General features: G+C 39.7%; 3 protein-coding genes across 16 annotated transcripts; 2 read left to right on the top strand and 1 right to left on the bottom strand.

Annotated features, from left to right (window-relative positions):
• Nucleotides 1–780: 780 nt before the first annotated feature.
• gucy2g (guanylate cyclase 2g) lies at nucleotides 781–13,575 on the bottom strand. The gene is made up of 22 exons (XM_028568534.1): nucleotides 13,222–13,575; nucleotides 11,347–11,695; nucleotides 11,118–11,227; nucleotides 10,781–10,963; nucleotides 10,520–10,664; nucleotides 10,027–10,162; nucleotides 9,823–9,926; nucleotides 9,460–9,626; nucleotides 9,192–9,329; nucleotides 8,976–9,059; nucleotides 8,161–8,265; nucleotides 7,882–7,953; nucleotides 6,716–6,878; nucleotides 6,458–6,613; nucleotides 5,913–6,090; nucleotides 4,204–4,344; nucleotides 3,777–3,969; nucleotides 2,476–2,650; nucleotides 2,002–2,100; nucleotides 1,180–1,271; nucleotides 982–1,089; nucleotides 781–861 (listed from the first exon to the last, which is right to left on the bottom strand). The coding sequence occupies exons 1-22, from the start codon at nucleotides 13,573–13,575 to the stop codon at nucleotides 781–783; spliced, it is 3,333 nt and encodes a 1,110-aa protein (XP_028424335.1).
• A 651-nt stretch (nucleotides 13,576–14,226) lies between these two features.
• Nucleotides 14,227–26,137, top strand: acsl5 (acyl-CoA synthetase long chain family member 5). 4 transcript variants are annotated; one of them, XM_028567957.1, is made up of 22 exons: nucleotides 14,227–14,393; nucleotides 17,100–17,185; nucleotides 17,996–18,161; nucleotides 18,242–18,353; nucleotides 19,086–19,150; nucleotides 19,264–19,365; nucleotides 19,457–19,556; nucleotides 19,892–20,070; nucleotides 20,191–20,223; nucleotides 20,318–20,369; nucleotides 21,674–21,747; nucleotides 21,843–21,920; nucleotides 22,022–22,156; nucleotides 22,476–22,610; nucleotides 22,707–22,802; nucleotides 23,380–23,452; nucleotides 24,123–24,211; nucleotides 24,618–24,734; nucleotides 24,949–25,092; nucleotides 25,182–25,283; nucleotides 25,395–25,466; nucleotides 25,983–26,137. In XM_028567957.1, exons 3-22 carry the CDS (start codon nucleotides 18,006–18,008, stop codon nucleotides 26,118–26,120), a joined length of 2,052 nt encoding a protein of 683 aa, XP_028423758.1. In that variant the 5' UTR covers nucleotides 14,227–14,393; nucleotides 17,100–17,185; nucleotides 17,996–18,005; the 3' UTR covers nucleotides 26,121–26,137. The 4 variants fall into 4 exon arrangements, with proteins under 4 accessions (XP_028423758.1, XP_028423759.1, XP_028423760.1 ...); XM_028567958.1 differs by having other exon boundaries at nucleotides 17,993–18,161; XM_028567959.1 differs by having other exon boundaries at nucleotides 17,097–17,185.
• A 53,599-nt stretch (nucleotides 26,138–79,736) lies between these two features.
• LOC114548170 (ankyrin-3) lies at nucleotides 79,737–199,882 on the top strand. Of its 11 annotated transcripts, none has more exons than XM_028567938.1 (50): nucleotides 79,744–80,052; nucleotides 109,710–109,811; nucleotides 111,589–111,687; nucleotides 113,791–113,889; nucleotides 117,602–117,700; nucleotides 120,904–121,089; nucleotides 122,455–122,478; nucleotides 125,254–125,352; nucleotides 126,500–126,598; nucleotides 127,869–127,967; nucleotides 129,476–129,673; nucleotides 132,684–132,782; nucleotides 133,460–133,558; nucleotides 134,524–134,622; nucleotides 135,444–135,641; nucleotides 138,378–138,476; nucleotides 138,716–138,814; nucleotides 139,601–139,798; nucleotides 140,651–140,749; nucleotides 140,974–141,072; nucleotides 141,315–141,413; nucleotides 141,686–141,781; nucleotides 142,733–142,805; nucleotides 143,280–143,339; nucleotides 145,204–145,239; nucleotides 147,840–147,963; nucleotides 150,466–150,477; nucleotides 152,888–152,990; nucleotides 155,224–155,330; nucleotides 156,835–156,867; nucleotides 159,022–159,246; nucleotides 165,888–166,042; nucleotides 166,323–166,534; nucleotides 166,683–166,890; nucleotides 168,422–168,518; nucleotides 168,621–168,849; nucleotides 169,518–169,643; nucleotides 171,360–171,482; nucleotides 171,993–172,019; nucleotides 172,635–172,680; nucleotides 183,781–183,855; nucleotides 185,508–185,639; nucleotides 185,871–186,014; nucleotides 191,225–191,927; nucleotides 192,020–192,209; nucleotides 192,933–193,016; nucleotides 194,858–194,941; nucleotides 195,283–195,507; nucleotides 197,063–197,134; nucleotides 198,388–199,882. In XM_028567938.1, exons 1-49 carry the CDS (start codon nucleotides 79,936–79,938, stop codon nucleotides 197,108–197,110), a joined length of 6,186 nt encoding a protein of 2,061 aa, XP_028423739.1. In that variant the 5' UTR covers nucleotides 79,744–79,935; the 3' UTR covers nucleotides 197,111–197,134; nucleotides 198,388–199,882. The 11 variants fall into 11 exon arrangements, with proteins under 11 accessions (XP_028423748.1, XP_028423747.1, XP_028423745.1 ...); XM_028567940.1 differs by having other exon boundaries at nucleotides 172,635–172,716; nucleotides 185,871–185,951; XM_028567936.1 differs by having other exon boundaries at nucleotides 172,635–172,716.
• The last annotated feature ends 4,115 nt before the right edge of the window (nucleotides 199,883–203,997 follow it).

Here is a 203,997-nt window from a genome sequence, read left to right as displayed (position 1 = left end):
ACAACTCCTCCTAAAACTTCCTGTCTAAATCTTTCTTTTTCTTCTTTGCTTCATCCCTGCAAATCAGCCACCGACAACATGGAGCACTGTATGGTATTACGTCATGTCCCTTGTCACTTCTCACGTGTGTTTTCGTGACAAAACGTAGTGTAGAGACTAGACTCGAGGATTCCTCCATGCATTGATGCCAACTTGGCGACCCTCTTAGCGACTTAATTTCCAAAAAGCGACTTTGGACCATCATGACAAAAGGGAGATATATTATACTGTAATAGATTTCCATGCATGCTGCTCGGAGTACGGCTCTTCTGCCAACAATACAGTGTCTCTCTCTCCCTCTCCTCTCAGCATGCCGACACAACCGTTAAGCTTTATGCAAATGATACGTGATGACATCACCAATATACAAATGACAGTATGCCGTAATCTAGCGACTTTTGGAGCTAGTGCTAGCTACTTTTAATTGGAAAAGAGTTGGCAACACTGCCTCTTGGTGAAAGATCTTGTATTGTTTGAGTCCCTGTTGCCGGTCAGTGTGAAAACAAGACTACAAGAGAGCAAGTTGAGTGGTGTGAAAAGTACAGAAAACTGGCGAAGTCTGAAAACACAAGTGCTGTAATCCAGGTTCTCAGCTGTACAGTGTTTTATATATTATCACTCCAGTCTCTGTCCACATTTTGTCTCCTCTTTACAAGTCGTTATGCGTTCTGTGAGACCTACCGAATTATTCTTTTCAGATATTCCTTTGTCCAAAATCTGGTCAGAATGTCCCATTGTTCTTTAAATGTGCACTGTAGTCATCATAGTTTTGGCCATGGTTTTCTGCGTCCTTTTCTCAGCAGCTCTGACCATTCCCAGTTTCTTGAGCAGAAATATCACAAATACAGGTGAAAATACACCAACATTAAATACTACATACTAACTGTGCTTGAAAATAGAATTGTCTCTGATGGCTCTCTTTAAAGAAAAAGTTAACTGTACCTCTGTTTGTAGTTTGAGACTGTCAGCTGGTGGAGGGCTGTGAGCAATAAGAGGAGGATTAAATCCCTGCTTGCTCAGCAGCCAGTAGGTCTTATGAGATCCTTTACCCTGTCATTGACACAAGCACACTGGTCAAAAACATAGTTTGTATATCTTAATGGTGAAAAAAAAACTAAAACATGCAGATTCTTAAGTCACCTTCATTTCGACTTCCCCTCTTTCCTCCACCTCAAACGATCCAGCCTGGACCAAAATGTCCGCAGTGCATTGAGATATATGAATCCTCAGGGCTGTAAATATACAGAAGAGTGTCAAACATTAAAAATAAATACATAAATAAATAAAGTTAAAATAAATCAACTAATAAATGCATATATTAATAATACATGCAAAAATAATCACAAATAAATATATGACAGGAATAATTAAATAGAAAAATAAATAATTAGTAGGATTAATACAAGGTTAAATAAATAAAGAAGCAAATTAAAACAGAAATATCAATTTGTCATTATCAATATGTTTTCAATTATGAATGGCTACATTTTTTTATATTATTCTTCGAACATTTAATGGCATATTCATATATTTATAGAGTCAATTATTTATTTTTGATTTTGGCAGCTCCATAGATCTCAGACACGGCGATACTTTGAGCTAAATGCTAAAATCTGTATGCTCACATAGATGATACTAACATGCTCATGTTTAGCAGGTCAAATTTACCAGTTCACCATCTTAGTTTAACATGTTAGCATGCTAACAGTTGCTGATTTGCATTAAAAGTACAGCTGTAGTTAAGGAGAATGTAAGTAGTTTTGCAGATATTTGGTCATAATGATGATGCTCGAGGAAAAGTCACAGGATTCATCCTCTTTGGACCATGAATGACAGTACATCATTTTAAAGGCTACCCATCAAATTGTTGTCAAGATATATTAATCAAACCTATACTGGGGTTCCCTACAACAATCCCTTTTGTGAATAGCCTCTGCAACGGCGTGAATTCACTTCACTTACGTAAGCTGTTACTTTCCATGCGAGAGGCCATGTTCACCGTGTCACCAAAGAGACAGTAGCGAGGCATAGTGGTGCCTACCACTCCAGCAACCACTGGACCTACAAAACCCACAACAAACTGTTTCTGTATGTGCATTGAAACTTCTCAAATGTCAAGTATTTCATGTACAAACTTCAGCAAAGTTCTTAATGAAAAGTTTGTAGGACCAGAAACTCTGCGAACTTAGATGGAATCAGTTATCCTGTACAATCGGTCACTTTTACTCACTTTTTATTTAATTACAACATTCCTTGAAAAAATGAAATGTACAAGAATATGAATAAATAACAAATAGTACATGGAAACTATACAAAGAATGTCCTTTTGTTAGCCAACTTTAATTAATCCAAGTACCTTTTAAAGGAAAAAAGGCAGCAACAAAACCAAATACTTTGCACTTAATAAAAAGTAAAATAAAAATAAAAATGTCCTACCAGAATGTATCCCAATGCGGATTGCAAGACTATGAGTTGGCATGTGGTGGATTCTGAAGACCTTGATGGCACTCAGGAAATGCAAAGCCATTGTAGATATCTCCAAAGCGTGCTGATAGCCGTTGCTGATGGGTAGACCACTTGCTACCATGTATGCATCACCGATTGTTTCCACCTTGCAACAATGACAGTTTTAGTTTTACTGACAATTTCTTTGGGATTTAAAGTAAGTAGTTTTTTTTCTGCCAAAAGAGCAATGTGCAATTAAATTAAAAATCTTGATATTTTTAATTTAGCTTGTTGGCTTTTTTGCAGAGTTAGATGAAAACATCAATACTATTCTCATGTCTATGCAGTAAAAATGAAGCTAAAGCCAGTTAGCTTAGCTTAGCATAAAGACTGGAAACAGCTAGCCTGGTTCTGTCCAAAGGAAACACAATTTATCTAAAGCTCACTAATTAACATGTTAAATGTCATTTATTTCATCTGTACACAAAAAAAGCTTTAGTTGTCTTTCTTTATGATTGTGTTACATTTGGACGGAGCCAGCCAGACTAGCTGTTTTCTAGTCTTAATGCTAAGCTAAGCTAACCAGCTGCTGGCTATACCTTCATATCTAATGCACACACATGAGAGTGATATGTGTGTATTTCCCAAAATTACAGATAGTCTTTTAAAAAAACAACGTACAGGCCGCCCGAGTAGCTCAGTTGGTAGAGCGCGTGGCCATATACTAACCCTTGTGTTGATATCGCTTTATCTGACATTTTGTCTTTTTTTTTCAACGTTTTGTCACTTTTTCAATGTTTTGGGTGTTTTTTTAAATGTTTTTGACATTTTCTTATGGTGTTTTTGACAGGGTTTTTTTCATTGTTTTTGTTGCTTTTCCCAACGTTTTGTCATTTATTTTTATTTTTTTAACATTTTTTACATCCCATGTTTTCGAATATAAAAAACTTTGAAAACGTGTCAAATTTAAGCCAAGTACAACAGCTAAAGAGGTTTATTCCTCGACGCAGAGGTCCTGCGGCAGGTTTCCTGCATGTCTTCCCCCGTTCTCTCCCTTTTCATGCTGTCCTGGTGATTAAAGGTAGAAATGCCCCAAAAAATTATCTTTAAAAAAGAATTATGATCGTCACTGATTATGTGCAATAAAATTCCCACACAGGCAGTTTTACTGAAGCATATAACACATAGAAACAGTACACAAACTCATCTAGACTACATATTTTGAAAATATACACTCCCTTCAATGCATTTAAGTTGAATGAGAGACTTAAATCGTTGGGTGTGTGACTTACTTTATAGACATCGTACATCTTGATGATGTCGTCAAAGAGGCTGTAGAGGTCGTTGAGGAACGTCACCACCTCCATCGCAGAGCTGACGGAGCACATGGACGTGAAGCCCACTATGTCGGAGAAGAAGATGGTCACCATGTTGTAGCTCTGAGGCTCCACTGACTTCCCCGCCATCAGCTGATCAGCGATGTACCTATGGCCAATGAAGCACCAGCACTGACGAGGTGAGGGATGTAGTCATGGACGCCTGTTCAGTCGGTGCCTCCGGCCATATGCTCATATGATTTGAATGGGTTGATCTTTTTATTTTTTTTATTTTATTTGCACACATATAAGATAATCATAAAATCAAGATAATGACAAAAATAAGACATTTTTCAGGAGAGCTCAACAAGCCACAGGCTTTTGATGCATATAGATCTGTTACCTTGGTAACATGCTGGACAGAAGCTTGTCCGCACGGGTCTTCTCTGCTGTGAGCTGATTGGTCCTCTCCTCCACCACCTCCTCCAAGTGATTTGCATATTTCTCCAACTTTTCCACCATATTATCTAAGATATTTGCATGACTACAGTACAGAAAATCATGATCACCTCCTTTAAGGAGTGTTCGGGTTGAGTTTGTTTGTTTGTTAGTCAACAGAATGTCTCAAATTATCATTTTAATTTTGATAATGCTTAACATTAACACATGGGCATTTATGAACATTTTTGCTTTTGTCTACTTAAAGGCTAATTCCGGTATTTTTCAACCTGGACCCTATTTTCTATCCATTGTTGTCTAAGTGAGTGAGTGAACAAAAATCTTTGAAAATGGTCCAGTATTGGGCGAGAACGCTGTAACCGGCTCCCATGTAATCCTAAAGGGCAAATGTTCACCATCAGTTTCTGTCCATTGACAGGCTCAGATTTCATGTAAATAAACAATACTTTTAGTGTATAGAGCTAGCATATTTTCACATGTAAATTGATCAATTAAGGGTTTATTTCAGCCAAACCAGAGTGGTGATTGTTAGAACAGTGGAAAGACAAACCAAGACTGCTTTTGATAGTTTTGTTCTGTTTCTGACTTTACGATGATAAAAAATTATGGATTTAAATGAAGTCTGGTGGGTTTGGCAATAGCGATTTTGGGGCTGTTTCATGTTAAACAACAAGGTCTCTTTAACAAAAAGATTGACATCTGTAAGGATCCTTTAGAAATTAGAACAATAATCTCAGCATGTCAGCGGCAAAACAAGCACTTTTAGTGGACATAAATTGCCGGTGCGCAGTGGCCCATTAAAGCTACATTGCAGCTTGTTTCCCTGCGTCGACTGCAGTGGTCTTCCATAATAGTGGACCAATTTCATCAAAATTGTTGTTCCCATCAGTCACTTAGACACAAACAAATGGGAAAATAGAGTTTAAAAATACCGAAGTTACCCTTTAACTACTGCACTAACTTAAAGGACCAGTGTATAGGATTTAGTTGCGTCTAGTGGTTAGGTTGCATGTTGCAACCAACTAAATAACCTTCCCCTCACCCCTCCCTTTTCAAGATTATAGTAGAACCTACGGTGGCCTACAGGTAATAGAAAAACATGTAAAAAGGCCATATGAAGAGCCAGTGTTTGTTTTCTGTACCTAAAAGCAGTGCAGAGATGGTTAGGGTCAGGATAGCGCATTGGTCAGGGAAGAGGACCTGAACAAATTAGGTTTCCAGACGGATCAGGTAATGACAGGGCCCACTCCCTATTTAGATATGAGTGGTTCATTCTAAGCGAAAACACAATCCCTAGTTTCAGGTGATTATACACTAATGAAAACATACTTATAGTATATTCCATTTCTGCCAATAGATCCCGTTAAATCCTACATACTGGTCCCTAAGTGAAAATGTAGCCCATGTATCTAGTCACTACATTTATTTTAAAGCAGAAAACAGATAAAATTGTACAGCCCTGGCGAAGGTATGCGCTCTCTGAATGCTTTCTAATTCATGACAACAAGCAATTAAATAAGTCAAATTAAGGAGCATAAACATATTACATACTGCACCTGCAGACCCAAAGTAGAGACATGGAGAACAATTTATTTTGTCACAGCATTTCGGAGTATATTATGGACAAGGAATATAAAATGTCAGAGGCCTGACCTATGTGGGCTGTTGTCCCTCAGCTGTTTTCGTATCGCCGCAAACGGCGGTCTGTGGTCTGGGTTTTCATTCCAGCAGGCCTTCAGCAGTAAATTAATGTTCTCATCACACAGCTCCTCAGACAGCGCTGGTCGGAGGTATTGACCTTGGAAAGGCTTCTGCAACTGCATGATAATCTCTGTAGAAAACATGCAGCAAGAAGCAAGAATCAGTGTTGGGATTTTGCTTTGAGGTCCTTTAAGCCATGCTAGCAGTGTGGCATTGTTGGCCCTTCCGCCACTTTTGTCCAAACTAAAATGCCAACAACTAGTTGATGGATTGCCAAGAAATTTGGTACAAACATCCATGTCCTTCTTAGGATTAATCCCAAGAACGTTCACTCATTATGAGCATGTTAACATGTTGATGTTAGCATTTAGCTCTAAGCGCCGCTGTGCCTAACGACAGCCTCACAGAGCTGTTAGCATGGCTGTACATCATTTACCACTATGTTAATGAATAAGTGGCTAAAGAAAATGAATGAATAGGCTTTGTATCATGCTGACCTTTGGGCTCCAGGTTGACTTCATGATACGGGCCAGACTTAGCATTGTACATGAGTTCCCACATGATGATGGCAAAGCTGAAGATGTCAGCTTTGGGCGTCCCATTGACTTGGAGACCGACTTGTCTCAGAAGCTCGGGGGCTGTCCAGTACAGCACTACAACAAATCAAATCACCTCACACACGTTATGGTACATTTCTCCTTCAAATTCAATTCAAACATAAATGCAAATATATTTAAGATGACAGTTTTACTAACCTTCTGGGTTTTCCAGTGGGATGATATTGTTTTTTCTCCCATATTTAAACTCCCACAGGCCGAAGCCAGAGAGTTTTATCTGGAGCCGACTGTCCACCAGACATGTGCTGGGCTTCAGGTTCCCGTGAAATCTCAGGTTACTTTTGTGAATGAACTCCATTCCCTAAAACATAAATAAACAGGTTCAAAACATGGATTGGCCTGTTAATTGCAATGTAAAAATAAACACAGCACTGCACTATAACTGCAGTTTGTGTTTGTTTAAAAAAAAATCAAAAAGTCAAAAATCTTTTTTTTTCAAGTTTTATTTTGTGCAAAGAGTTGTCTAAGTTAATGCTCTCTGTATTTATTCTGGAATTATTTTTAAGCAACCTGGGAGGAATTTATATTCTAAAAAAAAAAAAAACATTGGGAATTTCATCGGCTGATTCCAACAATTTTAAGATATTAAAATATTAAGGCTGCACAATAAATCTTTTTTTATCGTCATCGCAATATCAACTGGCCCAATATACATATTGCGAAAGGCTGCAACATATCACGATAGACTCTCAGATATTTTTTGTAGGAGTTGAAAGAAAATATCAGTAGAAAACTGATATTCTTTTTTTAGTGGTGCCTTTTATGTTTAATTCAATGTTCAATTTGTTCAATAAAAGAATTTTAGAAATGATTTCCTTCTATTTGTTTCAAATTCAACAATTTGTTGTATTTCAGAAGAATACTGAACGTAGCAGAAATGCAGAACTAAGTACATTTAAATTTTATCACAAGTAATATCGTTATCATGATATTCAACAACGTTATTGCATATTGCGTAGTTTCCTCATATCGAAGAGCCCTATAAAATATGACGACATTTAGACCGATCAAAAATTAACCAGAATTTTATCACTTCAACTGTCCCAGAAGGGCAGTTGGGTTTCTCTGGCAGTGTGAAGAAAGCTTTGCCACACCATTTAGACCTTAATGTTGAGAAATAAACATACATAGAAATAAACATACATTGACTCCAGCCTGACTATTTATTTATTACTATTTCTATATGCCCTTATTATTTATAAAATACCATTATGAAACGTTGTAGGCTATATCAATGATATATCAAGTGTCTCTCCCTCCATTAAATCATGGCAATGACATGCTACTTAAATGAATTGACTCACATTGACAATGTCATAAGCAAACGAAAGCTTAAACATCCCCTCCAGCTCAACATCTGTAGACCTCAGAACATCCTGCAGAAAAAAATAGCAGCGTTTATTGAGTAATCAAGCGTTTATTGTTAATTGTACAAAACATTGTGTATATAAAATTAAAAATGGCAAAGGATACACATAACACAATGCATGTGAGTTTAGCTGGAGTAAATTATAACAGTTTAAAACCATGATATGAAATGAAGTAGAAGAGTGTGTGCATGCAGTACAGGCTGAGACGCTGACCTTTAGACTGCCTTTCCTGCAGTACTGGGTGACCAAACAGACATTTGGTGGCTCGATGCAAACACCAAAGAACTGAACCAAGTTCTCATGTTTCATCTCTTTTATCTGTCTTAAAGAGTTCAAAATGGTGAGGCGCACAATATGTAAATTCATAAGTAAGGAAAAAACTACTTCAATTATTCACTAATATGTCTTAAAGAATAACATCTTCAGCATTTGAATGGTTATTTCTGCAGCGTTATTTTAAAAGTCCCATATTTTGCTCATTTTCAGGTTCATACTACATGTTTGCATGCTTTATTGTTAAAAAAATATATATATTTTTTTCTCATACTGTCTGTCTAATTATACTGTACCTGTTTTCACCCTCTGTCTGAAATGCTCTGTTTTAGCGCCTGTTTGGTCAGCGTTTCCGTGACTTTCTCATCTACGCTCTTGGTGTCTCAGCATCAGTGCAGCCGGGGAATGACTGTAACTGCACTATAGCAGCACTTACCTATATTTAGTATAGTTGTGACATCACAGCTGTACAGAATCCTGACGGCTCGTTTAAAGGTACAGTTTCTGAATACGGACTGTGTGCATTTCTCTGTAGATTGATCGTTTTTAATACTTTCACAGTATTTATATAGCACCTGGACATGGAAATCTCACTTTTTACAATATGGGACCTTTAAACTAATGATGTTTTTTCTTCATGTGAACACTGTGACTCTTTTTAGTTACTGGATTTTACATTTATCAGAATGAAAACAAAGAAAAGACAGCAGATAAACCAAAAAAAAGGTTGATGTAGAACAATAGAGGGACTTTACCGAATTGAACTCTGCGATAATGGAAGGTTTCTGGAAGTTACAGTGAACATGGTTCTTGATGTACTTGATGGCCACTTGATTTCCCTATATTGAAACACATTACATCCAATAAGGGAAAACACTGACCATACCTTGGCATATGAAAACATACTGTAACTCTCAATATTAATCTGTAATTGCCACTTATGGCCACTGTGACACTTTAAACTCTGGTACCTGGTAGAGACCTATGGTGGTGTAGACATGTTCTCTCCCTGTCTTGTCCCTGAGGCCATAGCTGTTGTTGGAGAAATTAGACTGAGAGCCGGTGCTCCCACTGTGTCTGGTTGTGCTCAGAGATAAACCCTGGGATCCCTGGAGGAGGCAAAAACACACCGAACAAGCCTGTGAGAACAAAGCCAGGCACGCAAACACACTCATATTGTACATATACATGTGCATGCTCATGCACTTTTTAATCTTGATCTGTTTTAGTGAGTTTTACTGATTTATCCCTGATGACGGTGATGTTGCTGTAGTCGATCAGCCACCAACAGGAGTCACCAAGCTTTAGCTTGAGACGTAACTTCTGCAGAGTGAGGACTCCGATGCACAAAACTGCCAGCAGACCGATGATGGGGAAGGTCACGAGCAGAGTCAGCAGGGTGATGTCTGCGTCTCATCAAGACAGTAAGTTATGACGGTGGTTAGCTTGGCCTGAGTGTTTGGTTTATATTTGCCAGAATTAAGTGCAACAACATAATTCATGTTATGAGTGGTCTAAAAGTAAAAAAAAATAAAATAAAAACTGAGATAATTGGTGTGTTACTGGTTTGCATAAGGGCTATTTTGCGAGTGTAACTTTTACCATTAATGAGCCATTCACAGAGTTCATTGTTGAAACCACATTCTGGTTTGTCAGAAGGAGGTCTTCCTCTCGGCCAGACCACAGAAGCAAACATAGATGTTGGCCTGAAAGGACATTTTTTTTATGTGATTTCCCCAAAATGTTTTTATTAAAAAAAAACTGCTAGATTGTTTGATGGTATATTTATTTATATGCATTGTTTACCGAACAGCTTTGGTGTGACTTTCAAAATGGAGGATGGGTACAAACTTAGTGATGTTGCCCACGTACTGCAGGTCATAAATGGAATAGTCCAAATTTCTCTCTCCCTCGTTGTCAAAGTGGACTAGTCCAGAGGCACCTGCAATGATAACCAGTGGTTTAAAGTAACTAAGTACATTTACTAAAGTACTGTACTTAAGTACAATTCTTACTACTTTATTATTACCATTGTCTGCTACTTAATACTCCACTACATTTATTTGATAGCCTTAGTTACTTTACAGATTAGTTTATTAATACAAAATATAAATATAAACTTATAAATTATATTATATGGATATATTCTTGACACACTTTGGGCCCCTTAGTACCAATTAAGCATCGTTAACGTCACAGTCTACCTATAGTAAAAAATTATAATTATTATATTAATTATTTCTGAGCAGATATTCTGTAATTTCCCTGTTAAAAGCTTTATGAACACACAGCTACCAACCATTAAATCGAATTTTGTTTTTATTTTTTAATCTCTGCAGCAGCTGCCGTCCATCACGAGGGTCTTTGCCATCTTTGAGAACTTCCTTCAGTCCCATCGCATAAAGAAGCACTGCATCATGCAGGAAGGTAGAGTACGGGCTAACCTGAAATAACAATAACATAAATAACATGTAAATAAAATGATTGTATCTGTGATTTTACTTTTTAGCTGAATAAATGGGAAAGTGTTCCAACAGTTAATTAATACATGGATGCTTACCTCTTTTTCAGATGTCAGGTTGCTCTGAAACGGGTGTCTTTTTAGTCTTTCAAAAACTTGCTCATAGAAGTCATAATACTCATAGCCATCGTAGGATTTCTGGCCAATGATGAAGGTCATGTCAAAAGCACTTACGGCACCTTGGTTAAATCTGCTGTTCAGGGCATATTTCCACAAGTTATCCTGCTCAGGAAAGATGGAAGTTAATACATTTTATAATTTGTTTAGTCCTCATACAGAGTTTGGATTATTCCTAATGGTGCAGCAACGACTTACCTTAACTGAATATGTGTGTAACCGCTGTATGGAAAGTTTTACTCACCACACTGCCACTGACCTCAAAATGCTGCACCAGGAAGAACATGTAGTCACCATTCATCAGACCCTGACGATCCGCCTCCAGCAACAGAGCCATGGAGTCCTTGCTGTTTGTTAGAATCACAATCACTGGAGTACAGAGGGTCACAGGACAACAGGACACATTTATAGTAGCCAAATCACTGGTAAAAAAAAAAATGGTTATATGTGGTCTTCAAAAGCCAAAAGCCAACTACTTTCCTTCTTACCTCTGGCAACTGTTGAGATGAACTTAACATGTTGATGAACCAGCTGAGGATTGCTGGTATCAAACTTGACCGCAGCAGCCAGCGTGAATTTGGCTCTCAGCAGATTCTCAAAGGTTTTCCACAAAGCGTCAACTTTGTCCCAAGTGTTTGATTCCAATCCCCCTCCTATCATCGCTACGTGATTCCATCCGAAGAACTCCAGGGTCTTCACCAGGACCTCCGAGCTTCTTTTAAGAGGTGGCACAACTTTGATGTAGGAATCGTAGATGTCACTGTTGTCCATTTTGGAGGATTGTCCCACAAAGCCGAACATGGGGATGTTCCATGTGGATGCGATGAGACCTGTGACCTGGAAAGCATGTGAAATAATGTTTGAAGATGATCCTGTAAACCATGATGATATGCTAATTTTGGGAATGTAGTTTGTGGTGCTGTTTAAATTCTCTCTCTCTCTCTCTCTCTCTTTACTGCAATTATGTTTTATGGTAAAGCAGCTTTACTGTAAATGTGCTTTACAGTAAAACTGTACTGCTACTGTAGTTGTGGTTTACAGTATGATACTGTAATTGTAACTAACTCTAAATGGGTTTTATAGTAGGTTTGCTGGGCATTTTGTGGTATTTTATTGTAAAAATTACAGTAAGGGCTAACTGTGTATTTCTGTTATTTAGCCTGCACTGATTTATATAAATAGGGTGGACAAAATAACAGCACCACAACTTCAGCAGTAGACTAATACCACCACAATGCAGGAAATCCTTTCTTCCTGTATCAGTCAAACTCTACAACTCATCCACCTCATGTCGAGAGATGGACAGCAGAGACGTGAGGTGTTGAGTGGCTCCAGCCTCCATTTCTGCTGCTTTGTTTAATCTCTCTCTTTATCTCCGGATAACTGTCTATCCGTGGATCAATCAATCATTACAACTTTCCTATTTATGGGACATTATGTGCAATATCACGGACATAATCATGAACATTTAGAATTAACCATATATGCTTATTGGTTCTTCCGATCCGATATTGTACATAAATCACTATATTATACTTCTCATACTATTTTGGATTTGCAGCTGTTTGATATTGGATATTTGATATTTGCACAGAACAAAAGTAGAAAGTAAGTTAAAAGTGCAAATTGCACTTTTAACTTACTTTCTACTGAAAACTGCTGCACAACAATTTCCCTCAGGATAAATAAAGTTATATATATGTTAAAGTTGAGTCATGTCTCTAAAACTGTTTTAACCAAAACTTAACATTGTAACCATGAAAGGAGGATTTATTGCAGGATTGTTGCATTAGACTGCATAAGATTTAGCTCAGTGCAACTACAGTATTTCTTCAGTTTTCTTCCAGGTTTTGCGTCATTAATTTGCATAGATTATTTTACATATACCGTTCAACGTGCATTAGTTTTAGCTTGGTGTACTTAATAAACTGGCCAGTGCATGTACAGTATATCAGTGTCACCTGCATTGTTGGCATATTCTGCTCAGTCATTTCAATTTTCAGTGGACCACAGTCCTGTTTTACTCAGTATTTAGATATTTTACGTAAGTAAAAGTAATATTACTACCGTGTAGAAATACTTTTTTACAAGTAAAAGTCCTGCATTCAAAACTTAACATAAGTAAAAGTATAAAAGTATTGGCAACAAAAATTACTTAAAGTAACAATATAGCGTGTTTTACTTTATTTTTAATATATATTATATAATATAATATATATGTATATTTGTAGGACTACTTATGTACAGTATGTGAGTGAATGGTCTTAGTTACTTTTTACCACTGCTTTTAAGCTCTAAAAAAGTAACCCAAAAAAACAAATCTAATGCATGAATTATCAATTTCCCCATCACATAAATCATACCTCGGCTTCTTCAGGACATGCTGGACCAAATAGCGCAGACACGTTTTCTGTCCACACCTGGTGAATGAATCCTCCCAGGGAAACTTTGGGATTACAGTCTGTATCCATGTACACAAAATCCAGACTGTAGTTCCCCAGGAAGGAGGGATTGGTATTCACCTTCTCCACAGCCATCTGTATGGCCGAGCCCAGCCGCAGAGCGCTGAAGGGGAAGGACATATTCCAGGGGGCCTGGAAGCCGATGATCAGCTTCTGAGACCCATTGGTGTCATTACTGATGACAGCGGCAGCAGTTAGTGTGAAGTAAAGCACCAATATGTGCCTCACGCCAGGGGAATACACCGCCCTCGACATCGCTCTCAACCTATAAGTTGCTTCATGTTACCGGGTTTAAATACCCAACTTTCCCGGTGATGCTGGACAAGTATGGTTTGGGAGGAGAAAATGTAAATATGTGTTGGAGAGTGGGAGGTACAAAGAGGGCATTAAGTTAATCATTTTCTATAATTTTCTATTCATTAGAGTGTACTGCATCATGACGGTGATGCAGGCCCCAAGCTTGGATTCATTGGACGTCTTTAAAGCAATAAAGGAGGTTCAAGAAGATGATAATTAGATTAGTCTCATTAAGTGCTTATTATAAAAACGTATGATGACTGTTTCTGTATTGTTTCATGGCTCACATTTATTATTGTTAAATCAAAAATAGCATGTAACTCTCATCTGACAGCATTAAGACTTGTCTGGGTGAGATGTCAAGTGTCAAGTGTCATCCAGTGTCAAAGTTCATCATAATGTCTCTCTATCTCTAACCGGGACACTCTTCCACTGCATGCAAACCCGTACACAAACACACACACACACACGAGGGGAGTGGAAAATAGTTGTATTTCAAGAATGGGCTAATTTAATTAAGACAAATAAAAATACACCAAACAAAAACACCCAAGTGCAAACTGTGTGGCACACCTCCTGGGAGTGTTATATAGATAAGCAGGTTGAGCCTTGCTTGGTGGCAGAGGAGTTCACACACCAGCTGTGTGCACTTTAAGGTGCTAATGATCACAGCTGGGCAGATTGGGCATCAGTGGTGTTGCTGGCTTCAGCTCCTTTTATTCCCCAGGAGATCCCTTCTCAGCCAGGCTCCAAGCATCCTCATCTAATCCCACCAGGTAACCTCTCAAAGCTTCTCCTAATTAGGGGCCAATGGACCCTATTGTTTTTGCCAATATTATTATTATTATTATTATGCCAGTCCTACGCCAAACTCAATCAGTGCGATTTGTGAGCTAATTGTCCTGATGATGTGGCTACAACAGCCATCTAAAATTCTAAACCTTTAAAATTCATAACAAATCAGACATACCTAAGCCAACTTAAGCCAAACTGTAGCCCCAATAGAGCAAAAACTACGCTCTGCTGTTACCTGGTAGCAATTTTGAAGTCCATCACTCTACTTTTTGAGAAAACTGCTAAACTTCTTAAACGTATCAACTCCCACACTTTTGTTTCAATTGACACCAAATTTGGGGAACTTTCATCTCCAGACTGTCCTCCACAAATTTACCATTCAAACTGTTTATCAAAAAGTTTACCCACAGAGCATTAAAAATGTTTTACTGCATACAGTAGTATAAACAAATCCTGCAATTTCTTCCAAACAAAATCTTTGTTCATGGAAAAAATTCACAACATTCGAAGATCACTGTAGATTTGGTGTGCAGAAGTTCAGAATTTTATCTCAATATGTGAATTTCAAAAAGTTTGAATTGTGTCCTCCTCCACACATTGCAGTCAATGCAAAGCAGTGCATCTTTAAACATCAGCTTTTACTTTATGAAAATAAATTACAGGCATCTCTACGTTGTCACAAATTCTCAGAATTTTCTAATGAGAAGTTTTTACTGCAGCGTAAAATTCTGCATTTTCATGCAAGCCTGCTCCTTGTCTACTAGGTGTCGTTAATCGCTCCCTGAGATCAGAAACCGCCTACGGCAGAACAAAGGTTCTGAGTTTGAGCACCTGGTGTTGCAACAGGATCATACATCTATCTAATCAGGCGTTGTGCTGTGGACAACGGCCCTGCATATTTTAAATGTGTGTCTGCATTAACACACCTGATTCTGATTAACAATCTGTCAAGTTCCAGTTTAGGAAAGTCCTGTCATTGAGTCAACCCAGGCTGACTCAATAAAATATAGCCCCAATAGCTAGAGGAGTCACCTAAATAGCTCACTGAGATCAGCGTTTCTCTTCAGACCAGACGATTGTGAGTTCAAAGCTCAACGGTCATAAGGTCACATCTCACACATAATCAGCCGTTGTTCTTTGGACACCTTTCAATGCGTGTTTTAAAATGCTCGGCCCAGGCCATCTTGAACCCTTTACCTTCAGCTTACTGTCCAGCAAAAGTCCAATGACTGGCACAAGATGACGTGTTAGAAGTTCAGCATGGTTTGTTCAGTGAATACACAAAGCTTTAAGTGGAGAAATGTAATGTATAAGTCATTCAGTTTGTTTACTTGATGAGCAGGAAGATTCACCATTAATCAAGGTAGTCAACTGAGTGGTTTGTTTGGTCTGTTCTGACCAGTTTCTGCGGTGGCAAACTTTAGCTAGAGGCGGTTTGTTGTCTTCATGTCTCCTCTCTTAATTATTCACCTTATTTTGTAACGTCTCCATGATGGTTGCTGTCCAGAAAATGTTGCATGCATTGACTCACTTTAATCGGTGTGATCCAAAAAATCTGCTGCACCTGCTGATAAGGTTTCTGACCTGAAAAAAGGTAAATGTATATATTTATAAATATATTAAGATTTGTCTTTGTGGGGAAAAAAAAGGCATGCCTAGCTTCCTATTGAAGTATATTGTCATCTTATTGTATCTGCATATTCTATATGATTTCTATTTAAGCTTTGGGTAACAAAGAAACCAAGATGAACTTTACTTTCAGAAGACACCTCTCTTGAAAACATCTGTGGTGCATTATCAACGGACTCTTAGACAGAGCCAGTTGGCATGAAGCCATTGGTCAGTTATCGATCCCACCCCAATATATGGAATATAGATATGCGGTTCACACACAAAGAACTTTAGAGTGACTTTTGAGAATCTGGGTAGCTGTCGCTCTCCGAGCTCTGCAGGGCTTGTCAATTGATGCTGATTTCTTCGATGTAAATAAACCTTTATAATCAAGAGACAGTGTCGGCGGATTCCTTTCCACACCGCAACGCACCATCGATACTAATTAAACAACACTATCCAAAATGTTAGGCTAATTGCCTGATTACAGCACCCCCTTTTAAGAGGCTTCGTTATAGTGGAAGCTGCTTGTTTTAAATAAAGTTGAGCAGTAAATGAGACAAAACTATTTGCAGCATAAAAGGGGAAACGTGTTTCCCAATTTCTTTGATTCCAATACGAGAAGACAAATCTTACTTCTGAAACCCGTTTTTAAGAGGCCAGTCCTAATTCTGCTCTTAGATTTCTGAATGGGTTTTGTTGCACACGATAACCAGGAGATAAGTGTTGACCTGTATCAGCTGCAGCATCTTGGCCTTTCTCTGACATTGTGTCAGATTAAAATGATCTATCTTTGCCTCAGTGTATCTATATGGACTGAACATTAAAGTCATGTATTGGTTGATAGAGGCAATAAATGGAGAAAATATTTTTTTTAAAATAACTAACCAGCGTGATAAATTGCAAAACTCACACTTTGATATCATGACGTACAACTTGGAACAGTTTAAATAGCTGAGATTGGGTTCCTTTTATCAGTGGAAGTGAGGTTCAAAGGTCCCTTTTTGACTCTGTCCGACTGTTTTTTTTTTTTTTATGAGTTGTCATTCTCTGTATCTTCCCTCACAACTGAGGAGGAGGAGGATCTGCTGTGCACACACTCCACCACACGCCTGCCAGCCACCTGGGAGCAGAGTGGGACACCTGAGAGGACCAACAGCAGGTAGGAGAGCTAAGGCATTGGGCATTTAAATCACTAATAATGGATTTGTCAAATGAGTGTACGGTGATACATTTTAGCAGGTCCATATTCTTTTAATTTAGTTTGTTTCCACAGTGTTGGTAGTCTTCCTGGGGTCTGCACAAACGAAACAAGCCAAATGCAAGGATCAGAAAATAAGTCAAATGGCTCTACTATGGAAACCTTGATGTTTCAGACTGGAATTAAGTGACCACGTTCACTTTTCTTTCTTATTGCGTTGACTTTAAATGCTCTTCCACAAATGCCATAAAATGTGCTTGTTCCCAATCAGACTCTGGGTATGTTCTCATAAAATATGTTCTCATAAAGTAATTAGCCTTCACCTTTTTAGTGTAGTTCACAAAGACACTACCCAATTTGTCTCAAAGGTCAAGTAAACTGAATTGTATGCTTAAGATTTATAAAAGCTGCATTTGTAAAACCTTCACATGTTTTTAATCTCATGCAGCGTCCTGTTTTAACTGTGTCTAACTACTCAAACGTTGTGCTCCTATGACTGGAAGTATAGACTGAAATGTGTTCATGGCTTGGACTCTATCTTGGAGTCATTATCAATAACTGTTGCACAATTCATGTTGACTTTGACCTCAAGTTATGGGGACAGTATTGAGAGCAGTGTCAAGGAGCTCAGAATTGCATAATAGGACTGTACATCTTAAATATTGCCAAGTTCTAGACTGAACTTGGTTATGTCAAAGTGCTAAGTGACTTATTTGTATGTGACGAATAATAAAGTTTCTCTTCATACAGCGTTTTTCTGTGTCCCAGCAGACCTTGCACCATGGAATTCCTTTTCCAGGTTCTGTTCTCCCCCCTCCCGACCCCAGCCATCATCTCCCTGTTCGCCCTAGCAGCTGCCACCTTGTTTTATCTCAACTCAAGGCCCAGTCCCCTCCGCAGCCCCATTGACCTCAAAAGGCAAACTTTGGGCATCAAGGTAAAGAGTGCCAAGTTTTATTAGTACAGCGTACAGTATTGAACAATAGTACTCGTATTGATTCTGCTCGACTTCCTCAGGATGGGGCAAGAAAAACTGCGTTGCTTGAGGATAACAACAACCTGATGTCGTATTGCTATGATGACGCCAAGACCATTTATGAGGTCTTTCAGAGGGGTCTGAAAGTTTCAGGTGACGAAAACATCCTAAACTCTCTCATTGATGGCTCTCACAGGACGGGTCTTCATGCCACCAGCATTTTGGTGTTGCCAGTGTCATTTCAAAAAGGAGAGACTTCATGGCAGATATGCAAAGATGTATTGTACATGTGCATAATAAGAATCTTTGGGGATTAGACTCTATAGTTAAAAATATTTTAAAGGGGTAGAGAAGCCAGGCCTATTCTCTTCCCCCAGCAGGAAGTCATGCTGTGATTGGATCATGAATTTCGTGGCTAATTCGGTTGGTTACTGAAAAGTTAACTCCTTAACAGCTGAATAGTTTTAGGGAGAGAGAGTGGTGATTGAAGTTATTTAGAAGTCTTCCTGAAAGAATTTGCGCTGAGCTTCATTAGGATGCTGATAGCCAACGTGTAGAAAATTATAAAAAAAATTTTTTAAATGGATGGTAAGAGACCAGTGTTTAACTAGTCTAAACTCAAAATGGTTGTTTCCTTTTCATATACAGTACAAACATGCACAGACAAAGTGCAAAGACAAACCGTTGGCAAGAAAAGGCGCATTTTAGATTTTATTTTTTTTTAATAAGAGCATTGGGCAGCTGTTTTTATTTTGTTCAACCAATTTATATCCATGAAGGGGGCTATATATATTCCTGTTAAACATTTAAATGTATTGCTGTGGAGCTTTACTATCAATTAAAAGAAACCAATTCACTACATGTAGTTTTAAATGTCTTTTACAGGTAACGGACCATGCTTGGGTTACAGAAAATCAGGAAGGCCTTACCAGTGGCTGAAGTACAAACAGGTAAAACAACATGCAACATTGGAGAGGGAAAGAGAGGGAGAGAGGGGAAAAAAAAAATGGTAGAGAAACTGCTGTGCTCCAGCTGACCTTTCCTCCACTTCCAATGTATGAAGGTGTTTGATAAAGCGGAGCACCTGGGATCGGGTCTTCTTCATAAGGGTTTGAAGCCAAACACTGACACTTTCATTGGCATCTTTTCGCAGAATAGACCTGAGGTGAGTGTGGGCATTGCTATGGGTGTATTTTTAATTTTAATTTTTTTTTTTTTTTTTTTGAGTAACGTAAATGCTGTCTCTCTGTTTTAAGTGGATTATTGGTGAACTGGCCTGTTACACCTACTCTATGGTAGCGGTCCCCCTGTACGACACCCTGGGTCCTGAAGCTCTTGTGTTCATTATCGACCGAGGTAATTGGAGCTTTTCTTGCACCCTTAATGCTGCTAATTAGAGTCCAGTAACTCATTGGTTACCACAGGGACCTGTGTCCTCTAATCTCTTAGTTATTTACCACACCTGCTTCATTTTTGATTTATACGATCACTTCTCAACAAGACAAAGAGCATGATTATTACAGTAGGTCTGCTTATAGATCTTTTTTTACTGTGAATCTTTTTAAAACTCCAACATCAGTATTGACAAATTCTACATAAAATAACCCTAATGCCTCATAATGGCACTTACTTGGCTATTATATCATACTGTCAATTTACCCGGTGATGCAGCTTAAATTTCCTTCTTTCAGCGGACATCTCCACAGTGCTTTGTGACAATCAAAGAAAAGCAGAAACACTGCTGCAGATGCAGGAGAAAGGCCAGACTCCAGTTCTCAAAACCATCGTCATCATGGACCCTTTCAACTCCGAGTTGGCCGAGCGAGGAACCAAGTGCGGGGTGGACATTTTGTCGTTGCAGGATGTGGAGGTAATGCACAATTTACAAAACATAAGTGGTTACTGGTGAGTCATTGCTTAGCTTTAGCTCTGCACAAGTAATACTGTAAGAAGCACAATCATTGTTGAAAATATGTTTTCTGTTCTCTAGGCTATGGGGAAAAGCAATCTTCAAAAGCCTGTTGTAAGTTTAATTCTATTACATTAATGTAATCCATTTTAGGAGATTTAACAAGCTGCATGCTGTTCTGATGTGCTGATTTTTATGTTCCCAACAGCCACCAAAGCCAGAGGACCTCGGGATTGTTTGCTTCACCAGTGGCACTACAGGTGATGATTTTTGTATTTCATTTGCAGGCTTTTATTTTTATCAATCATAAAGCAAAGGAGGCTGTTAGATCACTTGGAACAATCCTGTACCTCCGTGATGTTTTGAATCTTACACCTGACAGCACAGACTGAGCAAGAGCAGCCATGATTGAGTGGAATTTTTAGCCATGCTAAAACTCGGGATGGCATTGTCGGTTGGTAGGTCAACCACACATTCATGTGTCCTGCAGGATGAAACCCCAAAAAACTTTGATGCCCTGACTTGCTTCAGCACCACCATGAAATTTACATCTGACATTTTGAGGGAAATGTCTCAAACTATTATGGATCACATGAAATTTGTACTCCTCCTTGTATCCTGCAGGATGAATCCTAAAAACATGGATGATCCTGAGTTTTCCTACTCCAGCCATCTTATAGTCAATGTATCCAATGCTTTGTGTTTAGTGCTAACGAAGATTTCCCCCTGCTCTTGAGCAGGTTAGCATGCTGATGTTAGCATGTAGCTCAAAACAAGTACAGCCTCACAGAGCTGCCAGCATTGCTGTAGCAGTGACACAACTCGTCTAGTGTAGATTAAAGCTTTAGTGCGTAACTTTTTGATATGAATGAACGTCCGTTACGTTCAAGCCATGGCCAAATGAGTTGCTACAAAGCTAATTAAGAGTATCGGTTCCACACAACTCTCTCTGGATTTCTCAGTATGGCTGTGTTCAGGAGATTGTGTTGTCCTGTGATTTTTCCCTTGCAGAAACTCAAGTGAAGATAATTGCCTCTTCTGAAGAGTCCATGTTTTTTTTTTTTTTTTTTTTTTTTTTTTATGTGTTCCTTGGCTACTAGCAACTGTGTGGAGGAGGGGTGGGGGCACGTGCGCTATCACGGAAGACTTGCATCATGTGGATGTGCTGAGGACAGTGTTGTCATTACATAGAATTCCTCATGGGGGCGACAAACTATGCACTATAGCTTCAATCGTTTAATGTCAACTAAATTATTATTAATAATAATAACTACTTGTCTGTATGGACGGATTATGAGATAATAGGCCCCCTTGGCACAGACCTGCAGAAGGCTCCCACCATCTTTCCTACATGGAAGCAACACAGGCTTATGCATCTTTTTGTGTCTTTGTGGTCATGTTGTCTCTTTTTGTGGTCGATATGCGTCTTGTGACATTTTGGAAGTGAAGGCCAGGGGGCCCCCTGACACTTGTCGCCCCTGCGCCTGTGTCCGGTAGGCCCATGCAGTGATCCATCCATGCTGATATAGTATTAAAAGTAAAATGTGTCACTTCTCTTTTTCAGGAAACCCCAAGGGAGCGATGTTGACCCATGAGAACATGGTCTCTGACGCGGCAGGCGTCATCAAAACCTTTGACGTAGGATTATAACCATTTAGATGTCATTTAAAATGAAATGTTTTGGCGCATGTTTTGTGAGCGTATTGCTAACGGAGCCTCTGTGTCTCTCACAGGCAGCAATTGTTCCATCTCCTCAGGATACCAGCATTTCATTCCTGCCTTTAGCACACATGTTTGAGAGAGTCGTACAGGTGAAGCTCCATTTTTTTTATTTCTTTTAAGAACATAAGGCTTGTATTTAAAAATGAGACTTCAGAGGATGACTTGATGACTTTTTGTCTGTTTCTTGTAGATTGTGATCTATGGTGCTGGAGGTAAAGTGGGGTTCTTCCAGGGAGACATCAGACTGCTGCCAGATGACATGAAAGCCCTGCAGCCCACCGTTTTTCCAGTCGTGCCTCGACTTCTCAACCGCGTCTATGACAAAGTCAGTGATTTGCACCATTGGTTGGACAAAACAAACATTGTGAAGTCTCACTTTCAGAACTTGAGATGATCAGCAGATTAATCAATGATGAAAATCAATATTTCATAATGAGCTCCAGCTCAATTTACCAATAGTGCAGGGGACATTTTGCTATTTAGTTTAACTTTTACTTTTTACACTGGTTTTAGTACTTTGACTGAAGTAAATGATCTGAACACAGCTGGTGATTTGCGTCACACAACGGCCCCCTCTTTCCTTTCATTCTGCTCTAAACATCACTTCAATGTTTCTTATTTCAAATCAAACATCCCGTCCCCAGGTTCAGAGTGGAGCCAAATCGCCTTTCAAGAAATGGCTGCTGAACTTTGCCGTGGAGAGGAAGTTTGCTGAAGTAAGGAAGGGCATCATCAGGAACAACAGTGTGTGGGACAAGCTCATCTTCCACAAAGTTCAGGTACGGTACTGCTTCTAGTGGAACAAACGGCAGATTATGTTAATACAATAAAAATGAAAGTCCCCGAATGTAAAACGTGTTCAATCTTAACTGTAGGAGTCTCTGGGGGGACGAGTGCGCGTCATGGTGACGGGAGCAGCACCCATATCTCCCTCTGTGCTCAACTTCCTCAGGGCTTCTCTGGGCTGCCAGGTACTAAACATTTATCCAGCTAATCCTTTGCAAAATGTGAAATTCAGTTCTCTAAATCAGATCTACAACGGGATCTGGGGTAGAAATCCATAGATCCAGTTCATCCTAAGGATTCACTGTGCCACATGTATTTTTAACATACAGTAATTGATAAAAACATGCCAACAAATATTAATAGCTTAGTATTCTATGCACTAAAAAGGTATGTGTAAAGGCTTCAGGCCACCCACACGTTATTGTAGGCCCGGTTTAATATGCAACTTAATTTTATACAATATTAGTAATATGGCGTCCCTGCTCTCTCACTCTGTTAAGGGGTCCTAGGCTCATGCTATTGAAGAACCCTGCTCTAAATGCAATATTTTCTGAAATCTAATTTGGCTTTTTTAAATATAAATGATAAAGATGTTGACCCAGTTCCTTAAAGCAGTAATGTACTTGAGGATGTTTCAAACCTCTGTAAACTCTGAGGTGTTAATATGCAGTAACTGTTGTTTGAGGGAGTAGAGATTGCTCAACAGCATCCAGCTGGTATTGATAGCTTCATGTTCTTACTCTGTGTGACTGGTACTCTCAGATCTTTGAGGCGTACGGTCAGACTGAGTGCACAGCCGGCTGCACCTTCACCATGCCAGGAGACTCCACCTCAGGTATGCAATTCAACCTTGCATGTCCCACATTTATGTACTTTGTGCTACTTTATACTTCAACTCCACTACATTTCGGAGGGAAATATTGTACGTTTTTAACTCCACTAAATGTATCTAACTAGTAACTTTACAAATTAAGATTTGACAGACCTAACGGGATATAAATTGAGCGTACACCATTAGTAGACATTTGATTCGTTTTTTTTTTTTTAATGACTGATTTATCTCTTAAATTTTCATGTTAAATGTCATGGTTTCAGCTTAATCATGACTTGCTGCTTTCCCCTCGTCTTTAAAACACAGTAAACTGAATAATCTTAAATGAATGTATTGATCAAGAAAATAACCATAAGATTAATTCCTAATCCTTAGTTGCAGCACTCTGTAGATTTGTTTTTAAAATGAGCTCCACCTTAACCAACAGGGTGAAATGCTGCTTTTAATGCATGAGTAATCCAAAGGAGGTACTACTATTATAATAGGTTTGTACGTCTTCTTGAATTACTTGAGCAACATTTTAAATGCAGGACTTTTACTTGGGTATTTTTTACAGAGTGGTGCTTAAGTAGAAGGGTCTGAACAAAAGTTTAAACATACTAAGCATATGATTAATTGGATTTGGTATTTAAATAGGCAAGAAATCATCTAATATGTGATCTTTTACCAACAGGTCATGTTGGGGTGCCGCTGCCTTGTAATGTTGTGAAGTTGGTGGATGTTGAAGACATGAACTACTTCGCTTCAAACGGCGAAGGGGAGGTAAGGCGATGGAAACTGAACAGGTGAGGTGCAGGAATACCTGGCTTCAATTAAAGTGTGCTGTATAAACTATTGGCAGTTTGTTTGCAGTGTTGCCATTAATGTACAGACAACTATCTCTGAATTACTTTTAATACTGAATAAGCTAAAAGGAGCATCTTTCTCCTATTTTAAATTTAGTTTGTATTGCTGCATTTTGTGAAAAGCAAATCCTTTTTTTTTTTTTTTTTTTTTTTTTTTAAACCTAAACAAATTTGACAAGATTTCGGTTTCCTAGTATTAAGTGTCAAGAGAAGTCTAGATTATCCTTCCTAAGGAATATGCAATGTTGAAAATTAAAAGTAAAATGTATGTAAAGGTCTACTCGTCACACTTTTGTATCGTTTTTCTCTGTGGTCTTTCCCAGGTCTGTATCAAGGGTAGAAATGTGTTCAAGGGGTACCTGAAAGACCCGGAGAAGACTGCAGAGGCCTTAGATGAAGACGGTTGGCTTCACACTGGAGACATCGGGAAATGGCTTCCAGTAAGAATCAAAACCCAGATAACAGGCCAATTTTTGTCGCCTCATATGTGAATGAGGCGACTGCATAAGTACAGCTACAAGCTTTTCTGCACCAGATGCCTAGTCTTTGAATCCGCCTTTTAATCCCTTTCGTCAAACACTGAACTTATAATATACTAGCGTTCCGTTACTGGAAAAGGTTTTGAGACATGAATGTGCCATGTTTTGTGAATAGAGTGGAGTTCTGAAGATTATTGACCGGAAGAAGAATATCTTTAAGCTGGCTCAGGGGGAGTACATCGCACCAGAGAAGATTGAGAATGTGTATACTCGCAGTGAACCTGTGGCCCAAATATTTGTGCATGGAGACAGTCTACAGGTAAAACGGCATCTTTGCAGTCTGTGTATACAGTCGGTGCACTCTCACTCCCTCTGATAATCCAACGTTTTTATCCTGTGTGTCTGTAGTCCTGCCTGATTGCCATCGTTGTCCCAGACCACGACGTCCTGCCGGGTTTTGCGAAGAATCTAGGGTGCCAAGGCTCCTTTGAAGAACTCTGCAAAAACACAGTAATGCTTCCGTCTGTCAACTCACCTGTGTGCAGGAGTGCTTTTCTTCTCTCCTGTTGTAGAAAACAAACTATTGGAATGCTTCTAACAGCCATGACTTTTTGTTTACAGGAAATCAAGAGAGCCATCCTTTCAGACCTGATAAAACTGGGCAAAGAAGCAGGACTCAAGTCCTTCGAGCAGGTAACGGCTCCTCATGAATTCCTTAAAACTGTGTATGAAAGTTATTTCATAATTTAAAGAGATTAATCAAATCAGGCGTATGTATAGTTGGCAAACATTCTCCCCTAGACATGATTCTTACAATAATAGTCAGAATTTGACAAATGTAGTGTAACTCAACACTTAAATTTGCAAACTGAAACGTTGGGAGGTCAACGTCATGAACTCTGGTGCTTCACATTTCACTAAACCTGGCTCAGTTCACCCTCTAGTGGTTACAATTAGCATTTTTTGTTCAAAGAAATGTCCTGAAGTAATATTTATACCATGCAGATGTCAGACACTTGACTCACTGACCAGAAATCCCCCGAATCTGTCTTCTTTACACCCACTGTCTTAGAGAGATGTTTGAACTGTGTGCAACAACTTTTGAACAAACGGCCTTTTTATTCAGTTTGCATCTTGAACCAAATCTTGTATCCAAATACTTTAACCATCTGCACCCCCTCCTCCTCCTCCTCTTCCTACCTGATGCAGGTGAAAGACGTGTACCTCCACCCAGAGCAGTTCACTATTGAGAACGGTCTGTTAACTCCAACTCTCAAGGCCAAGAGGAACGAGCTCAAATCTCTCTTCAAGCCACAGATCGACAAACTGTACGCTAACTTGCAATAAATGTATACACCACTATCTATTTTGGTTGAACCTCTTTGTCTTTTGATTTAAAATGGTTTGCCTCTTGTGCCGCAGCACAAACATCCACAACAAGACACTGACATTTTGGCTTTAGGACCTGAGACAAGGGGATTCTCTTAACTCTGAACAAAACAAATGTTGTGGGGTAGCCTGGGAGTTAGCTGGACAGACTTGTTGGCTACAAATTGAGTGAATTATCCTTTCCTAATCCCGTTTTTTTTTTTTTTTTTTTTTTTTGTTTTTTTTTTTGCTCTCTAACCTCAGTTGGAAGTGTGATGCATCAGTTCTTCTTCACAAAAGCTTGATTAAAGGTGGATAAGATTTATCACACATTTAACACCTAATGATGGTATAAAAACACCCAGAATGTTATAGGCATCATAAAAGTAGACTTTATTGCAGGGCAGTTGTACTAGATTACATTAGATTTTACAGGTGTAGGCAAAATTTAAGACCATTCCCAGACAGAATGTAATGCAAATTAATAGTGTGCGCTACAATGACCCTTTAATTTTTATATACAAGTGCATACAGTGTCACTGCTCCTGTCAAAACTTCCAAATGGTCAGAATACTTTTTTCAGGGTAACTTCAACTCCGTTTGCATCTGCTTTTTCTTTTGTTTGTCCACACTGCCCTCATGTGTTTCGTCACATACATTGCAACACATACTGTAAATGGTGTAAATTAAAACGTTTTAGAAAAATAATATTGCACAGACTATTTAGCTTAAGTAAGATATATATTTTTTTTTTCGCAGCAGAGAGGAACACTTTATCCTTCAGTTTATCACAAACCTTCAAAGTCAACACATTTGGAGATGCATGGTTTTCACTGGACAGGAAGGGGTCATCTGAAAAGTAACAAGCTGTCAAATGCAGTGGAGTTAAAAAGCACAATACCTCTGAGATGTAGTGGAGTAGAAGTATAAAGTCACATAAAATGGAAACTCAAGTAATATAAAAGTACCTTGAGTCTGTACTTTAGAGTCAGTGGTGGAAGACAATCAAATTAACTTAAGTAAAACTAGCAATACCATTGTGTGCAAATACTCTATTACAAAAGTTATGCATTCAAGTTTCTACTTAGCCTAAGTAAAGATACTTAAAGTATTAAAAGCAAAAGTACTTATAATGCAGTGGCTACTGTCAGTGTTATACTTTTGTATGATGGGATTATTATTTTGGATGTATTAATGTAAGCGGTGTTGGTCAAGGTGGAGCTCATTTTAACTACTTCACTTCGACTTTGGTTGTTTACTTCAGTGGTTCTCAAACTTTTTCACGTGAAGGACCCCTAAACTAACACAAATTAGACCAGACCAGAAAGCGTATGAAACCCACGACCAAAATAGTCCTACATTGTGTCACTGTGTTAATTTTGGTTGGAATTCGACTGAAAATAAATGATTCCTCTTTTTGCTGGAGACCCCATGGAACCCACTCAAGGACCCCTGGATCACTTTGGGAACCACTGATTTAATCTATAACAATCATATTTTGTAAGTTGGTTTGAAAAGTAACTATAGTTCTTAAATAGATGTGGTGGAGTAAACGTATAAAGTACCATCAGAATCCGAAAGAGATCTATTGCCAGGTTAGTAGCACTAACTAGGTATTTGTCTTGGTTGAAGGTGCATACATAGAAACAATAATATAAACAATAAATACAGAAACAAATAACACATACATACATACATACAACTACTTAGCATTAGTTGGGTTAGTGAAATTGAAATATCAGTACAACTAGACTACCTCAAAATTGTAGAGCAGTACCGCACTTGAGTAAATCTCCTTATAATACAGGCATTGTGCAACATTACCTGACACAAATTGCAACATAAACCCTTTCAACTGATCTAGTCTCAATAAAGTCTCCTATATATAAATAGTCCAAGTGGTGGAAAGTATTACTGTAATCGGTGATGCCACAATTTCCCATCGCTGCCCATGTTGGTGGAGACACTACAGGTGAATAGGGGAAATGTTTTAACTAACCGATATCCCTATGACCTATTTCCCTATTCACCTGCAGTATCTCTCTTTAACATGGGCTGCAATGGGGAATTGTGGCATCACCGATTTCAGTATTTTTCAATACTTTCCACCACTTTGATCTCTTAGGACTTTTTATATGTTATAGATGACACTTTTAATGAGTAATAAACATTTGTCATATTATCTGTTGCAATTTGTGGGAGATTCACCCCTTTTTTTCTCACAATATGCTACTACTAGTTACTTTCCACCACTGGGTATATGCTAGTCATGCTTTAATAATAATAATACATTTACTTTATAGCGCTTTTCAAAGACTCAAAGTCGCTTTGTAAAATACAGTAATGAAGAACCGGGTAATGCTGCCACCTTGTGTCCGGTTTCCTCGCTGGTTTCTCAAGGAGTCTCTCCGGGCTGCAGCTGGATTCTGATCCGCTCCACCTGGAGTTTCCACCGGGACGAACCGACGCTCTCACCGCTCTCTCCCGGTTCTGTTTCGGGACCGTGAAAGGCTCGAGCTAGCCAGAGAGTGAAGCTGCACTCAAATGCCACTTTTTCTTAAGCGTTTATATTATTTTACAGTCGGTGCGAGGATTTGGCTGGTTCCTCCTCAACTGCTGGGATCTTAACGTTACCTGTGAACCGGAGCAGCTTCTTCAACATGGCTTCTTCCGCCACAGGTGACCGCGAGGAGCAGGTAAGCGGACTTTTTTGTTTTTGTTGAGATTGTTGAAATACAAGCGCGTTATAGCCTACCTCCAAGTTCTTGACTTAAACTTTTATTTTCCTATACAGGGACCTAATAAAAGGTCTCCCATCTAAAAAATCTAGAAAAGTATATTATTACAACTAAATCTACATTGGCCATTTACTTTGGCATGTAAATAGCGATCCTCTATCTGTAACGAGAGGCTGGCTGTGTTTTGAGTACCGTTTTACTCGGTTATAACGTTAGTTTGTGATTTATTCAAGTCAACGGGAGTTTTTTTTACTTTCACTTGCTGAAATTACTGCGTGAAATGACTCTGGGCATGTCTGTCGTACTACCATGGTAATACTACCCTTTACCCAGAGAAACTTGGTTTACTCTTAAAAAGTAAACCAAGCTATACAAAGACTCAGTATAGCAATTAGCTATACTGGAGTAATGACTTGAAGGACCATATCAGTGTGTTTCATAAAACCTATAGTGGCTATCACGTGTACAGATCATTTTCACTCACCATTTTTGAATGAATGTTGCAAAGCATTCCATTTTTATTGATTATATTAGGGCTGCACAATTAATCGCAATTTTATCGAAATCGCAATATGGAGTAGTGAATTATCCAAATTGGAGCGGGGGGGTGCACAGTATTGGTTAAAGGCAAAATATGTATCAGACCATTCTAAATTAAGCATTGTGGTGCTGCAGAGATGTCCTGGTCTACAAATCCTATCCCATAGACTAAAGACAAAAATCTTTGCTTGGTACGGATGACAGTAATCATTTTAATTGTTTTATTTTAATATATTTCAATGAAAATGTGAGAATAATGATACAAAAATTATCCTCCTCTCCAATATCGTGAATCATATCACAATCGCGATATCAGTCAAAATAATCGCAATGAGATGTTTTCCTCATATCCTGCAGCCCTAGATTATATCCCCACTGGTTCCAAGCAGCCATTGATTTCCAGTCATTTCTATATGTACAGTATGTTGAAACATGAGTTGAATTATCCATGAAGTCTGCATTCATTCCCATCAATATTGCTGTCTGGCATTCAGACCTTAGTTAAGATAAGTCGTTTTTTAATAAATTTTAATTTAATAAATTTTATCTGCAACAATTAGGCCAATTTAATTTTTTAACAGAAAATTACAAACATTGATTTCCATTCATTGCTGTATGGTATTAAAATCAAATAGTAGACTGTTTGAAGTTGCACCAGTGTGATCTGTGTGATCCTCAGGCTAGAGCTGGGAAATTGTGATTGGCATGTTTCTTCGGGTGCACTGTACTATCAGTACGGCATTTCAGGTGACCAATGTCACTGTCTGCAATAGCGCTGGCCAATATGGGCAAAATCTTCTATCCCGATATCATTTCATATCTGGATAATTATATATATCATGATATAGCATGTTTTCTGGTAATTCAATAGCCTGTATGAAATAACCACATGGTAAAGCCTATCCTTGTATACTGTTGTGTGAATTAAATACTGAGTATTTTCTCATTTATAATAATGTGCAAGCATCAGAACGTAAACCATCGTCCAAATGCTGTGAATATTGCCGTAATGAAGGTTCGCCGCTGTTTTTTTCAACATCGCGATAGAAATGGTATAGAAAAAATATATATACGATAGACAATTTTATATATCGTTTTAATAATATATATTAGGGGTGGGGGAAAAAAAAGTAAAAAATCGTATGTATTGTGATTTTTTTGTGACGATTTTAGAATAGATTATTTTCCCTAGAATTGTGATTTTTTTTTCTTCTTCTTTTTAAACCAATGATTGACCTAAATATTTTGTGTTTATACGTTACCGCCGTCGGCGACTACATCATATCCGTTTCCAGCTAAACAGAGCGCAATGCAGAAAATCCATGTTGTTCTTCTTTACAGATGAAATAAATGTCAGACTGACAATGTGATGTGCATTCTTCTTAGAAAACAATTAGTTTTAGAAATGCTCATATGATATATTGTCTCTAGAAGTGTATTATTCAACTTTTGTTTTTGTTTAAGAAGGACAAGAAAATCACAATACTCAATACTATCGAATCACAATACCTATGTAAAATGAAAATCGCAGTACAAATCGAATCAGCACCAATATATCGTGAAAGAATCGAATCGCGACAAAAGCATATCGTCCCTGCCCTAATATATATCGTCATATCGCCTAGCCTAGCTACGGAAGAGGGTCTGGCGAGTCCACACAGCATTCCAGGATGGGAGAAAAACGTGCTCTGGTTTATTGGCATTTCTTTAAACCAATCGCGTTGGCCGGCAGTAAGCGCCGGACGGAGCAAAGGTGCCTCTGCAAAATAGCCTCGGGAAGGAACTTGTTTTGGTGAAACAGCACGTTCAAAAGTTGTTTTAGTCGTGCAACAGAAAACTCAGATTGTACATATAGTTTAGCTACCTGTCTGGATTTACCTTACAAAGATCTGAGGAGCAGTTAACCATAATCCTCATAAATCAACCAGAGTTTAAAATGCCAACACAAAGAAAACGGAAGGTGACGGACATCCGGCCGAAATGAGGGACATCTGGTGGAATTTCCGGAGGGACCTGAACAATCCCAAAATGAAACGTCGATATAGACTACCCAGCCCTAGTCTGCAACTATTCATCATAATTTGTCTACCACGCCAGACCGTATAAAGAAGCCCAAGACCATCCATCCTTGACCCAGTGGAAAACTGAGTTTTACAGCAGGAAGAATAAATGAGCAGGCCTGTTATCAGTATAATAAATGACAGGTCACAACCAGTCTGCAAATATCAGAGTGTCTGTCTGTTTGCTCAGGTGTCCTTCCTTCAGTTGTGCTACTTTTTATCTCTTCTTTTCTTGGCTTACCTTTACCCCAAACTTGAATCATTACCAACAACATTTGTTTACTTGCAGTTTTTGCACAAAAAAATGTCAGATGTTCTACATTAATTGACCAGATCAGCAGAACCACTTGTAGTTTAGGCTAATCATCACTCTCAAAACATACCATAGGCTAGTTAAAGTCATAGATCCGTTGGCTACATCTTCCCAAGTATTTTGTATCTTGTGTTTTGTAATTGGCGTGGGTTATGAGGTACGGAGAGCTGTGATCTCCATGATTTTATAGATGAATAACTTGAACATATATATATATATATATATACACAATGTATATACAATGTAGCTCAACAAACGATATTCTAGAGAAGAAAACTTGCATCCTGATTTTGCTCATACAAGCCAGTCGCACACTATACTAATCCCATAATGCATAAACAATATAGTGATGTTTATGTACGACTTTGGTAGTTATATAATACCTTTATGAACTGTGTTGTTTTGTTATACAAGGAAAAAACATGTGCACTGGCAGACATAAATCAAGTAGCAACCTCAGAAGATTGTTGCCAATTTTAAAAATTGTAATATCTCATGAATAGTTTTTTTCAATTCTCCAGTGTCAGTGAAGTAAATTCTCGAAACACAGAGTTGATTTGTTAATATAATGTGGTGGGTGATGAATCCATGAGGGGAATCATCTTGGAGTTCAGTGGAAATGGTGAAATCAAACTGGGAAATGCATGGCGAGGTTCAAACAATGACCTCTTGCCAGCATTTACGGGTTGTCAACAAGTACAAAATTGCAGTTGTAGACCTAGGGCCCTATCTTGCACCCGGAGCAAGTGTCTTTGCTATTTTTAGACTGTCCAGTGCCCACGCCGTTTAAATAGCAAATGCACCTGCGCCCATCTTTGCGCCCATGGGCATGCTGGTATTACAGGGAGGTGTGTTCAGGTGAACTATTGACGCAGTGTTTCCTCTATGTTGATTTGATTGACCGTGGCGACCCCCCACGGCAACATTCTGCCCCCCACGGTATCAGAAATAGGGCTGCATTGTTAGAGTGCATGTCGGAGAATAGCGCAGTCACTCGGCAGAAAAAAGGGAGGGTGTTCGGACCTGCCCCCACTGCTAAAATAAATCCTAAAGGAAACACTGTGATGTATTGCTATCTTGAGGCAGCGTGAAGTGATCGCGCCATTGACCAACAAAAACCTGGTCTCAAGTCAATAGCGCAGCATTTCATTGTTATTTTAAAAGTGCATTAGTAAAATGCAACTAGGCTTATGCACAGCACACGCACACTATGCTTGTTACACACACACACACAGGGAAGTGCAGCAGCACACAGACACGCAAAAGATTTCAAATAAAAATATTACGGTGCAAAATCCGCCATCATAATAGCAATACGACAAGGTACAAACGCGCCTGGCTTTTAAAGGGAATGGGAGATGACACTCTGATTGGTTTATTGCACTGACACTTTTTTTTTCCGCCGTCAAACTAGCAAAAGTCAATTCGTACACGCCCTAAACGCACCTGCGCCAGGCGCATCACGCCGTACGCTTAAATCATTAAAATAGGGCCCTTGGAGTTGTTTCCATTCCATCTTTCTGAGCCTTTTGTTTGTATACTTGAGGTGGCACTTTTTCAGTGAACATTTTATTAATTTTACATTCATAAAGTGTATTTTAAAATACTTACTACGCTGAGGAATGTTTTTGTAACGCTGAAATAGGTGGATCATTTACTGTTCCCTTAACTTGTACATTCTTTTAGATAAAAATAGATGTGTGTATGGTGATTTCTTTTAGCCATACAGTCTGTTGATCTGTGTGTATCTGTGCGCTGTCTGTGGTTCCTCCCATCTGTCCATTAATGTTTGACCACAGATTGGGATCGGGAAATGGAAGGAAGGTTTCAAGGTGGTGGTAGTAATAACTGCCTGTTGCTGTTGTCAGGACGCTGTGTAGAAGATTTATTGTGGCAGAGCAAACACAGCGAGACTCCACCTACTTCCTGGTCAAATGCAAGTGGACACCACAAAAATTACACTCCACCTGGAGCCTGCAGAGCTGTGTGTGCATGTACAAAAAGGCACAGGGCTTCCAAAGAGTTTGGAATAAGTTATAAAGTCAAATTTTCTTTCTATCAATACAGTGCAAATTCTAATAACTATAAATAGTGTGTGTGTCCCTTTAGGGCTGCATCTGATCAGAAGTGGTCCTCACCGTAAAAACACATATGCAGTGTCTTGTTTGTTGGTGTCATGTTAATGTTCATGGTTTGGCTCGTTGTTGTTGTGTAGCCAGTAGCCACCAGCCTACGACGACAGTACAGAAGACACATAGTGTTAGCATCTCATCTCACAATCAACATTTGGTTTCTGCAGGTTGTTTTCTTGATTAATCATTTAATTGTTTTGTCCATAAAAAAAAAAAAAGAGTCCAAAGGGAAGTTTTTAAATGTCTTGTTTTGTCCAACCAACAGTCCAAAACCCAAAAATATTTGGCTTACTATCATGTTTCAAGACAAAGATCAGATCATCACATTTGAGAAGATGGAACCAGCCAGTGTTTGGACTTTTTGCTAAAAAAGATGTTGATTATAAAATAGTTGCTGGATAATTTTCTGACGGCCGACTCAGCAGCTCTAATTGGCAGATTTTATTTACATAGACTTACATCTACATGTATTTAACATACTTTTTTAGTAAGTTTAGAAAGGAAACTTTTTTTTTTTAAGAATTAAGACCAAGAAATGTACCAGGTATAAACGGCTACACGAAAGAGAAATGTTTTTTATTGATGACAAGCTGAATTTTAATTATAACACTGAACGTTTGTTCTGCCTCCGGAAGTTATCTATTTGTTCAACAGACAAGTGGGGCGGACGGCTGAAGCTATCCTGTCTGACAGTGCCCACCCACCCACTATACTCTGTATTTCAGATTTTGCCTTCTGGCTCTAGGTTAAGATAACAGGTACAAGCACTACTTCATCCCCACAGCCATTTCACTTGTGAACACAGGCTATGGGAGGAGGGAGTGAGTCCTAACTCACTTGGTAAAGTGTGTACTTTAGTAAATTATATGATGTGGTTCATGTTGATGATGATGTCTATGCCGCTGATGTGGACAGTTGTGTTATGATGGCGGTGATAATGATCATGTATTCAACACACTGCACTTTATTGGGGGTATTTGTATTTAGTCATTCTGCTGAGTTTTTTTTAAATATAATATTGATCCTGCACTTCTTCAATGGAAAATGTGAAAATCCGTCACTAGTGACTATTGTTGGTCTTCTAGCCCACTGGTATTCAGGTCGTTCTCCCCCCATCTCCTTCTGTGTTGTATGTCTATGTTGTTTTCATGTAGTGTATGCCTTGCTGTAAAGCCAATTGCCCTCCGGGGACTATAATAAAGTTAAAAGTTGATGGGACAAACTTTTCAGTAAACAGTTTAAACTTATTTTCCCATTAACAACCGAGCTAAGCTAATGAGCTTGCTAGCTTGCTGACCATTACAAGGCTTGTTAGCTTGCAGAACTTTATTTAACCTTTTCAGTAAATTTTCATTGAACAAAATGCCAAACGCCAAAAATGAAAATACAAGATGCCAAACATTTGCTGGTTCAAGCTTCTCACGTGTATTTCTGTTGTAAATGTAATATCTTCGGCTTTTGGATTATTAGTCAGATAAAAATTGTGGCGACTATTTTTCATTATTTTCTGTCATTTTAATCGTTAATGTACTGTATATCAGGGCATCTCTACAGCTAAGCTTGTCAAAACACCCATGTGTGCACACAGTGAGTTTTGTAAATCAATGATTAATAACAACTACAAAAAGGTCACGAGAAAACAAAAGGTTAGCCTAGTCGGCGTAATCATTCCAGTTTTTGTATTAATTTATACTACATGAGCCTTTCCATAGTCCTTCTCATTGTAATGGGAAGGGTCTAGTTCAGCTGACTCAGCTCTGCATGGAGGGGGCGAGCTTACTGATTCAGCCACACTGGCTCTTTGGCTCAGTGCAGGGGATTGTAATGGAATGAGTAAACATGACCTCAGTTGTGGTGAGGTAATGTCAAGTCACTGCGTTTAGCGTTTGTTTGCGGAGAGGAAGATGCTGTTATTTGGTAGACACAGAGCAGACCGCAGTAATAACTGTATCTCATACTGAGGTGTGTCAAGTCAGGCAGAGAAGCTGTTTCTCAAAGGATAGTAGCATTAGCTGTCTGTTAGCGTGTGTGTGCGCATGTGCACTACTGTGTGTGTGTGCGTGTACGTGTGCTGGTCTGTGACTAGCTGAGCCAGATACACAGAAGGCCGTGGCGAGACAGACCAGAGCCTGTGATGACTGAATGGTAGCTATTGAAAAGGACACACAGATACAAGTAAAGAAGTCTATTTACTCAAGATTTGCTGCCCTTTTTTTTTTTAGGCACTTAACGTTTAAACAAATTGCCTTTTATCTTTATTTGCTAAAGGATCGAACCAAGAAAAGCCGTAAAGCTGAAAATAACCAAAAATGGATTCAATGATCCACGATCAAATATCGGTGCAAAGTGAAAATATCAATACATATCATCTTTAAGATGCCCGTTTATTTTAGATTCACACTTTATAGTTATTCTTTTTTATAAAAAATTACTAGTTAGTTTTTTTTGCTTTTTTTTTAGTTGATATAAATGTGACCATGTTAAATAGGCATATGATATTGTCTCATGTTGATCACAGGCACCCTAATTGAATCAAATTGAGACGTGACAGACTAAGATATTAGCAAATATTGCATCGTTGTCCAAAAAATCTATACAAACCAAATGATGACACTTGTGATTTACACCCCTAGTTTGCACTCATGCAATCTGTGCATTTTAAAGCACTCCTGTCTCCTAGAAATGACTTTTTTTATATTACTGAATTGGTTTCTCAATAGCATTGGGATTAAAAATGTAATCACTGCCTGAATTATGTTCAGAGACAATGTTTTTCTATAGTAAATTAAGCCATACATTCATAGAAAGCGCCGGACTTTGACACCAGAGGCCGAGGTTTGCATCCTGAGTCTTGTCTGTGGTTCGGCCTAGGCAGCAAAAGAACGTTTGTTAATGTTAGGGAAAGATCCTGGTTTTGGTTAAACGTCAATACACACGTTGTACTTCAAGTCACTGCAGACTTTTTTCTGTATTAAGCCAAAACCATCTTTACCTAACTGTAACTAAAGTGCTTTTGTTGCCTTAACATAAGTTTATTAATGCTGCAGTCACTGCGATCAGTTGTTATATTATGAACACATTTGTTTTGTCCATCCACCTAATGGGGGAAATCGACATTTCTACAAATACTCTCAGCATCTGATCTATGAACCACTGTGGCAGAGGAAACTTTGCCTGAGAACCAAGCGAAGCTGCGAGCTCATGTTTTATTTGCTCTGGCAGATGTGTCTGCTCCCCCTCTGCTTTGGACAGATTTCCAGCAACATTGACTTTTTACAGGATGTTGGACTGTTGACTGCAGCATTTTGAAAAGCCTACATGGGCTGGCATATTCAAACCAAGAGGCTTTAACAAATACTTGCCTTACCCATATTTGATTTACGATTATTAGTGACGACTAGACACTTTATGAATCATTTTTATATAAATAGCAAACTTCAGAACTTCGTCTGTAACAGTCACCATTACGATACATTTTTTTTATATTCTACAGGCATCAATGAAAATATGGATATGTTATAAAAGTGACGGTAAAAATCTAATGATTAACCTGTTTTTATTCCATTCGTTGGCTGCACAAAAGCCCAACTTTAGCTGTTAAGCAAACATTTTAATATACTATTTTACAAAATAGGTAAGGTTTTCATTCCGAACAAATGTTTTAATACATTAACAAAACAGTTCTGTTAATTTAAAAAGGTACATAACTGCATTCTGCTTAAACTTGTAATTTTACTCCCTCGTAAATAAATAATACTATATATATATATATATATATATATATATATATATATGCACTCACCTAAAGGATTATTAGTAACACCATACTCATACTGTGTTTGACTCCCTTTCACCTTCAGAACTGCTTTAATTCTTTGTGGCATTGATTCAACAAGGTGCTGGAAGCATTCTTTAGAAATGTTGGCCCATATTGATAGGATAGCATCCCCCACACTATTACACCACCCCCACCTCCAGCCTGCCCAGTGGTAACAAGGCATGACGGATCCATGTTGTCATTCTGTTTACGCCAAATTCTGACTCTACCATCTGAATGTGTCAACAGAAATCAAGACTCCTCAGTCTTCAACTGTCCAATTTTGGTGAGCTTGTGCAAACTGTAGCCTCATTTTCCTATTTTTAGTGGAGATGAGTGGTACCCGGTGGGGTCTTCTGCTGGTGTAGTCCATCCGGCTGTTCGTTTTGTGGCTTCACAAATGCCTTGATGCATACCTTGGTTGTAACGAGTGGTTATTTGAGTCAAAGTTGATCTTCTATCAGCTTGACTAAGTTGGCCCATTCTCCTCTGACCTCTAGCATCAACAAGGCATTTTCGCCCCCCAGGACTGCAGCATCCTGGATGTTTTTCCTTTTTCAGACCATTCTTTGTAAACCCTAGAAATGGTTGTGCGTGAAAATCCCAGTAACTGAGCAGATTGTGAAATACTCAAACCAGCCCGTCTGGCACCAACAACCATGCCACGCTCAAAGTTGCTTAGATCACCTGTTTTTCCCATTCTCACATTCAGTTTGGAGTTCAGGAGATTGTGTAGACCTGGACCACACCCCTAAATGCATTGAAACAGCTGCCATGTGATTGGTTGATTAGATAATTGCATTAACAAGACATTTAACAGGTGTTCCTAATAATCCTTTAGGTGAGTGTATATGCACACATTACAGCATAACATATGCTGTAATGTGTGCATAAAACAGATATGCCTTACCCTAAGGTGTGTATTATATCTAAACATGAACTGTATTTTGAATTTATGATACCAAAGGTCAGAAAGACAATAAGATATAGAAACAATAATCATGTTAGTACAGGCAAAGGGTCAGGCAGATATGGTTTGGATATGATGGTGCAATTTAGATGCCTAAAAAGTGACACAGTGCTTCAATTGTGAAACGTTTAAAGGAAATGTTTCTCTCAAGAGTATCAAATGATGTTGCGGCAACAATTCAGTAATGAAACTTTGTATTTTGGATACTTCTGAAAGAGCAGGCTCTGCTTTCAAAAGGAGGCTTCCTAGTCTAGAATACTTTTTTATTTTTATATTAGGTGGAGATGGCACGGTGGGTTAGCAGCACCATGAATGACAAAAGAACATCTGCACATTGAAAGAATGGACGGATCAATGAATGAATGAATGAATGAGTACCAGTGTGTAAGCAGTAATGACTGAGAATCATGGGGTCACAGCACCGACTGACACAGGGTGTTATTCAGTGTAGGAGTGAATGCTGTATGCTTCTGTTATATCTTTATGAATGGGTCAACGTGAATGCTGAACGTAGGTCAGCATGAATGGCTTGGTTAATGCGGGTTACCGCCCAGGAACTCGTCTGCAGTGATGGAAGAAGTACTCTGAGCTTTTACTTGAGGAACAGTATAGCTTCATGGATACTCTACTTTAAATGAAAGTCCTGAAGTATTATCAGCAAATTACTAGTACCTAAAGTCTCAAAAGTAAAAGTACTCATTATTCAGAATGGCTCCTTTCTAAGTGTTATAGAATGATATTATTCTGTTTTATGTAAGAGGATTTTAATGTTGTAGCTCTTCAATGTGGAGACAATTTTAGATACTTTGTATACTACTGATTAGGTTAGTATAGAACTGCATGATATCATCAAAAGGGTAATAAATGTAGTGGAGTAAAAGAAAAATATATATATTTTCCTCTGTTTTGATGTCAGTTTATTGCCGTTTTTCTACCTTTACTGTTTATTTTTTCTTATTATATTAGGATGCAAAGAGATGCAGGTCATGTTTGTACTTGTTGCATTAGCAGGGCGATATTAGCTCATATATCGTGCAAAATTAAAAAAAATTTAAAAGTTTTTTGTGGTTAAATAATAATAATTTAAATGTCAATGATTTTAAACTTAAAACATTTAAATTTAAAATTAAACTTATTCCAGGCCCCAGTGGCTCCCAAAGCTGTTGAATAAACTGAGCCTCACTAGGCCTCAAAAACAGTCTAAGCATCATTCATTTCTGTAGTAGTTGCAGAAGAGGCTGCAAAACACTCCAGATGTTGCAGCTGTCAGAGTGTCAGGGGCAGGGAAAGCAGCACGGTGGTAGAAAGTGAGTCAGGTTCCAACTTTCCAGCTCTGCTCCTGTCACCGTGTGGCTCACTGCGGTTGGCGATGAGACCATTTTAGGCGTGGAACCGTGTCCTTTTTACTGCCATTAGCATTGTGCGAGTGCGCCGGTCCAGAGAGACAAAGACGGATTGTAAATCAAGCGAGGTTGGAAAGTCCATCTCTTTGTGACTGGTGTTTGTGTGTCTGCTCTTTCTCAATTGTGTGTGTGTGTGTGTGTGTGTGTGGGATTCCTTCTCTTCTGTGTAAATTAGCCTCTTTGACTTTACAAGGACTAGTTAACCTTTTCATCTGACACTTAACTTGTAAATCTGCGGCGTTGCAGAAAACCAACCGTCTGATTGGTCAGTTAAAACTGATAAAACACCACTCATGTTTTTTTCCTAGGTTGAAGCCGTTGAAACCTTTGAAAAGGGATGAAGATGTTTCTTCTCTAACTTTTCTTTTTGCTGATTTCTGTCCCAGTTTTCTCCCGAATTTGAATGCTCAATATATGCATTGCAGAGATTAATGCCATCCCGTTCATGTAGTTAGTGATGTTACTGTACACTTAGCTACGTAAGGCGTCTGTTTTGTACTTTTGGTCGTATTTGTTAAAGCTCCATTTCAAAACCTGTATCCTTTTCAACAGGCCTCTCTTTCTGTACAATCACAAGATTGTTTAGTTTTGGGTTATAGATAAGCATAAATAGGTTTATTATTAAACCATTTTTCTAGTTTTTTTTTAGTTCATATATATCACTTTATATGCTGATGGGTAGCTTGTGAATCCCCCTCTGGGGACTAGTAACATCTTATTGATATGATAATATCATCATTTATTTGTTGATTGTATTTTGAATTATTAATCTGAATCTGCAAAGTAAGTAAATTTATCAAAGAAATGTAATCTATTGGAGTAAAACCACCAAACAATATGTAGTGAAGTAAAAGTAAAGTACACTTAAGTACAAGCACCTCAACATTGTACAGTACTTGAGTCAATGTTCTGAGTTACTTTCCACCTCTGATTGATTGGGATATTCTTTATTTCCGAAGCTCTGATTGGTTCACCCAACACAATTCTCGCAGCTTTATGTGGTTGCCATGGCGAAATCATGCCACATTTTGGTTGTTTCCATGGGGATTCATCGGTTGCCATCATGGCATTTCAGACTCATTTCCTCCTGTCTGGTCATTATCAATAATCTATCCAGAGATATCATTAATATGCAGAGAGTATCACTGATAGTTTGCACGGGATACAGTTGAATACAGGCACATATTTTGACATTGAAGTCTAAACTGTGAAGCTGCAATTCTCTTTGAGAGAAGAAGAGGAGAAGGAGGGAGGAGGAGAGGTGAAGTGGCAAAGTGGCAGGAAGAAAAGAGACGGGTGAGAGAAGAGGAAAAGAAAGGAAAAGAAAAACAGGAAAGACGGATACTTGATGCGAGTAGATTTTTTCCCTGGTATCGTTTTACATTAAACACTGATCCTATCAGGTTGTGTTTTTAGCTGAATTCCTAGATGTCAGGAAACCAGAGTAAACAGTTCTCTTTTTTAAATTTTGCTTTCATTTGTGTCTTTTATAAACTGTTAGAAACCTGCAAATCTAACCATGCCATAGAACTGCCATAGTATTTGTATTTTTAAGTGTGATGAGCAGCTCTTTCTATGTTAAAAAACTGTTCTTATTGTGCTATTAACTACTTCTTTCTTTTTTGGTATTGATGAGGATTTCACAATCTACGTGCACCAACAACAAGTTCACACCTGTGCTGTGGGGTTCACCAGAAGGCAACGGGATGTACGGGATGATCAAATAGACATGTGGCACGAATAGAGTGCGCATACATTTGATCCCAGTTTCAAAATACAGACTGGAATGCATAGAACATCACAGAATGGTGATTTACAGTACAACAAGAGTTCAAGTCTGGTCTTCCCGCAGCAGCTCATTAGCTGCCATCAGCATCTTTGTCACTGCAAACCCACGGCTAGTTTCCGAAAAAACACTCACGCACAGATCACAGGCCTCAGTGCAGAACCTCACACACACACACACACAACCCTCCTCTATTCACACAAACACTGAGTAAATGTCTTCAGATCAGCGGCATGTCAAAATACAGAAACAAATGATCCATCAAAGCTAGCTTGAGAAACCCGGCTAGTGCCTCTGCCTTTGTCCTTTATCAGAGTTTGTCTTTTACTAGCTGTGATAAGGGAGTGTTTGGTGTTGATAACACCCTCTAAGACAAGCAGACACAAGCCCACTGGATGCACGTACTGTAGAGTGTATTTGGTCCCGTAAAACATTTTGGATTCAACTCGAAACCTCCCCTGGCAAATGAGATGACTGATTTTATTATAATGCAAGAGGGCTATAAACATGATGAACTTGTGGATTTGGCACACATCATGCATTCAAGTAAAAGTGTGACTGTACGTTTATCAGTTCCAGTTAAGCACATTTTAAAGTCCCGCTCAATGCAATAAAAATGTTGCTTCACTTGAGTGTGTGAGCTTCACTGTGCAGTTTAACACTAGAAGGCTGTTTTATTATTATTCTGCTTAAGTGGGAGAGTGTCTCTCTGCTCAACTTGAATCAGAATTTAAGATGTGGTCATACAAGCAGGGTTTTCGCAACTGGTTTAGAAACCAATTGTGGTCCAGTATGCAGCTATGATGTGGAAAGTCTTTCCGTGAAGTAGGAGACAAAGTGTGGCTAGTTACTTATTATAGCTGACAAAAAATGCCGTTGAAGACTTAAAAAAATGCCATTGAAGACTTTCAAAAAGCTTGACTTTAAAATTTTTTTCTAAACTGCTGTTTATGAAGTGAACGTTCCCCCCCTCGAATTTCAGATCTTACCGGTCAGTTTTTATTATGAATTTTTTAATGAAATGATATTGGAATAATCTTTGATTTTCTGATTATTTTCAGGATAAATCTCCAGTCACTCATGAACGAACCTTGTTTCTGCTCGCCATACGAGTTATAGCCACTTACTGTGACACACACGCACGCACAAGCAGTCATCTATGAAATGCTTCTGTGGTCAAAGTTCACACCCTCTATGACAAAAACCAGCCAAGCATATGAACATTACTGTTTTGTCTGCTGCAAACTTGCACGTGATGGCCGCCGCCGCGATGAGGAATGTAACATGCACATCTCACCGTATAAACATGTCGCTAAATATAGACCTTTTTCTTTACTGTCTCTCTCTCGTCTCTGATCCTTCCCATCTGTCTCCTCTCTCACTCTGTAAAGTTACATGAACCATAACTGAAAGACAACGGTGATCTCTTTCTTTCCCATATCTAAAAATTTCCATGATGATTTAAATACTTGTACTGTATAGCCTATCTCACTGCTGAGCTGATTGTTTTGATCCCATTAGCAACCCACGGGTGCTTACCAAACCCCTATCTCCTGTAACCACTGGTTCACTTTGCTCTATTATAATTTACGGTTATGCAGTTAAAAAGCCTCTCCCTTTTCCAGTAGGCCTTTTAGTGGCTGACTGAAAGAGAATATTAGCTATAAAAGTATTGTGTTACCTCTGGGAACATGGATGTAACCGTTTTGGAGCCACATTAGTGTGTGTGTGTGTGTGTGTGTGTGTGTGTGTGTGTGTGTGTGTGTGTGTGTGTGTGTGTGTGTGTGTGTGTGTGTGTGTGTGTGTGTGTGTGTGTGTGTGTGTGTGTGTGTGTGTGTGTGTGTGTGGGTGTGTGTGTGTGTGTGAGGCTGTCTTATTGAATTGAGGCTGAGCGATGAGGAGACACATCAGAGAGACAGGCCTAGAAAGAGAGAAAGGGGAGAGAGGTGGATGTGAGGACAGAACTGCTTCTATTGAAATTGAACACATTGATATCCTTTTTTTATGATATACTGTTATTTTTTCTCTTTTATGTTGTGTGCATAATGAATGTAGCCTATAAAAACTACTACATTATGCACCTTTAAAGGCACCATAAAATACTTCTTTGATATGTTTTAATTCCCGTTAAAGCAGCATCTCACATAAACCAATGGAACATTAAAGTGATGGTTCGGAGTAATTTCACCCTAGGGTCCTTTGCACCATGACCTTGAGCCAAACACCCCCCCAGAAGCTTTTTTTCACCTGGGTCAAACATTGGGAGAGTTAGCGTAGAGTAGCGTTATCAGCTGAATAGCTTATTAGCGCAGGGGCTAATGGACCCATGTTTGTATCTAGTAAATGACCCCACTAATAATGCCCAAAATGATACCAAACTTCTACACTAGTACATATAGGTTATGTACTCATAAAACGATGGATTGGAAAGTTTGTAACCTGTTCATAAACTTCCTGTATACCAGAAGTTTATGAACACTTGCCTGCTCTCTTCTGCTCTCTGTTGCTGCTGCTGCTGCTACCTGCAGTTAGACGAGTGCTTAGGGACGTCTACAAATTACTACACCGAAGGTGGAGGTACAACAAAAATATTTATTAATTTAATGATTAAATAAGGTAATGTCTCCAAACTTATCTCAGTTATTACTTGTCTCCTGCTAGTTATACTACAGCACTTACTAAAAATATTTTTGTTGCATCTCTTTTCGGTGTTGTAATTTGCCCTAAGCACTCGTCTTACTGCCGGCAGCAGCAACAACAGCAAAGAGCAGAAGCCAGCAGGCAAGTGTTCATAAACTTCTGGTGTACCTACAAACTTTCCAATCCATCGTTTTATGAGTACATAACCTATATGTACTAGTGTAGAAGTTTGGTATCATTTCGGGCATTATTAGTGGGGTCATTTACGAGATACAAACGTGGGTCTATTAGCCCCTGCGCTAATAAGCTATTCAGCTGATAACGCTACTCTACGCTAACTCTCCCAATGTTTGACCCAGGTGAAAAAAGCTTCTGGGGGGGTGTTTGGCTCGAGGTCATGGTGCAAAGGACCCTAGGGTGAAATTACTCCGAACCATCACTTTAAGTGGAGAATAAATAGGAGGGGCAGAAGAGCAGGATTACTAAAAGAATCTGCGATGGCTTTATTGGTTTTGATTTTAGGCTCACACCTACCAGTACCCGTGCAGGATGAGGTCATTGTTAAAGATTTATTTCCAGAAAGTGACAAATTTCCAGAAAATGAAAGTGCCCAGCTGTGCCACGACTCAATAGGCTACAAGATTATTCGAAAGAAACAAGATTAAAGGGGAAATGTGCCCATTTTACACATCAAAGTCTGTTTAAAATTCTTAGGGAGAATGTGAGCTGTGTGAAATTGCCTCAAGTGATGTCACTTGACAGCCTCCACGGGAATGTCCAACCAAACTGTCTGAGTTACATTGTGGGTAATGTAGGCCCCAGGTTTTGACAGGAAGAAGAATGCCTTGACTACAAGATCATACGTCTGCATTGATTTTAATATATATATATATATATATATATTACTAATAAGTGCATTGCTAAATTGGTAGAATACTTTTAAGTATACTCGAAAAAGTCAGTCTGTAGACTGGAAAACACAATCAAATACACAAAGCAAATGAAGGAGATGCTCATAGCTGTAAAACAATAAATAAAGCCAATTGTGGATTTGTGCTGAGACAGCCCCAGTTAGATCTTTAAGTATTGCATCTTTTGGAAAAACACTCTTTTCACAGTTTTTCAAGATGTTAAAGTACATTCATTTGCTATGACATTTTGGATATAATACTGTACATACTGTGTACAATTAATGTCTAGTATGTAATTTGGAACATCAATTTCATTGTGCCTTTTATACACTCACCTAAAGGATTATTATGAACACCTGTTAAATTTCTCGTTAATGCAATTATCTAATCAACCAATCACATGGTAGCTGCTTAAATCCATTTAGGGGTGTGGTCCAGGTCTAGCCAATCTCCTGAACTCCAAACTGAATGTCAGAATGGGAAAGAAAGGTGATCTAAGCAACTTTGAGCATGGCATGGTTGGTGGTGCCAGACGGGCTGGACTGAGTATTTCACAATCTGCTCAGTTACTGGGATTTTCACACACAACCATTTCTAGGGTTTCCAAAAAGTGGTCTGAAAAAGGAAAAACATCCAGTATGCTGCAGTCATGGAAATGCCTTGTTGATGCTAGAGGTCAGAGGAGAATGGGTCGACTGATTCAAGCTGATAGAAGATCAACTTTGACTCAAATAACCAGCGTTACAACCGAGGTATGCAGCAAAGCATTTGTGAAGCCACAAGATGCACAACCTTGAGGTGGATGGACTACACCAGCAGAAGACCCCACCGGGTACCACTCATCTCCACTAAAAATAAGAAAATGAGGCTACAATTTCACGAGCGTATCAACATTGGATAGTTGAAGACTGGAAAAATGTTGCCTGGTCTAATGAGTCTCAATTTCTGTTGAGACATTCAGATGGTAGAGTCAGAATTTGGCGTAAACAGAATGAGAACATGGATCTGTCATGCCTTGTTACCACTGGGCAGGCTGGAGGTGGTGGGGGTGTAATGGTGTGGGGGATCCCTTTCGCCTTCAGAATTGCCTTAATTCTTTGTGTCATTGATTCAACAAGGTGCTGGAAGCATTCTTTAGAAATGTTGGCCCATTTTAATAGAATAGGGTCAAACACGGTATTAGTGTGGTGTTCCTAATAATCTTTTAGGTGAGTGTAGGTTTTAATGTTACAGATGGTTGTTGTTGTCGTTGCGAGCCTTGGCCACCAGATGTCATATCAGACTGGATTCTTTAGTCCAAACACAATGAAACTTTAAGAGTGTGTGTGTGTGTGTGTGTGTGTGTGTGTGTGTGTGTGTGTGTGTGTGTGTGTGTGTGTGTGTGTGTGTGTGTGTGTGTGTGTGTGTGTGTGTGTGTGTGTGTGTGTGTGTGTGTGTGTGTGTGTGTGTGTGTGTGTGTGTGTGTGTGTGTGTGTGTGTGTGTGTGTGTGTTTCCCCATAGAGAGTAACAATAATGAATAGCCCTGAATACAAGCCTTGAATCCCTCCCTATGCTTCCTAATGGATGATACAGTTATAATTGTACTTCGGGAACTGGCTCACACTGGCATAATCCACACACACACACACACACACACACACACACACACACACACACACACACAGAGCAATAATCCACAATGATCTGCCACCAGGGGTTTAATCCTCTCTTAGTTCATTATTGATAAGGAAGAGGCAGAGGGAGGTGTGATTGGGGGGCTGTTGAGGCATTTTTATCCTGCTTGGCCAACAGGAATCCATCACTCCTCTATTTTTCACCTTTCCTTCTTATGTTAGTCTTATTAATAATCATTGTATGTTTTATCAGGAACATTTAAGTCAACTCATCCCCCTTTAATGCCTAAATGTCTCTCTGTGATTGAATTAGAGGACCAATAAAAAAGGAATGGCTGGACGTTTTAAATAATATATTTGATTGGGATTTATATTGCGATTACCTCAACCTAAACTTCATCGCTAACTAAATGCCTAACCCTAACTCTGACCCTGACCTAAACCCATTTGAGTCAAGGACCGTAAAAGTGGCCTCACCTTTACCTGCTAAATGTCATCCTTACACATGAATGCGTCAGTAATCATGATTAAGTGATATAGTATATTCTGAATATTATTCTGAAATGAGAAATTCTGCATAAGATGTACTTTTACTTTTGGCATTTTAAGTATTTTGATAATACTTATGTAGTTTTACTTAAGTACAAAATAGCTCTTTGAAGAGAGACCTCTGTCTGTCTTCACAAACTCAAATTGGTCCTCACAAAAATGGATGTACGAGCACTTTATCTGTCTGTCTGAACTTGTTGAAGAAAAACACTCCCCTCTTCTCTCTCTTGCGGTACACACACACACACACACACACACACACACACACACACACACACACTGCCAATATTGATTGCTAATAATACTCGTGCCCCCGTAGCTTGTTGCTGCTCTGCTCTCACTTGTGGAGTCTGTGGGAGGAAACCAGAGCCTCGGACAGGTAGAAGTGTGCGAGTTAGATCAGATAAAGATAAAGAGAGAGCGAGAGCATGTGCGTCTCTCCATCGCTTCTGCCGGCCAGCCTTGTTGGCTTCCTCTCCTCGCAGACAAAATGTGTGTGTGTGTATGAAAGTGGGTGTGAGCAGCTGAGCGAGTTGGTCGCTGTGCGCGTTGAGAGTGGCCGCCACTCCACTCTCCTCTGCTCATCCATGCTGGATTAAAAGGAAAAAAAAATAGCTTTTTTTTGGACACACACACAGCTGTTAGGGACACACAGCTGCTGAAATGAGCGAGGAGGTTAAAGAGAAGGCTACGGGGAAGTCAGCTCATCGCAAGAAGAAAGGAAAGAAGGTAAAATAATGACTTGTAAACAACATGGTGTGGCTGCTGTGAAAGAAAAACAAAATTCATTCTCAGTCATTCAGACCGGAAATAAGAGCTGTGGTTTATTTTGTGCACAAAAGTTATAGAATATTCTTTCAAAAACATGTCTGATTTAACATTGGAGGATGATTTTTCATATTTATCGCCTTTGTAAGTTGTATATTTGTGGATTTTGTTGATTGAGAGCAGCTTATTTGTTGTTTGCTGTCAGCCTTTGTTTAACAGGCTATTTGATAACGGAGCACTAACATGGTGTATCAGATTTCATTCTTCAGTGATTCAATAATAAAGGGCAGTTTTTTCTTTCTGAATATAGCAGTTCTTGTTAAGGTTTATTGTGTACAGGTTACCTTTTGAAATAACTCATTCAGAGGTTTGTGATGCGGTGATGTTGCTGGGTTACTTCCATGTATTTGGATTTTTTTGAGCTATGTTTTTATATTCAGCAATTCGATGTATCAATCCTGAATCTTATTTCTAAATATTTCCTTTTAAGTTGAATATGAATCCTTTTTGTTGCAACTCAAAGTGTGGCTGTGGGCATTAGGCACCTGTTAAACTGTTTATATGCTCAGTGAGAGCAGAGAATAGGAAATCAAAAGAGAGTTCAGGTGCAAAGGGAAAATAAAAGGATGGTAAAGGGAGGGAAGACTATGTAAACAGATGAGAAAGAGGTGAGGTGAAAGGTAAAAGATGATGGTAAGAAAAGGCTAAGAGGGAGAATAGGAGGAGAAAAACGAGTATGACAAGAGATGAAAGTGAAAATAGAAGGAAAGGGGAAGTCACAATGAGCATGAAAAAGACACTTGAAACATTTGTGATGAATCCACAGCAACATCGTGCGCGGCAATTAAATAAAAGTTGATGGTGCAACACAGCTAACATGCTACGCTAGCTTCTTTCTCTCTCTGGACGGCTTGCTATTGACCTTTTTCACAGCAGACATTTTTGACATGTCATAGTAGGAAAAGCACAGCTGAAATTGATAACCTTAACGATGGCTCCATTCCATCAAGTGTCCCAGTAAGCTATTTCAGTGAGTCAGCATGCACCATACCAGGGTCTCTCCTAAGTGGAATGCAGCCATCATTAATGGGTTTGAATACACCTGTGCTTTTCCTACTATGACATGTCAACATGTCTGCCGTGAAAAAGGTCTATTGGTCAAGGGTGCAATGCTTGATAAAGAAATATGAGCGCAGACTGTATTTCTATGCATTGATGTATGTGTATACAGTATGCGTGTGTGGTTTTTTGCAGAGCTTACAGTATACTGCTGCTCAAATGGCTGCTGGCTCAGCACCTTTTATTCTCTAAGATTCAGCCTTATGTTTAGTCAGCTGTTCTAAATTGCCTCCCTGCACACACACACACACACACACACACACACACACACACACACACACACACACACACACCCCACTGTCTTCTCTATTTATTTAGTGTAACAGGTGCTTTTGGCTCTCCATGCGGACAAAGAAGGCACCATGTACAGTCTATGTAATTTAATACATCTTGTAATATTGATACTATGTCCTTTGGAAAAGACGGGGCTCTCAGTCGTATCTGTAATTGGTTTGTTTTTAAAGAATGCAAATGGGTGCTACAGAGAGGATAAGACGGGAAGGTGCTGGAGCTGGAGAGAAAGGACCAGAAAAGTAGAGGAGGAGTCTAAAAAGGGTGGGGAGGAAGAGATGGAGAAAATGTCAAAGTGGAGAGAGTCAGGATGAAGGGAAGAAGGGAGGTGATCAGGGAAGAAAGAGAGTGAATGTGATGATTAAGAGCAGAGAAAGGGAACGATAACCCCACGATTGTGTGGTGAGACGGCGTCTCGACTGATGAGACATGACTGTCGTGTTGCTGTGGTCCTGCAGAGAAGAGACAGTCTGGGAGGAAAGGAAGAAAAGAGGAGAGAAGACAGCATGAGCAGATGAAAAAGAGAGTGAAGTAAAGTAGATAAAAAGGGAAGAAGCAAGGAGGCAGATGAAGAGAAAGGTAGGCAGAGAGTAAAGAGGACGGAAATGGAGGAATAAAAAAAGAAGGAAGGCTATTAAAGGAATGAGATAAGTGTTGCCTCCCATCTCCACCTTTTGCTAGGGACACAGTATCTGTGGTGATAAAACCACAATAGAAACAGTAGCACTGATGTGGATGACAACATGCAGTATGTGCACGAGTAACGGGAAAGAACCATCACATCCGGCAAAATGGAACAATTGAGTGCTTGGATGTGGGTGTGTTTAAGGGTGTGGACATATTTAGTGAGAGAAATGCTGTAATACTTCAGTTGGATGAAGCATCACATGTCAATAAACATACCGTTGTCTCAGCTGATTGGTTATTAAGCAAGCTACCATTTTTAATGCTGCTTTGTTGTTGCAACTTAGGCTATATTATCAAACCTTTGCGTTCCTAGAAGTTCTTGTTTGTCAACGTATTTTTTTCTTAAACCAAAGAAACTATCTGTTAAAATTGGGATGATAATAAAAGGAAATATTACCAGTGCTATAAACAATATAAAATATCAATCTGTCTTTTATTAACTGTAGAATGGCATTATGCTTTTGGCCCCTTTCCAAAAAATAAATAAAGTGGTATTCCAGCAATTTAATATTTAGTGCATTTCTGGTAAAGTTGGGAGAGTTGCGACAGAAGATGGTCAAAATCAAAGAATCAGAGGCCGATATATCCAGACTTTTACTCCCTGATATGGGTCATGTAAAAAAGTACTGCCAAATCTTACACTTCCCATCATGCACCTCAAGAATATATAATCCTCCTTGTCTGCATACACAGTCTTTCTCGACAGCTTTAATTTGTAATACAGCATATTTTATGAGCTAATTTCTATCAAAAAGTTTTGTTGTGTTTTGACTGGCTGTGTAGTCCTCCACATGAGTGAACTAATCTGAATGTATAAAGTCGGCAGAACATGTGTATATATATATATATATATATATATATATTTTTTTTTTTTTTAAGGATTTCTTAATATTGCAAGTCATGTTTTAACATTTTCTGTATTTATTTTTTCACGAAATTCACACTAAATGAGTGAGAGAAATATGGACAACAATCTGTCAATATGTATACTTTGATGCTGAACTGGATCTAGGTTTTGAAGCTTCTATTATTAAAATGATTGTATTAAAATATAGTGCGGTCATCTTTTTCATTCTTTGAATCCAATAATTAGAATTACTGCTAATAGCCTTAGCGGGGGTTGGGGGGGAGGGGGGGAAATCGATCCGAAATGTGACATGCCCTCCATATTTACCATCATATTTTTGTCCTTATCTGTCCACCCTAGGTGCCAGTGGTCTTGTTTTTTTTGAGAGAGAGAGAGAGAGAGAGAGAGAGAGAGAGAGAGAGAGAGAGAGAGAGACGGGGGACCTAAGAGCTTAGCAGGTGTGTTAATGGATGTAGCTATGACTACCAAAGACCCGCTGGGAGAGGGAGGAAGTGAGAGAACCAGTTTGGAGCTGTGGAAGTTAGTCATCAGGTAGAGAAATGGCATGCAGCTCAACTTCAAACATTCCGTTGTTTTACTGGAAATCTAATTGTGTTAACTGGAGTACTTCAGCATGTAGACACTGAGGGATTGGACTGGATGAAATCTAGCAGGATGAAAACAGATTGAAATGGGCTGTCACAACCTGCTTTTCATCTGTCCGTGTGTTATTACTATGTAACTCAAATCCCTCGCCTGGTTGAGTTGCTGAGGAGGGAAGTGTTGGGGACCAAGAGTCTGGTTAAACCTGATTTTAACCAAAAGGCCTCAGATTAAACTGACCTCTGGATACAGGACACACATGTGCTCAGAGACAAAGGAATCTTGGCCTGTATGTAAACCCCAAAGCTGGGGTAATTCACACCTCTATGCGAAATTGCCAGCCAGAAGGGAAACGCCTCACAACTGGCAGGAAGTCAAAGAACTACAAGATTGTAGTCTTCACCCTTTAAAGAGTTTTGAGTCTTCCAATTGGTTCAGCGCGACCATAAAGACAGCAGGGGGTCTTAACCTATAAAAAGCCTGATCCTAGGAAAATCCTTGTCTTCCATTGCAACTCCGTTGCTGAGGGGAGCGCACAAGCGCTTGTGCTGAACTTCAATTTTCTGGAGAAAGTGGATTTTATTTCGGTGGATCCTTGAAAACGCACCAGTGTTTTCATATCTGCAGGAGAAGGACAAACAACGTTTTCTTCTCAAAGTCGACTAAACTTTCCCCTTGCTGCCTTTTTGGAGGAAGTTTCTCCGTGGCTGCTGACGAGCGCCAGGGGATTTGTCTGTTTCATTTCTGTGTAAATCTATGGACAGAAACAAACGGACTGAACACACCGTAAGGAGGCTTACGTCTGGGCAGAGATAAGTAGTGTGTTTATTAATGGGCAAAGGGTTCGCTACCACTTGTTGCCATTAAGGTGATCTGATTTAATCATGTACTGGTCCATATGTGATTATTAATCTGTTCTGTGAATGTATCAATAGATCATGGTACTGTTGATGTTGTGTTAAGTAGCTGGTTAAAACCATAAGCGCTACCTGCTTAATCACTCCTTTCATGGAGTTTTAATTACTGTCTGCGATAGAATCGCGAAATCAGCTGTTAGCCACTGGAGTGGTTATAATGACCAAAGTTTCCCTCAGTAAGTCAAAAGTCTCAGTCTGTCCTAACTACACGTGTGGTCCAGACCTGAGTAGCTGAGGGGGGCGGGTCATTATCGATAACTAAGATCAGAGTGCCTCTTTTCTTTACTCTTCTTCTCTTTCTTCTTTTACTAAACACACACACGACACAGGCTAGCCGCGTAGCTCCCGAGCTAACGCTGTGGTTTAGCCACGTGGAATCGGCTTACGTTCGTACAGAGCTAACACAGGAACTAGCTACCATACCGGCTAAGCGTGCGCGTTGCCTAGCAACCCCCCGGCTTCTTCGGCCCCTCTCCGTGCACCCAGCACCACTACCGCCCTCTTGAGGCTAAATAGTTTTGTGCAGCTCACAGGAGTAGCCATTTTTGGAGTTGTTTTTGTGTTAGAACTACATTTCGACACCGCCCCTCCTTTTTCACTCACTCTCTCTCACACACACACTCACACACACACAGACACAGACTTGTCCATGCTGTTTTGTTTTTGCTTTATTTTGGTTGTAATATTGTAAAAGATATATAAGTTTATTATTGAAGGATTATTGATTAGCTACTGATAATTGTGACGTTAATAAATCTTATTATACTTAATTAGCAGTTGCTTGTGATTATTTGTGTACTTGTTGTAATAATTGCTGGTCGATCAGGTCCGTGCTTGGATTCAACCCTTCCTTTATTTCCTTTTTAAAGGATTACCACAGAAATGAGACTGTTCCACAGTTTGATTATTGGTCCCTGACTTGCAGGGTGGTGCCCCGTTTTGATTGTTTGCCGATTTGATAAAGTTATTAATAACCATATTCATAACTTTATTAATATTGATAAAACATCTTTGATAATTTGCCAATGATCAAATCTGTACCCTACGAGAATCCAACAGAAGACTGAGGACGCAACTTGTACCGACAAATACCTCGAAGTGTGGCGGTGTAGATAGCAACCAAATGCCAAATAATATGTTCAATCAGTTCAAAATTATTGCTTATTTGTCTAAAAATGTATTCAATTAACTTTTATTTATAGTATCAAATCATAACAAGAGTTATCTCAAGACACGTTACAGATAGAGTAGGTCTAGACCACACTCTATAATTTACAAAGACACAACAATTCCAGTAATGGCAATTATATTCACAATAAAGATAATGGAACTATGACTAAAAATAGTATTTGTAGTAGTTCATGGCGTAGCAGGGCACTGCAGGGCGTTACAGGGTATAGCAGGTCGAACAGTAATGCAAATGCAGACTTTATTCAAACAGTTGCAGAGTACCAATTTCTGCTAATAACTAAACTCGAAACCTGGATGGAATATAAAAATGTTATATTAATATAATTGATTATTTCTGAAGTACATTTTGTATTAACTGTTTTTTCTACGGGAACCAGCCAATGGAAGCAGCTCTTTAGCTTCTAATAATGACAGCTCTACTTCAATAAAACATCCCATCTGTTAGAGGGAGGTGAGCAGCACATGTATGCATGGCGTGTCAGTGTTTTTATGCTGTTTTAGTAAGCGAAGTGGACTATTGCTTATGTAACATGACTGCCCACGTTCAGTCATTTTCAACCCACACCCTCTCCAATGTCAATACTGTCAATGCTTTCAATAGGCATGAAGTGGTAGCTCCTTGCAATCAGATTTATCCAAAGAGTAAGAAAATAGACAGAGCTGTTAGCTGAAATTATACCTTGTCATTTCATATCAATAATGGTGTCTTACTTGTTTGAAAAGTATTTATTGATTTATTCATACTGTAGGTGACCAATTCTTGGTGACAGTTTTAAAGGGATACTACAACACAAAATGTATCTTCCAATTGTGTAACCCTGACCCTCTGTGTGGCTGTAAAGAGTTTGTAGTAAATTAGTCCTTCTAAATGAGCTTGTGCTTCGATTCATGCTAATTACGATGGCTCCCAATGATGACAACTTCTACAACTTCTCAAATCCCTCCTGCAGCATATTCTGACAATATCTTATTGTCTATTTTTAGACAATAATCTGTAAAACAATACTCCCTGGTTTACAAACTCACCTCCTTTGATGGTCTGAATTAGGGATAGACCGATTATCGGCCCTGGCCGATAATCGTGACGTTTTTGGCAGTTTGCAAATTATCTGTATCGGCGTTTTATTTGCCTAATAACTGATAAAGTTAATTCATTAAGAAGTGGTCTACTTTGGCTCGGCTACAGCTCTGTGTCTGTCCCTCTGCTTCGGTTTCACTCACCACTGAGTCTGACTCAATGTCCCGCCCACAACACTATCGGACTATCTTTTACTGGGTATTATGTTAAAAGTTTCAAATGTATTAAATAATTGCTTAAAGCATTTAAACACATTTTTTGTGTTGGAGTTTGTAACATTCAAAAATCTTAATTTTGACTTAAAGATTTTAATTTTCACTGTAAATGCATATCGGTTCTAAATATAGATTATCGGTTTAATTAACTACGAATAATCGGTATCAGCCTTGGCCTTCAAAAATCATTATTGGTGAATCCCTAGTCTGAATACAGACTGATTACATTAAAATACAGCCTCCCATGCATGTTGCTTAGTTAAACCAGTCAGTCAACTTCTGTTATCTTCATGATGGCAACATGAGAGTATTTCCACTTTGGACTGAGTTTCCTCTCCTTCCTGTGAGTGGTGCTGGGTGGAGTCAGACAGGTTACTCTATACCAGGGTGTAATCCCAGCTGGAATGCCTGGTGCACAGCATTTCGTGAGCATGGAGCTGGCTGCACTCCTGCACGGTTCATCATTCCTTTTGAGACAGATATTGCCAGGGAAACCCGATAACTCCTCAAGCACTATTAGGAGCCATTGATAGTTGGCCAGTTGTACTATGGGTGCCATATTGCCGGCCCTTCTCTGAATGCAGGAAGTGTTGGCTGCAAAGTATGAAATTAACTGATGAGACGGTCCATTCTAAAACTGCTGGCTTTCTCAGAAACTCAGCAATCTTATACTGGAGTAACACCCCAAGCCGTGATGTACCGCTGCAGTGAAAAAAGGGGAGCCATTTAGCAGCACCAGGGGGCACTGCAGCCACCTGGGAAGTTTTTGTGTTAATTTAATGATCATTAATACTGGTGTATTTCACATTTAAACAGAGTTCAGTTTTTGACTTTTGAGTTTCCTCCAGGAAACTTGTCTTGCGTGATTAGTTTAGGGCAGAGATCTTCAACAGGGGGTCTGGGACCCTTAGGGGTTAAAAGTTTTTTCAAAAACTAAAATGTCTTAACATAAATCCAACAAATATAAATTAGGCTATTTGTGAAAAAGAATTATGATAGGATTACTGGCCCTAAGATAACGTAGTCACTAAGGTAGCCATTCATAGATACAGTTAATCCTAAAGATTCACTGTACCACATGTATGTTAAACATAGTTAAAACATGATTTATAAAATCATGCCAACAATTATTATTTTAATAGCTTAGTATTCTATTCACTAAAAAATTATGTATAAAGGCTTTAGACTGCCCTATACGTTATTGTAGCCCCAGTTTAATATGCAACTTAATTTTATACAATATACTGTATGTATGGTCCCTGATGCGTCCCTCTCAGTTAAGAGGTCCTTGACTTAAAAAACGTTGAAGACCCCTGGTTGTGGGTACAACAATAGTCACACTCATTGAATTTATGGCATTTGCTTTGTTATTTTTTTCTTTTTTTATCACGTTAGTGGAGGTTGTCTTTATTTCAGGCAAGGTGGTCCACCTCTGCAAAAACAAAACAATTGGGAAACAGACCGTTTACCTTCACCACAAACATGTCATAACAAAGAACTTGACTTTATTCATGGGAATGTGTACTTCCTGTATGTCAAGGCCACTTTTTTCCCCCCATTAGTTTTTGCTTTATGTGCTAGTGAGAGAAGAAGTAGAAACACATTTGGAAGATTATACACACTGTTTCTCAGATGCTTTAGTGTTATGATTATCTGATCTGATTTGTTAACTTAGTTTACTAATATTTCATTAGGGTCAAGAGGATGAATTTTGAGAGCACCATCTGCTGGACCACAACTACTTCAATCGGTTTGTTGCACTTATGCACATGTAAATTTGAAATAGAAAGTGATAGTCCCAGCTCTAGACCTGTGAATTGTTGCCAACATCTGAAATTTTGCCGGCCAATAATCACAATGTTTGTTAATATTAACCTCCAGATGGAAAATCCCTTCATACCGTAGAGGCGAGAAACAACTGGATATACTCTTTGCTTTGATGCTTTTGTATGTCAACACTTTCATTGTATGCCCTGACACACCAATGCGACCGTCGGTCCAAGGTGGGTCGACGGAGAGTGACCGTAAACCTAGTTTTTGCGGTGTGTTGCCACGCGCTGGCCTTCGTCGGTGTGTTTTTGGCCGAAGATCGCCGCTTGATGGTGTTTTAAGCGCCCAACGTTGACTTCAAGGCACCGCTGCGACCATCAACTTCAAGGCACTTAACCCTAACCATTGCATAATCCTAGTGCCTTCCAGGCAACGCTACCTGGAAGACGATGTTGGGGGTTTAAAACACCAAACACCAAGATCGACATACCTACACATTACAAAATAAACTAACGTGAAAAATCTAATATTCTATACTGTGAAATTTAATTTAAAGACCGTAATAGACCTCTCTCTGCATCGTCTGCACCGCTAAACAATTAGCCTCCTAGCAATAGCAAGCAAGCTAGCATACTAGTCAGCCGGCCAGCCTCTAATTTAGTGAAATGTAACAATTTAATGTTTCATTCACACACTCTTGTCACACCCTTGGAAAGCACAATGCTATTGCCAGATTTTGTTTGGCTAATTTTCTGTAACCAACAGACTAGTTGGAGACCTAATTTACCTGTTGGGCCACAGACTAAAGAAAATGACAAAAACTACTGAGCCAATCGGAGCCTTTGTGGATCGGACTAATGTCGTTACCGTGGTGTGTCAGATGAGTGAGAAGATCGGGACCAGAGACTCTTGAGGGACTGACTGACCGAGGTAGCTGAGTTAGCACTAGTGCTTATAAGCTAGTGTTAGCTTTTATAGACCACGACAAGCTTTGCGAGCTACACTGTTATCATACAGATCACCACAAGCTATGGGTTTGACTCAATGTTAGTTTGTCAAAGTGGCTAAAATGGTTTCACATCAGTAGAAAAGAATTATTAAAATGTTTGTTGTATTTTTACTTCAATATGATTGTTTTTGGGCCACCACACATTAATGAATAAGAGAGAAAATTATTGGATATAAGGAGTGTAATAGGATATATTTGTGTATTAAAGGTATCCTTACATGTTGCTTTCAAACTCTGAGAAGACAGCAGGGGCTTTTAGTAATATCGGCGTGGCAACAAAGTGGCCACTCAGTCTAAATATCAGGTACCTTTTCAAAAGATGATTTTAATAGTGGAGGACTTTTCTGTGTGGAAAAGGTTACGGTAGCTGGAATAATACACATCAAAAGGTCAAGAGATTAATTCAAGAAGCACTACACCACGCTGTGAGAGTACAGTTTGTAGTTTAGCCTTCTGAGTCAACCGAGTGTCCTTGAATCCCAGAAGAAAAGCCCACATAAAAAATGTAATGCAACCAGTTGATTTAGATGAAGGGATGATAGGAAATGTACACACATTAAAGCAGGTGTAAGATGTAGGAGCAGACTCAGCGTTAATACACACAGCGCTGCAATTTCTTCCAATTCATCATGCAGTGATTTTCACCCCACTCCTCTTTTTTATTGTCCTGGTAGATACTTTAGCTAAAAAGCATACAGTATAATGTAGATGATGATATTATTCCAGGGTGAGAGTTGCTGCCAGCTTTGTCCTTTAGAGTCAACATATTGTGTTTTTGCTGAGGCAGCCATGGAGCAGAGTGCTGCGCTTGGCTCTCGTTCTCACAGTTCACAGGAACAGGATGAAGCTCTGTTAGCATGGTTTGCTCAGTGTACAGGTCGCTCTCTTTTTACCCCCCATCTCCCGCTCTCACACACACATGTATGGCCAAAGAGGAGTTCATTTGAGATGATAAGGTGAAAGGGTTTAGGGAGAGAGAGAGAGAGAGAGACACACAAAGTGAGATGGTACCACTTATTGGCCTCAACTCAATGATTCAGTTCCAAATGTACGTTGCTGGGTTTGCCTTGCTCAGCAGTTGACTGAGATGCAAGACTGCATATCGTTTCTCTCTTAAGATCTGCTTTAATCAACTCCTAATCCTCAGCAGGAAAGGATATCTGTGCAACATCGATTTGTAATTACGTAGATCTTATAATCCTTCTGGGGCCCTTTATTATTCTTGTTCATCTGCAGATGAATGCAGGGTCAATTAACTGTCTGTCATATATTGGTCCACATGTTAAACTGGGCTGGAATTATTACAGCAACACTAGCTAAAATGAGAATGTAATTATATTGACCAGGGTCAATATTTAAATTTAAATATTAACAAATATTAACAAATAATCTTAACAAAATACTATATAGTATTTTGTTAAGATTATTTGTTAATATTTGTTAATATTTTATTATTATTATTTATATTATTTATTCATAATTTTTGTAGAAGTTATCAAAAAGTTGCTCATTTACACATCCAGCAGTTACGAAGCAACATTAACATTCATTTAGAATCGTGTTTGTGTCCACCTGATGAATTTAAGTCCACTATTCACTCTCTTTTAGCTCTGTTTTTGATCTCCATCAACTCCTGAGGAAAACATCTGTCTCTTCAGCTGCTAAATGCTCCACTATGTTCACCAGTTAGTCTCTAACTGTGTACGTTTGCTGTTCAGCGCTGAGCAGGTAGTGTACAGTTGGTTTTATCAGAGCTTTTCCTTTAAAAACCGCTTCCTACTGCGATCAAATACGAAGCTATGAGAGTGCTGAAAGTGAACCAAAACAGTAGAAGTTGTTGGTCGGACAATTAAACAATGACTTGAAACTTGCTATGTAGCTCTGAAAAAGGAGGGTAACTGCATATTAAGATGATAATTCTCTGTAGGTTCATCACTATGACTGACCTCTTTCACATTGACAAATTGTTTTCACATTTCATACATTATCATAAAATTGATTGTAGCCGCTTTAACATAACATTTTGTTAGCTCTTAGCCAACATATATGCCGATACCAATATATCTATTATAAGCTAAAAAATCGCCATGCCAGTATATCTGTAGAGCTCTATTATCCAAACCACAAAATGCATCAATTGCATTGCCCTCCAGAACGACACATATATGACCATAACAAATCACTGTCTCAAATATAAAACCCTTTTTCTAAAACCGCTATGGTTAAGATTTGTTTAGGTCGAGGCACAGAAATGACTTGGTTAGGGAAAGATCACAGTTTGGGCTAAAATTATTACTTTGTTAAGGTTAAAGGACTTTGTCAGCATGGTTACATTAATAACCACTTGGTTAAAGTTTGGGAACGACTGCAGTTATGTTTTAAGTTTTGCAGTTAGATTTTTACCCTTTCCAGCCAAAATATTAAATTTCTTACCACATATTTTCTATATTTTCTCTCTCTCTCTGTCTGCCTCCTTTCTTTGTTGGTGATGGACTTTCCTGTTTCCGTCTTCCTTGTTGTGGCCACAATTACTGCTGACATAAGCATGATGTTTAATAGCAGGATTTTCCATTTTATTACAATCACTTTGTCTTTTGGTGCAAAGGACAGTGATGTAATGTTAATCAATAGTGCGGAGGGGAAATGTTTATATATTGATTGTTACAGATGCAACTGATACAACCTCTATATACACTTGGAGGGGATATGTGTAGGCTACAGTATTTGTGCAAGATTGTGTATCAGAGTTCACTATCAATGCTGAGAATTGCCTGAATATGATTTAGTGTTTGGGACTCAAAGGGTTGTAGTTGTATCTGCTTAATATGGAAAGGTGAGGCGAGTATGTTTCTGCACAGTGGTGAACATATTGAGCTAGTAGTCATTTTTATACTGTATTCCCAGGGCTCATTTCAGTATATTAAAAACAAACATACAGCTTAAATTTTGATCTTTATTTGACACGAGGAGCCACTGTAGCAGTTATAAAGGTAATAAATCCCATCGCTGTGTAAGGTTATTGCTGAGTGCAAGCTTCCTCTAGTATTACTTTGTGTCACAGACTGTAGTGAAATGTGCACAAACTCCATATAACTGGTGAATTAGCTTAATGCTAGAGCGACTGACTAAGCAGCTGCAGTTTCAGAACGAGCCATGGTTTGCAAGAAAGCTGGCAGAATGTCAGCTATAGATCACTGTTCAGTACCTGCACCAGCAATACAGCACTGTAGCTCTACTCACATTAATTTATTATCAGCTATACTTTACAGCTTTGCAGCTGGGGGGTTCACAGGGTGCGCTCTACGGGGCAGCTAGGGGGAGCTGCCTTTAATAAGACATGGGCTCCCCTGAAAACGTGATTTGTGAAATTTTGGGGGTCTCTAAAAATATTGACAATGTGTCACTTTGACATGCAATTTCAGTTTTGTGTAACGTGATCATCGTGGATTATTATGTGTAAAACTGCAAAAATATCATTCATGCATGACGCGATTTGAACCTAATTCACTTCAATAAAGATAACTATACTGCGCTGCGGTGCAAATTCAACTCATGTTTAGTAAATGTTCACTCAAAGATTCGTAGAAAAAAATATAAACGTTGGAGGCCATTAATCGGCGCGCAAAGTCCTTGAAATTAGGGGTGGGCGATACTGGGAATTTTGGTATTGATCTGATACCAAGTAAATACAGGGCTAGTATCGCCAATACCGACTTTTTACTTGTAACGTCACGATCATTGAATAATTTTTTTATTTTGCCTTTAGTTAGTTGATTATGATTATGATAAAACACACGACAAAGATTTTGACACAATTGAAACAATGTAACAGTATAAAAATAATAAATTAATATAACAAAATATAAATATAACAATGTAATGCAAATGGGTGGCAAATTACTTTTTTTGCACACATCACATGTGGCAGTGTCCGTATCAGCTGGAGTGAATAAACTCCACAGAGCGCTTATCTTTCTTTCCGCCATCATCACGGGCTTCTCTCACTCTTCTGACTCTCCGCTCGGAGACGAGGGACTGCAATTTGATATTACTTTTTTTTTTTACAAGCCAAAAAAGTTGAGAAACTGGTCTAAGGGAAGGCTCACACTTCTGCCCAAGTTGAAAGCACTGGTTAGGGGCCAAACAGGGCCATTTCTCCCACTAATTCAAAACTCCCCGCTGTCATGCTCAACTTGTGTATTTTTAGTTGAATTATATGATTTTGGACAGCTCAATAACTTCAATTTAGTGTGTTGTGCTGCCATTTTTCTGGACCTCTTTGTGTCTGGATGTATTTAGTACCCCTTGTCTATTAAATTTAACAGGGTATAAAAATAATTTTGTATGTAATTGATGAACGATAATGACAAGATTTTAAATTTTTAATTACTTTGGGGATTTGTGCAGGCACAGTCCCTGTTGATTTTATGGAAACCGAAAGGAGATCTGTGGAGTCTGGAGTCTGTGCATTAAGACATTGGCCTCTTACCAAACTGTAATGAAGCTTGCCCAGCAGAAGTTATTGGCAACCGACTAAATTCCCAAAGTGCATTCAAATTATATCTTTGAACTACACTACTGACCTTATGGCAAAAATATAAGGTGGAAAAATAGTCAGAAAATAGAACTTCTATTCAAATAAAATGACAGGAAGAGGCTGACACACTGTACACATCCTGGAGTTCATGGACGGAGCTTGGATAAAGGCTAAGTGAAGGTGCCAGACGGTAGTATGATTACGCTAATGTGACTCTGTAGCCATGGCAACAGGAGCGTGCAGAAGGTGATGTAATCGTTTCAGGGGAAAGATCCATCTCTTTTCCTTCACATTTGTCACTGAACATCATTCTCATTCTCAGTCTTTCCCTCGATCTCTGTTTCTCTCCCGTGCATGACTCTTCTTTCTCCACCTATATTTCATCTCTTTCATTTTTAATCTCATTTATGTGTGTTATTATCTCTTTTCTTTCTCATCCTTTGTCCTACTCCCTTCTTCCACATCCACCATTACTCCTCCACTTTTCTCTGCCTTTTTTCTTGTCTCTTCTGCCTTGCTTTCTCTAGATTTTCAAGTTGCAGAGAAGCTGATTGCTGCTTGTTTTTACTTCCATCACAGACAGAAATATACCAGGGAGAAAGATGAGCAGTTAGTTAGGGCAGTCATATAGGTTGGATGTTTGACAACCAGACGCGGTACCATTTCTATTACTTTTAGCTAACTATTTCAATGTTCATCCAAATATTTTTAGCTATTGGTTATCCAGACATTGAGCTAGACTTAGCTAATTGGCTGGTGGCTGTAGTTTCATATTTATCATACAGATACGAGTGATATCAATCTTCTCATCTACTTTTCCAAGAAGGCGAATAAGCGTATTTCCCAAATGTCAAACTATTCCTTTAACAATAGTTTAAAAGTGTGGACATTCTGAGACTCAGTATTGTCACAAAATGTGTAGAATATGTTAAACAAAAATTGATTGATTTCCTAGAGTAGAAATGTTCTAGCGCTGTGGTTCCGATCATTCTTTGGGTGATATAAACTAATAGTGTCTTTTTGCCATGGAGTTACTAAATGAATCGGTGTGCATCAGTAAGATATTTTGGTCTATGGCAGAGATGCTCAAGTCTCTGAGCTAGAGTCCAAGTCAAGTCCTAAGTCTCTGCGCTAGAGTCCAAGTCAAGTCTCTCAAGTCTCTGAGCTTGTCTACATATATTGCATACAGCACTTCTTTAGTTTGGGCCATGTTGAGCTATCATTTTCTTGGTTGCATTTGAGCCGGCTAGCCAGATTTTCCTCTGTCTCCCAATCAGGTGTAATTTGGTCGTCATTAAGTAACAAAACAATTGGGTCAGTAGTAATTCAACATCCTATCACATCAGATATTATTAATGTTGTTTTATTCCATAACTCATGCACCTGTACACACTCCTATACCATATGCAGGAAAGTTCCAGTTTGTTCATGTTGACAGAATGTGCAATAGGGAGTACGAATGCCTTTGGAGACGTATCTCTTCTGGGGAGTCCAATATGTCCTATGACATAATGTTGGGTGATATACTGGTGATTTGGGTTCTTGGAACAGTGGAAAATGTTGTCCCAAACTGTCTCCCAATTAATTGCGTTCCCCTCAGGGCTCAGCTCTTACTCCCATTTCTTTACTATTGGGAGTTCTATGGATACTTGCATCAGTTTAGCATAAAACTCGGTCACTAATCCTCTCATAGGAAAATCAACAAACCATTTAATGATTGGGTTTGAGACTGTTTCCCCATGGCACTCCGTAACATTTTAGGGCTGATCTTAAGCGAAGCTAAAAGAAGAAGGATGTCCTGGGGACCTCAAAACTAGCTCTCAGGTCTTCAAAACTCTGTGATACATTTTAAAGTTGGGGAGGGCCAGGCCTCCCGTGTATTTTAGCCTAGGTTGTTTATTATTCCAAATATACTGCCGAATTAAGGTATCAAGTTTATTCCAGAAATGTATTGGTGGGGGTAAGGGGATCATTGTACTTAAGAAATTCACACAAGGAACTATGTTCATTTTAACAACAGCAATCCTGGACCGTAGCAATGCGTTGGTATTGTAACACTAATGGCTGATGGCACATGCCTATTCCAGTTAATTTTATAGCCAGAAACTGAGCCAAATTCATTGAAGATCTTAAGAATTTTTGGAATAGAGTCCTCTCAAGTCCCCATCTCTGGTCTATGATCAGATGTAACTGTACTGTAAGGGTTAACTGACTCCTGCATTGAAGGCAGCTAAAAGAGTACAAATGATGAATGATGAAGTAAGAAAAGAAGAGGAACAAGTGCTGTAATAATGTGAGAAAAGGCAGAAGGCAAAGGGGTTTCTGGACTAGAACATTGAGAGTACTGGCAGGTCGCCTGCTGGAAATACCCAGACTGTTCCTCACACACACTGAGATGCACGTCATCATTGTCTGTGTGTGTCTGTGTATGTGTGTGTGCTACTTGTGAAGGCTGTGTATGCTTACAGTTAACAGTGCCATCATTAATCATGTCATGTTACACCACTGCAGCTAAGGGTGCAGGTAGCAACAACACACACACACACACACACACACACACACACACACACACACACACACACACACACACACACAAAATCTGCTTGTTTATAGGGCCATATGAATAGTCTCCTCGTAACAAACATCCTCAAAGAAGCAAGCAAGCCCTCTCTCTTTCTTTTACTGTTTTAGTCTATTTGTCTCTGTCACACACACACACACACACACACACACACACACACACACACACACACACACACACACACACACACACACACACACACACACACACACACACACACCAATATCCACCATGTAAAATCAGCACAAAAAAACAGCACAGATGTACAATAAAAGTATTGGTTTCATTACACAGTTCAAGCACAAATAGGTGCATACACAACTTTTCTGAGCTGACTATGTACTCAGAAAACTCACAATATTAATACGACCACTAATAATATTGATGTCAGTGCGGCACTTACGCCAAAATTCGTCATTCATCCCTTCAGATGAGGCATGTTAGACTTTAAGATTAAGATTTTTACATTTCTGGGGCACCTGGGTAGCTCACCCCCATGTACAGAGGTTCAGTCCTTGCCTCAGCAGCCGCGGGTTCAATTCCAAACTGCGGCCCTTTGCTGCATGTCATTCCCCCTCTCTCTCCCCTTACATGTCTAAGCTGTCCTGTCAATTAAGGCCTAAAATGCCAAAAAAACGTTTTTTACATTTCTTCTTACGCATTATTTAAAAAGAAAGAAAAACATGTTGACAGATGTCGATTTTCAAGTTTTTCCCAGATCAATGTACTCGATTCCAGGACAAGTATATTACATTAAATAGAAAAATACATTTCACTGGCACAAATATTAGACAACATAGATCATGAAATACTTCAATCAAAACTTAATCTAAATTGTGTAGCTTATTTATCAAACACATACACTTTCTCTGACAGTGAGCATTTTCCAGACTTCCATCTGCAATTCTCAGCTGCTTAACAGATGATTCAGACCTTGGTGTGTTTTTTTTCCCTCTGTGGCAGTAACACATGTTAAACTAACCATCACAAAACTCCTGGAGCTTGAACTGGGCTTCCTAAATCCTCTCATGGCTGACTAACTCTAAAAGAGACACTATAAATCAACTTGAAGACACTCGCTAGCCAAGCAACAGTAAAGCTACAAACAGTCCAATATCTGATGTGATGCAAATTTTTAGTCTTTGTATATAATACAACCAACGTCATTTCCAGAGAAGAAAATGGTCTTATCAGGCTAATATGGTATTTTAGTGTGTTTTGCATATACCTGTGTATGCTCACAATCCATAGATATAGGACAATAGATTTTTTTTTAAATTCTCATTTAACCTACTACTACTCCTCTTCCCTCCATCCTTTCACTCCTCTCCCTCCTCCTCCTCCTCCTCCTCCTCCTCCTCCTCCATTTGTCCCCTGCCAGTGGCCACATGCCTGCTGCTTGGATGTGTTGCCATGACAGCCGACCAAGGTGTCATCGCCAGGGTCATTTGCATATGCCCACCAGAGTTAGGTCAAGATACCCATCCTGAAGTGGCTGCATCCTGTTGAGTTTGTGTTGGAAAATACTAGGGGTGTGCAAAAAATCGATTCACATTCGTATCGCGATTCAAGCTCTACCTATTCAAAATCGATTGATAGAATTCCAAAAATCGATTAATATATATATATATATATATATATATATATACAGTATGTCTACTGCAATCACATGGGGAAACTAAATACATTTACATACTGTGAAATGTTTTTTTTTAATTGAGAATCGTTTTTGCATCGAAAATCGATTTTGAATCGAATCTTGAGCCTAAAAATCAAAAACGAATATCTGAATATCTGAATCCTGCACCCCCCTATGTGTGTGAATACATGGATTAGGATGAGGCGATGAGCTATCAGTATCTATAATGGAGAGTTCATGTCTGATTAACCTTTAATAATGTCAGGGAGGGTTATCATTCCACATGGATTATAGTACAGCTTCAAACACACACAGACAAGAAGAGTGTGATGGATATTTGTTCTCCAAAGACGACCAGATGAAAGTGTATAGTACTAATCAAATCCAGTGTAATTTCACATGATCCTTGAGGAGGTTTTTCTGAGGTTTACTCATTACGCTGAGTGATCACTGGGGCTTCTACAGTGTTGTTGAGCCTAAAATATTTATTGAATGTAATGTCGTCTTGTTACGAAGCTAAACAATAAAAATACAGAACTTGTACTTTTGTTATGAGGAGACAGAGTAGACCTAGAAGTCACAAAACTTGGATTTGTTTTTTATTAGGTTGTAAACATAACAGTTTTTGCTTCCATGAGTATTTCATACATAGATCTAAGGCTGTACCTTACCCGAAAAATGGCTCCAGATAAGTTTATTTACACTGTACATTTATAATGATAAGTTTTCACATGTTAAAACATTTGACATGAGGTTTTTTGATATTTTACATTGGCAAATATTAGTGTGGGATTTCACATATGATGAGTTCTGATATAGGACATATTTGAAAAAATGTGAAAATGTTAATTTCAAAACCATTAAAAGAAGAAGAAAAAAATCCCCACCTGTTGGGTATGTTTGCTTAATAAATCACTTAAACCATTAATCAGTTATCAAAATTGGAGCTCCAAACATTATATTTAAGGCTCTATTTAGGCTTTATATAATTATTTTACATAGGCTGTCTTTCACTTCCTTTGATCTAAAAGGACCATGTTGTAATAAATATACATAAACAATAAACAAATACTCTGAGCTATAGCAAAGATAACTTCTCCCATTCCTGAATGAGATCCATCTGTTGCTGTGGAAGGATGTGAAATGTGAAGGGGCGTGATGTGGTTTGATATGACCCCTGCACGGTGAGGGATACTCGGCTCGGAGTTGCTATTTGTAGCTCGTGTATCCGGTTGCCTTGGAGACAGCTGGCAGAGCGCCAGCAGGAGAGCGAAGTTGACCTCAGACTTTTCAGATTACTCTAAGTTTAAGCACAACACTGGTCGTGGGTACTGTACAGTATAAAACCGCTTCCCTTGTAATTTTGAGTTTAATGACTCTTGTATGGTTTCTATTTTATTTGTATTCTCATTATTTTAATTATTTGTTTTTCTACTCCTCACAAAATACCCTGTCGGTATTTGATGCATGAGTAGTTCCTCCTTGATTGATCCTGATGAGACTTGTGTCCAATCAGAAAAAATTAGGAGGATCTGGTTGTGAGAGGGAGTTTGCCAATGATGACAGTTTTTTTTTTGCAGTCAGACCAGAAGAAAGGGCTGTTTATAATTGTTTAATGCAACAGTACTTTTTCATACCGTAATACAACATGTTTTATACAGAAAAGAGGAAGCCAACGTTCTCAAAGAATAAATGGTGTCTAAGTACAAGAAGAAATGATTAGTCAATCAGTTGGTGAGTTATTTGACAGGAAATGTATTTCAATTATGCAAATATTTTGAACAAAATTGATGAATGATTAAAGTCATTTTCAAGCAAAAATGTTCTCTGGTTTCTTTTGATTGCAAACTGAATTTCTTTTGTTTTTATATTTTACTGTTAGTTGGACAAAACAAACGATTTAAAGATGTAATCTTTGGCCATTTTTTAAAAATTATTTTCTAATGAAATGACACAATTCATTAATTGTTACTTGCAAGCCTAACTTGGCAGCGTAGATGGTGATTTACAAATTGGAGCATCGGCAACCTTTAGGTATTCACATTTTTATAATGGTGCTGAATAATCACTAACAAAGTAGCATATCTTCTGTATAGGACAGTGCGCAGTAGACTACAGAAAGAGAAAACATAATATCACATCACATCACACTGTATCTGTTGCATCTGCATCTTCCATTATGCCTCGTATTTAACAAGCAGGAGTTTTGGATGATTGTTCTGCTTTGGCATTTGAGAATGAATCTGCTGCCGTACCACTGGAGGACAGAGGGAGGGTCCATTGAAAATTCCCACCATTACAGCAGTCTGCCCTCATGAACTCAGCCGTGTTGTTAATGGTCATTTATCTTTTTTTATGGATTGTCTGGGCCGGCCACACCCAAACTGCCTTTTGGCCTAACATGAGCTAATCCTGCGGGCCAGCAGACTGCAAGCATCACCCAGCAGCCACTTGAATATTATATGATATAAGAGTATTATACACTTACATGTTTCCTTATCTAGTTTTTAAGTCCATTTACAGCGTGTCAGATATCTGGATTCTTCTCCGTCAGTGTTGATGGAGTGAGAGAGGAAGAATCGAAAGTGTGTGAGAGCGCCAGAGACCGCCAGAGAGAGAGTTACAAAGACGATATCAGACAGAACAGAGAGCGAGGCCATGTTACGTCTGAACAATAAGAGCACTTCTTAGACGTGACAGATGAGTCTCCTCGAGGGCTGCACTCCAATACTGGAGTTATGAGGCCAATACCCATATTGATAATAATGATGAAAAATACATTGTCTGATACAGAAACACTCAACATTAAAACATCTCTCTTTTCTGAAAGAAATGGTGGCTCTAGTTTAGTAGGTGTGTATATGCATGTGCTTAAGATTCATGTGTTGTTAAAGCAGCATTCACTATTGTTTTGGCCACTTGGGGGCAGCTGAGCAAGCTGTCAACTCAAATGTGATACAGTAATATCTCCTCACAAAGTTTATATGGCAAACTTGTTAGTAAAGCAATGTTGGCATTGATTTAGAGTCGTGTTTGTGTCCACCTGATTATTGTTAGTCCAATAGTCACTCTCCTTTAAGCTCTGTTATGGTCTCCACCGTCTCCTAAGAAGAGTTTCTGGTTCTTTAGCTGCTAAATGCTCCACTATGTTTATTAGCTAGTCGCCAACTGTTCTTGCATGCCATTTGCTGGTGAGCAGGTACAGCTATCAGTTGTGGGCTACAAAAAAACACAACAATGACCTAAAAGAAGCTAAAATAACTTTACCTTGCAACGTACCACAAACACGGGAGGCCTAGCCCTACCCAATCTTGAAGTGTACCATAGAGCCTTTCAGCTACGGGCCCTCAGAGTGTGGATAGACCCCTCATCTACAGTCCCATGGAGAGAAATAGAGCAAAACCTCACTGAAAGTCTAAGACTGCAAGACCTCGCCTTTGCAGGTGTGTGTCCAAAAGATTTATGCTAGACTATGGCCCTATTCCCACCAACACATTGACCAACTTTAAACAGGTAGAGGAGCAACTATGATACACCAATAAGTGGCATTTGAGCACCCCAATGTTTGATAACAAACCTTTGTTTGTAACCAGTGGAGTGACCGAGGTATTTATTCTCTAGACCAGTTATTCAATGAGGAAGGTATGTTGAGTTTTGAGCACCTGAGAGCTAGCTTTGAGATCCCCAGGACATCCTTCTTCTTTTATCATTGCTTAAGGTCAGCCCTAAATTGTTATGGAGTACCACGGGTAAACAGTCTCGAGACCCACCCTATCATTACATGGCTTGTTGATTTTCCTGTGAGAGGATTAGTGTCCAGGATTTATGCTAAACTGATGCAAGTATCTGCAGGAGAACTTCCAATAGTAAAGAAATGGGAGCGAGAGCTGAGCCCTGAGGGGAACGCAATTAATTGGGAGACAGTTTGGGACATTTCCCACTGTTCCAAGAACCCAAATCACCAGCAGATCCACTTCAACATAATGTCATAGGACATATTGGACTCCTCAGAAGAGATACGTCTCCAAAGGCATTCCTACTCCATATTGCATGTTCTGTTAACCTCTTTTACATTACACATAGTCATCTGACCCAATGTTACTGTATAAACTGATTGATCAATGCAGCTTCAAAGCCCACCTGGTTCACTTGTTATTTTCATCAGGCTTGACCTTAAACACACATTTACACACGGAAGCTGTGATTCGGGTGTAATTTGAGACATTGCCCTCAATGTAGTCTGTTTTTCTCCCATTTGTTCTCCTACAGATTTGATCTGAGAGACAAAGGGCCTGTTTTCAATAATGAAATGTTATACAATATTGCAGTAATTTAGGGTTTGAAGACTGAAGGGCAGACACATCTTGCAGACTTATAGTGCCCTAAGATTGGCCTAAAATATGCTGGTCTCTGTTTGTGTTCATTAGTGCAGGCCTATCAGTTGCAAGGCTGTCTGTGCCCTCACACACTGATATACAAATAGAGAGGGAATAAGTGAAGGAGCACAGCTGTTTGACAATAGGACTTCCGTGTGTCCTTTTCTTAGTGATAAGGCTCAACAATCAGCAGGATCACTGGTGTTTTGACAAGATAAGGAACAAATGGAGCTTTGTATTGGTCGCTAAAGAAAACTCGGAAGAGACTCTTAAAGATAAATCACACCAATACAGGGAACCACCACATTATTGTATCCTACATTTCATCCTTAAAACTAGTGAAGAAAAGCTGCTTGTGTGGTGAGATGGTTTTATTTGCTTCAGCTCAGCTTTTGAGTTTTCTCTTAAGAGGATTGCATTATCTGGCACCAACAAAGTCTTTGTTCTTAACTTATCGGGTTGTGTGCCTCTCTGGCAGTGCACTAAGTTTTGTATACTCTGTTATGTACTGTATGTATACCTGCTGCAACAGAGAAGCGTGTCCCATATTTGTGTTCAGACTTCACTTGGGACTGAGTTGTTATATAGTTAGGGTGAAGAAGTACACTAATTACTGACACCAAGCTATATGATTTCTAAGATTCTACGTGGAGCTTGGAGTCACAATGAAGCCACATGTTGAGAGGATCTTAATAGCATCTGTACTTTCCTGTTGAACCAGGATGTTGTGGTTTGACATAATGCAGGGAAAATGAGTGGGACATCATAAGATTTGACCAACAAGATGGAAATGTTGTTTTCAATTTCAGTGAGCTCCAAACGGATTAAGGGAACCACGTAGGACTGTACAAGTGAGTCATAGAAAATCACATTAAAGCAATTCCATGAGGTATACTTTAATGGAACTTCATGTTACACAATGTTAATGTCCTGATGCTGTAATCATTATCCACCTGGTGCTCTGTGTAGGCTGAAACTAATTTAGAAAAATAACTTTGATCCAGGTTCAGTGCTTGAACGCTTGCACTTCTCCTTGTTCAGAGGAACGTGTCCATGTTTGTGTGTTTACAACGAATGTGGGGTTTAATTAGACCGGAGAATACAGAGGTGCAGTGGAACTGAATGCTAACATGATTAGCAACAATAAATCGCATGGAAACAGGCAGTAGGTTACAACTGTATGTGTGCATGCATTAGTAGTGTTAATATAGTAGTGCTTTTTGTAAGGTAAAACTTACTCAAAGACATGAACATATAGTTAAAGAATGATACTGATATGACACTGCATTCAAAAAAAAAAGCATTTGCCATGTGACTATTTGAACTCTGTCAAAACCCTAATACATCACATTCTCAATATGTCCCAGTGATGCTTCCATGATGCGTCATTTGCAACAGTAAATTATTAGATAGGATAGCTGAAGACAGGAAAGGGGGGAGAGAGAGAGGGGGGGGATGACATGCAGCAAATGCGGTAAGGACTGAGACTCATCAGTATATGAGGCGCACACTCATCTATAAGCTACCAGGGCTCCTTCTGTTTAATCGTTGTGTTCACTCACTCTATATAAACATACCTAACGCGCATTGACAAAGTGTTTGCGTGATTACTTCCAAACTGAAATCAATTTCAAAGCAGGATGAATCACCATGAAGTCAATTTACAGCTAAAGCGATCAGGCTAATGCATGCCTGCTTTCAAACAGCCAAGAAAACTGCATGTTTGTGGATTTAAACTCCAAAATGTCAAGAGCAGATCACATCAATTTATTATGAAGAAAACCCGAGATGTAAAGAGCAACCACTACGATGCTGCCGGGCAGGAAACGTTAGACACGTAATATGACGAAGAGTCAAATGTTGTGAAAAAGAACCATTTCCATGATAAAGGCAAAAGATCACGCACACTCTGGAGATGAAGAGATGGCTGCTGCTGTTTGTGTTCCTGTCAGCTGGAAGATGCTAACTGGAGTGCTGTGCAGAGACTTTACTGATACAGGTCTGGGCTCTATATTCTAAGTAAGCACTAACGGCAACTCATGCCAAATTAAATTTGACATCCACTGCAATTTAAATCTATTTACAGCACAACAGTAACGAGGGACTGCTGGGTCTGGTGCATGAAAATCACAGTCATTTTTTAGTCTTGATTGGTGCAGTCAAACCTGAGGTAAATATAGGATTAAAACTAGCCTGACTGGCCTTGGCGGATACATACATAAATAAGCCTCATTTACTGAAGGAAGTGAGATGAAGCAACATCCCACTTTATGAAGCGAGTGTTAAACAACAATCCACTTGCTTCCAAACTGTGATTCTCTTTTCTCTCGGCATGATGCTGCCTCTAAGTGGTGAGAAAAATAACTGCATCTAGTACACATTGTACTGTATCAAATACTGTACACTCAGCTGCCAGTTTATTAGGTACACCTGGCTAAAACTAATGCAGTCAAATACATAAATCCTACCTTCATTAAGGCTGTATTTTATGTGTCTTTTTTTTGTTGAAACTGTTGTAAAGATGTGTTGATTTATGGTCATTTTGAAGGTTGGAGTTTGTGCTGCTGTTGAACTGTATTGCAGAGGTGTTTCTATTATTTTGTTCACCCCATTTATAGTCAGTCAGCATAGGCTAAATCAGTGGTTCCCAATTTAGATGTCGGGCCCCTTTTAAATACCCCTCACAAGTTAAATTTGAGGGATCGTGAGATGATTAATGGGACCATTAAAGAAATGCACGCTGACACATACTTGTGTTGCACTGACTCCAGCTCAGAGGCAGGAAACTCACATTTACTGTGGATTATCTCTATATTAGCTTCCAGTATTTATTAAGGCTGTAACTTGAGGGGCTAAAATTGCTCTCCACCCTCCATCATGTATGCATAAATAATTCATATGGCTTTTGAACACCTGAAAGATTGAATATGTACTGTGTGAAGCTGTGAGAGGAATAGATTGCCACTAGAGGGAGCCACAGGAACAATAACTGTAAGGATCAGTATTTGTGCATGTACATTTCTTTGTTTTTGAACGTTATTATAGCCAATATTACTTCATTTTTCTGTTCTGGCTTTATTGTTTATTACTCTTTCACTATTTCCTGGGAAGGAAGGTAAACATCACCCAGGTTATTGGCTTGGAAACAATAATGTATAATCTATAATAATAAACACACTCTCACTCTTTGTTTGTTTGCTTCCTTCCGTTTGTTGGGCTTTAACTGCCCATGTGTTAAGTGTGTGTGTGTGTGTGTGTGTGTGTGTGTGTGTGTGTGTGTGTGTGTGTGTGTGTGTGTGTGTGTGTGTGTGTGTGTGTGTGTGTGTGTGTGTGTGTGTGTGTGTGTGTGTGTGGTTATGAGTGATTGTATGCTCACTTTTGTATTTACAGCCTCCATCTGTGAAAAGTGGGTTCTGTGTTCAAGTTTTGACAGGATCATGTTTTTTTGTGTGCAAGTGTAGAGCCACGACAAGTAGTTGATTAATTGATTGGTTTAGGGACAGGCAATTAATTGCCAACTATTTTATAATTGATAAATCGTTTAATATTCTTGTTTGTGACTATCTTGTGTGCAGACTAGTGGAACAAGTAGTTGTTAAATCGATTCATTTTTTGAGTAATTTTAGCAAAAATGGTGTTTAAGCTTCTTGATAAAGCGGTTTACTGTTTTTTTCTGTTTTGTATTGTTGTAAATTTAATATATTTAGGTTTTGGACTTTTGGTCAGACAAAGCAAGCAAATCAAAAAAGTTGCCTTGGGCTTATTTTGTAACGATTGATGGCAAAAATCTCCAACAGATGAATTGATAATTAGAATAGCTCTAATTCAAAAAATATTCCAAATGACTGGTTGCAGGTCAACAGTTCACCTTGGAAAATTCCATGATGTTGTTGTATATTCAACCGTTGGAGAAACCTGTTATGTTGGCTTTTTTGTCATTTTCTTTTGTGCATAAAGCGGTGAAAGACGTTGTCAAACGATGATGATTAAATCTTTGTTTAAATCATATTTTTTTAGCAAAAATTATAAATGGTGTTTGCTGTTTCTAGCTTCTTGAATGTGAAGGTTGGAAGGTTTCTCTGTTTGGTATGGTTGTAAATTGAATATCTTTGGGTTTTTGGTCAGACAAAAGAAGCCAATCAAAGCTGTCGCCTTGGGCATTTTTCACAATTTATTGACATTTAATACCAATACCAAAGCAAGCGCAAAAATAGATTAATCTATAACTTAAATTAGCTCTAATTTGGACAAATTCCAAAGGACTTTGGTTTTGATTATGGTTGCAGGTCATCGGTTCACCTTGGAAAATGAAATTATGTTATTTATGTTCATGTTTCCATACATGAAATGAGCCTGAGTTCTCTGATTACCCCCCCGAGCCCACACTGTGTTCATCCTTGCAATAGTCCAATATTGTTTCTACCCTGTGGAGGCCAGCACTAAACCACGACTTGATTAACTGCAGTTTCACGGTTGTATACACTGAGCTGTTTGCTGCAGGCGGTGGTTAGCATTAGCAGCATAGGGACAGAAAGATTGATGGGGAAAAAAATAAAAATAACATAACAGAGATGGAAAAAGGAACCGGAAAGGATATTGGAGCAGGTGATGAACGAGTAAACAAAAGAAATACTGCAACTGACTGGCATCTTTGCTGCTGACCCACATCTGAAGCCTGACATTATTCCTGAGTTTGCGGTTTCCACTCCGAGCAGATCTACTGGCGAGGGAGGGGGAGACAGTAAAGTAGTCGACACCACCAGAGACAGCAAGCCAAACTCTTAAACCTTTAGACACCATCATCTTTTGTTCGCCTCGTTTTACATTTCTGATCCATGTACCGAGAAATGACCTGCTGTTAATCCCAGTTTCAGGACAGACAGAGAGTCTTTAAGGGCTAGTACATCCAAATCATAAGCTCCTCTTACAGATGGAGATAATGAAGGATTAGTCCAAAAAAATCCTATGACTGATGGCTTATCATGGTGCAGTAACTGGAGTTTGGCCTCTGATTAGCTTCCGATGTACAGTAGGGCTGGAACATGTTTTTAAGGATGTTTGAACGTGTGTAACAATAAACTGTGCACACCTAAAGATTGGGAATTACAGTTGGTAGGAAACCTTTTCTGTAGATGAAATAATGTGCACTTCACTGTAGGAACCCAGTTACACCTTACTACACATTTTATTTTGCCAAATCCTTGCAAGTTTGAACAGATTAATAGCATTTAAAAACTTCAGCCTTTAGTGTTAGTTTAACCTTTGAGCAGCTGAAATCTGGGGCAATCCCATCTTCTCGTTTCTCAGTTTGTACATCCTTGAATCCTTTCCTTGCCTCCTCTCCTCACGTCTTAATCCCTCCCACCTGAGACACAAGCGGAGGAGGAGAGGAAGAGACATGAGGAGAGAGTTGAGGCAACAGGCTTTTAACAAAAAGAGATATCCGTGCCTCATAGCCGTCGTTTAAAAGCGACGTTAATTATATATGGCATGCCGCACGGCTGCCGTGGTTTGTTATACGTTTATACGTCACCGGTGCCGAAAAGACATCCTCAGTGTGCCATGGACGGCTGTCCAAAATATCATGTCAATCCATCCAAGAGTTGTTGTGATATTTCCATCCGGACCAAAGTGGTGGGCTGACAGACCTTAGACATCTGAAGGAGTATAACATCTTAATAAATCTATCGTCTTTGGGAAATTAGCGTGACTCACGTTTTATTGACAGGATTTAAATACACAGTCATCAGTAGTACAATTACGCGTAGAGCGTTGTTAGATTCTGCAGTTAACGCCATTCGAGTCAGGTCCAACTGTTCATTCAGTCTTTGGCTCACACCCAGAGGGAAATATCTGGAGCACAAGCTGTAGAGCAGATTGGCTGTTACGTGTAAAGGTTAATATGACATACAAAACAACCATTACCACGTCTCCTGTACTATAAATCATCCTCAGGCATACAGTAAATAAAATATGTTAGGTTTTGTCATTTTAAGGCCAAACTGTAGTTTAATTAACATAATATTAGAGTTAAGAACTCTAAAATGCTGGTTATTTGTTTTGAGACATCCTCTCCTCTTTGTTATTGTCATCTTGTGGGTAGGACCTCCCTTTGCCAAGTACCCAATTACAGCTCGCTCACATCCCAGACAGCCAATAGGAAGGCTGCACTGCTGCCACATGAGCCTGTCACTGGCTACAATCTCATCCCCTACCATGTTGTTAATATTCAAAGGCTGCAGTCTACTGGCATGAGCTCACTCATCTCACTCACACACACACACATACACACACACACACACACACACACACACCCTGGAAACACACAATGAGACATTAAAACATGCAGAGATGCATCTATAATCATCCTGAACACACTGACTCAAACTTTAAATTCCATCGAGGAAACCATTTCAGATCTTCTAAGAACATCTGGATATTTTAAATAATTTGCTGGTATTAGTTCTTGAGGCTTTGTTATATTCAAGTGTAGAGAAAACTCCTTTACCTTAGGCAGCTCTAGAGTTTTTTCCCTTCTCATTAATTTAAAGCTTTCTTGAAAGTAGCTACTTGCACAGAAATCATAATGGCATCCCCTTAAGGTATGATTCTCCCACATCTGAATATATCAATTTATTATGAATAATGCATTAGGATCTTAATAATTGATCAATAAGTGCACAGCAGCCTGCGTGTTCCTTTCTCTTTTAGTTCTAAAACTCAAGTGGAACATGTTTGTGGTTTTATTAAAACGTTTCCTGCCTTTGATATCCCAATGACTTACTGTGGTTGTTTTCAGCTATGAGGTCTTGCACGCTGTAGCCATTAATGGTACGGCACAATTTTATTTTTATTTTTCTGGATTATATTTGAAAGGCCTCCATAAAAGTAACAATAAAGAAATGTACACATTTTAACCTGATGAGGTGTAGTAGAGCATATACGCAGGTATACGGGGTATACCCACCTCTTTGTGGTTTACAGTATACCCACATATCAGACAAAAAAACAGTTGGAATGTATATACTGTAAGCGAGTTTACCCACTTCCTCTTCTGCAACACATTTACCTAGTACGGTAGTACACCCACCTCATCAACTCTCACTACACCATTGTCAAAGTATATTGAAAATGTCGTCAGAGGATTGCCAAAGCATACATCCTCTGGGAAACATTTAATTGGCAATCCAGCCAATATTTATTGAGATAATTCGGTTGAAACCAAAGTGGTAAACTGACCAACCAACAAGTCTAAAGTATATTAAAAACCATCTTAGCATAGCTAAAAAATTCTAATTGCTGTAAAATCAAGCCTGTGTTACATTTAAGATTTGACTTCTGATCTAAAATCTGTTACAATGAATAATCACATTTATATCAATATGGGTTTATTCCAGTATGACCGGTTAAAGATTCTGGACTTTTGAACTGGACTTTATGCTGATTGGTTGCCACTCATTGCTGTGTCAGGTCTCAGTTCTACAATATGGGACTCAGGCAGTTTAAAAAAAAAAAAGAAATATAGAAATCAGTGATGAAAATAAATTTAGCTCGGTGAGAGAGGAATTTATCGTCAGCTCTTGTTTTGTGAAGAACCATTGGGATCAGGACAGTGAAGAGGCTGAGTGAAGGAAGTTTCATAACAGGAGCATCATGGCTGCACACTCTGTGTGTGTGTGTGTGTGTGTGTGTGTGTGTGTGTGTGTGTGTGTGTGTGTGTGTGTGTGTGTGTGTGTGTGTGTGTGTGTGTGTGTGTGTGTGTGTGTGTGTGTGCTGTAAGTACCCTGTGTGAAGTATCATCATCCTCCCTTTCTCTCTCTCTTTATCTCTCAGCCAGCTGGTACTAAGCAGAGGTATTCATCCATGCCTACTCCCTCCTTTTTTTCTTCTGTCCCAGCTGCTCACTCTACCTCTCTCTGCCTCCTCCTTTCTCACCCCTCCTCCTCCCCCCCCCCCTCCTCCTTCTTCTCCTATCTCAACCTCCTTTCCACCGTCATTTCCCTCCTGTTCATATGTCCCGGCGAGACGCTGCAGACTAAGCGTGTGTGTGTACATAGAGGATGGCTCAGTGCTCAGGTGCAGACAGCAGGCTCTGGGAACCAGTCAATCAGGCAGCAGGACCAGTTCATTTACCCAGACGACAGAGCACTCTTCTGGGTTAGGGGCTGGAGCTTGAGCCCCTGCTTGGACCTCAAACCCTGGAGCTCTAGAGATATACCTGTAACTGTTTTTATACATTATTCCTAATCAGGAGGACAATTTCACCTGACAGTGGATAATATAAAGACATTTGTTTTTGTAGTTGCTATAATTGGCACTTGTTTTGCACTTTGAACACTGAGAAGTGGAAGCAGCTGCCTTCACAGCGGTGGAGCTGGAGGAGTATGTCCTGTCGCTGCCCTGCCCCAAACTGGACCTTTGCATCTGCACAGTGTGGATAGCTGCCGAGGGAGATAAAGAACAAAAGAAAGAAGGAAATCTCGAAAACAAGGAGAGGAAAATCCTTCCTCTCACACACCTGTGAGGGCTCCTTCTCCGACAAAAGCACAGCCGAGGATATTGGAGGAACAAAAAGACAATTAGGAGCTAAGAAGAAAAGGCTAAAGAGGAGACTTTGGGTCCACGTTCCATCCCTCCATTCATCCCTCCTTTAACCGTTTCCCACCTGTGAGGATTAATTGGACTGGAGCAGCATGGCGCATGCCGCCTCACAGCTGAAGAAAAGGGCGGATGAGAACCTCACCGCGTTGGAGGACGAGAAGGAGAAGAAGAAGGCACTAAGGAAGCGTTCTCGCGAATTGAAGAAAAAGGTAGAGAAAGAGGAGGGAAGGAGAAAGGGAAAGTAATGGAGGAATGAGAGCTGACAGGGGAGAGAGAAAGACGTGTCGGTCTAGTGGAGTCTCTTTTGTCATGATGCAGCCTCCACACACACACACACACACACACACACACACACACATTCGTGCACATACTCACCAAGTGTAAAAGAGGGGTGGACCCATTGGGAATACTGGGGGGGTGGGTGTTAAAAAGACAGAGAAAGATGGATGGCAAGAGCGCATAGACAGGGAAGAAAAGAAAAGATAACAGGATTAAGCTATAGAGGGCAAATTGGTATTTCAGGCAGTGGCCCTGCTATTAAAATGTGAAAGAGACAGTTCACTTGACTGCTAAATTATGAAACATTTCCACTGTTGTCTTTAGTTCTTCAAAACAAAATCTTAAAATATTAAAACCTTCGTCATACCAAAAACTCTCTCTCACACACACACACTTTCAGTTTGTTTTGTTATAAAACCTTATTATATGTCCAGCTTTACCCCTCTTTGATAGGATGCTTCTTTATGTGTGTGGGTGTGTGTGACTTGTCCTCAATCACCCCCGCTCTCTTTCCATGTTAACTTTCTTGTATGAAAAATGTTTTTCTTTATGTCATCACACTTTAAACACCCCACCTCTCCCGCTGTGTCTCCATCAGCTGATGTATAGGAATTTTGGTTTTCTGAAAATTTTCATGTGAAATGTGAAAAGGAGCCAGAACGCGTCAGCAGTCACACCCTGCGGTTAGGTGTGGGTGGGTGGTTTTTGTGTGTGTGTATGTGTGTGTGTTTTTGCACATGCGTCATTGTGCAAGGACAAAGTTAAGACACACACAAACATGCATGTAAGATAATCAATAGGTCTCACTTGAAATCAATTATCATTATCGGTGCAGAGACAGCTTCCGTTCACAAAACATTTTAGCTGAAGTCGACATTTGTTTGTGTGTGTGTGTGTGTGTGTGTGTGTGTGTGTGTGTGTGTGTGTGTGTGTGTGCGTGTGTGTGTGTGTGTTTATTTGACTAACTGTGATTGGGGTACGGTTAAAAATAATTTGCCTGAGTGTGTACAAACTGACATTTGGCTTGTGTGCATGGTGTGTGTGCATGGTTTGTGTGTGTGTGTGTTGACTAGCCTGAGGACATCATTAGTCCGGGGTTAGCCACCTGTCACAAAGAGTCAATACCAGTGACCTCATTTGCATCAAGGTCAACATGGATAGAGAGGTGACTTCCTGTGGTCACAGGAAGTCTGTGGTGTTGTGAGGTAGAACTTAAGTTCTTTTCTGTGTGCTGATCTGACGGCCACATTCTGCTTTATGATGTATCATGCATAAGTTGAAGGAGCTGATTGATTACAATTCACTGGAAATGCACATTGTTGGATTTCATGTGATAAATAAAATTTGATTTAATGATTGAAGTACTAGACAAGCACCAAGAAAGTGCTTCTTCTTTCATGCTGAGCTGAATGCACTCAGCAAATGCCAGAAAACAACATATGTCTACGTTTAAGTCACAAATTCTGGACTCTTGTCCGTCAGGAGTAAACACGGAAGTTGGGTAATGTTGTTATGTTCTATCCACCTGTTTCTTATGCACATTTTGGATTTGCACATATAGAAAGCTGAGTGGACATGCCTGAAATTTTAAACAAAATATTGCAAAAAAAGTTTTTATGCTTGGCTGAGGTGGAATAGTTGGTGTATCATTACAAGCAACAAATGCAGTGGAGCGTACAAGCAACCACTGTATGTAACTTCCACTGAATAGACAAAATCATCAGAGCTGTGTGAAGCGAAGAAGAGACAAATTAGTACATGAAACAAACATGAATGCCATATTTCCGTCAAGTTTTCCACATCATTTTCATTCATTTGAGGTTTGACAGGCACTCTTATTTCATCTCGTTGTGCTCCCTTCCAATGCACTGTTTTAAGGTTATTAGGTTATTGCTAGAATGGATGGTCCGGAGGGACGGCAACGGCATGCCCCGCCTCTGTTTGGTTGATCGGTTGGTGAGGTTTGCATGAGGAGTGAGATTAGTTAAGGTTAGGGTAAGAATATTACAGTAAACCAATGACACCATTTTATGGAAAATTTAAACCAACGACAATCAATTCTGGAATCTCTCCGTTGAGGACAGTTTTTCCCTTCAGTGTTTTTAACTGGTTTTGAAATATGGCGGTGACTAGAGAATATTTGTATTTCAGTGTGTATTGTCTCAGAAAACGATAATGGATTTGTAATTAATCCCATTCGTGGATCTGCCATGGTTTCCACCAGTATGTTAAATTATATTACACTCAAATTTTGACACCAGTATTGATTTTGAAGACATCGTGATGGATCAATCCTCTTCAGCATGCTGGATGTATAATAGATCTACTGCACGGTGACGTGCTTTCAGCAAACACTGAGAGGAATTTCAAGGCAGAACTCTTTTTGAGTTTTGACGTTAAGGAATCAGAATAGCATGAATGCGACTGGGAACGGAAGAGGGAGGTTTGACCTTGAAGCTGAATGTTGAGCCTGTGTGATCACAGATTTATGGTTTCCCTATTAAGGCAACAGGTGAGGGAAATGTGTTGCTGTATTTTGTGTGTGTGTGTATAGGGTGACATCAGCAATTTCTCTGTTTGTAGCGTAATGTTGTCATGACGGTATCGGCTATCCTGGGATCACTCATGGTAAATCCATAATGCTGTCTGCCCAGGGACAATTCTTGGCATCACTGTGCAAAAAATATCCTCTCCCTCCTCGGATCATGTAACCTCAATTACCTTTCTTTTCCTCGCTTTAGCTCACCTCACGTCTCTGTCTCTCTTACACTATCTCTTTTTGTCTCTCTCTCAGACAATGTAGATTTAACAGATACAACGCTATACACTCGATGTCAGAACCTCTGACTATCTTTGATGCACTCTCCTTCTCTTACTCACTCTCTTCGTATCTTGAAGGAATATCTCAACCATTTGGGAAATATGTTTGCTTTCTTTCTGAGAGTTACTTGAGAAGATCAGTGTTCAAGTTTGTGTCTGTGTTATGTAAAGATTCAGAGTCAGGATGTGTTAGCAAAGCCTAGCTTAAAGACCGAAGGCAGGTGAAGACAACTTCCCCGGCTCGCTCTAAAGTAAAAAAAAATCTTATTAACGTACTTATTAGTTTCACCTACACATGAACAACAACAGAAATGTGTCAGATGGGAGACTGTAAGGTGAGCGATCGGTTAGCCTATCTAGCACTAGCCTACTACTAGCGAGCTAATCTACTAGCATGTACTTCTGGCAGTTTGAGCTGTTATTACAATTACAGACAAAACTGGCTGTTATAGTTTATTACTAAATATTTAATCTGAATTAACAATTTAAAAAGATGTTCATTTATATATTTTGTATCTCTCATAATCAACGGTGAGATTGTTTTAACAGTTGAACATGTTGGTGAGCACAGGTCTGGCAACCAGTTTTGCCAACTCTTTTCCAATGAAAGTAGCTAGCACTAGCTCCAAAAGTCGCTAAAAGTAGCTTGAGGACGTCGTAGTTCATTTACATATTGGTGACGTCATTACGCAATAATTTGCATAAAGCTTAATGGTTGTATCAGGTTCAGCAAGGCAGATAGAAAGAAATAGAAATCTTTAGCCAAATAATCACAAACTCACTACAGGAATTTATATAAAATTATAATTATTACTTAGGTATATTTGAAGTAAAAAAAAATAAATTCTACAAAGGGAGGGCGAAAATTGATAAAAATTCTCAAAGAAGACTGGCTTGGTTCCAGGGCCAAGCCAGCTCAGCAGCGTCTTTCTCCTGTCCCGTCCCTCTGTCTCTCGTCTCCGCCGCCGCCTGGCCCCCCGGACCCCTCCCCTTCTTACTGCCTGCGCAGTGCTGCTACACATGAGGAGAGAGCAGAGAGGGGGTAAGCCAGCCTGCTCCTCAGTCACAGAACAGCAGAGAGAGGTGGTGAGACTGTTTTAGCGGCCACAAGAGAGAAAGACCTTGCACGCTCGCCAGACATTCATGTTTTTACGCATTAAACAAACAAGATAAGGGTCAAGTCCGCTTTTTTTACTTTAGCTAGGCTAGATATTTCTCTGCTACCTTCAGAATTTATGCTAAACTAGGCCATGTCATGCCATGCCATGTCCTAGCTCGATTTTATTTAAAGAATAGTTTAAAATTTTACCAAGTATTCACTTTTTTAGCTTTTTCTAACTTTTGTCTCACTATGCCTCCAGAGTCGATACTCGCTCTGCAGGTAACCACTGTCACTCTCTTACTCGCTCTACCACACACTCCCCACGCACACACCGGCCCTGCCATTCTCAAAGAGATTGACGCACACACCAATGCACAAGTATAAACTTCAGCCCACTTACGTAGGCTACGGCGAAAGCTCTACATGGAGCCTCCTCAGAACCATAAATCACTTAGCTTAGCATAAAGATTGGAAGCAGGAGGAAACAGCTAGCTTGAGCCTCTCTCTAAAGATAAAAACAGAACAAAAAGCTTTTTAATTAACAAGTTGTATTTATTTTGGTTTGATTAGCACACAAAGAGAAATGTAAGAATGACAATCTGTGGTTTTAGAGTAGGTTACATTTTTAAGCTAATTCTTCATACCTTTACTTGGTCTGAGGTTATTTTTCCTAATTTAGGCCTCACTGCCTCTCACTGCCAAATTGTTTCAAAGGATACACAGCACTCCATGAAATAGCATTATTTTTCATTTGTACCTTTTATTTTAAATTGATTTAGTAATACAATCCAGGCCTATATTTGCACCCACTGGCCAATGCTGTGTGCAGTACGATGTGTTTATGGGTTCTTACTGGAAGCTGAAAACAAACGCCATGTATTACTGAGACCAGTGCACCATGCAACAGCTGCCATTAAAGCTATTAGCTGCATGCTTTAAATCCCTACTATTGAACTAAAAGACATGCTGTGTTTTTAAGGTGTGTTAAGTTGTATCTCTTGTAGTGCAGTCAGTCATGCTCTTCAACTTGGTTGTCTGTCTGGATGCGTGGGTGACTGGCTGGTTGGCGGATTTACTGCTCCGCAGTCCGGCTGCCTGGCTGATAAAACTGTATATCACAGGCTTTAATATGCAATGCATTTCGGGGCATTATCTTTATCTTCTGTCTGAAGCATCATTTGATTAGAAAACTGTAACACCAATATGATATTTAGGAAAAAGAGCTATCGTGCCGACCTTCCAAGGCAGTATAAAGAAGGTGATATTTCTATCAGCAGGGACTGAAAATTGGCAACAGGACCAAGTTGGTGTGTGTAACCAAATGGGCTTCAAGGCAGAGAAGTGTAATGAAAACACTCAGTCAGAATTGTTGGCATTGTTTCCCCTCCTCCAGCTTGTTTCCTTTATCATTTTGGATCTCATGCTTTTAGTGATGGCTTGACTCCAGACTCTGAAGCAATCGGTGGCGGCTTCCCCTCACCTCTCCACTGTCCTTTGCCTTAGACACACTCTCTCTCTCTCTCTCTCTCTCTCTCTCTCTCTCTCTCTCTCTCTCTCTCTCTCTCACTCACCGTTATTTCCCTTTTTTGGGATCAATAAAAATCGATATATCTATCTATCTATCTATCTACATAGGTGCACACTCCTCATAGATACAAATAAAATAAAAATTGGTATAATATGGGGAAGGTAATATTAAACAAAGAAAGAAGGGGAAGAATAAAACCCCAAATTGGATTATTCACCACCTCCACCTAAATAATATAAAGCAATACTTAGCAATAGTAAAAAATATATGCAAATGATCTAAGAAAGAAACAAACAAAGGTTAACGTCGAGGGAAGGCTGGTCTTCCAGTCGTTCACCTCCAGACTGAAATATCTTAACAATTATTGGATGGATGCATGTGCGTTGGTTAATGACCAAAAAGCCTACCTGCAGAACTCACAACTGATATTCCCACTTCCTACTTTGTTTGTGTTTAGTGCTAATTAGCAAGGTAAACTAAGCATTGTAAACTACATACCTGCTCAAAATCAACATGTTTGCATTATCAGTGTTGCAATGAAGATGGATGGACATAGATTATTCTTGTTCTGTACTTTAAGGACAATACAATTTCAACCAAATGAGCAAAATGATGTAGTTGAAGATTAGATGACTGACTTTGCAGCTTTTGTTCTGCATCAACGTTTCATAGGAGGGGGGTGGTGACTGGGGTGACATCCAACAAAGATTGCATACTGGGATACGACTTTGATGTCTATTATTTTGAAGCGAGGGGGGATGGAAACGCTGCTCCTTTTTGAGGTTTATTTTTGAGAAGGACTCGATTCTGGCTTCTTCTTTTTTTAATCTGCAGCCTTCACTCTGCTCCCCCCTTCCACCCTATCTCTCTTTATCTGTCTCAATGCCTCCCTCCCTCCCTCCATCTCTGTCAGCTGGCAGAAGGCTGCATTGTTCTGCCACACTTCTGCTTCTGGGACTGGGGGGGGAGGAAGCAGGGTACACCACACACACACACACACACACACACACACACACACACACACACACACACACACACACACACACACACACACACACACACACACACGGGTCCCTTGGGACCAGGCATTGTACCACTTTTATCCCCTGACACTTATTTAAGCCAAGATTCATATTTGAAGCCCAGTCGTTCTTCTTGCTCTATGTCTCTTTGTTCCCTTTACTCCACCAGATCTGCTGCCCATTTAAATTTCCGATGCTTATTTCCATCGCTTCTGTATGCATACACGGGGACTTTACATTCATATAGTATATAGAAAGTTGTATGATGCTTTTAAGAAAGATAATCTTGTCTGTTTGCAGGAAAAAAAATGATTACTAGACCTTTTCTTTTTTATGATAACAAGAACTGTATAACTATTCAGAAAACTCTAAAATTCACAGTTTTCTCACATTTGGTAAACCAAATGATTGCCAACATAATTGGCAGATTAATTGATAAAGGAAATAACGATTAGTTGCAGCCTGTATACCTTATTGTTCCTGCTTCTACCCCAATCGTACCATTCTTCAATATGCAAATAAATCAATCATTCATCATGTCCCCAAAAGGTAATTAGTTGTGCAACAGTGCAATGGAAACAGGATAAAACACAAAGGATATAAACCAGTCGTAGACATTTAAAGAAATATTAATTGTGTGCAGAAATATAAAATCAGAAACAAATCAATACAAACAAATATTCTGAATTTTAGACCCTGAATCGGGGTCTAAATGTATTCATGTTGGCATTTCCTCAAAGTTTAGGTAAGAGATGGCAGAGTACTGCTGATTCTGCTGCAGATATTAATCACCACGTCTTTTTGTTTGACAGTGAGAAAAACATATGACCGATAAAAGAAAATGTGAGAACTGACTCCATAAAAGAGCTACAATGAAATGTCAACATGAAAACCTCTCTCTCATTCTCTCCATTGTTACTGATTTTGTGTCGCCACTGACGGAAACCGAGCTAAAGAAACTTTTTTCTGTCGTCAAAAAGAATGCAGACTCATGTTCAATAATAAGTTTTAAAAAGGGAAGGAAAACATGCAAAGCATGCACAAGAGCCGGAGAGAACCAGATGCCACCACTGACTATCTGACGAGCACTCAGCAAAGATGATAAAGTCAGAAACGGGTAACCTAACAGAGGAGAGAGTGTTATGAATTATAGAATGACTCCATTACGGAGCAGAGGAGAAATGACAGCTGGAGTAGAGAGAAGATAGAATAGAGAGCTGGGTTGAAATCTGAAAGGAAAACAAAGGGATGGAGGAGGGTTAGAGAAGGAGTTATGGGAAGAGGGGCAATGGAGAAGAAAAGGAAGGCAATCATATTTTATGCCACCCTCGCGGCACCAGACCTTCACTACGTTCACTGTAACATCGCTGTAGAGGGGGTTGCTGGGCCAGAGGATTGGTGCAGAGCCTGCCAAGCATCGTGATTGGTGGTTGGGGCACGACAAGGGGATGGGGGGTAACAAAACACATCCACAACATACTGCAAAAAAGAGATAGGGGAGAAAGAGGAGGATGAAATCAAATTCAAAATGAAGGGTAACGAGAGAAAGCATGCAGAGAGAGATCGAGGCGAGCGATTGATGAAGTGGCAGAAAAAGAGGAGGAATTTGGAGAGTGGGCAGAGAGAGAATGACGAGAAGATGAGGATGCTGTTAGTTAGGTCTTTTATCCCCCTTTCCTCTGCTTCCCTGCAGCTCTCTCTCTTCTCTCTCTAAAGTGGAAGATCGACACTAAGAACTGGGCCAGTCCATTCATTTACATGTACCCATACCCACACACTTGCATAGCAGCAGATTAAACCCATCTTCATTTCACTGAATGTCCTTTTCTACAGCCAGATTAGTGTTTAGCACAGTATATTGAATTATGTTTGACTGAAATGAGATGCCTCCTTGTTTGTATGTGTGCAGCTTTGTTGCTGTTGTACGTAGCAGAGTTTTGTTGTTTTGTTGCATTAACTAAAATTGCATTTTGTATTTGGTCATAAATTGTGGTAATTGTTTAAAAATGAGCCCCAATCTATCCAGGGTGTACAGTGCCGTGTGTGGACAGGAATCGGTAATCTGTGTGTGTTTGTTTAAAGAAATATATCACTGCATTATATGGTCCTTTAACGTTAGGGTGTCAGCATGTCAAGTGGTGTCAATCAGTAACAAAAAAGACCAGTACATCTATAGTTTAAGCTGCCGTACAGTTGAGGGAAACTGTGGCATAGCACATAAGAAGGGAGGAAAGTGGGGGAGAGGAGTATTTGATGTTTCACCTCTCGTGCGTGCGCTCAGTGGGTGAGGTGTTGATGCAGGGACAGAGTCACGACATAGACAGGATGTGTGTCTCTGTGTGTGTTTGTGTAACCGAGCGTCTTGGCTGCTGTGTAGAGCCGTAACAATTCCAAATTTTGCTGGACAATTAATTGTATCAGAAATAATTGCAATTAACGATGTAATTGTCTCTTCCAGTCAAATTTAAAACATGTATGTATTTATTACTTTTTTAAACAAATTAAAGTTATGAATGAATCCCAGGATACATCGTTTGGTTATATATCACTGTCATGTGACCCAGATAATGTAATAACTCAAATACACAGCCTATGAAGTAAACAACACCTCTTTATTATCATAACACGTTTATTCTAACTTTATCGCCCCCTTGTCATTTTTGTTGCTATGAACGTGTTTAGGGTCAAGTGCCAACAAATAGCAATTGAAATAATAATAAAAATATATAGTCCGACCAATAATCACTTATATAATTACAATTTGGCTAAACAGCTAATGTTAGCAATTAATTGCTCCACAATTATGTAAAGTAATGGACAATTAGAAGCCTACCGCTGTATTCAGGGTGTAGCAGACATTTTGAAGGTGAGCAGCAGGGATGACAGACAGACAGACAGACAGACAGACAGACAGACAAACAGACAGACAGAGTTCCCTGGAATACCTTGTTTTGGACGGTTGCTCTACAGGAGAGCTGAACTTAAAAAACTACAATATTTCCCGCTGAAATGATGTGGAGTAGAAGTATAAAGTAGCATAACATTAATACAGTCCCGTTAACTCAAAAAATCTCAGAATTGTACGTGAAGTTACAATCTCAAAGATCTTTTGTTCTCTTTGGCAACACCAATATAGGAGATGATTGCGGGTGTGTTTTGGGATCTCATATCCCAGAGATCCGCACAGTGTCACCCGTGTGACACTTCCTTCGTCTGAATGTCCAATTTGTTTTTCTTTGGATTCACACCTGTTTTTGAAGTTTCATCTGTAGTCTTCGCTATTGTCTTTGCTCGTTCGGCCGTAGTAACCGCTTACGGTTTACACAAGCAGACACAACGGCGCGGGTTTGACTCCGACCTGCAGCCCTTTGCTGCATGTCATCCCCCCTGTCTCTCCCCTTTCCTGTCTTTACCTGTCTTATTGAATAAATGCCAAAAATGCCCCAAAAATAATCTTAAAAACAAATCAAAAAACTACAATGCTTCACACGCAAGTGAGTTAAAGAGCAACCACTGTTGCCGACCAATCACTGCTCGTCACTAACAGTGTGCTGCTTGGGATTATTAATTTAAGTAAAGTATTTGAGTAAATGTGCTGAGCTACTTTCCACCACTGCATTTCTGAGTATTTGTGACACGTGGGGTTTCCAGATGTGTGTTGGTTATGATTGTCTATGGGAAACAGTTTTTGCTACAACAAAATCACCTCACAGTTCAGTGCTCTTCCAGGGGCCTTGTGGTCTTCTGTGATTCCCCGTCTTTTCTCCAGTGCATGCTGGGATGGGGTGTATAGATAGGATACATAGAAGCTGTAGTGTGTGACTCTCACAGTAGTTGGCTGACTGTACAGCACTGCAGTATACTACTATGTGACCCTGGTGAGCTAACGCTGCATCCTTGCTGAGAGGTTTTTAAGGGTTTCTTGGTTTATTCATGTCCTGGCCCACTAACATTGTGCAGAGATGTGCAGCCACTCAGGAATCATGGAGCCAAAAACGCTGTCCTCATTTACACAATTCCCTCCCTACTTCCTCTCCCTATACACAGTTTGTCTTTCTTCCTCTCCATGCAGCTTTTTAGACAGCTCTTCGTCGTCTTTCACTTTCTGTCTAACCCCTGATCAAAAAAAAACTACAGCTCTCAAAATAAAAAGCGCAAACACTATCTTCTAAAATCAATTAATCAACTATTTAGTGACATTGAGCCTGCAAAAGTCTCAGGCTTCTGGGAAATGGTGTTTGTTAAAGGCTGTGTGAAACAGAAATATTAAATAAACCACAAATATTAAATTGTTTCTATCTAAAAAATATGGAATGACCAACACAACATACTGTTGAGAAAGTCTCTGTTCCGATGCTGGATTTTTTAGTTATTTGCATTATTAAAAATTTCAATAGGATATTAAATTAGGTTTTCCAACAAATCCCGGAAGTTCCGGTTTCCCTTCAGCGCTCTATATGAGAAAAGAAGGCTACATACAGAATGTAAAGCACAGTCCAGTGTGGTCACAAGGCCGGAGAGTCTGCAGAGAGAGGAAACATCCGTGCTGATGTTGGACGTACATCTGAAGTGCTTTATTGATTTTCTGAGCAATTCCTTAATTGCCTTTGGACTATGAGCTGTAAAGCTAAGGGCCACTGCTCATACAGTACCCCATTGATTTAATTATTTCCTCTTCTGGCTGTGTGTTCATTGTGTAACTGGGCCAGCAAGTGAAAAACAAAGATTTACTGGAGTTGCAGTATCAAAAATATTATAATAAGAATGTTGACAGTTAAAATGTGCTTTTTTTATCACATCACAATGCCCACATCTTTCCTTAGAGGATGAAATGTCTCACTGAAAATCAAAAGCTTAATTAAAAATCCCAAAGAATAACAAAAATTGTGGGCGCCTGGGTGGCTCACCTGGTACGACCGTGGGTTCGACTCCGACCTGCGGCCCTTTGCTGCATGTCATTCCCCCTCTCTCCCCTTTTATGTCTCCATCTGTCCTATAAAAATAAAGGCCTAAAATGCCCCAAAAAATTATCTTAAAAAAATAAATAAATGATTAGCAAAAGAAATTTCTGAAAATGCTTACTTTTAAAAAATATATAAATCAGTTACGCTTTTAGTTGTCAAAATGTGAGTAAAATATTGAAAATTACAGAAAAATGTGACAAGGTGACCAACCCACAAATATTTGTATTTGTATTTATTATAAGGATCCCCATTAGATGACGTGTAGACAACCAGCTAGTCTTCCTGGGGTCCAAAAACAACATTTAATCAGACAATATTAAAACATTTCATGACATATACAGAAAAGAAAAGAAATAAAATAAAAGAAATACAACAATATCTGCTTACAGAGCTAAATAACAAATAAGACAAAAAAAACTAATACAAAAAACCAATAACAAACCAAGCAAATAGAGAAATATCTTGAAAACAAAGTTATATATTACAGTATATTACATAGCTAACATTAAGGTAGCTCACATTGACAAAGAAGAAAATCTATTGGCTAAGAGTCTTTTTTTCAACACTCAACCATTTAAGGCGTTCATGCATTTGAACAACATTGGACCTAGAATTGCACATCAGAACAAGTCTGACTGCTTTGTTTTGTGCTACTTGAAATATAAAAGGTATAATCATGAAAAAAGGGAAAATCAGCACACAGGGTACATTATGATGCCTCAGTTCAAAAAACAATCAACAGTTTCTGAATAATTATCTTGAAATTTATTCAAAAATGTAAGAAAAGAAAATAGACAAATCTAACTTTTTCTTCTAGCGCCACCATCAGGTCAAAGTGTCCATTTGTCCAGCCCTTTTTTTAGGACCACTACCTGCAAAACTAATCATTCCCATCAGCTGTACTTTGTTAGCAATTAGCAAATGTTAGCATACAAAATTAGGAATAAACATGGTAAACATTATAACTGTTAACATTTAGCTAAAAAATGCTGCTGTGCCCCAGCATAGCCTCACAGAGCTGGTAGCATAGCTGTAGACTCTTAGTCTTGTTAAACTTTCAAATATTGATATCATTCAAATTATGACTTTTCCTTATTTATGTTTATTAATGTTTGTGTCACTTCTCGGTTTATAGACACAAGGTAAATGTCGCAAGTGTCATGAAAACAGGGCTCTGTGTGTGTGTGCATATAGCGGCAGTTTGGTTGTTCATATGCAAAACCACACATCCAGCTGCACACCCCTGTTGGTGCACTGTGTGCTGTTTGTGCTTTTGGTCCTGGCCAGATGTTAATTTATTCATGACCAGCGCTCTGTCTCTGTCAGAAGAGATTAACCAAGCAGTGCTACAGTAGCTGTCCTTCTTTATTACTTGTCTTCTGTTATATTTTGGATCTCATTGTGTTTGTCTTGTTGCAGGGGAGTTAGTCTTTGACAACCAGATGTACAGTATGAACCCAGCAGCTGAGAGTGTGTGTGTGTGTGTGTGTGTGTGTGTGTGTGTGTGTGTGTGTGTGTGTGTGTGTGTGTGTGTGTGTGTGTGTGTGTGTGTGTGTGTGTGTGTGTGTGTGTGTGTGTGTGCGTGCGTGCGTGCGTGCGTGCGTGCGTGCGTGCGTGCGTGCGTGCGTGCGTGCGTGCGTGCGTGCGTGCGTGCTTTGAGAAGGAGGATCGATGTCTGTCTTTCAGTGTTTATGTCTGATTCCCTGTTTCCCCTCTGGGCTAGCATAGTGTGTCTACCTTAACAGTCACCACACACACACACACACACACACACACACACACACACACACACACACACACACACATAGACATGCACACGGCTTTACATCAGCACAGTGCCTGTGATCCAGCAGCAGCAGCAGCAGCAGCAGCAGCAGCAGCAGTGTCATCTGCTGTCATCCAATGAGCAGAGAGCAGAGCACATCTGCCAGCCAATTGCAAGGAGGCCTAATGAGGGACAGATCCTGCAGCTGAGAACTAGTTGAAGGGAGGGTTTTTGATGCACTGATCTGATGTCTGGAGTTTCAACATTTAAAAAAAAAAGAAGACATAAACATATTTGATTTAGGGTTAAATTCATATTTAAAAAAGTTTTTGAGTCTGCTCACATTCAACTGCAGTGAAATGTGACAGTAAAGAGCAGAAAAGAGGAGCTGAAGAGTTTGTGCGCTGTGTTTTTATCCTCCTCATGTGCTGCTGTGAGAGTACTGAGACTGCAGTAGCCAAGCGGCCAATCAGATTGCAGCACCAGTCATGGGCAGGACAACACACACACACACATGCACACACATGCACACACACACACACGCACGCACGCACACACACACACACACACACACACACACACACACACACACACACACACACCTTTATCTGCCCATTCTCTGTAGATTTCATAAGATATACAATAACACATGTGTTTCCTTCTAAGAGGGAATACATGTTTTCTAATGTAACAATTTCTCAATTTACAATATTGATAACAACATTGATTCTATAAACATTGGGTTTTGTGTACTAATCTTTACAACAAACTGGGACATTGTTTACATTTAAGGACAGTCGTCACACTACACTGCTGCAGCCAATGCAGTACTACGAAGTGACCACTAGGGACTGATAGAGGACCTGAGTATTAATGATCAGTAGCCAGGGGAGGGGTAGGGGGATAAAGTGTGCACATAATGCATAATAGTTGAATATCAGCCATTGGCTTTAGATTTAACACTTTTTATCATTCCAGAACAGAGCCGCGTAGATTTGTCAAATGACAGACAATAAATCAGCAGCTATTTTGATAACTAATTGTTTCATTCATTTTTGTCAAACTTTCTTCCATAATTTGCTGTTTTTTCTTTTTCACATTTGACAGGAAATTGAATACCTCAACGTTTTAGACTGAACCAAAATAAGCAAATTGTAGACGTTACTGTGCCCTCTGAAAACTGTGAAAGACATTTTTTCACTATTTTCTAACATTTCATAGATTTAGTCGAGACAATAATTACCTTGAAACAGTTTAATCCTGCAGTTTGAGTGCAAAACCATCTACCACCTTATTAAAGTCCAGGGCTTTGACCAGATTGCTTTAATATTAATAAGTTATTCTGCAGTCTGAGCTAACAGGGAGGGTTCCACCTTGAGATATTGAACATTTTATACAGAATATTTTTGATTCGTACAGTTTAAGCCACAAAACAACTTTTCATGATCCCCTGCATCAAAACTCATGATGGAAAAACTATTTTTTTTAATTAAATTTTTTATTTAACCTGTATTTAACCAGGTAGGCCGTTGAAAACAGGTTCTCATTTGCAACAGCGACCTGGTCAAGAAAAGCATAAGCGTGCAGGACAACATACATTTTCACATTCAATACAATACAGGAATACAGAATACCATAGGCTACATAAAGTGCAGATTAAGTAAGCATTACAAAGCTGGCGCAACGTGAGGTGTAAAGTAAAGGCCGTTTTACAGTTGTGCGGAGGCTCCATGCACAACTCTTGCCGTAGCCTACGTAAGTGGCCTGATGTTTATACTTGTGCGCTGGTGTGTGCGTCGAGCCGGCATGTGTGTGTGTGTGTGTGTGGAGTGGGTGACAGAGCCAGGGAGAAGTGAGAGAGTGACGGTGATTAGCTTCAGAGCAAGTAGTGACTCTAGAGTCCTAGTGAGAGAAACAAAGTGTCTGCCCTTTGTTTTCTGACCACGGTGGGAAATCTGGAGCAGGAAAAGTTAACTCTCGTCAGGTTATGGCGTAGGGTCCAGCGTAGACGCAGAGGGGTCTGCGGGGGTACGCCGTCGATTTTACGCACAACTATAAAATGGCCTTAAGACGATGGATATGCGAAAGTGATATGGTAATAACACAATATACAGTCACAATAGACAGTCTATATCACTGCTGAGATGTAGTGAAGAGTCAAAAAACAGCAAATTGTGATGTGAAAACAGCAATTATTCAAAACATACAGTTAAATATTTTTGTTAATACTTTCAATACTAAAGTGCTGATTGATAATATCCAAGTTTGTTTCTCTGTAACTCACACTGAAGATTATTTTCTAAACAATTTGTTTCTACAAACCTTTTTTTAAGCTTTTTAAATGTTAAATGTCTGTACACAAGCAGTAATGCAGCACCCTAATTGTATAGATTTTAAATGTTGATTTAAATCAGGAACTATCTAAAGAATCTGACCAATTGCACAATTTCAGTACAGCCATGTTTCAGTTTGTATCAAAACATATTCATGTTTAACACACAACACTGAAATAGCTGCATAGGTAAAAAATAAATGTCTCTGTTTGGTTGAAAGAGGATCCTCATTGGCGACAGCAACATCTGTATCCAGAAGGCCCAGATGTGGCATTCCATCACATATGTACTGCGTAAGTCAATCCAAAATCTCCGTGATTATTGATTTAACACCAGCGGGTTCTTTTCCATCCGTCAACGTTCAGTTAACCCAGCACAGCGCTGCAAAATTTGGGAGGTTCAGTTGCCATGGCAACTGCTCCCTCCCTCCTTCACAGATGTCATAAAACACCAATGAAGGATCATTAAACTGGTGTCTGCATGTCTGTGTGTGTGTGTGTGTGTGTGTGTGTGTGTGTGTGTGTGTGTCATGATTGTCTGAACTTTTGCTAGCTTCCTTCCAACCTGCAGCAGTGACAGAAGGGACACATTCCTCTGCTTTTCTTTCAGAGCTGGTCTGCTTCTATTTGCACATGTTCTAATAGTTCTGCTGGTTGTGATGCGTCAGTTAAACAAGACTGAGCGCAGTGACTCCTGACATCGCTGAAGTTGACCCAGTTCCATTTATTATGCAGCAGCCGCCGGTCTGATCTTCATCATCATGTTTTATGTTTTTTGAGTAATGGAGCCCTTTGAAAATGTTCCAAACGTACGCCCGCTTTCACAGGGGTGAAGGTGTAGACCCTGTTTGGGCTTAGCCCCAAAGCCTGCTGCCTACCAGAAAGCTCCGTAGGCCAACCTGGCGCAGTTTGAACTAGGGCTGGAGGATATGTACTGTAGGTCATTTGATATCTTGATAACAATAAACTGTATATCACAATATTGCATGTATTCTGGTAATTCATTAACTAAATTGTCTATATGAAATGCCCACATGGTAAAGCCTATTTTTGTATTCTCCTGTGTGATATAAATACTAGACAAATGAAAAGTACATAGTATTCTTTCATTTTTATTAAAAACGTAAGTGAAAAATGAACATAACATGCAAGAAACAGAATGTAAAGCATTGTCCAAATAATGTAAATATTGCTATAAAGCAGTTCGGCCTCTGTTTTTTTTGACATCGTGATAGAAGCAGTATGGTTAAATATACAATAGACATTTTGATATCGTTTTGACGGCAGTATATGGTCATATCGCCCAGCCTATACATTGAGCCATTAGCATCTTGATCTTGGTCAGTGGTGGTGAATTGAATGTTTTAAAGGGGGAAAAAAACTGATTAATACTATCTAATTTGGTCTAATAAAGCCACAGAAAAGTAAATACGTGTTAAAACATGGCCATAATTTGCTGAATGGGAGAACATTCAGAAAAAAAGGTCCCGCCTACTGCTCCCTTGGTGAAATTTCAGCATATCCCTCCGTCTCTGGACCACCAGAGAGGAAGAATGATGGGCGTAGACCTTCTGACCCTCAAAGTCTTCCATGTCCACCCTCAGCTCATTGTAGTTCTTTGCTTGGCTTGTTTCTAATCCTGAACAGACTGATCTCATAAAGTGGCGTATGTATGACACGCCAATTCTTATGCCATTTTGGCGTGTTATCTGTACGCATAATTGCTTTTTAGCGTGTTTATCAACACCGTTCAGCCGCCATTGACCTACATTACGTGTGAATTTTCGCTGTAGCGAGTAGTATGAAAGGACGTAAGTCCACGGAGGGAGGGGACGTTGGTTGGGGTGGTGGATGTGTAAAACACAGAATTTTCATCTAGGAGAGCCGGGATCACGTCCTGCGTGTGGCGTTTTTCAACCGTTGTGTTTTTGACGTTTTTTTGTGTGTTTTTGACGTTTTTTTTCATGTTTTTTCCGTGATTTTGTGTTACTAAAGCCTTTCCCAATGTTCTTTTCCTAAACCCAACCACGTGTTGTGTATGTTTACATCCACTGTGTACAGCGTAGACCTACACGTGGATAGCTCAAAATGCGTACAGATAACACGCCATTTGGCTTTAGGAAAGTGGCGTGTATGTTTATTCAAAATCATGATTCCATGTTGGCCTGAAAGATGAACGGTGAGGCAATTAATAATGCTCTAATTAAATAGAGTAGATAGAATTTGAGTCCGATCTTTTATTATCTCTTGATCCAAATTGACTAATTTGTGGATGAGGTTTGGTAGTGGTGCATTGCTGTTTGTTCCTCCATCCTCACTGTCCACTCTCCTGCAGAGTTGTCGATGCCCTCGTTGCTCATGTCACAGTAAGCCAGAGGGGCCGGCTGGGTAGATAGAGTACACTTAGCCCAGGCCCGAGGGCTCTGTAGACGTCACTTCAGTCTGTGGGCAGAGGGGACTGATGAGCTGCACTGCCAACAACTCTGAAGCTTTACCAAAGAGAAAAACAAGATATTTTTTGCCAAAAAATAAGGCTTCAAACAAAGAAAAAAATCCCATACACAACATCCTGCACTGTATCACTGTCGCCTTAAGTCGTCATATAACGACAGGTAAGCCTGTGTTCCACTTTAAATAGCTTTTGCTTGAATGTTCTTAATGTGGGCATCACAGTACTGAAAGGTTGTTCTGCAGCTGATTTCATGAATGCATGAGTATTATCCTTACTTTGGCCAACAGCAGCAGTGAGTATCATTAGCCTATGTATCCTGTCCTACGAACAAGGCTGACAGACAAGAGTCTGACATGATAAGAGAGGGTTCAGTGGCAAGCTCAAGGAGACTTTCACAGGACTAGTGACTGGTGCTGGGATTGACCCTGTAATCTGTTGCAGTCAGGATCCAGGCTCTGTGTTAGGGTAATTATTTATCAAAGAATGGAAAAAATCTCTTAAAAGTTTGTTTACTTGAAGCAAGTAGAGTCAGTTTACAGCACTTCAGCATAAGTACAGAAAATGACTGTCGATAGTCTTTAACAGTAGCTTTTTATAGGGAAAAGGGAGTAATATCACACAAAGAGAAACTTTCTTATCTCTGGCCAGGCTTGACGTCTCCTCTGCATGCCCTGCCCTCAGGGTTTTTCTGTGCTTTTTACAAGGTCAGTGATAATCATGATTATCACATGAGAAACAGAAATGGATGCACCGTTTCTTATGCAAATAGTTTAACATTAAAATGAAGCAAAGACTATAGCAAGCATAACTTTTCTAACACTCTGGTATCGCTGTATCTGATAGTCCATTGTTCATATTTGGCTATCAGGTGGTGAATAGATCTAGCCTGGTCCTACCAGACTCTCGAACATTTCATTTGTACAGAGAGTCTGGCCACTCTCCATTGACGAATGTTAACTTCCTTGAAATCAGGTACTCTGTTGAAGTTTAAAACTATTGGATCTGCCCAGAGCCACTCTGGATCTGCCACAACCAATCGCTAACGTTTGGTCGTGACGTCGGCTGAGCATCGCTAGCGTTCGCCTTAGCCAACTCCTTCACCACTAACGGAGCAAGCTGGAAAATCAAACTTTTCCTGAACCCCGTGGGGAGGAGGGCCACAACATCATGGCCACCAACACAACTCAGCAAAGATTGTTCTTGCTCAGGCTTTAACTTCTGGATATTGGGCAGCGTTGCCACAGCGGACCGTATGGCTTCGCTTGCATCTTTCTCCATCGCCATTACGGAACTACAACTCAAATTAGCGCACAACCGCAACGTCATCATTCTCAGCCACTCCCTCTGTTCTCTGATTGGACCGGTAAAGATTAGGCCAGAGAAAACCCAAGACTATACCGCAAACCCAGACGGAGTACTGAAGGAAAATGAAAATTGAGCGGAAGTACGTAGGAGGGCGGAGCCAGGCTAGAATAGATCTGTGCTTTTCCTCTTTTTAGACTTTCTGGTAATGAGTGATCATACCATGTTGATAGGGTTACTTTAACTCTTTGTTCCTTCTCATATCCGAGAGGAAAGTGGCAGGGATGCAATTTGATGATGTTGTCTATTTTTCCGCAGGCTTTACACATTCAGTCTGTTTACTAGTTGTATAAAGCCTAGCCAAGCAGCTAACCGGCTCTTTTCTATTCATAGCCAGTCACAACCTATATTTAGCCTCCACTAAAAAGATGTAAAAAAACATCACTAGGACCTGAAAAAGATTTTCTTGATTACAATTAGACACACAACGATTAAAAGGGCATCACTTCATCTATCAATTTTTATTTCAAATAATTGTTCAGGTCCAATGTCATGTATTGTATGTATGTACATGTATGTAACGGTTTTCTGACCAAACATTTAAAACCAAACGGTGTTTTAATCATCAAATGATGTAAAATGAGGAAAACCATCAAATCCTCCCATTTCCTTTTGACAAATGATGTCACATCAGAAAATGCTTGACAAAATGTGTCCTTCTAAAGAACAGTTGCAAACAACATATTTTGTTGTTTAATCTGGAGGACTTGTTGGTACGTGTGCTCGGTGTCAGCGAGACCTGATCCTGAGCACTCACAGAGACGGTAGTCTGTAGCCACGGCGTTCCATTTCCGGGATTGCTCCGGTGGCGGAGGAAATTCCGCCGGATGCGTGTCTTTTCGCTGATGCTTCTGCTTTCTTTGTGTTGGAATTTTAAACTCTGGTGGATTTATGGTTCACTGCTCCTCAGATCTCTGCAGGGTAAATCCAGACAGCTAGTTAGGCAGCTTCTGACAATTTGATAAACAAAAATGTCTATTATGCTTGAGGAAATGATACCCCAATCAACAAAACTGCCTAAATTTTTTTTTTTTAACATTTAGCTGACTCTTTTATCCAAAGTGACTTACAATTGCTATTATGTCAGCAGTCGCTCGCCTCTGGAGCAACTATGGGTTAAGTGTCTTGTTTAGGGACACATTGGTTGATGTATCGCAGTGGGAATTGAATCCAGATCTCCCACACCACAGGCTTGTGTCATATCCACTGCTCCATCACCACCATTTAAATACCACCCTTAAAATCACCCGGAGATTCAGACCCAGCCAGACTAAAAGCATTAATAAAAACTGAGATTTGAGCTCCTGATTTAAGTTTGTGTTCTGTTTTTCAGCTGTTGTTTGGTAAATTGCTATTAAACACAGTTGAAGAGGATTTGAATTGCCATTTTTTTTTCTCAGTTCTTATCATTTTGGCACTGATTTTCTTTTGGTGATGGCTAAAACCTCTTTGGGGGGGGGTGCCAAAAATGTCTCTATGCAAGAAAAACCCTGGTCTGTTTGACTCACCCTGGCTTGCTGGCTAGTTGTATCTGCTATGTAGAAAGAGACTAGAAGAGATTTTACTTCCACAGCATGGTGCGGTTACATGTCTTTGTGCGAGCAGATAAGGAGGCAATACTTGACAACCAAGCTTTCTGCCTGCAGATTATTTTGGCTGCAGTGGTCTCTGTGTGTATGAGATGTGGGATGCAGATATGGTAAATCATGCAGTGATTCTCTAAACATGTTTCATGCACACAGACACACACAACTGGAGACATGATCACAACTGTTGCAGCTGTCGAGGTGGAGCTAGTTTTAACTACTTTATATACAGTTCTAGGGCTGCCCAATATATCGTATTGTATTCGCCATCGCAATATGAACCGACGCAATAAACACATTGCGAAAGGCTGCAACTTATCACGAAAGACGCTTAGAGATAATTTTTTTGGTGTTAGTTGAAAGATGTCAGTAGAAAACGGCACTTTAAAATGGAACTTTTTTTATCGATGTTCATTTTTTTGTTCAATGAAATAATGTTGAAAAGGGTTTCATTTATTTTAAATTCAACATGCAATTTGTTGCATTTTAGCAGAACTGAGTACATTTTAATATCTGTTTATTTATCGCAAGTAATATTGTTATCGTGATATTCATCAACGTTATCGCATACTGCATATTTTCCTCATATCGTGCAGCCCTATACAGTTCGGTTCAGTGGTTCAGGTCCCTTCAAAAGAGTCACCTGCCAAATCTAAGCGGTTGTGAGATGATGATAGAGGAATACTTCACTCCCAAAATGACTCACCATGTGTTGCATGAATTCCTGAAGAAAACTTTGTTTTTCTTGCATGACTCCAAGGTGAACAGAGAATCCAAAAACAGAGACAAGTCTTGATGAATTGAACTAATACGGGGCCGCTTTTAACAACAACAACTCTATCGAAACATCTGTTCCACATAACATTTAACCACATAAACAGTGAGGGTAAATAGGAAGGTTTTAGCTGTGTTTGGGGAAGTACTGAGCATACGACTGGATAAACCATACTTGGATTAAACTGCATGAGTGTGAGTGTGAGAGTTTGTACACTGAAGTTAGTTTTGCTGTATTTGAAAATCCTTGTTAAATAAATAGAAAAATAGCAGGGGGCACCCTATAACTATAATTCATCAAGGATTTTCTCTGTGTTTAAATTCTTTGTTCATTGTGGAGGCAGGCTAGACAAACTTAATTTTCTTCACAAATTCAGTGATCATTTTGGAGGTTAATTATTATTCTTTTAATGAATGAAAAAAATCAGAAGATTCTGCATTCATTTTTTGGAATTTTCCCTATTCTTTGGTCATTTATGACATAACAGATAATTGTATCTATTTAAACAATTACTTAAATAAAACCAGAGAAGTTTAGAGGGGAAATGTCTCTTTGGTGGAACTGCTGCACAATTGCTATAAAGTAACTAGTATCTAAAGCTGTAAAGATAAATGTAGTGAAGTAAACATATAGTACCTCACACTAGGAACTACCTCTCATTTTTAAATTCTGCTTTTAACAAGTGGCAGTGGCTTTCATTGTCCTCTGATCCCGCATTGTTCCTGTGAGAGTTGGTTTGAGATTAACGCCGGAAACTCTTCTGTCTCACCCCCTGCCTCCCCTTCTCCTCCCCCCCTCCCACCCCTCCTCCTCCTCCTCCTCCATACTCTGGACTTTCTCACTGCAAGCCAGGTATTTTTAGCTGTGACATAATGCCCCTATATCTCTCTCTCTCTCTGTCTCTCTTTCACTCACACTCTTCCACTCCTTGTCTCTCTCTCTCTGTCTCTCTCCCTGTCTCTCTCTCTTTCTCACTCACTTACTCACTCTCTTTCACACACACACACACACACACACACACACACACACACCACAGACCATCCCTCCTCCTCTCTCCCCCTCTCCTCTCTTGCCCCCATCCCTCTCTCCCTAGCTTCCAGGCTATAGGGCTAGCTGCAACAGTAATTGAGTGCTCAGGTTTCACTCTTTCAGCTGCAGGCTGAGAAACATGGCAGTGGAGGAGGCAGCAGACTATTTGGCAGAAGTAAGTCTTTACTGTCTGTACTTTACTGTCAAGTCATCGAGCTCTCTGACTGTAAACAGACTCCACTCTCCTGTTACGTTGCATTAATGCTAACAGGATTTGGGGAATTTACAGGCAGTAGGATTGAGTGATGTTGTGTGGTGGTTACTGGTCCAGACGGATTTTTTCGGATGAGGTGGGACGTTAAAGGTTGGAGGGGTCGTTGATGGGACGGGTCGCAGTGGCAACTCTGCTGCACCACTCTGCTGCAGTGTGCGTGGATGAATGTGTGTATGTACAGTACATGCCTGTGGATCTGTTTGCTTTTCTAACTGCTCAACTGTCATTGTAACTTTTTATAAATTCCTACTGATTGTGTGCGTATCAGCCTGTTCATGCAGTATTGTGTTGCACAGTGATGTGAATGGACGCACCTGACCTTGGATGAGTCAGTGGCGCATGCTCTGTGTATGTGTTTGTGTTTGTGGAAAAGGGGAATAAAAGGGAGAACTACAAAATGAAAAATTAGAAGAAAAGGAGAGAGATTGATGTTTATAATCAAGTTAATGTTGTCATTAACTCAAATCCACTTAGTGAGGTAGACAGAAAGCCCTTCACAAGCCTCTGTAATCAGAAAAAGCCTGGTGTTATGTGATATACAGTATGCAGTATATGCCAGCTTATCATCGGTTTACTGCAGGACCCAAAGAGCATTTTAATGAGACTCCAATATTAGCTGGATTTTTTGTGTGGAATTTTGAAACATTTGTCTGACATGCTAATAAAACCAAGTAGGAGGGCTTGAATCTGATGTAGTTTAAAGAATACTGTTTTCCTTTCAGTAAAAAAGGTGATTCTGTTAAATATAACCAACACAACAAAGCTAGCTGGTCATAAGAATGATTACCAGTGTCTCGTCTCTCAGCGCCATCGCTTGCAAGGGGGGGTAGCTCCCATGTTGGAATGTGTGTAACTGTATGAGCGACTGTAGCATTCTTTGTATATATCTCTCATGTGTCTGGAATGACACAAGTCTTCACTCTGTTACGCTGTTACAACCCCAAGAAATTATTAATGCTGCCGATAAATCCCTCCCTCCTTTTGTTCATGAGTTTTAAACTCCAAATAACACCCACATATTTTCATATCACAAGTCCACTCTGTGATTTTTATCCCGCCGTAATGTGGACAAGATCTGCCACTAATGATTATATTCATTATCAATTCATATTTAAGATAAAATACTTGATTAATCGCCTAATTGTTGGGTCTTAAAAATGGCAGAAAGTTGTGAAAAAGTTGACGTCTTCAAAATAAGCTTGTTTAGTCCGTCTAAAACACAATGTTATTCAGTTTATTGGCATTTTTCGCTAGGCCTAAAGGATCGATAGATTATCATTAATAGATGACGTCTAATCAATGAATTGTTTTAATTGTTTCAACTCTATTATGAACATAATAATAATGCGATAAACAACACTGTCAAATGCATTCCTGGCTCACACCAACCAACGTGGCACAGGACCAGAGCTGGAGCAACCTGAGAGGCATGAAAATGAATACAGTGAGGGAGCTGATGGCAGGAATCGCAGGGAGGAGCACACTTTTTTTTAATTTTTTGGGGCTTTTTTTCCTTTATTTCAGAGTGACAGTGGATAGACAGGAAAGGTGGGAGAGAGATGGGGGATGACACGCAGCAAAGAGCCGCAGGTTGGATTCAAACCCGGGCCGCTGCAAAGGCCTCAGCCTACATGGGGCGCACGCTCTTACTGGGTGAGCTAGAGGCCGCCCCAGGAGCACACATTTAAACAGGAAGACACTTTTATTGATTCTATTTCTGGGCTCTTATCAGTGACATTCCTGTGTGCACATGTACATGCATGGACTGGTCTGTCTGTTGTTGCTCATTTCTACAGTTATGCGTGCTTATTACTGCAGTATGCTTTATGTTTCTCTCTTTATCTGCCCATATAAGGTTTTCTTTTTCAATTTATATATATATATATATATATACAGTAACAGTAATAACAGTAAATAAGGGTTGTTTTTTCAGCAGAGGAACCAAACAAGAATTGAATCACTCACACAGGCTTGTAAATGTGTTGGTGCTGTTGTGTGTGGATGTAGTTAAAGAATCCAGTATATATGTATAAATTTGCATAAATCTTTGTAGCAGTTCAGTTTAGTTCGATGTTTTACAAACTTGTTTTAAGGACGTCAAGCTCAGGAGGTAGAGCGGTCGACTACCAATAAGGTCGGTGGTTCGATCCCTGGGCCCCGCTGTCGACATGTTGAAGTGTCCGTGGGCAAGACACTGAACCCTTCTGCTTCTTCTTCTCCTTCGGGAAAACACGACCCTGCTGCAGTGTGGTATATGAGAGTCAAATGTAGGGTACATCGTACGTACACTCAAATTGGCTGTGCATTGTGGGTATTTTATAGTGGACTATATAGTGAATGAAATTAACCCGCGGCGAATTCGAACACCACTACAAAATGGCGAACACACTATGGTGCACTAGTTCCATGATAGGGAACGGTTTCGAACACAGCTATTTCTATCTTCAGTCTGATTGTCTGTCATGTAAATTCAAATGTAAGGTTGTGTGGAAAAACTCAGCTGGACTTCAGTGCTCTTTGTTCAGTGCTTTCTGATAGCGTGATGCCTTGAACTGGAATTCTGATAATGCTCTGAGTTATGGGCAGCCAAGCCTGGTGCCACGTTTAACTTGGCATTGTGCCCTACAACCCTTCTCAGCACAATGCCTCTCCCACAGCGTCCACATGCTTTCAACAGTGGCCGAAACCAACCAGAGGTTTTGTTTTTGATAAGAAACGTTTCATTCTGCTTTTCCTTTTTCCTCCACTTGTGTCACTTGTTACAAGTTGCCAAGCCTGGCTTAATTACTATATGAATTGTGATTTTAAATGTGCAGGTTTGATATTGTGAGTCAGATTCAAGTACTGTATGTGAGCTGCACCGTTCATTCAGTTTGCACTCCCAGTGCATGTTTGTGTAGCATCTGATTTATAAAGACAGCAGCTATGCGATCAAGTGGAAGGGATTAAATTCCAGGTCCAGGAAACTATTTTAATTATCTATATAAAGAAAAAGATCCAATAACCTTTTATGTGTATGTAGTTGTGGTAATCATTACACATTACAATTTATCCTATCTAGTGCGTTTTTAAAGTAAACAAGATCATTTATTTGATCAGTTATTTCATATATCTGCTTTGAAATCATAGAAAAAAAGATGCTCTTTATAACTCCAGAACTTCCCTGAGAATCATCTTTCTTCAATTTCAAAATAATCCAGTCATAGTTGTCTGTACATCAACAGGTACATTGTAAACAGGAACTGCTAATAGTTAATTCGGTGTACATTTATTGATTCTAATTTGCCAATTTGCAATTTGTATTCACTGACTGGCAACATTAGTACATCCCATTATACTTCATCCCAAATTATGGGAACTGTAGTTTGGAAATTTAGCGCATGATTATCACCCAAATAGAAGTGAGGCAAAGTACTATAATACAGTAAGAGTGACAAAATCCATCGTTGTTGTGGGCGCACAGTGTCCGTCTATGAAAACTGTAAGTTTTAGTTATTTACAAAAAAAAAAACATTCTTGAAAACTATTTAAGCATTGCATTTAGGGGCAGATGCCCTTTTTCCATTAGTAATGGGAGTCAAACAGTAACAACCGCTTATATCTAGGGATGCACATATACCGGTGCCAGTATCGGGGATCGGTCCGATGCCGGGCGCATGTACTTGTAATCATAAAATTACTCCGATACTACCACACCCGATACCACCTCATAGCAACGTGACATTAACTTCTCCGTTGAACAGGTATAGGCGGCGGAAGAGGAGCAACAGCAGCCCTTTTGAGATTTTTACAAAAGGTTTTGAAACTTTTACAAATGTTTTGTAAAATACTCGCAGTAGCAGCCGTTCGATAAACTTCTGTGTCTGATGTCATGGCGTCCGGTAAGCCCCCCGAGTCTCTGCCCCACCCAGTGGATGCTGACACCAAAAACACTCCTTGTGTGTGTGTGTGTGTGTGTGTGTGTCTGTGTGTGTGTGTCTGTGTGTATGATGATGAACTCAGATAAGAGCCTTTCACTGGGTGGGAAATGAGCTCTGCTGTCAGCTTTAGCCAACAATCTGTCTACAACAACAAAGATCATGCATGGTGCAGTGAGCATGACAAGACTGCTCACTGCAACAAAACTATAGAACTTAAAATTACAGAGAAAACCTCTATTACTCTCAATAAATCCAATATGTCATGTCATATATTATGAAAGTCTGGATTGTTCAGTTCAGGTAATTAACAAATACCCGATCTACATAATAATTGTTCACTTAACAACTTTATTACATGACTATAACATTTTAATGTTGCTGCTATTTGGCTACCATTAACAAATACCTTCATTGCCTTCATTATTTTACAATATGAAACTGTGTGTCCTGCCACGTGGGGACGTTTACTGTAAGCTTTCCAGAGTAGTTTAGGACACAAATATAAAGTTTCCATCTAACTGGCTGACTCTATGAAATATTCAAACCCATGGCTGCACTGTTCCATTAAATGGAAATATTCTAGATGTGTTCTTTGCATTATTTTATCACACATGACCTCCAAATTAAGCTTTATATATTTGGTATTTTTGGAAACTTTGGGATCTCCAATAGAATTTAAAATAAAGTTCTGTTGGTTTGAACAATGTCTGGCTGCACAGCACAAGTTTGTAATGACTGACTCGCTGTTGGAAGCTACAGTATTAAAGCGAGCTTATGTACCTTTTTTGAAAGCAGAAATAACACATTCCTCCTCTTACAAATGAAAAGTTAAATTCATACGCAGTAAAAGACACAATTCAATACACTCAGGGGTTTTGCTGCTACAGCCTCACTTGGTCTGGTATGACCATTAGCTCATGGTGGCTAATGTTATCGTAGCTAGTGTGTGCTAGGTTTGTTTTCAGAGGTTATATAAATGTTAGTTTCCTCATTTATATACATTTATACCATTTAGCAAATAACAAAATATGATTACATTGGTTATAATGCTCTGTTTACCAAAGTAAAGACACTTATAAGCTGTGCGTCGGATAGTTCTGGCCTCGCCGTCGTCCATTAATTCCTGATAATGGACACCTCGTCGGGCATTAACCCTTACATAGTCTATATCGACAACGTTTCATTGCCAGGATTGTTCAGGTGCTGCCAGAAATTCCGCCGGATGTCCGTCACCTTCCGCTTTCTTTGTGTTGGCATTTTAAACTCTGGGGGATTTATGAGGACTATGGTCAACCTTTTCTCAGATCTCTGCAGGGTAAATCCAGACAGCTAGCTAGGAAATCTAAAACAACTTTTGAACATACAGATGTTCCACTAAAACAAGTTCCTTCCCGAGGCTATTTTGCAGAGGCACCGTTGCTCCGTCCGTCGCATAGCACCGCCCAAGACGATTGTGATTGGTTTAAAGAAATGCCAATAAACCAGAGCACGTTTTTCCCCCAATCCCGGAATGTTGTGTGGTCTAGCCAGACCCTGCTCCGCAGCGCTTTGGAGGAAGGTCTAGCAATGCAAGACTAACCCTTACATAAATTGCTGCACTATAATAAAACTATAACCGCCTATAACCTTGATGCAGACCTGACACTTATAATACATATTATTAAATATTATTATTGTTAAATTGTGTTATACAAAAAAATCAACAATGAACTTTAAAACTCAATAAACAATGTTGTATTTCTATTTTTCCAACAAAGAGCAAACTCTTTCTGCATTAATCTTTGATTGATGATTGAGCCTCTTTTTAGGAGAACTATCTGCAAATAAAAACAGCTAAATAAACTTTTTACATCCTTAAACTCTTCTCTATTTGTGCCGCTGTAATCCTGCATCAAATACAGAGTTTATGTGAAAGCAGGTTTGTGTATGAGCCCAATCAGCCTTTTACCAACTCTATAATGCTTTTTGTGTGTTTATTCTTTCTAGAGACTATAGTAGGTTAATAGGCACATGAGCAAAGGGTAATTGGGGAATGCACAGTGTTGCTGTGTGGGTATCTGTTTGAATACACGGGTGTGGCAGACTGTAGCTCTGCACTGCAATCATGAAATCAGAGACACACACTGATTATCTGCCTTCCTGCCTTAAACCCTTCATCTCCACATATTTTCCTCTAAATATTCTTATGCATTCATTGTAAAACAAAAAACCAAGCAAACCTAACAGATATGGTAAATCCCTCATTATTCTTGGCTTGTGATGTTTGACCAGGTTTTCACTTTCCTTCACACTCAAACCTAGTATTTCAAATTGGTTTTGGCTCTTATTTAGCTTCTCAAAGGACTTTCCATATAAAATGTACCATATTTTTTCAGCTAATAACAAGAAGGATTTATTCAATTTATCTCTCATTGCAGGGATTCATAGGGATGTTATGACACATAATGCATTTAATAAAATAACTATTAGCCTAGAATAAGCTCTGTGGTATTTTTTTATAATTTATGCTTTTTCTTTGCACTTAGACACAGCAAAGGCTCTTTGGTTTGTTCATACATCCATCAGTTTTTATTTTCCCTGGTTTTCCGTGTACCTGCAGTCCTCTTCCTGAAGTTAAGATGACAACTTGTTCCTCTCTCTCTCTGTCCTCCTGCAGACGGACGTAAACGCCAGTTATTTGCGATCAGCTCGGGCCGGGAACCTCGAGAAAGCTTTGGACTACCTGAAGAATGGAGTGGACATTAATATTTGCAATCAGGTGAGATACATAACAAACAATCTTCAGAAAACAAGAGTGCACTTCCACTTAATAGTAATCAGTTTTTGGCTTTCACTATTAAAGTGAACCTGCTGGTGATGAGTGTAGCAATCTTAAAGTGATATTACTCCTAAATGTTTGTTTGTTGTAACAAATATTAACAAATCACTCTGGGGCAAATTCCACACTATTGTCCAAATGCATTGTTTCCCCAAAATATGACTAAATACACTGTTTCCATGTCAGAATATTGCCCTCGATGAAGCTCCAAACTCAGCCGAAAATTTGTGTTTTTAGGCTACAACATTTTTTGTCGCATACAGAAAACATCTCCTCACTATCCGCGAGCTGCCTGTCCCCTGAACACACTGTAAAATAACGTGGTCTCTGTAGACAGCCCAGGCTCCACACACGGCAACAAAAATAAACTGTGCCAACCTGCACCACGAAACATAACAAACAGAGTTCCAGCGTTCCAGCCAATAACCGACAAGAAGGATTTTGGGGTGGGGGTTGGGGGTGTTAGTGTGCAGAAGCACGGAAGGGAGGGAGAGGGGACGGGAAGAGGAGGAGGGAGGGGCGAGCTAGCCTTGTTTTGTTTGAAAATACTTCGAACATCAACAAGAAGTGCCGTCACCCAACATCGCATAGAGAACCTTTAATATTAATTTGCGTTTTGGGTAAATTATTTTATGAGGGAGGATCCAAGACCATTACCAATTAAAGACTAAAAAGATGATTTGTGTATAGCCATGCATTTATGATCCCCAGAGGATGAATCCTACTGATTTTGTTGATGTATTGACGCCGACATGAGGTTGACATTTGTGTTTTTTAATAAAATGTCTCAACATCTGTTGGATGGATTGCCATCACATTATGGTACGCAAATTCATGTGCCCCTCAGGATGAATTGTAATGACTTTGGTGATCCTTTAACATTTCTTCTAGCATCATCATCAGGTCAACATTTGAATTTGGTCCAATATTTGGTATATCTGCAAAGCTACTTGGCAATCGTTATCATGCTAACACGCTAAAGTAAGATGGTGAACATTATACCTGATAACATCAGAACGTTAGGTGTCACGGTGAGCATGTTAGCATGCTGACAGCTGCATTTACCTCAAAGCAGGATATCTTTCACAGGGTTTTATATTGTCAGCCATGCTTTTTTACCCCTAGGTCAAATGTTTAGTGTATGTTTCCCTGGGTCAGTATGTTGGAATTGCCTACAACTTATAGCCTGCTGATGTTATACTTCTTGAAGCCTTCGCCCTCACATTTGCAGACAGACAGTTTTTTTGACTTTAGACATTGATATCTCCACAATGGCTGAACGGATTTTTACCATCGAAACTGCCTTGGAAACACCGATCTCCCTTTGCGCTTTTTGCAATTCGAACGGCAAAGATAGCCCCTAGCAATCTCTTACGAGGACCCTGGGAACATAGTGATGACCCCCAAGCACCACTATACCTACCAGTGGGCTTGGGTTTGTTATCCACAGACAGGCAAGACAGAGTATTTAGAGACGGACTAACACATTGTTTGTTGGGATTTGTCAACAATAGCAAAAATATAGAATACTGGCAGCATAATACTGTAATAAATATTGTCATAACCAAATTTGTTTGTTTTGTGTGTTTTATGTACAAAAGGCTTGGATTAAAGATCATATAATGTTCAGTGTTAGTAAGTGAACAACAAACTAGCTGTTTTAAGAAAGAGTATACATTTAATCTCTTGGTTTTAAAAGCTCTCTCTCTTCCTACAGAATGGTCTGAATGCTCTCCATCTGGCCTCGAAGGAGGGCCATGTGGAAGTGGTGGCTGAGCTCATCAAGCAGGGCGCCAACGTGGACGCATCCACCAAGGTGTGTGTGCCACCCAGGAGTCACACAAACACTCACACAGCATGGATTCACACACGCACGCACGCGCGCACACACACACACACAGACACACACATACACACACACACGCACACACACTGTTGTTTGCTTTGTCAGCTCCTTCCCAAAGTCACATTGCATCAGCAGAAGTACAGGACATGAATGGCTGTGTGTTAGCAGAGAGGTTGAGTGAACTGATTTAGTAAAAAGGAAATATTCTCGTTGATGTTTACATGACTGTTTCCCACATACATGTTTCTAAATTATGTGACCGTGATGTAATTCCACACAGTAAATGTATCCATCAAGAGGAAGTAATAATTACATTTTATAAGGATGCATCTTCGGCTAGTTACTCTTCCGGAGCCGGCAGTTCCGTTCTTTACTTCCATTTTATGCTCTTTCTATTCCACTACACCTCAGAGGTACATATTTGACGTTTTTCATCCCCTTCCTGTCCAGTGAAAACCATGCATCTCCAGATGTTTAGAGGTTGAATGTTTGTGATAAACTGAAGGATGAAGTGCTCCTTTATGTGATCTTTTATGTTACTCTTTTGGTCCAGTCCAGTGGTGTAGTCTAATGTATTTTAGCAGGTATACTGTACTATATAAATATATGGAGCAGAATGGACATATCATAGTGGGGGGTCTGGGTGTCCTCCCCTACGGAAATTTTGAGCATCATAAACTTTATTTCCTGCATTCTGATTTTTTTGCACCAATTTACGGTGGAAATACCTTTATTTAGCCTATGCGAAGGAAAACACAGATGACAATTCAAAATATATCAAAAATATAATGGAAAGTATGTTACATGTCATTGGGTATTTTTAGGTGGGTATATGGAAATCCTGGAGCATTCTTAGTGGATATACTGCGCATACCTGCGTATCACGTAGACTATACCACTAGTTCAGTCAAAGTGGAGCATTTAGCAACTCAAAAGGCAGAGATTTCCTGATTTTTCCGAGATATTTAGGGAATGGAGTCGTATAGACCAAAAGACAAACAAACGCAAACTCCAGATTAACGGTGTGTGATGTGTTCGAAGTTTGTTTCATAACAACTTTACAAGATGATATTATGTCCGGGTTGTGCTTACAGCTTGTGACGGCTGCCAAGAAAATTCAGTTAATGCAGGTTTGCGTGCACATGAACGTGACTGTTGAAGCAGAGGTTGAAGCCCCAGTATGTGCTCTACTGCTGCATATTAACTCCATGAGAGGAAACTCAGTATGTAACATGTATATGCCTTCTTGTCGTAATGCAGTCTAGTAGTAAGAGAGGAAAAGCAGATAGAGCAGTTCAGATTCAGGAATGAGGGGAGGTGTGTATGTGGAGTTTCTAGTGGCAGCAGGGATGACAACATGGCAACAGCTGCTGTTTGGCTGCTATAGCTGACACATATACAACAGGTGCATCCATGAGAGGCTTAGTATATGCAACTCACTCGCATACCAACTCTACCTCCCAAATGTAATCATCTTCTTCTCTTCTCTGTATGTGTACTGGTATTTCCTTCACTATAGACCTGTACTGTACATATAACAATAAAACACCCTGTAGATAGGGGTTTATTGATTGTGCAACATGAAAAAAGTTAATTTTAGGTTTTTTTGTAACTCCTTATTTTCTGTCTTACTTCAATGTGGGTATAATCATTTTTAAAGTCAAGTTTTGGAACCACAGCTCCTATAATTTGAGGGCTTTGGATGCTGTCAACAGTTAGTCAGTTTTTTTTAAGTTATACGGTTACATTTTGCTGAATTGACACCAATAAAAGCATGCTGAATTAGCTATTAGCAGTTCCTATTTGCAATGAACCCATTAATGTACCGACGACTATCACTGCTTTAATTTGATACTGAAAAAAAACGTAAAACGCAACAATTCGCAGGCAAGTTCTGCAGTTATAGTTAGCTTTTTTGATGATTTCTAAGCAGATTTATGGACGTTTATTGGACATCTGAGATAATGATATCCTGGAGAGGTTAAGTCACACTGAGTCTAAAAATACTGTATGTGTATCATATCTGTGTGTTAAGGTTTGACTGAGTTCTGATTTCATGTTTTTTCTAAGCAGAAAGGAAACACAGCCCTCCACATAGCTTCCCTCGCTGGGCAGACAGACGTGGTGAAGGAACTTGTCACCCACAGCGCCAATGTCAATGCACAATCTCAGGTAAGACAGACAGACAGACACACACACACACACACACACACACACACACACACACACACACACACACACACACACACACACACACACACACACACACACACACACACACACACACACACCAATCTTTGTTGGAAATCTATGTTGGAGTGTGTGCGTTCATGCAGATGAATGTGTGTGTGTGTGTGTGGGCTGAGTCAGCAGCTCTGCAGTGCTTCCTGGCCCACATTCAATCGTCAGCAGACACACACACACACACACACACACACACACACACACTCACACACACACACACACACTCACACTCACACTCACACACACACACACACACACACACACACACACACACACACACACACACTGCTGTGCTCACCACAGTAACCATAATAATATCAACTTTAAAGAGGAACTATTATATAGCATGTTCAAGTTCATACTTGTATTTTGTGTTTGTACTAGAACATGTTTACATGCTTTAATGTTCAAAAAACCCTTTCTCATACTGCCCATGGCTGCTGCACCTGTATTCCCCCTCTGTGTGAGACGCTCTGCTGGAGCGCCTGTCTCTTTAAATCCTCTTCACAAAAAAAAATAGTCTGCTCTGATTGGCCAGCGTGTTTCCTGGAATCTCCGCTGCGCTTCAGTCATGGCTCCAGTTCTGTTTCACTACTAGCAGCTGGATCTACTGCAACGGAGTATGTAGCATGACTTTGTCCCGTAAAAAATCACAAATAAAGCCTTCTAAACCCAATAATACACAACCGACATGTCCCAGCAGTAATGTGACCCGGAGTTGGGGAGAATTTAACAACATTGGCAGCCAAGATGACATATTTTACTGCCGTTAGCATGTAGCTACTATGGTTAGCAGTGGAAAGTTATAGATATAGAAGCCCTTTCTACAGTCAAAACTCACAGATAAAGGCTTTCAAACCAAATACTTCCTAAACAGAAATGTTTTAGGAGTAATGTGACCCAGAGTTGGGGAGAATTTAACAACACTCATAGCCAAGATGACAATTTAACTGCTGTTAGCATGTAGCTACATGGGGCAATGTTAACACCGCAGTAGCTTAAAAAAAAACAAAAAAAACCACTCCAGTCCTGCCTACCTGGAGCAGATGACCAATCATAGAAGGCCGGAGAAGGTCGACTAAGCCGAGATTGGAAATACTGTTGAAATCGGAGCGTTCAGAACGTTTTAGCTCACTGGGATTTCTCTAAAAGACCTTTACCTCATTATTTGAAAATGTAACATTATAACATTGTAGATACGACAGAAAATACGTCCACTTTAAGGTGTTGGTCTGAACTGTAGAGAGGAAGAACATGAAGTTGGTATTAATGAGCTATAATTTTTGGTGCTCCACTGAAACTTATTAAATCCTCATTTATAGTTTTATTATTTTAAAGAATAATTCAGATTATAGCAGGAAAGCAGAGAGCAGAGACCGCTGATATGTAATTAATAAATAATACAAAAGTTTAAATACATTACTGTCTCCATGTAGTGAGGAGCCTCCACAGTTTCCTTGTATCTCATAATCTATATTAAAGGAATATTTCATATTGTAATATATTCATATTTCTGTCTTTATTTATTGGTTGGTTTGTCTAAAGCACTTTGTAACTCTGGTTTTGAGAAATGCTACAATAAAACTTTTTAGTAGTAGTAATAATAATAGTAGTACACAACCCTCCAATAAAACTACACATTGTAGTTTTTACATACAATTTTTTGTATGGATTGAACAAATGAGTTATGATTATTATTTTTTATATATATATATATATATATATATATATATATATATATATATATATATATATATATATATATATCCACCTAATTATAATAGTCATATATATATATATATATATGACTATTATAATTAGGTGGATGTCTTTATACCTTTTATAGCTAGGCTAGCTGTTTCCCTCTGCCACTAGTCCTTATGCTAAGGCTAACCGTCTTCTGGCTTTGTATTTGCAATACAGACATGAGAGTGGTTTTAATCTTCTTGTGTGTGTTTTCACTGCAGTTTTTCTCTTTTAAATATAAGTTAGTTTTATTTCCACTCATCATCGCTGCATTTTGACTGAGAAGGTTCAATTAAATGTATTATAATAAAATCTGTTGGTGCATCGACACCAGAATTAATACAAAAAAGAGAAGAGGAGGAGAAGGAGGAGGAGGAGGAGGAGCTTTTTTTGTACACTGAAATGATTTTTGAATCCTCGTGTTGCCATGGAGATCCGTTTTCTTGACCTTGTTCTAGTGTCGCACCACAACAACCACGATGCAGACGCTTTATCAAAAACACCCGAGGGCAGAAGTGAAACGATCTATTGATTTAAAAATCTCAATATATATACATTCCTATGTTTTTTTTCCTCCCCCCAATCTCATCAGTGAGAGTCAGTGAAAAGTTCAGCCGCTTTTTTAACTACACTAGAGACCATGAGAAAAAGAGATAGACAAAGTAAAACACACACACACACAAAAACACTTCAACTGCTGCTTGTATCTTTGCTGTTATCAGGTGTTGGTGTGTTGGTATGTACAGAGGTGACAGTATGTACTCCATGATAGCTCTGCTGGAATAGTACACTTGTGCAGTCGTTGAAATAGGAGATCAAATCTTCAATCATAGCAATGTGCTGTATATAACAACGTTATACTATGATGCAGCAAACTTTCTTTAAATTCAATAAAGCAATTTATAGATAAAACAACAATTGATGGTTTAGTCAATTAAATACCTGAAAGGTACTATCACATTAAATCTTTAGTGCGTAACTTTTTTATACGAATGAGCGCCCGTTACATTCAAGCCATTGCCAAATGAGTTGCTACAAAGCTAATTAAGACTAGCAGCTCCACACAACTCTCTCTGTTTCTCAGCATGGCTATGTTCAGAAGATTGTGGCGTCCGGTGACTTTCCCGTGCAGAAACTTGAGTGAAGATAATTACCTCTTCTGAAGAGTCCATCATGTTTTTTAATCCTGCGTGTCTTCCTCTGTCCTCCTTGGCTACTAGCAACTGCGTGGAGAGGGTGGAGAGGGGGTGCCCGTCCGGTCATGGAAGGCTTGTATCATGTGGACGCGCCATTAGTTTTGTTGTCATTACTTTGAATTCCTCATGGGGGCGGCAGAAACTACGCACTATAGCTTTAATTTAGAACATCCTGTAAACCAAATATTGCCCTGAAGTAGTCCTGCTTATTGATTTTCAACACTGCCTGCAATGACCTAACGCAAGCAGAGAAATGAATGGGATCGATCATCACCTCCTGACCTACATTCTCAGTCTTTAATTTACTGTGAAGGTCCCATAATGTCCTAGAAAGGAACTGATTTGTAACTATAAGTTCATCTACACAACTTTTGAAAATGTCAGCAAATACAAAAGTATATCAAATATTAACATACAGCATGTAACGGATACCTCATCTTGTAATTACAGTAGGACTTCCATATTTCATATTTACAAGAAGATCTCATACAAAACTATCAACATTATGAAATAGTTTTCCTGGAATTGTGAAATCTTTTAAGATACGGAAGTCATAATTCCAAGATAAGGCCTCCAGTCTTCTTTTTCTTTGGTGATTGCATTTCTGTACGTTTTGACTTCTTGTTCATACAAGATTCAATGGTTACATCGAATGTTCAATCTGATTCAGTTTCTTTTCTTTCTTTTTTTTCTTTCAGAATGGCTTCACTCCGCTGTATATGGCGGCGCAGGAGAACCACATGGAGGTGGTGCAGTACTTATTGGACCATGGCTCCAGTCAGAGCATCGCCACTGAGGTAAGATAATTTACAATGCGTACACGTTTGTTTGCACACACCGGTGTTGAAGTCAAGACCACCTAAACCGAGACCAAGTCATTACCAAGACCAGAGTGTATCGAGACCGAGACAAGACCAAGACTTTCAGGCTCTGGGCTGTCACAAATGTGACAAAGACGTCCTCATTTTGGCCAAACCTCTCCATGGAAAGCACATGTCCGGCACTATTTAAAACAGCAGTAAATATGTGATCTACAGTACACCTGGATTATGTTTGATTATAGTGGCAATAAAATACCAGAGTTTCAGTACTGATATGAAATAACAAAACTATTTCCAATACCCAGCGGTAAAGAAGAGCTCGATAGTGTTTTAAGCCTTCAATGTAGCCTTCCAGGCAGCTAACCCTAACCCTAACCCTGAACCTAACCATTGCCGCGCTGCCTGGAAGGCGACTTTAGGGGCTTAAAACACCACACACCTAAAGAAGAATTCTGGTCCTTTACTTACGTAATTCAAAGTAGAAACACACCACAGTCTTAAAATACTCCATTACAAGAAAATGTTCTAAATTTGAAATGTTACTTAGGTAAAAGTACAGAAGTATTATCAGCAAAATGTACTTGAGTACATGTACAAAAGTAGGGCCTACTCATTTCAAGAATGGATCCTTTCAAAGTGTTATATATATATATATATATATATATTATACTGTTTGTATCACTAACAAATACATGTAAGAGCATTTTAATGTTGTAGTTCTTCAAAGTGGAGACAATTTTAAGTACTTTGTAATGCTATTGGGTAAATTAGTAGTACGGTACTGTATCATATTGTATAAGCATACTGTATATATGCTTTTTAAGGAGAACTGTAAGTGTCAAATAAATGTAGTGCAGTAAAAAGTACAATATTTCCTGCTGAGATGTACTGCAGTAGAAGTATTAAGTAGCATAAAATGGAAATACTTAATAATTATAAAGCTACAAATCGCATGAAAAAACAGAACTTCTCTTTCAATGTGTCTCAGCCAGTCTTTTTAAACTGGTCACAAATGTATGCCTAATTTATAGTTATTATTATTATTATAGTTACATAAACAGGAGTAAATACTGCATTTGTTGGGGACTATTTTCAGCGGCGGATTAATCCACATTTGGTGCTCTAGTACGTATTTGGGGCAGCAGGACGGTGTATGTGGGATTGAGTCAAAGTAAACTTGTGTGTGTGTGTGTGTGTGTGTGTGTGTGTGTGTGTGTGTGTGTGCGTGTGTGCGTGCGTGCGTGTGTGCGTGTGGTCCTGCCCTCCTCGTCTTTCCTTTCATCTCTTTTTGTTTCTCCTCCTCCTCTCTCCTATTCCCCATCCATCATTCCTTCTCCTCCTCCTCCTTCCTTCTCCTCCTTCATCATCTATTGTCTGCCTCCTCCTCCTCTCCACTATATCTCGCTGTTCTCCTTCTTTCCTCCTCCACATCTTCTCAGTCTCCACCATCGGGTGACACGAGTGAATTATTCATGTGGGGAAATATATATCCATGTTTGAAGCAACTTACAGTGTTTAATAATTCATATTTCAGCATAGCATGAGACAGAATAGATCAGAAATCCTTTATATAAAAAGAAAAAGACAGTTGTTTTTTTATTTTTGTACCACAGTGCAAACTGTAAAAATACTGTATTCTGCAGCCCTGAATTTGTTGTGATTAATTTCTCTAATTATGATCATATAATTATATTTCCGTTGCAATGAAAATAACTTGTCCGGTCTTTGTTTTGTGTTATTGTGTGATCATGTTTTGAGCTAATTCTGTGTCAGTGAGAGGAAATTCTGCTGTGTCATTGCAAGTTTTGAAGCTTGAAGATAAAGATCAAAAACCCTCTTAGTGCCTTTTTGTTCGCCGCTGCTGCTGCTGCTGCTGTTGTCGTCTCTTGAAGTATTTTTAGGACATTAAACTGACTTTTTCCTGAATCCATAATGAAGCAAATGAAACAGGAGGGTAGTGCTTTGGGATGGCTTCATAAAAAAGGCTATATTTAAGCATTTGAACGTGTTTGTGTGCCTGTGGTGCAGAGATGCTCGTGGATCTGATTATGAATGTGTGCTAGCACGGGTGTGTTTGGTTGTTTGTGTGTGCGATCTCCGAGGGGAGTTTCTGCTTTGATGTGTGAGTGTAGTGATGCTGAGTTGGTTTTATCCAGACAGTCGGCGTCCTGTGTAAACACACACAGGCCTGTGCACACACACCCAAACACACACATACACAATCTCCATGTTGTTTTACTTGTGAGAAATCTTTCCTTTTCTTTGATGATTCATAGATACTGCTACTAGTAGCCTCCGCTGTGTCTGTCATTTATTATATTGCCTGTGTGAATGGTTATGTATGCAGTAGGATGCAGTTAGTGTCATCTTTTGTTTTCTTCATGGTTTGTTCCCATCAGCAGCAAAGTTTCCTCTCGATTTCTCATTGAGCGAGACACTGAAACTCCTACTCAAGCACTTAAACTCTCTTCAGAGTGTTTGCTAAAATGCCTTAATTGACAAATGGTTATTAGATTGCCCTGTGCTCATCAAGCCCCTTTCAGACAGGGACCCTTTTATGTTAATCCAATGGCAATATAAAGGGATAGTTCAGATATTTTGAAGTTGGGTTGTATGAGGTACTTATCAATAGTGAGTGTATTACCTACGATAGATACTGTAAGTAGGTAGGTGGATGGATGGATAAATAGATGGATAGATGAATGGATGATTGATAGATAGATAGATAGATAGATAGATAGATAGATAGATAGGCAGGCTGGCTGGCAGGCTGGCAGGCAGGCATTTGTCTTAGTTACACTGCTAAAGACAGACTGGCCACATCAGCTGCGAGCAGACAGATACTGCTGTGTCAACCCCAGCTGGAGTTGTTTGGGAAATCCTTTGCAGAGTTATGCATTTCTGCAATCACTGCCACCCTTTGACGTGACAGAAAAACACAAGTTGTCTAGACATGTGAGTTGACACACGGAAGCAGCCGGATGTTGAAAGATGCAGAGGATAAAGTAATGCATGAGCGTAGTGACATACAGTATTATCCATAGCCAGTGTATTACCAACAGTAGATGGCTGTTGGCACGCAGAAGCAGGCAGGAGTACCGCCACGTACGCTAAGCTATGTTCAGCTGTTGCCAGAACGTGGAGTATTCTTTTGTTCAACTTTTGCGTTTGGTTCACAGGATGGTTTCACTCCCCTGGCGGTGGCGTTGCAGCAGGGCCACGACCAGGTGGTTTCCCTCCTGCTGGAAAACGACACCAAGGGGAAGGTCCGGCTGCCTGCACTGCACATCGCCGCACGGAAAGACGACACAAAGGCCGCCGCGCTCCTCCTCCAGAACGACCACAACGCTGACGTGGAGTCCAAGGTACGCTCTCTGCACGATAGGCTGGACTACAATTCCCATCGTGTGGGAGAGGAAGTGATTTTGGTTATTTTTGCTTCCGTTTAAGATAGTAGGCTTGTTCGTGATGAGCCAGGCCTGCGCAAAATCGATTTTGAGAGGCAGGTAGCGCAGTTGCTTTCCACCGACTGCAAGACCTAGGGGGACCCAGGGCATGCTGGGAAACGCCTGGCTCTCAGCTGATCTAACTGCTGATTTGGTTCAGAATCGACAAAACACGATGACGTTTTTATATAAACTTTTTTTTGTTTTTGAATTGGAGGGATTTTAATTGCTATTTGTCTGATTTAAAGGCTTAATCTGTACAGAACACGTGTGGCTGATGGTGAAGTCAGAGAGACTAAATCCATTCAGATTACAGATCATCTACAGTCTGTTGTTTATTAACATCAGCAACAGATTGCATGTAGAGCATTTTCACAGCTACTCTGTCATAATAACAACAACTGGAGACTGTGTTGAAGCTAATAAATGGGTCTGATAACATTTTATTAAATCAGAATCACACCTAACAGGATGTGAGTGTTTCTGTGACTTCCTGTTAAAGGCTGCTGGAAACTGCTGGAAACTGTCCGACTTGATCGCGGTGTATTGTCACTGTAGTGAAGATGCACTTCTTCTAAAACTGAACCTACACCATTGTCTATTTAAAAAATAAATACAAAATAAACTAAAATAAATACTTGTAGCATATTGCTAACTTTCGAAGACACCAGTTTAGTGAAAGTAAAAACAGTAAGACCATAAGTCATGGTATCGTAGGGCTAGAAATACGTTTTTGTTTTTATTGATGGTGAACTTGATGGTGATTTTTTTTTCTGTTCCAATTAAGAAAGCGTTTAAATCCTTAAAATGTTTTGTTGTGGGACAAAAAAATCCAAGAAGCGTTTAAAGTTCTGACCCGAGTTTTTAGACGTGTCACAACGTAAGTGCCACTCAGGAAAAAGAACAGTGTTGTCTTTGTCTTTGTTGGTCAAAAACAAGAATGCAGCAAGTATAGTTCCCATCAACAGTAGTCCGTCTCAGTGTAGAAACAATAACAGACTACAAGGTTAGAGTCTCAGTCCATCATCCAGTTATGTGTACCTCTGTTTGGTTACCTTTTAGTCTTCATAATCTCCGGCCATGTTCTCATTTATCCATCCTACTGCTTGGTGCAACCGTGGTGTTGGTGTTGTAGTTGTTGTGGTGCACTAACCGCCCCATTCTCTCCTCCTCCTCCTCCTCCTCCTCCTCCTCCTCCTCCTCCTCCTCCTCCTACTCCTACTCCTCCTCCCTCTATTGGTTCCTTTTTGTTACCCCACGGACTCCCCCCCGTCTCCCTTCTAGATGATGGTGAATAGAACAACAGAGGTACATCTTCTCTTCTCTTCTCCTTCTCTCCTTCCTCTCCTGTCATTGTACATCATGGTCACCATTGGAAAGCCAAAGCCTTCTGTCTGCTAGCATGAATGCTAAATGCTGGCATGAATGCTTTTGCTGCTGACACCTGTGCGCCTGCTGTTGTTTAACTTGCATTGCATTTCGACGTTGCTTTGTGTGTGTCCAGTGGCTTGCTGCTTTAGAGCAGAGATTTTAAAAAAAGAACAGTAGACTTACTGTCTTACTTACGGTTACCTTATGTGTACCTAGAGCTTTTAAAAAACATTTTAATTTGGGGTGAAATTACCTGGAGCCAACAACTACAATGGCTTTGTAAAAAATACTTGTTTCATCCATATTAATTGCAGTTTTTCCCATTTTTACCAACCGATATTAAAGTGCCGACAATTAAACTTCCCGTAGATGTTTTCATTTTAAAAGCCTTCCAATAACGGGACAGCTGGAATACTTTTAATGTGAAAATGTCACGGTATGTGCGTTCACTGTAGCCATAACCTCAATTAAGAAAAACTGTAAAAGTTAACGGGCTTTATATAATAGGTGAATGAAAATGGCAAAAGAAACATGACTCACCATAAATTAGTGCTGTGGAAACTGTACATAATACTGAGTTTATCAAGACAACAGGTAAAGATGGAGGACGTTTTAAGTGAAATAATAAAAACCTTTTCTAAATAAAGGCATGGTTCTCTCTGAATTTATCGTATGCATAATCTTATCGTGTGGAAAGCTGCTGCAGCAAAACAAGAAGAAGCCTCATTTGCATCCAACTCGATTGAAGCATTGAATCAGAAAACATTTCTTGTCAATGCGTTTGTCACATGAAAAAGGCAGGAGTGACCACGTCGCTGCAATAGCTCACTGATTAATATCACTTATATCTCGTTTGCTTGATCTGTGAAAAAAGTAACTGTAACTGCTCTCTAACGGCTACTTCCTGTTATTTGACAATTGTGCTTAAGCTAAGCTAAGCTAACCAGCTGCTGGGTTTAGCTTCATATCCATTGCACAGACATTAGAGTGGTGTCCATCTTCTCATTTACCGCTCTGCAATAAAGCCACAATTCAAAAGACTAGAAGAGAAATTCAATATCTCAGTAGAAGAACTGATGTTTTGTAATAATTATTAATAATAATAAAAAATTATTTTCTGTTTGTGGTTTGGCCAGAAAAATGACTGGCATGTGTTGCTCCTGAGTGCCAGATTATTTAGCCCTCACCCGGCATGTTTTTGTCCACATTTACTGTAAATAGTTCAGTAAATGTATTTGGCAGTTGTATTAATAGCTATTATCGAAAATACCCCCATGACTTCCCTTTTCCATCCACAGTAGCAACTTTCTGTGACGTGATCCTCCTGTTACAATACTCTTTGTGACATCTGTCAACTAGCTTTTGTGGAGCTTTTGTTCCTCGCACTGCTTGAGAGATTGTATACGCTGTATGCTGTAAATGTCTGAATTAACTTAAACTAAATTTGTGCATGTGAGGAAAAACTGGGAAGGCAGAAGTGACAATAATGGATTTAGTTAAGCTTCAGCATGCCAATAGATTTTATTGCATTTTTTAACGTTAGCCTGACATTGTGCTGACTATCCTTTAAGGTTATGCTAATTACTGTCACTGTGGCCAGAAACCAGTTTAATCAGCTTTGAATAGAGCAGCTACTCGATTACATGATCAATAGGATGTTGACCTGTCCTGTTTGTTGCTTTGGAAAAGTAAAAAAAAGAAGAAATTAAACCACTTTAAATAAATCAAGACTGAACTTTCTAAGATTATCTGAATAAGTTAATGATTTATGTTTTAGATGAATACTTTTTCAGAAGACCGAATTTGAGCCAAATTCATTAATCCAACCTTAAGTCTTAAAGGTGCTGTAGGTAGGATTGGGAAGATCCAGGACTTAGCCAAAAACTTAACATCGACAACTTCTCAGTCCCTCCCCCCTTTCCGCTAAAGCCCAAAAAGGTCTCCTAAGCCCCTCTCCCCACAAGGGAGAATGAATGTGTGTGCATGAGCAGGGATTGACATGCATTTAGACACCCCCCCCCCTGGCCATGATTGGTGCATCTGAACAGGGAGCGGTGGATTTTTGCAAATCGCACTACAGGCTGTGGTGGTGCCAGAGGAGCCAAATTTTTTTTAAATGACCTGCTTCATCTAGTTCTACTCGAACAAAGGGTCAGTTTCAATAAATATGACAGAAAGTTAGTTTTAGAAGGCTTACCTACCGCACCTTTAAAGTTACCTAAAGGTTACAGGTTACTGGTTTTCTTTAAAGCAGCCATTTTAAACCTAGATTGCCTTTAACTAATGCAGATGCATGCTCACCTGCATGTTTGGCTTTTGTATTTCCTGTTAGATGAAAGTACAGAAGAGTAGATTTTATTTTTTTTTTAGGAATTGAAGCCGAAACTTCAATGGATGCTCTAATTAATAATTACCGTTGCATGATTTTCATTTGACAGGAAGTTAATCTGCTTATGTTTGCTTATACATATTAGATTCTTTTCACTCCGGACCTGAAGAATGTCACTGTAACTATAACACAAGAAATATGTTTTGTTATAAAAGGAAAATCCGGCACTCGAAGCATGTTTGACTTCTGCTCAGCCCTCGTCTGCTCCGTTAGCCTGCTTCTGGCCAAACCCAATGCTTTACTGGTGGCTCATTAAAAGAGCGGTTTTCCTTGCTCTGTTTTTCATTGATTCTGTTTCTCTTTGTGTCTCTCGTCCCTCTCAGAGCGGTTTCACTCCTCTCCATATTGCGGCTCACTACGGCAATATCAACGTAGCAACACTCCTGCTTAACAGAGGGGCAGCTGTGGACTTCAAGGCGAGGGTGGGTACTTCGCTTGAAGATGGAAAACACACACACTCACACACACACACACACACACACACACACACACATACACACACACACACATACACAAACCTTTTGAAGTGAGTGCTGCTGCAGACTCATATGAGAAGGCTGGACTGTGTGTGTGTGTGTGTGTGTGCAAGACACACTAATACTGATATACGTAATCCTACAGCTGTGCCTGTCACTCTGCGGGAGGAAACATATACATGGTGTCTGTGTGCTATATGATCCTGGAGACTGCAGGATTGGATGCTGAGTTTATGGGAGTTGAAGACTGGGTGTGTCTCAAATAATCAGTGGTGGAAGAAGTACTCAGATGTTGTAGCAATGCCACCGTGTAGAAATACTCACATACAATACATACAAGTCCTGCAAGTTACAAACTAAAACGTTTGTTAAATGAAGTAGAATTACTCAAAATGAAATACAGAATAACAACCAGTCGTGTCCTTTAACATTTACTGCAAATTATGTGTTTTGTCAGCCTGACAAGCCAGACCCACATCAATTACATTTGCTGCTGCTAGGGTGCGTCTAGATTTCTAGGCTGGTGTTTTGTTGAAATTATTGGAAAACATACTGGCAAAGAACACAGAGAAGCAGTCTGTAGTCATACAGACAATTCTCTCTCCACAGTCCATAGTGTCCTATTAAAACCTCTTCCTCCTGTTATAGAAGGATACAACGGAAAAACCAAGAAAGCAAGACAATGATTGAACCACAACACTGTGCAGCTGCTGGAATAGTTATATTCCCCCTAGAGGGGGATATTTATCCATTTTCCTCCTACACGGTCAAATAAAGCCCTTTTTCTCTGGTTGAGTAAGCAAATTTCCAGTGAGATGTATTCAAATGCTGCAGGCATGGACAGGCTGTCTGAAATGTGTTTGACAGCTTCATTTGCAGTTTAAATGTGTTTGTAAGCCCATTGCATTCACAACATCATACATTTTCATTACATAGTTTCATAGTTACTTAACAATATGTGAGCAGATTCCTCCTTTTGTGTCATTTTCCTTTTTCTTCTTAAAATAACTAACAACTTAAACTAGGTGATGCAATTCTGAGTCGTCTTTTCTTTGTGGCTGAATGAGGAAATGATGCTTTTCTTTCTCCCCAGAATGACATAACACCGCTGCACGTAGCATCCAAACGTGGGAATGGCAACATGGTGCGACTGCTGCTGGAGAGAGGGGCCAAGATAGACGCACGGACCAAGGTGAACATCCGTACCAAAAAAAAATCTACATTTTTAACTGATGTTAATATTTGAAGGTGTTTTTGCTTCCATTTAGCACTGCGCTTACATAAAGTTAGAGGTTTGTAAAAGACATATAGAGTACAGAATACATTCTGGTATGGTCTTCTCATAATGCAGCTTGATAGTGTTGTGCTTTTTTAAACCCTCCATGCCTTTTTTTTTTATTCTGTTTATAACATTTTTTAATGACAAATGTACAAACAATACATAAACTTTAGGACTACAGGACTGGTCCATATAACAAAGAGAAATGTGACATTATTAGAAAGACAAAATAGGGCACTCTACTTACACAGTAATGATAATAATATTTAATAATAATAATAATAATAATAATAATAATAATAATTATTTATGTTTTATTAATCCTGCAAGGGAAATTACAATGTTTTCACTCTGTTGTTGTTATACACATTAGACACACATGCTCAGTACCTATACATACATGCACTAATGGAGAGATCTCAGAGTGAGGGGGCTGCAGCTGTCAATGGACAGGCGCCCCGAGAAGTTGGGGGTTCGGTGCCTTGCTCAAGAGCACCTTGTCAGTGCCCAGGAGATGAACTGGCACCTCTCCAGGTACCGCCCCAGTAGCCTACAGTAATGGTGACAGCAATAAGTAGAATACACAAGTCAACCCCATGGCCATTAGTTCCAGTTCATCATATTATCTATCTATTCAAGTCCAGATTATAGTCCACTCCCAAAAGTTCCCTTGGCCTCTTCCACTTATGCAGAAAAATATGAGTCATTTTTCTTGTGTAGTCTCATGTAGTGTCCAAGTTTTTCCAGAGTCACAACCTCTGAGATAAGAGATTTCCACAAGGAAACAGAAAGAGGGTCATCACCGACCCACCTGACCATTTCCTGCAAATATGACAGAAAGTTAGTTTTATAAGTCTTACCTACTGCACCTTAAATAGACAGGACAGCTGTAGACAGGAAAGGGGGAAGAGAGAGGGCAAAGACATGCAGCCAGTGGCCGCAGGTCGGACTTGAACCCTGAGCCGATGCGTCTAGGACTGAGCCTCTGCATATGGGCGCCCGCTCTACCAGCTGAGCTTCCCATGTGCCCTTCCACTTTTTTTTTAGTTTAGGGATTTTCTCAAGCTATAGACGTGGAAGTAAAGGGTCACTTGCAGTGCATTAACCCCTGCAGTGAAGCCTTCATTGTGTTGCTTAAGGACCCTGTGTGTGATGGTGTGAAGTTCACGCTTTGTTTTCCCAGGACGGTCTGACTCCTCTGCACTGCGGAGCCAGGAGTGGTCATGAGCAGGTGGTGGAGATGCTGCTGGACAGAGGAGCGCCAATACTATCAAAGACAAAGGTACACCTCCAACCTGTGTGTGTCTCTTTATGTTTTATTCTCTCCCTATCATTTCTTACTCACCTTTTTCTTAAAGGTCCCATGGCATGAACATTTCACTTTATGAGGTTTTTTAACATTAATATGAGTTCCCCCAGCCTGCCTACGGTCCCCCAGTGGCTAGAAATGGTGATAGGTGTAAACCGAGCCCTGGGTATCCTGCTCTGCCTTTGAGAAAATGAAAGCTCAGATGGGCCGATCTGGAATCTTCTCCTTATGAGGTCATAAGGAGCAAGGTTACCTCCCCTTTCTCTGCTTTGCCTGCCCAGAGAATTTGGCCCACCCATGAGAGAGAGAGAGAGACATCATGGCTTTCAAACAAGCAAAGTGGCAGTTGGTCAAGGCTACACCCCCACCCTCCACCTTGCCCCCCCCTCTCTCCTCCTCAATAGCTACAGACACAGAAATGGCACATCCTAAGGAAAGCTCATTGTGGGATTGGCTCTAGTGGCTGTAATTCTGCACCAAGGCTGAATTTCGGGGAAGAGACTTCAGATACAGTATTAGGGGACCACTAAGGTCTATATAAAAGAGACTTCAGATACAGTATTAGGGGACCACTAAGGTCTATATAAAAGAGACTTCAGATACAGTATTAGGGGACCACTAAGGTCTATATAAAAGAGACTTCAGATACAGTATTAGGGGACCACTAAGGCCTATATAAAAGAGACTTCAGATACAGTATTAGGGGACCACTAAGGCCTATATAAAAGAGACTTCAGATACAGTATTAGGGGACCATTAAGGTCTATATAAAAGAGACTTCAGATACAGTATTAGGGGACCACTAAGGTCTATATAAAAGCATCTAAAAAGCAGCATGTCATGGGACCTTTAACTCTTCAACATCCCTGAACTGCATTAGTGGAAAAAGTATTCAGATCCTTTACTTAAGTAAAAGTACTAATACCACACTGTAAAAATACTCTTGTTAGAAGTAAAAGTCTTGCATTGAAAATGTTACTTAAGTAAAAGTATGTAAGTATCATTAGGAAAATGTACTTAAAGTCTTAGAAGTAAAAGTACTCAATGCCGAAAAATCCCTAACATTTTACAAAATGGAAACGTGTTTAATCGGCTAATCATTTCAACTATACTTTTAGGCCGTTATAATGTTGGCTAGTTTACTCTATAATAAAACGTGTGTTTTGTGTGCAACAATCTTAACTTGTAAAGTAACTAATAACTAAAGCTTTCAGATGAATGTAGTGCAGTAAAAAGTACAATATTTCTCTCTGAAATGTAGCAGAGAAGCAGAAAGTGGCATGCAAAGAAAAGACTCAAGTACAAGTACCTCAAAGTTTGTATTTAATTACAGTACTTGAGTAACTGTAGCTACATTCACGTCACTGCTGAACTGTATGAACTGAATCTCTGTTTCCATTTGTCTTATCTGCTGTTACAAACACTCCCGAGAACATTCCGACCCAATTAGTCATGACTTGTGACCTTATTATTCCCTCCAGAACGGCTTGTCTCCGCTCCACATGGCGACGCAGGGCGACCACCTCAACTGCGTCCAGCTGCTGCTGCACCACGAGGTGCCCGTGGACGACGTGACCAACGACTACCTGACGGCGCTGCACGTGGCCGCCCACTGCGGCCACTACAAGGTGGCAAAGGTCATCGTGGACAAGAAGGCCAACCCCAACGCCAAGGCACTGGTGAGGGACGGAGGAGCAGGAGAGACACTTGATACTCTGTAGCTGCAGAAATACACTAGACTCATGTAGGCATGGACCGGTTACCGGTTTAAAGGTATCCCGCGGTTTAACCCTCCTGTTGTCCACGGGTCAAATTTGACCCATTTTCAAAGTTTCTATATGAGAAATTTGGGTTTCTTTCAACCAACTTGTCAAAAAATAAAAAACATTGATGGTTCCATACAACGCTTTTCACAAGTAAAACAAATGATTAATTCACTATTTTCATTGAATTTGGGTGTTTTATTCAATTTTATAGCATTTTGAAAAAAAATGGAAAAGAACATTTAAAGAAATTGACAAAAAAGCAATAAAAACGTTGGAGAAAAGCAACTAAAATGTCCAAAAAAACATAGAAAAAAACGACAAAACCGTCTTTAAAAAACTAAAAGTTGCATGGTCAAGGGGAAGACAACACAAGGGTTATAAAACGGTCACGGTTTCAAAACCTCTCAAGTTTTCCGTTATACCATTTTTTATGAGTTGCCATGGACAGAAAGTACAGTTTAGAAATCCGTCTCCCTGCCGGTGTGCAGTGCGTTTAAAAATAACATACATTGTGTTCAATGGAGAAAAAATATGTTGTTTTTTAACCCAGACATTTCCAAATAATACATTTTAAAGCTGTAATTGCAAAACCCTATTATTGTGAACCGTGATATTTTTGCTGAAGGTTTTCATACTGTCCGAATCTCACACCGGCCCATGCCTAGACTCATCAATCATTTATTATGAAGTTTGGAATGGAATGGGAGGAAGCCATAAGCAGGGAGAAATTGCTGTCCACTTAAGAGGGTTTAAATCAATTTATGAATTGGTCTGATCGAGAGACGCAGAAGGTTTTGGGAAAATGAGGCAAGCTAGAAAGAGAAAGAGGGGCTTAAAGTGGCAGAGGGATGGACAGGTACAGAAAAGGTAACAGATGCATTCATTTATTTGATAGAAAATATGATTCTTCTGCCTATTATGTGGCCTATGATACTGTTACAAATGTTATCATAATTGAATTGCTTTGGTGGGTTATAATCAAGCAGTGGAATGAAAGCTGGACATTTTAGGGAGAATGATGGTCTGACCTTTGTGGTTTTTAAGCCTTTTTTTTTCATCTCACAGACAAAATGGACTTTTGTCCTCAGTGGTGAAAAAAAAAAAAACGTCTGGCATGAAAAGAGATTAATTCCCAGTGTGTGGTTTATTAAACAGATTTAATTTATTTCTCATGAGGGTTTCTCAATACCAGAATTTTAAACTTCAATACAATCCCAGCATAAAAGAATACTCAATCCCTCTTTCCATAACACAGCGAAAAGAAGAGAAATCCCCAGGCACGCAAAACAGGATGCTTCTTGTTCCTCTGCTGCCAGTCCTATGGTGGGTTCGCTGCTGGACAGAATGGGCTAACACTTGACTTGAAGGTATCTACATAAGAGTGACAAGACTGTCGTGACACATGAACCCTAACCCTAACCCTAACTTGTCATGACAAACTGAATGACGCTTAATGACAGAAGCGTTATGTCATAAACGTTTAGGACTTGTTTATAATGTTTATGACAAGTTCATGACAGTGTCATGTCACTCTTATGTAGATCCCTTCAAGTATGTGTAACCCAGAATGGCACAAAATAGCACTGGTTGAGGACCGGTTGATTTTCTTCCCGGTTGTTTCATCTGTGCAGCCTTGGGTTGAAAATCAGATTGTAGATGTGTTTTTTTTTTTTTCTTTGTTGCTATCGATACTATTGAATGTATAATATATACATATGTATGTATGTTATTCTATACGTTTATATATATTATAAACGGAGATTGTATCATTTGAAATGTGGTATCGTAAAAGTATCAAAGTACTTTTGACCTTTGAAAACCTTTGTTTCTCATTAGAAATGATCATTAAATAATACATGAATCACAGCACTCTTAAGAGGACGGAACAAGAAGTGCATTTTATATCTCTCTCTCTCTTTCTGTGTTTATTGTGTGCTTCTGTAGCCTTAACCGTAATGGGATGGGGAAGGGTTTACACTTGAGCCATGTTTAAAGAGTTATGGAAATGTTACTGGGGCGTAAGAAAGTGCCGTGTGAAACTACCAGCACATTTAAGTAACAAGGTGCACGTTGGAAAAAGGCTTGTAGGAGTAAAATAATTAAAAAAAGCAGCAGTGTTGCTCCAGGTTGTGGCAGTGGAATGTTTACACTAAATGTCTTAATGATTTCATCTCCCAACCAACCAGAAATGTCTTCCTTCCTTTCGAGTCTTTTATTTCCTCTCTCCCTCCTTTCTTTCCCTTCTACCTCACCTCCCTACTTTTTGTTTGTTTACAATAAAAGAGAGAAATAAGGGGCTTTAATGGAGGAGAAAAGACACATGAAGGGAATAAACGAAGGAAACAGACAAGGAGACTAAAAAGAGACTTTATAATAATAATAAGCACTGTCTTGGTGTAAGACAACCATCTCTGTTCTGTAAGGGGAGAAGTCTGGGTGTGGTTAGAGCACTGAGACTTTATAGCCAGAGAGAAGGAGAATGAAAAAAAAAGGACACAGAGGGGAAAATGAAGTCATAGGATTGAGCCAGAAACCTCAAAGTCAAGTGAGTAAGAGAGGGAGGGAGGGAGGGAGGGAGGGAGGGGGCAGAGCATACGTGTTGGCGAGAGAAGAGTGAGTTGTAAAGAAAAGTATCTATTTCAGTCTTATTGAATCTATATATTTTTCTTTTTTTTACAGCTTTAGAGTCGAGTCAATTATTTCCACACATGCTTGTCTGGTTTGCATGCAGAGGGGTGAAGAGAAAAAGTGAAAGAAAGAGGGGGGGGGAAGCTCAGAAGGTCCTGCTTTGTGCTGTAGTTTCCATTTGGTGTTCCAGACTTATCTTCCGCCAGCTCAGCTAGACCCGCAAAGAAACACACACAAAAGTTTTGGGCTATTTTTATAAATATTTTTTTGTGTTTTTAAAAAAAAAATTTTTTAGAATGGTTTCACCCCTCTGCACATTGCCTGCAAGAAAAACAGAGTCAAGGTGATGGAGCTACTTCTGAAGCATGGAGCGTCGATACAGGCAGTCACTGAGGTGTGTGTGTGTGTGTGTGTGTGTGTGTGTGTGTGTCTGTGTGTGTCTGTGTGTGTGTTTTAAGTTTTAAAGTTGGAGTTATATCATTGTTACATTTGTCGCCACAGTGGTGGAAAGTAATCAAGTACACTTTTTTGACTTACTTGTACTTCACTTGTGTATTTTAAATTCTTGCTCCCTAAAACCTCAACTCCACATCATCTCAGAGGGAAATACTGTACTTTTTAATCCACATTGTAAATACTGCACACGCTGCTCCATCTTATGAAGTAATGTTTTGTCTTTTAATGAGTCCTAAAAGTCTTATTTTCTAAATAAACTGAGAAAGAACTTGCCATTCTTGTGAGATGAATTCAACCTCTTTATTTTTTATTTAGAGCGGCAATGTAACTAAAAGAAGACTTTTAGGACTCAATAATTTAATATTGTGCAGTGCTAAACAACATATGAGCAGTTAAAATAAGGTCCACCAGCATTAAAAGTAAATGTTCATGCTTTAATAATAATAATCAAAGAATGGGTGTTTAAAACTCTGATCATTCTGCATAATGAGTACATTTTACTGATAACACTTCTGTACTTTTACTTCAATTTGCAATTGAGTATTTTCACAGGTTTATTTTATAATTTCTCCACTCCTCTGTGTGTGTGTGTGTGTGTGTCTCTTCACTCTACAGTCCGGTCTGACTCCGATCCATGTTGCAGCATTTATGGGACACGACAACATTGTGCACCAGCTGATCCACCACGGGGCTTCCCCAAACACAAGCAATGTGGTGAGTTCTGTTTCTCTCTTGTTTCTGTCTTTCTTGTGTCCCTCCCAAAGGCTATTGCACAGTTTCTCTTCTATAATCCGCAGTGGTTGAAAGTAGCACTTGAGAACTTACAGTAGGCCTACCTGTACTCAACTGTACTCTGGTAAAGAGACATACAGTATATTACCCTTAGGAGTTAGTGGAGACCACAAACAGAGCTAAAAGAGAGAGAATATTGGACTTAATTCATCAGGTGGACACAAACACAACTCCAAATGACCTTTTGATACTTAAAAGAGGATGATATATCCACACACAGCATTTCACAGACAGAGAGAGAGAGAGACAGAGACTGATACAGTCAAACACAGAAAGTGCTGTCACACTTTGGAGCAGACAGCACACTCTGTAGTTCAGGCCAGAGGAGAGGAAGTCTATTAATGCCATGTGCATGTAAGGAGAGGACCTCTCACTCTCATCTCGTCCGTAAACGCTCTTCTTTAGGAGCTACAAACTCTAAAACTACTGACCCTGTTAACTCCTATATTAAAGGAGCAAGAGGGATAAAAAAAAGAGAGGGATAGGTGGGAAAGAGTTGAAAGAGAAGCAGAGAGTAATGAGCAAACAGAGAGGGGAAAGAGTGCTGCACATTCAACTCTTCAACCCCAAGTATTTGGTCGCCCACGCCATGTCTGTGGCCAGGTTACCGTAGAAACGGAGCATTATGGCACTCATTATGGTGAGTTGGGTGTGGAGAGAAAGGGTCTCTCTCTCTCTCTCTCTTTCTCCCCCTCTTCTCTCTGTGCCTCCCATCTAAACAGAAAAAAATGTTTTCATGATGGAGAGCAGAGAAGAATCAAAATGTTGGGATAACTATCAATCCCTCTTTGTGTGTGTGTGTGTGTGTGTGTGTGTGTGTGTGTGTGTGTGTGTGTGTGTGTGTGTGTGTGTGTGTGTGTGTGTGTGTGTGTGTGTGTGTGTTGCAGAGGGGGGAGACGGCGCTGCACATGGCAGCGAGAGCTGGACAGACAAATGTGGTCCGATATCTGATCCAGAATGGAGCACGTGTCGATGCCAAGGCCAAGGTAGACCACGTGTGACTGCAGACAAAAAGATTCCTTTTCAATAGAAAACACATTGAAAGCCGTACAATGGCAGCCAGTTTGTTTTTGTATGTTGGTTCGAGGCGCAGTCAAGATATTGTCACTCAACGTGTGCCTGAACGTGTGGTTCTGTCTAATTACTGAGTGATTACAGTGCAGATCGATTCCTCTTGTGTTCTTGTTCTCATTCTAAGAAAATAATGCTTTGGAGAGGGGGCTATTTTGTTGTATTTGTATTAATTGTAATGCAGCAAACATCTGCATTTAGTTTTTTTAGGATTCACCTATTCTGTAATAAGATGTTTGACTCTTCAAGCTGGGGTCAGCAGTTTTCTGGAAAAGGCTAAACAAACAGAATTTTAAAAATGCAGCCCCCCTCCTGTTCACCATCTATAGGGACATGCACATCTGCATTTGTTGAACAGCCAATGGAAACGCTCTAGCTCTAAAGTGACCTGTGATTGCCCAAAGTATCCCGTCATAGGCTAGATTTCCTAAAGCCTGAAAACAGAGCCAGGAGGAGGTGCAGAAGTCTAGTTTTCTCTAAGAACATTTGAATTACAAAATGCTGAAAGGTTTTTTTGGATTTTTTGCGCAGTGACACCCAAAACGAATATGCCTACCCCAGCTTTAAATAATACATTAGCAAAGTCACTATTCCTTATATCAGAGACATTTTTAATTCATGGGTCTGTGAATAATGTAAATTGATCATTTCTTGGATATAAATCTTATTTAAAGTGCACAAAACTGACTTGACTTTTAATACCAAACTCAAATGTCTGTTTGGTTGTCGTCACCAGGACGAGCAGACTCCGCTGCACATCTCAAGCCGTCTTGGTAAGCAAGACATCGTCAACCAGCTGCTGGCAAACGGAGCATGCCCAGATGCCACCACCAACTCCGGATACACACCTTTACACCTGGCCGCCAGAGAGGGACACAGAGATGTGGCTTCAGGGCTGCTGGATCAAGGAGCTAGTCTGGCCATTATTACCAAGGTAAATCTGATGTGTGGAGACCGATACTTCCAGGACATTGGTTGTTTTGCCATCTGAAAGTTGATGATAGCACATGTTTTATAAAACACATGTTCCACGTGCACACAAACATTTAGTTAGAAAGCAAGAGGATTACTGTGACTGCGGCACATATACACGGAGAGACTGACTAGACACGTACTGGTCCAAAAAAAAGAAAGAAACTTCATCATACATCAGTTACAGTTGACTGCCAGTGAGTGATAACTTCTCTAGAGGCTGAAAACATTGTTCCTAGAGAGGTTTTCTTTGTGCGTTACTCATTTCATAACACCCATTTAAATTGCAATAGAACGTTTAATGGCGCCAGTTTCAACACTGAGGAAAGTCCCCAAACTCTAAATACAGTCAAACAGAGGAGATGGTTCCAGGCGATTTTTCAGCCATGACTGGATATTGACAAAACAAAGAGAGGAACAGACTCTACTTATGTGTTGTTTTATATTAAGTTCCTTGAGGTCCTTTTTTAGGGTCCCACCAGCCAGGACCCATTGAAGTTAAACTAGAAGGGCACTCAGAGAGCGCAGAACTCCACCAAGGCCAAATGCTCTATCTCGCAACATAACAAAAGTAAAAAACGAATTTGTGCTTTTGCCCCGTAATTTGGATTTGCTCCAAAATTGAATGGGCTTAATGGGCTCAGACAGACAAACCAAACCAAAAACATGACATTCTTGGTGGGGGTAATTTGATCAAAGAGTCACAGATGCCATTCTTGTATTTTTATTGTTGTGTGTTTTAGTGAACGGCTGCTAATGATTAGATGAAATAAAAAAAAAACTGGATCTACAGGTATATTGTTTATTCATTGTCTTCGTTTAGCATGTTAGCATGCTAAAATTAGCTAATTACGTGGAGCTAGAGGAAAAGTCAATAGCATTCATGTATTCTGGAAACCATGAATGTCTGTATGAAATTCTGTGTCTCTGGAGTAGTGGACCGAGATGCCGCTAGCATGGCTAAAAGTGATCTAAATGTGTGCTTGCTCTGTCCTACTTCGATACGATAGCTGGATATTGCCCGAGCCATCTGTAATGACTGTAAATTATGTCCTATTATACACACAATCAGCTTCATAGATTATATTTTGATTAAATCTCTTCCTGCCGCCTTGAAGGTGCGATATGACACAAAACGAACCAAACATTAATGTACTGTAGAATGTGATTGTGGTTAATGTGAACGATTAGTCATTGCCTCAGCCATATTTCAGCTCAATTCTAGTTAGAGGCCAATGTTGTAGCTAGAGCCTTGTTACATATCATTGCAAGTCATTAACAACAGGTTCTTATTTACAATGGCAGCCTGACAAGTGGCTTCCACTTAGGGAAAGGGAAAGAGGGCTAGAAAATAAAAACATACAAAAAACATACAGTTTAGAAATTACATAAAATAAAATTTGAAATACTACACAGACAGCAGTAAACACTTTTAAGGAGAAAAGTGCACAGGAACATGGGTAAGAGTTAAACGTGCGGTATACTCGCCGTTCCCGACCTGTCTCACGCCAGTGTGACGTCACGGGAGCGCCATTACTATTTGTAGTCGCGCGTACAATAGTTGACAATAGTTGCAGTCTTCTCCTGAAAAGAGGTGGCGCAACTGAGGAAAAGCTACCAACTTTGCTATTTCTACAGACTAGAGGAAGAAGAAAAAGGTAAAAAATGGCGAAAAGAAGCACTTTGAGTACTTCAGAAGGTCTGCGAAACGATTCGATGACCTACTTCGTCGGATCAAGCCTTTCATTCACCATAGAACTCATCTTAACCCAGAAAGTCCTGGCATCCGGTTGCCCTCGAACTCGTCCATGCTTTCATGCGTTGCTGAAAAAAATAGTGTGGTGCACGACCTCTGGTCGCGCGCTTAAAATCCTGGCATGCCAGCGAGATCTACGTCATTTTGACGTCACATTGGCGCACGACAGGTCGGGTGCAGCGACGTAAGAGAGCGAGAAACCATACGAATATTTAGCTGGAAAAATGATGATGTAGAGAAGCAACTGCATATGTCCGTGAACAAGGATGATTTGATCGTTTTGATGGATAAAATGGAAATGAATTTGTCCAATTTGAGAATCTTTTGCAGAGCACTCCAGTCAGATTGAAAAGATGCGAGACCAGAGGCAGTGGTGGATGAAAAAATAATAATAATCAAGTTTCATTAATCTAATCTGATAAAGAAAATTTAAATAATGTGTGTATTTGGCTATCGTGACATGCATGACTTTAGATCATTCGTTCATCCACCACTTCCGTATTCATATTGTTCAGGGGCCTTGAACCAGGAAGCTAGTCTGGATTCTGTCCAGCCCCATAACTAACTGTCACCTCGTAGAATACACACACAGAGCTGGGTCTATCTGGTCAGAGTGGGTTCATGGATCTGTGTCGCCTCATAGCTGAAGAATGTGATGTAACGCACACAACACACATTTCCACACCCCAAGCTCTTTTTTAGTTTAATCCTTTTTAAGCAGCAAATAATCAGTTCCCCATGTTTTGTCATGACATAACCCTACAAATTACTCAATTATAAGTGATTGAACACATATGGTTCTGTGGAGCAGCCATGTATAGAAAATAAGTCACAAGAGAGCTGTAAGTAACCCTTAACTGACGTGCTTTTAATTACAGTAGTATTGGATTCTGTAATACATTATGTTTAATGTTCTTTTCCTGTTGTTGTGTGTCTCTGCAGAAGGGCTTCACTCCTTTACACGTGGCTGCAAAGTACGGGAAGATCGAGGTCGCCAACCTGCTGCTGCAGAAAAACGCTCCGTCTGATGCTGCTGGGAAGGTAACGCGTGTTGAAGTACTGGTGTGTGAGAGAATGATGGTTTTAAGAGGGACAAAAAGAGCTCCCACGTAAAGGGCACATTAAATAATGTATGCAACTCCCACATGTTTGTGTTACAGCTACACTCAAACCTTCCACAGTATTCTCTGTATCTCCACACCGCACTATTCTGTATGCATATCACCACCTAACAATCCTTGTGTGTGTGTGTGTGTGTGTGTGTGTGTGTGTGTGTTCAGAGTGGACTAACTCCACTGCATGTGGCAGCACACTACGATAACCAGAAGGTGGCGCTGCTCTTGCTCAACCAGGGAGCTTCACCGCATGCTGCTGCAAAGGTAAGAGTCAAAGGGTGTTGAATCAAAAGTTTCTTAGATAGATAGAAGATACTTTATTCATCCCTGCAGGGAAATTTGAGCAGTGATGCACCAAACATCTCTCTATCTCTCTCTCTCTCTCTCTCTCTCTCTCTCTCTCTCTCTCTCTGGTTCTGGCTCGGGTTGAAAGCAGGCTGACCTAGTTTCAATCACCCACATGCAATTACACTGTGTTCTATAGCTGAGCTAAGCATTGCTGATTGGCTGGTTGAATTCCCCCTTTTAACACTCTAATGGCATCTATCCAGAAAGTGCTGCCACTGAATTCAGCTAGGCCCCAATATTTGTCTCTCATAGTATTTTTTAGGCAAATAGAAGAATTTTAGCTTTTTTTTCATTTATTTTTAATTTATTATTATCTTTATGTCCTGGACAAAAACTGTAAAATCTCCAAGTGCTTAAAATGTAGTTGTACACCCCTTAATAATGCACATTTTAAGAGGATATCAAACAAACGAATTGCAGCAAGACTTAAAGAGAATTGAGCTAGAAGATATGGCTGAAGTGAACTTCATTTTATTCAGATTTTAATCACAATATCGCAATATTGCAGCTTTACGCAAAATTCCATGTAAGATAATCAAAGCAAGCAAAAACAGTAAAGAAACATATTTCCCAAAAGGAAAAAGTATTGCATTAAAACAAGAGACTGGGGTTTAGATTCAGAATATTCTAACTGTGGCTGTATCTGAGTGACTGATGGTGGTGGAAGAAAACAAAGACGATAACTCCCTTCTCTGTCCCCAGAACGGTTACACACCGCTCCACATTGCAGCTAAGAAGAATCAGATGGAGATAACCACCACGTTACTGGAGTACGGCGCCTCCACCAACACGGTGACCCGCCAGGGGATCACTCCTCTGCACCTCGCAGCACAGGAAGGCAACGTGGACATAGTGACGCTTCTGCTGGCTCGAGACGCTCCAATAAACATGGGCAATAAGGTACGAGATCTGTGTGTAAAAATTGCTACTGATACAGATGTTTGTCTCTGTCATAACATGGGAGTAATATTTACATATTTGTGTGTGTGTGTACTATAAACTTGTGTTTAATGGCCAAGGCCTCACTTCAAAATTGATCCAATACTATTAGTTTGCGTGTGCGTGTGTTTGTGCGTGCGTGCACGCATGTGTTTATCTGTCTGTCCGCAGCTAATCTTGTATACTACTGGACCCATTAGCCTTATATTTTTGTGCACATTAAAACTGTATACTCAAGGACTTCTCATGGTTGTGGTGATCCACACTTTTTGAAAGACCTATTTTATTGACTGCTCTTTTGTTTACCATCATTCACTGCTGACACTCCTCACTACGTTTTACCGGCCAGTAGGGGCTGCAAGTCATCAACAGCTTCTTCAGTAGCAAAACGCATTTCTGGCAATCGGCTAAGCTGAAAAACCAGCTTCACCTGCCACATTTTGGCCTTTTGTCGTGGCTCAAAAATGCACGTCTATAGAAAGGTTTTTTTTTTCTCGTTTTGAACCGTAGCATCTGCCGATCATTTCTTTGCCATCTTGACTTTAAGCCGGGAGCCAGGTGGGAGAATTGAGTGAGATTCAACTCTTCTTTGTTTGGGAGGTGAGAGGGAGATACACCTGGCAGAGATCTGCACTTTACTGAGTGCACTTTTTTAGTTTGTGTTGGTTTTGGTATGCTCAACTCCCGTTCTCTTGTTATTGATCCCCCATAATCCTCAGACCTGGATTGTATTGTACTCAATTCAACGCTTTTCTGTCCCTCTGTCTCTCTCTGTCTGTATATTTAACTGTCTGTATGTCTGTCTGTCCTCAGTCTGGTCTGACTCCGCTCCACCTGGCTGCCCAGGAGGATAAAGTCAACGTTGCAGAGGTCTTAGTCAACCAGGGAGCTACCATAGACCCTGAGACCAAGGTAATGATTGTGTCTTCTTGTCCTTAGTCACAAGGTTGGAGATCAAACAGCTTCTCAGGTCCTGCAGCGATTAAAGTTATTCACTTCATAAAGTTTCGTAAAACACATTTCGTATTTAAGTTTCACAATTTGAGCAGACAAAGAGGAGACGATCCCAACAACAGTGATTGGATGATCATCTCTTTGCTAATCACATTTTTCCAAATGACTTTCTGTATCATCAGCTGGGATACACTCCTCTCCATGTGGCCTGCCACTATGGCAATGTGAAGATGGTCAATTTCCTGCTGAAAAATCAGGCAAAGGTCAACGCTAAGACCAAGGTAACTATTTAGTGTGTGCGGGTGTGTGTGTGTGTGTGTGTGTGTGTGTGTGTGTGTGTGTGTGTGTGTGTGTGTGTGTGTGTGTGTGTGTGTTTATTCCTTTATTTCTGTGTGCAGAGATTTGAGCAATTGCATATTTTCAGACAGTATATATTCACCACACATCACTGACTGTGCACGTCAGTGGGTGTAGAATGAATGTCTTTAGTATTTAACTTTCTCTCTTTTCCCCTCCTCTGCAGAACGGTTACACACCTCTCCATCAGGCCGCACAGCAGGGACACACACACATCATCAACTTGCTGCTACATCATGGAGCATCGCCCAACGAACTCACAGCTGTGAGTACACACACACACACACACACACACACACACAAACTCAGACAAACACTATCTTATTAAAGTTTGATTCTGGCTCATGAGCTTTGTAGATTGTCATCAGTTCTCTGTTTCCAACTTCTACCAAAAGTACCAAATATCCAGTCAATCAGATGTAAAACAGTTTTGATGATTAAGGTTTTAGTGCACACTTTAGTACTTAATAGTTTTGATTGAAATTTGATTGATGAAACCAATGATTCACCTCTTTTATTCTATTTTTTTTTGTCCAGAATGGGAACAGCGCTCTGTCCATTGCCAGGAGGCTCGGCTACATATCTGTAGTTGATACACTCAAAGTGGTCACAGAGGAGACTTTGACCACTCAGGTGCGGATCAGTTTCTGAGAGCATGTGTTCAAACATACCATGTGTGTGCTTGGTTGACTGTTTTCCAAATCCTTCCCTTTTTGTAATATAAAACGAGGGCTTTTATTTTAAAATGAGACAATAATGTTGTTAAAGTGCTCATATTATGCTTTTTGGCTTTCCCCCTTTCCTTTATTGTGTTATATATCTTTTTGTGCATGTTATATATTTACAAGGTGAAAAAGCCCAAAGTCCACCCCAAAGGGACTTACCATCTCCAACAGAAAACACTGTTCACCAACTGCTCCAAACAGCTCTACTGTAGTCCAGCCTTTACTTCAGAGACAAATGTGGTCACTTTATAACACACATTATAATGCTCGCCTAGCTGCTAGCATGGCACGCCCTCATACTGTGCTTCTGACTGGCTAGCAGTCTGTGACTCCCAACAAAGATGGAACAGAAGTGAGATGTCTCACTCTGTAGCTAAAACAGAGAGCTCAACACACAGGGTGAAAAGAGGAACTGCAGCAATGTGCAGTGCAACAAATATATGGTGTTTTCTGAAAATGAAACCACATAAACCTATTCTGGTACAACCTCAAAATACAATTATGAACCTGAAAATGAGCATAATATGAGCACTTTAATCGCAATTATTTCGGAGACAATTAATTGTACAGCAAAAATTGGAATTGTTACTTTCCTGGTTGGTTTTTTAACATGAAACATCTGCAGGAAGTGTTGAATTTTTATTTCATGCTAGCTTAACACCGATCAAATAAACCGCAATGTGGAGTAATGAATGAAAGCAGTGTTAAAGTTATACTGATTTAATTAATACTGTGGAAATGTAACATGTCACGTTATTCCAATGCCTCTCGTGGTTTTGTTTTTTGTTTTTTTGCTGGACGTTGTGTGATTAACTGCTTTAATTTCAAACTTTTCTGTAACAATTGACTGTTTTGACAGACTGTGATTGAGAAGCACAAGATGAACGTTCCAGAGACCATGAACGAGGTGCTGGACATGTCCGATGATGAAGGTAAGGATTCATTTGACTGCTTACTGGTGTGTAAATTCTGTATTACATTAAATCCATATAAAACGGTTCTCCAAACACAACTTGACCTCAGTCACAAAATCCGGCAGAGACATCCAAGGTCTATAAAATCCCAGGTTGAGTCATATTTGGCTTTTGGGCTGTAATAGGTCACAGTGCTGGTCCCTTGGTTGCAAAATTCCCCCACTGTTGTTGTCATGGAAACCGTTATTTTAATGTTGTTGCTGAATACTTTTTTTTGTTTCCATCATTAACTTACTCCATTATATTTCATAATTTGACATTCTATCAACAATCATGATATAAACCTTTATTTGAACATGTACAGAAAACCAAGTGAGGCGTCACTTTGTTTTCTGTTATTTCATTGCCTTTCATTTTTATTATGGATATCATTTTTCCATATTTTTTGGTTCCTTTTTTTCTCTAACCTTCTCCTCCATCCCAATTACACAGTCTGTAAAGCCAATGTCCCCGAAATGATCACAGAGGACTATATATCTGATGTGGAAGAAGGTATTTTTCATCTTTCTTCATTTTTTTGTTCTTTAAATCTTTTTCTTCTTTCATACCTCTTTCTTTCTGTATGTCAGTCCTCTGTTCTTAACATCGCCACTCTCTTTTCTTCGGCGTCACGATTTATGTGTGCTTTATTTAATTGAAAGTAGGAAAATATTTGCGTTATAGCAAAGGTTCTCCATCTTTCTTATTGAAGTCAGAGTACTGTATAGTGTGATGCACCGTCCTGTACTTGAGTACTTTTAGCTGCTGCTTCCCGCTTCCACTCTCTCCTGCTGTGTTGTTATAAAGCCTCCAGTATTTTCATGCATCCAAATGTAGGGAATATGCCTTTTTTTTCCTCCTGGTTGCCATGCCAACTGTCTGCATATGGCGTTGTGGAGTGTGTGACAGATTTCTTTTCATGCCATGGAGTAGACGGCACACACACACACACTCGATCCTTTGTCTTCGGGGGGCTTGTCAGTGACGCTTCCATTGTAGTTTCACACATTCGGGCCAAAGCAAACACGGTGTCAGCTGCTTGTGTGTGTGCGTGTGTGTTTTTACTTTGTGTATCTCTTTTCTCATGGTCTCTAGTGTGGTTAAAAAAGCGGCTGAACTTGAACTTTTTACTGACTTTCACTGATGAGATTGGGGGGAGGAAAAAAAACCTAGAAATTGATATATTGCGATTTTTAAATCAATAGCTCGTTTCACTTCTGCCCTCTGGTGTTTTTGATAAAGCGTCTGCGTTGTTTGTAAAGAATGGTAGGCTTTCAGTTTTAACAAGTCACATGTGTCATGCTGTCTGCACACGCCAGTTTTTATAGCTGCTTACTTTCAGCAGCCTGCAGAAACAAACGGTTACTTTCTCGCAATGGTTTAATATGAACCAATATCATGAGATTACCAGGTGTGCCATAGTTTCAATTTGTCATTTATAATTTAGGGCTCTGCCAAATGTCTTTTATTTTTTTGAATTTTTTTTTTACATTCAAAGCTTCTATTGAGGTTTTCAAATGATGCTTCAAATGTCTGTCGTCATATTTTCTGACACCATCACCCTAAAAAAAAATCCTCAATTTGATCGAAGTGATTATTCGGATTAAATGGGTTAGTCTTTTTTTTTTTTTTTTTTTAAATCAACTTTCTTTAGTGAATATAACACATCAGTTTCTTCAACATAAATATATTTAGGCAGCAGGCCGATCCCATAAGGGCATAGAATAAGGATGAAATAATCATCGCGCCTTTTGGATGAAAGCAACAATATGGTACAACAGAAACAACGCTCTGGAGTTATTAGAAATGTTTGGAGTCGGAAACAATCCTACGTAGCCCCCACTATAATCTAACTCTACAAATAGTATATTTTATTAACATTAGTGTAGCCTAATCTTTATCTGCATCTGTGCAGAAATACCAAGTTGAAACAGAATCACTAGACATGCAAAAAAGGAAAAAAGATCTGCGCAGCTTTCAAATGTCAACGTTGTAAATGAAGCTTAGAACTATTCAGTGCAGCCTTGTTATTTTTAACAAATTATTCACATATATGCAGTATAATGTCACATCGATCTCTACATAGAATGGCCTGTGCAGGATGTCGTAAAGTCTAGGTCTGTCCCATGAATTATCGCTCTTTGGCTGAATATTTAGTGTGTCTTTCTAGTGAATCACACTTGCAGTAGATGGTGGGGGGGGGCAGAAAAGAGAAATATGTGGGGTGAGTTGAGAAAGAGAACATAGGAATGAAAAGAAAACTGGATACAGCCGTCTCTGTCACTAAAATTCCTGCATGCATGATTTAAAAAATATTGCAAATATTCCAAAGGGTTTAAAAAATGGGTGAAGGTGTATTTCTGCTTTATTTGAACAGAGATGGATGTTGGAAATATCTGCATCAGCTATTCCTGTAAGTTCAACAAAATGCTGATGTTGCTGTAACTGACTCCAATAATCAGTCTGCAGCTGAACTAATTGAACTAAACTCATTTTTCATATGTATATGTATGTGCCTGTTTGCCCTCACACTGAATTTGTGTGGGAGTTGTTGTCTTTGTTGTTTTGCTTGCGTAGTGTGGCCATCTTTAATTTCTGATCTAAAAATATATGAAATGTAACTCTAGACAAACACGCGCGCACGCACATACCAGCTGAGTAACAGCAATGATTAACATCTCTAATAACTCACACGATCCACATTCTAAATAAGCACAGCCCACAAACCCTCTGCAGTATTTCACAAACTGTTCTGGACTTTACAAAGAGTTTTTCTAGAGTTTTAAAGTTAATTCATACGTGGTCAGCCTGGATATAAAACCTGAATCACGAGAAAACCTAACTACTTATAAGGCAGTAACATATTTACCGCACATTGGTTTATATTTGATGCAAAGTTGTCTACTCGTTCCAATAATTATTGTAGTGATGTAGTAATCGTAGTGTCCAGTGTTGCTTTTAGGTGAAGATCCAAAATCTGTCGTGTGTTTTCATCCTTGGCCCTGCATGCCTTTCTTTGGCTTTGACATTTCATATTCTAAATATAACACACTTGCTATTTAAAAAAAAAAAGAAAAGTAGCAGGACTAAGTTAATAAGTAGGCAACCCACTCAAATGGCAACTAATCAGTAATCTGTAACTAAGATAATCCAATATTGATGGTTTACATTTGGACTTGAGTCAGATTTAAAGGGACAGTTTGGATATTTTGAAGTGGGGTTGTATGAGGCACACTTCTCCATAATCAGTGTATTACCTACAGTAAGTTTGGAGAAACAGACAGGAGTACCGACACGGAAGCTGAGCAATGTCCTGCTGTGGACGTGGTCAGCAGCTCAACGTATTTTAGACACCTAAAGAAATCAATATTACTGTAAGTCTAGGCTATATTTAGAATATTTTCGCTGCTTGACATTACCCTAAACAAGCAGAGACAGGTAGAGCAAGAAGAGACTGACAAGACAAAATATAAACAAAACAAAGCACAGCATATCAATAAAAACAGAAATAAAAGAGTTAGGGAGAGCTGCAGTGAGGATGTATACTGCACTGTACGTAGTCCTATAGGTGCTGCATAGGTAGAGTTTAGATGTCCGACAACTGAGTCACACACCCACTTACTATTTCTGTCCTGCAGTGAGCTCTAGGTGTCTGTCCCCCACACATATCTCTCTCTCTCTCTCTCTCTCTCTCTCTCTCTCTCTCTCTCACTCACACTCTCACACACACACACACGCACTGGATAATCATAGAGCAGGGTGGGTAGGCGGGAGAAAGCCGATCTGTTTGTGGGATCGCCGGACTGTGAAAGAGAGACAGACAGTAGTGGGTGTGTGTATATGCAGGAGAGAGAGAGAAAGAGAGAGAAAGAGAGAGAGAGAGAGAGAGAGAAATTTGAAGGAAGTTGAAAGCAAAAGTTACTTCAGGGTGCAAATCCTGCAAACTGGACTTGTGGCTGAATGAAGTGCTTTAAAGCAGGAGGTGAGTTGTGGCTCGTTTGGGAGGCTGAAATGAGACGGCGAGGTCCTGGAAAAAGGGCTGGAATGTCGCCAGATGGGGTCTGTAAAGTGTGTGTGTGTGTGAGGGAGAAAGTTTAGAAAAAAAAGGGGGGGGGAGGGGTGCTGTAGCTGCAGGGGGATGAGGGGACAGGAGGGTGAGGCGGGGGTCTCCGGTGCTTTGTGGTTGCTGGAATGCCTTCCTTTTCTTTCTCTTTTCGTTCCTCCGCCTGCATGCACTTGCTCCACTCTCCCCTCTTTAACTCCTCCTCTCCTGCCCTTCTCTCTTCCAACTCTGCGCTCGCCGGTTCATCAGTAGGATCTACAGTAACTCTGAGGGGAATAACATGCTGCTTACTGTTTTCCTGCTAGGCCTGTAAAGTATGTTTCAACCACTTCTTTTTTTATTATGGTTTGAATGATTTTTTTGCTGTGATGACATGGAGTTCTGCTGTTTGTTTTTTTATTGACTGGAAACATCCTTTATATGAAACTTTATTTAGATATAAAATTGTTAAACCGCTGTTATTACCATTACTGCTAGCTCACTGAACTAACCTGACATAAAAAGGTACTGACAGCAGCAGTATTTGTTGTCTGTAAGCCTACTGTTAACATTTGTTTGTCATTTAGGGACTGAGACAAAAAGCCTTTTAGTGACAGCAAATACTTTTGTTTGTGTGTGCTTGTTGGACTAGTGCTGAACTGGAAAACAGCCTCTGGGCAGAGGCTGCATTGATCTGTCAGTCTAAAAGAGCTTCTCTGTTATGGTCGACAATAACAAGAAACACCAATATGCCAACAGCCAACAATTTGCATTCATAGAATTCCCCAAAGGAACGATGTAAAGCTAGTTTAATTAAGGGGTTTATTGAGTTCATTCATTCTCTGTACATTGTAGTTTCTCCAGAGTTTTTAACCGGTCGCACACGCGAGGGATACTCCTAGCAGATACTCATAAAAGATGGAAAGACAGTGTGTAACCTTTCTTCGGCCCTGTGTGTTTTCAACCTGCAGGTGACGATGCAATGACGGGGGACACAGACAAATATCTGGCCCCCCAGGACCTGCGGGAGCTGGGGGACGACTCGCTCCCTCAGGAGGGCTACATGGGCTTCAGTGTTGGTGCGCGGTCACAGAGGTAAGACGCACTATAACACTATAACCCTGCCAGTCCATAATCAATATTATGACTATTTCTGAAGGTTTTTTTTTAGGGTAAATGTAGCATTTTGATATTGAACTACAGCTGTCACAAGATGATGTTGTTGATTTGTAAAGGCCCGGGCACACCAGCGTTAAAAACTGCAAACTTTTCTAGACAAAGCACATTCTAACGGCTCGCAGGGTGCCAGAGTTGGTGAACACAAATGTGCACCGTTGACTAATAGCACACTATCTTGACAGCTGTAGGACACATACAGCCAAAGAGTCCAAAATGTAGGAAGCTATTGCAGCTTGTTAGCTGTATGAGTCTCAGAAACACTGATCAGATTGTTGTGGGGTTCCTCATTAAAATGGCGTGAAGGAAATCACTCATGGTACTGTACAATTTGCTACAGCTCTTCTTGCTCAAAAAGAGAGGAAAGCTTTTTTCCAAAGAAGCAAAGTGCAGTCTTAGACAGGAAGCGACAGGGTTTTTTGGAAATTGTCTTTTTGTAATTGCAGGCATGTGGTAGACATCTCCACCATGGTCTCCTTTTGTTTATGGTGATTACAGTTATCAAGGTAACACTGGATACACTGACGTTTAGACGTGCTGAAGAGTACATATACATATAAGAAATATTTTTTTTTCAATATAAATTACATATACATATATATATATATATATATATATATATATATATATATATATAAATAACATATATAACAAATTACATATACATACATATATGTGTATATATATATATATATATATATATATATATATATATATATATATATATATATATATATATATATATCTTCTTTCTTATATTGTCCAGAAGAAATAAGATGGCAGTTAGGCTTTACATTATTCTGACCCCTGAAACACAATTTTTCCTCTCACCAATGGGAGATCATAGTTCGCTTTCTGTGGCTGTTATTTGCTCACACAAAAAATATTGACACTTGTGCAACCCGCTGAACAGGGAGGGGTTATTGAATATCTGAGCGGTGACACACACAGAAACTGAGCCACAGGAAATTAGAAACATGTTCGATTTCATGGCCCTGAGCCCAGGGTTACATCAGCACACACCGTTTGAGTGAGGGGGGGGATTTAGGAAGTGTGTCACAATTTAGGAAGTGAATTATCTACAAAACTATTAGTGAGTTGAAAGAAAGTTGTAGTTATGTCATGTATGTTGTTTGTTTTTTCCAGTGATTATTCAAAAACTTTTAAACTTCACAAAAAGATACCCATACCCAATTTAAATTTGTGACATGGGAGGAGCCGCTTGATCCAAAGGTAGTTTTGTCCCACTGTCTTTATTTTAATGATATCCTCACCATAGACACACACAAGTCTCCTGGAAAATCTAATGATTCTGTAGGTTTATGTTGTGGCCATCAGATGGAATTATTTCTTCTCTAAATACTACAATACCCATGAGCATCAGCTGACGTTGCTATGGCAAAGATGCCAAACAGAGGCATGAATTCTATCTAGCATTGAGGGTAATCTTGAGCTCAGCCTGACATTAGTTCGGTGTTTCTTACCCAAATGCATCTTTGGAGTCGCGGTTAACTTTGCTCCTTAAAGCTGCACTAACATTTTATGTTAAAGCTTTAGTGCGTAACTTTTTGACATGAATGAACGTCCGTTCCATTCAAGCCATTGCCAAATGAGTTCCTACAAAGCTAATTAAGACTAGCAGCTCCACACAACTCTCTCTGGATTTCTCAGCATGGCTATGTTCAGAAGATTGTGGCGTCCGGCGACTTTCGCGCGCACAAACTCGAGTGAAGATAATTACCTCTTCTGAAGAGTCCATCATGTTTTTTTAATCCTCCGTGTCCTCCTTGGCTACTAGCAACTGCGTGGAGGAGGGGTGGGGGGTGGGGGGTGGTGCACGGTCACGGAAGGCTTGTATCATGTGGATGCACCAACAGTTTTGTTATCATTACTTAGAATTCCTAATGGGGGAGAAAGAAACTACGCACTATACAGTTTTTTTTTTAGGTTTTAGTGTCTTTCAGCTTATTGTTTTGGGTTTACTCCCCCCAACTTTACTGTGTTGGTTCAGTCACAGGCAGCTGCTTTTAGTAAAAAGAGCTCTGAGAAACTCTGTACATATATCTACTGTATGTCTACCTGCTCAGTACCAAACAGCAGACAGACAAAGTTTGCAACAAGCTGGGGAACATATGGTAGTATATCTATTGTGCCTAGACCCCCCCTGGCTGCAAATTAAATGTGGTGCCGCTAGGGTGCATCTAGATTTCTAGGCTACCAAGAAATGGCAATTGTGTCAAAAAATTGCAATTAGAAAATAATATCATAATTGTTACAGGCCTAGAGACAGGCGGTCAGAGAGTCAGCCAGCATCAGGCCGCATTCTACCAACCTGGCTCGTCTCCTTTCTGCATCTCTCTGTCCACTCCTCTGTTTGTTCATGATCTTTTATTCTCTCCTCATGTCCGTTCTTACCGTTAGTCCCAAAGTCAGGTAAGGCTGAAGGCATGAAGAGCCCCTCCCACCCACCCCACCCACCCCTCCACTACCATTTCACCCCTTTCCCTCCCCTGTCACCCCCAGACTCCAGTTGCTACTTTTTGGTCCAATGTAATACATATTTACTGTGTATGTTTGACTACTAACTTAATGATTTTTTCAAGTTTTTTTTATGTTTTTCTTAACACTTTTTGTATGTTGACATCAGGCACTGTGTTGTGTACTGGGGCTCACTTGTGTGATCGTCTACCTTTCAGTTGAAAACCGTTCTGCTGTGTTCCCTGCTCGTGAGAGAATAGCCCGTTGTGCTTGCTTTTGTGTTTGACTGTGGTTACTGTATCACCAATGCCTTGGGCCTTTGTGGCTTAGCCACAAAGGTGGAGCTTTGCATCATTTTGGTTTCTGTGTTTTCCTTCATCGAGCTTCCAGGGACCTGAACTGATAAATCTGTGGGCAACACTGTAGCTGTTGCCTTCATCAGTTTAGTGTCATGTAATGGACAGTGCAGAATACTGTAATCTCACTGTACTGTATGTTGTCAAGCACTTCTTAAGAATTCTTAACATTTCATATAAAAAAATGTACATTAAAATGCACATTAACACTGCTTTAATAGTGAAAGTAGTTTGAGAAATGACTAGATATTTATTTTGAAAAGAAACAATATCATACATATCAGTATCATACATTAATGTAATCTATTGCTACTAATTATTTTTTGTTTTACTTTACATATAACATGATGTACAACACAAACCGGAATTTGGAATCTAGTGGATGTATTACAAATACTTAGGTTCAGCAAATATTACTTTTAAACATCATATCATGTATCTTTTCCTTACACGGAAGTCAAGAGCATTATTTTGTATCCTTTTATTTCATGATTTACTGCGCTATAAATTAAACAAAAAAAACATATACTAAAAGAACAATTATTTAGCTTTTTGTCTTTAAAATCTGAATGAATTGAATGAATGTAAACGCCCCGTTAAAATCAAGCATAACTGTACAGAAAACAAAATGTATTGCATTTCAGTGATATCCAGAAGAGAGTATAGACCTGCCTATACTAAATACAATGCACTTGTATTAGTTCATGAGAAGGTGTAAGGGAGGCATTTTAAATCTTCCACAATAATAAAATCTTCTTTTTTTCCCTAAGTTAACTATAAAAGCAGAATCACCATTGCATTCCTCTGTTTCTGCGATAGTTTTGACCTTAAATGAGGGAGACAGATTTGAATGACATGATAAAAAATGATTTTGTCTCAAGGTAACAAGATAACAGGATTATTATCTCATTATCACAAAAACACAACCTTTTGTTTTCCGATAATCCTGTTTCCAGATAATTACTTTATTATTCTGAGATAGCAAAATACTTTTGCAATCTTCAGATAATAGATATAGATAACATATATATATATATATATATATATATATATATATATATATACATAATATACACACACACACAGTATATAGCACTCTCTGAATTAGAGTTGTGTTTTTGCCATGTTGTGCTACAGAGCAGCTCCTAAGAGCACCGGCTAATAGGTTCACATCGGTTTACCGTACTTGTGTAGCGCAAACAGCGCTGTTGTAATTGCGGTTGAGACATTTCAGGCAAACATTCATCATGTCATCGCTCAGGAATGCTCTTTTTTGCCTCATAAAAGTCTCTCTGAAGCAAACAACATCACAGCGTACCGTCACTGACAAATGTATTGGGACAGAAATGTAAAATCTTTGAGTGATATGCGTGAGTAGGAGACAAAATGACAGCAGCTAATTGTTGGCCAATACCAGCTTCCCGTCCTAGCCCTGTGTCCATTGTCCATCATACAGTAATCTGCTTATCTTTCATAAGCTACTCTGCTTCCCTCAGGCTTTTAGGGCATTTCAATTGTGTGGTAGCATGTTGTGAATAGCCCAGTTGCTAACACTGAAGAGGTTAAAAAAAAAAAGCTGTCATAAAAAGGTGAAGACACTGTAGTGACTGTTGTAGCATTGTTTTTGCGCTGTACATTCACCATCCAAGAGGTGCACTGACGACTGCATTTGCATCTGGATTTCTACAGAGATTGATGTTTTGTTGTTGCCTCAGACACATAGGTATCATTTGCACACCGATCACTTCTTTCTAGCTCTGGGTTTTATCTTGAAAACACTTGCCATCCCTCCTCAAGAGCGTTCTTTCTTTCCTTGTGGTTGTTGTCACTGGTGGCATAAAGTCAGGTTTCTGGAAGCTGCATGCATTTAATGTGTTTATGTTTGTTTTTTCTGTTCACTTTCATACACCTCCCCCCCCCCACCCCCTTCCAACTCCTCCTCACCTCCCCTCTCCATCATTGTGACTGTTGTCTTGGTAATCCGTGACTACTACGGCAACCACACCAAGCCTGCGTTCCTTCAGTTCTGATAGGTCCCACACACTGAACCGGAGCTCGTTCACACGGGACAGCATGATGATAGAGGAGATGCTGGCACCCAATAAGGAGATGGTACGTACTCTGTGTCTTTTTTTTGTTTTTGGTCCTGTTGCTGGCTTCTGTCTCTGTATTTCTTTCTCTTTCAGTTAGTCATTAACTTCACAAGATAGACAGTTACTGTCTCTGAAAGTGCCAAAGCTGTCTTGGTGCTGTGCCAAAAGCCAGCAATCCTCTTACACCTGAGTTGGTGTTGACATAAAGACGACCAATCCCGTAACATTTTACTGAAAGATTTAAGGAATGAGATTAGTGGTTAGTGCTGCTATGTAAAAGGGATTACTGTGATGGCCCACTTATATTAAGGGTGCAACAAAATGGCTCTTAAAGTAAAGTTGGAATTCAGGTGAAACTTCTTGTAGAATATATCCAATAAATATATCCAACATGCCGAAAAACTCTTTTACCCCCATGTCTAACATCAGCAGATTCTTACCTCAGGCTAAAACCTTATCAATCATATTTTAGCTAGAAACGTGTTTATAATCAAACCTAATCATTTTTGTGCCCAACATTAGAAGCGATCAACTGTGCTGCGTATTGTTAGAAAATGTGCATGTACAAAGTCTTTGCCAAATAATACCCAAGTTTTACTGCTGACACCAAAACATTGATTGATGAATCCTTATTTTGGGGAATATACAATAAACATTTTCATTTACTAGAATATGCAAAACCGCTCCATACAACAGCGTTAAACGGCTGCTCCAGGTTTTTTAGTATTCCACTTCCAAACAGTTGGAGGATAGTTAAAACAAAAGCATTGTCAAAATGATGCAGTAGAGGCTGACATAACTAGTAGTCCAAAACACTGTATCCTACACTTCCCATAATGTAACTCTTTGTTGCCCATTTCTCTGAAGCTGCATGCAGACAACTTATAACTTTAATTGAATTTTTTCAGATTGTAGACAGCTCCTCCAGAGTCACAGAAGACATTATACAACTGTTTTAAGGCGGTATAGTACTAACCATGACTAGTAAATTAAGCTTCATATCTAAAATCAGTGGCGTGCCCCTTTAAGCTCGACCACAAAAGCCTCAGAGAAATTAATGTATTCAAACATTTTCAATTTGAAAGCAGTGAGACGGAGAACTTTGAACCTTTTGTCAGAAGGAGTCTGTACGTGCTCTAATATGGATGCAATGTGTTTGCCTGCAAATGTGTGACAGACAGTGCTACTACAGTGAGACACACAATGCTGTCATTTGACGAGTCCTCCAGAGTTAAATGATTATATGTGTGAATGTAATAGCTGCTAAATAACAGCTCGTCTCCTCTCACGCTGCTCCAGATGCTCTGTAAGGAAAGGTCTTTCATTGTAGAGCAACATAATAAGGTAGATGTTCAACTGCATGTGAGAACATGTCATTCAGACTTTTTTTTCCATCATTTGTCATATGCAGCATAAGATTGTATTTCTGTTCAGTTATGTCATCATCAGAGCATGTACAGTATATATTCATCATTTAGTCTTCATTGTTTTAAAGTGGACTTTAAAGAGACACCAAGCGATCTCGCTTAAAACTGAACCAATGTCAAAGATTGTTGTTCCCATCAGTCACTTAGACACAAAAACAAAATATGGTCCAGGTTGAAAAAAAAAGTCTCCCATTTGTGTAGAAATCATATCATGACTCAGCCATAAATCCTGCAAGTGGTGCTAGTAGTGATGCCCTCCTTCACAGGAGGAGCTGCCATTTTGAAATAAGCCATAAAGGAACTGGCTTGTCATCTTGTTATGTCATAACTAAAAAATGGCAACCCTTTTGTTAAGGAAATCAATTACTAAACTTTTTATAGTCAGATATTAGATGGTTTGGTTACACTTTACTTGAAGGTATCTACATAAGATATAAGAGATATAAACATTATAAACAGTCATAAACGTTTATGACATAACGCTTCTTTTAGTAAGTGTCATTCGGTTTTTGTCATGACAAGTTATGGTTAGGGTTAGGGTTCATGTGTCATGACTGTGTCATGAAAGTGTCATATGTTCATGACAGTGTCATGTCACTCTTATGTAGATACCTTCAAGTAAAGTGTTACCGAAGGTTTTCTTGTTTAGATAAGATTCCTATAGGACACTGAATTCATGAGTTTAGACTTCATCAACACAGTCATTTTTTCTCTTTTTCTTGGTTATTTAAATGCATGGCTTCATGACAAAAGCTGCCACTTCTTACACATTATTATTTCTCTACTTCTTGTGTACATGCAATGAGCTTGTTTTTGCCTCCACAGCATTTGGCGGTGGCTAAGGACTGTGACAACGACTCTCTGAGGAGATACAGCTGGACTGCAGACGCACTGGACAATGTCAACCTGGTCTCCTCACCAATACACTCCGGGTAAGTTTGAAAGGATGAGTGGATAGAGAAGGATACAAGGCACGTGCATATCTTTGTTTCCACCTACCTGTATCTATATTTTCTCTGTCGGTCTTCCTTTCTCATTTTCTTTCTTTTCGAGAAAAACGGCTCCTACTGTACCTGCAGCTGTTCCTCACCCTCTCTGGTTGTCTGGTCTTGATTGTAAAGCTAATCTGTTAGCAAAAGTAACACTTCACACATTTCCGTAATTACTGTATAATAGTACGGTACGGTACCAAAACATCTATACTCAGAAACTACTGTTTAGCTTAGTTTAGCACAAAGACTGAAAACGGGGGAGGGGAAACCGACACTGTAGCCTTGCTAGAATCTGCCTATTGGCACCTCTAAATCTTACAAACTGCTAAGCTAACCAGCTTCTAGCTGCAGCCTTATATTTAACGGACAGACATGACATGATATGGTATTAATCTATGGTATTAATCTCCTCATCTAAAGCTTGATTTATACTTCTGCGAAAAGAATCTATGCTGTTGCTACGTACGTAGGTACGTGGAGACACAAACCTATGCCGGACCCTACGCCGTAGCCTGACGTGCACCTCTTGAAAAATGTCACTACATGTCGCGGCAACGTATGTCGCTCGGCCGTGGCTAGGTAGCGTTGCGTTTCCCCTGACTCATTTCCTGGTTCTCCTTCTCCATAAACAACATGAAATCAAGGAGAGAGTTAACTTTTCCTGCTCCAGATTTCCCACCGTGGTCAGAAAGCACAGGGGAGACACTTTGTTTCTCTCACTAGGACTCTAGAGTCACTACTCGCTCTGAAGCTAAGCGCCGTCACTCTCACTTTCTCCCTCGCTCTATCACCCACTCCCCACTAGAATGCAGATCGGGCCGTATTTTTCTGTCCGAGCCCGGCCCAAGTCCGACAGAGCAGTAACCGAGCGAGAGCCCGACACAGTTGAAATCTCATTTTTTTCTCATACTAATGACACATGTAGGTTTGTTTGTGTAGAAAGCCCGCTTTTATTAAGCAACTGTAGGAAGGCATTCGGAAATGTCAACAGATGAGCGCACAGGGGCAACAAGCTCAACAACAAGCTGTTAACACAGGCGTGCACCTACATAATAATCTTTTTTAAATTGAAAATGTTCAATACCTTATCGCGCTGATGCCCGACCCGAACATCATTTCTAAATATCTGTCCGAATCCGGCCCGGCCCGTCAAGTATCCATCCTCTACTCCCCACACACACACACATGCCGGCTCGACGCACACACCAACAATTATAAACATCAGGCCGCTTACGTAGGCTACGCCGAAAGCTCTGCGTGGAGCCTCCACAGAACCACAAATCAAGCTTAGCTCTCCGTCAGAAAGCAAATAAGCAAATTTCCCAAAATGTCCCGCTATTCCTTTAAAGGACCCCTTGGTAATCATCTTCTCAGTGGTATTTCCAATGACAAAGCTCTGTTGTTGACCTGACACTCCTGCGTTGCTTTGTCATCCATCCTGCAGTTTTTCCTCTCCGCTCCCGCAGTACGACAGCAGGTGATTGACTGTGATTGGTTGCCCTCTTTCATCACCACCACTACCTTGTTTGTTGTTTCTTCCCCTTTTTTTTTTTTCCGGTGACCTCACACCCTCCCTCACTCATAACATCTGTGTTTGCTCTCCTCACACATGAACTGAGTTTGTTTCCGATTTGGATTGTTTTCGGCCATGTGTTTATTCCTTTTGTTTGGAAGTAATCTTTGTGAGTCTCTTAACGGATCTGAATGATTTTGTGTTACAAAACCTGGAAGATGGGATTTTGTACAGCGGGATTCTGAATGTTTTTACATTTTCCAACTCTTTGTCAGTCGATCAGTTAAAATAGAGTAAAGTCAAACAGTCATTAATCAGTTAAATCAGTTGAATACAGTCCTATTCAAGATTAATATATATATCAACCAGGGTTTCCCCCAGAAATGTTGTTGGGCCTGGTGTCAAGTGTCTTTTTTTGACTAGGGCCCGGCTGGGGCCAGTCACAGACTGATGGCAGCATTACTGTAGAGCCCTGTAGTTTCTGTGATAACACAATCATGGACGGAATCGCAAAATTGAGAATTTAAAAAAGCTTTAAGACAGATTTCAGAGGGCTCTACGTTAAGTGAGCGCTAAAAACTAACTAGATATTTAAAAATATGTCTAAGGTTCCAACCGAGCCGCCCCACTTTTACTAGTTCAGAAAGTGGCTTAGGCCTTGTGGGGGGCAATTTAGGCCGGGGGGGGCCACCAGGCTTATAATATTCTGGGGGAAACCCTGTCAACCCCAGATACCATGTGTGTTAGTTAATGGATTTTATAGTCTGTGAGTCAATCTTTACATTCACAGACATAAAGGGATAGTTGAGATATTTTGAAGTGAGGTTATATACGGTTCTTCTCCATAATCAGTGTGTTAGCTACAGTAGATGGAGGTCGGCACGCCCCCCGTTTGGAGAAGCAGGCCGGAGTAACGACACGGAAGCTGAGCAATGTGCTGCTGTGGACGTGGTCAGCAGCTAAACGTATTTTAGACACCCTAAAAATCAGTTTGAGCGTACGCTATATTTTGAATAGTTCCACTGCTTAACAACGGCCCTTTCCAACAGGGAACCGAAGCCGTTGTGTTCATCTATGCTCTTTTCAAAGCCGCCATACTCCATTGACAAAAACAGGTTGCTTAGCTGGTTTGCTAGTTTTGTTAGTTCCTTACCATTTTAAAACACCAAAGTCACACAAAAGCACAAACAACTAACCAGTTGAGGCAGCGGCACAGCTTTTAGGTGTCTAAAATACGTTTAGCTGCTGACCCCGTCCAGCAAGACATTACTTAGCTTCCGTGTCGGTACTGCTGCCTGCTTCTCCAAACTGGGAATGTGCCGACCGCCATCTGATGTAGCTAACACACTGATCACTGATCCAAACTACACCTTTAAATCATACTTTTCAAAGGTTTCATTTATGCAAAATTACAATTCTATTCACACCATTTGTTCAAAAGCATATACACTAACATGGCATCTCATTTACCAAATTGCATGGAGTGGATCTGTGTGTTGTGTGATTTCCTTCTTTGAGTTAAAATGAGTGACACACAGAACTACACCACCTTCTAACATGGATAAAACACAGGTTACACTGGAGGCTCCTGTGTTGGCATATTGGCTTATTTGTCCACACTAAATAGCATTCACTGAAGAATGTTCATTCTCTGGAAATGGCTGTAGCAACGTACTTGATGAAGTTGGTGTTGTTTTTCTAATAGTGACCACCATTTTCTTTTGAATCGCAGCCATAGCCAACACAGAAAACTCTGTACATGTCTTTATCTCTGTTCTCCGTTGCTCACACTTACTTTGTGTGTGTTTTGAAGATCACAGCATGAGACGGGCCTTCACCTCAACTAAAGCTCCTCTCTCTCCATCAAAACTGCTGTTAAATTGATATGTATTTTACTTTTTATTCCATTCCTTTTCTATTTCTTCTCCTCTCGCTGGTTATCTCTGTTTCTCCCAACATGCTCCTCTTTCTTTTACTATTGTCTTTGCACCCTCGGCTTCACTCTGTCCCTCTCTCTCTCTCTCTCTCTTTCTCTCTCTCTCTATCTCTGTCTCCTATCACTCTTTGTCTCTTCCGAACTCTCCTCCCTTTTCCTTCCTCTTTTTCGCTCTCTGTCAGGTTCTTGGTCAGCTTCATGGTCGACGCCAGGGGCGGCTCCATGAGAGGAAGTCGTCACAACGGCATGCGCATCATCATCCCGCCCAGAAAGTGCACAGCGCCCACCAGGATCACCTGTCGACTGGTCAAGAGACACAAACTGGCGTCGCCTCCTCCGATGGTGGAAGGAGAAGGCCTGGCCAGCCGACTGGTTGAGGTCGGTCCGGCCGGAGCTCAGTTCCTCGGGTAAGACTTAATGTTTGTTTGTTTTTAAACCTTGCCAATATTGTTGCCGTTTGCTTAATTGCTTTTTTTATCTACACTTTTGTTCGGTGACTTGACATCACCTTCCTTGCACTTCTTGCCATCGCCATCTCCAGCCATCTGCGATTCTTTAAAAGAGTGAATGAGTGTATGCGCATGTTTAGGTCGAATACCCGCTGTTTACTTTGCAGTTAAAGTGTAATTCTTGCAGTGTGCTCACCTGTGCAAGTCCAGCTTTGGCAGCGTAAAGAAAACATCACTAACAGATGTACACTGTGGAAAAGTGTAGATTGTGAGGTAATATGTGCACATGTTTTTGTTTTATATACATGAAAACTGTAAATGTCTATGTCAGGAAGTGTGTCAAAACCAACGGAAATGATGAATTTGGCTCAACTGAATGCGAAGGTTTGAATTACCTGTTTAGTGTATTCAATTACAGTGTAAATATAACAAAACAAAATGCAACATACTGTATATGTCTGCATGTTTAATTAAGATGGTTCTGAATTTGATTACAGCTTTAAGACAAACATCTTCAACATGGTGTCCTGGACCCCCACGGGGTCCTCAGAGACAATGGGGGGGGGGCCTCCAAATTATTGTTAATTGTTGTGTTGTGATGTGTTGTATTGTTATCATATTATTAGCAAATATAACTCCCCTCTGATGATAGGCTTACTGGCCTATAGGTAAAGTCACTAAGGCCATCCACAGATACAGTTCATCCTAAGGATTCAATGGGCCACATGTATGTTTAACATTAAAACATGATTTATAAAATCACGCCAACACTTATTAGGCTATTTTAATAGCTTAGTATTATATGCAAAAAAGGTATGTATAAAGGCTTTAGGCCGCCCCTCACGTTACTTTAGGCCCAGTTTATTATGTAACTTAATTTTATACAATATATGTAGTAGGGGGTCCCTGCTCTATCTTCCTCTCAGTTAAGGGGTCCTTGGCTTAAAAAACGTTGAAGACCCCTTCTCTAGAGTTTATAATTGTGTTTATGATAGGGCTCAAATACATACGTATTTGTTAATTGTTGTTGTTTTTTCCCCTGATTAATCAATTAGTTTAAAGATTTGAGGTCAGTTCTGAAAAAAAAAATAGAAATTAAGTTTAGTGAAATAAACATATTCAGATACTTGTGTTTTGTAGGAACTTAAGTAGGATTACTAATTGGTGTGAAGCTGATCTTTAGTATGTTTATTGTCACAATAACCCATAAACTACCAGATAAGATGCACAGGACACGTCTCCCACCCACCAGAGAGTTGCACCACTTAAACACCTCGTGATGTGATTGAGAGTGCTTGAAATCCAGGTAGAAAGCAAGCAAAGAAGTCTAAATGTATATCTGAAGTGCTGGATAATCGGCGGAAACATCCATCTCTAAAGTGTCTGTAACACGAACCTACTGAAAATAAGAGACAGAGGCAGAACATTGACAATTCCATGGTAATTATGCCTTGTGTTGAAACACTATTGTAACAATATCCACTATATCCATATCCATATAACTATCCAGTTTACAAAAGAACGCATCTGTAACATGGTGGGTGTTGTCGATGAAGGATTACTTGAGCTCGTCTGTTAGAGCTACTGGGTAGTAGAAAACTTAAAATAGCCAATTGCAACTCTCCAGTGCCCAAACTTGCATCTTAGAACTCTTTGTTTTTTCCAACTAATAGTCCAAAACCCATAAATATTCACCATAAAATCAATTTATGGTTATGAGTAAATTATGAGTAAATTATAAAGCTTTCATTATTTTTATTATATCAATGGATATGTCATATGCACCTAAAACGATATCCATAACACGCAAGCTAAAACAGCTAAGGGGAGTACTAAGACCATACATCTGTCAACTCAACTATGTTTTAATGGCTCACTGCAAACTTGTATCAAAGATAAAACCTACATCTACCATAAAATCTGAAAAACAGAAAACAATAGAAGATGATCACATTTGAGCAGCGGAAACCAGCAAGTGTTTGGTTTTTCTGCTGAGTAACACCAGCACCACTGTGCTCTGTTTCACCTCTGACCAACAGTGATGTCACTGGGTGGCAAATATTGGACTTCTTACACCACTGCATTTATTTGATCACTTCAGTTGCAGATTTAAATGATTAAAATGAAATATGAATCAACTAATAGATGACGATGTAATATTATGGATGGTTAAAATGAGCTCCACCTTCGTCAGCTGCAACATTAAAGTGACTTACACATTAATGCATCAATAATTATTATACAATAATATTATAAATATATTTTTCTGAAATTACCCATTCTGCATAATGAGTACTTTTACTTTTTTAATACTTTTGCGCTGTGACGTAAGTGAGGTTTCAAATGCAGGACTTGTACTTGTATTTCTACACTGCAGTACTGCAACTTTTACTCAAGTAAAAATCGGAATACTTCTTCCACGACTGATTATTACTGTATCTTACGGTGAGCAGGTAAATTCATCAGCTTTGGATGTAACCAGTACACCGTGTGTGTAACGAGAAACTGATTTTGTGTGTGAGTAATTGCCTTTACTGGTGTCACTGATGACTACTGGACAGAAAAAAAAAAAAAAAACAGGAATTTTATTACTGATACAAGTCAGTGGTGTGTGCATACTGACTTTGCAAGTGTGTGTTTTGTGTATGTACGTGGGTGTGCGTGTGTGTTTCATTATCTTGCGGACACAGTAAACTACATCTTCCCAGAAAGCTGCCAGCCCTTAATGAAGGCGAGAGCCTGGTTAGTCCAGTGCTACAGCTGGGACCCAGAGGAACTAGATTTGTTGGGTAGGAACCAAATAGCATCCTCCCTCCCTGCTCCTCTCCCTCCTATACCTCCCACCTCCTCCAAGGAAACGACATGGCCGAGGCTGATTCATGCTGATGGACATGATTATTTTACCCATCTCTGTTGATTTGTTAGGATACAGCATTTTCTATTACATGGTTATGATGTGGTTTTGGGAAGAAATCAAGACATACTGAACCTTTTTAATGGGATGACACTACAGTAGATACTACTTATATTTAAAGTTGGTTGGAGCAGCAACATCCCAGGGAGAGTTAATCATACAGTATAGCTTTTACATTTGAGAAGTTCTTCCTAAAACTACAAAATATAGCTTTAAATCCATTATGGTTACTTTCCAGCCACTTTCATTTAGAGACCATTGTATTTCTTTTTATTTCAGAAGCTTTCAGTGGGCCTTTGATGTCACTGAAAGTAAAGGTTTTGATTGGCTGTTTGGACTGGACTGCGCTTGTTGGGCATGAGCCTTTTTCTCCTCAAGCCGAGCATCATCCTGCTTCCCATGATCGCTGTTACTTTACTTCACCTTTTAAGATCAGTTTTATGTCATCCCTCAATATTTTTGTGTAATTAATTTCCAAAGACATTAGTAGAAGAGAGTTGTACTGATCCATGCTGTAAAAACTTAGAAGGGTTGATTCATTATGCTTATTGACAAGTATGCTACATGTTGTGGTTTGTCGTCACGTTACAATCTTGATTGAATTTGTACAGGCTTGTAATTCAGGTTTTCTTTAAATGTAAATTATGAGATTTTAAGCACCTATAAAACTATTTCTCCACAGTATTATTATATTATATATTCATTCATGACTGAATAAGCAACAATTAAAGTGGCGTCTCCATGACAACATCAGTCGAACAGCACAAATGTTTTTTCCAGAGGAGCCTTGTCTGCTTCAAAACAGTGAGAAGAGCAGGAAAAAACAACATTGGACCAGTTGTGTCCAACTTCCACAGTCTGATGTTAAAGTGTTAACATTACCTATCTTAACTATCTAGCTTAAACCATAGACTGTATATTAATGGACGTCACCCATTGGTTTGTGGCGATCTGCTATCCGTCGTCGAGTTTGCCGTTACGGGCTGTGGTTGTGGATGTGACAATTTTAGACGAGAGGGAGGAGTGAGGGAGGAGCTGCTTACACTCTACGTTACGTTACACACTTTCACTGGCAATCACATCATAGCCACGCCCTAAAACACCCCCTGCTTTATCACCGATTTTAAAATCAACGAGACCATAATTCAAAAAATTAACATTATTCTGTGTTAGAGAAGACTTAAAAACTAAATCAAGTAATAAGTGGGTCACTTTCTCATAGACTTCTACAGAAACCGACTTCCTTTTGCAACCGCACGTGTCGCCCCCTGCTGGAATTCTAGCGTTAGCAAGAGATGGCCGCAGCACGGCGGCTCACGATTGCGTCTGCATTGTGTCGGCATACCGCTCAGTCATCAGCTTTTCCTGCTCCGTCTTCTGTGGGCTTGGAATGCGATCAAAACATGAGGGTTTCATTATGGAAATTAAAATAGATTTAATTCATTTAGCAGAAACATCTCTTATTGTCTTTGATTCAGTTAAAGTTCACTGTTGGAGCAGCAGATAACAGCAGATAACGTAGTTATGAATACAAGTTTTATATAAATAAAATAAAGTATATCATTAAAAGGTCTGTTAAAACTTGACTTAAAATTCTTGAAAAGTTTTGTGTATCATGTTTATTTTAATGGCATTCAATGACAATATTTTCAACATATAACCAGTTGGTTGCTCTCGACAGTTTCCTTGCAAACTTGCTTAAAAAGTGAAATCCTTTACATATATTACGTTTTTGTAGACATTTACAAATGAGCTGCCAATGCAGCAAGCTTGTCTATTTCCGCCTACAATCTGGATTCATCAATAATGTTGGCAGGAAATAGTCCTTTTAAGACATTTTGTGACAGTTTTTTAGAGGCTGATCAATGAATATAGTTCCTCTGTCTGTCCTTTTGTACTCTCTACTCTGAGGGGGAAGTGGTCCTCAGAATAGAGTATAGTCATCCTCCTCTCTTGTGTTGCTATCATGCCTTGTTTGAATAAGGGCTGTGCAGCTTTCTCCCCTCACTCCTCATTCCATTTCATGTGTTTCTTGTCAAGCCATGACATGCCATGCCAAGTCATGACATGCACTGTGAATGTCCCATCGAACTGCAGCCACAGCTGTCATTATGAAGCAACACTGTCATCAGCAGAACTAAAAGTTCATTCATACCTGTACAGTATGTGTTTGAAGCCAATGTCCTTCAGTGTTCCTTTTCATATTTCACTTTATTTGTGGAATTAACAAACCGAATGAATACTACTTTATTAAAGGGGCGCTATGCAGTTTTGGCAATTTCTTCGCTGTTTTCTCGCTTTTTGCTTGCAGGTTTCTCTATAGAGCTCCCCCTACAGCTTCGGAATAGATATTTGGCAACACTGTGTAAAAACTTGCTCGGTCAGTCTGCCGTTTCCTCTTTCTCTGTTCCTCCGACAATGCTTTCCTAGCTTTCTGCTTCTTTTTTGCCGGCTCAGCCATGACAATAGTGTGAAAAACTCCCTCGCTACATTCGGTTCCTGGATGGGGGGCGTGTAGCTGCGTGTCTGTGTGCAGTGCCCAAGGAGGTAAGCTTCGCTTCAGAACTCGAACCTCCTATCGCGCCTTTTTGACACTACAAAGAGATCACCTCCCGTTAGCATTCCACTGACTAGCATACATTTTGGCGCCACTTTGACAGCGAATAACTTTACATCTGAAGTGTTTAAAGACTCTATTTGTCAATTGTTTATTTCTAAAGAAACACGACAATGTATAAAAGGCTCCATTACCTTGTAGCTCACGTTATGGCTCCGTAGCAGACGTTTTTATAAAAATAGGCTAACGATTGTGTCATAACCAAGTGACTTACTGTCGCATAGTAGAGGAATTACCGTATAGTACAGGAGAAGCTCGCAGGCAGTTTAGACTTACGTTAGCTGTTTAGGTTTAATTACTGATGTTAACTAGCATGTTAGTGATCAATAATTAGCTTGTGCCCATGTTATCTCCTTACATATACCTACACTCTCCGTCTCTGTAAGATTGGGAATGATTGAGATTTCTCTTGGCACAGCTACCAGAAGACTTACAACTTTCAGACACGTTGCTCACGTCACATTTACGTTGTTTCTCTCAGTTGGAGGCTGCGAAGTAAAGCAAGTGATCACCGGAAAAATGCTTCTAATAGCCTTCACTGGTCTCCGTCCAGAGCAACGGGCTCTGTTGGTCCATTTTATATATGTCAATGGCAGTGCCTAAAGCAGTTTGTTACAACGCAAGACCCGATATCACGCAATACTTCCTGATGCTGCGGCCGGTGCCTTTCCGGCCAAAAGTTGCAAGGGTGGTTTTTCCTCTCACTGGCGCTAGGGGGAAGTGAGACGACCACCATTCAACCCCCAAAAAGTCATATAACCATTCCAATGACTCCGAAGCTGTTCGGTTAAGGTAAATTAAGCTACAAAACTGCTTAGTTCCCCTTTAATGTTAAACCCCTGCCTATGCTTAAAGAGAAGCTGTATGATATGTTCTCAATCATTTGTATTTCAGATTTAATTTTGCATTGGTTTTAGCCCCAGTGGGACTATGAATTTTCACAAAATTACTACTATCATTGTAACTTAAACCTCTATTTTCTTGGTTTACACGTTATCTGCCATTTAAGTCCTAAATGAATAAGATATGATTAATTAAACCACACTTCCATGACATGTACCTTACCAGGCCTGTGATAGTGGAGATCCCTCATTTTGGCTCGATGCGGGGCCAAGAGAGAGAGCTGATCCTGCTGCGCAGCGAGAACGGAGAAAGCTGGAAGGAGCATCTGTACGACTATAAGAGCGATGACCTCAATCAGCTGCTCAGTGGGATGGATGAAGGTGAAGCTTCAAACTTTTTTTCTTTAATTATTTTGCTCAAAACTTGTGGCACCCAGGCAAGGTTGTATATTTAAACATCAAGTAGAAGTATTATGTCTTTTTTTTAATGAATGCAAGTTACGTAATTACAAGACAAGGTCATTAATGCAGATAAAGATAATTAAGATACCTGGTGCTAATAACACTATAAACTAAGCCTTTTCTGTAGTTTTAGAAAAAGTAAATTTTTTTATCATTTACGTGTGATTGATTGTCATTTATGTATTTCCCTTCCCTGTAGAACTGGACAGTCCTGAGGAGCTGGAGAGGAAGAGAATCTGCCGCATCATCACCAAGGACTTCCCACAGTACTTTGCTGTCGTGTCTCGAATCAGGCAGGAGACCAATCAGATGGGACCAGAGGGCGGGACTCTGTGTAGCCGGAGCATCCCGTTGGTTCAGGCTTCCTTTCCCGAGGGGGCGTTAACCAAGAAGATCAAAGTTGGACTGCAGGTGAGTCTAGAGATATGGATGACTGTTATCTCAGAAAGAATTGTGACCACAGTGGCAGAAGCTATAAACAACACACAAACAGATGTACATGTAGGTACACAAACCTACACACACATTAAACACACATCACTGATCTCTTCTGTCCCAGGCCCAGCCGGTGCCCGACGAGACTGTGAAGAAAATCCTTGGTAACCGAGCAACCTTCAGCCCCATCGTTACCGTGGAGCCCAGAAGAAGGAAGTTCCACAAGCCCATCACCATGACAATCCCAGTCCCGCCCCTCTCAGGGGAGGGTCTTACAAACGGCTACAAAGGAGACTGTACTCCATGCCTCCGCCTTCTCTGTAGCATTACAGGTATGTGTGTGTGATGGTTCTGTACACCTATCTTTGTGGGGACCAATTTGAGTTATGCACCTTGAGAGTGAGAAATCTTTCAAAATGTGAAGTTATTTTGGCTTTGGCTTTAGTTAAGGTTTAGGTTAAATTACGGTTAAGGATTGGGGTTAGACATTTGTTTGTGATGGGCTAGAGGATACATGACGGCAATCTAAATGCACTGTATTTGTTTAAAAAGTGATATATACATATTTCATATTTTAACAGTTTTGTGGTGTCTGGTCAGTAAGCAGTGTGTAAATTAAGAGAGTATATGTAATTTGAATAATTCTTAATTCATTAATTTAACAGCTGACAAATTATCATTAAAACATATTACTTTTAATAAAAACATGTCTGGAGGGGACCTTAAATTTAAAAATGTCATAACATTGAACTAATCTAATAATTATATAACAATTCTTATTATTCTACCTATAATATATACCTATAATAGATGTACTGTTAACCAGTTTATATTTATGACACCGTTAACTTGTTGACATTACTGGCATTGTGTGCATTGGTTTTTGCACATTATTGATAATATTGTTTATATTTTGTTTTATTTGCACTCTTTATGTTTGCACTCTTTTTATTTACACTCTTTCCTACTTTGTACTGCAACTGCTGTACAACAATTTCCTTCAGGATGATTAAAGTACTATCTTATCTAAATTAGAATAGCTTTTCAAAAGAAATGATAACTTCTGTCAAGTGTGTCTGTTTTAAAATGTCACTCCATGTTCTCTGTATATCAGGGGCAATTCTAGAATCAGACCTATAGGGGGGCTCAGCCCCTAATGAGAATGTGACACGGATACACTGCCTTGCAAAAGTGTTAACCCCCCCTTCTGCTAAATCTGTAAATTCATTAGCCAATAATCGCTGAGCTAACTACTGAACAACAACGTTAAACCTGACACTTTATAAATCACCGTAATAACGACCAATTTGACACAATGTTCTAACATTAAGCATTTTTAGTTGCTTACGTTTCAATTTGGGTTCTAATCTGCGCCATGAAATTACCAACTTCTTCTTCTCTGGGGACTACCAACGTTAAACTTCACAACCGCACCCCTGCTCTCCCTCTGACAGATTAGTTAGAGACTCAGCCAAGGGCGGGAGTCTGGCACAACCTCCTCTGATTGGCCAACATTAAGTTTCTGTTAACCCTTTCCTTAACTGGGTTACAGGTGGATAGCATCGGCGACAGACACACAGGATATTAAACCTGTTTCAAGACTAATTGATTGATTGTTCTCTGTTACTAACAGACAAGTTGGCAAACTCTAACTTCCAAAAAAAAAAAAAATATATATATATATATATATATATATACACATATACACACATATACACATATATACATTTTTAGGGGGGCTGAGATGAAATTCAGGGCCCTTAAAAAGGGTCTAAAATTGGCAATGCTGTATATTATGTACATAGAAAATGTAATTACTTAAAAGGAAATTTTCAGGATGTTTCCCATATGACTGTCTACCAGGTGGTACGTCCCCAGCACAGTGGGAAGACATCACTGGCACAACTCCCCTCACCTTCATCAATGACTGCGTCTCCTTCACCACTAATGTTTCTGCCAGGTGAGACGCTCCACATGCACACGTCTTACACTGTGGTTATTCTGAATCTGTTGTATTCATCTCTTTCGGAAATGTTCATCATTTTATTTGTCATCTGTGCAGGTTCTGGTTAGCAGACTGCCACCAGATCCCAGAGACTGTGGGCTTGGCCATGCAGCTGTACAGGGAGCTCATCTGTGTGCCCTATATGGCCAAATTTGTGGTGTTTGCAAAGACGAATGATCCAGTGGAGTCCAGTCTGAGGTGCTTCTGTATGACTGACGACAAGGTGGATAAGACCCTAGAGCAGCAGGAGAACTTTGAGGAGGTGGCCAGGAGCAAAGACATAGAGGTACATAATTATTGGTTGGTTATAATCTATTCTGTTAGAGACAGAAGACGAGGGATATTGGAGCATAATCCCAAATCAAGGACCTTAATATGTAATTATAGCAGTACATAATTTTTTTTAACATTATACACAACCTTTTTATTTTTTTATTTTAGTGATTACCAAATTCCTGCACTATTAAGCAAATGTTTTCCATCCTCTGTGTGAAAGCTATTCTAATAAAACTATATTATGTGGTTAGGCGTGAAAAGTTTATGTGCACAAAGTTCTTGTCCATGGATTGTAACAAGTAACTTAACTTGATTCAACTGTCAGGTAAAACATTGGTTGTAAAGCAGTCTTTTGTCAAATGCCTTTATAGTTGGTTATTTAGTTTTTGCAGTTTAGGTTAGTCACACAGCGACAGTGTAACTTGCGAATATGTTTTTCTTGTAAAGTGTTATTCTGGTGCCTTAAAACGATCGCAGCAGTACATGAAGCTTATATCATGAATCAGTAACTTCACTATAAAGGCAACAGGAAGGAGTGCAAGGCTCAGAGCTCCGGGTTACAAGCCGCTGTGGGCTACTTCCAGACCTTATCATGAATACTTTTGAAAAATATGTAACAAGTGTGATGCATGTTTTTGTTGCATGTGTCGTTCTTACCTCTGTGATGTGCTCTCTCAGGTTCTGGAGGGCAGGCCCATCTATGTGGACTGCTATGGAAACTTGGCTCCTCTGACTAAAGGTGGTCAGCAGTTAGTTCTTAACTTCTACGCCTTCAAGGAGAACCGTTTGCCCTTCTGTGTCAAGGTACTGTATACGCTCTATTATCATCTCCATTACCTACAACAACCTCCTTCTCAGACTGGAGTTGGAAGAGCTATAAATCAACATGACCAAAAAGTTACTAAAATTACACCAAAATTGTCATACCAGAGTAAAAAAGGGCACAGGACATAATGCTGGAGAAAAGCAGCAACCAGGATCATTTTGTTGCTGTAAAAATACTGCGCTAATTCACGATTATTTTAGCTCTATTCCCCTTAGCTGCCCTACGCATACCCACACTAGCCTTCAATGCAATGATCCCAGTCCACAGGGGATAACCTAGTTCCCTTTTCCCATGTCATTGATCGACCCATTAACCCTGTGTTTTCCATAATCGATCCTCTTGCATTGTTTGGGGAAAACGATTGTGTCTGTGTGTGATCAGGCATCACTTTATCACAACACAACTAATCAGGTCACCATGTGTATAGCACTAAGTACAAATAGAGCTGTTCCATTAGTCATTATTTAATGCTCAATTAGCAAAACACTTCTGTAGATAATATGTTGAAAACAAATTCAGAGACATCTGGTTTAAAGAAATTTTGATATGCTTTGTAGTTGTATCTTGAAGCTTTACTAGATTTAGATTTGTAGATGTAGATTCAGCTTTATTGTCATTTAGCAGAAGTACTAAGACAACGAAATGCAGTTTAGCATCTAACCAGAAATACAAAAATCAGTAAAGTGCAGAGTAATGTACATATGTATAGTGTTGAACAGAATGCATATGCTAAGATATATACAGTATGAACATGTGCAGCAGTTACCAAAATAGAAAGTGCAAGTGTTAATACAAATATGGACAGTAATATAAATGTGAATACAGTAAAGGTGAGATATATATATATACAATATGGACAGTAGTATAAATATGTAGGGAAAGAGAATATGTATTGCACATACTACATGCTCTAAGCTTAATCTTTCAGGAGCTAATTCTTTGATCACAGTTTCAATTCAATTTCAATTTCCAACCACTGTAATAAAATGTGTTAAATGTGTAATATAACCCTTTGTCCATGTCAATAACAAGTCACCTCTTGGTGTACCACTACCTTCCTCTTCTGTTACCTATTGTGCTGTACCAATAAGACACAGTATCCCTAAGTAATGTACACTCCAAATTCATACAACACGTCTTATGAAATGCAGTGCTGCTGTTAAGTGCTGAGATGTATGATTGTATTAAGTGTAAACTTTGCAAAAATATACTATGAACATATGAGATAAAGTATGCACATTTGCACACATGTGAAAAAAAGTAATACTCAAGTGTAGGATTGGGCATTGAGAACCGGTTCCAACTTTACGATTCCAATGGAATCATCGTTTCTAAATTTAACATGCCGAAGTTTGGGTTTCCGTAGCAGCCAGGCGCTTGTTGTGTTGCAGCCATGGAGCACAGTAAGCTGAAAAGGCCCAGTAAAACTGTAAATCACCATTGAATCAAGATAAAATTTTCCTATTATCTGTGAAATAAGCATGTGACCCCTTTTAACTCCACCCCTCAAAGAATCAGAATCAAGAATCGATAAGAACCAGACTCAAAAGGAACTAATCAGAATCGGAATTGTTAAAATCAAAACGATGGCCAACCCTACTCAATTGTACGGTGTACACATTATAGTACATTCACAGTGACTACTACCTTCATAAAGAAACGAGGTACATAAAGAAGCAATGTTCTCTCTTTAGGTGAGAGATCCCAGCCAGGAGCCCTGCGGCCGTCTCACGTTCCTTAAAGAGTGTAAGACTATAAAAGGCCTTCCACAAACTGCCGTGTGCAACCTGAACATCACGCTTCCTGCAGTGAAAAAGGTAAGGTAACATGAACTCACCATTCTCTGTTGTCACCTCCATAACCATACTCATGGTTAGGGTACTTTTGGCCCCAATAACACTGATAGATGAAAGACAGAGAAAGACTTTGGCCAAACTGCCGCCACTGTGTCTTTTATCTGTTTAAAGCTTCTCTCTATGTAAATCGGTTATCTATGCAGTGGATTCTTGTCATTGGCTGTTTCATTTTGTTCCTACCTACCTTTTGATTTGGATGACATGCTTTTGGCTGAGGGCTTTTTTTGATTATCAAGCTGGCTTTTTGTGGCTTGAGTTTATTTGCTGTTTTTGCTGCTGAGTGTTGGCGCTTTCTACTTTTTGGTGTTTGTTTTGTCCGTGTTTATTTTTTATTTTTTTTTTGCTAAAGTGGCTTCTCTTCTGAGTTGGAGCTTCTGTCAATCACTCCTTTTTCACACCCTGATGTTTCTTTTCCCCCTGCTTTCCATTATGTTACTCCCCCCTGTTTCTGCAATGCATCTTGGGAACCAGGAAATGGAGTCAGATGCAGAGGATGAGGTAAACCACACCCTCCCCACCATTTGCTGCCCTCTGCGCTAGATCTATAGCGGCCCTGCTTCATCATAGCATTATTCTTTCCGCTTCTACAAGGATAATACGAGCTTTCCTTCAAAGCAACCTTTAGCTGCTCAGTTTGCATGATATATTGTAGATATGAAAAACAATTTGTTTTATGTCCAATCCTTATCCTTTCCGCTCTACAGTATGTGATACAAGTGGCTTTGGAGTATAGATGTATTTACATTGTCCTTAAGTTAAGATTTAACCCTTAGTAACATTAACTTAAAACTGATTATTTGCTTTTTTAAGTACTTAAAGTATAGAGTTTGTAGGCTTATCATGACTAACCTAAGCTAATTTGGCTAGCTTGGCATAGCAACATTATTGTAAGTAGTACTGCAGTGCAGTGCAGTAAATGTTCTTAAAGGACAATTTGCTGCTTTATTACGTAACTGTTAAATATTGGCTTTGTTTTTATGTTAATACCAACTAACGTAGACAATTAGGTTTGCTTTAATTTAATATTTATAAGGTGTTGGTCATTTGGCAGCACCATACAATGTAGGATGACCAAGAACTAATAGGTTTTTGTGTTGTTTGCTATTGTTGCAGACTGAAAAGCCAGAGCGACGTCATACCTTTGCATCCCTAGCCTTACGTAAGCGCTTCAGCTATCTGGCCGAGCCTGCACTGAGTGAGTTTTGACATTTTCACTAACAACCCCTTTGATGAATATAATAATGCCAATTTTCGTGGATAAGATAGTTTATTAACAATTTTAATTAACCTGTAAAATGCGTGATCGATTTGTTTCTTACTTAATGTAAATTCAAAATGTAAATGCATATTTCTCATCCTACATAACATGCACTGTCCACATGCCTGTTTACAACATGGTACATATTTTTGCATGGGTCAATGAGTGTTTTTTTGTGCTGTGCTTGCCCACATTGTGAGTTGTACTTCTTCTGGGTTTGTTTGGTTGATTTCAAATGTTGAGTTTTAGAAGTCCAAATGCAGCAACTTAAAAAAAAATAGTCTTTGCCTTGCCAACAATGTTATAGGCATTTGGGCGGGAGGTTAAAGTCAAATTGTATGTGTTTTTCATTTGTCCCTTCTGAGTTTAAAGCTCTTTTTTGCTTTGTGATGATGTAGCAGCTTTTGTGGAAACGCATGCATCATAGGAGGTCTTGAGTTTGGCTTACTTTTAGTTGTTTGTTTTTCACACTTTGTGCTTGTCACCAGTTCTTGCATGACAAAATGGGCCAAAACGTAAGTCTTGGGAAACACATTTTGTCATATTTTGTTTGTTACATAATAAATGAAAACTTCTGATGCCATTGTTTTGGCTTTGTTGTATCATAGTGTCCAAATTGTCTTTGGGGAATCTATCATTACTGTATGTCATTTTTGGACCAAACAGATAAAAGGCACTTTTAAAAAGCGGATTGAAATTAGAGCCAGAATCCATATGCTGATTTTAGAGCATCTGAAGTCCAAAGAGAGAAGTTGTTTTTGTGTTAATCCTGGTGCATTTGTCTTACCATTTTTCTGTTGTCAATTGTTAGTCTTTGCCATTGTCTTTGGAATTTTACTTTGCTGCTGTATGTGCTTTGTTGAGTTTATTCATTATGTTGTTGCTGTTGTTGTTGCTGTTTGAATCATGTCCCAATCCTGAATCACACAGGTACACAAAGTGTTTCTTTTCGTAACTCCATCTTCAATCAATACTCAAATATCAGCACTTTATTAAACTGCAATTTTTCCTTCCTTGATACCAGGACTGTGTCACTGACAAACTCTTCCTCCTCTGATCTCTTTTTCTTTCACATTTTTTATTCCTTTTCCTTCCCCAACATACTTTTCTGTTACATTTACTATTCCACATTCTTTTTATTCTTTTTTCCCATTCCTTCTTTATCAATTTTTCTACAAAATCATCTGAAGAAACCACAGTTGAGCGAAGCACAACAGCAAGAACACTGCCTGCTGGTTACCCTCACAAACCTGTCTTTCCAACCAGACCTTACCCATCATGGTCGACTGCTCCTATTACCGTCCCTGGTCAAACAAGGCCCGTCGGAGTGGGGGGTTCCCTCACCTCTACCGATTCACCGACAGGCTCACCAGCTGCTTCTCCATTGAAAACTACCTGGCCCCTCTCCTCCCTTTCACCGGCATGTCCTGCAACAATCAAAGCCACCCTGGGAACACCACCACACCCTACCCTGTCATCCCCAGTTAAATCAGTTAGCGACGTATCAACCTCATCCCCCGTAAGGTCTTACAGGACTATGCCTTCACCCATTAAAACTGTTGTCCAGCTGGGTCAGTACCCTGTCCAGGGGTCTGCCAGCCTTGTGTCCTCTGGAAGCCCAAGTAAACTTGCCACAGATCCAGCATCAATCAAAAGCTTTGCTTCAGCATACACATCAAGGACTTCCCCACTTCACGCAATACCCAATGGTTCTGTACCAGAGATGTCATCAGATTCTATTACTGCTCTAGCATCGCCAAAGACACCTTACAACATGTACAATTCTAATCTGCCTTTTAAAACTGCCCTTGGGTCCACAATTGCGACAGATGCAGGTGCACCTAACCTTTCTCCTGTTAAAAGCATCTCCAGCCTGTCCTCTTTGAAAACCTCTGTAGATTCAACACTCTCATCCCGAGGAGGGAGGTCCTCCCTCCCGTCTCTTTCTTCAACTGGGAAGACAACCATTGCTTCCTCAGAATTGTCCATGATGAACGGATCGGTCTCTCCTGTTAAATATCCATCCTCCTCCTCCACACCATCCTCCCCTTCTTCTCACCAACTCTCAGAGAGATGTAGCAGCCTTCAGGAGAGGATCCAGGCCACCACCCAGGCAGCAACCTCTGGTGTCAGCGCAGCCATAAATGAAGCTATAGACTCACATTCTGTGTCGGGCTATGGCACTCTTAGATCACTGTCCTCTTCGCGTAGGTCTGCAGCAGCAAGCTCTGCTTACGGTTCTCTGAGATCTGTAGCTGCCTCCTCCAGCTCGGCAGTTTCTTCTAACACGGTGACTGTACCTGTGTTTTCATTTGTCAACGTCATTCCAGAGACCCCTGTCAAACCAGGGCCAGGGTCTCTCAAAATGGCACTGCCTGATTCTTCGCATGTCTCTTCTTCCCCTTTGTCTTCCTGTGTTACCACATCAAAAATAAATTCCCAAATGAAATCCCCTCCGTTTATCACACCAGCCATCATCCACCCAACTGGAACTTCCAACCAGGAGATACTAAAAGATGTAGCAGACATGAAACAGGATCTGATCAGAATGACAGCTATCTTACAGACAGACACACAGACAGCAGCTAAAACTGTCCAAACATCACATACTGGCACTCCTAAAGAGACCAAGTTAGGGGATGAAGAGCCATTTACTCTAGTGGAGAAAGTGAAAGAAGATTTAGTGAAAGTCAGTAAGATATTACAGAAGGACATCATGAGTGAAGGTAGGGCCATTGCAGGTAAAGATAGAGCCTCAGAAGATGAATGGGAGGAATTTTCCAAAGATGAGATTGAGGAGGCACAAAGAGGTGCCCTCTCAGATTATTACACTCCTTTTGATGAAAACACACTCCTGCTCAAGCAGCAGTCCATGTCCAGCAAAGACTTAGAGTTGGCTAAAGTAGTAGACTTTTTAACAAATGACATTGGCGCTAGCTCTCTCTCCAGAATGGCAGAGTTGAAATGTAGGAACGAGGAGGAGGCAAAAAGGGCAGGGGAAGAGAAACAGAAACGTGTTCTTAAACCATCTATGTCGATACAAGAGCACAAACTCAAAATGCCTCCACCGGTCTCGGGCATGCTTAGGTCTCCCTCAGAGAAGGACCTTAGCAAACTTACTGAATCATATCAGGGGTCGGACACTATCTTGGAGTCACCTGAGGACCTGTCCCATGAGCAGGATAAGAGTCCCCTGTCAGACAGCGGGTTTGAGACCCGGAGTGAAAAGACACCCTCTGCTCCTCAGAGTGCAGAGAGTACAGGACCTAAGCCTTTGTTCACTGATTCACCCATCCCTCCCTGCGTAACTGAGACCAGGACTGAAGTGGTCCACATTAGGAGTTACGATGATCCTTGTGAGCCTTTATTAATGGAGGAGGCTGCATCTGCTCTTCCTTTTATAGAACCAGATGCAGCTTCAACTAGGTCCACGACAGCCTTACAGATGAAAATGCCAGAAGAGGACTCCATGATAAACAAAAGTGTGTGTCTTAAAGAGGAAACCCATATTACTACCACTACTAGAATGGTCTATCACAAGCCCCAACTGACTGATGGCGCCGAGATGATAGAGGAAGGTATGTCAGTTAGCGACATAATGAAAGCTTTTCAGTCAGGTAGGGACCCATCTAAAGAACTGGCAGGGCTTTTTGAATACAAAGCTAGCCAGGATTCTGTCAAAGGCGATGAGCTTACTCCTAGATTTCTTGACAAAGACATTAAATCCAAACCCAAAGTTGAAAGGATAATCGAGGTTCATATCGAAAAGGGCCACAGCGCAGCAGAGCCGACTGAGTTCATTATCAGGGAAAGCAAGAAACACCCTGAGCTTTATGTCTACAAAGGGGACCATGGAATTAAGGAACTTACTGATTACGATGATGCCCAACCGGAAGAGGAGGAACTTACTGCCGAGGAATCTCTCCCCTCCTTCTTCGAAACATCTCGCGTTAACACCCCGGTGTCGCAGGAGGAGGACAGTCGCCCAAATTCTGCCCAGCTGATAGCAGATGATTCGTATAAAGCCCTGAAACTGTTAAGCCAGCACTCCATAGAATACTGTGATGACGAGCTATCAGAAATCAGAGGCGAGTCATATAGGTTTGCTGAAAAAATGCTCCTCTCAGAGAAACTTGACGCGTCATTACTGTCTCACTCTGACACAGAGGATTCAGCAATGGTGACAGACAAAAAACACCACGTAGCTTCTGAACAGAGTGGAAGCCGTGGCACTGGGAGTCAGCAGCATGGAAGCCCCAAAAGAGAGTTTGTTTCTAAGTCATCAAGAGACGGGTCCCCTGTATCTGGTAAATTTGTGCACAGGGATGAACCATCTCAGTTTGATAAGGTGACAGTGCTTCATTACTCCACAGAGCAGGGCAGCCCCAAACATGCTGTTTGGATGCGTTTTACAGAAGATAAACATGACAGGAGCAGGGATAAGCTACTTTATGAGGATAGGGTGGATCAAACTGTGAAGGAAGCTGAAGAAAAACTCAGTGAGGTATCACAGTTCTTCCGTGACAAAACAGAGAAGCTCAATGATGAGCTGCAGTCCCCTGAGAAAAAGCCTGTGAAACAAGAGCCAAAGGAACCCAGGTCCTGGCCTAGCTCAGCCTGCAGTACCCCTGAGAAAACACAGCAAAAACCTAAAGCAGAAGAGGGCTTCAGTAAAAGTAAACTCAGGGAGCCTTCTGTTGGTAAAATGTTTGGCAGTACCACTACAACTGAAAAGAAAAGTTCTAGTTTACCAAGCAGTCCCCAGAAAAGCATGCTCCCCTATATTAGTGAGGACAAAATTAAACAACAAACTAAAACCAGTGAGTCTGAACCCTCTTCTCCCTCTCATGTCAAATCAACATCCAAAGTCAATGCTGTGAGGATGAAGTTTGAATCTGCGGCTCAGAAATCAAGTCAGTCTAGTCCAACCAAAATTCCTCCTCCAGTGCAGCCAAAACCTTCAATAAAGAAACTACAGGAGAGCAAACCTAACGTTTATCAGTTTTTTGCTGGCGGAAAAAACTCAAAAGCATCTGAATCATCAGAAGAAGTAAGTCCGAAAAAGGTAGGGAAGGAAACAGACAGCAGTAAACCTGCTTTGATATCATCAACATCTAAAATCCCAAAACATACAGGAGACAAATTGCCAAACAAAAGCATTCCAGAGCCCTCGTTTCAAAGACAACTTAGTGAAACTGAGACTCACAAAGCAACTACTAAAGGGACAGATATCACTTCCACTGTTACTCTGGAAATTAAAGAAAGCAATAAAGGTCAGAAAGTCCAGACACCCATTGTTCAAGATACTACTAAACTACTACAGAAAGATTCTGATGTTAAAAAGTACCAACAAGTCACAAAAAGTGAGTCTGCTTCCAAAGAAGTAAAGGCTGAGGTGTCAAGAAAAGACACAGACGAACCACTAAACAAAAACCTTAGAAAAAAGACAGAATTCCAAATTCCTGTAAGAGTGTCTTCTACTTTAGATAATGACCTCACAAAGAAACCGACCATAACTAAACCCTCACAGATACCCACATTATCAAAGAGCAAAATACAGATGAGTCTTGAGACAACCCCGGCAAAAACAGATCTGACTTTTGAAATTCTAGATAATGCACCCAAAGATTCCAACTCCAATAACCTTCCGAGCCCCAGAGACACACTGGAAAAAGTCATAACTTCTCCAACTGCTATAACAACCAAAGAAAACTTCAAGGGCATCAAAACATTACCTGTTTATGTCAGTGTCCAGGTGGGAAGGCAGGCAGAGAGGGAGGCCAAAGGGTCATTGTACACGGTCAAGCAGAACTCAAATTCAGCACTTAGCCCCATAAGCCCCGATGATGACACACTAGAACAGGTCTCTTTCATAGATAGCTCAGGGAAAAGCCCCCTTACACCAGAGACCCCCAGCTCTGAGGAGGTCAGCTATGACCTCATGCCCAGGACCCCTGATGGCTTTATGGGATTCATGCCAGGGAAACCCAGCCCCATCATGGAGGTATCTGAAGAATCAGAGGAAGATGACCAAAGCAAAGTTGTTTTTTCTTTTAAAGAGGTCCTACCAGAAAGCAAAACTAGTGTTTACAGCACCCAAGCAGACCTTGCTAATGCTAATGAGAAAGAAACGCAAAAAAATGATAACCAGCAGGAAATAACTTGTAATTTCAACCAGCAAGAAACTGCAGTCAATGGCAGGCATGATGAAACATCAGAGCAGGAGCATAATGAGGTCTCAAAAGACAAAGGCATCGCTTATATTGAGTTCCCTCCCCCTCCTCCTCTAGACTCAGCTTCAGAAAGGTCAGACTCAGAAAGAAAAGGTTCCTGTGCCTCTTCAGAGACTGAGACCGAAATGATGGAGGTGAACTTACAGGAACAACATGACAAGCATCTACTGACAGAGCCAATTATACGTATCCAACCCCCTTCCCCAGTGTCCCCAGGGGAAGATGACAGTCAATCAAATGATGAAGAGGCAGGAGAAGACGAGGATGAGTCTATCTTTCAGCCAATTCCTTGTAGGAAATTATCTTGCAAAGTTCCTGAGGAGGAGGAGAAGGAGGAGGAGAAGAAGAGGAAGGAGAAGGAAAAGACATATAAATCTAAAAAACATGACAAAAATGGAAATAACAATGAAACTAAAGGTGAGACCAATGGCTCCAATGGTTCCAATGGTTCTAAAGGTTCTAATGGTTCTAATGGCAAAGGAGAGGAGTATGAATATGAACAAAATGGAAATGACCAGTCAATTACAGACTGTTCAATAGCCACAACGGCCGAATTTTCTCATGACACAGATGCGACAGAGATAGATTCCCTAGATGGATATGAACTTCAGGATGAGGATGATGGCTTGTGCGAGCAGGCAGATGTACGGCTGTTTGGTCTTCCAGACAGCAGGAGAGACGTCTGGGCAACAGACACATTTAGGTCAACTGACCGCAGTTTTCCTCCAACCAAACTGGAAGTTATTGAAGAGGAGAAAACCCCAGATGAATGTCAAAAGGACGAAAAAGATACACCCTCAAATGGTGCAATACCTGATGGTGTTATTAAGGATGGGGTTGAAAGTCCGGAACAAAACCAGACAGATAAAAAAGGATTTTCAGACACTTACTTTAGTTATAAGTTAGAAGAGGAGTTTAATTCTCCTTTTAAGACTGTTGCGACTAAGGGGCTGGACTTTGACCCCTGGCCCAGTAAAGGCGGAGAAGAAGAAGTCGTTGACGTGGGAGGGACAAGGGGAAGCAATAGTGAGCCTAAGCCTTTTGGACTGGCTGTGGATGACCAGTCTCAGGCCACAACACCAGACACTACCCCAGCCCGAACACCAACAGACGATAGCACGCCGACAAGCGAGCCAAACCCATTCCCCTTCCATGAAGGGAAGATGTTTGAGATGACACGCAGTGGTGCGATTGACATGAGCAAGAGGGACATGGAGGAGAGGCTCCAGTTTTTTCAGATTGGTGAGCATTACTACTCGGCGGGCAGGTACAGGGTCAGGGACTCAGAGGTAGATGCCTCCTCACAATACGGGGATCAGTTTAATATTCAGGATCCCACAGATACCTTAACAGTCCCTCAAGTCTCCATTCAGACTACTACTGTCCAACTAGAAATATCAAATGCGACTGGCAGTTACACCACATGCAGAGACTCAACTTCCAACACTGAGCCTAAATTCTCCACTTTTAGAACAGGATTCAAGATGTCATCTGAAAAAACATCTGATGCTTCAAATAGTGGTTCTAAATGTAGAATACCAGGCATCTTTGATCACTCTAATGACATAACCTCAGGAACAACTGTAGATAGTTCTTATTCTGCAACCTCAAACTATACAGATTATTCTAATTTTGATACATCAGGCATGACCGATTATTATTCAATTCACAGACTTCCTTCAGGTACATCCAACCATTTGGATTGGACTTCAGAAAATCACACGTATTACCAAAGCACAGATTCTTCTTCCGCACTGTCACAACAGATTAGCAATCCCCAAACATGGAGCAGCAATACCAGTTGCAACATCCCTGACTCCCATTATGTCCATTCAGACGTCATTCAGGCTGGCAGTATTGTGTTCAACTTGTTGTCCTCTCCGAGACCCACTCTGCAGGAGGTCAGCAAGATAGAAGCATCCTTCAGCCAGCTAGAGGAGAACAGCAGGGAAGGCAAAGCTTATACTAATGTAGCAATAACAAACACAGGAGCAAAAGAGGTCAAAGGCAAGATATGCAAGTCCAGGCTACCAGTGAGGGCGCCCAGCGGCAAACTATGCAGTCAAAGTCAACCAATAGTGAAAGACAATGTTGATAAATTCCTAGTAAGGAAACATGCAATGCATAATGTCAGGGAAAGATTACAGCCTTTTAAGAATTTGTTTCCTAAATCTAGAATCCCAGTAATGAAAGCCATGAAATACACCTCTTGTCCCCGAGAGCAGAAGCAGGTTGGAACTAAATCTGCTGTTAGTGATAGAAGCAATAAAACCACCAGGGGTAATAAACAACTAACTAAAGGCAGATCCAGTACTGAACACAGATACAGTTTAGTGCAAACTGCAGGTACAATTAACAGAAATGAGATGGGAAGAAAAAACAGTGCAGTGGTCTCCAAAAATGTTAAAACAAGGTCGGTAAATAGCCAGGCAGCCAAACATTTGGACCAAACCATTCCCAAGGAGGCTGAAAGAAAGTTAGAGGGGAAACCACTGCCCACTGAGGAAGAAGAGAGCTGCAGCCTCAGCACTACCAGGAACACTTCCTTGTCAGAACCATCTAGAGCTTCTAGACCTTCCTGCCCTTCACGCACCTCTACCTCCACCAGCACCACAACATCAACACCATCTGCTAGAGATGTGAGAGCTGAGGTTGAGCAGGCCAGCAGTGAGAGGATGAGGAGGAGCAGGAGGAAGAGTAGGCGGACACTTGGAAGGAAGGAGCAAGAGCAGAAGGAGCAAGGGAGTCAGGTTGATCAACCAATCACGACTCCTGTCACGGAGAACCAGACTAGTTTGTAAACTCTTTCTAAACACTTGTTATACTTTATATTTCTTTATGGGATGCATGTAGCTGTTGTGGGTGCTTTGTGATGTGATGTTCTAAGTGTAGCCGTCCCTTCTTCTTCCTGTCATTCTTGTTATCTGTGTCCTGTACTTTTCTTATTAAGACAAAGAGGCTTAGGCTTAGACACAGAGAATCGATGACCAAATCAGCAATACTGATAAAGAATGAAATTTGTCCCTGGATCCCTGCTTTCATGTTGATTGGTGTTAAAAATTGGTTAGGGAAAGGGGTGTTTGTATATGTGCTATGAGAGTGGATTAATTACCTAATGGCTAGTTGGAGCTTTGCAACAGACTATAGTGATGTCTTTGGTGGACAGGACCTCCACTTCTAATATCAGCAAACACGTTTTAGTTGTCAATTTGCAAGATGAGGGGCTAAGTTAAGAGTTAGTATGCATTCCTTTCCAATACTGTGGGGGTCTTACAGGGTACCACCCACATTCTCACTTTCATTCCACATTGAAGATCAAATTAGCATGCACATTCACCACATGACACCACACCACTCACTACCACCATCGAAATGATCGCGAGCCTAGATGTAAAAGATTGTTTGGGGAAATACGGACTTTGTGTTTGTTTTGGTCTGCTTGCCTAGTTTGTAGAAATCATTTGGTGGTACTTTTGCTCTTTGAAAACACTGCGAAAATAATTCATCGGCAGAACTTGACAATCAGAGGAACGTCAGCTCCACGAGAGTGTTTCAGTCGGTGTAAAACGTAGTGCAGCTGGGCTACTTTTGATTTCAAGTTGAAGCCATGAATTGCTTTTATCAGTGGGAAAGAATGTTGCCTGTTGTTAGTGATGTGATACAACGCTCTTTAACTCTTTGAACCTTTGCTACTAATACTACTGAACGTCAAATATTTTAGTGTGAAAATGTGATATATTTTTTTTTTTCACCTTTTCTGGCCTCACAGATCCTCGTGCTTTTGATTTTGTATATTCAGTTGTCGCAGTGATGTTCTTTAATAGTGCTAGTCGAAAAGTAACTGCAAGAATCTAATTAGACATGTTTTCAAGTTTACTTAGTTGTCCTCGTTATGAAATCTAGTCTAGTGAAAATGGTATAGAAATCTCCATTACACTACTCTCCATGTCCTGTTTAGAGGGCACATCTGCATTTGACAAGGATTAATAATTAAGAGAAAAGAAATAGAATATAGTCCTATAGACAGTCCATTGTAAAACAAAAGAATAGTTGAACCTTTTGGGAAATACTCTTATTATCTGACATAACCCTATGTAAAACCACAACTTTTTTTCACACTGTTTTTGTATGGAATAGGTAGTCAGATTTCTTTTTACCTTTGGACATAGCCAGGCAAGCTGTTTTCCCCCATTTCCCGTCTTTACGCTAAACTAAGCTAAGCTGGCTCCTGGCTCCAGCTTCTTATTGGACAGACAGGGACATGAGAGTGTTATCGAGCTGTAGCACATTTCCCAAAATGACAAACTATTTCTTTTATCAAGCGTCCATTATCCAAACTGAATCACTGAGGAGAGTCTGGCCAGAAAAAAACATTTTTTTTGTTTTGTCTTTTTCAAGAGTTGAGACCCGGGACAGTGAGCTAAAGTTAGTCTTTATGTTTGTTCAGTTGCCAACCCTACTGGGTTAAACATGAATATCACATCAGAAAACGCCAAAACAAAAGAGACATTTTAATTAAGTAGGTTAATAAGGTATTAAGTAGGTCTTATGGTTAAACCACATTAAATGTCTGTAGTCTGAAACAGACAAACTTTCAGTTCACAATCCCAATCTGTTTCTTTCATCATCGATCCCCACGGCGGTCATTTTATAGGAGCCGTTTTGTGTATCTCTTACTAAGAACCACTTTTAATTAATTTGGGGATTGTTTTCCTAGTAACACATGCTAATTGTGTGTGCCCTGCCCTTACCTGATTCCTTGACACAGGCCCTCAGAGTCCCTGTGAGAGAACAGACCTCCGCATGGCAATAGTAGCCGACCACCTCGGACTCAGCTGGACTGGTGAGTGTACACGCATCTCAGTTTTTAACACAAACACACTCAGAAACAAGCATGAAGCGAAGCAAGAATACCGTCTTTATTATGGTAATTTATACGACAAAGAGAAACAGCTAAAATGTTCATCTAAATCAGTTCCAACCAGAGACTCGTACACTTCATGACGATAGCATTCAATATATTCACTGATAAACATTAGATATGATGCCTGTCTTGTAACAAAGACAATTCACTATGTGAATTTTAAAGAACACTCATGTATGTATGGACTGAGTCCAGCTCTCAAACCATTAGTTTTACAGTGTCTGTTGCCATCTGGTGGACAATAGTATACATGTCTTAACTGAGCAGTACTGCAGTGGTATATATAGTCCCAGTCAGACATCACTACACATATGATACAAAATGAGAGGGGGAAATATTCTAAAATTTTTTGATTGCATTGTAATTTTTTTTACTGCATTTAAAGAAAATGTAAACATACACACTTCATTATGAGACACTTTAGGAGTTAGGGTGCTGAAAGATACAGTAATTATTGTGTTATTATTATTATAGCAAAAAGCTTGTACAGCAATGTGTTCGTATTCTTCCATGTCATGTATCTTTGTGTTTGAGTGTGGAAGAGCAACAGCAAGAGGATGTTATGTATGTATTGTATTTGAGCAGCGATAAGGGTGTGGCCTCTGCAGTTTAGCTTAAGCCTGACCACCTGCACTGCAGCACTGCCCCACGCCTGCCTGCCTGCATGTGTGTGAGTGGGCGTCACCGTGTGTGTGTGTGTGTGTGTGTGTGTGTGTGTGTGTGTGTGTGTGTGTGTGTGTGCGCGCACAGTAACCTTGTGTACGCAGACGTCAATCTGAAGTGCTTGTGAATAGTTGTGTGTCTGTCTGTCCGGTGCAGTGACTTGAGTGCTCAGCAGAGAAAGGAATCTAATCCATATTTAATGTGTGTTGCTGTTGCAGAGCTGCAGTGAACAATCTGCTGAACATTATGTTCTCGTGGTTTAAAATTTACAGCCAGTCTGTACAAGCAGCATGTCACTCCTGTATGGCACAGTGTTTGGTAGTATTGACACATATCATGGGGATTTTTTCATCAGATAAGAATATGTCAATCCCCTCTTGTTTCATGAAGTGTAGCTTGTAACATGAGACCGGATGAGTTGGAATTTGAATTATAATTGCTGCAAGCCTGAAATCTAATTTAAAATGCCTCACTCTTCATATATTCTTTCTATCTGCTTATCGTTGCTGTTTTCCTGCATTTCTGCACGCGTTAATCTGTATGAACCCCTGTGGCAGCAATAAAAACCACACTTGATGTGTCAGGCAGCAGCTTGTCAACAGATTTTCTAAAGTTTCTGCATTTGTGGAGGCATTTTTGCACTGTCACTCCCTTTTGCAATGTTGTCATGTTGTTTGTGATTCTGTCAGCCACTGACTAAGAGAGAATGTGACACTTAATGGACGATAAATCACAGTGCTTCATTGTCAGTGCAGACACTTTTAGGATAGGTTACCTCAATAGAAATGAGACCCTTGCAATGTTAGTGTCAAGGCCGACCCGTTGAGCAACAAATGACGGAATCTTTATGGTTTTACTTTCTCATGAAAAGTGGGTTTTTTTTTCTGTGGTGTTTGTTGCCTTTACAGAGCTGGCAAGGGAGATGGATTTCTCTGTGGAAGAGATCAACTTTATCAGAGTGGAGAACCCCAATTCCCTCACAGCACAGAGCTTCATGCTCCTAAAGAAATGGGTGCACAGGGACGGTAAAAATGCCACAAGTAAGCAGTGTGTGTGTGCATGTATTGTTGTGTGTGTGTGACAGAGAGAAATGGAAATTGTAGTTCCTATCTGGGTCTAAGCTAAGCTTTTTCTAGCTAACCTTCTTGTATATGAGAAAACATGTTTCAGTTGCTAGTTTATGATAACAAGGAATCAATAGAACTGACAATGTCAAGGGTTTATGCTATTAGAACATGACTGTGCAATTTCTCTGTGTCTCTCCTCTCTAGCGGATGCTTTAACTGCGGTGCTGACTAAGATCAATCGGTTGGATATTGTGACTTTGCTGGAAGGGCCCATATTTGACTACGGTAACATTTCAGGCACACGCTGCTTTGCCGATGATAACGCAGTATTCCCGGATCAGTCCGATGGTAAAGTGTAGCCCACCCTAGCTGAACTCTCAGTCTATCTCTCAGTCTATCCCTTCACCCTTCTTCACCTCCTCTCTCAGCCAGATAGTCAGACCTGACTGTGTAAACAAATACTAGAACCAATCAGGCTTGACCAAACAATGGAAGTTAATTAGAACTGAACCAAAATAACTCATATCAGTTAATGGACCATCAGGTAGTAACAGCATTAGAGTCTTCCTTAGCAGTCACCCCAGTCAGCTTGTTAGTTTTCCAACACTGGGCAGTGCACTTAATTTGTAGCACTCAGTCATTGGAACATTAATGGCAAGTGATAGATTTTTGGGTGATTATTTATATATTTTTCTAGAAAATCTGTACCATTTTGGGTGCATGAGACTTTTTAGTATGTGTGACTGTTATTGTAAACTGTTCAAAAGCATGATCCTGAAGCAAATCGTCACCTTCCTAAAATAATTGCCTATGTCATTTTTTCAGGTTTTTCAGAAAACACAAAAATATAAAACGGCCTAAGTCACATGCTTGACATAGGCAATTATACTAAAGGTGTAGAATCACATGACCTGTTCAACTGAGGATGTAGGCAATTTTACCAGAGGTGGCCAGCACCATGAATAGATGATTTAGGCAAAGAAATCATTTTTGTCAAAAGTCATTTTTTCAGGTTTTTCGGAAAACACAAAAAATAAAACGGCCTAAGTCACATGCTTGACATAGGCAATTTTTCTAAAGGTGTAGAATCACATGACCTGTTCAACTGAGGATGTAGGCAATTTTACCAGAGGTGGCCTGCACCATGAGGAGATGATTTAGGCAACAAAATCGTTTTTGTTAAAAAATGACTTAGGCAATTATTTTAGGAAGGTGACGAAATGTAAGCCGCTAATGAACTGGTGTCTCTGTCCCATCTGATGAATGTGTTGATAATCCTGTTGATAAAGCACATTTTTGGGATGGGTTTAGGGCACTGCTTCACAATTTGGTTTATTAATAGTTATGTTTATGTGTATGTTACACGTTTAGAATTTGAACTGACACCCAACACCCATGTCCTTTTGTCAATTTCTGTTGTAAGCAATTAGAAAATACATAAAAACATAATTATCACAACCAATTTATAATAATAGCATGCTTGCTTTAAGCAGCATGGCAAGTCTTTCTCTCTTTCTAACTTTCTCTCTTTCCTCTTTAATGAAAATGAAATGTGGCAGCGACCAGTATTCTCTGGTTCTGACAGACCCAATGAGGGACATTTCAGAACAGTGATGACAATGTGCCCTTTGTTACAGATTATAAAAATACAGCAATTAGCCTTTTTATCACAAGTTATTATTGCATTCACAACTTTCTCCAAACTGTACACAAACCACCTGTCCAACAAAGGGAGTGGTATTTTGTTAAGCATGTGCAGCAGATGTGTTTACATTTGTACGTACTTTTTACCCCACTACATATTTTAATGTATTGATACTTACCCTTTTTGATTTTAATACTTCTTCCACCACTGCATCAACTGTATGCTTGACATTGTTTTGCTTTTTAGAACCACTGCCATTAGGTCTGTAGCCAGATTTATGTGAACATTTATTTTATTGTTGTTCCGTTGTTCATCAATGAAACAAGAAAATGAAAACCCCCAATCAAATCAAATGACCTCTCTTTAGCAGTCACTAGATGGACCTACAGAACTGTGCGTGTTAGCCAGGCACTCTTTGAAACAAACTTCTGAAATGGGCCTCATTGCCAATCTGTCTAATTAGGTTTCTGAAAGTCATCCTAACACAAAGATCCATGTTACGATTGCTTTAATGAGTGGATGTTTTTGCAAAGATGATTTAAAATGAAACCAATATTTAACAGATTTTTTAATCAACAAAATGCATGGCTATGGCTTTGTGTGAGAGGCTGCCTGCTCTAATGTTGTTGGCTAACAACAATACACTTCTAACACTCTTCAAATGGGTGGAGCCTTTTCAACACATGAGTGAACGCGCGCACGTTTCTGCAGAGCACACCTTGATGGATGGATGTGCTCTGTCCCAGATGACGCTCACAGATGAGTTGAAAATGAAACACCTTTTTTCAAAGTGTACAGTGTATAATTATGTGTCACTGCTGTTAGCCGTACTGTACCTGTCATCTCCTGGGTTCCTCCGAGCCTCCCAGCCTCTACACTCCAATGTAGCTTCTCCTGCTTTGAGACCAGCAGACTGCCCCGCTGCCTCCTCCTCCTCCTCCTCCTCCTCTCTCCTCTTCTTCTGCATCTGAGCGACTAACTCCTTCTGCAAACTCCCCTACCAGCACTAAGCACCACTAACCAGCTAATTTCCATCAGTGGCTACCTTTTGCTAACTTCAGCTGCTTCTGGAACCAATCGTTTACCTTCGCTGCTGAGCTCAGGCTGCCTAGAGTAAGACTGGAAGTACAACAGTGCCCCCCCTGTCAGCATAAACAACAAGTCCACAAGTCGTGTAGGGAGCTAACAATCTTAAAGCCTCACCTGCACCAGCTATGCTCTAACTAGAAGGCATCTACAGCTAACTATCAGGGTTTAGCATTAGCATATCTACAGTATAACCATATGAATTAATTTAGGTAAAATAGTTTGTTTTTTTAAACAATCTTGGGGGGAAACATATATTAAATTATGTTAACGACATTTTACCTTTCCTTTTATCTCTTTGTGAAGTTTGATTGGCAGTGGCATTTTAATGGTATTTGGTGACATATTGTATCATTTCCTGTTAGCACAACATATATGATATATAGTATTTACTGTATACAATTAGTATGTGGTATGGAAATAGGACACAGCAGCAGGCTGTTTGGAGGCTAGCCAAAAATGTCTTAAAAGGGTGTGGGGTTGCTCTTGGGAAATTAATTCTAATGACCTCAGTATATATAACATCCTGGCTACGGCCCGGCCCTTCAGCATTCCCAGTTCCCATCCTGCTTCTTCTTAGTTCTCTCAACACACTTTAGACCTCCTAGTTCCCAAAACCTGTCCTCAAGCAAGAAAAATCCAGAATGTGAATTTTGCCACCTTATTTTTTACTACTTACCTATGAAAAGATGCTACCGCTATTCACTACGACACCTATTCTTGCTTATCACCCGAGAGATAAGCAATCCCATGACTCTGGTGTGCAATATGTTTGCTTCTGCGGCTTCTTCATCAGTCACACGTTCACTTCCCTGTCCATGCATCAATCTGTTTTATATGCTGTTTGTCTTTTCATCAATATTTTGTCTAACAGTTGTTCTGTGTTTTTCTTTTGTCTTTTGTGAACTGTGATAATTGTAATAGCTCCAAAACTTCTTAGGTCTCCTACATTCCCTCTGTGTGCTCAAACGCCTCAGCCTGTTGCTCCTCTCTATAATCCTCCTCCGTCCTTTACCTCCATCTCCTCTTCCTCTCCTTCCCGTCATCCCAGCCATATCACCCCTTTCTCATTCTACTCCCCTCCTGCTGTCCATTCTCCCTCCTCTGTCTTTCCCTTCCCGTCTCCCCCCTCCACACCTCCTGTTCTCCCTCACTTCTTCACTCTGTCTTCCTCTCCCACCTTTCCCTCTCTCCCTCCCCTGCCATCTCCTCCTGTTTATATTCCCCTGTCTCCTCCTTTTCCCTCTCCTCCCCCCTCTCCCTCTTTGATATGTGCCTCCTCTCTTTCTCCCCTTTCTCCCACTTCTACACCCCGTCCCTTTTCTTCCCCTTCATCCTCTCCCCTTCCTTCTCGCTCGCCTCATTGTTCTCCTTCCCTAAATCATCACCCTCCTTCCTCTTTACTTCCCACCTCTCCTCTACCCTCTCCCCTCCCTCCTGGTGTCCCTTCCCACTTCAAACGGGATCGTTCTGTTTCTGAAATCTACATCTAGATGCCTTTCTGTTGCTCTGCTCCTTTCTGCCTTTTGTTGAAATCAACACAAATAACACCTAAATTCTACTCAAGATTTTGATCACACTCTCACGTTGACATAATTATTGAGACGATGAGACGACAAGCTGAAATCAAAGTGCTGTAATTACTAATTTCACTACTTTTGCATTTCAGTTGTGTGAGGTTTAAGGTCTGAACTTAAGTGCTTTTACAAAAGGCTTGGCTGACTTAAGTGCTAGTTAGGTGCTAACCAGGAACTACAACAGTTCCTGAGGAACTTTATGACATTAGTGTGACTGAATGTTCCATGTGAAAACTATATAAATAGAGTACAAGTTTCTATCTTACATTTTATATTCTGTCTTTGGTACTTTGGTTTCTGTTTCCATCTTGTGATATGTTCATGTGTCTACTCTGTAGGGCTGGTCCAGAAGTCACACATCTCCCCCATGTGTTTTTTTGGCCACTTGGGGGCAGTAGAACAGTAGAACTGACATGGCAAACATGTTATCAAAAACAGCAACTTATTTACACATTCAGCAAACATAATCATTCATTTACAGTCGTGTTTCTGTCCACTTGGCTTGTGTAACTCCCATATTTACTCTCTTTTACTGTAGCTCAGTTTTTGGTCTCCACCAACTCCTGAGGGAAATATCAACCTTTTTAGCTTCTAAATGCTCCACTATATTCATTGTGTCTGACTGTCCACAGAGAGTAATCCCCCTACACTACAGTTCCCCCCAGCTACACACATCATTTTAGCCACTTTTAGCTCTTTGTTTTAGTTTTTTGGCCTGCAGACACTCTAGGCGACCTATTTTCTAGTTGACATGATGAAGCGCTGATAAAACCCACTAAACGCTACCCAGCACCAGACAGCAAACAGATGAAGTTAGTTGGTGAACATAGTGGAGCCTTAAGTAGCTAAAGAGCCATATGTTTAAAGTTATAACAGAGCTAAAAGAAAAGTGCATATGGGGCTTACATTTATCAGGTGGACACAAATATGTCTCCAAATGATTGACAGTGTTGCTCCTGTCTGCTTAATGTGTAACTAGGCAACTGTTTGCTAGCAAGTTCAGCATACCAGCTTTAGAAGGTGATAATGTGCCCCAAGGTGGCCACAAATCTTTGCATCTTTAAAGTGTATTAGGGGTACACGTGTGACTTCTGAACAAATACTGCCCTTAGATGTTACAAGTGTTTATCATTTCATCCCCTCCACCACTCTACTCCCCCTTCCCTCCCTCCTTTCCTTCCCTGTTTTTCTCTTTCCCTCCCTCCTCCATCCCCTCACCCTCTAATCCTTTACTCCTGCCATCCACCCAGGATACGACAATATAGATCTGGAGCTGCAAACCCCCTCAGACCTGAACTACGAGCCCCCCACCCCGCTTCGCTCAGACTTCTTCTTTAGCGAGGGCGATGCTAGCGCAGACTCCCCTAGCAAGATCATGCCTACTAGACCTAGCGACCTCTCTCTCACTCAGACCACCAGTACGTCCAGCAGCGACCCCCTCACGGTCGCCCCAGGCCCCACCTCTAACGCCATGCAGCCCCCCATCGTCGGGGCCGAAGATACAGCCTTGACCACTGAGGAAAGAGGGATGTCTAAGGAAGAACATACAAGGCTGGTTTATTATGAAAGGGTGGATAATGACAGAAGGGCAGTAGAGCAATCAGGAAAGGGAACAAACGGGCATGCTGAGGCCTTAGAGAAGGAACCTCAGGCAGTGCAAGGCGTTATTTTGGAGCGTCAGGGAGACACTGGTCATGGAAATGCGAGGCAGGAAGAGGAAGAAGAAGAGGAGGAGATGACCCCGGAGAGGCTGCAGAGTCTACTGGAGGATATAAAGCAGGAGGGAGGCTTGGACGACGAGGAGATGACAGAGGAGAGGATGAATGCTATCCTTGAACAACTACAGCAAGCAAAAAAAGACGTGTGTTCAGTTCCAGGCTTGAGATGCGAGACGTCCTGCGCAATCATAGAGTCAGCAGCCGGGGGCCACGACCCCGGCACCGAGGAGGGCAGGTAGGACGTGTCCTTATTCTGTTAACATATTTACACATCAAGGTTTTCTGTCAGTCCGGCAGTTTTGTGATCACTATATTTCACTCCCGCAGCCCCGACTGTCTGGCCTCATTGGAGCAGCCCCCAGCTCAGACCGACAGAAAGAACGGAGGTCACAGTGACGCAGCCAGCGAAGGAAAGGAAAAGGAGGCCAAGAGGAAGGGATCTCAGGGGGACAGCAGCACAGCGGGACCAAGCAGAGGACGGGAGGATGGAGGTGAAAAGTCCCAGCACAAAGTCCAGGTGAGATTCACTCTTCCAAACAGGGTGTGACCTACAATTGTATATTAATTCACTTATTTATGTTTTCTTGAGATTCATGCACAAACGCACATTGTGGTGTCTGTAGGGCTGGATATCGTTCAAAGAGTTTCGATACCGATATACCAATACCGTGACTTCGAATGCCGGTTCCTAACAGATCCTTTTTGGATACTAATTTTATAAAACAAAAAGAAATTACAATATTACACATCACGGCGTACATCTTTTCATTTATTTTTCAGATCCTACTACGTGTGCCTCGTCTCTGTGTAATGTAAAGTTTTTCCCACGTGTCTCCACGACATGTAACGTTAGACAGCCAATCACAGACATTATTAGATCTCGGTAGAAGCATGCTGCATGCTTATTGGTTAACTGACGCAGATGAGATTTACCCCTTAGGTATTGAAATTGGGTATTGAATGACGAGGCATTTTTCAATACTCAATACTTTAGAGGCAACTCGGTCGGTGTCTAAAAAGTGTTGAATCCGGTACCCAGCCCTAGGTTGTGTGCTGTTATTAACAGCATTTAAAGCCTTAAATTCAGTTGCAATGGGTTTCAAATTTAAATGTAAGGAATGTAAACCTATGTTCTGGTCCAATATTTCATTTTAACTTTCCACAAAGTCATAAATTGAAGACACATACACACACTTGCTTGTTAATGTCACAATGCTATATACTGGGCTGCCTTCGTCAGGGGAGCGTTAGAGCTGACGAGTCCGGCTCCGATGAGGAGACCACTGTCACCACCAGGGTGTACCGCAGACGAGTCATACTCAAGGTGTGTAAGGCCTGGTGTGTGGACCGCTCGAGGCGTAAAGCTCTGAGACTCGGTGCAAGTGTGTGAAGACTGACTTACAATATGAAGAAAGAAAGATGGTGAACAGACATTAAACTGTGCTGGTGTGCGTTTGACAGTCTTTGTGTGTGTATTATAGAGTGAAAGTAGGAGAGTTTTAACATGGGAGTGTGTTTGTGTGCAGCTATAGTGATTATAGGTAAGACAATGTGATAGAAAGAGTGTATCAAAGAGGGGGTTTCCATCCAACTGTTGTTCTGGGAATCTTCAATTTGCACATAAAAAAAATCTAAGAATTAAAATTCCAAAAAAAGAAGCCAAAATTTCACATTTTCTTTGGATGGAAACTTGACTATAGATACATAGGACTGTGTGTGTGTGTGTGTGTGTGTGTGTGTGTGTGTGTGTGTGTGTGTGTGTGTGTGTGTGTGTGTGTGTGTGTGTGTGTGTGTGTGTGTGTGTGTGCGTGTGTGTGTTTTAGCCTTGCTATAGCATGAAGTTCGACTCACTGCTTGTTGGTGTGAGCCACTAGACCACCAGCCGTGCTGTTTGGGGTTTGGCGTTGCTGCCTGGTTGGTGGACAGTTGGTTGTGCTGTGTGTTTGGCTCATATTCTTCCACAGGTTTCACAGGAGCAGAAAATCCCTTTCTGATGGGTGTCCAGTCAAAATGTCCTTAAGCAAGACACGGAAGCCCTTGGATGTTTACTCATTCTTAATTCAAACTGGATAAGACTATCAACTATATGCTTAAATTGGAATGTATAAAATAAATAATATTTTTAATCTGACAATTACTTTTAAAATAATTAAACAATCGCTTGGTCAATGAAATGTCTGGAAATGGTCTTGACGACGTCTGTTTTTGACAGACATACGGTCCAAAACCCAAAGATATTCAGTTTATAATTGTGGAAGAATGATGAAACTAGGAAATATTCGCTGGACACTGAGAATTTCTAAAAGAGAAAAAACAATTTTCAAAATTGTTGCGGATACATTTTTTGGTCAATTGACTAATCGTTGCAGCTCTAAAATACATATGATCTGTCTCTGTGAATGGAGCCTCATTTCTGAGCTGACTGTGAAACATTTGTGTCATCTTTATTGTGGAATGAAGAAATGTAAGTTTGAAGGAAAAAGTCATCGCCATGCAGAGTTAGCAGCTAAAAGTTTGAACCTTTTTTTAATTTTGTAACACCTGAAATTGTTGGACTTTTGCAGTGATTGACATGATTTTACGGTACTTTCATGATTAAAATAAACCATAGCTTTTGTATCGTCGTTCTCAGTGTCTTTGCTACTGCAGGTGTGCGTTTTGAAGGGTGTGAGCTATATTAAAATGTTGAGGCAGCCTGTGTAATGCACCAGCATCAGTTGGGTTTCCACAGTCTTACCATACCAAAACGCAAAATATATTAATGAAAAATGTTAATGAATTTGAATGCCTTTAGAGAACACTAAGACGAAATGTTTCATGCTATCAGTGATGCATCACAGATGACCAATGTCAAGGATTTTGGTTTTAGGATATGTTTTTATTTTTCTGAGAATTTGTAATAATGAAACTGCACTTTGAAAACCTTTACAACTTGAACCTTAAGAAATTCTGCAGCGTTTTCAAATCTTTATTCTTGCTTGTAAGAGTGGGAAACCCATCGGCTGTGGCAGGCAGGAAGTCTGTTATTCTCTAAATAACCAGATGTCTAACAGTCCTACAGACAACCTCTCAAACCTCTTCCTAATCTGTACCTTCTGTCCTTCCCCTCCCAAATCTCTCACTCCTCCATCCACCTTTAACCCATCCTTTAACCCTTCACCTCAGGGAGAGGAGGCCAAAAACATTCCTGGGGAGTCTGTGACAGAGGAGCAGTTCACAGATGAAGACGGGAATCTGGTCACCAGAAAAGTAACCATCCCCGCCCTTCTCCATCACATGTCACATCTTTATCCTACAGCACACACACACACACACACACACACACACACACACACACACACACACCAGTGTTTAGCCAATAATACTTGAAATTAGAAAAAGGGAACCAGTGTCACTAGGATGCTGACAGACACTATTTCACACAGTAACACACCAACTGTATCACGTAGCATCTCATACACACACACACACACAGACATATATATATACACACACCTCCTCACCCTCCATTCCATCATTTCTCCTCACAAAATGCTTTCCTGCTCCTCTTCCTCACTTCTTCCGCCCTGACATGCTTCTGCCCCCTACAGGTGATCAGAAAGGTGGTGCGCCGTGTGTTCAACACGGAGGAAAGGAGGGAAAGTGAAGCCGAAACTGTTACAGAAGAAGCAGCTGGTGTTGGTGGTGGTGGTGGTGTAGCGGCAGGTGGAGCAAACGCTGCTTCTTCAGCAGGACCCACGGGGGGGAAGGGCAAGAAGAGGGGGAAGCGCTCCCGACAGGGCCACAAGGCTGAGAAGTCTGGAGAAAAAATTGAGGTTGGCGTTAAAAACCAACCGCTGAACTTACGCAATTGCCTGAGCTATCCTGGCCCACTCACACCTGCATGAAGCTGTAATTGTATGTAAATACTGATCACTCCGAGTAATGTGAAAGAATAGGTCACAATCAAGAGCTGAGGCGAAGTAGTGGTGGAGCGAGGATGTATCTGTGAATTTGTGGACCAAGTGTGGACGAGCTTAGGCCAGTTTGTTCAAGTATTGTTTCAATTGATCTTGGCTTATAGAGCACTTTTGAAAATTAGAATATTTACATCCTCAGCTACAAGCTAGCTTAGCTAAACCTTGCTCTGGAGCAAAGTTATGCCAGGATGAGTCTACCCATTTTTTTCAGATGGTCACTCGATGAAATCAGGAGACGATGGCACCTAAACTTCAGACTACACCTTGAACGCTGACCAGTCATAGCTTGCATTCTTTCACAAACTATGTAGAGCTACGGTGATCAGGCAGGAAGGGCCACAGACCGACTTCCATTATCGACAATAATACAATAAAAAAAAAAACAATTTTCACCCACTTGTTTTAATGTGCCGGAAAAGTGAATGTGCTGGAAATTCTGGGGTAAAAAGTCCAAATATTGAATAAAAAATTTTGATTGGAAAATTTGGGGTTGATAAAAGCAAAACGTGAGGAACTGTAATGTTCCTCAAATTAATGGTGATACAAACAAATGGTACATTTCCGTCATGTTTTCCACATTTGTTTTAACAGTTGGTTTGGTTTGACTGGCGCCCTTTTGATTACGGCATCTTGTTGAGCTCTCTTCTTCCTCAGTGGTTAAACACGACAGGAGAATTAGCGCCACCAGCTATTTATGTTGATGACCCAACTCTTAATGTTCACATAACAGTCGTGGATGGAAACACGTTCATTTGTATTTTCCATTGCAAATTTTCTGGAAATTCAGTTAAACTTTTAGCTACATTTGGATGGAAAACAGGTTATAGAAAATATTAAACTAGACCAGAGCAAAACAGACTCATGCACATTTGTAGGATTGGGGCTCTTATTGTGAAGTCGGATTTCAGCATTAATCTGCTGTTTGCTGTTATACTAATGTGAAAAAAATTGATGCATTTTGTGCAGTGCTGTGTAATAGAGTAGCAGAGTCATTAGTCTGCTGTGTGTGTTTCCTCTGTACTGCAGTGTGCCAGTAGTACTTAGTGTTACAAACCCATCCAACAGCTTTGTACAACAGTCCTGGCTCGTTGATTGGGCTTGAGAACTAATATCACATGTATGAACTAATATAGAAAAAATAATTATTTTTTTCTCTCGTCTAACAAGTATTGATGCATGTGTGATTTCAAAGTAGTAATTTTAATGTCCTTTTTTCTCTCTCCTTAAACTTGTCTCTCTTGCAGCATGTTGCCTGTGATCTCCTCAACAGTAGTTGATCTCAGCTGTGCTTCATTAACACACAAACACACAGGTTATATTTTTAGCCTGAGCACAACACTAACTTTAGTTTTCTCTTTGTTTTTCTCTCTTTTGCGGACTTCACTGCTTTCTTCATTCTCCCTCTGCCAAGCCTGGAAACAGCGGCAACAAGAAACAAGGGAAGAAGAGTCAGTCATAACAGAAGAGCTCTCAACTCAACCAGGTAAGAGGCTAACAACTTCAATTTGACAATTATCCATTCATGAATTCAATAAATATCAATCTGTGAAGCCAAAGTAATGGAATGGTTTACAAATTAGCACTAAGATTAATGATGCAACAAAACGGTCTCTCTTCTCAGTGTTAAAAGAAATGGAAAATACATTTTGCGATAAGGAACATGTTTATTTGCTTTCTTGTTGAAAACTAGATAAGAAGAATGATACCGCTTTCACATCTGTACGCTAAATATTGTATATTTGTAGTATATATTGTACATTTTACATTGCTTGGCATTCTGTGGACAGCAAAGGAAGAATTTCACTGTACAGGGAAACCTTCCTTTCCTTAGTGTGCATATGACAATACAACTTTGAAATCATGTCTTGAAATATGAAGCTAGAGCCATAAGGCAATTAGCTTAGCTTAGCATAAATACATGAGGACTTGCAGGGGAAAATAGCTAGGCTCTGTACAAAGTCCAAAAAATACACCTTCAGTTTTCACCTTTAGATCACTAACAAACATTTGATATCCTGTTTGTATACTGACGTGCAAAAACGACACGTATGGTTTTAAAGCAACACTAGAGAACTTTCCCCGCTTCGGTGCCCCTACAGGTTGGAAGTGGAACTGTCCATTACATCACATTGTCCAGTTCATTCGAACTACAGATCCGCTACCGACCTGGCAAACTTGCATAATGTAATGTGATGGACAATTCCGCTTCCAACCTGTAGTGGGACCGAAGCGTGAGAAGTTACCTAGTGTTGCTTTAAAGGGAGCTATGTCTGGACAGAGTCAGGGTAGCTGTTTCCTCCTCCTCCTGCTTCTGGTCTTTGTGCTGAGCTAAGCTAAGGACCTGTTGTCTCTAGCTTCATATTTAGTGTACAGACATGAGAGTGGTATCAATCTTCTTGCAAGAAAGCAAATAAGGATACTAGCTATTCCTGTATGAAATGTCAGAAAATAGTAAAAAAAAAAAAAAAAAAAAAAGAACTTTAAATATTTAATTGAATTACCATTTATTTTACAATCATATAAAACAGAGAAGAGCAGCTGGCGATATTTGACACATTTCCTTAGAAAATCAATGAAATGATCGTAAAAAAACAAACCAACTAATGGATAATAAAAGAATATCAGCCTTTTAACAGATTCTGTAATGGCACATTCTTTAATTGAATATGTACAGCATCAATCCATTCACAGCAGCTCAGATTTTAATATATAAGCTTGTAACCTTTCACCATCCAGGTCCACTGACATCCACCTGCGACACCACACACCCTGGGAGGAAAAACAAGACTGGAAGCCTCGTCAATCGGCCAAAACGTGTCTGAAGCTTTCACTTACAACGCATGGTTCTCAGCAAGACAACGCAAAACAAGTTACTTTTCTTTGATTTCGCATGAGCATGTCACCAAAACTCACTCACTCTGTTGGAAACAACACCGAAAAGGACACGCATAGACGTGAGCTGGAGCTTTCTTATCTTCGACGAATGAAAGGCGCCTGTGACCAAAGATGGCACAAAAAAAGGAAAACTAAATGCTGACAGATAAGGAAGACGTGTGATTCACTCTCTCCCAGACACTCGCCTTATATGGTCTATTTTTTTCCTCCTGGACCCACAGTATAGGAGTGTACCGAGTGGTTCTTTTTTTTGTTTTTTTTTATGAAATATAATAGTACAAGGGTGATTTTTGTTGTATATAAATGACACTGTATAAAATCAAAAAAAAAAATAATCGGTAGCTTCACAGATTGTTTATGCACTGATTTGAGTTGATGAAGCTTTGCAGAGTCGGTGCTTGTATTGAGCGGTCGACACGGTTTTAGCAGCCTTGAGTGTGCACTCTGACATGCTCTTCCCAAATGAATATACAAAGGAACAACGAAAAGATGTATTTAAATGAGAAATTAAGGGAAGAAAAAAATAAATAACTGCTTGATTTTAAACAAAGGACGTTTCTTTTAAGCCAACAGCTTCTTCCGCTCAGTCCGTGAAACATTATTTGTCTTCAGAGAAATAATTTTTTGCTGCATGTGACGTCACTTTATTTTTAACGCTTTCCTTTCATTTTCCTCCAAATTTAAAAAAAAGAAAACACTGTAATACAATTAGAGAGATGGTACTGCTGTCTTTGTGAGCACTCATAGTAACCCAGCCATCTGTCATCTATAACTGTTTTTATTATATTCTTTACGAAAATGAAAACACACACCAGAAAGCATAACCTTCAGGACGGTACTGACGGTGTCCCCGAATGTAACCAGCAGACCGGCACATTGTGTTATCTCCTAACTGCTAGCAGCCCTGTGTGTGCGTGTGTGTGTGCAACATCAAATACAATCTGTAAGCCCATCATACATTCTAGAAGTGTACGTTTAAGCTTTTAGATCTGCTGTGGTTTTAAAAAGGGGACTTTTATTTTTGACGGTTTGATGACTTTATTTAACAGGTTGTATTTGCATTAGAACAGAGAATCTAATTTTTAGCCCCATTATTCAAATATTGTTCTTTTTATTAATGGCTAAATCACAGTATTGATCACACATTGTTAAACATCTGATCTTCTGTTTCTGTGTAATTTAAAAAGAAAATTATGTCTGTCTGTTTTCATACAAAGCCACCCTAAGCATCCATTGTTATAAATCTGGTACCAACATGTATGATGAACCAACATAGCCTACACTGGATGATCCAAGTAATTATTTAAGCAGAAAAATAAATTGTGTTTAAATTGAACGTCTGTGAGTTTGTTTTTGCTACAGTATGTTTTGCAATTTCATGGTTCCGATAAAGACGCACCTTACAGTATGTTCGTCAAATCTGAGGTTGTCAAAACAGAGAGATGGAGCCTTCAAGAAGTCACATTCCATAAATGTAATTCTGGTTCATGGTTCTGGTACTTAAAGTATTAAAAGTTAAAGTACTCAAAGCAGAAATAAACGTGTATGTTATAGTATTACATACAATAGCATTTTTACACATGCTTTTAATGTAAAAGCAACATTTTAGTGTTGTAGTTGGTTGAGAAAAAGCTCATTTTGAAATATTAACTAATAATTATTTTCATTTTGGAGTAGTAAGCTGGTTATTTTATCCATTAATTGATTGTTTGGTTTGTACCAATTCCGAAAACAGTGAGGAATGTTCTCAGAGCCCAATGTAACGTTTGTTTTGTCCAGCCAACAGTCTGAAGACAAATGACTTAAACGGTTCTCCTTTGACTTTTTTAATTGACTTTTTTATGACCTGTTTTTCGACATACTATACTATGACCTTTTTTATGACTTTTTTTCAAAATGCTATACTATGACTTTTTTTTTAATGTTTTTCGGAATACTACTAATACTAAGTACTATACTATGACTTTTTATGACTTTCTTTTATACATCCTATACTATGACTTTTTATGACTTTTTTTCAAAATGCTATACTATGACTTTTTTTTACTTTTTTCGTAAAACTGTACTATTATGTTTTTCGGAATACTATACTTAATAATATTATAATAATATAATATATTAATAATACTTTTTAATGATTTTTTTTCTGACATTCTGTATCATGACTTTTTTTTACTTATTCTGACATTTTATACTATAATCTTATTTCAACATACTATGACTTTTTGCTATACTATGACTTTTTATTACTTTTTTAATATACTTTAAGATGACTTTTTTCGACATACTATAATATGACTCTTTTATGACTTTTTTCGACATACTATACTATGACTCTTTTATGACTTTTTTCGACATACTATACTATGACTCTTTTATGACTTTTTTCGACATACTATACTATGACTTTTTTCGACAGAGCTGTGTAGATTGAATTATTACTTTATGTTATCACTATTATTATTATTACTTCACCTTCTTTTTCACATACTATACAATTACTTTTTTATGACTTTTTTCGACATACTATACTATGACTCTTTGATGACTTTTCGACATACTATACTATGACTTTTTTATAACTTTTTTGAACATACTATACTATGACTTTTTTCGACATACTATACTATGACTTTTTGGACATACTATATTATTACTTTTTTATTACATTTCTACACATGTACATACACTGAATCGTTCATGTCTTTTTTCAACATACTATACTATGACTTTTTTCGACATACTATACTATGACTTTTTTCGACATACTATACTATGACTTTTTTCGACATACTATTATATTACTTTTTATGACTTTTTTCGACACACTATACTATGACTTTTTTATTACATTTCCCGACACACTACTATGAATCATTCATGACTTTTTTCACTTACTTTACTATGACTTTATATGACATACTATTATAGGACTTTTTATGACTTTTCGACATACTATACATGACTTTTTATGACTTTTATCAAAATACCATACTATGACTCTTTTATGACTTTTTTCGACATACTATACTATGACTTTTTTCAACATACTATACTATGACTTTTTTCGAAATACTATACTATGACTTTTTTCAACATACTATACTATGACTTTTTTCAACATACTATACTTTGACTCATTTATGACTTTTTTCGACATACTATACTATGACTCTTTTATGACTTTTTTCGACATACTATATATGACTTTTTTCAACATACTATACTATGACTCTTTTATGACTTTTTTCGACATACTATACTATGACTTTTTTCGACATACTATACTATGACTCTTTTATGACTGTTTTCGACATACTATACTATGACTCTTTTATGACTTTTTTCGACATACTATACTATGACTTTTTTCGACATACTATACTATGACTCTTTTTTGACTTTTTTCGACATACTATACTATGACTTTTTTCGACATACTATACTATGACTCTTTTATGACTTTTTTCGACATACTATACTATGACTTTTTTCGACAGAGCTGTGTAGATTGAATTATTACTTTATGTTATCACTATTATTATTACTTCAACTTCTTTTTCACATATTATACAATTATTTTTTTATGACTTTTTTTGACATATTATACTATGACATTTTTCGACATACTATACTATGACTTTGATGACTTTTTTCGACATACTATACTATGACTTTTTTATGACTTTTTTTGACATACTATACTATGACTTTTTTCGACATACTATACTATGACTTTTTTTCGACATACTATACTATGACTTTTTTTTGACACACTATACTATGACTTTTTTATGACTTTTTTCGACATACTATACTATGACTTTTTTGACACACATACTATGACTTTTATATTATATTTCTCAGCACACTACTATGAATCGTTCATGACTTTTTTCACTTACTATACCATGACTTTATATGACTTTTTTCGACATACTATACCATGACTTTTTATGAATTTTTTCGACATACTATACTATGACTTTTTTCGACATACTATACTATGACTTTTTTCGACATACTATACTATGACTCTTTTATGACTTTTTTCGACATACTATACTATGACTCTTTTATGACTTTTTTTGACATACTATACTATGACTTTTTTCGACATACTATACTATGACTCTTTTTTGACTTTTTTCGACATACTATACCATGACTTTTTATGAATTTTTTCGACATACTATACTATGACTTTTTTCGACATACTATACTATGACTCTTTTATGACTTTTTTCGACATACTATACTATGACTCTTTTATGACTTTATTTGACATACTATACTATGACTTTTTTCGACATACTATACTATGACTCTTTTTTGACTTTTTTCGACATACTATACTATGACTTTTTTCGACATACTATACTATGACTCTTTTATGACTTTTTTCGACATACTATACTATGACTCTTTTATGACTTTTTTCGACATACTATACTATGACTTTTTTTTCGACAGAGCTGTGTAGATTGAATTATTACTTTATGTTATCACTATTATTATTACTTCAACTTCTTTTTGACATATTATACAATTATTTTTTTATGACTTTTTTCGACATACTATACTATGACATTTTTCGACATACTATACTATGACTTTTTTATGACTTTTTTTGACATACTATACTATGACTTTTTTCGACATACTATACTATGACTATACTATGACTTTTTTCGACATACTATACTATGACTTTTTTCGACATACTATACTATGTCTTTTTTATGACTTTTTTTGACATACTATACTATGACTTTTTTCGACATACTATACTATGACTTTTTTCGACATACTATACTATGACTTTTTTCGACATACTATACTATGACTTTTTTTGACACACTATACTATGACTTTTTTATGACTTTTTTCGACATACTATACTATGACTCTTTTTTGACTTTTTTCGACATACTATACTATGACTTTTTTCGACATACTATACTATGACTCTTTTATGACTTTTTTCGACATACTATACTATGACTCTTTTTGACTTTTTTCGACATACTATACTATGACGTTTTTCGACATACTATACTATGACTCTTTTATGACTTTTTTCGACATACTATACTATGACTTTTTTCGACAGAACTGTGTAGATTGAATTATTACTTTATGTTATCACTATTATTATTATTACTTCACCTTCTTTTTCACATACTATACAATTACTTTTTTATGACTTTTTTCGACATACTATACTATGACTCTTTGATGACTTTTCGACATACTATACTATGACTTTTTTATAACTTTTTTGAACATACTATACTATGACTTTTTTCGACATACTATACTATGACTTTTTGGACATACTATATTATTGCTTTTTTATTACATTTCTACACATGTACATACACTGAATCGTTCATGTCTTTTTTCAACATACTATACTATGACTTTTTTCGACATACTATACTATGACTT

This window comes from Perca flavescens, chromosome 21 (genome assembly GCF_004354835.1).
Source record: "Perca flavescens isolate YP-PL-M2 chromosome 21, PFLA_1.0, whole genome shotgun sequence".
NCBI classification, from domain to species: Eukaryota; Metazoa; Chordata; class Actinopteri; order Perciformes; family Percidae; genus Perca; species Perca flavescens.
This window is presented reverse-complemented; position numbering and strand designations above follow the sequence as displayed.

What these genes read in the sequence shown, in the direction of transcription:
- acsl5 (XM_028567957.1), top strand. Translation starts at nt 18,006, where the DNA reads ATGGAATTCCTTTTCCAGGTTCTGTTCTCCCCCCTCCCGACCCCAGCC. An exon ending in TTTCGCAGAATAGACCTGAG is followed by an intron (nt 19,366 to 19,456) that starts GTGAGTGTGGGC and finishes CTCTGTTTTAAG; the next exon opens with TGGATTATTGGTGAACTGGC. An exon ending in GGGCTTCTCTGGGCTGCCAG is followed by an intron (nt 22,803 to 23,379) that starts GTACTAAACATT and finishes TGGTACTCTCAG; the next exon opens with ATCTTTGAGGCGTACGGTCA.
- gucy2g (XM_028568534.1), bottom strand. Translation starts at nt 13,575, where the DNA reads ATGTCGAGGGCGGTGTATTCCCCTGGCGTGAGGCACATATTGGTGCTT. An exon ending in CATGTCCTGAAGAAGCCGAG is followed by an intron (nt 11,696 to 13,221) that starts GTATGATTTATG and finishes CATGCTTTCCAG; the next exon opens with GTCACAGGTCTCATCGCATC. An exon ending in AGATGTACGATGTCTATAAA is followed by an intron (nt 2,651 to 3,776) that starts GTAAGTCACACA and finishes CATTGTTGCAAG; the next exon opens with GTGGAAACAATCGGTGATGC.
- LOC114548170 (XM_028567936.1), top strand. Translation starts at nt 79,936, where the DNA reads ATGGCGCATGCCGCCTCACAGCTGAAGAAAAGGGCGGATGAGAACCTC. An exon ending in GTGTCGATGCCAAGGCCAAG is followed by an intron (nt 134,623 to 135,443) that starts GTAGACCACGTG and finishes TGTCGTCACCAG; the next exon opens with GACGAGCAGACTCCGCTGCA. An exon ending in GCAGACGAGTCATACTCAAG is followed by an intron (nt 193,017 to 194,857) that starts GTGTGTAAGGCC and finishes CCTTCACCTCAG; the next exon opens with GGAGAGGAGGCCAAAAACAT.